Consider the following 288,358-nt stretch of genomic DNA (forward strand, 5'->3'; position numbering starts at 1 on the left):
TCTTTCTCTCTCTCTCTCTCTCTCTCTGACAAGAGCTCTGTATTCACATGTGGAACAGCATAAGCACAAGCTATGGATAGATCAAGTGATAACTGAAAAAGTGGGCAGAGCAGAGAAAACCCTAACCAGTCCCTTTCCCCCTGCCCATCTCTTTCCTTTCCCAGGCTCCCAAGTGGAGGTGAGCAGTGCAACCACAAGGCTTGCCAAGTCTGAGTCAAACGGCAACAGAAGAGGGCTTGGGCAAAGGGTGGAAAACACTGCCTTAACCGGTTTGCTCCAATTCCCAGTTCTGAGCATCTACATTAGGACCTCCAAAGACAGATGATATGTTTGTTTTTTGTTGGCCTGTTTGCAGCCTTATCAGTGGGGAACGTGTGTCTCTCCACATGTTGGATTCCAATTCCCATCAGCCCTGGTCATGGATGATGGGACTTGTAGTCCTGCAATATCCAAATGGACACATGTTCCCCATCGCTATTCTGAGTAGCCCAGCTTAAATGATATGATGTTTGCTTAGGAGATTGTACTGCCTAAAGCAGCTTCCTCACCTTAGATCATTTCCCTAGTCCAAGGCAGATTTTCCATTTATATATCCCTTATCTAGCCCTGCCTCTTGACTACACCCAAAACAAGCCCACATGATGTGTCTGTAGATCACCAGACCGAGTCCCATGTAGGACTTGTAGGATAATTCATGACTTGGCTGAATCACATGACATTCCAGTATGTCAGCTGACCCTATGCCTGTATCACAACTGGTTTATGAATATACATGCCAAGCAAGCTACATAACCTTGTGTCATCTTATATACATCAGTGTATAAGAATACTTTGTTTGTATAGGCTGTCCCCAGATATGGTTTTTCCTCTGAACATGGATAAGTGACACTAGACCTACTACTTAATTACTAGCAAAAATATATATGCTGACAAAATATATCTATGTAGCACCTTGGGAATTGTAGTAAAAGTCACATTAATTTCAAAATCATACCTTTCTGGAGGAAGTTGAATTCAGATTTATGGGGGATAATGGTTAAAAGGTGGCCATAAATGCTTTATGAGTTCAGTAGGTTGACACAAGAGCCAACCTTGCAGCAAAAAAAATGACAAAAAAATTGCCTTAGTCTTGTGTTTTATCTTTGGGTGGTATGGCTGGTGACTTTATATCCTGTTTCTGACACCGTTTGATTATTCAAGTTGGTGTGTGTATGTGTGCGTGCGTGTGTTGTGTTGTGTTTGTACATGATGCCATTTGATTCCAAGTTGTAGGAGAATCATTTGAACATTGCTTCCCAGCATGGATCTTAATCTTGGCAATGGTGACATAAAAACTGAGCCACAGACATATTTAATCTAATATCTATAATTCTGACAGTGAAATAAGCAACACAAGTGCATATGATAGTTTGTGACACACAATTTTGACTTCATTCAGTCACTTTGCTTTTGAGCCATGGTTCCCTGCAGGATAGGGCCATAAAACAAGGATGTACAAGAATGTGTCAAACGTAGGGCTTCCCTAAATTACACTCGGAGGCACAGATTAATACATTTAATACATTCCAGTCATGAGTGAAGTACTTATAGCAGCGGCAATGGGCTCCTTCCCTGATATCATTCATGGGAATGAACTACAGCTAACAGTGACAAGCTGGAAAAATGCCCCCACTTTTCAAACTGTACAAATGGCATTTGGACACAGTAACTCAAAACTGGACACTTCATTTCAAGTTTAAAGCTAGTGGCCCAGTCAAAAGCTATTACTCCATCTTCTTTATTTGTAGTCCATGCTTTTGTGCTCTTTAAGAATCAAATAAATACTGGTGTAATGGTTAGCAACTGCCACTTCGACGAAAAATACTGCTAAATTCACCAATAAGTCTTCTTTCTACACACTCAAATTTATGACACTAAGAACTGGAGCCGTTCCTATTGTGATGCCTGGTTAGGGGTTCCTTTTTCTTAACGCAGAAGGAGGCTCGTTTTAGTGATAAGGGTTTAAACCTGATCTCCTTTTTTTTGCTTCCTTATAATGCATCTCTCTCTTTTTCTTTTTCTTTTTTGAGGACTGTGAAATAAACAGTCAGTGCCTACAAGCAAAATCATACAAAGCAGATCCACTCTGCTTTGAGGTTGGGTCAGAAGCACATCATTTTATTGCTGGGATGCTGGTTTTCTTGCTGTAATCTGTATTTGTGATTATTGAAAGGGCTCATTATTACCTTGAGCAGAGAGCTTTGAATGTGCCATCGACTTTAATAACACCCAGGGAGAATGCAAAGGGATGAATGGGAATCAATACAGAGAGGACTGGGGAACTTGTGGGCCTCCAGATGTTGTTGGCCTCCAATACCAATCAGCCCCCACCACCATGGCCAATGGTCAGGGATAATGGAGGCTGAACTACATCTGGAGGGCCCAGGTTCTTTATCCCTGATATAGGCAGATCTGTTTATTGACTGCCTTAGGTCTCCCATAAATGAACAAACAAATAAATATTCAGTTTAGATCCTGCCTCCCAAAGGAGCCCAGGGCAGCAAACACATCAGTTAAAAAAGACAATTAAACTGCATTCTACAAACAGTTAAAAAAACCAGTTAAATACATTATCTCAGCAGTAATTTTGGGATTGCTAGGAACAGTATCTTTGAGCCATCAAATGCCTGGGTAAAAAGGAATGTTTCCTCCTAAAAGTCAATAATGAGAGGGATAAAGGCATAGCATTCCATATATGGGGAACCACCACTGAAAAGACCCTGTCACGGGTCAGTACCAGCCAGGCAACCCGCAATGGCAACAACATCATATCACGCTTACAAAAAGGGGAGCTCCAGCAACTTGCAGGGGACGAGTTTTGTGACATGTAGGGGATGAGGGGAGCTCTGGTGACCCATGTGGGGGAAGAGGGCAACTTTGGCAACTCAAGGGGGAAGGGGAAGATTTGGTGGCTTGTGGGGGGAGGGGGAGCTTTAGCAATCTGTGGGGGGACGGAGGACCTTTGATGATCTGTCGGGGGTTGGGGAGCTTTGGTGACAGTAGGTGGGGGCAGGGCTGGATTATCCATTAGGGTTAGTAGGCTGGAGCCTAGGGGCCCGGAGCTGTTGGGTGCCCGCGATCCGCGGAAACAGGACAGGAGCCGTGGATTGCGGGACAAGAGCTTCCGAACCGCCCACCATCCCCACACTTCACTTACCTTTTTCTCCACTGTTTTTTGCTGTTTGCCATCAATCAAGATGGCAGCAGAGGCTTCAGCCTCTTAGGGAAACTTCGGCCACCATCTTGATTGATGGCAAACCTGCGCGCGCAGTGCGCGCAGCTGCAAAAAAAAGCAGAAAGGTAGGTGAAGTGGGGGGATGGGATGGGATGGTGGGCAGCTCAGAATCAGCCTAGGGGCCCTCCTCAGCTTAATCCGGCCATGGGCGGGGGTGGTGAATGAAGCAAGCAGGGGTGGCAGCCCCTAGTACACACACATCTGTATGAGAAGTTGCTACATTCAAAATAGCCTATTTTTGAAAATCACTTGCATTTCACAACATGAAAACAAGTTTGAGCTAAGAAAAGTTGTGGTTCTTTTTGGAACCTGTATGCTTTCCTTATATCCTCTGTGTGTGAGACCCAGCTACTACCTGTAAAATGAGGGAGAGTCGTTAAGCCAGCCTGTGATTTTTCCATATTACAGAAGGGAGGGGAAGACTTGGCACCATAGGTGTTTGAGTGCTCTGCACAGTTTGGAATGCCCAGGTTGAGTGACAGATAGTATTTGGGAGTCCCACTTTGAGCTATGGACTTCCCTTCCATGCCTTACCAATGTGGGGTGTCTGGTGATCAGGGCCAACTCTGCCATGCATCAGGGTGAAGAGACCTGCTTCAGACAGTGCTATGAGGAGGAAATAGATGAAGGTGAGAAGTGGTGTCTGAATGATGCAGCAAGACTTATTACCTTTAAAATGTAAAGTATTGGGATGCTATTCCAGGTCCACTTTAAGCAGGGACATGTATGGTTATCTGGACTCTGCTTCAGGCAGCAACATGTTTTTATTTTCCTTCCTCCAAAGTTCTCAAGGCAGCATACATGGTTATCCTGCCTCCCAATGTTCCAATGTTCTCCTCGCAACAACCCTGTGAGGTAGGTTTAGGCTGAGGGAGAGTGATAAGTCCAAGGCTGCCAAGTGAGCTTCTTGGCTGGGTGATGATGTAAAGCTTGCTCTTCAGGGTCCTAGCCCAACACTCTAATGATTAGACCACTTTGGCTCTCACTGCAGAGCATTAAGATTTTTGGTGGAGTTTTGTATCTGGAGTCCCCTTCCTGCTTTCTAGTGAGCCTTGGCCACTTGAGTAAACTACCCTGGCCTTTTCACCAGCATACTTATCACTTGCATTCTCCATGTTCTGTCTAAACAATGAAGAGAGAGTGAGGTAGCCTTATGCCACACACCTTGACATAGGAGCCATGGGTCATGTACCTCTCTGGTGGCTGAGGTGTTAGATGGCAGCTGCTGCAGCAGTGAGGTGGAAGGGGGAAGAAGTCATCTGGATCTGTACATTGACAGCTTATGATTATGCCGCCTTTGGGGGGGGGGAGAGACAGGTGTAATGTTACACCACCACAAGGGCTGGGAAAGAACTTTGAGGTAGATTCCTAAGCTCTGCTTCTCCCTCATGGTGCCCCTACTCCAGAAATGTTTTGCTCATTTCACAAGCAGTGCTGTATTGCTACAAGGGTTCCATCATTTGGTAGACTCCAGTAGGGGAGGGGGAGAAATTTGATTCAGTTCTCATTTGAAGGTGAACTCACCAAATTCGCACTTTTAGAAGCAATATGCAAACTGAAACACAGCATCCTTTGAAATTTGCACTTCTCCAGATTTTGCAATGCAGTTCTCCAGACAACTAATGTGTACAAAAATGCAAGTGTGCATAAAATGCATATATTAGTGAAAATAACATCCAAATATTAGGGATACTTCCTTGCAAAAATGTATGTATTATTCAAAATGACATACAAAAATATGTTTATTAGGAGAAATTCGCACTAAAATGCTGATGAATTTTCATGAGGATCTTTTTTTAAAAAAAGAATCACAAACTGTTGTGGAAATGTAGAGAATTTAAGACTGGAAAAATGAAAAATTTGGAGAACTGAAATTGACAGATTTGACCATCCCTAGTGCCCAGCAAGCCCAAGGTATCACTATGTCAATGGTAATTTTCTTCTCCCACTGCTCTAGCACTGTGCTCTGTCAGTGACAGGGGATATAGAAACAATTCTAGCCTAAGACTAGAGGATGTAATGTGAGGATGGGATTGTTCTGTAAGGTGGTTCCAGTGCTTTCACTTTCTAATATTATGTATTACATTGCAGTCACTGATCTTTTTGCTAGTGAGCAACTTGAACTGGAATGACCTCTGGAGCCGGTGGCTCTTACCCCTTTTCATCTCATAAGGAAATAAGGGAAAGGAGGAGGAGGATTCATATGCAGTTATTTCTCCACATCTGTCTTATGATCTCTGTAAGTGCCAGTCATGATCTCTGTGCCTCATTTGCCTGTCTGGCAACAAATATGATCAACTTTGCTGGGTTAATCTGATGAAGGATTCAAGAACTTTACAATACTCTGTGCAAGAAAAGCCATGTGCTGTGACGTTAGCGAACAAAATGTGGAAGACGGTACTTTGCAAAGTGTGGATGTAGAGAGTGATGTTTTTGCCTGTTTATGAAGATATGAATGCAATTAGGTTAAATGGCCTTTGCGTTATGAACCGCAGGAAGGGGCTACTTTCAAATCTAGCAATTTTGGGTGCTTGGAAAACATGTATTTGTAGTCAAAGTTGTCCAAGTTGTCATCGTAGTAGCATAGTATTTTATTATATCTATGCATAAGGAATCTTTACCATCATTTTGCCAATATGTAACACATAGATGGGGAACCTTTTTCAGCCTGAGGGCCAGAATCTCTTTTTGGCAACCTTCCAGGGTTAGGGAGCCCATGTCAGTGGTGGGTGTCAGAAGCAAAAGTGGGTCAAGGAATAAATGTTAATTTTAACATTTTACAGTCAATTTGTTTCTACACACACCTGTCTACCCTCTCTCCAGGCAAGCAAGAAACATTCTAGCCAAGCTTAAATACTCAAGGAAGATGCAAGGCAGGGCTGGTGAGGGGTATGGTCTGAGGAGAAGAATGCGGCTGAGGAGAAGGATGTGGCCTGGAAAAAGTCTTGAGGGCTAGATAGAGAGGCCCAGGTGGCAGTATTCAGTCCCCAGGCCTGAGGTACCCCAACCATGATGTAATATGTAGAAAGGTGTTCATATTGTCACAATTAACATGATCTTTTCTTTTTTTACTTGCACCATATGCATACCATACATTTATTCCATTATTATTCCACTTTAAACAATCATGGCTTCCCACCAAAGAATCCTGTGAAGTGCAGTTTGTGAAAGGTGCTGAGTGTTGTTAGGAGACCCTTGCTCCCCTCACAGAGCTACAATTCTTGGAGTGGTTTTAATAGTCAATCCTCAAAGAACTCTGGGAATTGTAGCTCTGTGAGGGGAATAGGGACTCTCATAACAACTCTCAGCACAGTTCACAAACTATAGCTCCCAGGATTCTTTCGGGAAATCTATGACTGTTTAAAAGTGGAATAAATGTGTGGTGTGAATGTGGCCTTTATCTGTATGCACTAATAGTGATATGTCTGAAGACATGAAATGACATATGAATTCATGTCATAATTCAACAAAGCAAGCTTGTTCCCACTACTTCCATTGCTCTTTGATTGTAGATTTTGGCCTAACTTATACACTTTGCCACACAGTTGAGAGCTAAGGAGACAGCAGAGTTGTAATGATTTTGAAGTATTTGTTGATCATAAAACCAGAAGGTCCTTCAGTGGCTTTCATGTACTCAGAATTAATCAAAGTATGGTGTTGTGAAGGAGCAGGTCAATACTCAACTATAAAAAGCCCACATTGTGGAGAATAGTTGGGAATGAAGGCACTTAGCTGGAAATTCATGATGTGGATTCATTGATTACACAAGGAGGTGGGGAAAGAGATTGGAGGAACATTACAAAATGTGTTATGTTACATGACAAGCATCTTCTCTTAAGTTTATGCTTGTACATTCAAACTTACCTCATCTTGCCCTTAAAATACATTTTCAGGTTATATCCCCCCTAACAGTCTTCTTTGGTAATTTGTAGAATAGAGAATCTGGTGATTTTGATATTTTTTTTGTCATCCTGTAAGTTGTGATGAAGAATTACCATCTTCTCTGTTATTTTCTTGAAAAAGGCTAGAGATGGAATAGCAACTAGCTTGGAAATGGTGGCTACAGAAAGGGTTGTGGCTCAGTGGTGGAGCATCTGTTTTTCATGCAGAAGGTCCCAAGTTCAATCACTGGTATCTCCTGGTGGGAGATATCTCTTGGTAGGGCTTGGAAGGAAAGACTCCTTATCCTGGAGCGCTGTAACCAGTTAATGTAGACAATACTGAGCTAGATGATTCAGTATAAGGCAGCTTCCATGTTCATCAACATAAGTATTCAAAAGGTTTTTTTTTAAAAAAGCAGGTTTCAAACATCCATAGACTTGAGACCATCTGGAATCCCATGTTCCTTAACCAAGCCAAATAACCACAGGTGACAATGAATCCCACTTCTGTTGGCTCACTCAAAATGCAACTGATGGCTTTCATGTGTCCAAGCAAATCTTCACTGAATTGGATAATACTGGTTCAGCTGATCAAGACTGAGGAGGCATGCTGGGACATTGTGCTAAAGATGTGGCTCCCACAGCAAACTAAATATGAATAAGTATAGTGGCAAAATAGATATAAAAAATAATTACAGTAAGCAAAATAATAAACTTTTGATGGACCAGATTCCCCAGGTGATTTATACCAGGAACATTTAGAAATTATACAGCCACAAGAGTGGCTGTATACTATCGCCAGCATGGATATTTCACATTCAGCCATGTTAAACTGAAAATACCCCCTACACCATTCTGCTGCTTCCCATAAGCTCATTTCCAAACAAAATCTTATAAAATTTATAGTCCTGAACTCAGAAACACTTGCTTAACATCCCTTTAAGTTTTCATGACAATACACAAAACACTCAGAAAGAATCCAGAATTCAAAGTCTAAAACAAGAGAAAATAATCCAGACCCCTAATGGACTTTGTTCTGTCAGTGGTCTCATAATACATTGAAATTAATTAAAAATCAGCCACATTCACAGAGTACATATATGCCTATTACTGACCTTGCCCCATACTCTGACCTTCATCTTCTGCAGTGTCAACATTAAAAAAATGGCTGGCTGACTTTTAATTAATTTAAGAAAATTAACATTGGAGTCTATGATAGTGCAGGTATGCTCAGTAAGAACCAAAGTCAGTGTTCTAAAAGCTGAACTAACAACTGTTTGGCTTGGCTAATCAGGGGGCCACACCCATGCCAGATTTATACTTTAAATAGTCCTGGCTTTCCCCAAAGAATTCTGGGAAGTGTAGTTTGTGAAGCATGCTGAGAGTGGTTAGGAGATGGCCTATTCCCCTCGCAGAGCTACAATCCCCAGAAGAGAGGCTGCCGTTAAACCACTCTGGCCACTGAAGCTGTCTGAGGGGACTAAGAGCTCACCATATGCTCGGAGGCACATATTACCACATTCTTCCAAGCTACACAGGAAGTAGATTGGACTGTGAAATACCAACCCAAATTGTGTTTGCAGTTTTACAAATTCGCAGGGCAGTACAATATCTCAGAGAGGAGGTCAGGTCTCCTGCTTTCCTGGTGCATTCAACTCAGAACTTGGAAAAGTTACTTTTTTGAACTACAACTCCCATCAGCCCCAGCCAGGAAGGCCACTGGATTGGGCTGATGGGAGTTGTAGTTCAAAAAAGTAACTTTTCCAAGCTCTGATTCAACTATAGCTGCCCAATTTCCTTGCTTTTTAAAGTTTGATAGAAATATCTGTTGGCTGTAGGTAAGTTCTTAAACTGCAAGGGATTTTTGCCTATTAGTGAATATTTTCTTCCTTGTTTCTGCGACCTTGGACTTTTAAAAAAAATTCTAATTAATGTTGCTGCCAGATTGAAAGCCTTTTTTTAAATAAAAACAACAACCTGGTTGTTGTGTACTCCAGAGAGAGAGAAAGAGAGAGAGAGAGAGAGAGAGAGAGAGAGAGAGGACTCAGCATGCAATGAATATAGTAAGGTGCCTTGTACTAGGTCAGGCTATTTGTTCATCTATTTTAATATTGTCTACTCTGACTGGAGCAACACTCCAGTGGTTAAAGCAGGGGTATTTTCCATCATTTGCTTCCTGATTCTTTTAACTGGAGACACCAGGGATTGAACTTGGGACCTTTTGCATGTAGAGCATGTGTTCTACCACTGAGCTTTAGTTGTTACCCCACCGCTCTCTCCAGTCACATTGGAACTGATAGCAGTTCATCTCCTTGCAAAGTCCGATTCTCATAACAGCAAGTTCAACTTAACTCTCAGAGTAAAATCTATGGAGTTGCTGTGGCATATATCTGTAGGTATATATGCGACAAAAATCAGAACATGGTTTTTACTTTGAGGCTAGGCACTCACCTCTAGTATCAATTCTCTCTGTGCAGGCTGATAACATAAGCATTGAGGAGTTTTGTGTCTCTTGTCATCATGGATGTCACAGGCATTATCTGCATTTGTTTATCCACTTTCTAGATGGCGCTCTATTGAGTTGGCCATGTTAGCTGGGCCTCAACTATGATGTATCATGGTTTGAGTACTATAAAAATGTGATATTCCTGAAATTAGGGTTACCAGATCTCCAGCTATTGGCCAGAGACTCTGGTTTTTGGGGGTCCTCTCTGGGTTTCTGGGTGACTCACCTTAATCTCTGGACTTTCAGCTTTCATTTTAAAAAAAAGTTTCTAGGTGGTCTGGTTCCCAAGATATACACCAAGACTTCAGCCCCCCGCAACATCAGTTGCTCTAAGTTCTGCTCTAATCCCTGCCCTTTCAGGTTTTTATTTATTTATTATTTATTATTAGCCAATAAGAAGTCAGGGTTGTGACTGACAATAGCAAGAGCTAAACCTCATTTCAGGTTCTGAGAACAGTTTAATTTCCTGTTTCCTTTCACATCAGGAATTCAGTAAATATATAGCTTTCAAAATCATACGTTAGTCCACGTCATCAGTACTGAACTTGATGGTACCAAATGGCCTGACTCAGTACAAAAGAGGAAAGAGACCCACGGGCCTCAGTGACTCCAAAATTTATTTATTTATTTATTTATTTTATTTACAACATTTATATACTGCTTTATTGTAAAAAAAAAACTCAAAGTGGTTTATAGCAGGAATTAGAACAATAAAATTATTGGCAAAAACAGTTAAAGACAAGTATTTAAAAGCATTCAAAATAATAAAACCAACAATGAGTTAAAAATAGATAAAAAATAATAGCTTCTACATGCCTGGGTAGGCTTGCCTAAACAAAAATATTTTTAGAAGGTGCCAAAAAGAGTACAATAAAGACACCTGCTAATGTCAATAGGCAGGGAGCTCCAAAGCATTGGTGCTGCTACACTGAAGGATCGGTTTCTTACAAGAGCAGAACAAGTACTATGTGGAACCTGTAACATGGAAAGCATACCTTGAACTTGGCCTGGTAGCAAATCAGCAACCAGTACAGATTTCAGAGCAGAGGTATTATGTGCTGATAGGATCTCACTCATGTCAGCAATCACGCCACAGCATTCTGCACTAACTGCAGCCCCTGGGTCAGGTTGTGCTGCATGGGGATTTGTGTGACCTTGGCTGACCGGCTGCCAGGATTTTTTTAGTTTTGGTTTTTGGTTAGGAATTCTGACTAGTTGTGGGATGCTTAGTTTTCTGAATTACTCATAGGAATTTTGTTGTGGTTGGTATGGCATTGTGTTTAAGCAATCATCACTATCTTTTGTTTTTTCTTTTTCCATTTGCATTTCATTTACCTTTATCCTCACTCCCTTTCATCCATAGAAGCAACAACAGTGGTTCTATGTACTGTGCTCAACCTTCTTAAACCACTGATGATGCACCTTATTGTTTGTTTCTTGTTCAATAGTGGTAAAAGAGAATTCACATACTAGGCAGCATGGCTGCAATTGTTGTTCCCAAGCTACTGCCTATGAAGGTAGACCAAATCATACGTGCTTTCTCTCTGTCAATTATATTCACTGGAATTGGGCTGGGTGATGAAGTGAGTTTATAGCAGTCCATAGGGGAGACAGAAAAGGGTAGAGAATCTTCTTACTCATTTCTCAGACCTCTTTCTGAAGTGAAGGGTCAAATCTGTAAAGAAATTTGGATGTTAAAAGGTAGGGGCATGGCATTCCAAGCAGGGGGTTGTCTACCCTGCTTGGATATGGATATCTTTGCAAAGGATTCCTAGAAAAGCTTTACCAACAACACAATCCAAGCCATATCTACTCAATAGTAAGTCCTATTGAGTTCTATGGGGCTTAATCCCTTAGTAAGTGTGCTTGAAATTGCAGCCTTCGGGGGCATCCATTTTTACTCCTGAGTGCCCCCATCTAGCATCTCCAGAACACTAGGCTCCTTTCTTCCTACAATGGCCTTCTGGTGACTGGCCTGGCCTGAGGGCACTTAAACTCTTTATGCCAGAAGCGAGTTGGCCTCATTAAATGTTCCCTACCCAGGCTCCATCTTTTAGCTAAGATTTCTATCTTAATTTCCAATCAGAGAAATGTTTTTGTATGAACCGTATGCTCCAAGCAACTATGGTTGATGCTTAATGTACCATGCTTAATGACATCACTTGGACCCGCCCATGACATCACTTGGACCTGCCCTATGACATCACTCAGGCATGCCCCATGACATCACTCAGGCATGCCCCATGATATCACTTGGGCCCGCCCCAAAAATCTCAGGGGTTGGAATGCTTGGCAACCCTACCTGAAACAGAAGTGCTTCCCTGAAGGAGGGCACCGGCTTTCATACCATTCATGAGAAACGATGGCGCATTTGCTGACAGTATAAACTGAAAAGGCCTTTAGAAGTGATATGCAATAACTATGAGAGTACAAAGATAACTCTGGGGGGGAAGGGGAGGAGAATGCTAAGCCATATTATGTTAACCCATTTTGTAACATTCTGCCACTTTTTCCTGTCCTCTTGGGTTAGCAATGAATTCACATCACAGATTTCCAAGTGCCTTATTATTAAATGTATATACTGCTTAATTGCCAAAGTGGCTTCTAAGTCGTTTACAAGTATAAAACCAATTACAAAAAAATACATAAACACACATTCCAAACTATTCACTCAGTTTAGTCTTTAAAGGCCTGCTATCTCTTGTACCTGGGCACCAAAGTGATGGGCGGAGGTCTAGAAATACAGAGCACTGAAAGAAAGAAGGGCACCCTTGTTTTCGAATTTATACAGAGACAGAGATATTACTTTTTGCTCATCAGGCTCATCATCAGAGGTGCAGGCCAGGTATAGTTAGAAATAAATTCTTGTAGTTGTTCTAATTAAACTGGGCTCCTTCCTGGGAGGAAGGGTGGGATATAAATTTAATTTAAAAAATTTAAAAACATCATGCAGGCATTTTCCGTATTGGCAAAATAATGATAAAATATTCCTAACATAAAGGCATTTGTAAACATTAGGGCTGGTATAGCACAGTGGGGAGGAGAGCCTGGCTGGGAGTCCAGAGCCTGTGAGTTCAAATCCCCGCTCTTGTCTCCTGGGTGTAAAAGGCCAGCTAAAGATCACCCCACAGTGAGTGGCTCAGGGGTTACATGCCCTGCCACCTGTGCAGCCGTGGGCAAGGTGCATAGTCTCAAGGAGCCCAATTGCCCCCTAGCTGGCAGTTGCGGACAAGGAAGGGGCTGGCTTGTGCAGCTGTGGCAAGCTGAGCAGGCCCTAGTCAGCTGTGCAGGACTAGCCTCAGAGGGAGGCAATGGTAAACCCCCTCTGAATACTGCTTACCATGAAACCCTATTCATAGGGTAGCCATAAGTCAGGATCAACTTGAAGGCAGTCCATTTCCATTTCATGGTTATAAGTGACAAAATCATATTTGCTTAGCTTTTATTTCTTAATTATTTGAACAATCCATCTAGTGTACAAATGTTGTTATAACTTTCATCATCTGAGAGATTGGCCATTATTTTTCCCATTTAACTGATGGGCACATGGCAGATAGAGACATAATCAGTGTTTTTTTTTTGAGGGGGAGTAAGGAATTCATAAGGGGCCTGGCCACCTTACCTTTGTGTGACAGATCCCTTAAGTTTGTTTATTTAAAAAACTGCAGGGCAGCCTGTGATTTGGCTAAAATTGGGGAGGGATAAGAGGGTGGGTGGGACTTGTAGATTTAATGAAGGGTTCCTTGCACATTATTTATTTATCTATCAAAACTGTGCATATAAAACTTCTATGTGGTCTACAAAGAATGTAAAATACAGTATATATTAAAATTGTCAGTAACAACCAATGCTAAAAGCAAGTTTACAAAAAAAAGGAAAATGAAGCATATCAAAAGGTAAAAGGATACATTATATGCTGAAATACAGATTAAAATGCACATCAACTGTGCATGCCTGGGTAGGCTTGCCTAAACAGAAACATTTTTAGCAGGCACTGACAAAGAACCATGTGAGCCTGGGAGATTATGGCAATCCAGATCTCTATGCATGGGGGGGTATCCTTGCTGTTAGTTATAACTGTGAGTGCACATGGCTCTTTCAACACACCCACCCAACATCAAACAGACTTGAGTTATATTGCTGTGGACCATCTCAGCCATAGACTCATCCATGGGTGAAGCAAGGTTTCAGCTCTGCTTTATTTATTTGTTCAAAATATTTTTAATACTATCTTTCATAAAAACATCTCAAGGCAGTTCACAACAAAACATTAAAAATAAAATAAATAAATGCTGCAGCAGCAAAAGTCAGGAAATACTCGATACACTGGTATTAATGGCCAGCAAAGCTCTGTTCTGCCAGGTCAGGATCATGCCTGATGAAAATTACGCAGGCAATTAAGGAGATGCTCTTTGTTTTTATTGTATTTTTAATGTTTTATTGTATGGTGGTTTGTTTTAACTTCTTGTAAACCACTTTGATGTTTTTAACAAAATAGTGGTATGCAAATATATTTATAAATAAACAAACTACCACCAGCTTTCAACAAGTCTTGCCTCTTTCAAAAGGGTAAAATAAATAAATAAATAAACCCAGTAGATTAGAAATTCAGATGTTGCAGTCCAACAACAATGCATGGCATAATACATGTGTTGCATATAACACAGCCATTCCACTCATGCAACAGATTCTCACTTGCGCAACAGAACTTCATCCTCCTCTTTTCTCCCCTGCATCCCCCTGCACACCCTCGAAATCTACTGCAGAGGGTTGGGGGACCCTTTGGAGCAGATTTGGAGGCACGTGGGGAGAAGGACAGAGTGGAACATTGCATCAAGTCACATGATGCATATTGAGTCATGCTGTCTGTCCTGATCATGAGTGGGAGTCAGCAGGGCAGGACACGTGTCTGACAGTGATTTAATCAGGCAGCTGGCAGGACCTTGGATAGCTCAAAGGACATTATTTCCCCAAATGAGATCTGAGACCTTTTATCCTACTCAGACCAAATTCACACTAGACCTTTATTCCACTATTATTCCATTATAAATAGTCATGACTTCCCCCCAAAGAATCCTGGGAAGTGTAGTTTGTGAAGAGTGCTGAGAGTTAGGAGACCCATATTCCCCTCATACAGCTACAATTCCCAGAGTTCTCCAGGAAAAGGGACTGACTGTTAAACCAGTCTGGCAACTGTAACTCTGTGAGGAGAATAGGAGCCTCCTAACAACTCTCACAGCACCCTTCACAAACTACACTTCCCAGGGTTCTTTGGGGGAAGCTATTCCTCCCCCTCTAAAGTATAGACTTTAGGTCCTGCTCATGGTTGGAATCATCACAATACTGAGACCTCGAAGCTGCTTTCCACTTTGTGTAGACCTTGTGGAATGCACAGCAGGAATAAAGGAAACTTGCTCATAGTAAAGATGAAAACAAGTTGCTTATCAAATGATATAGGAAAGATTCAGGAAAAAGACCCCAAACAATTACTGGCTTTGATAGATGTGGGAGTTGGGTATTGGAGCTCTTTACAAAATGGAATAAAGAATTTATATGGCATTAGGAACCTTCTCTGTGTGCTAATCCTGAGTTACCTTTTGCCTACCATGCCAGAGTGCTCCCACCCTTTCTTTCTTTGTCTTTCTGCTATGTACAGTTTTACATTATTATTTTTTCTAAAAGTGCGACTAGTGTGTAACATAACTGTGGCACTCCCTCCCTCAAGACTCAGGCTCATTTCGCTTAAACTTTGGTCACCTTTTGCAAGTATGAGAAGAATCCATTTTTCACACAGCATTTTGGAATGGTATGACATTGTTTTAAAACTGTGGTGTATTGTGTTTTACGATAGACTTTTTGTGTTTTTAATCATTGCCTTGATTGTGGTTTCCTTTTCTGGATTTATAACTTGCCTTAGGCATATGAGTTAGGCCAGTTTTTAAAATGCTACTTAAAAAACAAAACAAATGCTTTCAGGTCACTGCCATTAACCATGATATTAAAATGGCAGTGACTTGAAAGGTTTTTGTTTTTTTTAAAATTAAGATTATTGTATTAGGGTGCAATCCTAACCCCAACCTGGTGGAATGGAATGGTGGAGCCACCACTGCATCTGCAGCCCTGCTGAGCATGCCAGTCAGGGTAGAAGGTGGGGTGAGCTCCATTTCTGTGGGACAATGGTGATGCTCCATGGGCACCCTTACATGTGACTTATTTCTGAGTAAATATGCATAGGACTTAGGGATGGAAAGATATGTCAATTTCTGTTCTCTCAGTTTCTCACTTTTCTAAAATTAAATTAAATTCTCTACATTTCTGCGGCTATCTGCAATTTTTTTTAAAAAAAAATCCTCATGAAAATTCTCCACCATTTTAGTGGGAATTTCTCTAAATAAACACCTTTTTGTAGGCAGTTTTGACAAATTACACATTTTTGCAAGCCATTTCTCATCACATCATGTCTTTTTGCATGTTATTGTCACTCTTATATTCATTTTTATGCACACTTTTTGCTAATATATGCATTTTTATAAATATTGTTTAGTTGGCAAACTGCATCCCAAAATTCTAATAAATGTGAATTTTGCAGGATGGCTGTGTTTCAATTCTCATTGTTTTGGAAAGTGTAAATTTGATAAATTCTGCTTGAAATGCATACTGAATCGAAATTCTCACCCATCTTTAAGAGGACTGTTGGGCATAAGGAATATGGAGCTGATAAAGAGTCCTGTTCACATCTGCGCTAAGATTCTCTACATTTCTAGGTGAGCAGGAACACAATGGCTATAATGTAAAGAGATTCTTTTTATCGTCTCATTAACAATGACCATTTGTAAATGGAGCAGATGTTTCTGTGCTCTGACATCTTAACAGGTTTTTAACAGCAGTCAGGGCATAACACTTTTTAAAAATTCTTTATAAGCATAGATCCCTTTTGTCTTCCTCCCAAAAAGGCTGTTTTTTAAAATCCTTTATAAGCATAGATCCCTTTTGTCTTCCTCCCAAAAAGGCTGGTCTAAAAGGGCCACTGACTATGAAACAGTATCTGAGCAGCTTTGATCCCAAACTAGTTGAGGGCAGTGATTTAAAATTGCACCATCCTGTCAGACCTTGATGATGCCATCAGAGCCGTTTTCTCCCGCTTTCACTCTGAATGCTTCCTCTCACCTTTCCTCATTGTCTTCTTCTCTCTTTGCCCTAGGGTTAGGATAGTTATTGTGTATGGCTGAGCAAAAGAAGTTCTGGCTGAGTGACTGCATTCAGCAGTTGAGAAATCAGACGCAAGAAGGATGACTAGGAGAATGAAGAGCCACCTGCATTGTATTACATACACCTTTGGGATGTTCTTATATTATGAGCAAATGCTGAATTTGGACAAATCTGGGAATCCCCAGGGAACTGCTATAGTGGAAATGTGGCTGAATAAAGAAGAAAAATACCCGCAGTTTCCAATTTGCGGACATTTCTAGCCAGATTATTATTTTTTAATGGATAAATAAATTTTGGAAAAATTAATACAACTTTACTGGATTCCCAACACAAATGTTTTATTTATTTATTAAATTTATATCCTGCCCTTCCTCCCAGAAGGAGCCCAGGGCAATAAGCAAAAACATTAAAACCACTTTAAAACATCTTAAAAACAAAAGACTTTAAAACATATTAAAACAAAACATGTTAAAAACATCTTTTTTAAAAAAAACTTTAAAAACATCTTAAAAAGTAATTCCAACACAAAAGCAGACTGGGATAAGGTCTCTACTTAAAAGGCTTGTTGAAAGAGAAAGGTATTTGAATATCCAAAATCCAGCGGTCTGCAGAAGCAACTCAGTAACTCCTGTTACTGATTTTCACTGAGCATTTCTAGAATAGGGTCAGAAGACCCTATTATTCTCTCTCAACCTTAAACTAGTTTATAGATAATCTATAGATGTCTATAGATAATCAGCCTGATGATCTAGAAATACATGCTTTATCAGATATGGAACCAGGGGATGCCAAGAATGAATGGTCTTTAATGCATTTGCCCAGGAATATCCTGAGTTGTCAAAACAGTATACAAAATACCAGAAGAGTTCCCAAAGCTGCTGTCCCCCTCTAGATCCTAATTAAATTTGTTAGCTGAAGTCAGCTTTTCAGAGGGCTACTCTGTTTCCTTTATGACTGTTACAGTTTCATTGCTTCACTTCTGTTCCATGACCCAGAGTCTTGCGCATAGTAAAATGTGACAGCCCAAACTCAGAACATCTTTTTTTCCTTCTTAAGACTATATTTCCATATGAAATGTTGCATGTCTACATGAGAACCCATGTAGGCAAGGATCCCCTGCTACAGTTATATGAGACCCAGAGACACTACCACCGGTGTATTCCCACTACACCAATACAGACACACCATGAATGTTTTAGCTCAATCACTTGAGCAGGGACCAATCTGTAAAGAGTGGTGATGGCATTCATAGCTACTCCTTTCTGCAGACTTGAAGCCAGCAGAATCCAATGGCAAGTTCTCCTGTGCAGGTTCTATTGAAATGAACAGGAGAGGCACAAGAACACTAATTCAATGTCTCACAGTGTTACTAAACCTCTGTAATAATGCCGCATACCTCTACAGATCTGCCAGCCTTTCAGCTCTCTTTCCGAATCTTTTTGTCAATGTACTGTCTGAAAGATGAGAGAGACAGGATGGTAATAAACCATGTATGGGAATCCTGTATCTTGAGAGGGAGGCCTCCTCAACTGTCCTGCATGGATGAATAGTGCTGTTTTATCCTGCTGAAGGGAGACGTCATTGCCTTTATGACATCACCAACTGTTATGCCAATCTCTAGTCTCATTTTGGATCTATCTGTATATCTGCCCCACCTACCACCAGCATTTACCCCCAAATCAATGTGTCCCTCAGCAGAAAAAATTGCCCACCCCTGAGTTAAAGAATCCAGAGATGATGAGCAATCAGGACAGTTACGGTCTGAAACACAATTGTGTAACTGTGGAGCACCTGAGAAAGTAGGGACAAATTTAAAAGCCCAAAGGGATGACAAGAGGGAGGAAATATCAAGGGGATAAAACCAGCAGAGAAAGTGAGTCAGCTACAACCCATATTTATGGTCATACAATCAGATTCCACCATTCACTCAGCATCTTACTATTAATAGCATATAAGCAGTTAGTCTTGGAACCAATAGAAAGGAGCTCTGGATAGAAGGCAAATTAACTGTACCACTGAGGCCAGCCAAAGATGCCCCTGGGAAGCCCACAAGCAAGAGAAGATGTCAGATAGCCCTCCTCCTGCATTGTTGGCACATCTGCTTTGGGGAAAGGGCCATAGGCCAGTGGCAGATCATCTACATTGTATACAGAAGGGTCCTGGTTCAATCCCTGGCTCTCCAGGCAGAGCTGGGAGAGAGCCCTGTCTAAAGAACTTCATGAGCCACTACCACTCAGTGTAGATAACACTAAGCTAGATGTGTCAATGTCTGACTCCACATAAGGCAGTTTCCTATGTTCCTAATTGCTAATATCAGTCATGTGATGGGTAGTTAGGCCCTGAAATATAGTTACAGTCCAAAAATCACTCTGTGAGTTTCATGACTGAGTGGGGATTTGAACCTGAGTCTACTTCTAGTCATAGTCCAACAGTTGAAGCACACTTCATTAGGGGTAGCTGACAGGATATCTTCCAGACATTCGTGGACTACAACTCTCAGTGGCCCCAGCCACCATGCAGGCTCTCTAATTGGCAGTATTACTTGTAGAAGATCAAAAACATTGACAAGGAAACCAGTTTTAAAACACATGGTTTAACGACAATAATGAAATTAACTAGGCGAATGCACTTAACCTGTTACCGCTAGTTGCACTGACTTTGCAACACATCTTTGCTTTCCTTTACATTGCCATGGTGGAGGAGAGGTTAAATAAAAATGAATACAATTGCAGATTTTGGTTTTTTACTAATGCTGAGAAATATAATGAAGCATAATGCTTTCCACTGGCTCCAAGTTACATCAAAAGAGACTCAGTTTTGAAATGTGCCACTCTTAAAAGTCCAGCAGAAAAAAGTTAGAAAGTACTCTATGCACATGGATGTCTTTGTAGGAAATATATATTTAAGAATAAATTGATAAAACAATTGGATTCCTTGCAAAGAAATACAGATTTTAAGATAGTATATGGGCTCCCTGGCTCCTGATTTCTACAGAGAAGTCAGTTTTCCTTTGTTCAGTATTCCTGAAGAGCTTGTAGTGCTTATTTACATATGAAAAGAGAAGTTTATAAAAGAGTTTCCTCTCTTAAATTATTAACTATTAGACAGGCTAAAATCTGCAGCCATTATCATCCTATAGATTGACACAAACGGCATATGGATCATTCTGGAGCTGAGGGTTAGTTTCTTTTTAAAGAGAGAATTGTTTTAGTTTTTGCAGGAAATTAATCAGGGGAATGGGCTTTGTGGAGCTTGGAGCACATCTAATCTGTCCTTTGTTCAAATTTGCCTTGCTCCAATTCCTAGCAATTGTAGACAACATGGTCTTTTGTTGGGGAGCCACTTGTTACATGCATAATTAGAGACCTCAGTAGCTGTGTTTAAAGAAAAACTGTTTTCCAATGTAATGTGTGATCTTGATAATAGTATTTTCATCAAAGGTAGCAATTACATTCATTAAGCCAGAACTGGCATGGCAGCAAGGAAATTAAGTGGAAGGTGAATAAAAAGCTCTCCCATTTCTTTTTTCTTTTTCTTTCTTTCTTTTTCAAAAACAAATTCTCTCTCTTTATAAGTTGAAATGCACCATGTTGAGCTGTTACTGGAAAATACATACTGAATATGGCAGAAAAATAATAATAAAGTCCCCTTAACCTTTCTGAATAATGATCCTGCAGATATCTCGGGGACCGCTACGATAGCTGCACTTTTCAAATGAAAGGGCTCGAGTCTACATTAATTTCTTATGCAAGTTTTAAACGAGCTCAACATACGATGCAGGTCTTTAAAGGCTCCAGGGCTCAGTAGGATTAATTCACTGTTCTTTTCACACATAAATTAATTGTTTTGTGTTCTCAAAAACTGCAAACAGCGCATAAATCAATCAGTTTAGAAGACAGGCAAGGCTTTCATTATCTATTTAGAAATTATTACAAGGTATCTTTTAAAAGGAGAGGGGAAGGAAAGAAAACAGAAGCATTGCAAAATTAGGCCTTACTCTGTTAATTAAATCTATCCTGAATATGAAGCAATAGCCCTGAGAAATTTAGCTCTAAAAAGATAATGTTCTAGAACAGAAATGTAGTGACTGGGCTCAGATAAGCACAGAGGAGGTGAGGTAAACTCGTTTTCTGTCCTCCCCAAGGGGAAATAACAACTTGTGGCACATGGTTGCCCCACACAGCACAGAGACAGAAAGAGGCGCAAGATACTCAGATCTGAAGAGTAATGAACAACTGCTTACTTAGTGGCTAACTAAATAAACATATATAGTTTATTAAAAACAAAACAAAACAGCAAGGGCGACATTTTGAGCAGTGAGGTGGCAGCAAAGTGGGCTTTTACTTGTCCATTAGCCATTTCTCTGCTCTACATTGTCCCATAGATTGCCCCTGTGGGTTTAAAAATATGCATAGACCAGGAATGGGAAACCTGTAGCCCTCCAGACATTGTTGGGCTCTAGTTCCCATCAGTCCCAGTCAGCACAGCCAATAGTCAGGGACAGTGGAGGTTGGCCCATTAGGGCAAACAGGACAGTGCTCCATCAATCTCATCCTGCTCTCAGCCAGCTGCCACTTGCCTATCTTCTCACTGAAAAGCAGTCTAGGGGGTGGCACTGGTTGTCAGCCCCTCCTCCATCTTAGTGTTGCTTTTCTGGAACTCATTAGGGAAGAGGATGGGGATAAAACTGGCTCTGGCTCTGCCTATAATTGGCTGTGGTTCCACCTACCTTGGGCCTCCCTCCTTTCTGCCCTACCAGTCCCAATGCCCACCAGCCACCACTGGACAGGGATGATGGGAGCTGGAGTCCAGCAACATCTGGAGGGCATAGATAGACCCATGATTTGAACTTTGCAAGGGAGAGAGGTACTTGAAGTACCAGAGAAATGACAACAAATCTTAATACGCTACAGGCCATACTGTTGCATGTGGAATAGATGCCATGTTGAACAGGCTTTGTTTGTACATGCCAATGAACCCTACATAATGCAAAAAAAACAAATCCTATGCAGCAAGGTGGTTGTCAGAGGGGAACATCTGATGAAGCTGATTCTTCATGGGACATGGTTCTCTTGAATGCAGCTTGACTTGAGAACATATTAGTGGTTTATTCATAATTCTCTCTTCTGGGAATTTTTGTTCAGGACAGAAGGGATAGAGATTTCAAAGGGAATTCTCAGCAGCTCACTAATTATGATCCGTTGCATGTGAGGACCTTTTACTGCTGATATGCTATCCTTTTGCAGATAGCTGACAGGGGTCTATCACTACAGTTCCACATAGCTCTTAACGATTATTATTATTATTATTATTATTATTATTATTATTATTATTATTATTATTATTATTATTATATTTCTTTCCTGCACTTCACCAAAAGGTCCCAGGGCAGGTTACAGCAATTATGACATACAATATTAAAATCAACTAAAAACAAATTGCAGTCATGAGAATAGCTTGGGTCCTTAAAATATGTGTCTTGAGAGTCAAAGGCCAGGTAAAGAAGTGCATCTTCAGCATACAGCAAAAACTAGATAATGAATGTGCCAGATGCACCTCTGTGAGGAGGAAATTTCACAGCTTAAGTGCTGCCACGGAGAATATCCGCTCCCAGGCTGCCACCTGATGGAACTACTAAGAAGGACCCCTCTGCTGATCTTAACACCTGAGAGAGTTTGTAGGGAAGGAGACAGTATTTCAGATATTTGGGGCCTAAGTCGATTAGGGCTTTAAACGCTATTGTGATGGCCTTGAACTGGGCCTAGAAATAAACTGGCAACCAAAGCTGTGATGTATATATTGTTATTTTGTTACATTGCATTAGTTCATTGTTATGAAACAGAGATGTGATGTAATATCTCTTTAAGATCTTGGAATTGTCAGTTAGGTGCTGTTAGAGTGGAGTCAGTTGGAAAGGGTTGAGCATAGCATGTAAATGGAAAAAGACTGTGCTCTGTGGAATAGTAATTAAAAAGTATACAATTCTTATGTCAAAGAATCGAGATGTTTTTATTATAAAAATAAAACACATTATATGGTGTCAGAAGTTAAAAATAAGAAAAAAAATGGACTCATTTCGACCTCCACCTCCTCTAGTGCTGCGAGGTAATCTGGCTGAGACATGGAAACGATGGGAACAAGCTTTTATTTTATATCTTTCTGCAGCTGGAGTTGATAATGTTGCTAAGAGCCGACAAATTGCTATTTTGTTACATTGTATTGGAGAGGAAGCGTTGGCAGTTTACAATACGTTTGATTTGTCGGAAGAGGGGCCACAAGACATAGAAGAAGTACTTGAACAATTTAGGAGATATTGTACTCCTCGTAAGAATGTGATATTTGAACGTTATGCTTTCTGGAATCACTCTCAGAGATATCAAGAAACCAGTGAACAGTTTGTGACTGAGCTTAAACTTAAGGCTAGTAGTTGTGAATTTGGTTCAACAGTTAATGATATGATACGAGATAAGATTGTGTTCAGTGTCAAAGATGAAAAGTTGAAGAAGAGATTGCTTGCGGAGCCCGAGCTTACTTTGGAGAAAGCGATTGAAGTATGTCGTTTAGAGGAAATAACAAGAGTTCAACTGCAGGCTATGTCAACGTCCTCAAAAGAAAATCAAGAGTTGCATACAGTATCTGTGATTGATAAAACCCATGAAAGAGTTCCAGTACAAGCTGTTAGATCTGATAAGTTCAAAGATAAATATGAGCAAATTAAATATAATAAGTGCTCCTGTTGTGGTATTGTGCATAAACCTCGAGATTTAAATAGTCTGTTTATAGGAGAATTAACTGAAGCTGGTGAAGATTTGGTGAATGGATGGTATGTTGATATGTTTGTGCAAGGGCTGTCAGTAAGATTTAAACTGGATACAGGAGCTGAGGCAAATGTGTTGCCTCTGCAAATATTTCATGAACTATCAGACAAGAAGGTGTTGTTCAAAACTGATGTTTGTCTTGTGTCCTATGGTGGAACTCGTATAAAGCCTGTGGGAGCTATTGTTCTTGATTGCCATACTTCAAAAGGAGCGGCAACATTGATGTTTTGCATAACAGAGGGCTCCTCTCTTCCATTGCTTGGACGAGCAGCTTGTGAGACTTTGGATTTAGTTCGTTGAATTGATAATGTGACTGCGATTCAATCATTAACACAAGAACAGTTACTTAATAAATATTCCGATGTGTTTGAAGGGCTTGGTGAGTTTGAGGGTGTGCACCATATACATATTGATCCTGCTGTGGCTCCTGTTATTCATGGATGTCGGAAAATTCCGTTTGCCATATTGAATAAACTAAAGGAGGCTTTGGGACAAATGAGAAGTGCTGGAGTGATATCCAGAGTTATAGGTCCTACAGAGTGGGTCAGCAGTCTTGTTATTACAGAGAAGAAGAATGGAAAGTTATGTATATGTCTTGATCCTCGTGATTTGAATAAAGCAGTTCGTCGACAACATTATACAATTCCTACGATAGAGGATGTCTTGAGTCGTTTAGCAGGAATGAAATTTTTTACCATTTTAGATGAAAAAGATGGTTACTGGCAAGTCAAGTTAGATGTACATTCTTCACGGCTATGTACATTTAATACACCTTGGGGGCGATATTGTTTTAATCATTTGCCATTTGGGCTTAAGTCTTCTAGTAAGGTGTTTCAGCAGAAAAATGAGGAAGTTTTTGGTCATATAAAAGGGGTTTATATGATAGCTGATGATATTATTATTGCAGCAGCAACATCGGAACAACATGATCAGATTCTGTGTCAAGTTATGGATATTGCACGTATGAAAAATATCAAGTTTAATATGGATAAGATTCAATTTAAGGTTGACTCTGTAAAGTACATGGGTCAAATAGTTACTGCCCAAGGAGTATGTCCGGATCCTGATAAAGTGAAAGCTATTTTTGAAATGAAATGTCCACAAGATAAACAAGGTGTTCTTAGATTTTTAGGGTCTGTGCAGTATTTATCCAAATATATTCCGGGTGAGGCAGAGCTGACAGCACCTTTATGTAATTTATTAAGAAAAGATATCTTGTTTAAGTGGTTGCCTGAACATCAAAAGGCTTTTGAGTTGCTTAAAATGCAGCTATGTCAGGCACCTGTACTGCAATATTTTGATATTACCAAACCAGTTACTGTGCAAGCAGATGCATCAAAAGATGGTCTTGGAGCATGTTTGCTTCAAGAAAATAAACCTGTATCCTATGCATCAAGGTCACTTACTTCAGCAGAGCAAAATTATGCTCAAATAGAGAAAGAATTACTGGCGGTGCTATATGCAATGAGAAAGTTTCATCAGTATGTGTTTGGTAAAGTTATTTCAGTTCATACTGATCATAAACCTTTAGAAATAATTTTTAAAAAACCAATTGGTAATGCTCCTGCTCGGTTACAGCGTATGTTGTTACAGCTTCAAAGGTATGATCTTAATGTGATGTATATCCCAGGTAAGTATATGTATATTGCTGATACACTATCTAGGGCTGCTGTAGATATATCTACAGATGTTGAGGATTCTATGGTGGGAGAGAGAGTAGTACATGGATTGGGCACACTTGTTATCCATCCAAAGGGGGCAGCTACTATAAAAGAGGCTACAAAGCATCACTCTCAACTTCAAGAAGTAGCTGTTTTTATAAAGAAAGGATGGCCTCAGTATTTGAAGGATGTTCCTAGTGCTGCAAAGTCTTTTTGGCATGTAAAAGATTCTTTACGCTGTCATGATGGCATTATTTACTTGGGGAACAAAGTGGTCATTCCTATATCTCAAAGGCAAGGTGTTATTTCGCAGCTTCATGTGTCTCATCAAGGTATTCACAGAACTAGAGCTAGAGCAACATCTTTGATGTATTGGCCTGGTATGTGTAATAATATTGAAAAAGAGGTTGGAAATTGTTTAGTGTGTGCTCGTTATGCTCCATGTAATCAAAAGGAGCCACTGAGGCCTTTTTCTAGTAGAGAATTTCAGCAATTTGCTTATGACTGGGGATTTGAGCAATGTTTTAGCAGTCCAGGATATCCACAATCTAATGGAATGGTTGAAAGAGCAATTCAGTCAATTAAACAACTTATTAGAAAAGCTGAGAATTCATGTGTAGATGCACACTTAGCGTTATTAGAATATTGTAATACCCCAGTTACGGGAATGTTATATTCACCTGCTCAAATGCTAATGGGCAGAATGCTTAGAAGTAAACTTCCAGTAACAAATGCTTTATTGTATCCTAAGATACCAACTGGTGTGCATAGAGATCTGAAAGAAATACAAAAGAAACAAAAATATTTTTATGATCGTACAGCAAAGCCACTAAGTGATTTATATAAAGGTGGTTCAGTATTTATCCAGTCTAATGAAGGCTGGCTTCCAGCCACAGTCATGGAAAAGTGTGCACAGCCACGTTCATACCAAGTAATACCATCAAATGGTCAAAAGTATCATCGGAATAGGCGCCATTTGAGGTGTCAACAACAATCATCTGACAGTGATAAGATAGATGATATAAGACAAGATAAGTCAATGTCTGGTGAACAAATAAATCAATTCTATGATAATGATTCTGTTGTTGTAGGGGATAATGTAACAAATAAAGATGTCAGTGTTTGTTTAGATAGACCTAATGCATATGTAACATCTAGAGGTAGGACTATTAGTCCTCCATTGAAATATAAGGATTATGTGTGTTAAAAAAATGTTATTGTATTAATTCATTGTTATGAAACGAAGATGTGATGTATATATTGTTATTTTGTTACATTGCATTAGTTCATTGTTATGAAACAGAGATGTGATGTAATATCTCTTTAAGATCTTGGAATTGTCAGTTAGGTGCGGTTAGAGTGGAGTCAGTTGGAAAGGGTTGGGCATAGCATGTAAATGGAAAAAGACTGTGCTCTGTGGAATAGTAATTAAAAAGTATACAATTCTTATGTCAAAGAATTGAGATGTTTTTATTATAAAAATAAAACACATTATAAAAGCAGCTATTTTAAGAAACAGGGTTTGTGAGTTCTAAATGGAACTCCAGTGAGTAACCTGGCTGCTGTATTTTGGCCCAATTGAAATTTCCAAGTCAGCTTCAAGGGCAGCCCTACACAGCATGGATTACAATAGTCCACTCTGGAGGTTACCAGAGCATGGAGTACAGTGGTTAAGTCATATTTTTTCTAGATCCATTTGAAATGGGATTCAGGCCTGGTTTTGATACAGAAACTGCCTTAGTGGACTCATTTTCTCTTTTGCGGATGAGGAAGTGGATGTGCTGAATCAGTGCTTGGTTGTGATAATGGACTGGATGATGGCAGTAAACTGAAGCTTAATCCAGACAAGACTGAGATGCTGTTGGTGGATGGTTATTTTGACTGGCTGAATAGTTTGCCAGGTCTCCGGTTTTCACCCACAGACTCTGGATTTCTGGGGTCCTCTCTGGGTCTCCGGTTGAGTCACCTTGATCTCTGGACTCTCAGCTTTCATTTTTTAAAAATTAAGTTTCTTATCTGGTTTATGAGATATACACCAAAATGTCAGCTGCTCCCCCCCACCCGCAGCTTCTGTTAAATGAGCTCATAGCTGGCTGCTCTAACCCTGCCCTTTCAGGTTTGTAGCCAATAAGTGAAGACAGGGTTGTGATTAACAAGGGATTTGTTTACCTTGAGGCAGTAGCCAGACGCCATTGCAAGGCGAGAAAATTGTTGTTTCCCCCCCCCTGCATATCTGAAAATCTCATAAACTGAGTAAGTATATAGCTTTCCACAGCAGCAAAAGTCATTTTCTCTCTTATGTGCAGAAGTCAAACAAGTTTAATTTTTTCTGGGCTGTTGAAGAGGGCAGTGTTTTGAACACCAAGAGTAAGCGCCATTGAATTCAATAGGACTTACTTTTGAGTAGACATGGTTAGGATTGTCCTGTAAATTAATGGGACTTTTGAGTGAACATAGCAAAGGACTGTGTTTCTGTTGTAAATCTTTCTCTCTCCCTCTCATCCTGTTTTTTAAATTAGTTAGGCAGTTATTATTATCACTGCTTTTATTATGTAGGGAAGTAATACTGATTTTATTTTATTTTAAATGTTATGCAATGACCAACTGGTTTTAACAATAAACTATTACATGTGGTGTATGTATTATGACATCTCCAATGTGTGTGTATATGGAGTCTTTCCAACAATCCTGTGAGGTAGGATTGGTGATAGGAAACTAAGCAGCCCACAATAAGAAAGAAATCCCTTTAAAATCCAATAAGCATAAAAACAAGTATAAACGGTTGCAAAACAGCTTAAAGTGGCATGATTCTGAATTTTGGACTGGGTGAGTGAAGTTTCTTATCACTTGAGGTTGCAATTCTGTGCATGCTTCCCTGTTTGAGTTAGCCCCATTGAATACTATGGGATTTGCTTCTGAATAATCAAACATAGGATTGCACTGTAAATATCTTTGCAGGTTGTGTAAATAATAAACATCTTTGACAGTTCCCATGATTCTGTGGTGGGATTCATGTGCTTCAAATGTGTGTTGAATGTGCTTTAAATGCATGGTATGGATCTGCCCTAGGTATGCTGTACATTCATTAGTAAATTGAAAATAACAATTTTAAAAGATTCTGTTTTTAAACAGGAGAAGGGTTATAGCTCAATGGTAGGGCATATGCAAAGGCACAAAATTCAATTTCTGGAAAAGATTATCACCTGGAATCCTGGAGAGCCAATGCTAGTCCATGTCATCAGTACTGAGCTTGATGGTACTAAATGGCCTGAGTCGATATAAGGCAGATTCCATTGTTCTTAAAAGTGGAAAGAGACCCAAGGGCCACAGTGACTCCAACATTTATTTATGTATTTTATTTACATTTATATACCGCTTTACTGTAAAAAATCTCAAAGAGGTTTACAGAAGGAATGGAAATAATAAAATTTTTGGCAAAAACTGTTAGATATTTAAAAGCATTCAAAACAATAAAACCAACAATGACTTAAAAACAGATAAAAACACAATGGCTTCTACATGTCTGGGTAGACTTGAATAAACAAAAATGTTTTTAGCAAGTGCTGAAAAGAGTACAATGAAGGCATCTGCCTAATATCAGGCAGGGAGTTCCAAAGCATAGGTGCTGCCACACTAAAGAAATGGTTTCTTACAAGAGCAGAACAAGTACTATGTGGCACCCGGAACATGGAAAGCACACCTTCATCTTGGCCTGGTAGCAAATCAGCAACCAGTGCAGATTTCAGAGCAGAGGTGTTATGTGCTGATAGGGTCTCACTCATGTCAGTAGTCATGCTACAGCATTATGCACTAATTGCAGCCTCCAGGTCAGGTTGTGCTGCATGGGGATTTCTGTGACCTTGGCTGACTGGCTGCCAGGATTTTTTTAGTTTTGATTTTTGGTTAGAAATCCTGACTAGTTGTGGGATGCTGAGTTTTCTGCCTTATTCATAGGAATTTTGTTGTGATTGGTATGGTATTGCATTTAGGAAATCATCACTGTCTTTTGTTTTTCTTTTTCCATTTGCATTTCATTTACCTTTTGACCTTACTCCCTTACATCCATAGAAGCAACAGCAGTGGTTCCATGCCCTCAGCTCAACCCCCTTAAACCTACTGATGATGAGCCTCGTTGATTGCATGATGGTTTGTTTCTTGCTCACTAGTGGTGAAAGAGAATTCTCATACTGGGAAGTGTGGCTACAAGTGTTGTTGTTCCCATGCTGCTGTCTGTGAAGGTAGATCAAACCATGTGTGTTTTCTCTCTATCAATTACTACTCACTGGAATTGGGTTGGCTGTCAAAGGCCACATTCATACTGTATGTTTATTCCACTTTAAACAGTCATGGCTCCCCCCCCCAAAGAATCCTGGGAAGTGTAGTTTGTGAAGGGTGCTGAGAGTTCTTAAGAGACTCCTTCTCATAGACCTACAATTCCCAGAGTTCAGTGGGAAAAGGGACTGACTGTTAAACCACTCTCAGAACTGTAGCTCTCTGAGAATAGGGGTCTCCTAACAACTCTCAGCACCCTAAACAGACTACACTTCCCAGGATTCTTTAGGGGAAACCATGACTGCTTAAAGTGGAATAATAATGGAATAAATGTACAGTGTGAATATGGCCATAGTGCGTTTATAGCAGCCCGCAAGGTAGATTGAAATGGGTAGAGAATCTTCTTAGTCTTAGTCATTTCTCAAACCTCTTTCTGAAGTGAAGGGTCAAATCTGTAAAGAGGTTTGGAGTAGCCATGTTAAAAGGTAGAGGCAGAGCATTCCAGGCAGGGGATTGCCAATCCTGCTTGGATATGCATATCTTTGCAGAGGATCCCTAGTCAAGCTTTATTAACAGCACAATCAATCCATATCTACTAAGAAGTAAGTCCTATTGAGGTCTATGGGGCTTAGTCCCTTAGTGTGTTTAGAATTGCAGCCTTCAGAGGCATCCATCTTTACTCCTGAGTGCTCCCATCTAACATCTCCACAACACTAGGCTCCTTTCTTCCTACAATGGCCTTCTGGTGACTGGCCTGGCCTGAGGGCACTTCAATCCTTCTTGCCAGAAGCAAGTAGGCTAGATTAAATGTTCCCTACCCAGGCTCCCTCTTTTAGCTATCTTAATTTCCAATCAGAGAAATGTTTTTGTTTGAATTATATGCTCCAAGCAACTGTGGTTGATGCTTAATGTACCATGCTTCATGACATCACTTGGGCCCACCCCTGTGACATCACTAGGGCTTGCCCCTGAAATCACAGGGTTTGGGATGCTTCTGACCTGGCAACCCTAGTTTGCAGCCTGGTCTAGACTGGGGTGACACTCTCTCTGAAGGAGTGGATTCATAGTTTAGGGGTTCTCCAGTATCCATTGCTGTCACTTGAAGCACTGGTGGTCTTGGTGGTGTCGAGTGCTTTCCATCAGCTTAGGCTGGTGGCCCAGGTATAACTGTATATGGACAGGGATAACTTGGCTGCAGTCATCTATGCTCTGGTAACCTCAGTGTGGTTTCAGAATGGTTTGGAAGCTTCAGTTAGTGAAGAATGAGGCTGCCTGACCTCATCCTCAGTTAAAGGAGCTTCTGGAACATGGGAACTGGTGAAAATCGCCTTCTCTCCTTACTCCGGTGGAAGCTTCTGCTGGATTGGAGTCCCTTCCAAGACATGTCTGGATCCATCCCTTTATGTTGAAACCTTATGGTCAGAAAGACGTCTGTATTCTCAGGGGCCACCCTGTTCTCCAAGAACTAGCAAAATGAAATGTATATGAATTACACAGAGAGGCTGATTTCTTCTGATACTGGCAAGTGAAATTGTGATTTATTTATTTATTTATTTACACTATTTGGTTAAAATTTGACAGTGAACACCAGGAGTCGGTCTGTGGGTCACCATCTACCCATCTGGGCTATAGTCCAGCTGCTAGAACAGTCCTTTGTTATCTCCCAATGACCATGTTTTTGAAGAGATGGTTAGCAATTAGCAGGACTAGCTCATTGCTGCCACCAAGAGCAGATAAGCCCATATCTTGTCAAAACCTACTGAAGGACAGTTAAGCCAATTAGACAGGAGCCAATCTTTCAGGACTACTTGGTACAGAAGACCTTACTTCAATGAAAGGGAGTTGGACTAGATGGCCTTCCATTTTTTCTCCGTCCTACCAGTTTACACAGTTGTCTAGTGAGAGAGGGGCTCTAGATTAGTGGCAGGTAGAGCATATCTTTTGCATGCAAAAGGTGCCAGATTTAGGCTGCAATCCACTACGTCTGCTCAGAAGTATGCTCCATTGGGTTCAATGGGAGTTAATCCCAGGTAAGTGTGTATTGGATTGCAGCCTTAATCACTAGCATCTGCAGGTAGAGCTGGGAAAGACCCTGGTCTGAAATGCTGGAGAGCTGCTGCTAGTCACTATAGGGATAATTTGACTCAGTATAAGGCAACATCCTATGTAAGAGATGGAGGAGGAGGGGAGCACATGTAATCTTTCCCACAACCAGGAGAAAAAAGCCAGCTGCATTTTAGTCCTAATGAAAATCTGAAGCCAAACAGTCAGAAAAGACATAATGAATGAACACTTCACTAAATAAAAAGTCAACTCACTGCAATGCCAAAGAGGAATTATTGTTAACCTTAAAAAAGTTATCTCTGAAAATGAATACATTTAATTATTTCTAGGCTAGCAGGCTTTCTTGGCATACTTTTCCATCTCTCTCTCTCACGCCCCCCAGTATGTTGGACGTGACAGTGATTTAGGGATTTTTTTTAATGTGTGGCTTGTATGGAAGAGCTCCTGTGCCCTCTACTGTATAGATTTAAATATGTTCAGCTTGTTAACTGGTAGATGGATGGCCCTCTAGTGGCTGTCTTGAGGGGAAAAGAAAGGTAAGCGATCTCAATAGAAACAAAAAAGCCAGGATTGACTCCAGTGCATCGTTCATGCTTATGCAATACCTTGTATAAACTGTCCCATGGGGAAAAACATGGAAATGTTACATTGGAATGTATTTTCCATTCAATATTTTCCCCAATAAATAGCCATATTTAAGGTGAGGAGAGGGGGAAATGTATTTATTTAAAATATTTTATCCGAAGTTCCTTGAGATAACTCACCATACAATTCTAAAACCAACATAAAACTAGCTTAATGAGTCCAAATGACACAACTGCAAAAACATTCCTCACAACTTCACTTCCGGTCATAATGCCAGCTGAAAACAGCCAGCATCATTTGTGACAGCTATCAAGACCAAAGGACATACAAAATGGCTTTAAACCTCAGGGTTTACTAGCAAATGATAGGTAATGCACATAAGAACCCTGCTGGATCAGCCCAAGGGCCCATCTGGTTCAACACACTGTTATCACAGTGGCCAACCTGATGCCTGTGGGAAGCCCACAAGCAGGAGTTCAACAGCATTCTCCCTTCAAACAGACAACTTCTTCAAAGAGAGGATTGTCCTCGGACAGCCCTTTAAAAAGAGAAGTGTCCTCTATAAAATTGGACATATGGCCACTCTTTGGGGACTGGATGTGCTGAAGGATCAAGCACAGTCCTCTTACAACTATGTGAATGTGACCCAAGTCTGGGTAAAAGTTCCAATGGAAATGAGGGGCATATTTGAATCTTTTTAAAACCAATAGGGCTTTAGCATACAGCTAAACATTTAGGTGTGGTAGAACTCAACAGGATTCACTTCTGGATTGTGTCCCATGTCCAAGCCTACACGGTACACACCCAGTGTTGTCAGCATGCTGTAGCTACATGAAATACCTTCCACTTGGTGACTCTCATTCACTTCAGCATGAGGTGAGATAGTAGTGAGGATCAGCAGAGATGTGCAGGATTTTGATTTTGGCATACCCCATTGAAACCACTCATAAGAAGAGCCTTGTTGGATCAAGCCAAAGGCCCATATAGTACAGCACCCTTTTTTTACAGTGGCCAACCAGATGTCTGTGGGGAAGCCTGCAAGCAGAACCTGAGCAGAACCACATTCTCCCCATCTGCAGTTCACAGCAAATAGTAATCAGAGCCATGCTGCCTCCAACAGTGGAGGTAACCAAAAGCCATCATGGCTAGTAGCCATTGGCAGCCTTATCCTTCATGAATTTGTCTAATCCTCTTTTAAAGCCATTGAAAGCACAGGGGAGGGGAGAAAAAGGTCTGCTTGCCCTTCTGCCCCTCCTGCTCAAAAGTTTGGCAAAACAAGTTGAGTCTTTCCTGAGTAGCTTCTAATTTGACCCTTTGTTTCTGATTCCATTGACCTAAAAAGGAATTTTGCTGAGCATTTCAGCCTTGTATGGTGGCCCTGGCCTCTCTCTTTCAGCTTCATAGCAGCATAGCAGAAACAGGAAGAAGCTACTGCCAATCACCATGTTGTTGCTGTTGGTGATAATGAGAGTAAATTAAATGTAAACCACAGTAAGGTATACCTTCCTGAACCTGCCTTTGGATCTTTGTTCCAGAGGAACATAGGAAGGTGCCTTAGGTTGTATCAGACCATTGGTCCATCTAGCTCAGTGTACATTGTCTACACTGACTGGCTACAGCTCTCTGGAGTTTCACTCAAGAGTCTTTCCCAGCCCTACCTGGAGATCCCAAGGTTTGAACCTAGGGCCTTTTGCTTGCAAAGCAGTTACTTTACAGTTGGAAGTGGTTCAAGAGCAACTCCTGTTTGGGTTCTTTTGTTTGTATTCCAGAAGGTAGAGTTAGGGTCCTCCAGCTGGCTAGGCTTGCCTATCTTTACCTGTGCTGTTCTCTATCTGACTTCCTTCCATTGTAAACTGATATGCTCAGGGAAGCTGACTTGCCCCTCCTTCCTTTGTTTTCTTCTTCAACTGTCTGAGGAGAGAGGAGACATCTCTGTCTTTGCTCTCTCTCCTGAGCCATGATGGCAATATCCAAGTCTGGGCATTGACCCTTCAACTTAGTTAGACCTAAGTATGTCCTTCCTATCTACTATGTATTTCTATAAATAAAGTAGCTTTTCTTATTTTACTAAGTCTTAAGTCTCAATGATCTAAATACAGGGTAAATGTCTGCTACTTAGGTAAATACACATACTGGCACACTCCAAGCTCAGACTGCTGAGGAGATTATAAATATATGGTAACAGCTATGGTAACAGTATGTTAGCAGCTGATGAAGCCCTCTCCAGATTCAGTGATCCTTGAGCGAGCTTGTCATTCTCAGAAACATCCTGGGGATGAACAATAAACACACCAGGTTTCACACTAGTACAAAACTCAAGGGAGATGTCACTATCGTAAGAAAACACAACAGTCAAGAATGAAACAGATATCTGTCTCTATGGACACCTATTTAATTCTGGTAACTTTCCAATGAAACTGTCTCCTTTGCAGTATGATGACAATAAGTATTGCATTTCCAAGCAGTTAGGAGGTTTTCTGGGGTATCAGAGCTTCTGAATAACCCAGGGTGAAAAAACAAAAATGTTTTCCTAGACAAAAACAAATTTTGACAGAGGTAGACTCTTCCTTCTAGTGTTCTTTATATATTGAACTGTAAGTTAGGTCAAGTTTTCCCTGAGGTGGCAAACCTTTGCCAGGTCTGCATCACTCCAAACTGTAAATGTTGGGTAGAGGCACACTTACTGTTGTGCTGGTTCCAGTGCATCTCCATCTGTTTTCCAAAACAGGGGCACACAATGCTAGTCAAACTCTGCCCCTTTTTACTCTAAAACCTGATTAGATCAGCTCAAGTGCTTTAAAAAAAAACATTCAGCTTCAGACAGATTTCACAACTTATTGGTAAATCAACCCATTGCCCTTCCAGGTGTGGCCAATGGAAACACTTTCTGTAGGCTCAGGCAGAGACAGTGATTGGGCCAACACTTTGCTGTGAGTGGTCCTGAAAGGTCTGAAATGGGGAAGGGAGGTATGTCCAGCTGAGGGCAGGGTTGCTGCTTTTGAAGTAACTAGTGGGCCCACAGCCATGGACTAACATGACTGAATACTCCACAGAAAAGAATTCTCTTCACACAGATGACAGCTTAAAAGACTGTAGCCTAGGCAGTCTTCTCCCTCACCTTTCTGTTGGGGAATGTTTTTAGAGAGATAAGCATTGTCATGTGAGCAGGCTCCACTGCAGTCTGAAGCTGTATAGTCCAGACATAAGTTTACAACCTCTTGTGAGAATTTGGCCTTAGCTTCAATGCTAACTGTTGAAAGATAGGGATACAACTCCAGGGTTCTAAAACAGATTGTTTCGCCTGTCCTAAAGCAGCCCAATCCTGTTCATGTTTACTCAATGGGCTCCTGCTGGCAGGAAGGGTGGGATATAAATAAAATAACAAATAAATGTGAGCTCAGCAGGAAGTATTCTCAAGTAAATGTGCATCAGCATCTGATGTCCTGTGTATGCTTTCTCTGAAAGAGGTCCGGAGGATGGCGACACAAAAATGGGCCTTCTCAGTGGTGCCCACCACCCCTCTTATGGAATGCTGTCCCCAGCAAGGGATGCCTGGCACCATCATTATTTGTCTTTAGGTGCCAGGCAAAAACATTCATCTTTTCCCAGGCATTCGGCTCTTAATTTTTTTGAGGGTTTTTGGTGGTCTTTTGACATTGTAGCCTCTTTTAAGGGGTGGATTGTTCCACCATTTTATCCATGTATGTTTTTTTAAAAAAACTTTTTATTTGTGTAGTTTTATACTGATTTTAATCTTTTGTTGTATGTCGCTTTGGGTTCATTTTTATAAAGAAAAGTGACTAATAAATTTATAATAATCATCCCCAGCCAGCTTAGCCAATTGCCGAGGATGATGGGAGTTGTAGTCCAACATCAGGAGATCCAAGGTTGAACAGCAGTGTTCTAGATGACACTTCTCATCAGTAATCACTTTTAGGCAGAGACTATGCTGGACTTTTCAAAATGCATTTATAAAGGGTAAGTCTGCACAATTGTTTTCAACTATCCCTTTAGATTACAGAATTACCAGGATGCAATCAAATTATGTTACCAACAAAATGAATTATAGAATAAAACCCACAGTTGGCAATACCATTATTAGGACTAACCAAACTGTAATGCTTTCAAATTCTCGAAAAGATGAAGACAAAAGAGGCCAGGGGGAATAAACAAAAAAGTACAAAAATCAGGCCAGATGTAGTCATGAGATCAGCTTCTAGATGTAGTTCTGAGAGAGAGATTGAAGGCTAAATAGAGATTGAAGGGTGATGGGAGTTGTAGTCCAAAAACATCTGGGGACCCAAGGCTGCAGAAAAGTGATCTAGAATGACTTTGCTCTTAGGTCAACTGATCACAGCAAGATTTGTTCCCCCCCCCCCAGTAAGACACGTTTGCATTTCTAAAGGCACATTAAAGAACATGGGGCTCTTTCCATAAGATGTGAATGTTCAGCTTGTTTGCTGGTACATGATGTACCTTCCTGTAACATATTCAAAGTTAGTACCACACAGTTTTTATTGTTTAGCAAAGAATAATTTGCTTCATTCCTAACAAACAATGAGTAATAGTGCATTATCTGATGTCTTCTATAAAAAAAGTTTCTGAAAAGATGTCTTCTTAAGAACCTTATCACAATCTTAGATCAGATTACATAAATCCTGCTGCCAATATTCTTCTTTTGGCCCATGACATCTTTATTCTCACTATTATTGTTCATATTTATTCTTAAAGAGATGGAAGAATAGAGGAGACAGGTGGAAGATATCCTAAGAGATTTATCATTTCTACTTCTACTGTAAGCTGATTCAGTAGGCATACATTTATCTCACATTAGAATGAATGACATTAGCCCTATTTACTCATATACTGCTCCCCCCCATTAGTATTGCATAAGGAGAATAGAGTTGACCCCATTAACTTCACCTTCTCCTGCATGTCTCCATTGCTGTTTCTGCAGCCCTCCACATATCAGGGGTGAATGCCTGCAACAGAAAGCTTCTTTTACTCAAGCAAGTTGCTTGCACAATTCATGAACCCTGGAAGATCAGAGTCCTAAATCACACAAGGAGCTTACACAAGCAGAGCAGGCTCCTTGCTGTAGTTCCCAACACATGGGGACTAAATACGATGAAGAAAATGTTGCTGGTAAGTTCATTTCCATTATTATTGCTTAGCTTCTCATTCTGAACCAAGATCACAACTGTATCCAGCTGGTTTGGTATGAAAGAATGGGCAATTAGGTCTATATATTAGCATTCCAATTTCTCCTTTTAATTTTTTTGTATTGACCATGACAGGGATCAGGGTTTTTAAAAAAATGCCTTAAAGAGCAGCTTGATACAAAAAAGAAAAAAGACATAGGAACAGGCACTACCACAATCCCAAATGTGTGCCATCGTCCAGGTACATATAGTTATCTTGTATTGTGTTTATTTTTCCCCATTTTCATAGACATGCGTACTGAAGGTGAAAAGGTTTAACAGAAGAGCAAGAGATAATACTGTGTCATAGAAGATAGAAGGCAAATTAACTAGAGGGCATCTAGCCCAGATTGTGCCATACTAGATCATGTTGCAAGCACCCTCTCCATGTAGTGCAGCTGTGGGATGGACAGACACACTATAATCAGAGAACATTATCCCACAGTCTGTCGACTGAGAAGAGGATGTTATGTGTGCAGGTATGCATCAGTCAAAATCTTACTTTCATTCTACTTTCACATAGTACATATGCTTGCATTTAATTAGTTTTTCAGCCACTTTCCCGAGTTTACAACCATGTTAGAAATAACAATGAACAGAGTATGTGTGTGCCATACAAAAATACTTCATTTTACTTCTGTATACAAACTGAATTTTTAATTTGAAAAATTCACCATGGATTTTTAAGTTTTGTACAGAAGGAATCTGATTACAAACAGCTATATAACCCAGGGGAAATATAATACACATCTAGTTCAAAGTGATAAAATGCTTATGTTTGATGTAAAAATAATTTTAAGTTAGGTTATATACCCCCACCCCCACCGAAGAGGCTATCTTTTAATAGCTGTATCATAGGTAGAATTTAGAGATAACTGCATCCCCATACCTGTAAAGCTGCTATGAGGAAAGCTGTATCTGCTGAACCTCTAATTAACATGGAGATGTTAAAGGCCCAGAGTGAAAAGGGAAGGCAATCCTGTGTTATGCAACAGATGTGTAGCAAAAACAGATGCATGAGTAGAATTTTGAATCAAACAGCTCCACAGTTCAGTTTACATGAGCAGCTTTGTACATAGTATAACTCTACTATGTGGCAAAATTTATATTTTACCCACAAGGGTAGCTCAGATGTAGCAAAGATAAGCTTTCCATAATTTTTATAAAGATAGATTAACTGGAGGCACAGCGGGGACATTGTCACAGAAATATTGTATCCAATTACTACTAGGGTAAAAAGTAACACCACCACTTATTACTAAGGCTGCAATGATTTGTCAATCAGATTACTCAGTTTGAAACCTTTCAATAAATTCTAAAAATGCTCTAACATTTAATGTGGCAGCAGATCTTTGCAATTATTTTAAATGTAAGCACTTAATAACAATAAAATATAGACAGCAGTCTCGGGGTCTGGTTTGAAGGCACATGAGGCCACCACTTCCTTGAAGCTAAGCAGGTTGGAGCTTTGGTTAGTACTTAGATGATGGCTACCTTGGAACCACATTACACCACCCTTAGTTCCATGACAGAAGAAAGGCAAGAAATAAATGTAAGAAAATAAAAATCTTAGAAGACAAATTATTCCCTCATTGTCACACAGAACTGAACGCCTCTTCTAAAATAGCAGAAAGAAAACATAAATGCAACATGTGCCTGTTGGATTTCTCTTTGCTTCTGCTTTTTTGCACCTTTTAACATGTTGTTGCTTCTAAAATGTGTGCATTACTTAAAAACAAAGCACGTATTTTGCTAGTAGCTCAATTCAGAATATTGCTTATTCTGTCCTAACACTCCTTCTGATTAAACCCAGCAGATATCATAAGATCTGAACAGCCCATATCGATACAAGGTGACACATTTGCATTAACAGTCCCAAGCATGAGCTACAGTCTATCCTCAGTTTTTTTGCAGCTCAGGCTGCACTCCCCACTCCCTGGACCTCTGAAGTGAATATTTCTTCTTTCCCTCCCCTGCAATGCTTGCCCTCCTATGCAAATCTGATGAACAAACTAGTATTTCTTTAGTCAGTAACAGCGATATTTGTTACCAAATGACACTTCTCCAATGGGCATTTTCCTCCAATAATATAATGGCAAGAGACACATGGAAAGAAACAAGTGTGCATTTAAGTTTCAAATATGGCACTAGTAAAAGCAGGCAAGAGCACCTCCGTTTGGTTCTCTTGTCTGCAGCAGTTCCAGCCAATGAGGTATGGATAGAGGGAGATCACACTTGACATGTACGGGACTGAGGCACAAAAATTAAAGTTGCATTCTAGAAGTCCCTGAAGACAAAGGGTTTTAATGGGAAGCTGGTAAAAGCCCCATTGACTTCACTGGAACTTGTACCCCTTTCTTAATCATTTACAACTCTGCACAATGTTTCATGATACTGTGGTGGCATAGATGCTAGAATACCTTCCCTAAATGTTTATGCCCAGTGCACCTTAAAGAATTCTAAGGGTAAAGCTTACTGACCACATCCTTCATGGTATTAATATCCGGATAGTGTCATGGAAATTAATGTATCCAAGGGCACACTGCAATAGCCAAAATTAATGACTATTTAAAAACAAATGTTACATTTGTTGCTGGCTCTTGCAACAAATTTGCACACATTTTTTACAGTATGCCCAAGATAAAACATGGAGTACTAACTATTAACTCTACAGGGAAGGCCCTCTATAATTCAGCTCCCTCATCTCCATCTTAACCACCAGGGCCGGCCCCAGACATGCCAGGGCCCTTGGGCATCAGCTTGCCCCGGGCCCCAGCATGTGCACATGTGTGTGCATGCATGCGGCCCCCACCTACCTGTCTCCGCTCCCCTTCCCCTAGAGCTACAAGGGCCCCTGTTCCCCTTCTGTGATCCACAGTAACAGCTTAACCAAGATGGCGGACATGGTTTCCCTAAGGGAATGAAGCCTCCGCCGCCAAGATGGCGGCAGGGGCTTCAGTACCTTAGGGAAACCTCAGCCGCCATCTTCATTAAGGGCAATGGTAAAAGGCAGGAGACAGGTAGGTGGGGCAAGGGAATGGTGGGCAGGCAGAAGCTCCTGCCCTGCGATCCGCGGCTGTTATCGCAGATCGTGGAAAGGGAGTGGAGGGGCCCCTGTAGCTCCAGAGGCCCTCAGGCCAGTGCCCCACCTGGCCACCCTTTAGAACCAGCCTTGTTAACTACCACTGGGGAGAAATCTTCTCCACCTCCCCAAATATAGTGTTCCAAATCAATCAAAGAAGCAGATTATTTTTGCCCACTGTTGTCCCATTTAGTCAATGTTTTCAAGCAGTGATGAGTTACACTAGTGTAGCCCACTGACATGTGAGGGTTGTAAAGTATTTTGAATACCACTTCATTAAAGCTCTCTCATATGTTCAGGGTCATCACCCTTGTTTGAATACATTTCTGAGATTTCTTGGATATTTGATTCGCTACTTAATTCTTTTTCACAGTTCCATCTTTGTACATTTCTCTTGATAAGCATCCAAAATTGAAGCAGATGCAAAGGTTTAAAAAGATCATGTGGTAAAGAAGAGCAGCCTTGATATATTACATTAGTTCAGAATCAACTGATGTCAGTTCTACAATCCCCAGCACATGGATACAAAAGCAGGTCGATTTTAACCTCCTGTTTCATTATAGTGGTAAAAATTTAAATTGTTGTAGTACATTATTGATGCATAACATTCTGGTCACATACTGAAATCTTGCACAGGAAGTCGTACACTTTTGAAATTACTACCACTTGGCTTATTTTGTCTTAAAAAGTGGAAATGAAGAAGTAACCCATAATCCCAACAGTAAGGCAAGTTGCTTTTAACTTTCTGTGATGTAATTACTGCAACAGTAATTAAATCTCTTGAATTTCAGTATTCTTCAGCAATACATTTTGCAATTGTATTTAACTGGATATTTGACGTTCCTTCATATATGGTACCTGAAAAAAATCAGGGGGAAATAGAAATGAAGCAAGCATATAAACAGTGATTAAAGAATGTTTTGGTAAACATCCAACTATGAGGCAAAGATTCAATATGTAATCAAGACAGATCTAAAGATCTGATAATGTGTCTCCAAGTACTACAATGGGAATAATTTTTGTGATTGGCTGCAGTATATTAAACAATTTAATGGACACTTTGAATGTGATATGGTTTTATCACAAAGGAAAATATAAGGGCAAATTCACAAAAGGTATAGATTGATTCCACTGCTGACTATTTGCTCATGGAATGGATTTTGCTTTCAAAACAGGACTTCTCATTTCTCTCCCCTTCAGCACCCTGCCCCCCCCCCAGTTCTGCTCCAAGGGGTTGGGAGATCCTCCAGAGCAGATCTGGGGGGCATGCAGGGGATGCAGGAGGTAGGAGAGGAATGAGAAGTCCCACTGCACAAGAAGAAGTCCGCTTACTCATTGGATTCCACCCTATAAATTGTAATGTGTGAAATAGCTATAATAGATTTTCATATCATCTTGTATACTCCATTATTGTTAATGGAAGTAGTCCACACATTAGGCTGCAAATCAATGACTGATGAGACAGGTCATGTCCATGTGAATAACTAACTTAGAGTTATTAACTTAGGCTATACAAAATTTACTTGAAGAAACTACAAAGCATTTCCTAATAGAAATATATATTAGGGCAGAGGATGATTAGTCCAGATGTACTCAGAGATACCTTTCACTTCTCAATGCTTGGGGCCTGCTTTTCAGTGATGCAATCCCAAACAGCTGAGGGTTGCATGTGAATAATACAACCACATGGTGAAGCAGGTAGCATGGGCTTACCCATGCAGCTGTATGTGAAGGGCATCACATCTGAACCACATTCTAATTCTGAGTAATTAACAAAATATAGTATCTAATCAATTTGCCTGTAGGTAGCATCTTAAGCTGGGACAGGGAGAAGGGTCAGGAATCTGATGTGGCTAAGGTGAAAGATCAACACTGGCAAACAATCAGACTTCCAGATCCTTATATACTTGGCACTCAATATCTCTATCAGAAGAAGATGGACAATGGAAAATGCCCCTTGTTGATACATTTCTGATAATCCAAACCCAAACCTGAGTTAAAAAGCTGCATTTTAATTTCTAACAGATGATCCATAAGAAACTGCTACTTACCAATTTTGCAATCTCTGTAATATTTTTCAATAGGATAATCTTTTGTGAAGCCAACTCCACCCATCCATTCAATACATTTACTTGTTGTTAGAGTTGCAACCTATAAAACACATGAAGCATGCTGTGAATTGTCTTCAATTCAGATCAAGACATGCTGCTATTCTGATCATGAGAAGCAAATAAATATATATAATACATCCAGAATTTTATGACAGTGACTAGATTGTCAGCTGTTTTTAGTTTATTGCCCTGTTTCTATTACCACTTCATTATCCAATTAAATTAATTTAAATATAAATACTACAGATGGCAGAAGTGATGTTTAACAGCATAAAATAATATTCAGAATGATGTCAAGTTCAAGATGAAACATAAACATACTGCTCCTCAAATGTAACACTAAATGGGAATTTGTTCACATCAATTATGTTCCGTTAATGTAGATCCTTAGGAGGTATCCAAGAGCTAGTTACAGACTAAATCCTTCTGGTCTGCAGCATACCTTTGTATTCCTTAAGGTGGCTCTAAGGTTTCTTTTCTCAAGCAATAAGCACTAAGTGGGCCCTCCCTTTCCCAAAAGCAACTGGTTATTTGGGCTTCATTAACATCAAAAGTAATTAATTACATTTTATGAATAGCTTAAGAGGCAGCAATCATGGATTTGAATTAGTTTCCATATCCTTTTCTCAAGGCCACTTTTTCTATCCATCTTTGGGTACAGACCAGGGCAATTGTTGATTTAGCATAACTTTCTTTCCTCTTCTCCTCTCCACCTCTGTGTCCTCTGGTTGATCACATCTAAAGCTCAAAAAACTCCCATTCTCATACTGTTGGAGAATTCAAGTCATAATTGCAGAATGTCGTGTGCAGAAAGGCAGCAATATACTTGCTTTGAAGGTATTCCCTTTGAGTGGATTTCACTTCTTAGATGCTGCTGGGGCTATTTTGACTTTAGAAATGAATCTCAGGGAGCAATCCAACTCATGGACAGCCACGGGGGGCAGCAGAGAAGGAGCTGGTGGAAAGCTCTGCGGGATCCTCCTCCTGTTCTGGAGCTGCCAGCCTGGTGAACGCCAGCTCCATTGGGAGCCGCATGCATGAGCTGGCCAGAAAGTACCAGCTTTCAGCCAACAGGCCTCCCGGGGAGTAGGTGCTACCCATAGGGCTGAATGGGAATGGTATTTTTTTTTAATTGTTTTACTCCGCTGGCTGAGTTCAAAGGGGAATCAGGACACGGGGAGAGGTCTGAAGGTGAGAAGGATCTTGCGTACATCCCCTGCACAGCTCCTCCCCCACCACACCTCTGGAATGCCCTGTTTTCAGGCCTTCTGCCGGCTTCCGCTGGGCCTCCATCGTCAGGCTGGCTGTCCCTGGAGGACCTCCAGCAGTACCGGGAGATTCCTGGCAGAGCCACATCTCCACCACGGTGGAGGGCCGCTGCCGGCGGAGCCCAACACAGCCAGGAGTCTCCTGGCATTGCCAGGGATCCATGGCATCCAACTCACCCCAGCCCAGTGAAGGGTAAGTTGGATTGCTCCCTTAGTGACTCAGACAGAAAGGGCTGTAATGAGGATTTTATACGCATGCAATGGACTTTCTGACCACAGCCCCCTCATTCAGACTACCATCAACATGTCAGAGACCATTGGAAGTGGCTTCTGAGCACAATCCTATAGACTTAAAGAGACCCACTGTATTTGATGGACTTAAGGACACTTAACTCTGCCTCAGATTGTGGTCAGAGGAGCCCAGTCAGTGCAGAAAAGGTTGAGGAAGCCTAAGGAGCTTTGTGCATCCCAGGTTTGGGCTGAAATACAAAGACCTAAGCAATTAGCTGTGCATACCCAAGGGAGGTTTGGGGCTTGTATTTCTTGAAAGCAGCCATGCCTACACCACCATGACAAACCATGGCAGTTTTCAATTTGGCATGGAATGGAAATGTGCTGTTCACAGTCAAAAATCTATTGGGCATATATCTAAAGAAGGATCCTAGTCAGTTTATATTTTTTTAAATATACCAATAGTTTCCCAGACTTATTGGGAATCTTATTTTTTAACACGAGGGAACTAGTTTGGGATTAGGTTCTATTATCTTCACCCAATAAGATGGAACTTGCAGTGACGGCATGCTCCACACCAGCTTTGCGACCCAATTCGTGCCTTGCATGTTAAATGCTAATCCTAAGAATTACATTTACATTGAATTACATTACATTTAATATTTGATATTCTCTTTCAGGAATTCTCTCTCTTGCACACAAGAGAAAAGGTTGAGGACCTGAAGAAACAAGGCTTGCAGCAAGCTTGTAATCTTGCAGATTTACAAAGTAAGAGCTCCTACTGGGAGGAAGGGTGGGGTATAAATCTTGGAGGATTTTGATGAAAGGATTTTGGTGGGAGTCATAATGAGCTCCTACTGGGAGGAAGGGCAGGATACAAATCTAATAAATAAAATAAGACTTCTAGGTGGAGATTTTTATCCAGTTGGTATCTGTATTGGATATGAATTGATTTCATGTGTGTTGTTACTGTTTTAAATTGTTATTATAGGATGTATTCAACATAGTGCTAAGGCTCTATCAGCGCAAGGATTTCTCCTTGAGTGGTGGAACCATCTCCCCTTTTCCTCCCTCTGTGCGCTCTCTAAATCTGTTCTGCGGATTCCCCCCAACCCTCCTGAGCAGATTTGGGGACAGCCCGGGACACATGAGAGGAGGAAGAAGAGGGGGGAAATCCCCTTGCACTAGTGCAAATCCTTGGGCTAGCACAAAAAAATAGTTGAATATCGCCCTTTTTAAAATATGTGCAACAATTTTAATTTTAAATATGCAAATTTTCTATATATGTTTTATTGTACTGTAAACTGTTTCAGGATACCTCAGGGGAAGTGATTCATAAATTAAATTAACAATATCATATGAAGTCAAAGTTCAATTGTGTGCTAATATCTTTTTAAAAAAAGAGAAAGGAACCTCAAATATACCTTACCTCTGCTGCATAATACTTGGCCATGCTTGCCTCTTTTATAAAGGTCTTTCCAGTTTCTGCAAGTCGAGCTGCATTATAGGTGAGCAATCTTGCAGCTTCTAGCTGTATGGCTACCTGAGCAATCTGATGTTGCATTCCCTTGAAAGAAATACGACCCACATTAAAACTAAACTTACGAAACAAAATCAACCTTCCTTCCTCAAATGCCAATTAATATGCTCAGTTCTTGATCCTACAAGTAACCAACACCTCAATTCTTTGCTCATTTACTCAAATGTAAATACAACTGTGTTCAATAGAGTTCACTTCCATGCAAGTAATGCATAGGACTGCAGCCTGAATGACCTAAAGATAAGGTCAAAACCAAAGTTAATTAACTGAAAAAGTCAGGGGAAATCATTACAATCACTTTCATTTATAAACACATGCTAGGGCAACTACAGTGAAATATCATAAAATGATTTAGAGTACGTAAATATAGCAGATGTTAGGCAAATTATAGCTTAAGTTTTAAATTACACATGGATTTTTAAAATACTTCTTGCATCATGACAAAATTAACTTTAGGAGAAACAGTTCTCAATCAAGTTAAGAATGTTCTGCCACACAGATATTGAGAAAGGTGTTAACTCTTGAAATGTGTTCTTCAGCTTTATTACTGATGGCTAATCCTAACAAAATTAGCTGTGGGCAAGAAGCTGTAATACTATGACCTATAAAATATCACCTGTGGGAAGCATTTCTCTTTTATGTTTTTAGAGCCATTTTACAGAATGCACCAATCACTACCTGAAAATCAAATATGCTTTTTCCAAATTGGGATCTCTCCTTTGTATATGGGATAGTGTGGTCAAAACATCCTTGTGCTAATCCCAGCATCTGTGAATGAACAACCGAGAAAGCAAACACCGTTATGGTTGGTAAAGTGTCACAATCATCTTTAAAAGGGCAAGACACACTTTTCCACAGGCTTATAAAATGACTGTTATTCCCCACCAAATGCATTGCAGCTAAGTGGAACTGCTGGGTCCAGGAGGATTGACAGCTCAACTCAATGTTTGATTACTCTAAAGCAGGGGTAGAAAACCTCAGTCCTGAGGGTCAAACACGGCCTTCCAGGCCTCTCTATCTGGCCCTCAGGACTTTTTCCAGGGTACATTCTCTCCTCAGGCCAATTCCTCACTGGTCCTGCTCCACATACTCCCGGGCTTGGCTGGACTGTATCCTTGAACTGTGATAATGCTTCCTAATTGAGTGGATGGAGAGGTGTGTGTATGTATTGAAGCCTCTGGCTTTTGCATGGTTAGAATATAGCCTACAGTACTCAGGTAAGAGTCACATCCTGCTGCTCTGCCCGCTTTTGCCTCAGCCCCGCCCACCATTGGCATGCAGGCTCCAGACAGTTGCTCATGAGGAAATCCAGCTCTTTGGCTGAAATAGGTTATCCGACCCTGCTCTAAAGCAAGCCTCGCTGCGTTCACTGGGACTTACTAGGGTAAGCATGCATATTATGGCAGTCTTAACTCTCTTTCATCAAATCATGTGACAGGAGCAGGCAGTCCATGGAAAAAAACCCTAAAAATGGTTTACTAGGAGTCACACTTATCTGCTTCCTCCAAAGTGCCTCAATGACACTTTTGAAGACTGTGTTACGTCTGCAGCAGATCTAAGTAGCTATAGCATTACTTACCTGTGCAGCTATCCCTATTCTTCCTGTATTGAGCATTCCAATGGCATACTTATAACCCTGTCCAACCTGTCCCAGTATATTGGTCTCTGGAACCTGATGAATTAAATAAAATTAGCCAATTATTCATAGCCATTTCTTCCTTTTTCAAATATATTTTTAATTAAAAAATCATAGACCACTTTCCAAACAGTTTTTCAAAGTCATTTAAAAAATGTACACAAACAAATAAACCATAATACAATTTCAAAACCAGACCTCTATCTCATTACATTATAACTACACAAATGTAAAGCCAAGTGTGCAATTTGCACATAGTTATGAGGAACGTACAAAAAAAGAAAATGAATGCATTTCTTTTGGAAAAATATTGTAAAGTTGGATCAATTGCAAATGTTTGAAACATAATTATGTTTGTGTGTGATTCAAATCTAAATTTATTATATCTTGCAAAAAACCCCTCCCCTTAAGCCTGCAATATACCACTTATCTTCCAAAATCATGCTAAATTATACAAAGTGGTGGCCCCCAAATTATGGAATGATATTAATGACGAGGTGCGCCTGGCGCCAACACTGTTATCTTTTCGGTGCCAGATCAAGACTTTCCTCTTCTCCCAGGCATTTTAGCATGTGTTTTAAATTGTTTTTATATTGTTTTAAATTTTAAAATTGTGTTTTAAATTGTTTTTAAAATATGTATTTTAAATTGTATATTTGTTTTAATGTTTTTGATTGCTGTAAACTGCCCAGAGAGCTTTGGCTATGGGGCGGTATACAAGTGCAATAAATAAATAAAATAAATAAATAAAGGAATCCCACCAAATTGCTCCAGTCTTGCAATGTCTGAGTCAAATCCCGCAGATTGCTATACCTTTACATTTTCAAATGTCACAGGACATGTAGATGTTGCTCTAATTCCCAGTTTATCCTCCTTCTTTCCTACATGTAGGCCCTCTGTGTTACGGTCTACTATGAAACAGGTAATTCCTCTGTAACCCTGAGAAATAAAGATATGTAGAAAAATAACTCTATGGTAATAATGCACATCACCAAAACTGTTAAGCAAGTATGTTAAGACTTTAGCAACAATCCACCCATATTCAAGTCCCACTCAAATCAGTGGGATCCATTTAAATAGTCATGACTGGAAGATGGATTCTGCCAAAGCTATCCAAACTTTTTTTCCCCCAACAAGCCTTTTAAGTGAAGATCTTTATCCCAGTGTGTCTGTATTGGATTTAAAATTATTTTTATATATAGAATTGTTTTCTATATGGAATTGTTTGTATTGCATATATATTTTTTGCCGTGAAATTGCTTCAAGATATTTTATGGGAAGTAATTCATAAATGGAATCAAATGTTCTGGACTGGTAGTTGTGCAATACAATGCCAAACCATAAACAGCACAGAATTGTACAATAGCTGTGCAATCATCTTTAGGCAACCCTTCATTTGGATTGTACCCTTTGGTGACCCAGCTAATCCCTCATCAGCCATTTGCTCCCATGTGGTTTATGAAAGCCAGCGTGCCCATCAACTGAATAATCTCCTCCTGGAAATGTCCTCAAGTACCATTTCTGCAATGTAATAATACCATCCATTTTAACGTTTCTACATTCCATGTTGCTCTTATATTATAGCTTTTCTTTCTAGTTCATGTTCATACACTGCTCTTCCTTCAAAAAAAGAAAAGAAAAAGGAAATTCAAGGTAGCTAACAATATACCCAAATAAAATATCAAAAATAAATGACACAAAAGCTTTCTAACAACAAAAATGTTGGCATAATTAATAAGATAAGATCACTCCTTCTGTTTATAAAAACAATTCTGTTAATATAACTTTCATAACTGTTAAAATTCCTAGAGTACTAATATTTCAGCAAAAATTTGTTAATAATAAATGGAACAGGCTATTATGCCCCCCCCATGGAGGCACACATATAAATATAGTAACAGTGCAAGATATCAAGAGCTTGAGAACCCAGTCTTCCTGCCATCAATGAAAACCTTTTTTAAAAAAACCCTAAGCCTCATAAACGTGTGGTGGGGGTATCACTGGGGAGGGAATAATTAACCCCATCCTCATATGCTGTGATCCCCATAAAAATCAGCTCTCTGCCCAGCTGCTGTTATTGATTAACAAACATTAAGACATGTAAGCTGCATGCTACATATTAACCATTATGTGTGATTTGACCCTTAGCCACTCACCAGTATGGATATGCCAAACAGGGCCCCTCAGATGTAAGCAGGATAAAAAACAAAACTAGGGCAGGCAGGGGAGGGGGAGAGGAAGAGAGAGATCAAGGTTCCTAACCTGGCTCTTCTGTTCTTAGTAAATTTCCAAGCAGCAGAAGAAATTCCATAAATTGAGGATATGGGTAGAAAAGGGTAGATAGCCAAAATAAATAAGGCTATGTTTATACCTGATAATTAATATTTATGCAATATTTTAATGAAACCAAGCATAAATCACTGTTTTAGCTACTTACTGCAGAAGGATTTGCATTTGCCATCACCAAAAACACTCCTGCATGTTCAGCAAAGCTAATCCACATCTTTGACCCATTGATGATATAGTAGTCCCCCTTCTTTTCAGCACGAGTCTTCAGGGAAAACGCATCACTTCCAGAACCAGGCTCTGAGAGGCAGAAACTACCCACCTACCATTTTAAGATAAAAGCAAGTCATCAGGTATATTCATTGTACAGAGATTTTGAGAACATAGATACAGCAAAGAGATCAAGGAACAAAGGAAATGTTTTCTTCAATAGCATTGATGTCCATTATATGTTTAATAATTGATGCTGAATTGGGTCAAGATGGGTTGTAAGATGCAAAGACAAATGGTTTAAATGCTGTAACAAAACTAACTAGCACTATAACAATAAGGGAAGGTAGGCAGCTAATAAATTTGCTTTTGAAAGGTCTTGGTTTATTTTTATTAAGATGTGGAAGAAATATTATTCAAATATAGCTATTATTATCATCATTATTATTATTCATTAAATTTTTATCTCACCCTTCCTCCTAGCGCTATATCATCCTTTACTGCAAACATGATCTTTATTCTAGGCTTTAATTCATACAAAATCTATGAATATATATATATTTTAAACAGTACTTTTTAATTGTTCTTAATAATTTCCCATACTGAATCACTTGACTCATTTTGGTTTCTACTCCCTTCCCCGCTCAGCACAACCACATACATTATTTTACACTGGAAAACCTATAGCCACACCAGACATCAGAAAGTTTGGAAAAGTGATTATTCCCTGATGATAAACACAGAATTGCAGAATTCTAAGTGAGTATAATACAGAACCTTCAGGGTTAGTGGTTAAAAGGCAAGTTCAGGACTCTGAAGATATGCTTCCTTCTGCAGGCTATTCCATTAATGTCTCCCAAAATATATTGGGGGATATCTCCAATTAGGGTCAAAACTACTGCATTGGGATGGGTCAGGGTCTTATAGTGTGACTTAAATGGCATGTTTAATAATGCAATCCACAAGCTAATGAAGTTACACATCTACTTTTGCATAGCAGTGCTATGGAGGGAAGGGAAAACCGCTGGTACAACTGCAATGATGCTGTTATGCCATGCACTGACGATGCATGTCATATACAAAAAACTCTGCCACTGGCCTTGGATTTAAGTCAGTTCGATTCCCCTTTAAGTGTAATAAAATAAACAGCAACTCTAGAAACTTTGAATTAATTAGCTATAAGCAACTCTTTCACCTAACTTGAAAGTCCATGAGGTTAAAATATGCCTAACCCAAGTGGCCCAATGTAACGAAGCTGTCAATGGGGCTCTTAGACTACAGTCCTAAGCGTGTTTACTTGGGAGTAAGCATCATTAAATCAGTGGAACTTACTTCTGAGCAAGACTACACAGGATTATGCGGTTGATTCCTTAACAAGATGAAAATTCTGCAAATATATATTTAACTCATGCACCAATATATTTCACCTACCAAGTCTTTTGCCAACCTAGGCAAATAGGTTTGCTTTTGTTCTTCTGTGCCATATGTCGTAAACAATTTATTAGTTAATGTATTCTGGAGTTCACACACTAGTGATACAGATGGATCAACCTTGGCTAACTCCTCAACCACAAGAATGGTGGAAAAAAAAGAAGATCCAGTTCCTCCATATTCTGAATCAAGCTCAATGCTCATCAACTGAGAAAGAAAGAACAAGCTATGGTGAGGAAGGGAGCAGGGAAGACTCAAAAATTGTGACATACTCCACTTCCAAAATCTCTGCTGGAAGCAAAAAGTATTGATTCCAAAATGAACTGTCAAGTAACACACACACACCTCAAATACAATCACAGCATCCCAACTTAACTCTAAATAAACACTGACAGGGTTGGGCTATCAAGTACACTCAAGTGTGAGGTCCAATATTGTGATCTTACACATTTGTTTGTGCTGTTGTATTCCTGAAGTAACAAATCTTGGAATCAGAGTGGCATAATACTTAAATGCCAAAACATTCTCGATTCTCATGCCTCTCTATTTAGCTAAAAAGTAACCAAAATACCTAAAAGTGCAATCCTAACCATGCCCACTCAGAAGTAAGTCCTATTGAGTAAGTGGGGTTAGGATGCAAACTGAGTCACCAAATATTTCTGCCCAAAATCTACTTTCACTGAAACAATGAAATAACTTATCTGTTTGTTAAGAAGAAAATTAATCAACATTCACAGAAAAACAGAATGAAATCTGGCAGTATGTCCCCTATGTCCGTTTTGCAATTATACCATTCATCTTTTTGTTTATAATATTATAGATGTCTCCACACTGTAGTCCAAATGCAAAGGAAAGAAGTTTCATACCACATTAAAAAAACTGAAAGATGTACAAACCCCTTGTTCAAATAGTCCTTGTATTACAGAATCATCCAATTTTGCATCAGCATCCATTTTCTGTACTAACGGTAGAACTCGCTCTTGAGCAAACTTTTTCACTATATGGAAGAAAAAGAGATAATGAATCTATTAACATTAAGATGCAGTGGAGCCAGAAATGTAACAGACACATATTTCACAAGTGTAGACAGACAGCATTAGGGGCTACAGTTAGGACTTGGGCCTTTTGACCAAAGTTTGTCATTGAGACTAGCCTGGACTGCATAGTGCAGTGGGGAAAAGGCAACACTATTGATTCCCTTCTGCTGGAATGAAATAGAGAGTTGTGTATATAGACTTAAAATAACATTTAATTTGGGGAAAAAGTTTTCAAAGATGGCTAACAGTTGTAGGGAAAAATGAATTTCTGGCTTACAAAATTAAACTGTACTCAATGCATTATTATAAAGGATATTCCTTCACATGCCTTGTTGAATAGAACAGATGTAATTATAGTAGACTTTAAGCCTGAAGAGTTCAAACCAGTTTAATTAATTCAGATACATTACCCATTTCTTTGGTCATGATCTCCTCTTCTGTAAATGTCTGAAGTGGGCCACAAGTTGCTTCATTGTTGGCTAGCTTTGGTAAAACTTCCAAATTGGAAGATTTAAAAATGCTGGGTTGTCTCATACAAAGGTCTATGCATGGAGGCATATTCCATCTTAGCTGTGGACAAAGAATATTTTAAGGAGGAAAAAAAACCACTAAAGAAAACAATCTTCTCTTTAAACTACACAGGATCTCCAAATAAGACATCTCATTGGGCTCTCTATTGTGCTACAGGAACCAATAAGAACATAAGAACATAAGAAGAGCCTGCTGGATCAGGCCAGTGGCCCATCTAGTCGAGCATCCTGTTCTCACAGTGGCCAACCAGGTGCCTGGGGGAAGCCCGCAAGCAGAACCTGAGTGCAAGAACACTCTCCCCTCCTGAGGCTTCCAGCAACTGGTTTTCAGAAGCATGCTGCCTCTGACTAGGGTGGCAGAGCACAGCCATCATGGCTAGTAGCCATTGATAGCCCTGTCCTCCATGAATTTGTCTAATCTTCTTTTAAAGCCATCCAAGCTGGTGGCCATTACTGCATCTTGTGGGAGCAAATTCCATAGTTTAACTATGCGCTGAGTAAAGAAGTACTTCATTTTGTCTGTCCTGAATCTTCCAACATTCAGCTTCTTTGAATGTCCACGAGTTCTAGTATTATGAGAGAGGGAGAAGAACTTTTCTCTATCCACTTTCTCAATGCCATGCATAATTTTATACACTTCTATCATGTCTCCTCTGACCCACCTTTTCTGTAAACTAAAAAGCCCCAAATGCTGCAACCTTTCCTCGTAAGGGAGTCGCTCCATCCCCTTGATCATTCTGGTTGCCCTCTTCAATGCCAGACTCAGATAAAAAAGGCCAATGCAGACATTATCATGAGGCTTGGATGTGAGCAAGCATGGATGCTAAGGTTTGGAGTATTGGAGAAGGAAAACTATGTTCACAAGTGAACAATAGTGCCCTAAATATACTTATGATTATAAGCAACCCTGTACAGGAACAGTGCCCTCCAGATGCTGTGGACTAAAAACAGTCCCCCCAAAAGGGGCGTTTTCAGGCGGGGACTTATGCTAGAACCTAACTCCATTCAGCTCAGTCACATGACCTGGCAACCCAATGGAACTTACACTAGCAAAAAGGATGGTGTAAGTCAAACTCTATTATAAGGCTTTTTTCCCCCAGGCTTGGGTCGGCTCAGCTGGTAGCAGTCTCACTCTTGACTGGAGTTTGGATCTGACTTAACTTAAGCCAAGGTAAATTATGATGGCTTTCTATAGCTGTGATTGCTCCCTTACTAATCAAGTGATGAGCATGCATATGAACCAGCTTTAGATCTTACATGGGGAAACAACATTTATCTAGTCCAAGACTGTAAATTCTGGTTTTGCATCTTCGGTTTACGCAATCTTGTTTATCTGGTTTTGTTGTTGAAAACACAAGATAGACCCCCATGATAAAGATCACTCATAAGAAACTTATAAGTTATTGTGCAACTTTGACTTACATGGACTTAAAACCATATGCATTTACATTTAAAATTCAAATGGACCAGACTTAATGTCAGGCAAAGCTGACAGACTATTTTTTTCTAATTTCCATTTTGCTAGAGTTACTTCTCAACAAGTAGGTTATAAAGAATCTACATAGATTTTTTTTTGTTCCACACAGAGTAACGGTGATATGTAACTACAAAGTAAAAGGCTCGGTTCTGTAGCTTAGTATCCTGATCTATGCTGACTTAGGTGGTCCTATGCAGAATTAAGCTCAGTGGATGCATTAAAATGCAATGCTATTGGTTTGTTTTAACTGTTTGTACATCAAGCCTGTTTCAATTGGCTTAGGCATGAGCAAAGTACAAAGGATTGGGCTTTAAGTTGCTTTTGAATCAAGTCAATTCATCCCCATCTTTAAAGAATTCTTGCTGACAGGCAAGAAGTACACCAAAATTGATTTATATAGACAGCTTCCCTGTTAAGCTGCCTTCCACTATAAAATTGACAATAGGTCATACACATGAACATTTGCAAATAACTCCTGAATTATATTGGAAGTTCCCACTCTATGATAGTCACTTGAAAAGGGTTGGCACATATAAAAGAAATATCAGAAATACAGAGTGCTTTGGAATGACAGAATCTCATACAAAATTCAGAACATCACAACTACATTCAATAGGGCTATAAGGTTCTGGAGTGGGGAAGTCCAACCTTTCTACATTAAGGTCCCTAATTTAACAGTTGCATAGATGTGTATTCCAGTACATGCCACTTTTCCAAACACAAGAACCTATTACTGTAAAAAACAGTAAAAAGCCCTCCGGGTTATTAAAGGTACAAACTCCTAATGTTAAAAAGGTGTCATCCCTATTCTGGATAATAAACAAGTTGATATACCACTCTTTTCCTATAGTATAAATATGGCCGAGCAAATCAGTGGCAGGAAACCTTAGCAATTGACAAGCTGGATTGTCAGTATTAGGCCAAGGGCCCCTAGGATTCTTGCTCTCTCTCTTGCTCTCTCAATCAGTTTTCTGTTCTGTTTGCTTAAGCAGGCTTATATGAAAGCTCATGCTGCAATAGGTTAACTATTCATTTCCACTAGCAGAGTTCCGCTTGATCTTTTCTGGATCCAACCCTTTGCAAACAGGACACTAACTAAAGTGACTCAAGTGTCTGCATTTGTAACAGTAATTTAATGTATTTCCGAGATTAGATATGAGATCCATCCACCACACTGTATTTCTTATGAAGTGACATGAGAAAACACTACTGAAGTCTTCTATCACTGTCTTTGCACAAACATATTGAAACATGGGCTACCTTCAGAGTTTTCTCTTGCTTAATCCTACCATGTAGGAGGACAAGAACAAGCTATATTTTCTACTCCAGTCTTCAACATCTAGTGGTGCAGTTAGATAATTTTAGACTTTGGACTTAATAGTCTTATGGGGGGTCCCTTCTTTATAGGGTAATGTTTTCATTTACATCAAAGTGTGGTAAGCCAGCCCAGATGTGTTGGGGGGGGGTTCTTCCTGCTCATTCTGCTGAGTGACGACCTGGACTTCTGTCCCATGGTCTTGCTCTGATGATACCACTGTGATCACTGAAAGGGCCACTGTTCAAATCAGCCTTACAGCATAATTCTATTCATGTTTATTGAGAAATAAGTCTGTGTTCAACAGAACTTACACCTTAGTAAGCCTGTTTAGAACTACACCCTTAGTTTTGCAATTAGTGGCACATCTTAACAGAAGCTAACCATTGCTATAAAGGATCATAATGCAAATTTAGCACATGTCCAACCTCCCCTGACCTAGGTTTCATCCTCAGAGTGACAAGGGGCCTCGGATGAAGGAGTGATCATCTCATGACTTCTGTTTGCCTCCCAGATGAACAATTTATTAATTACTAAACAGAGTGAGAGATACCAGGATTCGATATCATCTGAAAATTGGGTTTGCTGATCTGGAAACTGTCCCCTAAACCCTAAAGTGCATAGAAGTCATCCGTACACACACCCGCTCATTTAGGTAATTACCACCTTTTTTTCTGTGTAACCTCCTGAAATTCAACTGTTTTGGGGCGCGATTCATCTGCATAGGTTACAAAGGATGCTGACCTATACCAGGAGGTCAGAGCATTTTGTCTATCTGGGCTAGTTCTGCTTCCTCTCCTGTTAGCGGCTTTTCAGATCAGCTGCAACCTACTCCTTTTAATCGAAGATAACCGGGATTTGAACCGGTGACCTTCTACATGCGAAAACATACGTTCTACCACTGAGCTACATCTCGCTCTGTCACATCAGCAGCCGAAGGCGCAGAAACCCTGCCTGAACTTGAAAACAAGGCCCCGGGCTGAGTCCTGGGAAACAGAGACTACATTCACCTTGCCGCAGCGCCTCAGCAAAGCCAGTACACCTGCGGCCGCCATCGCTTGCGCCCTGGTTTCTCTGCCTTCTACTCAGGTGCCGCTGCCAACCCGCCTTCTCCCGTCTCCTCCCCCTCCCTACGCAAGTCTACACTAACTCATTCCTAGAGGAATCCAAAGAGAAATTCCCCATGACCTTTATCAAAAGCGTGCCACACGATTCACTTCTGGTTCTCGGTTAGAATCCTCCTCCTGCGGGGCAAGAGTGCTGGACTTGTAAATCCCCTTTCTTCCAATATCTGAATAGGGACTAAAATGTTGCTTTAATTTATGCTACCTTGAACAGTGATTCAAATGCCTTCCGTTCTTGCCCCGCACATGTAGGAATCCACAGGCTGCGCCTTAATACCGGAAGTTGTGTGACAAACTCTCAAAACAAGTAAAATCTATCCCTTTGGAGAATCCCTTCTGATCCTCTCCTTGAGAACGGCGCACGTGGCGCGCGGCCCACGCCGATTGAACTCTCGCGGGATTTCGAAAGGGGGAGGACGCGGGTTACGTCTGGGGCTCCGGGAGACACAACAAACATGGAGGCGGTAGCGAAGGGGGCGGGAGTAGGGGGTACCGGTGGCTGCAAAGTGCCGCGGAGGTGAGTCGGTGACAGAGCAAGCAGCCTTCAAGGGGTGCTCTTTCTCTGCTTGCCGGATCGGGAGGAGACCGCCTCGTGCTCCTTTCCCCACCTCTGACTGACTGCTAAAGTTAAGAGTGTTGGAGAGACATTAGCAAAGCCCACCGCGTTGAGGGTTGGCAGGGTAGGCAACATGTCGGGAACGGCGCCGGTGCTGGAGTGCAAAAGCGGTGCGTGTGCTGCTGTCGAGGAGGTGAGTTTGGAGGGTCTCTTATGGCGGTGGGTAGAGAAGGGCTGTCAGCCGCCAGCCCCCGGGGAAGGTTAGGAGTTTGGCTTTCTAAGGGTCACGGGGGAGAGAGGTGGCCACATGCAGTGGGGGACAGGGCGCTTGCACTTTCTCCGCCTTACCTGGGAAAGGGAAACTTGACAGCGGCACCTCATCATGCCCTAGGAGTGGGGTGGCCAGATGGAAAAAAGAGGACTAGGCTGACCCTTGTGTAGAAGAGGGATTTTTATCAGGTGTCGCTTGCATGATAAGCTGCCTCAGTAGAAATCGCCTTTTCCACACAGCTGTTAAAGGTGGCATGGCGGGAGCCCTGGAAAGCTGAAATTCCCTCTTCCAAACAGCTGTTAAGAGGCACACCTCCCTTCTGTTGTCTCTGTCATCCTGGTGGCAATCTAGAAACACTACACTCTTGTGAGCGTTGGGTATGTGAGAGAGACCAGAAGAGACAAAAGTGGTCTACTGAATTGTTTTAAAGAAACAGCTTTTTGTCCCCCAAAAATAAATCCTAGGCAGATACTAGCAGGGGGAGGGCCTGCTACTGCTGAATAGTATCACAGGTGTCCAGAGGTTAGAAGTGGCAGGGCCCCTGTTCTAATTGCAACTAGCAATAAACAAAACTGGGTGGGGGTATCTAACTTGTGCGGATGTGGCTAGTCTGATAGTAGTGGACATGTGGGTAAGATGAGGTCTAGTGGTTCAAGAAAAGTTATGTTTGAGAAATGGTCTTTAATAGGGAATGAGCAGAGGGAGAGAGGAGGGAAAGTTGCTCCAGGCACAGGGTGCGAGGTGATACTGGGTACAGGGAGATGGACAAAGGGTGATGCTTGATGAGTTTGTGTAGAGTAGGAAAGGGGTGAAAAAGGCAATGATGGTGAAAATGCAGTTATAGGTTTATCCTGATATGTGTATGTAACAGAAAGGTGTGATGATCTGTTTAACATGTATGATTAGTATGACAGTCGCCCACAGGGGTAGTGGTGAAGAACTTTAAAAATGAAGAATAGATCTTTGTACTTGACAATGACTGGAATGTATGAAAAGAAAGGGGAGGATGTTTTGATCTCAGTGATAAGAGAAATAGCTTAGCAAAGTCATTCTGAATTGTTTGGAGATGAAAGGAGAAGCAGCCAGTTGGGAGGAGGCGTTTGCATGGGCCTGAAGAGATGGGGGCCAGGGAGGATGGTAAGCCATAGACTAGGCCTATGGAGTTCTGTTGAATGAAAAATATGTGTTCTATTTCAACTGCCTACTGAATGAACATTGGTTCCCCTTTACTGTCTCCTCAGTTTTTAAATTTTATTTAAAGTAATTATATGAAGGATGACCCCAGTTGTAAAATGTAGGATTATATTAGCAAAGTAACTGTAAGTGGTAAGAGATGAGAAGATGAAGTGATACTTTGTAACAGGATTGGATCTTATTTGTATTGTAGCACTCCAGGCCATTGATTTGCACCAGTTGGGTAAAATTGCTGAGAGTTCTGCCCTGCAGTTCTTCTGGCCCTGATCTGTAAGGATAGGGAAATGAGTTAAGTGTTGTCACTCCTGACCTTTCTGATAATACTGGATGGTAATTGTCACTCTCACAGTGCAGGTAACTTTGTTGCTGGTGAAGAAATGGACTATGTAAAGTCACTTCCTGTGTTTTCAAGTTCTTCAAATTATTTGTGTTGCTATTGACTATATATAGTAACCTGTATCAATTGGAGCAGAGGCACAGTGGCACATTAGCCAAATAATATGGCTGTGTCTGCTGCAGAGGTTACGTAGCGTGCTCATTCTCGCTGTTGCCTTAAGGATGAAAGATAACAATTGCATGGTTATGGAGGCTTTCTGGTGGCTGAAATGTTGCTGTTCCTCACAGCACTCTTGTTCTGCCTCTTGTACATGTTAATATTTAGATTTTGTATACTGGTTTTGTTCTGTCCTGTTAATTCCATATTTGGCAAAAATCATATTCATCAAAAAGCCTAGTGAAACAATTTCTTTCTTGGGCATTGTGGAGCTATGAAAATGTTATGGTGTTATGTGAGCTGACTTGAAGAAAAATCTCAGATTTCTTAGACATGTGTCAGCTGTAGGTGCCTGTGCTGCACTGAGCTAAACAAATAAGTCAGATACATAAACAATATCAAATATTTTAGATATGTAAACAGCATTAAAGTTAAGCACTTGGGAAATCCAGCACACGGCTTTTCTGTTCCTAGATAACAGATTGTTATACTGTGGCTACAATTAATTGTGAAGTTCCCAAATAGGACCTTGTATAGGAATGTCAGCTGAGTAAAGAAAAGAATATTCTTGTTTCATAGAAAAACAGAGGAAAACTATTGCATGGGATTATTCATGTATTTTCAGCATTAACTTGATGAGGATTTTGGTACTGGAGTTGTGTCACTTAAGCATGAAATTTAAATTATGAAACTAAAGTTTTATGGCTTTTCTTAGCTGTAAAGTATTGTGTGTATATTTCAACACAGAAGTAACACCATTACCATGTTACATTATTTTAAGGCAAGAGTATCTAATTTAAACAACTGAGTTTGAAAATACAGAACTTCACATTTTGATTTCCCTTGAGATTGCTTTAAAAACTAGCATGCAAAATAATGTCTTTTTTCATGCTGCAGTATTCAACTAATGGAACCCAAGTTAACTTAAATCTATAAGAAGCTGATGACTACAGAAAGCAGGTAGGGAAAACTGTTATATAAGGGGAAACCTGAAGCAAATGTCATTGAGAATAACACTAGGCATTGTTCAGCATTAACTCTAGAAGAACATTGCTGGATCAGATTGAAGGCCCATTTAGTCTAGCATCTCATTCTCACAGTGGTGAACCAAATGCTTATGGGAAGGCCAAAAGCAAAACATGAGCACCTCACCTAGAAAGATAAGGCTGCATAAAGTCTGTTAAAATGTTATCCCCTTGCTCATAAACTAAACCTTACTGTGTCCCACTTTAAAAATAACAGGAAAAGGTTGTGGCAGCCCTGTACAACTTGTGACCCATTAGGATGGCCACAACCCTCAACCGCAATGTATTGTGGCCTTTCATGTGCTTAGTAATTCTACAGTGTTGCCTGAATCCTTGGTGTCCTGTCATATAATGCAGCTATGCTGCATTCAGCTGGGCAGACCACAAGTTGTGCAAACCTGGCCTCTGGTAAGGAATGTCTGGAACTGGATGAACCATTTAACAGAGTTTTATATACCATAACAAATGAAGTTTCTCACAAGTTTGGCACATATGACAAGGGACCCTATGTGTGTACTGACATGTGTCTATAGAGCCCCATGTGATCCTGGACCAGATCAAATCCCTCACATGTGGAAAACCTCTAGACATCTACATTGGCATGCTCATTGCGCTCCATCTCATGTGTGCTGGGTCTAATCTTTGTGGCTCTGTGACTCTGTTATGCATTCAAGGAACACATGAGGAATGTTGTCTGAACCCCTTTATCAAATGAGCTAAACAAGATGTTTTAAAATCTGTTGGGTTTCAGGAATCTCCACACAGGAGCACAAGCAGTCAAAAGTGACAAAGGCCACTGTAGAGTTTCAGATGAGGACCAGGAAACACCAGGTTGAAATCCACACTCAACCAAGAAGCTTGTTGGGCACACTTGACTTAACCTACATCACATATTTTGATAAAATGAATGGGAAGAAGGGCTTCACTTTGTGAGGGAAGGGTGGAATAAAAATGTAATAGTTTACACACTTTTACAACAGCTATCTGCTTTTTTGTGGGTTTTTTTATTTAGCTTTAAGTATCAGACCTGTTGATGATTTTATGTTGCTCTTCATGTTAATGCTTTATAAATATTTGTTCATTATTTGACTGGTGAAATGCTGATCTCTAATCTGAAAACTGGACTCTTGCTGGGTCTTTGTTTTCATTTAGTTAGGGTTAGTCTCTTAATGGCATACTTTATGTATTAAGCAGTCAAGCCACTTGTCTCAGACCCAGGTGTTATCTTCTCTGCTCCTAATAGTCTTTGGAGAGGGATGTGCAGCACAGAAAAGGTCAAATCCTCCCCGGAAACATCCCTGGAGAGGGTTTGCTCCCTGCTCTGCTGTCACTACTGAGGCTTTGCTGGCAGACATTGCCAATGCCTTCTGGTTCTCTGGCATGGAGGTTGGGCATAGGGTGAGCAAATCTGTGCTATGCTGGAAGATTTACATGTGAAAAGTTGCCCCCAAAACTGGCAACAGACACGTTTGTAAGCTGCCTTGAAGATTTAACTGGTAAAATACTTTTTAATACAAGTGTGTGCCCTAATTTCATGTTCTTGTAGACTAGAAAGGCATTCATCAGAAAAGTGTGTTTCCATATATGATGGAACATACATTCAAGAGTGGATTTTGATGTCTATTTCACTGATCTGAAGCTGATTTGGATGATTAAGGTAAAACTCCTGTTCATGTACCTTTAAAATGATTATTTTTATACATCAGTATATTGTAATGAGCTATATTTTGGGGGGTTTGTTTGGAGGGAAGTGATGAGATTGCTTGGAGTATGGAATGTGATGGTAAGTGGGAGTGAGGGAGCTGGGGTGAGGGAACTCTGGTTGTTGGATGTGGGGTAGAGGGGATTATCTGTGTGGGGAATGGGTTTAGGAGGCTACTAGTTCTAATCACATTCTTCTTAAACACCAGTTTACTTTGAATTTCTCTGAGGAACAATGAAAGCAAATACTCTTGACTGTTAAGCCTGGGTAATTGTCAATGAAACTCACTCTTAAAGAGTTTGAACATTTACCTTGGTCACTTCTTCCTTCCCCTTATCCTTACAATTACTAATCGGGTACCTTCAGTGGTGAGCATTCACCATTATTTGTTTGCCCAAAGTTTGTGGAAAGGTTATGTAATTCCTGCTGTTTATTGAGCATGCATTGTGATTTGTTTGTATCATGTCTTCTCTTCTTCCAGGCATTTTAGGATGTATTTTTAAATTGTTCTTTTTAAGTGTTTTTAAATTTGTATATTTGTTTTTAATGTTTTTAATTGTTGTAAACCGCCCAGAGAGCTTCGGCTATGGGGCGGTATACAAATGCAATAAATAATAATAATAATAATAATAATAATAATAATAATAATAATAATAATAATAATAATAATAATAATAATAATAATAATAATAGAGGCTCCTTCCGGTAGATCCCAAAATATTTGTTAATCTCTTTTTTCCCCCTACTCACCTGAAGTTGCATTGTAATCCATTTCTCAAACATTTTAGACAAACTCTTCCTGGCTGAAACCATTTAAAAAACATTTAACACCCATTTACTGCCAGGAAGACTTGCTTGTTTTGTGTCTTTGTTTCTGTATTAATTTTGAGTCCAACTTGAGCATAAGAGGTGATGCTTTTCACTTTGTCAGCTAAGAATCGTAAAATACCCAAATGACCTCATTTGTCTGCCCAGAAACTTTCTAGTGGACTTCCCTCTCCCTTCTCTCTATGCCTTTTATTGCTCAACTCCAAAGGGTACCCTCAACTCTAACACTTCAATCAGCTTCCTTGGAGAAATAAGGACAGGTATTAAATCTCTCTTCTCTCTATTTTCTGGCAAGACCATCATCTGGCAAAGCCCACAGTGTCTCTCTTCTTCTGCTGTCTTTTGATTTCAATCCCCTCTTTCTTGTGGAGACCTGCTCTCATTATTCCACTTAGAATGCCCCAAACTCTTCCAATTGTTCTCTTCAGATTCTTGTCCTAAAAGCTTTCCCAAAGTCCCACAAAACCACTATCATAACTTCCTTCCTCCTCTGGCAACCACTCCTTCTCTCCCTAAACCAAGTTAACACCTTCAGCAAGATCACCTCATTCCCTCTTTCAGCCAGTATCTCCCCCGTCTGCCTGTCCCTGACCCATGTTATTGCATCCTGGAGTTTCTATGTTTCCACGCATGCTTTAAGAATATAATTAACTCTTTTAAAAACTCTTTTAAATTTAGCCTATTATTCATTCCCTGTTTCTTTGTAATGTCTTTAGCAAATAAGCTAATTCCCCTTTTGATAGAAAAAAAATTGTGTTTGAGTTGTCTATTAAATCTTGGACTGCCAAATTCTGGAGTGCATCCTGATCTCAGCATCAAAAGATGCCAAAGGAGGTGTTCAGCTTGCATGTGATTATCAGAGGGTAAAAAAGCAAGACTTGACAGAGGTGTTTCAGTGCTTGTCAAAAATGATTCCAGAATATTGAGACAACTTTGGAGATAATAGTAGGAGGCATTATCTTGCAATAGTCGTAAGCATCTAATTAAAAAAAAAATTGCATGTCTTCAAATGCATTATCCAATCTTAACATCACTGCCTTTGGCTAGATGGTTGGATCCATGGTAGTAGATAGTATGACAGGTCTTCTTGGTATATGGTAATAGGTTTGTTGAGTATTTCCATCTTTTGCAAAAAACTGTAGTAACTGAAATAATGGATTTATCATAAGTTCCTAAGTAGCATTTATTTATTTTTATTATTTATTTATTAGATTTATATCCCACCCTTCCTCCCAGTAGGAGCTCAGGCATTTGTTTTCTTCATTGTATTGTTTTCTTACAAAGCATCACAAGACCACAAACAAGTGATGCCTGAAAGGTAGTCTTTAAAAATAACTGGTTGGGGGAACACAGAGAAGATGTATGAAATTGTGCGGCCCTAGTAAATAAAGTAACCTATTTTATCTTTCAGAATACTAGAATTTAGGATTTAGTGAAGCTGATTGGAAATTCAAAAACAGAGCAAGTACTTAAATAATTCAGTGCCACAATATGTGGTGATGTCAATTAGCTTAGCCCACCTTCTAAGCTAAAACTGAAATCTCTATAGCAGAGGTTGCTAACATGGGGCCTTGCAGGTGTTGTGGGCTACAACTCCCATCAGCCCCAGCCTGCATGGCCAATAGTCAAGGATAATGGGAGTTGCAATCCAAAATATCTGGAGGCCACCACATTGGCAACCCCCTCTATAGACTAGTATATTAGTAATTACTCAGTGAAGTCTAATGTGGGATGGCTATCATCACCAGTTCCTGGGCTTATTCTTGTTTGCTTGCCAGAGTAGTCATCTGGCCATAATTTTAAGCAGGATACTTGAATAGATGGGTCTTTATCTAATCCAGCAAAGAAAATTATATATTTCATTGTCTGCCAGATGTTTACTGCAAAACATTACAAACTACATGTAATTTTCCAGGTGGTGAAAAAAAAGTGTGCCTTTTAGCTAATCACCCTCTTCAAATATCCTAGGTTTTTTAAAATCCCAGATGACTAGCTGCCTTACTGTGATTTGGGTAGAATTGTTTTGTATGGTGTTGGCCTTCAGAGAAAAATGATTTTCAAATGTGATTGTACAAACCACTAGTGAAATCTTTATAGAACAGACTAAAAGGGATTTAAGATTGGGGTGAAAAGGTTGTTTTCAAAACTAACAGTGCAATCCAAAACACTTCCACTTAGAAGTAAGTTCCATTGGATTCAATGAGATTACTCCCAGGTAAGTGTGCATTGGATTGCAGCCTAAGTCTATAAAATGAGTAACTGAAGTGCTTCTGTCACTTTTATATATGGTTTTTGACTATCATTCCTGAAGGGTAAGTGCACTTAAATTAGTTAATAAATGGAGAAATGTTTTTTTCCTCTTTGCTGATAGGGAAAGTGGAGCAGATGTGCTTTGTCATTTATATAATATGCAGAAGAGTTCAGAATGCTTTCTACATAAAAGGGAAAAATTCAGGTATGACATGCTTCTTCTTCGTCTTCTAAAAATAATAAAAATAAAGACTGTAATTCTTAAATCTTGCCTTTAAAAGTTTGTATCCAGGTCTAATCATTGTGTAACAATAGGCTGTCTTTCTCTTGCAGCACATCAATCAAATGGAATTACATAGAGGTTTAAATCTTGCATAGTCCTAAAAGGCAGCAAAATAATCACAAATTGCACAAAATCAATGGCAGGTCAAGATTATCTATGAAATGGATTTGACAGTTAGTTCACTTTGCTCCTTTTTAAAATCTAGGACTAAGAATCTGCCAGACCATGTATATCATACATAAATCAAAAAAGTTTGTCTTCTAATATTAAACTAGTGGGCAGAGCAATCTAAGCTGTGTCTGGGGACTAGTGGAGCCACTGGTGGATCCAAAGTTTTGTTGATTGAGCCTTGTAGGGCTAAAATTTAGGGACAGTTTTTTATTTTGTTGCTGAGGGGGCCAGATTGGTGGCTTTAGGTGGACATGTCTGCTGAACCCTAATCCCCTCTAGTAGTATGGCTCAGGGGTTAGGATTGTAGCCTTAGTGGTGTTTTTTCTTGCTGTTGCATGTTTGTTGCTCTGTTGTGCACTCTCTCTCGCTCTCTCCTCTCTCTCTCATATTTGTAAAAGCATCCAGACATCAAAGAGGAACCTTTTGAAGTGAGAGGTGTCTCACTGAAGCTTGAGTATTTGTGGATTTCATAGGTTTGCTGCATACCTTCTTTTTCCCTTCCACTTGTATTATAAACACCAAATTCTAGATGCCAAGGTTGTTCCTTAAGAACATAAGATGAGCTTTGCTGGATCAAACCAAGGATCTGTCTAGTTCAGCATCCTGTCTCCCATGGCTAACCAGATGCTGATGGAAAGTCCACAAGCAGGAGTTCTGTTTTTTGGTTTGGCTTTAAATTTTTGTGGTTCGAAAACATTCTAACTCTTGATAATGGATAAATGAGTCCTAAAAACTGACTTTCTAATTTCTGAAGACCTTGAAGTGACACAGGTAGGCTTGTTGATAGACACAGTATAGGAATTGGACTTTTATTAGATGTTAGATATTTTGACTTAGCGAGACTTGATATGGGGAACCCTGGTTAATTCCTGGCTCATCTACCACCCTAACCTTCCTCATAGGGTAGTTGCAAGGCTAAAATGCTGTTCTTTTAGTGACAAAACACTAACTAATGTTAATATTATGTAGCTCTTGTATGAATCCTCAGTTGGTTTTATATTTTAGGCCCACAGAACTGTGAAGTCATAGTGTGAATATGGGTGAAAAGAAACCAGAACCTTTGGATTTTGTAAAAGATTTTCAGGAATATCTGACTCAGCAGACTCACCATGTGAACATGATTTCAGGCTCTGTTAGTGGGGACAAAGAAGCAGAGACTCTTCAGGCAGGTAGGTTAACCACAGAGCAGCTGAACTTTCATTTTAAGCTGTTTAAATGAAAAGCTGAGTAATGTGTAGGGGTTGTTGTTGTTATTATTTAGATTTATTAGTAGCTTGATAACCAAAGGTCCCCAAGCGACTTGCACTATGTTAAAACAAAAACAAAACACTATAAAAACAACAATAAACAACAACAATAGCCATAGCACTTCCACACAGCTACAGGAAGATTTGGCAGCATACTAAAACAAAAACATCATCTCAATCTATCCAATGCCTGGGAGAAAAGGTACATCTTTACCTGGCACTGAAAAGATGACAATGAAGGTGCCAGGCAGACCTCACTGGAGAGCATATTCCATAGATGGGGAGCCACAACTGAAAAGGCCCTCTCCCTTGTCACCACCCTTTGAGCCTGCCTCAGAGGGGAGTCCTGGAGAAGGGCCTCAGAGGACGATCTAAGAGTCCAGGTAGGTTTATATGAGGAGAGGTGGTCCAGAAGATATTGGGGTCCTGAGCTGAATATTCCTTCTGTCTGTCTCGCAGTAGCCTGTTATAAGCTATACACGCTTATTACAAGATACAGGATGAAACTTATTGATGTCATTCTAAATTTCTTTACAGCAGGCACAGAAGGTGATCAAAATGGACTGGATCATCCTTCAGTTGAAGTCTCACTGGATGAAAACTCAGGAGTATTAGTAGACGGGTTTGAAAGAACTTTTGATGGGAAATTAAAGTGTCGCTATTGTAATTATGCCAGCAAAGGAACAGCACGTCTCATAGAGCATATCAGAATTCACACAGGTATGACTGATTCTGCAGATTTCGTATCTCTATCATAATGGTATACATACCTCCATGAGCCTTATTGCATCAAACGTGCTATGCTTCCGGTTACGAGATTTGCAGCTATCTGTTAGATAATTTTCCAATCAGCAAAAGTTGATACTTAACATTCAGTTGCAAACTAAACCTAGGAAAACCAGACTATATTAAATGTCTTACGTGAGTGTCTAGGGAAATGGTTTTGCCAATTCTAGACATTGTTTAGACTCCTTATCTTGCTGATTCTTGTACTTGTTGAACTTAGCATATGTCTTTTCCAGCATTTGCTGGCCCTAGGACATGAACCTCTAACCTCATTTTATTTTACTGTTGTTTCTCTAAGGATTTTAAATGAAAGCTTTAGAGATTGTAATACTGTGTTTCAGCCAGTGACTCACCTGTAGTTATTCACTCTTCCTCCTTTTGTTTCTTGGGGGGAAAAACATTGTTATGAAGCAATGATAAAATCTTTACTTACATTCTTTCAGGTGAGAAGCCACACCGGTGCCACTTATGCCCCTTTGCATCAGCATATGAACGTCACTTGGAAGCTCATATGCGATCTCATACTGGTGAAAAACCTTATAAATGTGAATTGTGTTCGTTTCGCTGTAGTGACAGAAGCAACCTGTCTCACCATCGCAGACGCAAACATAAAATGGTGCCTATAAAGGGTACAAGGCCTTCCCTTAGTAGCAAGAAGATGTGGGGTGTCTTGCAGAAGAAGACCAGTAACTTGGGGTACAGCCGAAGGGCACTAATAAACCTGAGTCCACCTTCCATGGTGGTTCAGAAGCCAGACTACCTTAATGACTTCACTCATGAAATCCCAAACATTCAGACTGAAGCATATGAAAGTATGACAAAGCCAACAGAGACTGGTGGGTTACCAAGAGAACCACAAGACCTTATGGTAGATAACCCTTTAAACCAGCTATCTACTTTAGCAGGACAGTTGTCTAGCTTGCCCCCTGAAAACCAAAACCCACCCTCTCCTGATGTTGTACCATGTCAAGATGAAAAGCCTTTTATGATGCAGCAACCAGCTGCACCAGCAACCGTTCCAGCAGTGTCTACCAGTATTCCTCAGAGCTCATCCCCTGCGAGCCCTGATCCTCGTCCCGTACATTCTCAACGAAACTACAGTCCAGTTGCCGGTCCCAGCAGCGACCACAGTGCTCATGCCAGCACCCCAAGCATAAGTAATAGTCAGCCAAGTACTCCAGCACCAACTCTTCCAGTTCAGGATCCTCAGCTTCTGCATCACTGCCAGCACTGTGATATGTATTTTGCTGACAATATTCTTTATACTATCCACATGGGATGTCATGGATTTGAGAACCCTTTCCAGTGTAACATATGTGGTTGCAAATGTAAAAACAAATATGACTTTGCCTGCCATTTTGCCAGAGGCCAACATAACCAGCATTGACTGAATACAAGTTACACCATGCATTCATTTATTTGTGTGTGTTTAAACACATTGTTGTTTTTTGTCTTTTCCTTGGTTGCTTGCCATTTTTGAGAAATCCGATGAAGTAATTTTTAACATTGGAGGCAAATATCTTTACATGCTGTCATGATTTGCTGGGGACATGTTTGTTTACCATGGTGGCATTATTTACATGCCTCCTAAAATGAAAATGAGGCTTGTAGTGCAATTACTTTTGTTAAAAAGTGGATCATCAGTGCAACTTAATATATAACTGGCCTTACATAATGTTGAACTTTGGATCAACACTTGTGTCTAAGTATATTTACAATCCTTAACATTAAGCTGTGCTACAAAAATAGCCCAGTAGCGTAAACTTCTACCATATGTAATTCACTCAAATATGTTCAGTGTAGAAGTTATACAATTATGTATAAACTGGCCATCCCCTTAACTGCCACAAAATATTTTGTAATGACTAAACAAAGATAAAGTTTGATGTCTACAGCAAAACCTAAAATATAGACAAAATGTAATTGCCATGAAGCCTTTAATAAGTTCCTGTGGTAATACGGAGTAATAGTGTGGAAAACTAGAAGAGTAATAATGTGAATTGGGGTACAAAGGCACCCACTTTTCTGTACTACTGACTTTTTTCAAGGAATACGAGGAAATAGTGCCTAGTATTAAATGTTTGTAATGTTAAAAACTGTCCCCCCCACACACACACACAAGAACAAAATGGGTAACACGTTAAACTGCTATACCATAATCTTCATGCCTAGCTTGTGGTGCATTTTAAATAACTTCATTGCCTTTAAAATGCTGATGTGTAAGCTGTCTTGCCTTTACCTTCTGGATAGTAATGTCTTTTAATGGAAATGAAGCAGCAAGGAGGTTATGAAATTATAATTCAGATTTGTCATGGGTCATCTTAACAATGAACAATGAATGCATTTCTTGAAAATGGTGTTCTAGTCCATGTAAACAGCAGTTGAGAAAGAACATTCCATACTGTTTTTTGGTATAGTTCTATACTTGGCAAAGTGTATACGAAAAATCACTGATTCATTGCAGTGGAAAAATACTTTAAGTCATGATAGTCAACTGTTTCTGCCTTTATCTAGGAAAGTGAATAGGCACTTTAAACAAATTATGCTAGCAAAAACTATGGTGCTAGCTTACAGCACATGAATTGTTAATATTATACAGGGGAAAACACTTATTTTGACATGCACTTTTATTGTATATCTTTTTTATTTTCTTTTAAAGGAATCAAGAGAGGATTTATACCGCTGTCTCTTGCATAACAAGTAAATATACACATACAAACTTTTGTCGGACAAAGTGCTTTTATTGAATGGTTTCACATCCCTAATTACGTGCCTTTGTGTGAAGATGTATCTGGTATACAACTGCTGATGATCAAATCTTTCGGTAGATGAGCATTCTTCTAATGGCCAAAATAGAAGCACAGGTTAGAAAAGTCCTCTTGGGTTAGTTAAGTCATCATGGGCCAGTGCAAAAGAAAAAAACCCACCAGCAAAGCCCAATATAATAAGATTATGTCCAAAAAGTTATGCAAGTAGAAGCCCACATAAGCAATGAGGCTTTCTTTCCTCCTGTAGTCACAGAAAGGCCCTAAACTATAATAAAGGGTGGTAATGGTACAGTACTTACCCAGGTACACAGCGTGTAATAGTGCAGGATAAGCTGTTGGCACTGTGCTTGAAACAATTTAATGAACTCAGAGTTCCCTTCAGTGTGAGAAAATTTCTTTTTAATTTTTAATTAGTTCTCAGAAGAAAAGTCCTTTCAAGCAGCTATAGTTAAGATCTTAATTTGTTTTCAAAATTCCCATAGGTATCTTTCTCAAAATTAATATTCAGTGTCTTAATACGTTTGTGTAACTGTATTCAGTGTTTGCATTCTGATATGTAGAAGTATTTCAACAGAATATTTTTGGAATTGCCTTCTGCGTCTCTAAAATGCTGTAGCACCAAATTCCAGGTTTGCTACTCTAGTGCCATATATATTGCACTCGGGAAGTCAGTGACAAATTTCTGATTAGTTTTGACTGGGACTGCATGCTACAACAGCAGAGAACCTAAAATATACTATGTATGTTTTAATTAATAATGCTGGAGATGCTGAATCAGCTAACACAGCTAAATAAAAGCTGTTAAAAATAATCCTTTTATATATCCTAGCTGGGTCATCTTGATGAAATTTCTACAAACAATCTATGTGTCGATCAGGTATGTGTTAAATAATAGCCAATGAACAACAGCTGGTGATATCTCCACTCCCAACCTGTTTCTAGTATTTGTTTCTTCCCTTGTCAAAAACAGACCTGCTGGTCTTAGTGGCGTGTGAAATAGCAATCACGTTAAGGAGGAAGACAGGCAGGCTGAATGACCACATAGGTATGGGAGAAGGATAGAGAGAGGAGTGGCCGTAACAAAAACAATGTTGAGTACGTCAGGGGGAGGAGCTTTATTGAGACATCTCTACCTTCTCAGTATGGTGTGTTAGCAAATCTTGGTTGCTGAATGCTGCTGTGTACTAGGAATATATAATATTCACAGAATTGGGGGCCATAAGGAGATTAGGGTCACTGGCTTTTTTTTTTGGTAGAGTTCCGGTATCTCTTAAAGATAGTCAGGTAGTCAAGAGGTGAAGTTTTGCAACATGTAGATACCCTGAGTATCTACATGTTCTGATTCTACTGATCATGCAGCTATTGAAAGGGCAGGACCCCTGTTGAGATGGGTGGTAAAATCCTAAACACTACTGTTTTTAAAGCTTCAGCCAGAGAGAGAGTAATGACACCTGAGCTGTGAGCGATGACAGATTTAATCCAACAGAAAGTGGGAGATGGGACAAAAAGCAGACAAAGGCTTGCAGGCAACTTCATCTAACATTGGAATCCGCAATGCCAAAACATAGTTTAGAATGTCAGTGGATGATGTACTAACTACAATGCTGCCTTTACTAATTCTACTGGAATAAGGATAGCATATAGCAATCTCTGACCCTATGACTGATATGTTGGGGCCCATTTCATTAATAAAATATGCAGGATTGGAGTTTCGAAAAAACTTATTACCTCATTAATCTATGCTATACAATTCAAAACAAACTTCTCATTTCTAAACATAACATCTTTTTCACTGGCCCTCTTTCCCTATAATCTTGTACAGAACTTCTTGCCTGTTTTAAGAAAAAGCTACAGCTAGTAGCTATAGTTACTGATTCCAAAACATCCTCATTAGTATGGCTCATTTTCATCAAAATATAGGAGACTACATACAGATTTACAAGTCAGGCCCCAAATCAGTAAAATCTCAGCAACAGTTCTATTAGTTAAAATCATTATTTAATACTATAACGAGCTTCAATTAAGTTGCATTGCTAAATGTTGTGTTACAAAAATTATCTTGAATTTTATGTTAATATTTTCTTCAGATGAATTCAGCTTCTGTGTGCAAATAACAGCATTGTAAGAGATACGGCTGTTAAAACTGCAGTCTATAACCCACTAACTCTGGCGCTATGGATTGTGGACTGCTACCTTATTATGTTGCTCTTAATATTTTTAAGCCCTTTGCTATCTGCAGTACTGAACAAAAAGAGTGATAATCTTTGACTGGAGTCTGTCACACTATGTATATGGAATACAGATACAACCAAAAGTTAGATTTTTATTTTTACAATTAATAGGAGAGTAACTAACAAAGAACAGTAATGGGAAAGAGCAAGGGCAGCTAAAGCTAGCCCTTTTCGAAGCCCAGTCAGTGATTTCAATGGGAGAGATAAGCATATGCAGATATGAGGCTTGAAAGTGTTTATCTTTGGATGGATTGAGTCTCCAGTGTGTTTCGTGACAGCAGCACATTTTGATTTTCTGTTAACATTATGACAGTATAGTATTGGAAAGGAAGTGTTAGTCTTGTTCCATTTGCTGTTCTGCCACATTCTATTAATATTTTGACAAAGGGAATGTAAATTAGAAATATGTGCCAGCCCAGCAGAGTTCTTCTGTCAGTTTAAATAATTTTAAAAAACAAAACCAGAGCCAATTATGTTTTGTGCTGGAAAGCAATTCCCTGCTTGAAGCATATTTTATGGAGTACTCATGGTAAGTATGCCTCTAAAACTTTCTTAATATTTATTCCAGTATAAAAAACATTAAGGACAATTCAAAAATTGGGACATGGAAAAATACTTTCTAACATGTACTGATGGTCTTTTGAAAAAAGATTATTATATTTCATATAATTCATATTATGGAATGTAATTTTTGTATAAGATATTACACCCACAGCCACACAAAATAAAAACAACACTTTTCTAATGTTTCTTCTATTACAAGGATTATGTCCAGGAATTACTAGCTCTTGTTGATGGCACTAGTTCTGGTAACATGAAACAGCAATGGATAAAGGCAGAGGACCATTTGCCAAGTGATAACTTACCAGACTATGCCAGTTGGTAACTTGCCAAATGGTGAGGAGAATCTTGCCAAATCCTTGCAGTTGGTTAGAAATGCAGTGGAAGTCAATATACGCAACCCACTTTCCAACTGGTTACAGGCACACTTTGGTAAGTTACTATGGTGCAAAAGGTTGTTTCTATTCTCCCATCCTGTACCTTTGTAATGGGTTTGTTACACTTCACTCTCCTTTCTGGTATTAAGTTTCCCAGGTTGTACTGAAGACTGGATTCTTTCTCCTTCCCTTGAGACCCTTCAGCCTCTCGGGGATTGGATGACCTTCTTGAACAGTGTATGATGGAGCAGCAGGGAAGAAGGAATTGCCCAAAATTGAGCAGAGCTTCCTTGCATGTTTGGGATAGTCCTCAGCCTTTCAAAGAGGCGTCTGCAAGGTTAGTTCTTGTGGTTTGTTGGATCCAAACTTGGAAAATATTTTTAAAAATGCAACATCAACCCTCAAAGATGGAAAGGCACAGTCCTTTTGATTCTGATGATGCAGTATTTCCTCACAGTGCTGAGGCTTTGCATAGTTTGCCAACTATGCCCTTTAGCTCTCCAGATGTTGGACTAATAGTCCGTTAGCCTGCTAGCCATGCTGGCTGGGGCTGATATGATTTTGGGAGTCCAACAACATCTGGGTTATGCGTATGAGTCAATGATCCTGGCTTCAGCAATATTTCAAATTACAGCAAATAGTAAAATATTTCAAGTGGTAAATCTTGCATCTTTCTTCACCCTGTAGATCCTGAAGCTTCTTAGTACAGTTGGTATTTTTCTCATTCACTTTGAGGCTGAGAGACTGAGGGAATGTCCCTTCTTTTTACAATGAGACATCAAATATTATAAGCCAGACCTGTTTCAGATGGTTGGCACTGGAAATGCCAAATCTCAAGAGTGCAGTATCTAGTGTTGTTGTCAAACCCAGATGCCACTTCACTGAGCAAAACAAAATGCTAATACTCCTTCCTTAAATACTTATTAACAATGTCATCTGCCTGTTGGCTGAATGAAGAAGTTATATTTATATCCGATTGGTTATTTTTCTCATTAGACTTGTATCTTAAATCCTCCAAGAATTCTACTTTCAGCTTATTTAGTTCATCTGCCAAGTTCTTCATCTCATTTGGGGTAAGGTTATTGTCTAGGGAAACAAAAACATGACTGGCTGTGGCTTAACCATTGTTATATGTTTAAAAGTAAAGGACAATCAAAGATCTAAGTGCATCTAACATTTTAAAAACTGAACAAGGACTTACCACCTCAAAAGTTGGATTTCCCACAGAGGAATCTTCAGAAAGGGGACAAATGGCATGAACAATCTTTAAAAAGTAAGCATAAAATGCTGCACTTGTAGTTTTATTGCAGTGTGTCTGTGAGATTTAAGCCTACGCAAAGCAAACGAAGCTACCTCTAGCAAAAAGAAACTAAATCTTGCTGAGGCATACCTTTAGCATTCTTCATGGTTTGAGAGACAGCTCGCCTGATAGCCTGGTCAGCTTGATGAAGAATACTAGCTGCACAAATAGCTTGATCAATTTCCTAGCAACAATCAACAAAAAAAGTTTTCTTAGAACTGTGTGAATTTTTTCCCCAAAGGATATATTCAGACATCATGGCCACATGCATTAACAGTGGTGAGCTTGGGCTTGTGTGCTTCCTACCTTTTCCCATTGCATGAGGGGAGGAGAGTTGAAGCCTCCTCTACTGCTTAGCAACAAGCCATTGTTTGTAATTTTGTTGGAACATGGCAAATTAGTTTGCTTTAAGCTATGATTTACTTGCAAACCTAGATCAAACTCTGAGAAGTTGGTTTGTAGAGAAAGTGAACTTTAGTTAGTACTGGACAGAAAACTTTGAATTGACAATTCAAATAAATAAATTCAAAACAAATAAAACAGCAGCATTTTTCAACAGCAGAATCCTCAAGAGCTGTTTAATTATTTGTTAGTATTTTACTGAATGTTTTATTGATGTATTCTCTGTTTCTGTTGATATACTTCTTTTTAGTTTTGGTTATAATATAAATATAGATTTTTTTTAAAAAAAATGATTTTAATTGTAATAGTGTGGAAACCGCTAAGGGATTTTGCATATTTAAGCAATATATAAATATTTTAAAATTAATGAAGATCATCAAAAGCCAATGAAGTCTACAAGAACAAAATTAAGGTTTTCCTACTGCCCAGATATTTGGTCCTAGGTGATTAGGTAAGGGGGAAGGAGTTCCACAGTTGAGGTTCCACTACTAAGGTGATTCTACGTCTAGTAGCCATACACTCAAGAAAATGGGAAGACCTGATATGGGGGTGCTGGCAATGAACTTAGTGACTAGACAGGTTTAAAGGGGAGAAGGTGGCCCTCCAAATACCAATATTATTTTTGAAGGTTTGTGAAAAAACAGTATTAATGACACAAAAGCTGCTTTTGGAGTTTCAGAGCTAGACTGCCCATTAGCCTTAGTTCTGTACTCAGACCAGTGTGAAATTGTACAGAGGGCATGTCAGCACACAACACTATGGAGCATTCTTGAACTTTGTTGTAAGAACTTAAAATTAGTAACTGTCAGAAATGTAGCTCACTGGGTCCAATTTAATTTCTTGTAACATGATCTAGACAGCGTGGTCTCATTGATTAAATTGTAAACCTAAGTAGCAGCAGCCTTGAGGAAGTTATAGTCAGCTATAAGTGGAATAACACTGGCCTATCTCCCCAGAAATGCGGGTTACGTTCCGGACCCCCGCTGAAAAGCAAAAACCGCTGAAAAGCGGAACTCATTGAATAGAATGATGTGCGACACCCAAAAACCACCGTAAAAGCAGAACAAGCGCCATACAAGTGGGGCTTTAGTCTAATTGTATCTAATTGAGACCACTGCATTAACGAAGCACCGTAAAGCGGGGCCCTACTGTATACAACTTTGATTCAGTTAAATAATGTAAAAACAGACAGGCTTTCCTCTTGTGTGCTATAAAAGGCTAGCACTTAGATTCTTGTCTTCCATTGTTGGCAATGGGACCCAATGGTACTGGTATTTCTTTGGATTATAGCCATTGGATTGTATCCGACAAAGTCCTACTGAGAATAGACCATTAAAATTAATGAATCCAAGTTAGTCATGTCTTAACTTTAATGGGTCTACTCTGAGTAGGACTTAATTGGATACAATGGCTATAATCCAAAGTGCCAGAAATGAACCTAAGTTAGTCATGTCTATTAACTTCAATGGGTCTACTCTGAAGAGGACTAGCATTGAACACCACCTATTGTCTTACAATTCAAACTTTTCCTTTGGGTGCAGAAACTGAATAGTAAAAGTGAGCCTTAGATTTCTCATGTAGAAAATGTTCTGCTCCAGAATGGATAACTCTCTGAGTCCGGCGGATTGTTTTCATCACAAGTGCCAGGAGTCAAACGTACATCCTCAAGTTGTACCTACAGCCTTTGAGGTACTGCAGCACTACTGAAGTTATTAGCTATATAATTATTCTGTATTACCTTTTTGTCTGTATTCTCTTCCAGAGGTTTCACTGGATTTTCCAAAGCAGTAGATAACAAACAGAGCACCTGAAGACTGAATATTAAAAAAATAAGGTAAACAAAGGTTACAGGAAAAACTGGCAGTACATAGGCAATATAAGAGCTTGCCTAAAGATGGGGCATTGGTTTCACTGAAGTGACCAAGGCAAGAGTTTCATTGTGATCAATGGGGTTAAGATTCTACCAGGTGAGTATAGAGCAGGCGTGAGCAGAAATTAGATCTGGATCTACTGGTAGATTTCTGGGTGATCTGTAGCAGATCGGCAGGGTTTTCTGACTCCAATTTTTTTTAACAGCAACAACAAATTGATTGTTCTCACCTAAATTATGCTACTGAAATGAAGACAGCTTAATAAGCAGCAGGCTTGTGTGTGAAAGGACTGTGGGCTCAGGGTGAGATGCAAGCTACCAGAAACTGAGCACAGAGGTCCATGTTGCCAGACATTTAATTAATTTAATTTAATGTAAATAATTGCTTCAATTTGACTACATACTTATCTTCTAATGAACACTCTCCACTCTTCAGAATGAGACTGTTCTGTTCCCATGGGTATTTCTCTGGATTTGGAATTTCAATTTTTTGTACCATTGCCCATATGGTTTCTTCAGGTAATGGTTGTTTTCTCTGACCATTTCTCTCTAAACAAACATCAGCCTGACAGTCTAGGAACAACTGACAGAAGCCCAGTGTATCTAGACAAATATCAAAATATTTCTGGATAAAAAGACAGTCATTTTAATGTCATCACAGTTTCTGAAAACCATGCATAGCACACACAGGAATTTTGCAAAAATAAGCCATTTATATCATCATGGGATGATGACAATAGAACCTAAATACTTCAGAATTTGCAGTTTATGGTAAATGGAGCCATACAGGAACGTTTGCTTAACTACTAAAAGTCAACATTATATCATTTCTTCCAGCTCAATTCTACACATATATTTAAATATATATTTACAGTAAAATAAAGACTGTTGCTCACTTCATAAATATATATATCCCACCCTTGAAAGAGATTTTGCCCATTAACAGCATAATATGTAGCAGTGGCTGCCAACTTCAGACACGCTTGGAGGAAGCTGATTATCTTCACCCATTTAAATCTGGCTTCAGACCTTTTTCAGCACTGAAAAAGCTTTGGTTGACCTGACAGATGGCCTGTATTAAGAGATAGGGGGAATGCAAGCCTGTTGGTTCTCTTTGGTCTCAGTGGCTATGGATACCATCAACCATGGTATCCTACTGGACTGACTTTGTAGGTTGGAAACTGGTGGCACATGTTTTCACTCCTACTTGCAAGGTTTGTTACGGAGTGTAGCTTAGGGGTGGGTGAAGGAGAAGAGATGCTTTGTTTGGCTCTATGGAAGTTGTGCTCTGGCTTCCTATAAGTTTCCATTCTCTCCCTCATGCTTTTTAACATCTATGCAAAGGAGTTGGGAATGTCCATCAGAAGATTTGGGGCAAGATGTCACCAACAGGAGGATGACACTAAGTTCTATTTTTCCTCACCACCTTGATTAGGTAAAGGCAGGCAGGTGCTGAACCAGTGTCTAGACACAGCAGTGGGTGGATAAGGACCAATATACTGAAGCTGAATCCTGACAAGATGGAGGTACTGTGGAGTGGTGGTTCCTGGATCCTGGACATAAGAAGGCAGCACATTCTAAAAGAGGTTGCCCTTCCTCTGAAGGATCAGGTGTGTAGCCTGGGAGTATTCCTGCATTCTACTTTGTCACTGGAAGCTCAGGTAGCCTCAGTGGAACAGCATACCTTTTTCCAGCTTCTACTGATTCACTGGCTATGGATGTTCCTGGATAGAGATAGCCTGCCAATAGTGATCCATGCACTCTTGGTTGGACTACTGAAACTCTTGGTTGGACTGCTGAAACTCGCTCTACATGGGGCTGCCCTTGCAATTGGTGCAAACGTGGTGATCAGTTTTTACAGGCATGCCTGCACGAGACCATATAATATTGGTTCTCAAAGACTTATACTGGCTGCCTATTTGTCACTGGGCCTGAGGGTTAAAAGTTTTAGTTCTAACATATAAAGTCCTAAATGATTCAGGACCTCAGTATCTGAAGGAACACCTTTCCCTATATAGTCCTTTCTGGGCCTAGAAGTTATCTGGAGAGGGTTTCCTGGCAGTGTCCTGGCTCAGATCAGGAGATCTATGACTCAACAGCACCCCAGTTATGGAACATTCTCTCTGAGCTTTGGTGGACACCTACTTTGTCTGTCTTTCAGCACCAGTTGAAGCTTCCTCTTCTGCCAGACCTTCTGAAGTATATGCAGGTGGAGAAATGTGGCCATATTTAACAGGTAGATTGGTAACTATGATTTTAATTGTATTTTACTTTTGGTCATTATTATAATCATTTATTACCCACCCTTCACCCAAAGGTCCCAGGAAGGGTTACAACAATGTTAAAATATGACATTAAAAACAATTTAAAACAACCTGGTTCGTTATTGTACTAGTAAACTTGTGACTGATCCAAGATCACTTATGATGAGTCAAGGTTGAGCCACCAGCTTAACATATAGTATCAAACTTACACTGACGAGCTAACTGGTACACTTCATATCTCATACTCCGATAATAAAAGTTATCATCTAAAATAATATATATTGGTCTGAGAGGAGTAAAATCTATCAAATATTGACAAGATGCAGAGTCTTCTGTTTGTGCTCCTGGAGATATTAATCCTTGTTCTTTCAAATACCAGGCAAACCTTTTCCATGTTGTTTCAGTTCTGTTGGGAGGAGGAGAATAATGGCATCCTTTAATAAAAGCCTGAAGGATGTGTTCAAGATACAACAATAATTCCTGACGGTACAATCTCCAGTGTGACATCTATAAAGTAAAAGGACAGTGTTTCATGGTTAGATTACAAGATACTGGATGTAGTTTGGAACCATAATTAGCAATGAAGGCTTTGCCATTTGCTACAGCGTAAAATGGACTTAATTTGTCCTCACTCATGTTTTAGATCATTTGCAATTATTTCTGAGCATCAATCATCTCTATACTTTTCTCTGTATAGCCAACTCACTCCACTTTACCCACTCTCTCCTTATAGACATTGTGCTGGAAAATCTCAATTCAATATAGTATGCTGCTACCAGCCTTCCTAAATAATTAATGTATCTAAAGGTATCACAAAAATCTTAGGGTTTTTTTTGCAATGGTCAAACATGCTAACCTCTTTAGAAGGCATACCTACTGTTACAGTAATTATAGGTAAATTCCAGACGGTTAACTAAGTGAGTCTATTGCAACAAAAACAATCAAGGATTTTGTGGCACTTTAAAAGCTAACAGATTTCCAGCACAGCCCTAACCATGCCTACTCAGAAGTAAGCCCTATTGAATTCAATGAAGCTTATTTCCAGGTAAATGGGGTTAGGACTGCTGCCTTATTGCAGCATAAGTTTCATGGACTTCACTAGAGCCATAAAAATGTTGTTCACCAAAAGCTTATACCGCAATAAATCTGTTAACCTTTAAGGTGCCAAAAAACAATTGGCTGTTTCTTTAAGTGTGAAATTCATTTTCTTCTTCTAACAACTACTGTAATCAACAAATGTGTAGAGTGAAATGACTGCTGTGTTAACACTGTCTTGCAAAACATTATTATCATCATCATTACTGTATTAAAGTTAATTTACATATTGCCTTTTAGCAGAAAGAGTCCAAAACCAGTGAACAACATATTAAAATACAACATTAAGATTCAGAAAGGGAACTGTCAGTAGATCATCATCATCATCTTTAAAATATGCAGGCTAGTATTTTTTATGTTCATATTACTAAAAAATATAGATGCTTTTAAGAAGAGTTTACTTTTCCTAAAAGTTCATTTACACTGCATACCAAGAATTTGACCTAAAAATTATATGAATTCACCTGACAAGAAAAACTCAAGGGAGAAGACTGCAGACATTTTTACTTACAAAGCTAAAATAAATGGATGACTTTGTCATTTAGTGACATGATATAGATTATTTAGATTATAGATATAGATTACAGATTATTTTAATAAAGGATAAACCAGTGTGCTATCTTTGTAATATAGAGATATTAATGCTTTGACAAACCAAGCCAGCGCCTACTCAGGGCAAACTTCATGGCTGAATCTAAAGTATTGGATTATATATCTAAACTCAGCTGCGACACATCAGAAGGAAAAATGTTATGAGCAGTGACACAAAACTTAATGGCTGAAAGATAAGCTTGGGTGTCATTTGTTTGTCGATGCTTTGCTGTCAATCGAGTCACTGGGTTGTCATTGAAAGCTCCCGCGAATAGGCAGAAGACTTTCCCCATCCAATGAAAATCACAATACATATTGGCCAATAAGAGGCAGAAGGAGGCTACCAACCAATGACTGCTGCCTCTCCTGTCCTGAGCTTTCTTTCAATTGGTTAAAAGCTTCCGATGGTATGAGATCATCGTAAGTAAGAAGAACGCACTGCCACCCCTTGCGCTTCCTTAGGAACTGGCTCAGCGCCTGCCCCATCGTTGTTTTACCCGCTGCTGGTAAACCGCAAAGCACGCACAGGCCAAGTTGGTGGCCTCCAGCGTTTCGTAGCTGTTCCGCCATGGGCGTTGCTTTCGTGCGGAACATCCACTCCTGTGATAGGAAGTAATCGATGGCTCAAAGTTCTGCGCCTGCTCAACTTAGTGTGCGCACGCGCTTTTGGGAGTGAGGGCGGTGCTAGTCTCCTTTCTGATCATAGACATAGGGATGACAGGGGCCTCCTTCTTGCCACTGGACTTCCTGGTTCCTTTTGACGCCATGTTTTTTTTTCTCTAGGGAGTAAAAGTGACCGCTGTTCATAGAAGACGAAGGAGAAATTCAAGACTTTATCGTTGACAGTAGGTGGCGATAATAGGGCCTTATGCTGACTTTCATTCGCTATTAAACGTCAGCAGCAGCAGCAGATTTTATCGTTGCAGCGATTCGGCAGCAGCGCCTCAAAAAAAAGAAACGGAGGAGGTGGAGAAGCTAAGTGGCAGCCTTCTCTGCCCCATGGAGGCGAGAGCGAAAGGAGAGTTTGCCTGGAGCCAGCTGGAGATCTGGCTCAGTGCTACAGCTTTGCCATGCAAGGGGGTGGCGAGCACAGCTGCCTTATATTGACTCAGACCTTTGGTCCATCAAGCTCAGTATTGTCGACACTGACTGACAGTGACTCTTCGGGATTTCAGACAGGAATTGTTTCCTAGCCCTACCTGGACATGCGGGGGATTGCATGTTGGCCCTTCTGCATTCAAGGCAGATGCCTTACCTCTGAGCTACGGCTCTTCTGGTGGTGCTGAGGGAGTTGAAATTTAGGTTGGCCAGATGGGCCAAGGCTCCTGCGCCTTTAATACCGACGTAGAAAAGGGAATTTCAGCAGGGGAGGGTTGTTACGTACCCCACCACTGCAAGAAATTCCCGCTTCACCACCCCTACTAAAGGGGCAGGAGCCTCGTCTTCTTTTACTTCTGGCCACCCTAACCTGCAGCTGTGCCGTGGGAGCTGCAGCCGCTGACGAGACGCGAGGACACAGGACGGCAGAGCCAGGCGAGTGGTGGCCACGGAGTGCTTGGCCACCGCCAGCCCCTGCACCTGACCTAGTGGGAAAGGGGAAAGGAGGGGCAGCGCACTCCTACCGCTGCGCGTTTTCCCTACACTTCAGAGAGCCGGCGAGGGGGGCGCTATGGTGAGGGACGAGGAGGCGGAGGCGTGCGAGTCCATGGCGAGAGTTTGTCATAGTTTATTTAGAAAACGGTGTATTCTGATTAATTTTTTTAAAAAAAACTTCTAAGCGGGTTACACAATAGCATGCTCTCCTATTATCTTGGTAATTCTCAGTGGGGTTGAGATGCTGCGTCTGAAGCGGAAGTTCGGGGGATGAGCAGGTGGAACCTGAAGTCACTGCCTCCATGGTCACCTTGTTGGCATATGCAGATTGGAAGGATTTTATCCTCTGCTGCTTTTGAGATTATACCTCACCCCTTCTAGGACAGGTGTGGGGAAAAGCGTGAACCTTTCCAAATGTTGTTGGACTCCCAACTCCCATCAGTCCCAGGCAGCTTGGCCAATGGTCAGGATGACGGGCGTTGTAGTCCAATAAAGGTACAGTGAGCATCAAGTTCCTTGCCACTAATTTTGGAGTTTATTCAGGTTTGCAAGTTTTACCACAGGAGGTAATTCCTATCATAATTCTCAGACATGCATTGAATTAGTGGTACATAAATCTACAGCAAACTTGCTTCAAGTCACAGCTTCCAAAAAAAAGTGTTATAAACTCTTATAATTCCAAAGGACCCTCCCCAGCTATTTAGTACCCCCATATGTTTTAAAATTGAGGGGGCAACAAATTCTGCATCACAGTGGGATGTACATTTCCACAGGAATGCACCTCCAGCAATCCTTTGATTATTTTAAAAGATTCTCTCTCCTCTTCTTCCCATTCTTAAAGAGATTGAAGTAGGTAGTTTTCTCTTTTGTCAGGATATAAAGGAAAGTATCTGCTGGCACAAGGGACCGCTCTGTGCACAACTGGAGCTCCACTGGTGTAGCAATGGATACAACCCATATTAAGATGGTATATTTGATTGTGTGCTGAAATAGTATTGGCTTACCAGCTTTTTTTAATTTAGGCATAATTTCACTTTGCAGGGCCAGAAGACATGTCTAACTGTCCAACTCATTCCTTATGTCCCCCATACCACTGAGACCTCCTCTGAACTCTTAGTACTGATATAAACAGTGACATCTTTCAGAATGCGGACTAAAAGTAATGGCCATGGCAGGTGTCATCAGCCAAAGTCTAGCAAACTTGCCAAAATATTAGGTACTACGTGGCTTTCAAAGGGTATTTTAAAAACATAAAGGCTAACAACGACAACAAAATTTAAATACATTAAAAGCAGGAGACCGTCTAGGGAGGTGGACCATTGGATGACAAGGGAGTCAAAGGTGTGCTAAAGCAGAATAAGGAGATTGCAGAGAAGCTAAATTGATTCTTTGCATCTATGGAGAAATGCTATATATGCGTTTGTGTTTCAAGAGATATATGATCTCTGACTGCCATGAGGCCTTGTTTTTGTACATTGTTGCAAGCTTGCTTGGCAGTGGTTGCTTGGTGACAGGTTCTGACAGAAGAGAGACACAATCAGTTTAAGATTTTATTCACTAATAGACAAAAAACCCTTGCGGTTTAAGAACGTACCTATAGCCAACATATATTTTTATCAAGCTTTAAAAAGCAGGGAAATAGGGCAGCTATAGTGAATACACCAGGGGAGCAGGAGACCTGACCTCCTCTCTGAGATATTGTACTGCCCTACAAATTTGTCAAAATGCAAACACAATTTGGGTTGGTCTTTCACAGGCCAATCTACTTGCTGTGTAGCTTGGAAGAATTTGGTAACATGTGCCTCTGAGCATATGGTGAGTGGTGGCAACACCTGCAAGCAGCCTAAATAACGGAAGGGGAGCGGAGGTTTGATCATCAAAAGGGAGGTGATGGGAGGGGGGAGAAGGAGGGGAGGGGAGGTTTGATCATTTGCATGGCTATTGAGTTCAGTGGGATTTACTCCCATGCAATCATGCTTAAGATTGGTAAAACTGACCATGGGGAAGGAGGGGATTGGAAGGGGAAGGAGAAGGAGGGGCAAGAGGGAGGGGAGGGGAGGTTTGATCATTTGCATGCTTTTTGAGTTCAGTGGGATTTACTCCTGTGCAATCATGCTTAGAATAGGTGAAACTGACCTGGGGGAACTGAAGAGGAGAGAAAGAAGGAGTATGGGTGGGTGGGCACTGGGCAGAGGGGAAGCCCCTTTCCTTTCCAAAAGGAAAACATTGTGAACACTATTGTTTTTCAGCGTTTCCCCCATCTTTTTATTCTACAGCGGGCACATGTAGTCTCCCACCCAAATTTAAACCAAAGCTGTCCACGGACACATCCACCCCAGACCTTTATTTCACTTTGGACAGTCATGGCTTCCCCCAAAGCATCCTGGGAAGTGTAGTTAGTGAAGGGTGCTGAGAGTTGCTAGGAGACGCCCTGTTCTTCTCACAGAGCTTCAATCAAAGCAGCTGACTCTTCAACCACTCTGGCCACTGGAGCTCTGTCAGGGAAATAGGAGTCTCCTCTCAGCACCCTTCACAAACTACACTTCCCAGAATTCTTTGGAGGAAGCCATGACTGTCTCAAGTGGATAAAGGTCTGGTGTGGCCCCCTGATTAGCCAAGCCAAACAGATGTGAGTCTGGCTTTTAGAACACTGACAGTTGGTTCTTACTGAACATGCCCAGGCTTATCATTGACTTCAATGCTAAATTTCTTAAATTAATTACAAATCGGCTAGGCATTTTTTTAACTTTTAAACTGCAGAAGATGAAGGTCAAAGTGTGGGGCAAGGTCAGTAATAGGATTCTGTGAACATAGCTGATTTTTAATTAATTTCAACAAATTATGAGACCACTGACAGAAAAAAGTCCAAAGGGTCTAGTTTTTCTCTCTCTCTTTTTACACTTTGAACTCTTGGTTCTCTCTGTTTTGTTTATCGCCATGAACATTGTGAGGGTTGTTAATCAAGCGTTTCTGAGTTCAGGACTGTAAGTTTGGTAAGGTGTTGTTTTGAAATGAGCTTATGGGTCAGGTCTGTGGATTCCTTTCTGGAATCAATCCATCTCTTGTTTGGTCTTCCTCTTTTTCTACTCCCTTCTGTTTTTCCCAGCATTATTGTCTTTTCTAGTGAATCATTTCTTCTCATTATGTGTACAAAGTATGATCACCTCAGTTTCATCATTTTAACTTCTAGTGACAGTTCTGGTTTAATTTGTTCTAACACCCAATTATTTGTCTTTTTTTCAGTCCATGGTATGCACAAAGTGCTCCTCCAACATCACATTTCAAATCAGTTGATTTTTCTCTTATCTGCTTTTTTCACTGTCCAACTTTCACATCCATACATAGAGATCGGGAATACTATGGTCTGAATGATCCTGACTTTTGTGTTCAGTGATAAATCTTTGATTTGAGGACCTTTTCTAGTTCTCTCATAGCTGCCCTCCCCAGTCCTAGCCCTTCTTCTGATTTCTTGACTGTTGTCTCCATTTTGGTTAATGACTGTGCCAAGGTATTGATAATCCTTGACAAGTTCAATGTCCTCATTGTCAGCTTTAAAGTTACATAAATCTTCTGTTGTCATTTCTTTAGTCTTTTTGACATTCAGCTGTAGTCCTGCTGTTGTGCTTTCTTCTTTAACTTTCATCAGCATTCCTTTCACATCATTACTGGTTTCTGCTAGTAGTATAGTATTGTCTGCATATCTTAAATTATTGATATTTCTCCCTCCAATTTTCATGCCTCCTTCATCTTGGTCCAGTCCTGCTTTCCATATGATGTTCTGCGTACAGATTAAACAAATAGGGTGATAAAATACAGTCCTGTCTCACACCATTTCCGATGGGGAACCAATTGGTTTCTACTGATTCTGTTCTTACAGTAGCCTCTTGTCCAGAGTATAGGTTGCGCATCAGGACAATCAGATGCTGTGGCACCCCCATTGCTTTTAAAGCATTCCATAGTTTTTCATGATCTACACAGTCAAAGGATTTGCTGTAATCTATAAAGCACAGAGTAGGCCCCTTCCAACTCTACTATTCTATGATTCTATGATTTTCTTATGAAATTCCTTGCTCCATTCGATTATTCAATGTATGTTTGCAATATGATCTCTGGTGCCTCTTCCCTTTCTAAATCCAGCTTGGACATCTGGCATTTCTCGCTCCATATATTGTAAGAGCCTTTGTTGTAGAATCTTGAGCATCACTTTACTTGCATGGGATATTAAGGCAATAGTTCGATAATTACTGCATTCCCTGGGCTTCTCTTTCTTTGGAAGTGGGATATATATTGAATGCTTCCAGTCTGTGGGCCATTGTTCAGTTTTCCATATTTCTTGACAAATGTTTGTCAAAATTTGGACAGATTCAGTCTCAGTAGATTGTAGCAACTCTATTGGTATGCTATCTGTTCTTCGTGATTTTTTTCTTCCAAGTATTTTAAGAGCAGCTTTCACCTCACATTCTAAAATTTCTGGTTCTTCATTGTACGGTTCCTCCGTGAATGAATCTGTCATCCTGGCATCTCTTTTATAGAGATCTTCAGTGTACTGCTTCCACCTTCCTCTTATTTCATCTCGGTCAGTCAGTGTGTTCCCTGTTGATTATTCACCAACTGTACTCTTGGTTTAAATTTCCTTTTCATTTCTCTAATCTTTTGGAATAGGGCTCTTGTTCTACCCTTTTTGTTGTCCTCTTCTATTTCTATACAATAACTATTGTAATAGTTTTTTGTTCCTACATACTAGTCGCTGTATTGTTGCATTTAGGGTTCTGAACATGTTTCTATCTCCCTTTGCTTTTGCTTTCCACTCTTTAACCATTTCAAGAGTTTCCTCAGTCATCCATTGAGGTCTTCCTCTCTTTTTAACTAGAGGTATTGTCTTTTTGCATTCTTTCCTGATAACGTCTCTGACTTCAGTCCATAGTTCTTCTGGCTCTCTGTCAACTAAGTTTAAAGCCTCAAATCTGTTCCTTATTTGATCTTTATATTCTTCCGGGGTGTTACTTAAATTCTATTTTGGCATTATGATTGTTTTGTTGTTCTTCTTTAGCTTTACTCTGATTTTCAATACGACCAGTCTGCTCCTGGTCTTGTTTTTGCAGAAAGTATGGAACTTCTCCATCTTCTGTTGCCAATTATATAATCAGTTTGATTCCTATATTGACCATCTGGTGATGTCCACATGTATAGTCGTCTTTTCGGTTGCTCAAAAAATGTGTTTGCAAGAAACAAATTATTGGCTTCACAGAATCCAATAAGTCTTTCTCCTGCTTCATGTCTGTCTCCTAAGCCTCATTTCCCCACAATTCCTAGTTCTGCTCTGTTCCCTACTTTTGCATTCCAGTCCCCCATGATTATCATCATATCTTGTTTTGGTGTGTTATCAGTTTCCTCCTGTACTTCTGCGTAAAATCTCTCCAATTCTTCTTCTTCTGTGTTTGATGTTGGAGCGTAGTCTTGGATGATGGTTATATTGATATAAGAACATAAGAAGAGCCTGCTGGATCAGGCCAGTGGCCCATCTAGTCCAGCATCCTGTTCTCACAGTGGCCAACCAGGTGCCTGGGGGAAGCCTGCAAGCAGGACCTGAGTGCAAGAACACTCTCCTCTCCTGAGGCTTCCGGCAACTGGTTTTCAGAAGCATGCTGCTTCTGACTAGGGTGGCACAGCACAGCCATCATGGCTAGTAGCCATTGATAGCCCTGTCCTCCATGAATTTGTCTAATCTTCTTTTAAAGCCATCCAAGCTGGTGGCCATTACTGCATCTTGTGGGAGCAAATTCCATAGTTTAACTATGCGCTGAGTAAAGAAGTACTTCCTTTTGTCTGTCCTGAATCTTCCAACATTCAGCTTCTTTGAATGTCCACGAGTTCTAGTATTATGAGAGAGGGAGAAGAACTTTTCTCTATCCACTTTCTCAATGCCATGCATAATTTTATACTCTTCTATCATGTCTCCTCTGACCCGCCTTTTCTCTAAACTAAAAAGCCCCAAATGCTGCAACCTTTCCTCATAAGGGAGTTGCTCCATCCCCTTGATCATTCTGGTTGCCCTCTTCTGAACCTTTTCCAACTCTATAATATCCTTTTTGAGATGAGGCAACCAGAACTGTACACAGTATTCCAAATGCGGCCGCACCATAGATTTATACAACGGCATTATGATATCGGCTGTTTTATTTTCAATACCTTTCCTAATTATTCCTAGCATGGAATTTGCCTTTTTCACAGCTGCTGCACACTGGGTCGACATTTTCATCGTGCTGTCCACTACAACCCTGAGGTCTCTCTCCTGGTCGGTCACCGCCAGTTCAGACCCCATGAGCGTATATGTGAAATTCAGATTTTTTGCTCCAATATGCATAATTTTACATTTGTTTATATTGAATTGCATTTGCCATTTTTCCGCCCATTCACTCAGTTTGGAGAGGTCTTTTTGGAGCTCTTCGCAATCCCTTTTTGTTTTAACAACCCTGAACAATTTAGCGTCGTCAGCAAACGTGGCCACTTCACTGCTCACTCCTAATTCTAGGTCATTAATGAACAAGTTGAAAAGTACAGGTCCCAATACTAATCCTTGAGGGACTCCACTTTCTACAGCCCTCCATTGGGAGAACTGTCCGTTTATTCCTACTCTTTGCTTTCTGCTTCTTAACCAATCCCTTATCCACAAGAGGACCTCTCCTCTTATTCCATGACTGCTAAGCTTCCTCAGAAGTCTTTGGTGAGGTACCTTGTCAAATGCTTTTTGAAAGTCTACTATGTCCACTGGATCATCTCTATCTATATGCTTGTTGACACTCTCAAAGAATTCTAATAGGTTACTGAGACAGGACTTTCCCTTGCAGAAGCCATGCTGGCTCTGCTTCAGCAAAGCTTGTTCTTCAATGTGCTTAGTTAATCTAGCTTTAATAATACTTTCTACCAGTTTTCCAGGGACAGAAGTTAAGCTAACTGGCCTGTAATTTCCGGGATCCCCTCTGGATCCCTTTTTGAATATTGGCATTACATTTGCCACTTTCCAGTCCTCAGGCACGGCGGAGGACCTGAGGGACAAGTTACATATTTTAGTTAGCAGATCAGCAATTTCACATCTGAGTTCTTTGAGAACTCTCGGGTGGATGCCATCCGGGCCTGGTGATTTCTGAGTTTTTATATTGTCCATTAAGCCTAGAACTTCCTCTCTCGTTACCACTATTTGTCTCAGTTCCTCAGAATCCCTTCCTGCAAATGTTAGTTCAGGTTCAGGGATCTGCCCTATATGTTCCACTGTGAAGACAGATGCAAAGAATTCATTTAGCTTCTCTGCAATCCCATCGTTCTTTAGTACACCTTTGACTCCCTTATCATCCAAGGGTCCAATCGCCTTCCTAGATGGTCTCCTGCTTTGAATGTATTGATAGAATTTTTTGTTGTTGGTTTTTATGTTCTTAGCAATGTGCTCCTCAAATTCTTTTTTAGCATCCTTTATTGTCTTCTTGCATTTCTTTTGCCAGAGTTTGTGTTCTTTTTTATTTGCTTCATTTGGACAAGACTTCCATTTTCTGAAGGAAGACTTTTTGCCTCTAAGAGCTTCCTTGACTTTGCTCGTTAACCATGTTGGCATCTTCTTGGCCCTGCCGGTACCTTTTCTGATCTGCGGTATGCACTCCAGTTGAGCTTCTAATATAGTGTTTTTTTTTTTTTTTTCAATAATTTTTATTCAGATTTTCATAAAACATACAAAACAAAATCATAAAACATTCAAAGACAAAAAACAAAATCAAAAATAGTTAAACAAAAGGAAAAAAAGAAAAAAAAAAAACAAAAATAAAAAATAAAGAGTAAAATATTGACTTCCCATTTGTCAAAGATCAAATCAGTTATAAGTCTATAATATATAACAATCCTGTCTCTTAAGTCATATTATAAAATCACTTTCCTCCAGTAGTTATCTTACTTAATCATCGAATCTCATAAACATTACTTTATTCTTTCCACAAAAAGTCAAAGAGAGGTTTCTTTTTTTTTTTTTTATATAATTTTTATTCAAATTTTTCCAAAAACAAACAAAACAAAGTAAGAAAAAACATAACAATATTACAACAAAAAATGAAAATAAAATGGTTGACTTCCGATTTGTCACAGATCAGCTATAAGTATATAATATACATCAAACCTGTCCCTTAATATATATACATACAAAATCCCTTTTCTCCATAAGCTGTCTTAATTAATCATCAAATCCCAGTATCATCATTTTATTTTGATCTTTCGACAAAAAGTCTAAGAGAGGCTTCCAATCCTTAAGGAATGTATCTGTCGATTTTTCTCTAAGTAAACACGTCAATTTATCCATTTCTACTAAGTCCATTAATTTCAATAGCCATTCTTCCATTGTTGGTATTGAATCCATTTTCCACTTTTGTGCATATAATAATCTTGCTGCCGTAATCATATATAATATTATTCTTCCATATTTCTTTTCTATTTGTTTATCCATAAAGCCCAATAAAAAAAATTCTGGTTTTGACTGAATATTTATTTTTAAAATTTTTTGCATCTTCCTGCCTATCTGTGCCCAGAATAGTTTTGCCTTTTTACATGACCACCACATATGATAAAGAGGTTTCAATTCTTTAAGAAATATATCTATCAATTTTTTTTTCCAGATAAGCATATCGATTAATCCATCTCATTACTAATTATGATAATCTTATTGTCATAACCATAGTCAAAATAAACATTTCAATTAATCCATCACATCAGAATCTGTTAGGTTAAGTAATTTCAGTAGCCATTGTTCTATTATCTCTATTAGTTCCATTTTCCATCTTCCATCTTCAGTAGTCTTGTTAAGTCCAGTAATTTCAATATCCAATCTTCCATTATCAGTATTCCATAATAATCTTGCTGTCAAAGCCATAGTCATATAGTAAGAGTCTGATGGGAATTACCTCTATCCCAAATATTTTCTTGCCATCCATTCTGAATAGGTTGCTGAAATACTGCTGTAAAATCATATCTCTGTTCTTTTTTTCAAAATACACTGGGTCATCTCTTAAAAGTTTTTCCATTGTCACATGGCTGCAGTTAATTCCATAGATTTTCTCTATGTTGGGCTCCATCACATCATTCCAGTCCAGAAGATAATCCATGCCATTGATAACTTTATCTCTAGAATCTTCATTAATTTCTTCAGAGATAACATTGAGTTCCAAACAATAGATTTTATTTCTAAAGTCCATAGACTCCAAATCTTGTTCCTGTTCCACGTTTGTTCCAATCTCCGGGATCTCCTCTCTCACAGGGACCCCTATTCCAGTCTCCAGGGTCTCCTCTCTCACAGGGACCCCTGTTCCAATCTCCGGGGTCTCCTCTCTCACAGGGACCCCTTCCAGGGTCACCTCTCTCACAGGGACCCTTATATCTTTAATCTCCTGCTTCATTTTACTCAATTCAATTTTCATTATCTCAATCTCATCCATTATTTTCTGAAACATAGTTATTTCCAGATTCTCAGCCACTTTCTTAATTGCCATTTTAAAAGAAAAATATAGGAAAACCACTTCTTATTTCAGCAACAATTGGGTTAATACTCCAAACTTGGTGACATCACAGTATAAACAGAGCAGACAGCCTTATCTCTCCAATAGTTAAGTAAACAAAATGCAGTTCCCAGGATCGAAACAATTAATGGCAATCGTCAAGAAACAGATTCGTCAAAATAAAATAGACCAAAAAGAGAGTAGTCTCAAAACAGTATAATATTTTTCAAAATAAAAATCTGGAATAGAAATCCCTCTTCTGTGTATATCTTTAGAATGCAAATCCAGGACAGCTTTTTGCAACAAAAACAGAGATAAGCTATTAATTAGTGCGTAGCAGAGAGAAGTTACGGCTCCCCAGTGAGATGTCAAAAACCGATCAATCTGGCAAATCTCTTTTAAACAGCAACAATTTAAGTCAAGTAAAAGAAAAATATAGAAAGAAGGGTGCTTGCCTGTTAGTGCGTTCTCTCTTAGAAGATAAGATGAACGTTCGCTTTAACAGATAGAGCTTGCTGTTGAAAATCCGTCCCACCTTCGTCGGCTGGACCTCGTCCCATAAATTAATGAGATCTGGTCGTCCCAACAAAAATAGGCTTTGAGGTTAATCTCTTCGTTTCTCCCTACCCGGGAGAAATTTAATCAGTCAAAAAAAAAAGAAAAAACTGACTGATATATCTGAATAAGCTTCTTTTGAGGCAGGAGCCCGTCTCAAAAGCAGGCACAGGCTAAGTCACCCTTCGAGCTTCTAATATAGTGTTTTTAAACAACCTCCAAGCATTTTCGAGTGATGTGACCCTCTGGACTTTGTTTTTAAGCTTTCTTTTTACCAATCCCCTCATTTTTGTGAAGTTTCCTCTTTTGAAGTCAAATGTGACCGTGTTGGATTTTCTTGGCAATTGGCCATTTACATGTATGTTTAATTTAATAGCACTATGGTCACTGCTCCCAATCGGTTCAACAACACTTACATCTCGCACCAGGTCCCAGTCCCCACTGAGGATTAAGTCCAGGGTTGCCGTCCCTCTGGTCGGTTCCATGACCAACTGGTCTAGGGAATAGTCATTTAGAATATCTAGAAATTTTGCTTCTTTGTCATGACTGGAACACATATGCGGCCAGTCTATGTCTGGGGTAGTTGAAATCACCCATTACTACCACATTTCCTAGTTTGGATGCTTCCTCAATTTCATATCTCATCTCAAGGTCTCCCTGAGCATTTTGATCAGGGGGACGATAGATCGTTCCCAGTATTAAGCCCCTCCTGGGGCATGGTATCACCACCCACAACGATTCTGTGGAGGAGTCTGCCTCTTTTGGGGTTTCCAGCTTGCTGGATTCAATGCCTTCTTTCACGTATAGAGCGACTCCGCCACCAGTACGTCCTTCCCTGTCCTTCCGATATAGTTTATATCCAAGGATAACCGTATCTCACTGGTTTTCTCCATTCCACCAGGTCTCCGTTATGCTCACTATATCAATGCTCTCCTCTAAGACCAAGCACTCCAGTTCTCCCATCTTGGTTTGGAGGCTCCTAGCATTAGCGTACAGGCACTTGTAAGCAGTGTCTTTCTTCAAGTGTCTTTGGCACTTGTGGTTTGGCCCCTGGTAATTTTGCCCTTTTGGATTTATATCCTGTGCCCCTGCTCTCACAATGCCTACTTCTAGGCCCACCCCTTTTAAAATTTCATCATTTCTTTGGTCTTTATCCCAGGGGGGAGGTTTATTCCGAACTGGACCTTCCTCAGCTCCTGTTGGGTTTCCCCCCTCAGTCAGTTTAAAAGCTGCTCTGCCACCTTTTTAATTTTAAGTGCCAGCAGTCTGGTTCCATTCTGGTTCAAGTGGAGCCCGTCCCTTTTGTACAGGCCCGGCTTGTGCCAAAATGTTCCCCAGTGCCTAACAAATCCAAACCCTTCCACCCGACACTATCGTCTCATCCACGCATTGAGACTGCAAAGCTGTGCCTGTCTGGCTGGTCTGCGCATGGAACCGGTAGCATTTCAGAGAAAGCCACCTTGGAGGTCCTAGCTTTCAGCATCCTACCTAGCAACCTAAATTTTGCTTCCAGGACCTCATGGCTGCATTTCCCCATGTCGTTGGTGCCAACATGCACCATGACCACTGACTCCTCCCCAGCACTGTCTATCAAACTATCTAAAGGACGGGCGATATCCGCAACCTTCGCACCAGGCAGGCAAAACACCTTGCGGTCTGCACGCCCATCACACACCCCACTGTCTATGTTCCTAATGATCGAATCACCCACTACAAGGATCCCTCCACCCCCCGGAGATATATCCTCGGCACAAGAAGATAGCTGCTCATCCCCCAAGGAATGGGTCCCTTCTAAGGGATCGTTTCCCTCTTCCTCAGCTGGATGCTCTCCTTCCCCATCGTTCTCCATGATAGCAGAAGAGCTATCATCCTTGGAGTGGGACACAGCTATAACGTCCCTGAAGGCCTCCTCCACACACCTCTCTGCCTCTCTCAGCTTTTCCAGGTCAGCCACCTTGGCTTCAAGGAAATGAAGTCGTTCCCGGAGAGCCAGGAGCTCATTGCACTGAGAGCACACCCACGACTTCTGTCCAACAGGCAGATAGTCGTACATGCTGCAGGCAGTGCAAAACACTGGAAAGCCCCCACACCCCTGCTGGCTTCTTACCTGCATAGTTTTGTTTAAGGTTTATTACGTCAATGGGTTGGGGACTGCGGTTTAGTTGAGGTGAGGGAACAGATGGGCAGAGTGGGGAGCCCTGGCCTCCGCGCTCTGCTGCTTAACTCGCCTTGACCCTTTGTCAGCTGGGGCCTGTTTCTTGTTTAATCTCATTGATATCACTTGCTCAGACTTTGCGTTGTAACTCCTAATTGGTTTTGCTACATCACTTCTCACTATTAAAGCAACCCTGTTTCTTCTTGATTTCTCATTTCCTGCATAAAATATTTTGTAGTTGCCTGATTCAAAATGTCCCATTCCCGTCCATTTTAATTCACTCACGCCAAGTATCGTAATGTTGATATGTTCCATTTCTTGCTTGACAATTTCTAACTTTCCCTGGTTCATGCTTCTCACATTCCATGTTCCTATTGTGTGCGTCGTACAACTCCAGACTCTCTTTTCACATCTGTGTGCATCAGCCTCTGGGCTTCCTTTCAGGTTTGACCCAGCTGCAGTCACAGCGCTACTCGTACTTGTCCTTTGTTCTTCCCCAGTAGCTCGGTGAGTGCCTTCTGACCTGGGGGTCTCATCTTCCAGTACTATCTCTTGTTGCATTTTGGATACTCTGTTCATAAGGTTTTCATGGTAAGAGGTATTCAGAGGTGGTTTGCTTTTGCCTTCCTCTGAGTTTGGATGCATTTTAGTCTGGTGTCTCAGCTTTGACCATTCCGCATTGGGTGCCCCTGCTAGGAGTCTAGTCCCCTGATGGCATTGCTCTCAGCTTCTTCAGCACTCTCAAACCTCCTCACCACATTAAGGTGTGCATCCTAAAGGGGGACATATATAGACTCATAGGGTCTCAATTGGCAGTGACTGACCAGAAATGAAATCTTGGGGTCATCGTGGATAGCTCGATGAAGATGTTGACCCAGTGTGCAGCGGCTGTGAAAAAGGTAAATTCCATGCTAGGGATCATTAGAAAAGGTATTCTTCAGACTAGACATTCGTAGGATGGTGCTGTAAGTTGTTTTTTATGAAAGTGTATTGTTCTATTATACAAAAACAAATAACGTGTTAATGATTCCTAAAGAGTTGTTAGTGTTAATATATTACCAGCTTACAATAAAAATATCTGCAATTTACATAGTAAGATATTTTATTTTTTCCAAAATAGTTAACAAGGTTTGCCATCCAAATATGACTATGTAAAGTAACAGATTTTTATACCAGCATTCCATAGTGATTTGTGCAAAATTGCAGATAAAATTGTTATATATTAGAAAATTTAGTGGTACAAAAAGGAAGTTTGATTTCTGTTGGAGTTTCAGATTCCTTTGTTCCTTTAGTCTCAGAAAAGTGAGCTAAACTGTGGATGTGGAATTTCCCAGACTATATAAACATTAAAATTGTGTGTTCCTGTTTAAAAAATGTCCTTTATGTGCAACACCATACTACTACCTTTTCTTTCTGAACACAAAACTAAAGTGAACATTAAAATTTTGCCAAAACTTTGAAGATATCTTTGTGTAGGGCGCTTTGATGGAAATTGTTTTGTGGAATTGGTACTACTCATGCATGTATGATGTCATTGTCATCAAAATACCCAAACTTTTAAACATTTAATCTGAATTTCTCCCTACCATGGAAAATCTGAAAGGAAAAAAATAACTTGCAATCAGTCACTGCTGATACGAAAGCTTATTAGAGTATGGGGAGGGGGGAAAGTGGTCAATTTGTCACGTATAGTGGGTGGTCTCTAATGCCACACTCATGCTCCTGTTTGCTTCTCACCTAACTACTTTGTTTCTGGTAACCCCAATTCCAAATTTAAGACACCTATTTTCACTGGTTGCTGCACCCAAATTTCAGCAGCCCAGATTGGGGGAGCTGTTCTTTCAAGTGCTCCACACAGTAAATGTGGGAGATTACCTCAGAGACTGTAATTACAGTACATACATACAGTACATACTACTAATAATGATGGGCTTCTGGAAGACCTTTAACATAAATTTGGTATTTCATTCTTCCTATGTTTTTGGGGTGGGTGAAGGAATGTGGAATTGTGCTAAGGTTTTTGGATATTGCCTCCCACCCGACCCTGTCAAACCAAACAACAGATTGCTATAGCTAAATATCACTCTCTTACTCAAGTCCTCAATATTAATTTTGCTTTTTAAAACCCAAATGGAAATAGATATGCTTCCCCCTGCTGCAAAACCCTCCTTTTAGCCTAATGTGAAACATGATCACTAAGGACTAGTAATGTTTGCAATTGCACACTTGTGGTAGGTAACTTTTTTTTAAAAAAAAATGGGTGCAAGTATCTCTGTGTGCACCATGCCAAGAACAGAAAAAGGCAAGGGAAGCCAGGAGGAGTGATTTATTTATTTATTTATTTAATTCAATTTTTATACCGCCCATAGCAAGGCTCTACAAAAACAAAACAGCCCAGGCACATTTCTGCAAGTGGTGGAGTAGCAACAAATATTCACAACTGGAAGAGCAGAACATGTGGAAGCTTAACGTGCACACAGAAAAAAATGGATCTGAATGATCCGCTTGTGATACAAAGTACCCATCTGAAAGCATCTGAAGATTCTGGCATAGAGCAGGCCAATGCAAATTGTGACTCAGCAAAGCCCACCAGCTATCTGTGATGGCCAACCAGAGGCTTGATAAATCTCCTTTATTTGCTGTCTTCCTGAGACTAACCAACACGGGGTGGGGGTGCTGTGTTAAGCATCAGGTAGTAGGCTACATCCCATAGCTGGTGGGTCACATGTTATGCAAGCCTGGATTATAGACTAAAGTGCTTAGGTAAAATGCACACATTCTAAAACATATGTGGGAAGATCTGTATATCTCTCTGAGTCATTTTTTAAGTGTAGCAGTACCTATTTTTTGGAACTCCCTGCCTATTAGCATTTAGCAGGTATCTTACTATTTTAGATGCCTGCTATTTTAGCAAGCCTATCTGGAAATATAATTTAGTTATATATTACTTGTTTTTAAATTCTGCTGATTTTATGTGTATATAATTGATATTTTATTGTTTTATGTACACTACCTAGAATTCTTCATTAAGCAGTTTCTAAAATTTCTTAAAATAAAATGGAACAAACATTTTTTCATTTGTGAATTTACAAAACATATCTCATTCATAAACATTTATCCAAGCACCAGTTATAACTAGACATGATTCTGGTATTTCATTTAAAGAGGACGTAATATAGTGAGGATGCAAAACAAAGTTAATCAAAGTCAATCAATTTTTTGCCAAACTTGCCTTGAAGAGTGCTACAAATATAGCAATTTTTAAAGTTTAATGAATATCGAATCCTCTGAATAGTCCAGGCCTTATGATCCTTCAATGTTATAAGGTTGCATGCTGAAATGTTATATTTTGTCAAATGCAACAAAGGCTGCAATCCTATATATACTTGCCTGGGAATAAGCCCACTGAATATAGCGGACTTCTGAGCAAATATATGTAGGCTTGTCCTAGTAGAGTGAAAGCAGTGAAGTCCTTTATTCAAATAAATACCCTTATAAATAATTTATTGATTCTAAAGATAACACATTCACAGTAGTCAAATTGTACATTCCTTCACTGCCAAAATAAAACATTATGGAAAGGCTGTAAATAGGTATGATTTTGGCTGTCACATAGTACAATATTGTAACCAAGATCTGAACTCCTATATAGTAAAAGTAAATAAGGACCATGTGTAGTCCACCCCCCCCCCCGGTTTACAATACAGAAATGGAAGGCCGGATCCTCCATCTATAAGTGTGTTGCCTATGTCAGGGTAAAAAGGCATATTTAAAAACCCATTTATTTTGGAACTTAACTGTGAGCTTGAATACCAATTACTTGCTGAAGAACAAACTGGGTTGGAATCAGTCCCTTTCCTCAGCCAGATTGATATTGACATTGCCAACCATGTGAGTGATGCACACAGGATGTATAAAAATACCCCACTCCCAAGATTTTTCATTGTAGGCTCCACTTACATGCAGTTCCCTTTTGTTTGTATGCTCCCAGTTCAAAAGAACCATCAATCCACAGGTGGCTGCTTCCTTGGGTTGACCACCCCTTACTGAATTGGAGCAATGTAAGAAACTGCTATATTAGCACATTGGAAAAGTGTTAATATAACCACTGCCTTTTAAAAGTAGGCCTTTCTCCTCCTTCATTTATATTTAATTCACATTTTTTGTTTATATTTAGAGCAGCAGCTGAATGTTAAGGAACAATTCACAGCAGGCTGTGGAACAAACTATACGTAATGCTAAATGCATCATTAGAAATCAGATATATGTATGTAGATGTATGTATGTGCATGTGGAGGAGTGATTTTCAGCAACATTGCAGCATAGGGGAGGTTTAACCCTTCATTCCTCCACTATGATCCTGATGAAAATAGCCCCTCCCTGCTATTAGGGTGAAAGTTCCCATTGACACCAATGGGACCTTTTTTCCTACAACATTAATATCTATGTCTTGGGTGGGTGTTATTTTAATCAGGATCACCCCTTTTAATGTGCTACGATTCCAATGCAAATCATCCCGTGCCTTCTATTAAATTAAAAATGGTATTAAATTTTGATAACCTGACATGATTTCTAATTATGCATTTAGCGTTATATGCTGTTTGGCCCTGTGTTGGATGTATATATATCTGACATGGCTAACAGGACTAATAAACAGCATTCTGTGGTCTAATAATTAAGGCAGTCTTAACCTATCTACTGATTTAGAAAAAATATCCCCCTTATTCTTTAGTTATTGTTTTATCAGCCTTATAGCAATGAAAATGAGGTCTTCACTTGTATAGTAATAAAAATAATACTTTCAAAAATATGTAACAGGTTTAGCACTGGCACATTTCTTCCTAGTATGCTCAAGGTGTCCTTCTAAATCCCTTGAGAATTCCTCAAGGATGCAGTTGAGAAAACAGGTCTTGGTGGGATTGGTGGTCGTAAAGGAGGTCTTGGTGGAGGTGGCCCAAGGTTGGTTTGTATTGGTGGCCTAAAAGAAATAAAAAACAGTATTAGTTGTGTCCATCTGGTTGCATATTTCAGAAGTTGGCCAACATGGAGAGACCTCCTAGAAATGTACTTACTTACTGGTTACTGATTTATTTCAGTGGAATGTACTTCTAAGAAATATGCTATCAATTGAGATTTAGGCTGCAGTCCTAAGAGAGGGAGCATTCTACCTTAGCTCCAAGGCCTGCACTAAAAGAGGCCCTAAGGATGCAGTCCTATACCAACTTACCTGGGAGTAAGTCCCATTGAACTAAGGGGGGCATACATCTGAGTACACATGCCTACACTTGCATTGTAAAAGCCATTTCTAAATCGCCTAAAAACACAGCATAATGTGTTAGTTGTGTGAAGCACAGCAAAAGCTCTGAGGTGTTGTTATGTGCAGTTCTCAGCAATCAAGGCCCATAAATAAAGGTTTCCAGGGAAAATCCCTGAAAAAATATATCTTTAGCACAGCCACTACTTGCATTCCTAGATGGTTATTAAGCAGCACAGTAATGCTTCTATCCATATCCCTTTTGTTTGTGGTTTAGTTAATGTAAAAAAAGGAGACCATTCTGACAATTATTGTTAAATAGTTCTATTGTTTTTTCTTATACAGAATGTTGATTGAAAATATCTAAACAGTATAATCAGTGCTTATGTAATGTTTCACAATTAATGAGGGTGGAGGAATTCCTCTGTCCAGTCGATAAATTCTCATATTTCCTTTTGGCAAAGAAAACACATTAGCTATGACTACATAGTATCCTGTGATCACCGAAGGAGAAGATGCTCTATATGTCCCTAATGCTAATGTATTCAGTGGGATTCATGAATGCTGCTGAATCTCCAGCCCTTGCTCAGTTTTAATGTTTGCCCTGATTATACTAAAAAGATTAAAAGTGCAAACCTTGGTGCAGGAAAGTGCGATATCGTAAAGATTCCAGAATTTGATGTTGCAGGCTGAAGAGAGGGAAAAAATGTATAAGAAATCATGGCTCTTACCACAACCCTGAAGTTACTTTATGTTTTCATTCTAGCAAAATACCATGCATTGTTTTAATACAACTGATCTAATGTTCTGCAAAACTAAATTTCTGAATGAAAGATCATTGGCAAATTCACAGTGAATACGGAGAGCTGGAAATACTTCATCTGCTAGAACTTCATTGCATCAGCAGTAACTCCAAAGGAGACTGTGGCCACATCCACGCCATACATTTATACCACTTTAGCTTTATATAACACCACTTTAATAGTCATGGTTTCCCGCAAAGAATTCTGGGAATTGTAGTTTAAGGGTGTTCAGAGTTATTTCCCTCAGTGAGCTAAAATTCCCAGAGTTTCCTGGGAAGAGAGATTGATTGCTAAACCACTCTGGGAACTGTAGCTCTGTGAGGGGAATAGGTGTCTCCTAACAACTCTTGGCACCCTTCACAAACTACAGTTTCCAGGATTTTTCGGCGAAACCTATGACTTAAAGTGGTATAATAGTGCTTTAAATATATAGTGCAGAGATAAATGTGGATGCAGTCATTGTGATCGAACAAAGAAACATTCTTACCCGCCTTTGATTTACTGTGTCAGGCTGCTTTGCTCCACCTGGAGTGTTATTTTGTCTTGCTTCCCGTGCATTTTTAGCCCTTAGAACATAGTTCAAACAAGTAGGTAAAAATGACATCAACACATCTATCTCTATTAAAGATTCAATTTGGTCCTGGTATCATGGATTCATGCATTATGTTTTTGCTTTTTACTTCATTTCTCAGTACCTTGCCATTTATTTCCATTGTTATTAGGTTTTTTTACAAGATAAGAGTTTCCCATTTGGGGATATACATCGTCACCTGAGTGACCCGCCAGCTAGCTATCATTCACACAGAATTGGGCTCCTAAAATAGATTCAGCCCAATTACTGCCTAAAAGGAATCATGTATCTCTATACTATAGACTCTATAGAAATATACTGGAGAGAGGGCAAAGCAATGAGCAGCTCAAATAAGTAACAGCAGCTACACTGTATTGTGCCCCATTTGAAACAAAAAAATTAATACATCAGCAAACATGTTTTTCTGTAGAAATATTTATTTATTTATTATTTATTAATTAAATTTATATACCGCCCCATAGCCGAAGCTCTCTGGGCGGTTTACAACAGGTAAATGTTGTAATGGCCATATGTCAGACTAAAGATTACACATGGAAAGGAATTTATGGTTGGTATCTGAGAGAAAGAGTAATCCAGGAGAGCAAAATCAGATCTGAGAGACATTGGGCATTCTCAGAGGATAAGAATGTAAGAAGAGTCCAGCTATATTGGCCCATCTAGTCCAACATCCTGTTCTCACAGTGGCCAACCAGATGTCTATGGGAAGCCCAGTAGCAGGATCCAAGTGCAACAGCACTCTGCCCACTTGCCAGGGCCGGTCCCAAAGGACGGCCAGGTCAGGCCCTGGCCAAGGGCCCCTGTAGCCACAGGGGCCCCCTCAATAGGGTGGGGGAGGAGTAGTGCTTCTCCACAATCAGATCGCAGGGAGGGAGCTTCTTCCATACCTGTCTCTCCTGTTTTTTACTGTTGCATGGGCTGCGTGTGCATGACTGCCATTAACCAAGATGGTGGCTGAGGCTTCCCTAAGCGGCTGACGCCTCTGCCGCCATCTTGGTTGATGGCAGTGATGCCCACACGTAGCTGCCCGCGCAGCCTCAAAAGACAGGAGAGACTGAGCCAGCGAATGGGCGGGCGGAAGAAGCTCCCTCCCTGCAAGAGACAGGCGCGTGCATACCTGCCAGGGCCCGAGGCAAGCTGGTGCCCAAGGGCCCCAGCATGTCTGGTGCCAGCCTTGCCACTTGCAATTTGCGGCAACTGGTATTCAGAGGTAGAACACAAATACTGATAGCCATATCCATGACCACATTACTGAGGACATTTGTATTGCTCTTGGGCATGCAGAGAGCTATCCTTGGACGGTTGTGGGAGATGATCAATATTACTCAGGGGATTTGGGAGGCATGTCTATCAGAACTTTTCTGAGAATAGTTATACTTCTCTTAAAACCCTGCAAAGCCAAAGGACTATTCTTCAAGTTCCTCCACATGTCCCCAGTGGAATTCAGATGTAGGCAAAGGGTAACAATTTTAAAAGCTTTAAATGTTTGAATTTAGCTTGTTAATAGTTTCAAGTGCTTTAACAGAGTACTACTAACTATAGGAAGCTGGCCTAACTTACACTGGTGTAACTTACCCTTATCCCAAACTCAATTCAGGAGCCTCTGCCGTGGGGGTGGGGGACTACTGCTGGCTATGCCCACAGGTAAGTTTGGGCCTGAGTTTTGAGAATTGGATGCTAAGTCACATGACCAAGCTGAATAGGTTTTTCAGTAGGTGTCTCTCCTTGCCCTGCCCCTTTTCGGGAACTTACAACAACATAGGTTACACAGAGTTAACTACAGCTGGCTGAGGCTCGGCTCAGCTGTCAGAGCCCCAGCTCAGCCAGGATGATGGATTTACACTGGTGTATCTCCTGCTGAGCTGGGGTGAAGGATTTATACTAGTGTGTCTTTGGCTCAGCCGGAGTGAGGGATTTACACCAGCCTAGGCCTGTCTAAGCTCTGTCTCAGTCCTGAAAGTCCAAGAACCCCAACTCCAAACTCCTTCATCTTGGTGGATAGAGAGTTTGGATTGTTTTAAGTCTAGATCACACTAGAGATCTAAATGTTTTAATTTAGCTTTTTTAAGAAAAACAAAAAAACTCATCCTGTTTTTCATAAAAACATCTAAAGTAGCGTACAAAGATTTAAAAACTGAATATGTAATATGTAATACCAATAAATACAAATATCATCTGCCTAGAAAACAATTCAAAGGCTCCTTGAAGAAGAAAGTGTTGACCTTCCCTCAGAGCACAGCATGGTGAAGGGAGCATACAAACCTCCTGACAAAAGACATTCCAAAGCACTGGGGAGGGACACAACTCATTGCCACTATTTTAGATGTGTTTTGCAGCTATCCACTGTTTTATTGCTGCCTGTCTTAAATGTGTACAGATGAGGCCAATTTCTGTTTATTATTAATCTTATTTCTTTCATACCTGCGGCGTCTTCTATGTTCTCTGAAGAGACGTCTTTTAATTGCATGCCTCTTGACAACTGCAACCGCTATTATAATTAGCACAGGCAACACAAGCAGAAAAAACACAAGCAGGCCATCACGAAGGGATGTATCTGAAGGAGGAAAAGCAATGAAAAGGACTTGTTTTGCTTTTAATTTCAGATTAGTATCATGGTGCAGCAGAAGAGAAGGTTTAACACTCCACACAACCATTTTCCCAGTCTCAACCTGCCTTGTTCTTACCTATACGTGTTGGTCCACTGTCTATGCTGCCACCATAACCAGATTTGTCACAAAAAGGAGGTGCCCATGCAGGATCACAATGGCAATTGCCTTTATTGTTACACACCTATATAAAAACAGGAACAAAATTAAGAAACTTTAATGAAAATATTTGAAGCGGTTATGGAAGTTAGGGGAGGCAATAGGCTAGGGATGGAGAAGCTGTGGCCCTAAAGATGTTGTTGGACTCCAGCTAGTCAGCACAGCCAATAATTGGAGATGATGGGAGTTGAAGTGCAAGAACATGTGGAAGGCCACAGGCTCCCCACCCCTGCATTAGGCCCATGCTTTCCATTATGTCATGACACCATGGAGGAAATATTTGTTTATTTGACACGAAAGGCACTATTTATTTATTTATTTATTTATTATTTATTAAATTTATATCCCGCCCTTCATCTATTTAAAGTTTAATCTCAAGAGATAATGTAGAAGGACAACTAAGCAGATTGTATGCAATAATTTGATGAAAATGGATTCACTCCCAGAACCCTTCCACATTTTGTTTGCACACTGTTCCTGCAGATATGTGCCCATAGAGCATGCTCAGCTCACAGCATGAGAAGGCCTCAAAAATTACAGCATGGTGCCAAAATCATATAAACAGGACAGGTTGCTGAACTGGTGAATATATATTATGAAGATGATGGCTGGATATAGACCCAGTTGCATCCTATTAACATTTGCACATCTTCACCTTATCATGAATCCCAAAATTGGAGCTCTCCAAACTCACTGGAAATATATATATTTGTGTGATAAGACAGAGGATATGAAAACTAAAACATGTTGTAATCCTTCATCATCTCTGTGCAGTATGAATAATGGTAAAAGTCTCCCGCAACAGCCATTCTTAGTTGCTATGGTGAACAACTTTCCTTGACTCTCAAGACCAGAAAAAGACAATTGAGCACAACTGTGACAAATGACAAAGATGTATGCTCTGGAAGCCATTTCTAAATGACTAGCAATGATGGTAATCCTCCAGCTTCAGATAGTGATTGGTGAAACCTTCAGCGTGCATGAAACGGCTAAAAGATACCATACACAAAATAGGTGGGATTTGGAAGGACTGTCAATTGTTGTCACCAGATGTCACTGTGTACGTACTAGGTGTGGAGAACATTTGGCCCTCCAGATGTTGCTGAATTGCAATTCCCATTATCCCTGGCCATTGGCCATGCTTGCTGGGGCTGATGGGAGTTGTATTTCAGCAACATCTGGAGAGCTAAAGGTTCCCCATTCCTGTGCTAGGGGATGGAATCTACCATCAAAACAGGATCAGAATTATGATTCTGTAAGGCAGGCTACCATCCTGATCCCAAAACTGGTCTGAGAGCCACTCTAAAAGAGCCTGAGAAAATTGATGGCAGGATGCAGGAAGTAGCTATTCATACCACATGGCTCCCATATAGCAGTTGGTTTTGGCGGCCATAGAGATTGCATGAAAATTCAGTAGTTGAAATCTTGTATACCAGGATATTTGGATATTATACAGTCTCTTACTGCGCTACCATTGGAATAATAGCATTATCTTCTTTTTACTTACTGCATGGCCATTACATTTTTTCTCTACATCACAGTTGTAACCAAGGAGGCTTGCATTCACACACCTGAAATCAACACAGGCCTGAAAAAAACATGGAGCAAGTTTAAAAATAAAGTTTGAAAACATACCACATCTTTAAAAATACAAAAATGCAATGCAGAACCGATGGTCAGGTTCAGATTTTACACTAAAGTACAAGTTTGGACAACACCTAACCATAGTTTAGAATTACTTACATAAGCGACAGTAAGCCTTGGGTTCACACCCTCCCCTCTGTTCCTCTTTTGCAACCAAGAACAGAAGATCTAAACCTTCCACTTTCAGTTTTAAACTAGCCAGAGTTCCTTTTTGTGTATGAATGTGAAGAACTGTGGGTACTTTAAATTCTGGTGAGTTCAAACAAGCTGAGATCAAATTGTTGTTTATGATGCTGACATGTTCACTAGTTAAGAGAGTTTAAACTAACCAGAATTGGGACATAATAGAGAACTCTGGAAAGTTTCCAAAAAGTAGTGGATGCTTCCAGTCTTGTTCTCTGATGTGTGCTGGGAGAAGGGAGGGGGCCTGAGGCTTGCCACAGCTTGTATACATAGCTCTAAACTATGGTTTCACATTACACCTGAACCTGCCCCATGTGTTTATAACCATCGATTTCAAATGAATGAAACTGAAACATACAGTTAAGGGACTATGTTTCTATGAATGGCTTATTATAAGGCTTGCATAAGATAAAACACAATTGCCTTTTTTCCTGGCAGGGCATCTGTGCCTTTTAAAGTGATATGGCAGGTAGTAATTGAATAATTGCAACTGCTTAATGCTGCTTGTCAGGAAATGTAGCCAAAAAAAGGGCTGGCAATACAAACTAAATACAAAAAGGCAATGCTGGAAATACAGACATAACAGACTGCATGAAAGGAATATGAATCCTATGTAGACCTATGTCATTGAGTAGGATGTTGGTAAGGTTCAAGAGACTCTCTTACTTTCCCTTCTGCACAAGCTGTGCCTTTGTGAACCAGAGCTGGATCAGGAACATCTGATCCTAGACCAAACTCAGTAGTCACACATGAAATGCCACCTTCATTCTGGATGTATAACTGGGATGGAAGATTCTGTTGACTGACAGATGTACAGTGGAGCTTGCCACACAGACTATTGCTGCAAAAAATAAAATAAAATACAAATTTAGGAAGAAAGTGGGAAATACCAAGGTAAATGTCTAAAAGCCTTTCATGTTCTTATTTTATTCATTTATTAAATTTGTTAGTGGCTTTTCTACACACATTATGCACAGTCAAAGCAACTTACAGTTAATAAAAATTTAAAAAGTAAAAGATTAAAAAATATACATAAAAAGTTAAAAACAAAACAGTACATAAGGCGGTGGAGCAACCCTTCTTAGGAAGGCTACACAACAGAAGTCCTCCAAAAGCCTTCCAAGGTTAAGAACCAAATGCATGGGAGAAGAAAAATGATTTTGCCTGGTACTTAAAGATGGATAATGATGGCACCAGGCATATTTCCCGGGGAGAGTGTTCCACAAATGGGGGGCACCACTGAGAAGGCTTATTCTCGTGTTGCCACCCTCTGCACCTCCTTTGGAGGGGGCACATGAAGAACGGCCTCCAGCGCCAAGTGCAGGGTCCATGCTGGTGCATATAGAGAGGCGGTGCTTGAGGTATGGTGATCCTGAGCCATATAAGACTTTGTAGGTCAAAAGCAGTACACTGAATTGAATTGTTCAGATATTTATACAAACATGCATGCTTTTGTTTGCTTCAGTTTTTAAGATAGTGCCAGCCACACATTTGTACACATTGGATGATGCATATTAGCAGTTTCACACAGCATAAGGAGGCCTGGGGTGCATTTACAGAGGAGGAAAGAGTGTGCGTTTCAGCTTCAGAGCAGCTATTAGATCCTGGATGGCTGATGAATCTGTGGATAAGCTGTGGCCACATATTCCTCCTTCCCTCCTTTCTTCCCATTACATGTCAGCTGCTCCAAGATCCTCTCTTGCATTACACCAGAGGTCCATGTTACATCCAAAATAGAGAACTCATGCTTAATGTCATTTAACAAATGAGAATAATAAATCAGTATCATATTCTGGTTTGCTACCTAACATTAATCCAGAGTTCCCTGGTTTTGACCTAATGGGGAACTCTGCCTTAATGCAAACCAGGATCTCTGTGCTGAAACCAATGTGTAATAGGAGGAGGGGAGGGGCAAGAGAGGAGTATGTGGCCATGGTGCTCAGCCACAGCTTCATAAACTATGGTTTATGCAGCCATTGATTATCATCCAAACATGGCCATCATGTTTAACAGGACTTAATCCATTCTAAGTGTACATTAGGATTTCAGCTTTAATGTGACTACATCATACAAATAAAACTTCATGATTACTTACGCTTGAGTACATTTAACAAATCTTCCTCCTGAAGTCCCACAGTTGCCAAACCTGTCTCCATTACTATTGGCTTTTTCAAAACAAATATTTGGCCCTTTTTTTGCTCCTATAAAAACAACAGAAACACATTCATCCATTTTCTCAGTGTGTAAGCACTTGCTGCATGTTGCATTACACAGGCCATAAACCATTTAAAACATACCTTTTCCAAAGAGGGATTCACACTGAGAATTGTAATTCTGACAAACTCCACCATAGCAATAGTCTTTCATATTGTTACATGGGTAGCCATCCATGATATACACATCATCTGGGCAGTCAGAGTATGTTCCATTACAATATTCAGGTAGGTCACAGGCATTCATTTTGGGCCTGCACTGCACTCCTGCAACTTTGAACTAGAAAACAGAATTCTATTCATTTCATTTGCTTGATCACCATAAGAAAATGTTATGATCTTAATAGACGGAAGTGACATGGGAGAAAAAGGAGAAAACCCGCCTGTAACGACAGCTTGTGAAAAGGGAGAAGAGGCAGGAACAATTCCTTATGCCCAGCTTCAACAAAAGCATCAGTTGCTAAGGCTGCCAGTTGTACTGAAGGAAAAATGACAGGAGGTTCCAACCACAATAACAAATCACACATGAAGCAGAGCTGGCCTAAGAAATTTGGCTACCTGAAGTGAAAGAAAATATGGAGCCTCCCTCCCCAGCCCAATTTCATGTCCTCAAACTAGGGATCTTGAGAATTCTGACGGAAACAGCAGCAGAAATTGCCAATGTTCACTTATTCATTTCATGTCTGGAAAGGAAATTAATCCAGTGAATGTGATCAGCATACTGCTGTTATTTCCAGTCCACAAATTTCATTTCATTTCATTTATTACATTTATATACCGCCTCACAGCCAAAATGATAATGTAATGGTACGTAACTGATGATTTCACACACACACACACACACACACACACACACACACACACACACACACACACACACACACACTTGCATTGTGTTTGCTTTGAAATGAATGGTGTGGAATAACGAGATGAACAACATAATTTTTGTCAGGAAATGAACTGCAGTGGAAACAGCACTACATGCAATCAATACAAGGTGGAACAGAAATCGATACTTTCTTATATCCCTAACTGAAATCAGCTGAACTGGTAGATGAATCTTACTTCAGCAGTGGTAACAGGTCAGCATCCTCCACCACACCTTAAAGGGCAGCAGGCTAGCTTGGGGGTGCAGGATATGCTGGGTGTCACACATAGCTCTGTTCTCCAGCATCTCATTACAGATGTTGGCCCTCTAGCATTTGCCCACTGAGTATGATGGGCTTATTTCTGAGTAACTATGCATAAGACTGTGCTGTACATGTACAGAAAAGGGAATCTGGCCTACCTGGCACTTTTCACAGCACAATCCTTCAGCACACTCTGATCCAGCTTTTAGTTTGCAGGTAGTAGCATCACAGCAAGGGTTGGCACACTCCTGTTAAGAAAATGACTTCAGTTGGGCATTCAGTGCCAAACTATCAAAATCAACTTATGTTAGTAAGACTCAGCCTAAGATCAATACTTTAATTAGTGTCAAACGTTTATTGCACTGTAGCCATAGGCCATTGCATAGCATACAAAATATCACAATCATTACAATAACATATCAGGTGTCAAAGGATTAAATTTCAGGAATCAGGTGTTTGTTTTGTAGTTTTAACATACTGAGCTCTAATATGTTTTGCGGCAAGATCAAAATTTGTAACCGCTATTGTAATCTCTTTGTGGTTGTCTGCCAGCAAATCTGTGATTAAAATATCAGGTAAAAGGCGCTCTCTAGGCTTTATAAAAATCTCTAAAAATTTCCTTCTCGGATTTAAATAAAATGGACAATTTAATATATAATGTACAAGATCTTCGACCTCCTTACAACCACAAATACAGAAACGTTGCCCCCTCAGGATCCCCTTATATCTGCCCTCTAGGACAGTAGGCATTGACTGAAACCTAATTTCCGTAAAGGCTTTACGCTTCAACGGGTTTTGTAAGGTAGTAAAATATGCAGCTGTATGAAAATTAGGTTTAAAAAGGGGAAACCATCTCGAATACGGGGATGACACAATATATAACCTGTCTTGAGTCTCATCAAAGTTAAAAACCCAATTGCAAAGTTCGGTCGGCGTAAAAATTTTAAGATCACACGAGGAGAGCTTATAATAAACAATTATTGTTTTTGTTGTTTTTGCCCAACCCCCTTTTTGTAATTGTGCATGCCAACAGTCTTTGACAATTGAGTGGTCGCCCAAAAGTAGTATTTTCCTCCAAAATTGCAAAATTGCTAAGACGATTTTAGTCCTCAAGGAATGGATTCCCATTTCCATCCTTACATAAGCTGAGGGCGTACCTTTCGGGAGGCCCAGCATTTGTTTCAGGAATACATTTTGAATGGATTCTATAGAAGGCTTTAGCAAATGGCCCCATATTTCTGCTCCATAAAGTAATTTTGTCAATGCTTTAGCTTTATAGACTTTTATCATTGGCGCAATTTGCTGTCCTCCTCTGGTGTAAATTTTTTTTTTTAATTGACCTAATATTCTAGCACTGGCTAGTTTTATTCTAATTGTGGTTTCCAGGTGAGAGTTGACGAAAAGGTTATCCCAAGATATTTAAAGGACTGGACTTGTTCCAAACGGATTCCATCCAGTGTCCAGACACTTTTGGTCTTCCTGTATTTTCCGCAAATCATGATTTTTGATTTTGCATGGTTTATCTGGAGATGTTGACTTACACAAAAATCTTCTAACCTTGCTAACATTCTTTTTAGTCCTATTTTATTTAGGGCAAAAAGTACTAAGTCGTCCGCGTATAATAAAACTGAATTTTTTTTTTCCTTTTATAGAAGGTGGGGAAAAATTTAAAGAAGAAAGGGCCGGGACTATATCATTAATAAAATAATTAAAAAGAAAAGGAGCCAATAAGTACCCTTGTTTCACCCCTTTCCCAGTGAAAATATTTGCTGACAGGGCACCATTTCTCCCTAACCGTACCCTTACCGTGTTAGCGTGATATAAAGATTTGATAAGCCAAAACAAACGCCTGTCAATATTTGATTTTTCTAGTTTGTCCCATAGCAACTCCCTGTCTACCGAATCAAAAGCCGCTGCAAAATCAATAAATGCAATATACAGCGATGGAATTACTCTTTTTACAGCATTATTTATAAGATGGTGTAGAATATATATTTGTTCCATCGTACTTCTTCCTTTTCTAAAACCCACTTGTTCTTGATATATAATTGAATGCTTTATTTCCCATTCTACCAGTTTGTTTAACAAAAATCTCCCATATAATTTCGCAGTAATGTCAATTAGGCTGATAGGCCTGTAATTACTGGGATCAGCTGGGTCTCCTTTCTTGAACATAGGAACTATAATACTGGAGCGCCACCCTTGTGGGAAGTCACCCGTATTATTAATATGTGTAAAAAGGGCGGCTAATATAGGGCTCCACCATGTCCTATCCATCATAAAAAGCTCAGGGGGTAACATATCTTCCCCTGGAGCTTTATTCGATTGGAGGGTCATAATCAGGTCTTCAATTTTGGCACTTGTGACCGGAGGCCATTGAGGTATATCTATACAAGGTTCTAACCGCCCGGGCATAGTTAGAGATGACGCGCCAAATATAAAGTTAAAATGGGCAACCCAGGTTTCTGGCAATATCGGGGGGATAGATATTACTTTGTCCCGTACAAAGCCTCTCTGTACCAGGTTCCAGAAATCTGTATCCTTTCGATGTGCAATGGCCTGGTCAAGTTCTCTCCAATTGTCAGCAGAAAACTTTAATTTCTTTTCTTTTAGGAGGGTTTTATACGCCCTCTTTAGAACAAGTAAGTCCTGTACAGCTACACTTGATGGAGATTTACGTACGATTCTAATTTGTGCCGACATTTCTTTCTTTTTAGCTCTGCACTCTCCATCGTACCATGATTTCGCCTCCCTGGTCTCTTTTTTGGGAATAGCCGATGACACATAGTTTTTAAGGGATGTTGCTACTTGATCGTATATGCTCAGGATATCTTCAGGGTTGGAAATCGCCCTAGAATGGAGGGATATTAAAGGGCTCGATTCTAATGCGTGCTTTACTGATGCCGCAATGTTTATTGACCATTTAATGTGTCTGTTAGTCGAGAGGTTATCCAGGATAGGGTTAAACGTGCTCGGGCAAAGTGATGAGTGTGAGGTCATTATGTTTATATTTAGAGGAAGGTGATCACTATCAGGTCTATTTATTACCTCCATCCCTCTTACTATAGGAATTAAAGAGGAGGAACCTAGAAAATAATCGAGCACACTCATACCTCTACCTGATATAAACGTATAAAATCCTTGAGATTGGTCTAAATAAGTCCCATTTAAGCAAACTAATTGTTGGGTAAGCAATAAATGAAATAAAGATTTCCCATTTTGGTTTATCAGCTTATCTCTTGATGTTCTTGGTAAAATTGGGTACTCTTCAAGGGAGACCCCCACTAACTCATCTATATTCGGGTAATTCATCCCTAACCTTGCATTAAAATCGCCACAAATTAATAATGGGTGGAGCGGATAGTCCTGCGCTAACTTTCCTATGTAGAGTTCTACTGATGACCAGATACAAGTACGCCTCTGTGCAGAAGAGGGAGCAATATAAACATTCAAACATATAAAAGGTACAGAATTTCTACAGGAAATTATTAGGTCCTGGCAAAAGTCTGGAGGAATTTCACTAGGGGTTGTCAACGTCACCTCCAACGCAGTGGATATTAATATTGCCAGACCGCCGCTATTACGGCCCCTCACTGCATACTTCGAAGCAAGAGTAGCCCATATTTTAAAACCTTGCAAGGTAAGTAAGTCCACCTCCATGATCCATGTCTCTTGTAAGCAAAGAATGTCAAAAGATTGGAGGAAATTTATAAAGTCTAAATCAATTACTTTGTTTTTCCAACCAGCTATGTTCCAAGAGAGACATGATAGATCCGATTGATTGGGATTAGAGAGCTTCCTGTAAGAGGTAGATCTAGATGTTTCCCTTGTTATATCAGATAGTGAAATGTGAGTAAAGTATTTTGAAATGTATTTCTAAATGTCTTACTTTTCAATTTAATCTTGGATTTGTAAAGCATATCCTTTCTTACTGTACATGGGAAAGTATACATTTTATAAATGCCAGCAAAAAGTCCCAACAGATCATGATCCCTTTCTTCCTGATGGGATTACTGAAGTTTTCACCTTATTTATTTATTTATTTATTATTTAATTTGTATCCCACCCTTCTTCCCAGCAGCAGCCCAGGGCGCTAAAAACACTTTAAAACTTCATAAAAACAGATTTTAAAATACACTAAAACAAAACAGTGTTAAAAACATTTTTTTAAAAAAACAACTTAAAAAAAAGGGTTAAAACATTATTAAAAAACATATTAAGCAATTCTAACACAGACGCAGACTGGGATATTTCTCAACCTAAAAGGCTTGTTGAAAGAGGAAAGTCTTCAAAAGGCACCTAAATGACAGCAGAGATGAGACATTTGGTCTTACCGTGAAATCGGTCTTCTCTGCGCATGTCGAAGATGATATCAGGTGGGTAATTAGCTCCACCTAGTGGTTGAAGGCAAAAGAGTACTGCTGACGTTTTACTGTAGATTCGTTTCTAGTCTGTGCCTGCTCCGTGCTCAGTTTTCGATGACAAGCCCATACGAATAAGGCCAATAAACGCCACAAATAAGACAAAACAACAGTACTCATACACTCTCTGCTGAAGGTCAATAGTACTTGCAAAGGCAGCCCAGCCCTCATAGGGACTGGCCCTGATATCATCTTTGACATGCACAGAGAAGACCGATTTCACGGTAAGACCAAATGTCTCTTCTCCTGTGCATGTAAAGATGATATCAGGTGGGACATACCAAAGCTGACCCATGTAGGGTGGGAATACTGCTGGGCTGTGGCGACTATTGATCTGTGAGGACGTGCTGTAGCACCCTCCTCCTGAAGGCTGCCTCAGCTGAAGCATAGGAGTCTATTTTATAATGTTTAATGAACGTATTGGGAGTGGACCATGTAGCCGCCCTACAAATTTCTGCTAGAGGGGCATTATGGGAAAAGGCTGCTGATGTGGCCGCTGCCCTGGTAGAGTGAGCTACTATTCTGGCAGGATGGGCTAATCGTAGAGAGGCATATGCCAATGATATGCACGCCTTGATCCACCTGGCCAGCATGGACGTGGTCACCTTATTCCCTAGGGATGTAGGGTGAAAAGAGACAAACAAATTATCTGTTTTCCAAATTGGCTTAGTCTTGGAAATATAAACCTTAAGGGCTCTTCTCACGTCAAGAGAATGCCAGGCTTTCTCTAAAGGGTGGACCGGATTCGGACAGAAGGATGGCAATACCAGCTCTTGTTGGCAATGGAAGGTAGACAACACCTTGGGACGAAAGGAAGGGACAGTACGTAGGACTACTCTATCCTTATGAAATATACAAAAAATTTTATGGACAGACAGGGCATTCAACTCAGACACTCTACGGGCCGAAGTAATGGCCACCAGAAACAAGACCTTAAAGGACAGAAGACGGAGGGAAACTTGGCTCAGAGGTTCAAATGGAGGTTTTTGAAGGGCTGACAAAACTTTATGTAGATCCCAAGTTGGGTAGCGGTGCACCGTAGGTGGCGCTGTCAGCGTTGCTCCCCTGAGGAAACGTTTGACGAAAGGGTGAGAGCTGATTGGATTATCCAGGGATCTGGAGAGAATTGCCAATAAGGCTGAAACTTGGCGCCTCAGGGTGTTAGGTCTGAGACCTAAAGATAAGCCGTCTTGCAGAAAAGACAGGATCTGGTTGACCCCTGCTTTCCGAGGAAGAAGCCCTCTCTTCCGTGACCAGCATGAGAAGGCCTTCCATGTGCTTTCGTATATTCTGAGTGTGGATGGGCGTCTAGAAGCCATCATGGTTTCCAAAACTTGGGGAGAGATGCCTTTTTTCAAGAGTCTCTTCTGTTCAAGTTCCATACATGAAGCGCCCACCACTCTGGGTCTGGGTGCCGGAGCTGTCCCTGAGATAGTAGGTCCCGTCGCACTGGAATCTTCCATGGTGGTTCCATCGATAGGTCGAGTAGGTCTGGAAACCAAGGTCTCCTTGGCCACCAGGGAGCCACCAATAGAACCGCTGATCTCTCGGCACGCAGTTTTTTTATCACCCTGGGAATAACTGGAATCGGAGGAAAGGCATATAGTCTGCCCGGAGGCCACCGGGAAGTTAAAGCATCTATCCCCTCCGCGCCTGGTGTCACATGCTGTCAGGCCCAGGATGTGACTCAGGAACCAGACCAACGGCTGTAGTTAATTCGTGTTTTATTAGGGTAATGTCCAAACAAAGACTGCATTTTCTCATGAAGCAATACAGGGATACAGGTCCTGCGGCATTGGGAGAAAGTTGACAGAGCAAGGGACTTCTTCCCGCCTGTTCTTTAAGAAGGGGCCAAACGGGCGCGCAATCTTTCGCTCCTCCTTAACTGCCCCTCAGGTACTGCCCGCCTTCCCCCCCTTCTCTCCTGTCTTTTCAGCTGTCTGCGTGTGCGCGGTGAGGGGGGAAGCATCACCCCCTCCTCTTCTGAAGTTTCCGATTCCAGGATGGGGGATAGGGGAGGGGCTGATGGTAAACTGCCTCCCCGCTTTTCGGCTGTGAGCAGCCCTCCCTCTTTCCCCTCTTGCTCTGAGCCTGAAAGAGGGGGAGGCGTGAGAATGTCCAGGGAGGGCTCAGGCTCCCCGTCGCTAAGCGACCTTATCACTGGCAGTTCCTCTGTTTCGTCTTCGCTCCAAAGGGGGGAAGTTCCTCCCCCTTCCCTCTGCCATCCATCCGAATACTCTTCTCCCAACTCTCCGGGATCCAGCTCCCCGGGATTGGGACCCCAGCTCTGCCTTCCGACACCATCCCCCCTCCCAGGCTGTGCCCCCCTCCCCTTGTCTGGCTTGGGACAGTGGGGAAAACGTTGATGGAAAAGTTTTACCAATTCTGGAGCATGCACATCAGCTGCATCTTCCCATGATCTGTCAGCCACCCCATAGCCTTTCCAGTGAGACAAGTACTGCAGCTTGTGGCGTCTGATCCTGGAATCTAAGATCTCCTCAACTTCAAACTCAAGCTGCTCATTTACCAGGAGTGGAGCTCCGGGAGGTTCCTCCGGCCATAACTCACTGGGAGGGGCGGCTTTCGTTAAGAGGGATCGATGGAACACAGGATGTATTTTAAACGTGTCAGGCAGCTTCAGTCGGTACGCCACGGGATTGATTTGAGTTTCTATTTCGAAAGGACCCACCCTCTTGTCTTGTAATTTTCTACATTTGCCCAGCATCTGGAGGAAGCGGGTGGACAGCCATACCTGGTCTCCCGGTTGAAGGGGGGGGCCCTCCTTCCTGTGCAGGTCAGCAACTCGCTTGTACTCCGTTTTGGCTTCGTTTAACTGCTGTTTCAGTGTCTGTTGCGCCGCTTGCAATTCCTTAAGGAAGTTCTCAGCTGCCGGTACCAGCATTCCTTCTGAGCTGCTTGGAAAGACTTTAGGATGGAATCCATAATTAGCGAAGAACGGGGTTTGTTGAGTGCTGGAGTGCAGAGAATTGTTGTAGGCGAACTCTGCAAAATGCAAATATGATACCCAGTCAGTCTGTTGATAGGACACATAACTTCGTAAATATCTTTCCAAAATGGCGTTCAAGCGTTCCGTCTGCCCATCTGTCTGGGGGTGATGGGCGGAGGAGAGTTTTAATTCCGTCTGCAACTGTTTCCACATTGCTCTCCAAAATTTGGCTGTGAACTGAGTTCCTCGGTCTGAGACTACGCTGTTTGGCAATCCATGCAGCCGGTAGACTTCTTTTATGAATAACTTGGCCGTTTCTTTAGCCTCTAAGGCCCCTGCACAAGGAAGAAAGTGTGCCATTTTGGTAAGTAGATCCACCACTACTAAGATGGCTGTCATTCCTTGGGACTTGGGTAGATCAGTTATAAAATCCATGGAGAGGTCCTTCCAGGGTTCGTGTGGGACAGGCAACGGTTGTAACAGTCCTGCTGGTGTCCCTGTTTGTGTTTTTGTCCGCAGACAGACAGAGCAGGACTTTACATAACTCTCAATATCCCGACGCATTTTAGGCCACCAGAAGTCCTTGGCCACGTTCTGAATGGTCTTGTAAATCCCAGAGTGTCCCGCTGTGATGGAATCATGACACTGGCGTAGGATTCTGAGCCTTAATTCCCCTTCTGGCACATATCTGGCGGTTTTGAACCATAACAGTCCATTTCTCCAGTGAAAGGTTACTTCTGAGTCTTGACCTTGTCCCGTCTCCTGCTGATATTTTAGCATGTCTGCATCTTCTTGTTGTGCCTTTTTGAGTTCCTCTTGCCATGAAGGCTGGCATACTCCCAACGTTAATTTCTCTGGCGGGATTACGTACTGAGGCTGGTCCTCGGATTCACTTTCTTTGTATTGTGGCTGTCTGGATAAGGCATCCGCTCTCTGGTTTTTGGCTTGGGCATGGTAAGTAATATGGAAGTTAAACCTAGTGAAGAACTGGGACCATCTTATCTGTCTCTGGTTCAGCTTTCTGGCGGTTTGGAGGCTTTCAAGATTCTTGTGGTCGGAGCGCACTTCAATTCGATGAGAGGTCCCCTCTAGGTATTGTCTCCAGTTTTCAAAAGAGTCCTTGATGGCCAGCAGCTCCTTCTCCCAAACTGTGTAGTTCTTCTCTGCAGGCTTTAACTTCCGAGAGAAGTACGCACAGGGGTGCAGCTCCTTCCCTTCTTGGTCTAATTGTAGCAGGAACCCCCCGATGGCAAAATCTGAAGCATCTGCTTCCACTACGAAAGGGCGGTTCGGATCGCAAAGCGCAGAATGGGCTCAGTAGCAAACCTTCTCTTCAGCTCCTCAAAGGCCTCGGTGGCGTTCTCTGTCCATTGAAACTTCTTCTTCCCCTTAAACAGTCAGTCAGAGGAGCTGTTAATTTGGAAAACCCTGGAATGAACTTTCTGTAATAATTAGCAAACCCCAAAAACCGTTGTACATCCTTTTTGGTGACAGGTTGGCCCCAGTCCAATATGCAGCTTACTTTCCCTGGGTCCATCTCCACGCCTTCCGCTGAGATTCGATATCCAAGGAAGTCTAGAGACTTGAGGTCAAATCCACATTTCTCTAATTTAGCATACAGGTGATTTTCTCTCAGTCTCTTCAACACCGTCTTCACATGCTGGTCGTGGTCTTCCTGGTTCTTTGAGAACACCAGGATATCATCTAAGTAACAGATTACATACGTGTCCAACAAGTCTCTAAACACGTCGTTCATGAATTTTTGAAAAATTCCTGGCCTTCCACAAAGCCCGAACGGCATGACCAGGTATTCATACTGTCCGTAAGCGGTCAAGAATCCTGTTTTCCATTCATCTCCCTCCTTCATTCTGATCAGATTGTACGCTCCTCTCAAATCCAACTTCGTGAAGATTTTTGCAGAGCGCAGTCGGTCCAGCAACTCTGAGATCAGGGGCAGCGGGTAGCTGTTGGGGATGGTGATCTGGTTCAATGCGCGATAGTCGTTACAGGGTCTGAGTTCCCCCCCCTTCTTTTTCACAAACAATAGTGGCGCTCCAGCAGGGGATTGTGAGGGGCGTATGAATCCTCGCCTCAGGTTTTTATCCAGGAATTCCTTCAGGGCCTCCCTCTCATTCTCTGTGAGAGAGTAGATTCTCCCTGATGGGATGCTGGCTCCTGGCACGAGATCAATCGCACAGTCGTAAGGGCGGTGGGGGGGTAAAGTCTCTGCCTCTTTTTCATCAAACACATCTTTGAATTCTTCATACTTTGGCGGCAGGGTCACTTGCTCGATCTCTTGCACTGCCCCCGCTAAGGTGTTCTTGATTCCTTCAGGTTGACAGTTCTCCTGGCAATACTGTGAGGTGAACCACACCACCGCCTCCTTCCAACTTATTTTGGGTTCATGCTTTGCTAGCCAGGTCATTCCAGAATCACCTCAAAGTTCGAGAGATCTGACACGTATAGCGAAATGAACTCTTCGTGCCCAGGGATTTGAAGTTTCACTTCCTCCGTGGCTTGTGTCACCCCTCCTGACTTCAGGGGTCTCCAATCGATAGTCTCCACAGCTAGGGGAGCGTCCAGTTTCCACCGGGAAATTCCATGACGCTTGACTAACTTTGCATCAATAAAATTTGTGGAGGCTCCACTGTCAATTAAGGCAGTGGAATTAAACACCACTCCTCTGGAAGTTGTAATCCGAATAGGCAAGACCAACACCCCCTTTGAGGGAGGTTGGATCGTTGGGGGGCCTTTATACAACGCTGCCCCCAGTCCACCGGCCTGCACGTGGACTGGGTGTTCTAGTTTCCCGACGGCTCGGCTTTCCCCCCTTTCAGTCCACAGTCTCTGGCCACATGGCCCGGCTTTGAACAATAAAAGCATAAACGTTCCCGGCGTCGTCTTTCCTTTTCTTCTTCCGACAGTCTTGGCCTAGCCCCTCCCTGTCCCTCAGTTGCATTACCTGCCACCCCTGCAGTGGGAAGGGTCTTGTTGCGGGATGCCGAGGCTGAGTATCTCGGGACCTCCTGCTTCCTTTCCAGGCGCCTTCCTTCCATCCGGTGATCTATCTGTAGGCATAGCCGGATGAGCCCTGGTAGGTCAGCGGGGGGGGGGAGGTCCTGGCCAACTCATCCAGGATTTCAGCATTTAATCTACTCCGGTACATAAACATCAGGGCGGCGTCATTGTAACCAGTTTCCTGGGACAGAATTTTAAAAGCGTTAGTGTACTCGGAAACAGTCCCTTTAGCTTGCTTCAGAGCGCCTAGTTGCCGCGCTACTGTTTCAGCCCTTTGCGGGTCTTGAAACATCTCGGTCATCTCCTGTATAAATCCTCTGTACCTTCCTAAGACAGTATCCTTTCTCACGAGATACGGAGTCACCCATTTTGCAGCTTCTCCCTCCAGGAGGCTAATCACGAAAGCTACTTTAGCCCCATCGTCTGGAAATTCCGTGAGCCTGACATCCAGATATAACTCACATTGAGCCACGAAGGTTGCCAACTGATCACTTTGTCCCGCGTATTTTGGGGGCAATCCAATGGGAACCTTTACTACGGCAGCTGGAGGGGCTGTTCGCATCTGGTCTATCGTGGCCTTCAAGATTTGATTATCCGTCTTCAGCGCCTTGACTGCTGCTAGCAGGGCTTGAACATCCGTCTGCAAATCAGCTACCTTAGTCCTCAAGAGTTCCACTTCTTCCGTCTCAGAAGTGGGGTTCGTCCTCCCCGCTGCTCCCTTTGACATCTTGTCCCAGTCAAGTGAAGAGAGCGTTGAGGGTGATTTAGGTGGCTCTGTCAAGCTGTCAGGCCCAGGATGTGACTCAGGAACCAGACCAACGGCTGTAGTTAATTCGTGTTTTATTAGGGTAATGTCCAAACAAAGGCTGCGTTTTCTCATGAAGCAATACAGGGATACAGGTCCTGCGGCATTGGGAGAAAGTTGACAGAGCAAGGGACTTCTTCCCGCCTGTTCTTTAAGAAGGGGCCAAACGGGCGCGCAATCTTTCGCTCCTCCTTAACTGCCCCTCAGGTACTGCCCGCCTTCCCCCCCTTCTCTCCTGTCTTTTCAGCTGTCTGCGTGTGCGCGGTGAGGGGGGAAGCATCACCCCCTCCTCTTCTGAAGTTTCCGATTCCAGGATGGGGGATAGGGGAGGGGCTGATGGTAAACTGCCTCCCCGCTTTTCGGCTGTGAGCAGCCCTCCCTCTTTCCCCTCTTGCTCTGAGCCTGAAAGAGGGGGAGGCGTGAGAATGTCCAGGGAGGGCTCAGGCTCCCCGTCGCTAAGCGACCTTATCACTGGCAGTTCCTCTGTTTTGTCTTCGCTCCAAAGGGGGGAAGTTCCTCCCCCTTCCCTCTGCCATCCATCCGAATACTCTTCTCCCAACTCTCCGGGATCCAGGTCCCCGGGATTGGGACCCCAGCTCTGCCTTCCGACACATACCGGGAGAAGAACCTCTTCACCTGCCGATTGTGACTGGTGGCAAATAGGTCCACCTGAATGTGGCCAAAACGTTCCACTATCTGATGAAAGGCCTCTGGGTGAAGACTCCATTCTCCTTGAAGCAGCTTCTCCCGACTGAGCCAGTCCGCTTGGCTGTTGTCCTCCCCCTTGAGATATGCCGCTGCTATCGAGTCGACATTGTTCTCCGCCCACTGGAAGAGGAGAAAGGCTTCTCTCTGAAGAAGAAGGGAGCGTGTGCCCCCCTGACGGTTCAAATAAGATTTGGCCGACACGTTGTCTGTTCTGATAAGTACCGCTCCTAACCGTTTGGTGCTCGCGAAGTGTTCGAGGGCCAGACGGACTGCACGTAGTTTGAGCAGGTTGATCGGCAGTGTGGATTCCTGAGGCGACCACGTGCCTTGAATCATCTGCCCATCGCATATGGCTCCCTATCCCGATAGGCTGGCATCTGACGATATCAGGGTGTGCAGTGGGTCCTGGAAAGGAACCCCTCTTGCCAGGTTGGACTCGTGGGTCCACCAGAACAGAGACTGCCGAATCTGTGGCGACAGAGTGATTCTGCGGTGATGTCTGGACGCTATGTCATTTTGGAAGGGCAGGAGCGCCCACTGAAGTGTGCCCACAGCGTTGTTAGGAACGTGGACACCATCAAACCGAGAAGCGCTGCCAACTCCATCAGGTCCGTTGAGGGGGAGGATAGGACATCCAATGTTACTTTGCGAATCTTGCTGATCCTGTCTTGGGACAAGGCAATGAGGCCGTGTTGAGAGTCGATAGTCGCTCCCAAATGCGTAATGCGGTTGGACGGAAAGAGATGGCTCTTGGCCTCATTGATCAGGAAGCCATGGTCCGTTAGACAAGTCAGGGTGACATGGAGGTCCTCCCATGCCTTGTGCAACGATGGTGAGCGGATCAGAAAATCGTCCAGATAAGGAAAGATATGAATCCCCAGTGTCCTGAGGTGTGCCACCAGGGCAACCACGACCTTTGTGAATGCCCTGGGAGCAGACGACAGGCCAAAGGGCATAGCCCTGAATTGATAATGGTCTTGTCCCACTGCGAAGTGAAGGTACCTTCTGTGAGGAGGAAAGATTGGTATGTGAAGGTAGGCCTCCTTCAGGTCGATAGAGGAGAGGAAGTCTCCTATCCTCAGCGCTTCCTTGATTGACAGTAAGGTGTCCATATGAAATTTGCGGTATTTTATGAAGTAATTTAGACCCTTGAGGTCTAACACAGGCCTGGACGAACCGTCTTTTCTCTCGACGGTGAAGAACAGAGAGTAATTTCCCAGGAATTTCTCTCCTGGTGGTACCTTCTCGATGGCTGCCATGTGTAAGAGATGGGAAACTGACCGCAAAACTTTGTCCCTCTTGTGTGGATTCTCTGATAGAGGGGATGGAATGAATCTCGCCGGGGGGGTGGAAGAAAATTCCAGGCGAAGGCCGTATAGAAGAGTGTGTAGAACCCACTGATCGGAGGATAAGTCCTTCCATCGGTGAGCGAAATGTTGGAGACGGCCTCCCACCGGCGAGGAGGTGTCAGAACTGACGTCTGTTTCCACGTGACTGGGATGCAAAGCCAGATCGACCCGAAAGGTGTTGTTGGGACTTAAGCTGGCTGCGCTGTCTGTTCCAGAAGGGACAGCTGGAGCGGGCGTCCTTCTGTCTGCCAAAGGAGCGTGAGCCCCGAAAGGACTGCGACAAGTGATATGGATGGAATGACCGACGAAAGGTTCTTCCGTCATCCCTTTTTCTGGTGGATGGCATGGACTTTTTCTTTTCCTTAGTTTCCAAGACATTCACGAGGGCGGTGTCCCCAAATAATTTGCCTCCTACGTAGGGTTCTGAGGCAAGGTTCGAATGAGCTGCAGGGTCTGCCTCCCAATGTCGAAGCCAAAGGGTCCTTCACGTGAAGATCCCTGCCGTTAGCGACCTTGCTGCAAACTGCATGGCATCCATAGACGCATCTGCCATGAAGGTAACCGCCCGGGAGACCTTCAGCAGAGATTTGCGCACTCGGGCTGGGTCCTGCTGTGGGTCATTCAGCAGGTCTTCCAGCCAAAGAAGGGAAGCTTGAGCAAACACCGAGGAGGCTACTGCTGCCCTGATTGATAGTGCACTAGCCTCGTGCGCTCTTCTAAGCCCCTGGTCCATCTTGCGCTCAGTAGCATCCTTAAGGTGAGCATCTGAATCTTTTGGATTCAAAGATGGATTCAGGAGATTTACTATAGGTGCGTCTATGAGCGGGACCTTCAACTGATCCATGATCGGTTGTTCCAGTGTATAAAATTTGTTGGCCACAGAAACCAATTTTTTGAATTGCAAAGGAACATCAAATTCTGATTTGAGCACCTTCAGGAGAAGAGAAGGAAGCTTCAACACTCTAGACCTAGGCTTTGGATCTGGACATACTGCTGACACTCGCGAGGTGGATGGAGTAGAAGAATCCTCTGCAGAGGTGAGGGTAAGGGCTTCCATCGCCTTGCACAACAGAGGAAGGAAATGAGCCTCATGAAATATCCTAGTCGATAGAATCTCTTCAGATTCCAACTCTCCACTCCATTCCTCTTCATCCAAGACAATCAAGTCATTTTCTGTGTCTATAGGCTCCTGCTCAGGGAGCTGCAGGTGTCTGCCTTGAGATGTGGCATAGGGATCTGGAGATGAGCGGCTAGGGGAAGGGCGTGGATTTGCTCTCAAGTGATCTGTAGTTGGATACCGTGAGGGTAGTGAGCCTGATGTAGCTTGAGAAGACAAGTCTCTAGCGAGATCCATTAAGAGGGCACCCCTAAGCTGCTCTTTCAGTTGTTGAATTGAATGTGTTGACAGATGTAACTGGACAGGGCGAGCCTGAGTGTGAGATGAACGGAGCCTATGCCCTTCAGCTGCTTGAACCTGTTGGACGGGGATTGGTTCATCCAAAAACCCAGTAAAGGCCTCGGGAGAGGATGCAGTAGAAAAAATAGTGTCCAAGGGAGGGTGGGACTGGCTGCCTTCCTCATCAGACAGGGGTTCCAAGTCTCTCTGGTCCCTTGTATGGTGGACAGGAGCTTGACTGTCTCTACAGGTTCCCTTATATGGAACAGACATCCTGCCCTCTGCAGCCACGCTGCCCACCAGAACCTGAGCCTCAGCCACCTCGTGCCTGACGGTAGAGGGGCGGGCCACCGCTAATTCAGAATGATCCCCCGAAGAATGAGACTGCCCCAAGCCCAGGGCGGTAAGGGGTTCCGATACAGCGCCTGTTGACGTGTGGGGGAGCGGTTTCCACCCCTTTGAGAGGTGTTTCGTTTTGTGTGTGGCTTTTCCCATCGCGGGCACACACTGCGGGACTTATAGGGTTAATGAATACGGCTCTCGCTGTTGGTGACTGACAGTACTGTCTTGGAAACGGCCTGGTAACGCCCGAAGATCAGCTGCGGCAGCGGCCACCTTCCCTACTGCTTCTGTGCATCTGCCCCCTCCCACTGCTATAGAGTGGGGAAACGAAAGCCGTTTGTAAAGGAGCGCGAAAAAAAATCTAGGCGGAGGCCTGGGTATTGAGCCCCGGGGAAGCTGCCTGTGAGGGTGAATCTGACGAAGCTGTGCTTGCTGAGCGAGGAGGAACGGCCGCGAATCAGCTGGAGAGGGAGCCTGAAGAGGCTGACGGCTGCAAGAGCCGCAGGGAGGGGCTGGCTGCTCCTCACCACGGAGGAAGTTTAGCAGGGAAGGACAAAAGGAACCTCTTTTTTTTTTTTAACTTTTCACAGAAGGGATAAGACACACTGAGGGAAAGGACAACAAATGGACCATTGGTCTCACCTGAAGGGTGATTTTCCTATGAGTATGGACATCACAGCGGGTTTTAGCTCCACCTATCGTGCGAAGGCAAGAATGTCTTTGAAGTCAAGACTAGGGGCGTCAGGCCCCTCCCACTCTCCAGTTCATTCGCAGCGAGTCTAAGGAGAAATATCTAAAAATACAAGAACAAGGCCAACCAGCCTGGCAGCAGGAAAATAACACAATAGTACCATGCATAGTAACATGACTCCAACATAGCGGTATAACAGAACTAGAAGTCTTGACTTCACTCTTAAATTTAAATATAATAGCGTAACAGTAACATATAATACATTAGAAAATATATAGTCATCCTCCAACTGGGAGGGTCGTGATGTCCGTACTCATAGGAAAATCACCCTTCAGGTGAGACCAATGGTCCATTTTCCCTATGAGTCCGGCCATCACAGCGGGATGTACCACAGCAGCCCATACAGGGAGGGACCACCCACGTGTTAATCCTCATTAAGAACCTGTTGCAACACTCGTCTGCCGAAAGATGCGTCAGCAGATGCATAACGATCAATTTTATAATGCCTTATAAACGAGTGTGGGGTAGACCAGACTGCAGCCCTACAAATATCGGCAACAGGAGCATTAGTGGCAAAAGCAGCCGAAGTGGCAGCTGACCTGGTAGAATGAGCCGTTATACTAGCTGGAACTGACAGCTTCAGAGACTCATATGCTAAAGTAATACATGCCCTTAACCAACGGGATAAGGTAGGATTGGAAACTTTATGCCCCATAGACCTTGGATGAAAGGATACAAACAGAGACTCAGTTCGTCGTATATCCTGGGTCCTAGACAGGTAGGTCTTGAGAGCCCTCCGGACATCCAACGAATGCCAAGCCTTCTCGAGAGGATGGGTAGGATTCGGGCAAAAGGAAGGCAAAACAATGTCCTGGTTGCAATGGAACACTGAATCAACCTTGGGACGGAAGGAAGGATCAGTCTTCAGTACAACAGAGTCCTTATGGAAGACGCAGAGATGGCGAGCGGGAGACAATGCGCCCAACTCCGAAACTCGTCTGGCAGATGTGATTGCGATCAGGAACAAGACCTTGAAGGACAGAATACGTAGGGGCACAGTCCTAATGGGTTCAAACGGAGGGTGTTGCAAAGCCTGCAGAACTTTCTGCAAACTCCATGAGGGAAACCGATGGACAACAGCCGGAGAGCGTAGGGCGACTCCCCTCAAAAAACGTTTGATGAATGGATGTGAGCAAATATGATCTCCAGGAGAGGACACTGAGAGAATGGACGACAGAGTGGACGCATGTCAACGTAGAGTGTTGGGTCGAAGTCCCATCATAAAGCCGCTATGGAGAAATTGCAGCACCTGATGCACAGTGGCCTGGGATGGATCATGGTGGTGGGACTGACACCACTTGGAGAAAGCCACCCAGGTATGTTGATAAATACGGGTGGTAGATGGTCTTCTCGAGGCCAAAATAATATCAATCACAGCGTCAGACAGTCCAGCTGACCTCAAATGTCCCCGTTCAAACGCCACGCTGTTAGATTGAGCCAAGTAGGGTCCTGGTGCAGTACTGGACCCTGGGATAGAAGATCTGGCCTTACTGGAAGTGTCCAAGGATCCATCATTGACATTGCCAGAAGATCTGAGAACCACGGTCGGCGTGGCCAAAATGGTGCTATCAGAACCAGCTGTGCCCTTTCGGTTCGCGCCTTCCTCAAGGTTTTGGCTAACAATGGTATGGGAGGAAAGGCGTACAATAGACCGTCTAGCCACAGTGTTGTCAGAGCATCCACTGCTTCTGCTGCTGAGTCCAGGTATCGGGCAAAGTACCTGGGAAGCTGGCAATTGTGACTGGAAGCAAACAGGTCGACTGAGAGGGTGCCGAACCGACACTGGAGACGATGGAAAATGGCTGGGTGAAGTTTCCATTCTCCCAGAAAGACCTGTTGTCTGCTGAGCCAGTCTGCTGTCACATTCCAAATCCCTCTGAGGTGTTCTGCTTTCAGGGATTGTAGATGTTGTTCTGCCCAGACAAAGATGAGGGAGGCTAAGTCCTGCAGAGGATGAGACCTGGTGCCCCCCTGTCTGTTCAAATGTGATTTTACACACGTGTTGTCTGTTCGAATGAGCACATGATGCAAAGGGAACAGAGACTGAAAATGACATAGAGCTAAGTGGACAGCCTTTAGTTCCAGCCAGTTGATGCTTTGGGATTGCTCTGCGTTGGACCAAACCCCCTGAACGTACTGGGAGTTGCAGTGGGCTCCCCAACCTATGAGGCTGGCATCTGTGGTTACAACGGTTCTGCGGGGTTCTCTGAACGACGTGCCCTTGGAGAGGTGTTGAACCTTGGTCCACCAGCGGAAGGAGAGGCGCAGTGCGGGGCTCAAACGAACTTTGTGATGGTTGGAGCTGGCAATGTCTTTTTGAAAAGGCAACAGAATCCATTGAAGGGGCCGAGTGTGGGCTCGAGCCCATGGCACAATGTGGATTGTAGAGATAAACATCCCGAGCGCTCTGGCGAGAAGCATGACGTCTGCGGATGTTTGTTGCATCAGGGACCTTGCGATGCTTGTGATGGCAGTGATGCGATCTGGAGCCAAGAAGACCATTGCCTGCAGGGTGTCCAACATTGCCCCTAGATGTAGTAGGCGTTGGGTTGGTTGGAGATGGCTTTTGTCGAAGTTGACAAGCCAGCCGTAGGCCTGCAAAACATTGAGGGTGATCATTAAATGATGATGAGCCAGCTCCTCAGACTTGGCCCGTATTAGCAGATCATCCAAATATGGGTAGATATGAACCCCTTGGGTCCGGAGGTAAGCCACTAGGATGAGTAGCACCTTGGTAAACACTCTTGGAGCAGAGGAGAGGCCAAATGGCATCGCTCTATATTGAAAATGCTGGTGGCCAAAAGCAAACCGAAGAAACTTTCTGTGGGCTATGCAAATGGGCACATGGAGATACGCTTCCTTAAGGTCGATAGAAGCCAGGAAGTCTCCTTCATGCAGACTCTCCGTAATGGAGTGGAGTGATTCCATTTTGAACCTGCGATATGTTACAAAACGGTTGACAAACTTGAGGTCCAATACCGCCCTCCATGATAAATCTCGTTTTGGCACAGCAAATAGGAGGGAGTACACCCCTTCCGACCTCTCAGTTGTGGGAACTGGCTCTATCGCCGCTATGTCCAAGAGGTGGTGTATAGCTGTCTGCATGATGTTGTGCCTGGCTGGTGCCCTTGGGCAAGGAGATGGGTGGAATCTGTCTGATGGGGTTGCCCAGAACTCTATGGTATAACCATAACTGAAAAGGTCCCTGATCCAGGAGACCTTAGTAAGGTGCAGCCATCGATCTCCAAAATTAAGTAATCTGCCACCTATGGGGAGGGCGTTAAGACTACTTGCGTAGGCGAGGGCCTCCCTTATATGAGGACGATGAGTTGCCCCTGCGCCCTTGGTACTGACCTCTGCCCTGGAAGCGTCGGTTCCAGGAGCCCCTGAATGCGTTGGGGTCATAGGATCTGAAGTCGCGGCCTCGTTCTCCTGGCCGCGTTCCTCGAAAGGGCTGGTTAGAACGGAAGGAAGGAAATCGCCTGAAGGGCCTGTGGTCGCTGTTCTTGACTGTGGCCAGAACCGGTTTGTGGGCGTCTTTTGGATCAACCAGCACTGCCTTTAGAGCTTCCTCGCCGAAGAGTAGAGATCCGGAGTAAGGAGCCCTGGACAGATTCAATCTGGCCGCTGAATCAGCTTGCCAGTGGCGAAGCCAGAGGGTGCGACGAGTGACTATTTGAGCCGTCATGGCTCGTGCCCCTAATTGAGTGGCATCCAAAGTGGCATCGGCCACAAAAGCTGCTGTCTTACGCAATTTCAATAGTGCTCTTCTGAGGGTGACAGGATCAGGGTTAGCGTCCTCTAGAAGGTCATCCAGCCACATCATAGATGCTCTGGAGAAGATGGAGGCTGAAGCGGAGGCACGCATGGCTAGGGCAGTGGCCTCGTGATTCTTGCGGAGGGCGAAGTCTATTTGTCGCTCAGTAGTGTCTTTTAGGTGGGATTCCCCTTCCCTGGGCAAAAGCGATCGTGAAACGAGGCGAGCGATTGGTTCATCTATGCCAGGGACATCTAACTTGGTGGCAAAGTCTGGTGCTAGGGCGTAAAGTCTGTCAGCCAGGTTCTTGAAGCGTCGAGCTTTGAGTGGATGGGCCCATTCTTCAGAGGCTAATTTGGCAATTGGGTGCGGCACCGGGATGTAGTGTTCAGTAGGTGCAGGGGATTTGAGGACCTTGGCCCCTTTGATAGCTGGGGCGGACGAAGTTGAAGGCGCAGTCTGGAGACCAAGGGTATTAACTACCCTGCGTGCTAGCGGCTGATAGTCTGAGGTATTAAACAAGCGATACGATGTATCCTCCTCATGATCTGAATAGTCGCTCCAGTCGTCTCCTTCAACATGGTCAGTGAAAGTTGACTCCTCCGCATACGAGGCTTCGTCCGTACATCTGCCTCTGGCTACATCAAAGGGATCTGGTGAACAGGAAGAATGAGCTTCATGGCACGCACGTTGGTCCATGTTGAGTGGAGGTATGGCAGGAACTTGTGGTAGTGACTGCATTTGGGTGAAAAATGCCAGCATGGCTTGAACTTGGGAGAGGAAATCAGGAGACAGCTGCAGACCGGATGTGGCAGATGTATGTGCCTGAGGAACTATTGGAACAGATGTTTGGGACGGTAAAACGGAGGGAGGTTCGTTAGGCGAACACTGAGCGGGAAAGCCAACAAACTCTTCCTCATCAGAGGCAGCAGCAGGGGAATGGAGAATATCGCTTATGTGTGCCTGTGCTGTGGTGGTGGTTGGCACAGAGACATAACGTGGGCGCTTTGGTTTACTATGGCTGGAAAGATGTTTTGTCTTAGCCAGTGCTTTGGCATGTCTGGTCTTAGTCGTGTTAGGATGTTGTGGCTTGGCTGATTGTGGCATGCCTGGCTGATCTGGCACCATACGGGTTGATGGCGACATGCCTGGCTGTTCTGCCATCTTATATTAACTTGGGTGCAGTACACTGCCACGGAGGGGGCAGGATGTAAAGACCCGAACTGGCACAGCGTACGACCACGGAGGGGGTAGAATACACTGGCAGATGGCGAAGTGCACTGCCACAGAGGGGGCAGAATGCACTGAGGTATCAGCGTTAATATAATATAGGCTGTTTTAGAGTTGGTACACTCAGATTAGTGCTGTAGGCTGGGTTTCAGGCTTGGTTCACGACCCCAGAGGGGGCAGGATATACCAATATAAATCAGATTTAGTACAAGTCAGCCACTAAGAGTAAAGCTCCAGCCTTGATAATACAATCCAGCCACTAGGATTAAAGCTCCAGCCTTGATAATACAATCCAGCCACTAGGATTAAAGCTCCAGCCTTGATAATACAATCCAGCCCACTAGGATTGGAGCTCCAGCCTTGATAATATAATCCAGCCACTATGATTACAGCCACAGTAAAATTGTGTGTAAGTCAGTCCTGTGTAAGTCTGTCTGCAGCACGTATACAACACACATACGGATAGATAGCCTGCAGGGGAGGTATCCGATGGTTAATAATGGTAACAAAAATGGCGGGAAATTTGAATTCAAAAAATGGCGCCCGGAAAAAAGAGCAGGAAAAAATGGCGGAGAGGGAAGGAGCAATGGCGGCCGTCTGGAAGCAAACTGGGGTAAGGGCTGCCCAGCACAGTCTCGCAGGAGGAACCGTGGGGCCGAAAACCGCACTAGCGGCTCTAAAAAACCCCCAGGAGGCAACAGGCAGTAGGGGAAATGCGGCAGCCGCCGCAGAGGGAGCCGCCGTCGCCGTCTGCAAAGCCCTTCGCGGTGGGAAATTAAAGCCACGTAGCGAGGGTGAGCTGAGGTAAAAGGGAGAGCTCAGGTAAAGGCACTAATGAAATAGCCGCAGCCACAGGATTCAGAGGGGCGAGAACGGACCCGGGCAGGCTAAAACGGGAGACGGGGTAACGGCGGGAGCTGCAGCCGCAAGCTCCCGCTGAGATCAGAAGAACCGCAGCCGCGGTCTTCCGAGAGCGTCACGGAGCGCGGAGAAAAGGCAGCCCAGCAAGACAAGCCGCTAGAAGGGAATTGCAGCCGCAAGTTCCCAGGGGAAGTGCAGAGCCCAAGAGAAAGGGAAAAGCGAAGGGACGAGGAGGATCCGCAGCCGCAGTCTCTCCTAGGGGTGGGGAGTAATCCAAAAGGGGAAACTGCCCGGGCAAGGGAAAAAGGCTCCCCAAGAGAATTCCCCAAATTTCGGATACAGTTAAACGCAGTTAAACACAATACGGAGGGAAGGAGGACACTTGGAGACACACAAGAGACAATACCTCCGCGCCCTGTCAAACAAACACACAAACAAACACCAAAAGAACTTAGCTAATCGCTAGTTATATAGATCTCAATCTTGTTCGTACGAAAGGCAAGAATGAACTGGAGAGTGGGAGGGGCCTGACGCCCCTAGTCTTGACTTCAAAGACATTCTTGCCTTCGCACGATAGGTGGAGCTAAAACCCGCTGTGATGGCCGGACTCATAGGGAAAAGAACCAACACGGAAGACCTAAACAATGAAACAATACAAGCCTGAACCACGGAGCCAGAGAGGATCCAACCACTTTCTGGAGGCAAAAGAGAAAAACTGAGCACGGAGCAGGCGCAGACTAGAAACGAATCTACAGTAAAACGTCAGCAGTACTCTTTTGCCTTCAACCACTAGGTGGAGCTAATTACCCACCTGATATCATCTTTACATGCACAGGAGAAGGCACCTGCCTAATATTCAAAGGGAGGGAATTCCACAGGGTAGGTGCTGCCACACTAAATGTCCATTTCCTATATTGTGCAGAACGAACCTCCTGATAAGATGGTATCTGCAGGAGACCCTCACCTGCAGAGTGCAGTGATCGACTGGGTATATAAGGGAAAAGACAGTCTTTCAGGTATCCTGGTCCCAAGCTGTATAGGGCTTTGTACACCAAAACTAAAACCTTGAACGTGGCCCAGTAGCAAATAGGCAGCCAGTGCAATTCTTCCAGCAGCGGGGTGACATGTTGGCAATACCCTGCCCCAGTGAGCAGTCTCGCCGTCGCATTTTGCACCAGCTGCAGCTTCCAGACCAACCTCAAGGGCAGCCCCACATAGAGCACATTACAGTAATCTTGCGTCACGTCTGCATTTCCTCTCACTCTCATGTCCCTTACCCATGCCTAATCGAGTAGATGTGAGGGAGAAAGGAAAAATAAAACAGTGCACATTGTCCAGAGCAGCAGCAACCTCCACATTTGTCAGAGTGACAGGATGGTCAAACAACACACAAGCGCTCCTGTTCCCCCAACCCATTCCTCCCCTAAGTCTGGAGCAGGTGGACTGAAAATATCATTAACTTGTTACTGCAGGAGACCAACATAGAGGAGAGGAAGAAACTAAAGCATTGTATGGTAAATCTAAATATTAATTCTTTTAAAAAAAAAACAAAACACCTACTTCTAGGGTGCCACAATCACATTCTTCATTCTTATCCACAATGTTGTTGCCACAGATGGGCTCTGTGTAAATATCACTTGGTTTGGGAGCATTTCTAAGACAGGTTCCTCTGCCTCCCAAGATGAGATGTTCAAAATCATCAGTACTGCAGCTGCTGAAGTTCTTGGACCCGCTAGAAAGCACAAAATTACCTTGGTTTGGCATACCTATTTGCCAGCCTATGAAGAAACATGCTCTTTGTCCCTAAAAATCATTGTCTTGTAAAGATCACCTGCTTCCCCCTTTAAGGGACAAGAGGTCCTTATTTTTTCCAAAATACAGACCCCAATCTATAAATTAAAAATAAATACAGTTTTTATAAGAAAATAATTAAGAGCTCTTACTTCTCTGAACTGTGCATAATGTAGTAATTTGGACATCTTCCGTCATCATGATTCATACCAAGATTATGTCCTAGCTCATGAGCAACAATTGAAGCTTGAGCTATCACAGCATTGCGATTAAACTGGCAAAAAGAACAACATTGTTGACATGATATGAAGTGATAAAACCTCTGGAGCAACAGCTCCTCTTTGCTTATATAAACAGGAAAAATTCATACACATATGCCTCTTTTCTGTTAGCTCTTCCCAAGCCTTCTTGTCTGCTGTCAAAATTTAGACTGCAAACTCCCTAGGTACCTGTCTGCTACCTGGGGCACCACAACTGGCTAATCAAGAAAATCCCCTAAGCAGAACCTAATTTGCTATGGTTTATATTATTTTTATATTATTTATTTATTTAAAAGCATTTCTAAACCACTTAATATTTCAAAAAATCTCTAAGCAGTGTATACTATCATGGGGCAATTGTGCTTTCCATCACCATTTTCCCTCAGTCCATCAAAGTAAAAACAGCAAAATTCCCTTCTCTTCACTCCATTTGCTTCTGTAGAACAAAGAAACAGAATTGGCCACTCTGTCTCCCCACAGGACAAGATACAAGAAGGAGAAGGGGGGATAATTTATTTTTGCATAGCTTAAACTGGCCCTTACTGTACTACTCTTAAGCTTCATATGCAGCTGTGGCGATTTGAAAGAGAGGATTATAACAAGAATACTGTAGTAAATTACTGCCTTGCTGTTATGAACTGTATTGAAGTCCTCCAACCTTTTAACTCATAATTATATTTAATGATACCAGCAAGAATATAATTTAATATCTAGTACCATGTGCAGCATCATTAGTTTCCATTGTTAGTATTAGTTCCCATTTTATTTATTCATTCATTCATTCACTCACACACACACACACACACACACACAAACTGTTAAGCTCCAGTCCTATAAACACTTATTGGAAATAAGTACCATTGAACTCAGTGGAGTTGGTTTCCAAGCAGACACGTATAGGATTGCACAGGTCCCATAGAATACTCTCAAAAAAGTATACACATGCCATATAAAAATCAGAGAAACCTGTGTAAGAGGGCTCAGTGGAACTGATGATAAAAATAAGCAAATATATACTAATTTTCATAATTAAATTAAATAGAATTTGTATTTTTTGATGTAGAATTTGAGCTGCACAATGCAAAATTAGGACTTCCCCCAAACCCCACTGCAGATAGCTACACAGAAATTATTTTTCTGCATTACTATGATCCTTTTCAATGACTGAACCTGGTTATACATTTCTCATTATTCCTGAAATACATTGACTGAAGTTCTGTCATAATCAAGAACTGGAGTAAAGGTGTACAGTGAAAGATGCAGGTGTGCCTTTGCTAACACACTTTAAGAAAAATCTGTGTTTATAGAGATGGAACACATATTTGGAAAGTAATTATTGGATACATCTATAATAAGCATATCCAGGGCAAATTTTAAAGATCCTATTGATTTGGCTGAACACAGCACTGGAAGTTCAAGCATTTTCTACTTATTAGACCAATATGTTCACAACTGAGAGAATATACTGTACTTACTGTGCTGATTGACCCTCCAAGATCCCGACTACAGACTGTCCCAACAAAAGCCATCCCAACTGTTGCACCATATGCATTTCTCCCTCTGTAATACAGGAGCAAACTGTGTCTAATGCTCTTAAAATATAGGACTGTGTGATGTGCAGTGGCATTCAATACAGAATCTAGCACAGCCTTTCCCAACTAGTGGGCCACCAGATGTTGTTGGACCACAACTCCCATCAGCCTCGGCCAGCATTGCCAATGGTCAGGAAAGATGGGAATTGTGGTCCAACAACATCTGGTGGCCCAACAACATCTGGTGGCCCACTAGTTGGGAAAGGCTGATCTAGCAGAACCTACAGGAATTTCAGCTTTCACATAAAAATACAATGAGTCCTCAGGGTTACAGAAGTGAGCTTGAAAAATGCTTGCTAAAATTCTTTCTGCTAAAATTCCAGGAACATAACCAGTCTTGGTATGAGGAAGGGCTGTGGTTCAGTGGTAGAGCACATGCTTTCTATGCAAAAGGTTCAAGCTTCAATCGCTGGCATTTCTAGATAAGATTGGGAGAGATCCCTATCTGAAACCCTGGAGAGCCACAAAGTGAGATTGACCAATAATTGACCAATTGACCAATAATAAGCACTTCCATGTTCCTATGTATTCTGTGGCTGGGAAGAGCTGCTGGGGAGAAGGGCTCCCCCCCCAAAAAAAGTGTAACAATTAAGCCAATCACAATTAGTATAACAATTAGTATAACAACTAATAATAACAATTAGTATAACAATTAATTAACTTGATCCTCCTTGGATTATTCCACAACCTAAACCCTCTTTTTAAAAATTAGTCAGTCCCCCATAATAAAAAACCCTAAAAAAAAACACCCTCTCCCCGCAATTCTTTGAATATAAAATTCCATATTCTGAAGGGGAAAACCACCACATATGACTGTACGAAGTATATGAAACATGCAAATAAATGCATTTAGCATGTTTTCCTAAATTGTACTATTCTCAGAGCTGCAGAATCTCAAGAGGTCAGCGTCCCAGTCAATAATCATAGATTGCCTTATGCATGTAGAGAGGGAAAAAACTTACATGATAAGGTGGCTAACATCATTTCTCGATCTCTTCATGAGATTTTTCTCTCTCCAGGCCACAAATCTGCCCAGCACATCTCCAGCAGAACCAGTGTCCACTTCTATGGGGTTTTCATTAGTCCATATTTCTAGCCCAACCAGAACAACTTGTATGTTTAAGGAACTGAACATCTGAAAATTTAAAGCTAGCATTACTATTATGTAGATATTAATAAGTTGATTAGATACTGTTCCTCCAAACCCTTGGTGTTTGTTGCACCTTTGTCACCAAACAAGAGACCATCATGCTTCATCTAATGCCAATGGTTATACATTCATCACACTAAAGACCACATATATTTGAATGAATGGTGCTCCCCAACATGCATACAAATGTACATCTAAAGTAAGCCACATGTATGATACACATCACCCAGCCACCAGCCTTTATGCATTTCACCAGAGGTAACCACTCCCAATGTGAGTTGCATGTGTGTTGGAAAGCAGTACTCTTTAGGGAGGAAAACACCATGGGCTGTAATCAAAGCAGTGGCACAGCAGCATTTCTGTTTTCTCTCCCCCCTCCTCACACCCCCAAAATCTTCTCCAGAGGGTCCCCAACCTCTGAAGCTGGTTGTGAGGGCATATGGGGGCTGCAGTGGAGACGAAAGGAGGGGAAAGTTCTATTCTGCTGGCGCACGTCTCTTGAGCTAGCGTAACGGCCCCATGGAATTTAGTGTTAACAAACACACATCCAAAGCTGCCCTAAGGTACTGGGACTCTCAAAGTTGACTTACTAGATGCTTAGAACCACCCAAGGAATAATCTTTATCAGTAGCAAGGAATCCTCAAGCAACAGTGGGATTTGAGCTAAAAAAAAACATATACAACAGACCAATGCAATGGGGCAGGAGCAGCAACTGACACTGCTGAAACAGTATATATGGCTCAGCAATGCCATTCAAGAAATAGGGAGCTGCTGGGGTGGGGATTACAGGGCAGGCCTTGACTTTTTGAATGGGATCCTAAGGCCTGTAGGTATGGTCCCAACCATCTATCATTGGTAAGATGCTGTAGCAAAGAGAGCCAACAGTGCATTATGAGGCAAGTGGGACTGAGCTCTCCACCTGATAAGATTCCACTTTATGCTGTTATGGTGCAGGCAAAGGCTGTCTGACCAATAAAAAAAGAATATCCAAGCAACTGGCTCTAGCAACATTTGTCCTATCATTGGTTATATCCCTTATTGCAAGAGTAATTACATTATTCAGTGTACGTGCTTTTGTGCTGCTGAACACACACACACAATTTGAGCAAGAAAAGACTCAGGCTGCAAATCTCCCCCAAACTTATTAGGTAGCCCTATGAACTCAGTAGGACCTATTTCAGAGTAAACCTATTTAAGATCAGCTGTTCTTAACCTTGCTTCAGAATGAAACACTCAGAATGATAATGAGAAAATATCGCCACTAGCTACAGGCCACAGGAGCATAGCTGTTGTTGAAGGAAAAACTTTCCAGACCAAGATTGTGCTCCAAAAGACAGAGGTTTATTGATCAATAACAAAAATACCAGTATGCATAATGGGAGAGGAAGCTCTCTCGAACTTCACTCTGCCAATCAACAGGAAAACATTGCTTTTTATAGTGATTTATACATCATACATACATTGTACCTTATGACCCCTTTGGGCCAATCCCTACCCAAGTATCCTCCCCTGAGGGCAGGTACCTGGTCCCAGTGTCTCAAACTGTTTATGTCCGTTTAGAGAAAGAGGAAGGGCCCTTTGCTCATGTTTTGACATCTCATATGGTACAAAACAAGACACCCAAAAACATCTAAAGAAGAGTTATAGTTCTAAACTTTTACTCAATACATTTTCAGCATATGTGGTGTCTCCTAAGAAACATTCTTATGACAGTTCCTCTTTTTCTTTAACACTGAGTTGCCTTGATTGTGGCTCCGGAAACTTGTTAACCACAAACCACAATCTCTTCTGATAAAATTTTAGGAGAACATCTAAACAAAAAAAAACTTCCCTATTATATTGAACACTGCAAACAATATATTTATTATATTGAACACTGCAAACAATATATTTTAGCTATATTAAACTAAACAGAGTAAATATTTTGACCTGAGGGAATAAAATCGAAATTCCTTCCACACTGTTTATCTCTATCAACACTACTGAAGATCTGTCTTCATACTAGATGCCCTGGAAAACATTTTTTAGTCTTAAAGCTCTCTTTAAAGTGGCAGGACACACAGACCAACACACTGTTGACTGCATGGAAGTAATAATGAAATCAATTATTCTTAAGTTTATCAGTGGGATTACAGAGCAACAGATCAGCTTCAGACTCTTCAAACAGGAACTTTGTAATCTCCGGAATGGTGTACCTGTTCTTCAGGAGCTCCCCTGGATTGTCAAATGAATTAGAAATTACATAACCTGACATTAGAACTTTATCCAGCTCCATTCCAAGCTCCATATTTGAGTTATCCCAGATCCCTCATGCCTATATAAACCATATTAGGTCCGTAGGGACCTAGACTCCGATGTTATGACAGACGAATCCATTGAAGTGTCCAGAACACGGTCTTGTCTTTCATTATTGGATGAGTTTCAGTTGGTGCAGCTTGAGGAAGTGGACAAGGTACTTGGATTGGTGCGGGCGACCACGTCTGCTCTAGATCCTTGTCCATCTTGGCTAGTGAAGGCTAGCAGGACTACTACCACCGGCTGGGCCAAGGAAGTGATAAATGCCTCCTTGAGTGAGGGAGTAGTCCCTAGTAGCCTCAAGGAGGCAGTAGTAAGACCTCTCTTAAAGAAACCTTCCTTAGACCCAGATGACCTGAACAACTATAGACCGGTGGCGAATGTCCCCTTTTTGGGCAAGGTTCTGGAGCAGGTGGTTGCCGGTCAGCTCCAGGTGCTCTTGGATGAGACTGATTATCTGGATCCGTTTCAATCCGGTTTTAGGCCTGGTTTTGGCACTGAAACAGCCTTGGTCGCCCTGTATGATGACCTTTGTCGGGAGAGGGACAGAGGGAGTGTGACTCTGTTGATTCTCCTTGATCTCTCAGCGGCGTTTGATACCATCGACCATGGTATCCTTCTGGGGAGACTCGCGGAGTTGGGAGTTGGAGGCACTGCTTGGCAGAGGTTCCGCTCCTACTTGGCGGATCGTCACCAGAAGGTAGTACTTGGGGAACATTGCTCAACTCCTTGGACTCTCCATTGTGGAGTCCCTCAGGGGTCGGTTTTGTCCCCCATGCTTTTTAACATCTACATGCAGCCTCTGGGTGCCGTCATCAGGAGTTTTGGAGTGCGTTGCCACCAGTACGCTGATGACACGCAGCTCTATTTCTCCTTTTCATCTTCTACAGGTGAGTCTGTGGATGTGCTGAATCACTGCCTGACCGCGATAATGGACTGGATGAGAGCTAATAAACTGAGACTCAATCCAGACAAGACTGAGACACTGTTGGTGAATGCCTTCCCTGCCCAGATGGTGGATGCTTACCCTGTTCTAGATGGGGTTACACTCCCCTTGAAGGAACAGGTTCGTAGTCTTGGGGTTCTTTTCGATCCTTCCTTGTCTCTGGAGGCGCAAGTGGCCACGGTGGCAAGGAATGCATTCTACCACCTTCGGTTGGTAGCCCAGCTACGCCCCTATCTGGACAGGGATGACCTCGCCTCAGTTGTTCATGCTCTGGTAACTTCTAGGTTGGATTACTGTAATGCGCTCTACGTAGGGCTGCCCTTGAAGACAGTTCGGAAGCTTCAGCTAGTGCAAAACGCAGCAGCCAGACTGCTGACGAGGACCAGCCGGTCAGCGCATATAACACCTGTTCTGGCCCGTTTGCACTGGCTACCTATTTGCTTCCGAGCCAGATTCAAGGTGCTGGTTTTGACCTATAAAGCCTTACACGGCGTGGGACCGCAGTATCTTGTGGAACGCCTCTCCTGCTATGAACCGACCCGGTCACTTCGCTCAACGTCTAAGGCCCTCCTCCGGGTACCAACCCATCGGGAAGCCCGGAGGACAGTTACTCGATCTAGGGCCTTTTCTGTAGTGGCCCCCGAATTGTGGAATAGCCTCCCCGAAGAAATATGCCTGGCGCCGACGCTTCTATCTTTTCGGCGCCAGGTTAAGACCTGGCTATGCTCCCAGGTATTTTAAAGCGTTTAATGTTACGATTTTAAATCTCTTTGTTTCAGTTTATTTATTGTGATATTTTGTATTTCTGTACTTTTAATCTTTTGTACACCGCCCAGAGAGCTATTCGCTATGGGCGGTTTAAAAATGAAATAAAATAAATAAATAAATAAATAAATTATAACTTATGCAATATTTTTACTGGAGGACACCTGAGCCAAATCATTTTTTCCTAATTTATTTTCATATATATTCAATATTTGCAGGCTCCCTTAAATAAAACATTCCAAAATATCACAAACGTAAAGCTTACTGTTTTGTATGCTTTTGTCAATAGTAAATGACTTACCCCATCCACATAATTAGCCAGTTCAACGGTTTCCTTTTGTACTGCATCAACATCAGATTTTTTCAGCAAGTACTGAAACAATTAAAAAAAAAAGATGTTCTAGAGCAGAAAATTCAAATATTGTAGCAAAATGCATTGGGGTGAGAGAGAAATTACCCTGTTTTTATCAACAACCATAAACAATTCGACGTATCTTTTATCTGGCAGCACAGCTCGTCTTTTCTGTAAAATGGAAAATAGACTATATTACACATACTTCCACAATGATTTTGTTTGTTTGTTTTGAAGTCCTTCAAACAGATAGCCTAACTCAAAAAAATTACATGTTTTAAGAGGCAACAGACTTCCAAGGAAGAGGCCAATTTACCAGCTGAACTTGTATTATAAAAATGTATAACTCATGTATGCTGAATTGTCTGGAAGTGGTTGGCCCTATTTTGCTTGATCAAACAACTGTTCTTGAAAGATTGAATTGGCCCCTAAACAAAGAAGCAAAATCCCTGTATACAGAAAAACTAGGGATACTTCCAGACAGAGGCTTAATATTGCCAGTGGACTATTCAGATACTGCAAAGGGTTGTTGTTGTTTTTTTAACTTATTGGAAATTTCCCAGAAACTGTAAATCCAGATTCAATTGGCAGGATAGGGAGATATCGGTTGGCTCTTTGGTGCTGATGACATCATGTGGACTCTGAAAAATGTGCATGCATGACAAGCACCCACCCCACAATATACACCCATCTGGAAGTATCCCATATGTTGGGAATAGGGATTTAGCATAGATTCCACTCTATGTACAGGAATCTTTTTCATAGGATATGGCTCCATCATTTGAGCCTTCACATGCAGCATGAAGTGGTACAGCTCAGACATAAGTTTACAATCTCAGGGAGAACCAGCTACAGTCACCTCAATCCCTAGAATAGTAGGGCATATGGACAGCTCCTTTGTAAATACAAGAGGCTATTGTCACACACAGATAAGGTGTGCTTGTTCCTATGCCCAATCCAAGTATCCATGTGTGCAACAGCACACAGCTGTGTTCATGCCCACCCCGCCCCCACCGTTTCATCTCAGCTAGGGAGTCGGAAGAAAGGGCCTGGCATTTCTTTTCCTTATGGTAATTATCTGTTCAGCATGGCAAAGGAAGAGCTGTAAATGCTTGTTCACTTGTAGATCCTCTGAATTAGTCTCATTGGGTTGAGCAAGATCAGTTCCACAGATATTACTGAACTTAATTCCAAATTTAGGGTGCTTAGAATCACCGCTGGCCCCCCACCCACTCATTTTAATCTATGTAACCTGCAGGTTGTTACGTCATCCTGATCCTGCCCGTGGTCCACCCTACCATACCCTTCTCTAGCCACATTTCAGCAATGTAAACCTTTATCCTTGGTTGCTGCACTTCACTGCACCGCATCTGATAAACAAGAAGGCTGACTCAGCAGCAGCATCAACACACATTACTGTGTCAGTGCAACTTGGTCAGCTGAAGGCATCAACAAGTCATAAATTATGGTGTCACAACAACATAATATACATGCCTGATTCTATGTGGTTTTTCGTTTATGCAGCCTGCCAAAGAATTGAGCCTTAAAATCTCATTCACTTCAAATAATTTGACTCACCTGGGGTACAGATCAAGCAGAGAGGTATAATACAAGGTATCTGAGCTAAGTTACCTGAAAATAACTTCAACCAAGGCACCCCAAGATGAGAGGCTCATTTTTAATTTAATAATTGCCCCCTTTTCATGGTAATATTTTAACTATGGAAAATCTCTCCTACATTGGAAATAAACCATCAATCTCAGTTAAAAACCAGAAAGGTTGTTGCTATAAGCTTGAATAAATAGATTAGGCAAGGTACACTATCTTTTGAAAAAACAACATAGGAATACTTTTTACCCTTATAATTTTGTCCTTACTGAAGGGACTGTGTGATTTATTCGTGTATTTCAAAAAAGTCTCTGCGTTCTGCTCATGGTACAGGTCATCATTTGGCACACCACATAAAAAAGGCTCGTGGAGAGAATTTTCTAATGCATAGAAGAAGTGCTCAAATTGATCTGATCCATTTACTGGTTCCATGCCATATTGTTTGTCACCTATGTGGAGTATTCCCCTAAAACCATAAAAAAGGAAGAAATGTTATCTGCTCATGTCTCACTCATTCTCACCCACATAAATAAAGTTTAACCTGAGTAATTACTGCTAAACCATAGCAATAGCATTTTGAACAATAATATGTTAAATCTGCTAGATTTTCAACAGGCTAATAACGACTTATATTTTTAAATACATGGTGACTTCTGAGCCTGGATTAACATCAGATTTAAGTCTGATAGAAATGTCTACATGCTGAAACATTCTGAAAGACCAGTGACATTACCAAAACCCCAGAGTGTAATCCATGGTTTTAGATGTTCAAAGGAAACTAAACCCAGTATAAAGAACTACTTGAATCTGCCTTGTTTGGCCAAGTCAGGCTGCTATAGCCCTTAGTCCATACCCTAACGTCACATTGCTGTGCATGTCAACTAACACTCACATTCCCCCGGCAAATCTAAAACCTATTTGCCTCAAAATACAGTTAGAATGAAAAGAAAAGATAATACCTAAGACCATCACACGTGCTGAGAGCAAGCAAAGAGTCTTCAACCCCTTCAGCAACTCCATGGTAATAACAGTGGGTCTGAAACAAAATAATGAATGGTGTTTTTGTGATGCAAACAACAGATTTGTTTGTTCACCGCCCTGAGAGCTATTCTGCTAAGGGCGGTATATAAATTGAAATAATAAATAAAAAATAAATGAATAAATTTGACTGTAATTTGGTAAACACAGCTATGCCATGCTTACTCAAATTGGCACTCAGACGGCTTTATTCTTTTATAAGAGGTGTAAGTACAACCAGAGATCTTATTATAGCAATTTCTCACTTTCTTTGTTTTAAATATTCTTGAATGTGCACCAGTGAACATAATTCCTCATTATGGTTCAGGCCAATAAAGACGTAACAGTTGTGTGACTGATTTGGGTGCAAAAGTCATAGTGTCATGAAACCCTCACCTGAGGTACTTCAGTGAAGGAGGTCCCGTGCATTGGAGGAGAAAGAGTATATAGGGGTTGGTGTCAGCTGTCTACCTCTGTGGAAAAGCCCAGAGGAAAAATTCTATTGCACACACCCCAGTCTCTGAGCACTGAGAGACTTCAGGGGTGCCAGTGTTTCTCTTGTGTTTGGTTTCATTGGAATGAAGGTCACTGGAGACTCTGCTGTCTTTTTGATATTTGGTATTATTTACACATATATACAACCTGAGCATATGATGGAAGGGCTCACACATTAACACTCCAACAAATCGTACTTCCCCATTAGGTTTCTGGGGAAGCTCCCCAAAGCCATAGCTTTGGTTTCAGCACAGAAAGCAAGTCAACCCTCTGGGTTTTCCCAGTTCCCAGCTCCAGCCCCTGGAGCCCCTGGCTTATTTTTCTCCTACCCTAGGATGATGTGCCTAGCTTGTGGAGAAAGGCCTATTCTCTCCTTATGGAGGCATTACTAGCTAGTTGTTTCTATGGCAACTCTTTAGACATGTAAAAACTCTTTAGACATGTAAAAAACATGCTAAGCAGATTCTGCTGGGCCATCAACTTAACAAAAAGATTGACCATTTCAGCCGTTCCTTCTACCACAGACTGTCATATTACAGATACAAAACCACAGACTTGGAGAGTACCCAAATATATCATCCACACCAACCCCCCAATCCTATAACAATTCATAGTCAGAAAAACCTGAGTAAATGAAGTAGTCAAACTCCCACAGGTGAGTGGTTGTGACCCTGCCTTTTGCATAAAATGCAGTCAACACAACTTAAATTGACCTAAACCACAACAAGGAATGAGTTTAGGAGAGCATGCTGCAAGGGCAGGTCTATAACCCTCCACTCCCTTTTGGAGCTCAGTTGATCCAACCTCCCTGTATTCACTTCAGGCCATAATATTACAGAGTTTCTAAGTCATATTTTCACACCCTGGTGCCCTCCATCCTATCGGGCACAGCCAGAATGTCCAATGGACAGGAATGATGGGCGTCATAGTCAAAAACATCTGGAGTACACCAGGTTGGGGAAGGTTGTTCTATGAACATGGGGCATTTTTTGACTTGCAACCTTATACCAGTCATTTATACAAAGAAAAGTATTTTTATAGCCAACAGAAAGATAAAGGTACCCATAGAATAGACAACTTAGAAAACAAATATAATAGTTTGCTGAGATGGTCCTACAACTTAATTACCAGGCTACTGAAGCATGCTCACTTCTCAATATGGAATACAATTTAACAGTGTTTTTTCCCTAAATGAGTGACATCTGACTCTCTGCCTACATGGAAGCATCTCATTTTCAAAAGGACACACTGGGGATGGAACTGTCATGTGGCTGTCCTTGCCAATTAGCCGCTAGGTGTTGGGGTTTAGATTCATCTTCCAGTTTAGGATCAGCCAATAGAAGTTAGCCCTGAAATTGGCCCTTGTAAATCGTGTGGCAATTACACAAACAGGAAAATAATAATTATTTGTCAAGACAGATACGTTCCTTAACTATCGAAGCTTAACTGAATTTTTATCATCCTGGTTTAGGAGAAAGTATATATCTGGAGACAGGAATGTGAGAGAACTCCCTGGGGCACTATAGCTTCCTCAGATGGGACTGCATTAGCATCCTAGTCTGAACCAACCAGGAGGCACTTCTTTTTAGTTGTCTAGTTTATCTAAGTTGTAGTCAAAATGGGTCTCTCCATTAGGGAGGGGGTCTTTCATGGACACCATACCTTAGGTTCAAATGGAGCAGTCTCCAATTTGCCATCTTTTCTGTAGGTATATATTATGAAATTTTCACCAATAAGATTTCTGAAAGTGTAAAAAAATATATTCAGTAGGCCTAAATTGAAAATGTACTTCAAAAAGCAGATTATTTTGCAGTTCATATGACAGTACATTTCCATTAAACATTTTAGGCAGCAGCAGTGCCATATCCTGTCATGCCACCCAAACTAAAGCAGCAGATAACTGATTAATAATAAGGAAGAATTAGAGCCAGACTGGCATTATTCTTTTCAGCTGGGCCAGCCATCTGATTGGTCACAATGCAATAGGGTGTAACTTCCCTGTACGACCCAAGATTTTGTCCTGAACAATAGGAGCAAGGGGGGTGGGGAGACACCATCAGAAACTGAAAAATGTCACTAAGTAAATCTTTGGACCAAAGTTAATTCAACAATTTTTTTAATGTATGAACCTTAAAAAAACCCCAGTGTATTTTTGAGTCAGAGGCTCTTCATTGGGGGTTTCTAAAATATAGTATCATCTGGGTATCCCTCCACACAGGCTTGTATGTACAAACCAGAGTGAATTTTTGTGCATGTTCATCCACACATGAGTGCCTTCAACTGAACTTTGTATTAGTGTTTCCCATCCACATTAGTGGGCGGTGCTTGTTGGAATGTAATCTCACTGAGTATTGTCCCCTCCCCTCAGTTACTGCTTCCCCACCACTCTGAGTTCTGGAAACCTGAGGTCCACTGTGGGCATGCACATAGTATTTGTTTACCTGTGTGCATGGCATGACCAATTTTTTTTTTACTTTTGATACATTTTTCCCCAATATATCAGACTTGCACAAAATAGTTGATGTTTGTTTTTTTTAAAGTATGTCCAACGCCCCCCTCCACAGGTTCCAGAAACTTGAAGTCTATTGTGGGCATACAGGCAGGTATTTGTTTACCTGTTCAGAGCACAGACTATTTATTATTATTATTGTTGTTGTTATTAATAATTAATTAATTACATTTATACCCCACTTTTCTTTTCATGATAGAAACCCAAGGCGGCTTACATATGGTTCCCAAGCGGTCTCCCATCCAGTCACTGACCAGACTTGATCCTGCTTAGCTTCAGTGGAGAGCTGGTCTTATGTGCCTTCAGACCATAGCCTATAATTATTATTATAGTTTTCTGATATACCACACTTTTTAAAAAAATTAATGCCCAGCTTCTACCAGCAGCCCACCAAGGAGTGCCTTGCCAACACAAGTAGAAGGTGTGGTAATAGATGGCACCCAGAAAAACACCATATATATTAAAAAAACCATCAACCCAGACATGATACCCTTCATTATGTCCACAGCTGTGTAACATGCAATTTTACTTATTCCAATTAGATTTTAACAGAAAAATTACATCAACTAAAATATGAAAAGATATTAAAACAGAATATAACATACTTATTTTTCTTTAATTTCAGAATGTGTGTTCCATTTCCAGTTTGAATCAAATAAGACAGCTGATTATCTAAATGCTCCTGAAAAATATATCACATACATCATATAACATGCAGTTCTTTCGTTCTTCATAAAACTAGTGCTGCCTTTTATCAAAAACAAGCTGCTACAGCTTTGCTCAGTCTTCTAAACAGAGAACAAATCCACAGACTTCAATCCAATAAGTTGTTGGTCATCCTGCCAGAATTTTTACCAATTATTTCTTTATCTTGACACATTATGAAAGAACCTCTGCACCTTTTTTAAAAGGATTTTACACCCCAAGCTGCAGATCTGCATAGCTGTCCCTAGTGTACAACGTGGTTTGTGCTGCTAACACAGCTACAATAGTAGCCCATGCAAAGATCTCCGGGCAGGCCCATTCTGCACTGCTGCCTGTCAGCTAAAATTCTATTCTTGGAGATGTAGCTTGCTCTGCAACCACACTAGGATAGTACACAGCCTTCAGCAATGACTTCACTTCTTCATACTACTGGTCATGACCAGAGTACTGCATATGGCAAAAGGCACAGTTGTCTTATTAAAACATGCTGCTGTGCTGTGCAATGTCCAACAAAACAGAAACATGGGAAGCTACCTTATACTGTACTGAGTTAGACCATCAGTCCATCTATGACTGGCAATGACTCTCCAGGGTTTGTGGGGATTGAACCTTGGATCCTCAGCATGCAAATCACATGCACAACCAATGACCTATGGTAAATCCTTGGATCCATTGATGCCATGGAATTATTTTATTCTGGTACAGCTGTTCTTTCACCTGGTCTTTTGCTTTGCCAGTATAGTGGGACAAAGATTGGACCGTCAGTCAAACATGCTCATATTCCTTATTTATAAGCATTGTTAAATAAGTAGAAACTCCAAAATACACAATTGGGCAATACCTTTATGAGGACCAACCAACATTTTACAAAATTCTGGGAAGCATTTTAGTTCTCCAGAACTCTTCATCAGGCAAGATGTTATACAAAGTGGTGTTGGGGCTGAGGAAAAATAGAACAAACGGTACAAAACCTAGACAGGATGTTGTGACCATGAGGTCACCTTGTAGACTCAAGCCACTTCTAGATTGCCACTATTTTGTAGGTGGGATTCAGTCACATAATGGAAAATTCAGGTTGTGCAATTAAAGTGGATTTGATGTTCTTGTACAACAACCCTCCCCCAAATGTTGTTTCTACAGTAAGGAAAATGATGGGAAATGCACTAAAACTGTGGGGTAACATTTGCTTGATGCAACCTTGTATAACCTCATCACAAACAAACACAAACAAATCAGGATGAATCCTCAATAAACAGGTCACCTGGAAGCAACCTCATTTTTAAAATGGAGACAGCAGCGTAAATAAGTCCCCCTCTCCCAGATATGGGACAACTCTGGATGACAAATCAGACTTTAATTCCTCAGAAACTGAGAACAGCCATTTCTTTTTTATCCCAAAATTCTAGGTGTGTAACCTGATAACTGTCACACCTGGGAGGGACTTATTCCGCCTGCAGTTTCCATCTCATGGTTGATCTCATGGCTACAACATCTAGCCTAAGTTTTGTACTTTTAAAAATTCTTCCTTGCCCCAACACTCCTGATTTGTCTAACATTTGGCCTGAAGAAGAATTCTGGTGAACTCAAAAACTTGCCACAACTCTGTGACATTTTGGTTGGTCCTTAAAAAGGTATTGCCCAACTATGGATTGTAGAGTTTTTCTATGGATTTAGAAGAGTTTTTTTTATTCTAGAGGGGTTTTTTATAGACAAACATAGCTTCTTATTTGCTTTGAATAAGTAGGATATCATATGAAGAACATTGGGGGGGTGGAATTGAGAGAAAAACAAACCTCATGAAAATGTGTCCAGCGCTTCTCCCTGTCTGTCAGTCTTTGAGGAATTATAATCTCATATATGGAATCCCTAGAGATCTGATGGGCATACCCACCTAAAAATAAGGTTATACATTTTTCAGTTTGTTTGAAGAGATCTCCTAACAATGTCATAATTAAATTTATTTTATCGAGCTATAAAGGATCTGGAATCTTCCTTTTAAAAGATTATAGAAAACAAGAGTTATAGATATATAATCTTTTAAAAGATTGTAGAAAACAGAACCTGGGCAAGATCCAGTGTACCACAAGCAGGCCTCCACTACTGGAGCGGTGCTTCTCCATCCTCTCCACTTTCCTCCAGGCTCCCTGTGTGCCCTCAGAGTCTGATCGGGAGAGTTGGGGGATCTTCCAGAACAGATTGTTGGGAGGGAGGCACAGCAGCTGGAGGGTGGAGGGGAGAAACCAGAACTCCTGTTGCACTAGTGGAGTTTATTTTGTGCAAGTGGACAGACATAATTTGACCCCATCCTATTGCATTCTACTGGTCAAAGAACGGTTAGGGCCTTCTTAAAAAAAACAAAAACACACACCTCTGTTAACAGGTTATCCAAAAACTGTCCAGTGCTAGACTCCATGGAACTGAGTGTTCTCTCAACAATTTGTGTTGGGAACCACCTTGAATTGCCTTTGCACAAAAGGGTGGGGGGAGACATTAAAAACTACATGCCTATGTTTTATTAACATTTTCAGGCTCTCCTACTTCCTTTGTCTATTATTATTACAAACAAGGTGAGCCAAAAAGACATTTGCTACCTAAGAGAAAGGGCAGTATGTGTCCTCTGTCCTTCCATAAGCAGAAGCTGACCAGACTGATAGTCTTACTTCAAAAATGATGATCAACAGTGTCCTCCACCACACCTGAGAGCTGCAAATTAGCTTAGGGGTGCCGGATAGGCTGCGCGACACACACAGCTGAGTCATTCAGCACCTTGCCACTGCCCCCACCTCCCACATCAGCCACCTGAAGCGCCTGCTTCTCTATAAGTAATAGTAGAGCCAGCCCCCACTAAGTATCTTTATAAAAGACAGTCAATACATTGCTTCAGAACCACCTTAGTGTTACAAAATCTACTGAGACAACTATACATCAAATGTTTGAGTTGCAGGCCTGATTCACTGGTCTCCAATCTTACTTAAACATCGGGCAAACTCACTTGGAAGAATTCTGTCCCTTTTATGGTACTGTAAAAAACCTGTTCATCGGTGTTCACAGAAAGACTTCCACTGAGTAAAGAACATTTTTAAACGAACCAAACTGCTTTCTTCTCTTCTTCAACTGGCCTTCAAAATATGAAGCAATGTCCTTCCCAACACCCCCATATTTGACACGAAAGCTAACCTCCAAGTTACCTATACCGTTATGCCCATGGGTACAGAGTTGCATGAAAGAGAACTTCCTGTTTACTAACTATGCACCAACTTCCTTTGGGGGCTTAAAGCATACACAGATCAACCAGGTTCTAAAAATACTACTATAGATGAATACTCATATAGCAAAAACAAATTTAAAGAACATTATGCACACCAGTCTTCTTCATAGTGATTTTTCAAAATAGATCCTGATGTCAGTTTGAAACTTTTCCAGAATGTACCATTATTTAAAGGCAAATCCTTCATCATTAGAAGCCCAGTATTTTTTCTCTGTTCTTCAAGAGGAGGATGGCTTGTAACAGAATTAGAACTACTGGCAACAATTATACATTTATGCTGTTATACAATAAAGAGGAAACCATTGCTCAATGTAATTTGGAGTAGACAACAGGAATATATAGATATAATTATGGCTAGAGATAAAATTCTGCATGAATATATTTAAATGTATCTTACTAAATAAGTAATAAACATGTGACTTACCTAGCTGTCATATATTATAGCAATACATAATCAATTTCTAATCCTGTCAATCCCTAATTCTTTTTTACATATTGAACAATGGGATCCCAACTCTTTCATGCTGTTTGTATGCTCCTTGTTTATTCAACATCACTGATAATTTGATAGCACTTAACTATTCGCACAGTTTCCTTACCAACTCTGGTTTATTTCGTTTACATTCCACTTTCCATGTTTTAGCATGAAGATTTATAACAAAGATTAGTATATATAAACCCTGGGTTCAGATTTATTTATTTATTATTTGATTTATATCCCGCCCTTCCTCCAAGCAAGAGCCCAGGGCAGCATGAAATTACTATTCAATATGTATTACAAAAAACTGATCAGGACTACTACGTTCAACACTCTGTTTCATCCTAGGAACCATCCACACTGCTTAGTGAAAAACACCTGAAGAGTAAACAGTTACCACACAGAGAAAGATATGAATAAAGAACTTAAATCAATGAGTACCCCCATTCCTTTATTACAATTACTACTACTATTTCAGTTTCAGGAACTGGCTCAAAAGATTCTAAATGCCTGATTCACAACTCCTGCAGAGAGCAAGCAAACATTTGTATCTAAATTCTTAAAACCCTGATCTGAAATGCACTTTTTAAAAGCAATTTGACTTAATAAACTTTTATCCATATAAGAGTACTAAAGATCACAACCGAAATTGACCTCCAGTGACTGGCTTAACTGAGCTGGGCACCAGGCGGTCAGTCAGTACAACTTCTAATTACTTTGTAAGAGTAAAAACAAAAAACAAAACTCACCTATTGTTAGCATTGGTTTTCCAATGCTGGCTAGTCCCAGGATGAATAAATAACACAGACAACATTCTAACATGATCTCTTCCTCCAGCTTCAGGGGCAAAGGTGTTCCAATTTGGAATGCCACGGCAATTTCATCTAATCACTATAAAACAACAGAACTGAATCTTAGGAAGGCAGACAACAGCCATAGTAACAAAGGAATTCAGATAACACTCCCAAGAAAAAGGGAAGTACTCTTCATGCCAACACTGCAAAAACTGGTTTGACAACTCACCATACACAGTGTAACTGGAGAAAAGCAGCCTGTCGACCCTATTGTAAAAGTGACAAGATAAAACCAGATTCCTCCAAAACTATTTTGCAAAGCCTTGGGAAGTTTTCACAACTAAAGTGAAAAACACCTGCCTTTTCCTCTGGAATGTGACACTTCTGTAAATACCGGTTAACGAGCGGAAAAGAGCCATTAAAACAAAACAAAATCTGAATGTACATGCTAGCCTATGTATGTTTCAGAATCAGATCACAGACACTGGGAATTTGGAGGGAGGTGGGATGGGGAAGGGCTCTGCTGAAAGTAAAAACCTAAAGTCCAGGCCCAGCAGATTGTTTTAATATAAGTAAACAAGATATTGCAACAGTACTTTTGCTTAAGTTACTGAGGATGAACTACGCCAGAATTTCATTTGCCCCCATTGCCCTCTTCCTTCTCCCTGTTCATCCTTATTAAAGATTTTAAAATTCTTTTTTAAAAGCAGCTTTAAAGATGGGAAGTGATGTACCTGCAACATACAAAATATGGCCACTGATGAAGTGAGGTTTATTATTTATATATAGCTGTACCCTTTAAAATGTGTGTGTGTGTGTGTGTGCAGCTACCCCGCTGTCTGGGAAGTCACTGGGGGAGTGAGCCAAACAGGCTGAGGGACAATGACTGAGATTCCCATCCCCACCCCCACCCCCAGAACAAGGGTGGGCAACCTGTGGCCCTAAGCTATATTTTATATGGGCCTTGACCTAATTCAAAAGCTTTCTGCAAATTTGGACCTCTGGCAACAGCAATATGTCTCTCTTCTGGCAAGCAAGAGAAGGGATGAAAGAAAAAAGGATGTGCCGCATCAATTTGTCCACAGCCAGCATGTGGTGAGGAGGATTCTGGCCGCCATTCCTTCTGAGCAGGGGAGTCACGTAGACAATAGTGAATAGAACTGCTGTAGCAGACTGAACATGTGCCAAGGATACTGATATTGCAGGAATGCATAGAGGAGGGTGGCTGGTTCAGGGGGCAGAGCATCACAGTAGCATAGAATAATTGGATGAGAGACCATTGCTATGGCTATGATGAATGCAGGGATATATATATGTCTGTATCCACCCACCATTTTAGTCGAGTTATGTACTTTGCTCCAGTAAAGCTCTTTGCTGAATAAAAAACCTTAAAACAGGCTTTGGCTTCGTTATTAGGTCTCCTCCAAAAAGAACCCAGTTGAACATTCTACGACAGTGGCCAACTGACAGATTTCCCCTAAAGAAATGCAGCCCTCAACAGTAAAAAAAAAAAAGGTTGCCCATCCCTAACCTAGATGATCCAGAATGTGCTGTAGCATGCAGGAGTTCCACAGTAGCTATGGAAAGGTTTCTCAGCCAAAAAACTAATGTGGGATGGATAACCTAAGAGCAGGGAGCTTGCAATTGGTTGACAGATTAATGATACTATGGCTGCAACTGATAATGGGGAAAAACCACCCTTTTACACTGTAAAGAGGCATCAGCAATATTCTCTAGGGTCCAGTGTAGGCGGCATGCAGCTGAACACTTCTGCTTCTCCATTTGCTGACCACAAACAGACAGGAAAGATGAACTTTTGATCTTATGACAGTTTTCTAATAGGCAGACAAATTTAACATATATATATATATATATATATATATATATATATATATATATATATATATATATAAGTATAAATCAAGAGAGCAATTCAGGAGAGAAAAATATTTCAATTAATTTAGAGCAAAAGATATGTACAGTATTATCTAGATCCATTTCAGTCTGGCTTCAGCACGGTCAGGCACTAAAACTACCTTGGTTGATGACATATGTTGGGAGGACAGGGGAGTGCAAGCCTGCTCATTCTCCTTGACCTTATGACAGCTTTCAATACTGTTGATCATGGTACAGAGGCAGGAGGGCACTATACGTTGGTGGTTCTACTCCTACCTCCAGGGCTGTTTCCAAAATGTAGTTATGGGAAGCCATTGTTCGATGCCACAGGAGATGTCTTGTGGTGTCCCACAGGGTAACATAATGTTACCCATGCTTATTTACATATTATTTACATACATAAATACATATTTAATATGTATTTTTATAATTGCATATTTTATTCTTGTCATCTGCCCTGGGACTTTATGCCTCTGACAGTGGAGGTTGAACCTAAGCATCATAACATAGAAAAAATAACAGATCTAATTATTAGGTCTCTTAATATGATCTGCTGAATTGCTTGTTTAATGTGGACATAACATTGATGTTGTTGGTACTAGAGATTGTTACAAGACCTATTGGCATGTTTTATACTCAGGCTTTTGATGTGTTTCAAATGCATTGTTAATTATTGAGTTGTCAATGTTATATTGTAGTGGCATTATAATTTTTATTATGTAGTATGGCTGTGATATTATTGTATTTGTCTGTTTTCTGTTAACTGCTTTCAGCATAAAGTAATTGTGGAAAATGTGATATATAAATATACTGACTATGATTATATCCACCAACATGAACTCCCACATCTGAAGCATGGAGATCATAATACAGATCTAACCCACACCACAATCTACAACATGATGTTTAACTGTGGAATGCCTCTGGTTGTAACCTCACACACACACACAGCCTACAATAAGGAGATTTTGTTTTTACAGTGGGCTGCATTGCAGAGCTTCCTTAATGCATTCTTTATTTCTTCACACACAAACACGTTGCAATGTGGGGAGAGACCACATTACATTAGTTGGTTACATTACAGCTCCTGCCCACCCTCAGCTTCCAATGGGGGACGCTGATACTGATCTACATTACAGGGCTGTCACAAGGCACTCTTTTCTCAGTCACCTTCACCCATGTAACATGGGGTCAGCAATATTGGACAGTTTATTTCTTTCTCTTCCTAGCGCGAGCAGCGTTTGCTTAGCATTTAAAGCAACATTTAAAATTTAAAAATAAAATAAAATACACGAATCACATTTTCCCCACACAAGAAGACCTGAACTTGAAAGAGCATTAATTTCTGTCTTTGCTCCTTCTATGGGGGTAGGTTGGGGGGCACACGCCGCTGCCAAATCACTGCAACCATAATGTCCTGCCTTTCCTCGTGGTCTCTTATGAGCTGCTGTCACCGTTTCAGCTCTCAAACCTCCCAAGAGGCATCAAAGGAACCAGGAAATCCAGGCTGCGGACCAAGATTTGTCATTCTCTCTATGGTCAAGCACATCTCTTTCTTCACTAAGGCAATAGAACGACTTTTTGTAAAGTCTATGGTTGAAACTGAAGAAGGGCGGAAGTTCCTTTTGGGAATAGCGTCCGGCGAGATACGCGTCCCCTCGACGCTAAGTTCCTCCATCAAGAACGCCCTCGCTAGTTGGCTGTATAGTGTCCCTATCAGCGGCCACTTGACGCCAAGGGTCCGGCCTCTTACTTGCGATGGCGAGCAATAGCAGCCTGACAGCAGTAGCTGAAAATGGAGACATTCCCATTGCTGCTGGAGCCCTAGCTGCTGGCAGTTCCCGGATCTTAGCCGCCTGCTCCTGGGAGTGTCAGACTGACCTGGCGAGTGTCTTGCGTCTCGTCTTGGAGGAGGAACTCAGCGCCTGGGACCTTTCGGGACCCCCACAGAACGGGTAAGGAAGGTGCCCTGGATCAGGGTGGGAAAGGGAGGTGATGGGAGTGGGTGGGGCGCCACAGGACCAGGAGCCTCCATTTCTCTAGAAGCAGCCAGGGGAGCTTTTGAGAATATGTTAGAGGTAGCCGAGGAGAGAGGGGTTGAAGAAATGCCCTTGTGTGGCTTGGTGGAGGCTGGTTCCTCTTCCAGCTCCCTGCTCCTGCTTCATGAACATTCAACAAACACCGCAGAGTCTTGACGTTCCCTTAATGGCTGTGGCTTAGTGGTGGAGTGTCTGTTTTGCATGCAAAAGGTCTCGAGTTCAATCCCTGGCACCAGAGACCGATTGCTGCCTTGAAACCCCACTGCCAGTTACTATAGTAGACAAGGTGTAAGGAACCATTTGCCCTCCAGATGCGGCTGAACTACAACTCCTATCATACTTGGCAATTGGCCATGCTTACTGGGGCTGATGGGAGTTGTAGTTCAGCAACATCTCTGGAGGACCAAAGGTACCTCACACCTGGTGTAAACAGCCCTGAGCTGGATGAACCAGTGCTCTGACTTGGTATATATGTATCTTCCTAAGTAACATTTTTAGACTACGCTCCTAAGTACACTTATTGAACTCAATAGAACTTACTTATGAGTAGACATCCATAGAATTTTGTTGGTGTTGTAGTGCAAGTTTTCATAAACTCTGTGTGCCTTTTGCACAAAAGTTTATATTACAGTGACAGTGCATGTATACTTAAAAATGGCATTTTGCTCAATGGGGCTTACTCACAGAAAAGTGTGCATAGAATTGTAACTAAATCTTTTTCTTTTCTTTTTTAAAAACTCACAAGACTTTTGGTTAGTTTTTCTGTAACAGACTAGCATAACTAGGGACACAACTCCTGCATCTTTAACAGTTGCGTCAGAGATTTTTCTTAAGCGTATTGCTTCCTTCATCTCTGTGCATGATAAGCTGCAGCTGTCAAAATTCCTTTTTTTAAAAAAAACCATGCTTATTAATGGTAACACTAATGAATTGAAGCAGCTACAGTGTTGAACTTAGATTTGAGTTCAAGTCGTTATTCTCTAAAGAAGCTTATGAATTGACTTTGGGCATAGAGTGGCAGATCCCAAAGAGAACAGGTTCCTATACATTTAATAGTTGTGTAGGAGATGGAATTTCAGTTGGTGTAGCTTGGGACCCACAAACCAATCTTTTGCATGCAGTTGGCGAGACTTAACTCTGAGAATAAGTATTGCTGAACACAGTGGGATTTATTTTGGACAAGAAATGTATATAGGATTGCACGGGAGGGGAGGATCTCAGTGTCCAGAAATGTCAATTTTTGACTACCAAGGTCAATGAGAATTTGTGGGCCTCTCCTTTTGGCCATCATTCCAAAGTTAATGCTTTGAGATATGTGTCGATGTGTTTTCAGCTGGTTCTTGGCCACACACTTCTTTACTCAGTGCAGGACTGAGGGTGCAGTCCTAACCCTGGCTGCTGCCCAGCAAGGCTGAATGGAATGGTGGAGGCCACTATTCCATCCGCAATCCTGATAAGCATTGCTCTGCCAGTCTGGACCCAGTGCAGTAATCGGGCTTGATGCTGTCATGTAACAGAATATCCTCAGAACATCCCATTTTGGGGCTTTCTGCTGGCAGCCCATTCAACAGGTGGAAGATGGAGTTCCGTGCCAGCTGTGATGCTGGCATCACTCTGCAGGTGGAGGCTGGCAGGGCTGAACAGAAGAACACCTCCCATCCAATTCAACCCCCACAGCTCAACCCAGCACAGTGTGTGTTGCTCTGTCAGAGCCTGAACTGTCTTTGCACTCTTTTGTCTGATGGCAGCACACAAATGAATATATTTACTTATTTCATAATGAGTGTTTTCCCATGAAACATCCTGAAGCAATTAACAACATACAAACATCAACAATAAAACATATGTAAAACAATTTCAAATCCAATAGATTTGACTTATGTAAAACAATTTCAAATCCAATAGATCCACTAGATGTGGTATATGTTGCAACAGTAGATTCACCAGCCCAACAATGGTCAGAGTATCTTATTCAGACAAGCTGGATGTGTACGATGAGCAACAACAGGGACAGATCCAGTCCTATGAGGTATATCCAGTCCTTGGTGGATGACCTACGGAGGGAAATGGACAGGGGGAGTGTGTCCCTGTTAATTTTGCTGGACCTCTCAGCTGCTTTTGATACCATCGACCATGGTATCCTTTTGGGTCGCCTAGCTCGGATGGGACTTGGAGGCATGGTTTTACGGTGGCTCCGGTCCTTCCTAGAGGGACGAACCCAGAAGGTGATTATGGGGGATGTCTGTTCGACCCCTTGGCCATTGACCTATGGAGTCCCCCAGGGTTCTGTTCTGTCCCCCTTGTTATTTAATATATATATGAAGCCGCTGGGAGAGGTTATCCGTAGTTTTGGGGTTCGATGTCACCAATATGCGGATGACACCCAACTCTACTTTTCTTTTCCATCTAACGAAACTAAGGAAGCCGTCAAGGTTCTGAACCGTTGCCTGGTATCAGTGATGGATTGGATGGGAGCGAACAAGCTGAAATTAAATCCTGACAAGACAGAGGTGCTCCTTGTCAGTCAAAGGGCAGATCAGGAAATAGGGATCCAACTTGTGCTGGACGGGGTTACACTCCCCCTGAAATCACAGGTTCGCAGTTTGGGAGTTCTCCTGGACTCGGCCTTGAACCTGGAGGCACAGGTCTCGGCTGTGGCAAGGAGTGCCTTTGCTCAACTAAGATTGGTACGCCAACTGCGCCCGTTCCTTGACCTGTCAGACTTGACTATGGTGACACATGCCTTAGTTACATCCCGATTGGACTACTGTAATGCGCTCTACGTAGGGCTGCCCTTGAAGACTGCTCGGAAACTTAAACTGGTACAAAGAGCTGCAGCCAGGATGTTAACTGGAGCTGGGCTCAGAGAACATACAACCCCGCTGTTGTACCAGCTCCACTGGCTTCCAATCTGTTTCCGAGCACAATTCAAAGTGCTGGTTTTAACCTATAAAGCCCTATACGGCTTAGGTCCAGGCTATCTGTTAGATCGTGTCTCCCTCTATGACCCTGTCCGAGCTTTGAGATCATCTGGTGAGGCCCTGCTCACTATTCCATCTTTCTCACAAGCTTGCTTTGTAAAAACACAGAATAGGGCCTTTTCAGTGGCTGCCCCTAGATTGTGGAATTCCCTCCCTAGCGAGGTTCGACTGGCTGCCTCAGTTTCATCCTTTCGTGCCCAGGTTAAGACTATTTTATTCAGACGGGCTTTTAACTAATATTGTCATTTTTTAACTTTTACTGATTTAATCTATTTTTAATTATTTTAAACTGTATATTACTTGTTTTTAATTGATTATGGTTTTTATTTGTAAGCCGCCCTGAGTTCCTTGGAAATAGGGCGGGGTATAAATATTTTAAATAAATAAATAAATAAAATAAATATCACTATTCTGTCAGTTATACAGATGTAAAGTTTAACCTACACTGGTAACTATAACTTACCTTGCAATCCTACATATATTTATTTAGAAGCAAGTATCACTGTAAGTCCCAGTGGGGCTTACTTTCAGAGTGAAGTTGGGACACAGGTTACATCTCTTTAAAATGCAACACTATTCAACAGTTAACACTTGAAAGATGGATATTTTACACATAGATAAACATAAACATGGGGTAAATGTTTTCAGACTTTTGTCATTTTGTTACTAACAAAAATGAACTGTATAATAATTGGAATTGTCAGTACTTTGGCTAAATGTACAACTTAGATTGACTCCCTCCGCCTTATTCTAGTGAGAATGTTGTGGTTCTTGAAGGACGATTACACAATGACAATGTAGCTCCCTTACTACTGTACTTGCACTGTGATCCCCATGGACCTGAAGAAATTGTCGGTCTTGGCATTGTAAGTGAGGCACGGAACATGGAAGTCTACATCGGGGATGAGTACTGTGCAACTGGGAGAGGAGAGAAAGTCTTTACTATCCAACATGACAGGTCAGTAATTTTCTCATTTTGCATAAAGACCCTCAGCAATTTCCCAGCAGGCTGTGTTTGGGAACCACTGAGCTATATCTTGGTCATGGGATATTCAGCCTTGCAAATAAGTCTGCAAAAGTTACTAGCTTGCATACATTTTCAGTAACCTGTCTACATGTTAGTACTGTGTGGCACACTGAAAGGAAGGAACCGTGTGCATCCCAGTTCACAAAATGTCTCCCTGCCTGACCACATGGAAGGCAGTTCCTATGTGTCACAGGCCTGACATACTAATTTCTAATGAGAGGATCTTTTTTAAGGTCACGTCTCAAGTGCCTTTTTAAAGACTCAGGAGTGGCATAATGAGGAAACTATAAATGTACAGAAAGTCTCTTACTTTTAAAGCAGAGATGGGGAACCCATGGCCCTCCAGCTGTTGTTGGACATGGTCAGGGATACTTGGAGTTGCAGTCTAGTAGCATCTGGAGAGCCACAGGCTCCCCACCCTTGTTTTAAAGCTAATGAGAGAGTTAGATATTGGGTTAAGTATTATCATGTTGTCAGTTATACTGCATGACACAACACTACTTTTTAATTTTCTTACTAACCAAATGCATTAGTGTTGCCTTGCAGACTGTTTTCTGCTAGTGCAGTGAAATGCAAAGCAACCTTTTGGATGCTGGCTGAAAACTACTGTGAAAAGAAGTCTTCCCACAAATAGAAAAAGTGTCTGGATCTGTTTAACTGAGAGTAGAAGGGGAATAGCAGGCAAGAGGTTAGTAATGGGACTCTCTGTAGATAGGGCTCTTCCCAAACTCATCCCACAAAACCAAGAAAAAACTACTGGTAGCGTACATTGTGTTGTTGTTGTTAGGGGCCTTCGAGTCGATTACGACTTATGGCGACCCTATGAATTAGCGACCTCCAAGAGCATCTGTCATGACCCACCCTGTTCAGATCTTGTAAGTTCAGATCTGTGGCTTCCTTTATGGAATCAATCCATCTCTTGTTTGGCCTTCCTCTTTTTCTACTCCCTTCTGTTTTTCCCAGCATTATTGTCTTTTCTAGTGAATCATGTCTTCTCATGATGTGTCCAAAGTATGATAACCTCAGTTTCATCATTTTAGCTTCTAGTGATAGTTCTGGTTTAATTTGTTCTAACGCCCAATTATTGGTCTTTTTCGCAGTCCATAGTATGTGCAAAGCTCTCCTCCAACACCACATTTCAAATGAGTTGATTTTTCTCCTGTCCTCTATTTTCACTGTCCAACTTTATTTATTATTTATTTATTTTATTATTGAGTTTATATCCCGCCCTTCCTCCCAGCAGGAGCCCAGGGTGGCAAACAAAAGCAGTAAAAATATTTTAAAACATCATAAAAACAGACCTTAAAATACATTAAAACAAAACAACTTTAAAAGCATTCTTTAAAAAAGCTTTAAAAACATCTCAAATAAAAACTGTTAAAAAACATATTACTTAGGGGGGAAAAGGTCTTTAAAAAAAATATTAAAAGCAATTCCAACATAGATGCAGACTGGGATAGGTCTCAACTTAAAAGGCTTGTTGAAAGAGGAAAGTCTTCAATAGGCACCAAAAAGATAACAGAGATGGCGCCTGCCTAATATTTAAGGGGAGGGAATTCCACAGGGTAGGTGCCACCACACTAAAGGTCCATTTCCTATGTTGTGCAGAACGGACCTCCTGATAAGATGGTATCTGCAGGATGCCCTAATCTGTAGAGCACAGTGATCGACTGGGTATATAAGGGAAAAGATGGTCTTTTAGGTATCCTGGTCCCAAGCTGTATAGGGCCTTGTACACCAGAACTAGAACCTTGACCTTGGCCCGGTAGCAAATGGGCAGCCAGTGCAATTCTTTCAACAGCGGGGTGACATGTTGGCGATACCCTGCCCCAGTGAGCAGTCTCGCTGCCACATTTTGCACCAGCTGCAGCTTCTGGACCAACCTCAAGGGCAGCCCCCACATAGAGCGCATTACAGTAATCCAGCCTGGAGGTTACCAGGGTATGGACAACAGTGGTCAGGCTATCCCCATCCAGAAATGACCGCAGCTGTCTTATCAGCCAAAGCTGGTAAAAGGCACTCCTAGCCACTGAGGTCACCTGGGCCTCTAGCAACAAAGATGAACCCAGGAGCACCCCCAGAATACGAACCTGCTCTTTCAGAGGAAGTATGACCCCATCCAAAGCAGGCAACTGACCAGTTATCCGAACTCAGGAACCACCAACCCACAGTGCCTCCATCTTGCTAAGATTGAGACTCAGTTTATTGGCCCTCATCCAGCCCACCACCGAGTCCAGGCAGCAGTCCAGGGCTTGCACAGCCTCTCCCAATTCAGATGTTACAGAGAAACAGAGCTGGGTATCATCAGCATACAGCTGACACCTTGCCCCAAATCTCCTGATGACTGCTCCCAAGGGCTTCATATAGATGTTAAACAGCATGGGGGACAAGATGGTACCATGAGGCACCCCACAGCACAACTGCCAGGGGGCCGCAAGACAGTCACCCAATGCTATTCTCTGAGACTGACCTTGGAGATAGGATTGGAACTACTATAAAACAGTTCCTTCAATACCCATCTCACCAAGTCGGCCCAGAAGGATACCATGGTCAATGGTATTAGAAGCCACTGAGAGATCAAGTAAGAATAACAGGGTCACACTCCCCCTGTCCCTCTCCCAATAAAGGTCATCCATCATGGCATCCAAGGCCAATTCAGTCCCATAACCAGATCTGAACTCAGACTGGGATGGGTCAAGATAATTTGTTTCATCCAAGAGTACTTGCAATTGCTGTGCCACAACCCTCTCAATCACCTTCCCTAAAAAGGGGGTATTTGCAACCGGTCGATAGTTGTAACAAACCAGGGTCCAGGGTGGGCTTTTTCAGGAGTGATCAGATCACCTCCTCTTTCAAGGCGGCTGGAACCACTCCCTCCCGCAATCATGCGTTGACCACACTCTTGATCCACTCGGTCAAACCCCCTCGGCAAGCTTTAATAAGCCAAGAAGGACAAGGGTCGAGAGGACACATTGCTGGCCGCATCATCGCAAACACCTTCTCTACGTCATCAGGCCACATCAACTGAAACCGTTCCCAAGAAGTTGCAGCAGACGTTGCACTGGACACCTCATTGGGGACTACAGTAGATGTGGAGGGAACATCAAGACTGCTATGGAGGCGCGCAACTTTACCCTCAAAGTGCCTTGCAAACAATTCACAGTGGGCCTCCGAATGGTCTAAAGCTCCATTTCCTGGAGTTGATGTCAACAGACTCCTGACAATATGGAAGAGCTCCACTAGACAGCTACTTGACGATGCGATGGAGGCAGAGAAGTGGGCCTTCGCCATCCTCACTGCCACACAGTAGGCATGGTTATGATGTTTTACTCAGGACCGATCAGCCTCACAGCACGTCTTTCGCCACTTGCGCTCTAGCCATTGTCCAGCCTGTTTCATTGCCCTTAGCTCACTGGTGTACCAAGGTGCAAACCAGGCTCCACAATGCCGGAGAGGGCGCTCGGGGGCAACCATGTCAAGAGCGCCTTGCTTTTCTACAATGTGACAAGGGCTTCAACAGGGTCACTTGCTCTGTCTACTGGGAACTCCCCCAGGGCTTTCAGGAATCCAGTGGAATCCATTAGGCTCCATGGGTGGACCATGTTAATCTGTCCACCACCCCTGCAGGGAAGGATTGGACCCATAAGTCTAAACTTCATTAGGAAGTGATCTTACCATGACAATGGGGTGGCATCCACCCCCCCCATCTTCAGACTGCCCCTTCCTCCATCTGGAGCAAAAACCAAGTCGAGGGTGTGCCCTGCCCTATGTGTCAAGCCAGTAACAAGTTGAGACAGCCCTCAGGCCATGAAGTCCTGAGCCAGAACACTAGAGGCAGCCTCAGCATGGACATTGAAATCACCCAGCACTATCGTTCTGGGCTCCTCCAACACCACAGCTGAGACAGCCTCCGCCAGCTCAGTCAGAGAAGCTGCTGGGCAGCAGGGTAGACGGTACGTCAGTCTGCGTCTGTGTTAGAATTGCTTTTAATATGTTTTCTTTAATAATACGTTTTTAACTCCTTTTTTTGTTTTTAAAGATGTTTTTAAAGCTTTTTAAAAATGTTTTTAACATTGTTTTGTTTTAATGTATTTTAAGGTCTCTTTATGATGTTTTAAAGTGTTTTTAGCATTTCTGTTTGCCGCCCTGGGCTCCTGCTGGGAGGAAGGGCAGGATATAAATCAAATAATAAATAATTAAATAAAAAGAGTTGCAGTTCCTAGTGGCCTCCTCACCCAAAAGATACTCCTGACAGTCAGGGAGTCCCTCTGGAGCAGGATTGACTCTTGCACAAGGACATGCCTCTGGAAGAGGAAATAGGAAACACCTCAACCTGTGCATCCATGGAGGCACTTTCCACTTGTATATGGGGTTCTCTGGATCGTGGCCCTGGTATATACATTTTAATATTGTGTTTAAGTCATGTTTGGCGTCATCCCAATCTCTCAAAATATATCCATGTTGTTAAAATTTTCAGGCATTGTTGTATTTTCCTGGGCATAAGCGTAAGCAATATCTTGAAAAACAGATTAATAGACATATCTATGTTGTGCTTCTTGTGAAAAGCTGTTACATTTTATGCAAGATTGTCATACAGTATTTTCACAGCGTTTGTATTTTATTTTCTAGCAAAAATGACCAGGTTACATTATACAAAAAGTATCTTAAATTGGAGTTCTCTGCAGCTTCTTGTAAGATTAAGGTAGGAAATTACAGAAATTATTTCTTAAATTCTAGTATCAATCTTATTTAATTTTAAAACATGCTGATACATAAAAGAAAACACAGTGCCTTGCCCTGTGTTCAGTTTTGGGTACTGAAAGAAACAAAAGGAATGGGCAGCTTCTTTCTTTACATGGGACTTTCAAGGAGGGAATCGGGCAGAGGGGGGAAGGCCAGGCCAGGCCCGACCAATTTTGTAGCAGCTGCCCCAACTGTCAGTGTATGTGTCAAATGAAGAGGGGCCTTGCTCGAGGCCTGCAGAAACCAGAAATTGTGTTGCTTCATAGATAGCAACTCCATAGTAATCATCTTTCAAAAAGAGGGTTTTTTTCCTTGACCAAGCCTCCTACTTAGAATCCATAATATTTTGTTGCAAAATTGACTGTTTAACTATTTCAGCAGTTCACAGCTGTATCTTTTTCCCCTAGCTACTGTCCATCTGTGAAAAGCAAAGAGTACTTATCAGTAAAATCTTAGTACAAGTCAAGTCGGTTGGTACAAAATCTGGGCCAGACGTTGCTGCGCTAGGATCAGGAATAGACCTATGCAAAGTGCAAACAATAATGGAATCTATGGGATCAAAATTATCACCTGGGGCTCAACAGCTGCTGGATATGGTTCGCTTTCAACAGAAGGTGAGCTGTCCTTTATAAAATGCTATATACAAAATGACCATTGTTAATCTTGAATGAGGTGGAGGGTTGGCATATACGTTGTGGGGTTCCTATGAGGAATAGATTGCGTTTTTGTGTGTTCTGTGCTTGCCAGCCGCTACTGCTGAAGTGATGCAAGCATTACTCCATCAGTACCAACTTCTCCCTTCTCCCCATCGAATCTGTGGGCAGACAGGAGATTTACAGGTGGTATTCTTGCCTGTGGGAGTCAGCAAAACCCCAAAATGGTGTGTTTTGAGGGCAAGGAATGGGTGGACCTGAGCCATCCTGGGAACTGCTGGATCCTGAACTGATCTCACTCCTGTTGTGCGACAGCATCAGACCCAGTCCTGCCCCACCTTCTGCTGCGGCTGCCATGAGCACCAGGGATGTGGCAGTGGCCCGACTGCTCTGCAGAGCCCCACCAGCGGGGGATGGGAGTTAAGGCACAATCCAAATAGATTTCATAATTCTAACTTAATGAAGAAAGATGTACTTCATTGGGCCTTTAAAGCACCTCTAAGATCTGGATAAGCAGTAAGGATATCCAGCTGGGGCAGCCTACTTGTGCAACAGAAACCCGCTTGTGCAATGGCACTTCCAGTTTCTCTTCTCCTCTCTCCAGTCCTCTGTACACCCACAAAATGTGCTCTGGGGGGGTCCCCCAATCTTCCTGAGTAGATTTTGAAAGTGCATGGGGGGCTGCACGGGGAAGGAGAAGCCTGGTTGCACCAGTGGATGCCTACTATTGCTAATGCTACATTACATCTCATCTAATATATTCTCAGCTGCCCCCCTTCCTTTGCTTTGATCAATCCCTCATGTTTAGGCAGTTTTGTTCTTCACTGTCTACATTTCCTGCACTCCCCTAAAAGCTCCTAATGTAGTTGGTTGCCTCCCTGTGTCAGTTATTGTGCTGTGAATACAACCATGTTCACTATCTATTTCTGCAAACAATAGGTAGCCAGCGTTAGCAGGAACCAATGAGTAGTGCGTGGTGGAATTCAGTAGAAGGTTTCTAAGTGAGCAAAAAAACAGCAAGAAGTCTTGCAGGCTGAGAGGGTGGTACAACAGCAAGGGAAATAGTCATCAACTTCAGGTTGCTTGTTCAAAATGGGCAAGTCTGAAGAGATGCTTAATGATTGACAGGCCAGCATATATTTGCTTATTTGGGCTTCCTGTTTAACTTGTACAATTTATTTCTATTAGAATGGACTTCCTTTTGGTAGCAAGTTACAAAATATCTTTGGGAAAAATGGATTTGGGTTTGAAAATAATCATACCATTGATGGATTGAAAAAGGTAGCTGATCTTCAAAGATTAGACCACTTGTCCAATGGGCCCTATCTTCTAAAAGCTCGTTCAGCCACTGGAATGGTTCTACAAGATTTAAAGATGCACATGGGTATGGACAAACAGATTCCCAATACATGTAACGTATTGGAGCCTCCAGGACTTCAGACTCCACAGCCCAGTGCTCTACTTTCTCAACATGACTTTAAAGGTTTGGTGTCATCGTTTTTGCAAGAGCAAGGAAATGAAAACCCAAATATGCCCAATTCCATGCTGCTGCTTCCATTTCTTCAAACTGTATGTGGTCAAGTAAATCGTTTACGAATAGATGAAAGGAATAAACACTTTGAGAACAATTCTGTTTCAGAAGAGGATGGGATTCGAACTGTTGGGTGAGTTCTGGCTGGGTAATTTTATAAACTTCTTGTATTCTTGGTGGATGAAATATGGCTAGCCTTAAATAAGTAATAACATATTGACTATTGAACCTAGCTGAGCTCTTGGACATGTTTGAACAAAGGGCACAAAATTGGCTGAACTGACTCTCAAAATGGTGGCTTGCCAGCAAATAGGCTCACAGAAATCATTCCAATAAATTCATCTCTTTCTAAGTCTAATCTGATGGCAGGAACTGTAGAAAAGAATAACCTCTTGAGCTTCAGAATGTACCCAGTTAAATGCATCCCTTAAGGACAGTAGGCAGGGGGGGGTTCTTGGTGGTCTAAAGACTTGGACATATGTCTGTATTTAGTGAAGGTGGAGGTGCACCACTCCAAGCTTTTCATGTTTGGTTTTTTACAAACAAACACAGACAAACAGTCAAGCATATATTTGTATTTTGCTGAGTATCCCCTTGTTTTCGTTATTGAAATATTTATCCTGATACTAAATATCTGTGCTGCTGAGATTTATGTGACACTGTCATGAGATCATGGATGTCTAGTAGGTTTGATGGCTATATGGTACTTCCAAGATCATAACTAGCATGCCTTTGAATACCAATGGCTGGGGAACATGAACAGCAGGCTCTCATGTCCTGCCAGGGTCCTGGCTGGCCACTGTGGGAAACAGGATGCTGGACTCAATAGGCCTTTGGTCTGGCTCAGCAGAACTCTTATATCCTTATGGTTTGATTTCAGTGTGAGTTCATAGAGTGTGTGTCCTATTCATACTGAGACTAAAAAGATGAACAGCTATGATTTCTAAGTTAGCATTGTTAACTATACAGATCAGCCTATGTTATGTTAGGTTTTGAGTAACATAGTCATGATTCTGTGCCTTGCCTTATATTGAGGCATTTTTAATTTCATGCTAATTTAATGTGCACAATTAATTATATTTTTGGCCAGTGTAACTTATTTTTTGTGTGTGTCCATTTACTGCAGTGTGGCACAGCAGCCTGTTTGTCTGCACTTGGAGAAGATCATCTCCAAAAGCATGGAACTGATGGAGAAGAGATTAATGGACCATATTGATCTACGTATGCAGAAACTTCAGGAACATCTAGATAACAAAGTTGCTGCTCTGTTGGATTTGGTTCAGAATTCCAATAATGTTTCACAAAGAACATGATCCTTCAAGACCAGAATGTTCAAATGGAAAGAGATAGGCAAACTTTGGAAAATGGAAGATCTCAACATAAATGTTTTCCAAGGACAAGTATTTATTTTGCAAGCTTTTCAAAACTGTATGCTTATCAGTTTGTAAATATTTAAAATCTCAGTATTTGTACTTGTTACTGTAATTTATCCAGTATTGTACACTAATGTTAGTGTTTGTATATCTGTAACTTGCAAAAAAACCCCTCAAAACTCAATATTTTTACAGTTCAAATATTTTTTCTATATCTACTTATGACTTATTTATGAATGTTATTGAAATTAAAGATTTCAAAAAAGTAACTGTTTTTGAATGTCTACCACTCTTGCATTGAACTATGGAACAGTGCTCTAAATAAAGCAATTTGCAGCTTTAACTAGTGGCATATTCAGTTAGTGTCTTATGTTTTAATGTACGGTAATGTAAGAAACAGAACTAGAATGAAATTAATTCCATCCATTTATTTTGGTTTCTTATTTAAAAACTATTTGAAATGCAGATGTGTTAGAGGGAGGGATGGGTGTGCTATTTATCTTGACTATTTAACTTGGGTTGTCCACCACACCGCATTCCTAGACATTTCTGCTAAGATCTCATTTCTTATTCTGTGTCCACTCATCTCTTGCCGGTGTTACAATATGCCATATATGTTTGATCACACTGTTCTAGAATTAGTATTTCACATAAGGTGGTATGTGTTTTGAGGGTGTTGCAACAGGAACCAACACAGTTTCTAGATACTTAGTTCTTTTGTGTTTTTGTCACATTCAGTAATTCAGAGTCTGCTTAGAAAACAAAGTAGAATCAGATTTGTTGACTGCTTATGCACTCATATAAATGCCCAAGATAAAGGCTTGTCTACTAAGATATGGAAACTGACAGAATGAAAATTTCCCATCGCCTCCTCCCCCAAAGCCTCCTGCACCCCCCTGAAAAGCCTTTCCAGAGGAAAGTGGGGTGGTTGATGAGGGAACAAGAAACTTTCCTATAATGAATTTTCTTTTAAGTCAACTTATCTTGAAACCCAAGTCTGATTTTGGGTTGTTACCACCACCTCCCAAAGCCCTCACCCTATCCCACATTGTTCAGGAAAGCAGACTATGTGACTCACCGGGGAAGCTTTTTTGTTTATGTGGAGGCGCAGGTGGCTGTAGCAGAGAGGAGACAGGAAATTTTCATTCTGTGAAAGTTCTAAACCTAACGTATCTTAACGTACTTTAAGCCAAAGTATTTTTGTAGATTCTGACCCATTTACCCTTCCAAATTACTTTAATTTTCCTTAAACCCAGTGGCAGACAACATCTCTGCAATGTTCTTATAGGGTGTTGTTTTGTTAAAAAAAAAATTAAGTGAGATTTTAAAAGCAAGGTTAATGAAAACACAACTCTTCCAGAGGGTCTATCTACATAAACTTGAGGTTCAGACTGAAGCAGCTACCTAGATCCCTGTTAATAGCTCTGCAGCTTCTGGTATCTGTATCCCGGTTCTCGACTGATGAAATGCTTTGCTGCCAGACCAGCCAGGAGGACAGCATTTGCAACCAATACAACAAATGTGAGGGTATACAGGCTCTTGGATTGTGTGTTCTGGCTTTCTTCAGGATAAACTTGAATGGAAGAATCTGAATATAAAAGACAGAAGATGAATGGAGAGTCAAAATGTAGTTCAAAAATTTCTTATCTGTACCCCAGCATTTATTATTAAAAAAAAAAAGCATTGAGAAAACATCCTGTTCACTTTCATCAGCATGTTAGATTGAGTGAGAGTTTGTGGAAGATCAACAACACTGGTTGCCTGCAGTTAAACGGTGATATACTCTTAATTAGGATATTCCTCTTCCCATCTCTCCTTTTGTGTCATGTCTTTTAGGCTACATACACATAATTCATTTAAAGCGCATTTTTATCCCAAAGAATCCTGGGAACTGTAGTTCACACAAAACCTCACAAAACTACAGTTCTCATCACCCTTAAACTACAGTTTCCAGGATTCTTTGGGGGAGTGTGCTTTAAATGTATGGTGTATATGCAGCCTTTGAGTGTAAGTCTGCAAGCAGGGACTGTCTTGTTTTAACTGATTCTGTATAAACTACCCTGGGAGCCTTTTCAGCTCAAGAATGGAGTATAAACGTTCAAAATAACATACCAATAAATAAAGAGGGGTGGGGGACCTGTGGCCCTCCAGATGTGCAACTCCCTTCAACCCCAGCCAACATGGGACTTGGAACCCTGCAACATCTGGGAGGCCACAGGTTCCCAATCCTTGTTCTCAATCACTGTCAGAAAAAGTGGCGTCTGCGTATATCAGCGCACCCAAAGAAACATATGGCAGTCCTCTTTCAGTATACGTACCTGAGCGATCCTTAAAATTGAGGTCTGTCTTCAAACGGATAGGTCCCACCATAGCATCTCCTTTCCATTTGTAGGATGAAGCCTCTCTCTTATGTCGAGAGATACAGCCTTTAGTGCAGCGAGAATTAGGGTCCGTACTGTCACATATTAAAACTTCACAGTGGAGGTAAATAGATGGCAGATGCTGCAGGAATCTGAAGGAACTGAACCGGAACCTCCCATAATGTTCAAGGACCGGATAGGCCGCATAAGTGTTATCTTGGGCGCAGCTGTAATAGAATTTCCACATTGCTTTACAGTTAACAACAGCACCTTGATCCTGCTTGCAGTAATATCAGTTGTTTACAAGAAATGAAGTTGCTGCACTAATGTTTTAAGTGATGAAAATGTGAAAAACCAATTACTTTTGAAAACTGATACTGGAGCACATTCCTGCTGATAACACAAAAGTAACTCTACTGGGACAGAGCTAATGGTCCAGTTTAGCCTAGCGGCCTGGTGATTACAGCAGCATCAGTATAGGATGTTATAAAGAGATTAGCTGTAAGAACCCAGACCATAACTATGGTCTCTGCCTGTATTACAGGCAGGGATAAATAATTTTCAAGACAATTCATTGCAATTGTATACCCTACACCTCTACACTGCTCTAGGCAGTATAGAGATGTGGCAGGGCCACGCTTTTTACAAAAGGAGGCTAATTAGCAGTTTGGTGGAGGCAACCTGGTAAAAAAAATCCACTTGATGGCACTGATGAAGTTAACAATAAATGAGGTTTGCTCATCTCCTTTCTGGTTCACAGTGCAGAACTCAGGCCATGACGTCACATCATCTCAAAAGTCAGCTTTATCAAATCCTTGATTGCAACCTTGGCCTTCCATACAAAGTTTACAAATGTTTTCTCTCTTCCTGGTCCCCCTCCTCCAGGTTTTAATCTAGATTGTATTTTAGCCAAAATAAACTACAGAAGTATATGTTCTATTGATATTCAGGTCTTATTTTAACCTGTAGCTTTTGTGATACTTCAAAAAATGCTGTTTTACCCATACACCTCACAATTTTTCAAGGCTATTTCTGTTCCCTCTTCATTGGTCCACTGCCATGTCGACTCCTTTCATATCTTTGTCCCATTCACAGCCTCTCCAAGCCTTTTGAAATACTGCTCCCTGTAGCCAAGACAGCTCTACCTCACCTCATCATCAAACCATTTCTCTTTTCCAGGTTTCTCCTCAGAACAACTCCTGCAATGAATCCTCTCTTTTTTTGGTGCATCCTACATTTCTCTTGCCTGCTTCTCCATTGCCAGTTTACCATCTCTGCTATTCCTTTGTAAATCTCTCAACGTTTTTCTTTGAGAGTAGATACTATGGGTGGCGTGCAGCTACTGCATCCCATTAGCTCAAGGATTTCTGCTTGCACAATGGGGCTTCCCTCCCCATGCATGTCCTACCCCCTCCTCAAATATACACCAGAGGGTTGGAAGAAACCCTAGAACAGATTTAGGGGATGCATCGGGGAGAGGGGAGAAGCAGAAATTCATGCATTGACAAACGGGTGTAGTCATCCAGAGTCTCAGGGTGTCTTAGACCCCTTACTTTTTTGGGAGCAGGGTCCCAGCAGGGTCCTATGTTTCAAGCATCCCACAAGCCAATCAATATGAACAGGGAGTGTTTAACCATTGAGAAGAGTCTTCTAACATACTTCCTTGTCCTCTCCTGCTGATTGGAGCCAATCAGAGTGAGAGGAAGTGAGTCAGCCACTGAGAAGACTCTTCTCAGTAGCTAACACTCCCCTTTTTCATGCTTACTGGCTCCTAGGGAGGTCTGTTGTTGTGGGAGAAGGCATTAACAAAGATCTTATTCTCAACCACACAGCAAAAAAAGTGGGGGCTGTGACTAACACAAAGGGACCCTGCACTTCTGAATTTGCCACTATACTACTGCTGACAGAACAAGAAATTTAGCACTACATTGAATTCCACCCTATGCCACTTCTACGTATTTTAATCTACCAAGAATTATGTTAATTGTAAACGATAACCATATTGAACAGTTACATTACTCACCCACTTCTGACTAAGTCGTATTTCGGTGACCCAGAATCAAGGTTTGGTGATGCAGTACACGTATCCACAAACACTAACAGATTGTCATCTGTGGAATGCAGGCTGACTTGTGCATAGAGAGTTTGGTTCAAGGCTACATAGTATGGTGAATCAAGTATTTGATGGGAGAAAGAACTGGAGTAGTAGAAGGCCATGCTGAGGTTGAATCTACCTAAAGCACTTTCAGTATCATTAATTCCATTTTCTGTTACATACATGACTTCTACAGTTGAATTGTTTTCCATTATACACCTTGTAACAATCTCAACCTGTTTTTGGCGGGTGATCACATCGCCAGCTGGAGAAGCAGTAATAGCGTTGGTATAAGTGATGGTATTATCTTTTCCCTGTGCAAGACAGAAAGAAAACATTGTCTACTTTTTCTTCCATTTTTTGGAAGAAATAATACTACAAGAACTAAGAGCGCATAATGGGTCATAGCTCACGTTTTAGAATCTTAAAAACTAAAAGCAACAACTGAGTGATCACATGCTAGCCTTTTTTAGGCACATATTTAAATGATTACAGGATGCTCCAGTCTTTTCGGTTCAGCCTCTTTGATATTTAACAACCTCCCCACTGAAAGACATAGAAGGGCTCTTCTCTTGAGCATTCAAATCCTATTAAAAAAGAAAGAAACGTAAAAGCACATTGAACTAGTTTGGTTGATGATGCAGGCAGTTACTTGCCAGTGAAAGTGGTGTCACAGTGAGCCACTTACACTATGAGCCAAATGTCTCTACCTGGTGGCTAACCTGTAGCCTGCCTCCAGTTGCCCCATCCCCTAAATGACTTTTAATAGGCCGCTAAGGCCCCATTAATTTGACAGTAGAGGAATTTGTTTTAATGTTCCACATTGTGGTTATATTATTTACTTTGCTCTCATAACAACTTGGACTTCAGTGGCACTGTGAATGAAACGCCTCTTGACTCCATGCCGCTGCCACCATTGATAGCTACTCAAGAGCACACCAAAAAGAGGAAAGAATGCTCAGGTCAGCACAGATGTCTTCTTAGTGCTGGGATGATTTGGGGGAAATTGAAGCAGACTGGCATGCCCCTTCCTGTTTCTGAATAGCTCTTGATCTGCTCCCAGTGGTGGCAGAGAGAGGAAAGGTACTTCATTTGGGAGCAGGCGTGACAGCATCCGCATCTCTCTTCCACCCTCCCCTTAAGTCATGTATTTTACTAGCTATTTGCATTGCTCCTTACCTCTTGCTTTTTGAGACGATTTAAGCTGCTGCTCTATATCTCTTTCCTTTGTGCTGTGCTGGAACTATGAGCCAACATATGTTGGAATCATCACACAGTAGCAATGAAGTGCAGCAGAGAAGATGCTCAGCACTGGATCTGCAACTTGCCATATAACTGATTATCTATGGTTTGCTTTTTATGCTTGTGCTCTGACACGTGCATGTGCTAAAATAAGCAATGTGAAATTTCAGAATATTCCATTGCTGGAACATTTTCATGTGTGTGCATGTGTAGTACGTGGGTGCCGTTGGTTGCACTCAATTTTCCTTTGACCATCTCCACAACAGGCATGTAACCTTCAGAGGGTTGGCCAATCAAGAATGTAACCCATGGCATTGGAAAAGAAAAGGCAGGAGTGTCCTGGCACGTGCTGAGAAGTATTTTAGGCTGCAGTCCTACACACACAAAATATGAGTTTAAATGCCATTGAAGGTGGAGGAACCTTCTTATGAGAAAACAAGCGCTGGATTGGGCTGTTCTCCTGGGATCCAGTCCATGCAGCCCATTTCATGATACATGTTGATTCAGAAATAAATTCCTCTGAGTTCGATGGGGCTTATTCCTACTATGTGAGTGTGAATATAATTGCAGCTTTAGTGTTTAATATCATGATCATAAGCACATGGACTTGTGCAACAGTATCGTAAGTATACCGAGGAAAAGAAAGGAGTACTTCTTAGCCTATCTGTTCTATGACATTGATGAGATATCTTCATGGTGTCTTCCAAGATTTGCTTTCTTATTACCCACCTGTCTGATTCTTTTTTTTTTTGTAATAAACTTTTTATTTTTTACAGAAAAAGAAAGATCTACATTGACTCCAGAAAAATATACAACAATCACAACAATAAAAGAAGAAATTTAACAGGATATGCTGCTTACCGGTAATGGAGTATACTAAATCCTTTTACACTTATTGCTGTAAATAATCTGAGACCCTCTCTATTCCTCCCATATATTAACAAGAAATTAAACAACTAAACTAAATAATTGACTAATTGAACCCTGCAAAGGAAGCCATAGGGGTAAGTATTTAAAGAGGCATTAAAGTTGTCAAATGCTGAATGGGACATAATATTATCAAATTCCATTCATTTCTTAACGTGTATCAGCACCAAGCAAAGATCAATACCATAATACAGTACAGGTGATCTTGGCAAGTTTAGGTAAAAATAATTATCAAGAAATGGGGAATAGGCTAGGACAAGCTCAGAGCTTGGAAAACTTACTTTTTTTGAACTACAACTCCCATCAGCCCCAGCCAGCATGGCCACTGGATTGGGCTGATGGGAGTTGTAGTTCAAAAAAGTAACTTTTCCAAGCTCTGGACAAGCTAGGGTTTGGCCCAATGACGATAAGTTAAACTGGCAAGAGACAGACAAGATGGGAAATGAAACAGTCAGGCATAACATGGGCTCAAAAGAAAGCAGTTTGGTGTGGCTGTTTTTAGTTTTAGCTTGCTTATTTTTACCGTTTTAATTGTTCCGCAGCTGTTGAGTGGAAAAGAAAATATCACTGGGTTTAATGCAACTGGTCTGCAAGTTGGGTCATTCAGCGTCAAATCTTTTTCATTATAGCCGAGCGCATCCAGATAAGACTGGCTCAGAATAACTGTCATCCTGTCTGAAGAACAACTGAGGGATGCTGACAAGAAAAAGGAGAAAGGCAATGAATAAAATGCAAGTAATACAGGACTGTCTCTGCTAGAGAAAGGTCATCTTTATTATTGGTGGGCTCCAGCACTGCCTCCTTTTTCAGAGATAACAAAGTGTACATTGCTAGGACTTCAACGTACTTCAACATAGTGTCAAAGCTTGTTCCTTGCAGAGGATAGGTAAATGCTTTTCTGGCCCAGTGAAGTTCTTTCAATAACTGGTGAGGTATGTTCCCACCAACCAGTCCCCATGAACAACCTAGCATGTGTATTCTGTATGAGCTATAGTTTCTGAACAGTTTCCAAAAGGCAGCCGCTTGCACAATGCATTGCAACCCTAGATGTTACCAGAACATGGAATAGTTGTACAACTGGCTGCAGAAGAAATAGTCATCCCTAACCGTGCATGGAGTATTCATGTGTAGGCACATAGCTTTGCAGAATTGCAATCCTAGGACACATGAAAGAACAGATTTGGTCAGACTGCCTACTATGCTTCAGAGACTAGAGAAGATCGAATAGATCATATTCCTCTGTGCATATTTCTGTATATTGCATTGTGGAAAAGACTGGTATCTCTTCCCTTTAATTAATCTTCAGCCTCTCTGCATACATGTGTAATTCAGCCTTTCTGCATATGTATATAAAATAATCAGGAATTAGGGTTGTCAGGTCAGAAGCATCCCAAATTCTGAGATTTCAGGGGTGGCCCTAGTGATGTCACAGGAGTGGGCCCTAGTGATGTTATTAAGCATGATACATTCAGCATCAATCACAGTTGCTTGGAGCATACAATTCAAACCAAAACATTTCTCTGACTGGAAATTAAGATAGAAATCTTAGCTCAAAGATACAGCCTGGGTAGGGAACATTTAATATAGCTTACTTGCTTCTGGCAAGAGGGCTTGAAGTGTCCCAAGGCCAGGCTAATCACCAGAAGGCCATTATAGGAAGAAAGGAGCCTAGTGTTGTGGAGATGTTAGATAGAAGCACTCAGGAGTAAAGATGGATGCCCCTAAAGGTGCAATTCTAAACATACTTACTAAGGGAGTAAGCCCCATAGACCTCAGTAGGACTTACTTCTGAGTAGATATGTTTTGGATTGTGCCATTGGTAAAGCTTGACTAGGGATTCTCTGCAAAGATATCCATATCCAAGTAGTGTTGGCAACCCCTGCCTGGAATGCCCTGCCCCTACTTTTTAGCATGGCTGCTCCAAACTTCTTTACAGATTTGACCCTTTACTTCAGAAAGCGGTCTGAGAAATGAGTAAGAGTAGACTGGATAACTATGGGCTACTCACCATCTCTCAGCCTAATCTGCCCCTTAGGGTGAGAACAACAGAGGGGAACCATGACCACCCCAAGGAAGAAGGGCACACTTAAAATGTAGAGGAAATAATCATGTACAACCATAGTGTGAAATCAGATATTTATCAAGACATAGTATGAAGAAATATTTATATAAGCATGACTTTCAAAGATGTTTATTATTTACACAACCTGTAAAGATATTTATAGTGCAATCCTATGTTTGTTTACTCAGACGCAAGTCCCAATGTATTCAATGGGGCTTACTCAAACAGGGAAGCGTGCACAGAACTGCAACTCCAAGTGATAAGGAACTTCACTCACCCAACCCAAAATTCAGAATCATGCCACTTTAAGCTGTTCTGCACTTATACTTGTTTTTATGCTTATTGGATTTTAAAGGAATTTATTTATTGTTGTGAGCTGCCTTGCTTTCCAATCGGTAATCCTACCTCACAGGGTTGTTGGGAAGACTCCATATATGCACACACACTGGAGATGTAAAAATACATAGACCTTTGTAATAGTTTTTCAAAACCAGTTCGTCATTGCAGAACATTTTTTAAAAAAATCAGTATTAGCTTCCTACATAATAAAAGCAGTGATACGTATGTAAGCCCTGCCTAATCGCTTTAAAAATAGGATTGGAGAGGGAGAGAAAGATTTACAACACAAACACAATTCTTTGCTATGTTCACTCAAAAGTCCCATTAATTTACAACACAATCCTAACCATGTCTACTGAAAAGTAAGTCCTATTGAATTCAGTGGGGTTTACTCCGGGTATGTGGGATTAGCACTGCAACTTTACTCCCAGAAAAGCAAGTATTGGATTAAAGCTTCATATTGGGAAGGTTTTCAAAACTCTGCTCTCTTCAACAGACTAGGAAAATGTAAACTTGTTTGACTCCTTCACACAAGAAAGAAAAAGACTTTTGCTATTGCTGAAAGTTATATACTTACTCAATTTATGAGATTTTCAGATAAGCAAGGAGAAAACAACCATTTTCTGGCCTTGCAATGGAGACTAGTTACGGCCTGGAGGTCAACAAATCCCTTCTCAATCACAACCTTGACTTCACTTATTGGCTACAAATCTGAAAGGATGGGGTTAGAGCAGCCAGCTATCTCATTTAACAGAAGTTGCAGGGTGGCTGGCTGACATTTTGGTGTATATCTTGTGAACAAGGCCACCTAGAAACTTAATTTTTTAAAAAAATGAAAGTTGAGAGTCCGGAGATTAAGGTCACTCACCCAGAGACCCAGAGAGGACCCCAGAAATCTGGAGTGTCCAGGTGAAAACAGAAGACCTAGCAACCCTAGGAATCATACTAGATAAATGAGACTTACTATTGGGCTCTGGTGGTAGTGGTGTTGTTGGTACTGGTATTGGTTCACTTGTGTAGCGAGCAGAAAAGCCCCTGTATGAATTGGCATAGTCTGTAGATAACACAATGGTCATAACATTGGAAGAAGACTGAAATGCTGGGGCTGTGCGACCACACACTTGTTTGATTAAACCAGAGTCAGTTGTTGTTCCATCATAGATGGCGAGAAAATCAAATCTGCAGCTGTCATCTAGTTCCAGGCTACATTCATAGAGGGAAAAGTACAATATCAGGTTACTGTCATCATCATCAGTTTCACTGCCATGGTCCATCAGTGACCTCAGGATAATATGCATTTATTTATTATTAAATTTCTATCCCACCCTTCCTTCCAAACGAGCACAGAACAGTTCTCATCCTGTTTTACGTTCAAAATAACCTTTCAGAGTAGGATAGACTGACAGTTAGTGACTAGCCCAAGGTCAGCTAGTGAGCTTTCTGGATGAGTGGGGATTTGAACCTGGGCCGCCCTTTCTATTCCTACTCTGGTATTCTAACTACCACACCACTGTGGCTGTTGATGATATGGCACTTCTTTGCCTCCAGTGCTGTGGCTTGTCATTATAGTTTCATCATGGGCAGGGTTGCTTAACACCATGGAAATGCAACAAGCATGCCACAAAACGAAATATATTAGCTGAGATGCAAAGAGCTGCTTAGGTTCATGCAGGGCCTTGTGTTAGGCCAGTTGAATATTTGATTTGATTTTCTTTAAACAGATGCTTCCCCCATGCCACATCACAAGCTGCTTCTGCATGTTTGCTCAGTTGCAAAGTAGTTTGACCATGGAGCTGGGTCTTTGGAGATTAGGTGCTATCTGAAAAATAGGTACTTTAGTTCTTCAGCCAGAAATCTAAGGGCATGATCTAGTCTCTCTTAAATTCAAGACCAAACTAGACCTGTATTTGCATTTAACATGCATAGCTTTTAACAAATGCAAATAGCATATATATATCTCTCTCTCCTCTCTCCCTCTCTCTCTCATTATTTGGATCAAAACAGATGGGGGAAAGGGAAAATTAACATTTTCCTTCCCTACTCTGGTCCTGAGGGAAATCCCTCATCTGAAGCTACTCTTTTGGGTAGGAGATAATTTGTGCCAATGTGGGAATTCCTTCCAATAGAAAGAGCAGCTTCAAAGGAAGAATTTTCCTCAGTACCAGAGCAAGAGAGGAAATAGTATTCCCCCTTCTTCCCTGTTCCCTGCTCAGTCACAATCATTGCATGCATTCAATGTCACATCCACTTTGGTATGAGGCATATTGCAGGGGGTGGGGACAAAAAAAACTGGGTTGGCCATCGCTTCATGCTTTACTTGTGAATGCGCAGAAACATCTAGCCGGCTACCACTGGAAACAGAGTCTGGAACAGATAATTCAGCAACATACCTCTTAGGGAAGCAGAAATGGGGCAGAAGTGAACAACTCCACCCTCTGTCCCAAACATTTTCAAAAAGTCCATTCCCACCCCTCGGAACCACGTGGGAACCAGGTGGCTCAAATTCTACTTTTATTCACTTTTAGTGTTCTGGATTTCACAGTTTTATATTTCACATTTTTAAGAGAAAGGTAAAAAATAAATATTTTGTTTGTTTTCCTTGTTGACCTGTACAATTTCATACAGTGGTTAAGATAATCTGAAATGTCAACATGTACTTACAAAATTTCGTTGAAGGTTAAATTTATCTTGTGATTTGCTTCTGTTTGAATGTGCCATACACAATATGCAAATTCTGGATGTGGCTTAGGGTAATTGGGACTGGTGAATGTTCCATCTGGGCTGGTGAGGAAACCCCCACAGTTTTCAATCGTGGCTTTAAAAGAAAATAATCACTTTTTTAAAAAAAATAAAATTATGATAGGCTACATCAGTGAGTAGAAATAGCAATAGCATTAAACAGATTTCTCAAATGGTTTGCCTGCTCTCCTACCTGACCCCACCTTCTGCCAGTTCAGGGGTTCAAGCCCGCATAGAGGCTACACCATTTCCCCTCCGTGCCCTGCTGCTTAATGCTATAGCTCAGAGAATGGGAAAGTGCCAGCACGTAGGCCAGAACAGGCCTGAAAAGACTTTCTGGGTGGCCTGCCAGTTCCCTAACCTATTTCTCAGCATGAAGCTGAGGAACCTCCTAGAAGGAAAGGTTACAGCAGATAAGATATTATTTCAGCTTGCAACTGCCTACTCTGCATGTCATATACACAACATTCAAAATGATGAAGACACACCATCAACAGGCTACAAAACAAAACTGCACTACAACAGAAACTGTATTCTCAAGTATTACTAGCAAGAGTTAAGGATAAGAAGGTCTCATGGTTATCTGCAGCCAAGACTGGGCCTTTGCATTCCTGGTCTAAGGGACACCTTCCCATATAATCTCAGTAGCAGGGGAGCCACTGTATCATGGCTGCATCCCATCTGACTTCAGTAACTTAGAATCCTGAGGGTTACGTGGAAGAGTGATGCTGGCATGGGACGTAGCAGTGTCATTGACTTTTACCATGCAGCTGGGTACCTGCTTTTCTGAGGTAATAACAAAAGCAGCTTTGATGTGACCATGGCTACCTTGCCACTGGGGAAAACACACACATAGGGATTGGTCCCAAACTGGCTGACCCCACCCTCACTTCCTGTGTATCTAGCTAAACAGTTCTGCTAGAGCAAGAAGTTCTAGCTGTGCAATGGAGCTTCCCCACTCTCTCCTCTCTCTGTGTGACCCCCTAAATCTGTTCCAGGGTTTCCCCACTCCTCCAGAGCAGATTTATGGAGCATGCAGGGGGCATGCAGGGAGAGGAGAGGGCAGGGAAGTTCCATTGAACAGCTAAACCTCTTTGCACTAGTAAGACAGTTTAATTTGTTACTGCCCTATGTATCATAGAATCATAGAATAGTAGAGTTGGAAGGGGCCTATAAGGCCATCAAGTCCAACCCCCTGCTCGATGTAGGAATCCAGATCAAAGCATCGGTTGGCCTTCAACAACCATGGGAGAGCCCCTATAATATTGTGCTGAGCATGCACATTGTGTGCAGGCATCCTAGATCAGACACTCAAGATTGGAGCCATCTCATACAAGATGGCACAGCCAAAGAGAAACTGCCGCAGGAAGCCTCTGCCCAATGTATATGCCAGGTACCATCTTGGAGGTGCTTCCTGCCACCTGCCACCACCACAAGAGTCAGTAAGCTGAAGGCCCAACAGTGACATATTTTGGACAAAAAGATATGCCCAAATGACACAGCTCTCCAAATATGCATTCTGAAGCTGCTGCTTGAGGCAGATCTTTTAGAAAGCCTCATGAGCAGGCTGGTCTTGTCTTAGTGAATGGGTGCATTAAGGAAGCTGACCTGTTTTGTAGATTTTCAAGATACACTTATGTATTTATCTTGAACAGAACAAAGCAAACAGTTTTAACCAGAAGCAGGCCATTCTTCCGAATATCTGACACTCACAGATGGTCAGCATTATAGTTGCTAGCATTAAACTGGCCTTAACATTCTTCATTGGTGTGCATGCGTATAAAAAGAACGTTTACATGGGAAGTACAAATTCCAGAGGGGTTGCAATGTTAGTATTTTTCATGACAAGCTCTGGATTCTTGTGGCATCTTAAAATGGAATGTTAGCTTGGAATACAGGAGGCTTGCTAAAATCTGGCCAGACAGGGAAACAGCAGCTTATAATTGGGAGATGTTTGTTCCCAAGGAATGAAAACACACTTGACAATTTAAAAAAAAAAATATTGTAACAACAGTTTTATCAATTTACAATGCTGGTTATGCTGCAAATGTATTTTTAAAACAAACAAAACAGAGCATATATATATATTTAAAGTTGATTAGCTTTCAGTCAAATAGATTTTGATTAGTTTTTATTTATTTATTTATTTAATTTTATTTAATTAATATATTATTTGATTTATATCCCGCCCTTCTTCAAGCAGGAGCTGGGATACTTAAATATTATTTAAGTAATATTATTACTTAAATATTATTTAAGTAATATTCATATATTCCCAGAATTGTCACTTATGAGGGGCTCCCTGGAGAGGACCGTTTTGTCTGATGGCAACTTACATGACGCTGGTAAAATGAAGTAATAAAACACAAAGAAGTTTCGGGCAAACTCTGTGGAGTCTGTTGTTATGCGAAATGTTAAGGTACTAGAAGTTGAGTGGAATACTGGAACAGATGAGTGATTTTTGCATACTCGCCCCAAGAGAGGAGCATCTGTTGAAGGACCATCATATATTTCAATATTTTCTTTGTCACATGTAGATGATGGATTCAATCTAGGAGGAAAAAGAACCTGTTAGTTATATATAGCAGAGGATCTAACCTGCATTTGTAAAATAATATATCACAGTGCAATGATATGTCGATCTACTCAAGAAGGAAACCGCCTTGAGTGCAATAGGAGTTACTCTCAGGTAAATGACATTTGTGGTATGTATACTGTATAACACCCAATTACCCATGTCCTCTGGGCAATTCACAAATTAAAAAACAACAAAAGAGAATGACAGTCAAAAACTTAAAACAATACAGAAAAACGACCAACACTGAAATCAGCACAGGACTACAGTTCTGGCATTTTAAAATAATAACAATAACAATAACAATTTGTTTGTTTGTTTGTTTGTTTGTCTGTTGTTGTGTGAATGAGATTGAGTGGATGTGTGTGTGTCTTTGTGTTTTTCTTGTTTAAGTGTTTTGTTGTGTTAGTTTTATTCTAAGATGTGCCTGGGAGAACATACCTCGGGTTTAGCAAGGAGTTTTTCGGGGGGCCCAATTAACGTTGTGACGGGTAATGGGAGGTACGGTGTTGGGAGGAGAACGTGCCAGGTAAGGGGAACTCGTCCCAGACAAGTCGTGTCTGTGCCTTGTTCCGGTTCTCCTCATACCCACAGGATTGTTGGTTGTACTGTCAGCCAGCTCTCGGATCTCCAGGTACTGCTTTTAAATGCTAGGTCGGTCGTTAATAACCCCCCCCTTATCCACGATTTGATTGTGGAGAAGGGCGCCGACCTTGCGTGCATTACCGAGAGCGCGGTCTTGTCCTTCATTGTTGGATGAATTTCAGTTGGTGCAGCTTGAGGAAGTGGACAAGGTGATTGGAATGGTGCGGGCGACCACGTCCGCCCTGGATCCTTGCCCATCTTGGCTGGTGAAGGCCGGCAGGGCTGTAACCACCGGCTGGGCCAAAGAGGTGATAAATGCCTCCTTGAGAGAGGGAGTAGTCCCTGGTAGTCTCAAGGAGGCAGTAGTGAGACCTCTTTTGAAGAAACCTTCTTTGGACCCAGATGTTCTGAACAACTATAGGCCGGTGGCGAATGTCCCTTTTTTGGGCAAGGTCTTGGAACGGGTGGTCGCCGGCCAGCTCCAGGCGCTTTTGGATGAAACCGATTATCTGGATCTGTTTCAATCCGATTTTAGGCCCGGTTTTGGCACAGAAACAGCCTTGGTCGCCCTGTATGATGACCTTTGTCGGGAGAGGGACAGGGGGAGTGTGACTCTGTTGATTCTCTTTGATCTCTCAGCGGCGTTTGATACCATCGACCATGGTATCCTTCTGGGGAGGCTCGTGGAGTTGGGAATTGGGGGCACTGCTTGGCAGTGGCTCCGCTCCTACTTAGCGGATCGTCGCCAGAAGGTAGTGCTTGGGGAACACTGCTCGACACCCTGGACTCTCCATTGTGGAGTCCCTCAGGGGTCGGTCTTGTCCCCCATGCTTTTTAACATCTACATGCAGCCTCTGGGTGCGGTCATCAGGAGTTTTGGAGTGCGTTGCCATCAGTACGCTGATGACACGCAACTCTACTTCTCCTTTTCACCTTCTTCAGGCGAGGCTGTTGATGTGCTGAACCGTTGCCTGACCGCGATAATGGACTGGATGAGAGCTAATAAACTAAAACTCAATCCAGACAAGACTGAGACACTGTTGGTGAGCTCTTTACCTGTCCAGATGGTGGATGTTCAGCCTGTTCTAGATGGGGTTACACTCCCCTTGAAGGAACAGGTTCGTAGTTTGGGGGTCCTTTTTGACCCTTCCTTGTCGCTTGAGGCTCAACTGGCCTCGGTGGCGCGGAATGCGTTTTACCATCTTTGCTTAGTAGCCCAACTACGCCCCTATCTGGACAGTGACGATCTCGCCTCTGTTGTTCACGCTCTGGTAACTTCTAGATTGGACTACTGTAATGCGCTCTACGTAGGGCTGCCCTTGAAGACCATTCGGAAACTTCAGCTAGTGCAAAACGCGGCAGCCAGGTTGTTGACGGGGACCCATTGGTCCGCGCATATAACACCTGTCCTGGCCCATTTGCACTGGCTACCTATTCGTTTCCGAGCCAGATTCAAGGTGCTGGTTTTGACCTATAAAGCCTTACACGGTGTGGGACCGCAATATCTGATGGAACGCCTCTCCCGCTATGAACCTACCCATTCACTTCGTTCAGTATCTAAGGCCCTCCTCCGGGTACCAACCCATCAGGATGCCCGGAGGATTGTTATTAGATCCAGGGCCTTTTCTGTGGTGGCCCCCGAACTATGGAACAGCTTACCTGAGGAGATACGCCTGGCGCCTACGGTACTTTCTTTTAGGCGCCAGGTTAAGACCTGGTTATACTCCCAGGCATTTTAACGTTCATGTTTTATATTCAATGTTTTTTACTCTACCTTGTTGTGACCTTCTATGTTTTATTGTAACTTTGTATTTTAACTCTGCTGTTCACCGCCCAGAGAGCTATTCGCTATGGGCGGTCTATAAATAAAATAAATAAATAAATAACAATAACAATAATAACAATAATAATAAACTGCACACCTTATCACAAGCCACTTTTGGAAGTCCATTTTCAAAAGTGGTTTGCTTTGTGCCATGGAGAGCAGCTGTTTGAAAAATATAAATCCAGGCATAAATACACCAAGACCAATGTTAGGGTCACAGAGTGGAGACACACTCACTGTTCTTCTGGTTTCAGTGCATCTCTATCTCTCTTTTCTGAAAATGCGGGCACACAACACTAGTCAAACCCCACCCTTTTTAACTGAAAAACCTGGCGGGGGCAGCTCAAATGCTTTTTTAAAAGTTTACTTCAAACAGATTTTACAACTGATTGGCAGATCAACCCATTCCCCCTTCAGGCGTGGCTGATGGAAATCTTTGCTATAGGCAACTAGCATATTACAGCCACACACACAGCTGGAGCTTATGGTAAAAATGAGTACCTGCCATTGAGCATGACCTGCTGTGAATATAGAGTGATGTTTTTCTATCTCTTGATATCCTGCCTGTGGTGAAACCCTTCTGTAGTTTACCTTGGAAATGAGTGTGAAAAACCAGTTTAACATGGAAGTGCCAATAAGGGTTGCAAGGGGACTATACGCCTTGGAAGCTAAAGGACCTTTGTGACATGTGGGTGGTTGGTCAGATCCCAGATCTCAAAAAATCTTTCAGGATTTTTCAGCTGTTCTTTACTATACCTAAACTCAAGAGCAATAAAATGATGAAAGAACCCACCCCCTGCCCTCCAACAAGAGACTGGTAACTGAAAACAGTTTCATGCTTCAGTAGTTTGAGGAGGATAAAGCAATCAATGGCTACTAGAGATGATGGCTTTACATTATACACTCAGGATCAGAGGCAATATGCCTCTGAACACTAGTTGCAGGGAAACAAGTTGCTGTTGAGATACAAGAGAAGCCCACTCTCCATGTTGTTGTTGTTATGTGCCTTCAAGTCGATTACGACTTATGGCAACCCTATGAATCAGTGACCTCCAAGAGCATCTGTCATGAACCACCCTGTTCAGATCTTGTAAGTTCAGGTCTGTGGCTTCAATCAAAGGTTTTTTGTTCTGTCAAGCCTTCTCGGCTGGATGAATAGGTTTCTACCACAGGTGTCAATTTTGTACAGTTTTTAAACTCATCAACTTTCTCTCTTGCCCTTTCAGCTATGGATGGATCACCAACTCACTCTTTCCAATCATTCCTGTCTAAGGGTGCATCCGGATGGGCTGTTTATTCACACAAAATTTAGTTACACTGCACCGTCCAGTGCAATTATCCTGTCACGTTTCTAACTGCAAAAAGTCCAGTAGGGAAAGTCACAGGAAATTGCACTGGAAACTGTGGCATTACAACCACTAGCTATCAGTGTTGCGTATCCTCAGCATGAACATATCAGGATGAATGATCAATGATCAAGGTGACATCATATAGCCTCTGTGCAGATTTTGTGAGAACATACCAGCACAAATACTCAATACACAGACAGTCCAGAAGATCCTCAAATCTCTCTCCATAACCTTCCAACATGCAGTCTTCCCAAAGTATGTTTAACTGTACTTCAAAGTACAAGAGATTCAAGAGAATCAATCCCAAACATCTGCTTTTCTCTATGTACTGTCCACAACCCATTTAAAGAATACTCACTCATAAGAAGAGAAGATGAGCCTGATTGTTTCATTCATGGTTGCATTAATACCTCTATCTATTTGCCAGATACAATTTACATTTGCACCCAGTGCAAGTGGCAGTGCTTTATAGTCATTATTCAGTATATCACCACATGAAGTATCCCCTGTTTTTAGAAAATTAGAAGCCATTGGTTAATCTTAGTAGAATTACATTACAGTATATGAAAGAACTTTGGCCTACACTTCTAGAGATCAGTTGCTATTAATGGCACAGGTAGACCTCGTAGACCACAGAACTCTCATAGATCTCATAGTTCTTTCAAAATAATCATTCAGTTATTTTATTGCGTATATTGTCATATCCCTTGGACTAAAGAACCAAAATATCAGTGTTTCCAGCTGGGAAAAATCTTTATGAACTGTTGCAGCCAAATATAATTTTAGCTGCTTTCCCTTTTCCTAGGTGCCACTGCTTAACTCCCCAAACTGGCAATTTGGATTTTAAGTACTTTGTGAAATATGGGCACACACAACTAAGTGTGAAAATTTAAAATCATTATTGTAATTATTTTTATTTATTAGTTGCTTTTTTTCTAAAAAAAAGAATCTCAAAGCAACTTAAACAATTAAAAACAGATATAAAAAGAATAATAAAAGCATCCTAAAATATACAAATATATATATTTAAACAAGATCAACTGCTCACCACCTGGCTAAAAACAAACACAAAATCAAACTCCAAAGGCCTGGGGGAAGAAAAATATTTTTACCTGACACCTTAAAAGAGGCAATGATGGCACCAGGTGTGCCTTCTTGGGAAGGGAGAGCATTCCACAAATGGGGAGCCACCATTGATAAGGTCCATTTTCATGTTGCTATACTCTGCACCTCCCTCCAGAGGGGCACACAGAGAAGGGCCTCAGATGATGATTGCAGGGTCCAGGTTGGTTCATGTGAGGAGAGGCAGTCCTTGAGGTACTGAACTGCATAAGGTTTTATAGGTCAAAACTAGCCCTTTGAATTTGGCTTGGAAACTAATTGGTATTATATGTTCCAACCATCTTGCCCCAGTCAGCAGTCTGGCTGCTGAATTCTGCACCAGCTGCAGTTTCCAAACTGTCTTCAAAGGCAGCCCCATGTATAACGCATAGCAGCGATCTAACCTAGAGGTTACCAGAGCATACATCATCACCATCATTATATTTTACCTATCCAAAATAAAGTATTACTGTTAATCTACAAAAGATGTAAACAGATATTAGGTTTCTGGTTTCTCATTTTCCAACATCACAAGACACAATCCAGTGAAATACTTCATTCATTTCAGTGGGAAAATTTATCTCATTCTTAAATCATGCCCAGTGAATTTAATGAGGCTCAAGTACATAAACTGCAGATTCAGTTTAATATTTTCAACTGCTTACACATTAATTGCGCATGGCTTTAAATTGTTTCTTAAAAATGTTTTGTTGATTTCCATACCTTGGACTTTTATCAGCTTATTTTCAGCAAGAGACGAACCGAATAAAAGTGCCAAGAAAACCCATTGCCCAAATGCTTTCATTTTGGTGAAGGCTGATTGTCACATTTTCTGGCCCTTTTATATCTCTCCTATTTCATAATCATTCCGGTCCACATGGTTATAATAGCTTGCACAATCTTGGCAGATCTTTCCGGTGCTTTGAGCTATAGTGGGAGATTTGCATGAGAATGCCACAGGTGTTGCACGCTGTACTGAGTGTGCCATGCAGCAGGGGTGGACAGACTTCAGGCTTGCACAATCTTCTTAAAACAACACCAGCTAGAACCTTGAGGTCCATCAACAGAGCCAGGTGTAAAGTAGAGGTTCCGGAAATAGGACACATAATTACGGACAGGGTGCGTCTGAGCACACACTCATCTCAGGAAAAAAAAAAAGTGCTACTCCTGGTTTCCTTCTAAACATTATTTCAGCAGCCTAATTTGGAGTGGGAAGGAAGCCTTTTGGTTGCTGCTATTGTTAGGGCACAAGCCAAACCTTCCCCCCCCCTCCACTGGCCAGGCTTTATGAAATGGTGGGACCACCACTCCATCTGCAGTCCTGTGGCCAGAGAGGAAAGTAGAGAGGGGCAGTAAGATTGCTGTGCCAGTCTGGTGCGGTGTTTGGGTCTGGAGCGGGCCCATTGCCGTTGCCCAATGGCAGTAAGACCAGCCAGGCCAGCTCAGCCACACATTCTGCCCACCTCTGGAATGTCCTGTTTCAGGGCCTTCTATTGGTCACTGCGGGTGAGCATCCAGCCAATGGTACATCTGTCAAGCAGAAGAGGGAGCAATGCAAGTGTCACTCTGGTGGCAGTGGCTGGCCAACACAAAGAGGAGAGTGCGCTGCTAGACAGCTGGGAGTTAGAAACCTTTGCTGATCTACTGCAGACCATCCAGAGATCTGTCAGTAGATCTCATCATATTTTCTGCTCACCCCTGCTGTATGGTTGTGGGGAGCAAGCAGCTCATAGTGCTGAATGCACCTTCTAGGTAAGCAGGGCAACCCAATGGCACCATGTGTCACTGTTCCTGAAAGTGCTGCACTGGCTGCCTGTGAGCTACTGGGCCCAATGAAGTATTAGCACTAGCATATAAAGCACTAAATGGCTTGGGACCCAAGTATCTAAAAGAGTGCCTTCCCTGATATCAACCAACTTGGACCCTATGATTGGCAATCGGGGCATTGTTGGTGTTGCCACCACCAGGAGTTGCCCAGTTGTCACTGATCTGTGGCACGGCCTTTTCAGTGGTAGTTCCCCATTTATGGAATGCCCTCCCTAAAGAAGTGCATCTGTCTCCATCACTATTGACTTTCAGGAAGAACTTGAAAACATTCCTGTTTACGCAGGCATTTGATGGCAGAAGGTGACTGTTCCTGGCAACCCGAAGATGATGAAAGAATGTTTTTACTGTGTTTTAGAATGTTTTAAATTGTAATTCTAAATACTATTTTAGTATGTTTATTCTTCTTCTAGTTAAATTGTTTTGTTTATATTTGCTGCCCTGGGCTCCTTCAGGAGGACAGGCGGGATATAAATTCAATAAATAATAATAGTTACCAGTCAAGATCCATAATGTCAGCCCAGACAGACCAAAGTAGACAGATTTTGAATTTCACAGATGGACAAATGAACTAAATCGTCAAGATCAAACACTGATACATAGATAGCTGGGGAGCAGGATATCTATAACATCTTCTTCCATATGAATAAGACCAGAGCTTGGAAAAGTTACTTTTTTTGAACTACAACTCCCATCACCCCAATCCAGTGGCCATGCTGGCTGGGGCTGATAGGAGTTGTACTTCAAAAAAGTAAATTTTTCAAGCTCTGAATAAGACCCATCTGCCTGGTAAGGCCCAAGATATTTTTCTGCCTGAAGCAAATGACAAAATGATGTCTCTCCATTCCACCTTGAGAATCTGACCAGGCTAGCTGCTGAATGTTACAGCAACACGAGTGGCAATGGCCTCCACTGCAAACTAGCTTGGAAGGCACAGGACAGGCTAGCTTAGGGAACTTCGGGAATGTTAGAGCGCTGCCAGCAAACACCCTTTTCTGTAGTGGCACCCAAATTATGGAACTCCCTCCCAGGTATTTCACCTGGTGCTGACATTGTTATGTTTTTCAGTACATTGGAACATCGGAAGCTGCCTTCTACGGAGTCAGATCATTGGTCCCTTTGGCTCAGTATTGTCTACACTGACTGGTAGTGGCTCTCCAGGGTTCCAGATTGGTTCGCTCCCAGATCTACCTGGATTGAACCCGGGACCTTCTGCATGCAATGCAGATGCTCTACCACTGAGCCTTGGCCCTTCCCCAAAGTACCAGGTTAAAATTATCCTGTTGTTCCCCATAGCTTTAGAAGGCAAATAGTATGGACCTGCCTGCTGTCGGAGTTCCTGTTGACTGTTCTGTCCTGTCTATTTAGTGCACACTGTTATATCGCTTTACATGAATTCATTGAAATAAATGGAGAAAACCTGGGAAATATGGGGATTCCGTATGTGCACTGGAGCCCATGCAGCCCCAAGGGACTATTGGAATGATGCAATTCTCATTCTGCACCCCATATTAGTTGAAAAGGAAATAGCCACTATTCTTCACCGCCACCTGTTTATACAGGACTTCCAATCTTGTGGATCATTTTAAATAAGAACACATCATCCACAGACGTACAATTGATCTAATTCAACTGAAGGATGCCTTCTAGACAACAGAGCTCCACTCAAGGGCCCATAATACTTGTAGACTTCACCCCATGTACCACTCCCATCTCCCCAACATTCTCCATGGCAGCACTCGTGTCATTTGTGGCTGCTGACTAGGGTGGCACTCTTGATGCACCCTGGCTGTCACAAATCATGCTGTGACAACAAAGGTCACTGTTACCATTTGTTCCATGACACCAGCCAATGAGCCTGCCAGAGCCACAGATGTGATGTTACCCAAACCCCAAAGTACACTACAGTCAATAGTAGTATGTGTGTATTACAGTAGATAGTAGTGAATTTGCATGTATGTGTGTACACGTACACACTTGCAGGGTTATTCAAGACAAATATTTCAAGGCAGTGTGAGGTAAGAGTCTTTCTGATTAGAAACTTACATGCAGCTGTGTAAACATAAGCAGTGCCCTGAGGAAACTGACATTCATCTCATTGTCTAATGCAACCTTAATACACTCAAATTACTGTTACAATGGCTACTGCTTATCACTGTGCCACTTTCGTAGCCTCAGCAGCACTGTGCTAAACATTTACCTGTATTTGACCAGATGGCCAATTTTGTCAATATTGTGTTTCCCAGTTTCTAATTTTGGCAATCTTAAATTCAGTTTGCCAAATTTAATTTGAAATGCGCACTAAAATGCAGAGTATATGTTTTTAAAAAATTCACAAACTTCAGCAAAGGTATTTGGCAAACTGAATTTAAGATGTGTGTGTATGTGTGTTAACAGGAATGTAAGTTGAGTGGTTAATGCCCATTATAACTGGCCAATATGCACATTCTCCTCATAGAGAATGTGCATATTAAACTTTCATGAAGAGGGAATTGTGCACATTTCCTGGTCAATATACATAATCTCCAACAGGCCTTGGGAAATATGCATGTATCACTTGAATTTTGTACGCTCTCCAGTCATCATGCATAATTTACAACAGGCCCTGAGGAATGTACATACAGCATGTATATTTTCCAGCCATTGAGAATAATCACCAATGAGCCTTGGGTAATGTGCATATCTTGGCTGAATTTTGTACATTCTTTGGCTATTATGCATAATCTCCAGCAGGCCTTGGAGGAATATACATATCTCAACAGTATTTTGTACATTTTCTGGGCAACATGCATATTTTCTGGTCAGTATCCATAGCAGCCGAGAAACATGGCTTTTTTTCTATCTCTTTTCAAAAGAATACAATCTCACCCCACCCCCCACAGGCTGCCTTTGGTCCACTGTCTAATCTGACATGTTCCACAACATGCCATCCTACTTATCAGCAGAGCAGCAGGATGGGGGAGGCTCCAGATAGAGATTAACTACAAACATCTTTCTGTAGTCAAGCCCCTTTTCCACCATGCTCAGCTCTTCCCCAGCACCAGATTTAAACCTTTCCACCCCCTCCCACAATTCTGATGGAAATTGCTCCCCACCACCACTATTGAGATAAAGAAAAGTATGGAGTCAATCATCATGAGCAGCAAGGGAAGGAAGACCTAAAACAGCTGAGGAAGGGTCACCCAGCAGGGAAAAGAGGACTGGAACGAAAGAGTATAAAGTACCTCTGATCCTACCTACTGTCATTTCTGGTCCCACACACTGCTGGCACATTACATACACCCCTGTCGCCTTTTACCTTTGGTGTCAGGATGAAATGTTCTCAGTTCCATTAAAATTTTGGGTGAAAACTTTGTATAATTGTGTTTGGTATAGTTTTTCAAAATTGGATTTAAACAATAAATCTATAATATTTTGCCCATTTTTAAATCCCTGTTTTGAAATGGAAGGTTGTGAGATGTTAGAAATGCTCTCATATTGACTGGAAGGTGAATTTACATTCTCTGACATCTCTTCAGAAACAGTGGGTTGTGTTGAAACCAAGACCGTATCAGAGAAGACCCACTGAAATGAATGAACCTACATTAGTCATGTCTATGAACTTCAGTGGGTCTGTTCTGAGCAGGTCTGGCAATGAATGCCACTCTATGCATATGGTCTGGGTCATTTCTTCACTGCAATCCAAACCTTGGTTGGGAGCATCAATGTTTTACAGAGCCACAGGGCCCCTACTGCACCTGCAACCCTGCTGCTCATGCCAGCTAGAGCAAGGAGATTGCTTCAGGGGTGGAGCTTAGCTAATCCCACTGCTATCACATAATGGTATCAGGCTCCAGGGTGGAACAGTGATTTGACTGCCCTCGCTCCCCATCTTCTGCGGTGGATATGGACTCTTGTCTAATACACATTTTTGCAAGGAATGTATGTAATATAATGCATTTTGTATGTTATTTTGACTCAGATGTATTTTATTTTGAATTTGTCCCCCAACCCTACTTGATTCTTAGCAATTGACTATGAACTTGGTATAACAAATCCTGAACAGCCTGGGACCTAATTACCTTTATTCATATGAACTTTCCCAGGTTTTAAGTTCTTCATTTCAGGCTCTGCTGTCCAGTCTTTACTTACTTATATACTGCCTAGTAATGAAGGCTCTCTGGTGGTCTACAAACAGATAGGGCCTTTTCTGCAGTGAAACTCCCTCTGTGGGCAAATTTTTCGAGCCAAAATTGGTCCCAATACAATTACATACACTAATCACAGATACACAGAAACATGAAGCTTTTCAAAGTAGCTTTATTTGTTTTGCTAAGTCAGTGAGCCAATTGATTGTGATGACTTCAAGAAAAAGATTTTACAGATCTTTCATATCGAATCAAGAGATACCAGATGAGAGGAATGACAAAAGGCAAATTAAAGCATGTATTCTAGCATTTGAAGTTTCTCTGTGGAACTGTCTATGCTGATGAATTACTTCAACAGAATGGCGCAAACTGATTCACTATACAAGTATTCTCATTGCTGTAGTTGGGGATTGCTGTACAGTCAAGTTGCTGGGGTTCATTTCTTCAGGTTCCTGAAGCTTAAATGGCCCAAGAATGTGTACATGTTCTTGACCAGAGATTGTTTCTCTCTTACTCCTAGTCAGGCAGCCTTTGTAACATCGAGAGTTATAGTCATATGCATTACACACGACCATTTTGCACTGTAGGTAAATTGTGACACTGCCAGGGAAGAACTTGGGTTTAAATCTGAATTGTGTCATTCTCTTCTTCTGAATAAAACAACTGCTGTAGGTAGCATCTTTAATGCACCTAAAAGGGGTGGAAAAAGAAAAGCAACTTATTCTTTGTTTTATATCATACAAGATCAAATTATCAACATTGTGTAATCCTAGCCATAAAGTGCCAGACAGAAATTATTTCTCAGTTCTCATTTTTCCAATCTTAAATTCAGTTTTGCATCAGGTTATGATTTTATTTTTTAAGTCCTCTTAAAAATTCACCAGCATTTTAGAGCAAATTTCTCTTTATATATATATATATATATATATATATATATTTGTATGCAATTTTCTTTAATATACACATTTTTGTAAAGGAATTTTCTCTAATATATTGCATTTTTGTATGTTATGTTCACTAATAAGAACATAAGAAGAGCCTGCTGGATCAGGCCAGTGGCCCATCTAGTCCAGCATCCTGTTCTCACAGTGGCCAACCAGGTGCCTGGGGGAAGCCCGCAAGCAGGACCCGAGTACAAGAACACTCTCCCCTCCTGAGGCTTCCGGCAACTGGTTTTCAGAAGCATGCTGCCTCTGACTAGGGTGGCAGAGCACAGCCATCATGGCTAGTAGCCATTGATAGCCCTGTCCTCCATGAATTTGTCTAATCTTCTTTTAAAGCCATCCAAGCTGGTGGCCATTACTGCATCTTGTGGGAGCAAATTCCATAGTTTAACTATGCGCTGAGTAAAGAAGTACTTCCTTTTGTCTGTCCTGAATCTTCCAACATTCAACTTCTTTGAATGTCCACGAGTTCTAGTATTATGAGAGAGGGAGAAGAACTTTTCTCTATCCACTTTCTCAATGCCATGCATAATTTTATACACTTCTATCATGTCTCCTCTGACCCGCCTTTTCTCTAAACTAAAAAGCCCCAAATGCTGCAACCTTTCCTCATAAGGGAGTCGCTCCATCCCCTTGATCATTCTGGTTGCCCTCTTCTGAACCTTTTCCAACTCTATAATATCCTTTTTGAGATGAGGCGACCAGAACTGTACACAGTATTCCAAATGCGGACGCACCATAGATTTATACAACGGCATTATGATATCGGCTGTTTTATTTTCAATACCTTTCCTAATTATCCCTAGCATGGATATATGCACCTGTATGCAGATTTTACCCTAGTATTTGTATTTTTGTATACTGGAGGACTGCACTGCAAAATTCAGAGAAGTGCAAATTTAGAATTTAGAAGGATGTCTGCCTTTTGGTTTGCATATTGTTTCAGAAAGTGAAAATTTGAAAGGTTCTCCTTTAAATGCACACTGAATCCAATTTCTCGCCCATCCGTAGTCAGGAAGGGTGGTACAGATGCAGATTTAGACTACAGCGATGAACAGAAATAGTATGTAGTTGGGAGACGGTAGGGAGATGAAAGCATTCCAGAGGAAGATGTAGGAGCCAAGCATGGTCACGTGGAAGGTGGTATGTATACTGTAGAGACAGAAAAAAGGATGGCTATGAAGACCCTAAAGTTCTGGCAGGATAGAGCCATCTGAATGGCAGTGGAGCAGGATTAAAATACAATGGGACAATTCTTTAAAAAGATATTATTATTATTATCATCATCATCATCATAAATAATAATAAAAATGTAAATGTACTGCCTTCAAGTCGATTCTGACTTATGGCGACCCTATGATGATGATGATGATGATAATAATAATAATAATAATAGTAACAATGAGGATGAGGATGATGTGTAAGGTGTGTGGAAATACTGATTTGTCACCTTATTTTTTCCCCTTACCCGTTCTGTATTATGATGTAGTTCTGAGTTGTGAAGTCATAAGGGTTAGGCGAAGCCACACATGTGTCTGTGAATAATATTAGGTTTCGATCATAGCTATGGAGTGTGACTTGGAGATATACGTCCTGATTCAAATTCACAAAGTAGGGCAAGGTTTTCACTGAGTGCACAAAGGAAGGTGAGTCATAAAAATAAAATTTCAGACGGAGTACTCCGCTTTGCTGTCGGCCTTGTTCCGTGGATTCAAACTCATCTACGTTGTGTGTTAGTTCCTTCATTGCCTTTGGCTCCATTTTGCAGGTGAAGTGAAACTGAGGATTTACACCAGTCCCAGAACTGCTGACAATACTGGAGAAGCTGCTAGTCTCTCCATTATTCTGTTAAAGAGTTAGTCAAAACATAGACACATTAAGCTTAAACATAGCAAATAAAAAGTTTCAGTGTTCACCTTTTCCTAAATAGGCAAGTCTAGTGAATTATTTCAATATAGGTGAAGCTAAGTGGTTTTAGCTTCTACAGCCTGACCTATTCTTGATTGGTGGTTAACCTGTGGTTTTCCAGAAGTTGTTGATCTTCAAATCCCATCATCCCCAACCAGCAAAGCCAGCTGTGAAAGGATGACTGGAATTATAGTCTGATAACATCAGGTTAGACATCCCTGCTGTACTGTTTTCTTAGCCAAGGTTGACGGTTCCAACTCTGACTGAAATCTTCACATGTGGAAACTTTCCTCAGATGCAATGGCCTGAGACTCCATGGTCTGGAGATCACAATGTGGATACAAGAAATTTCAGCAATTGTTTTACTGGTCTAACTTTAAAAGCTTCACACGTGTAATTTTTTTGGAGAGTCAATACTTTCCTAGATTGAAATTAATGCTTTTCAAATTCTGTATCAGGGATTCAGAAACAAGTACTTGTACTGCTAGTAGACATGATCAACACCAAAGATGACATATTCTATACTCCTTTTGGTACCAAAGCAATTACTGATAATCCAGAGATTTGGGTTCTGATCCAACAGAGCTCATGCAGAGCAGATGAGACTGTGTAGGCATAACTTTTATTTAAAATCCTGATAATCAGCTGTTTGGCAGGATAGGTGACTGCATCCATCCCTCTGCCATTTCTCTATATAGGTGGGATTTCACCTTTTTAAAAGGGCCATGTGTGCACGTGTCCAACTGTTGCATTGGGAAAGGGAACTGTGTGCTCAGCATATATGATTCCCCATCCAATTTAATAGAAAAACACAGAATGACTCTCTGCAGTTGCTTCTACACTATGAAAAAGCTGCTGAAGCATTGCTTTTCTGCCACCAACTAAAAGTGGGAATAAAACGGTGTTCTACCGGGCACTTAATAGAGCACTATATTATTTATTCCCCAATGCTTATCTCGTGGCTAATATAATAGTTCTTCTATAATAGTTATTCAAAAATAGGACTCATGCAGAAAAGACCCCTGGCAACTTCAATAAATCTGTAGCCAGTTACTACTTGACAAAAAGTCTGTATCCATCCAATGATGTACTCTAATTATGTTTTATTTTTATTAATGTTTGTTAGAATGACCACTATATTAACTTAATTCTGTGAATATTCTATGAGCACTCCACCCAGGCTTTACCTGAGGGGTGATCCAACTATGTTGATGTATTAATCTGATCTACTGATTTGTGATGCATTTGCACTTGTTTTATGAATATAATTTTATTGTTGATTTTATGCTGTTCACCACCATGATATTTTTTCTTAATGTTGGTAGTATATAATTTTTGACACATAAATAAACACGTCAGCTGGTTTGAATGATCACATCTTGGCTTAATATGCCAAGATACGAATGAAGCATGTGAATATGCTGACAGCCTCTTTTGTGACAGGAGCAAACAAACCAAGAAATCTACAGTAAACCATAGTTTCCTGGTTCACAGGAAAACTATAATTAATGGAAGACTTTTTAGCCTGGTCATTCATGTGAAGAGATTCTGCACACATCCACAAGCCTTGTTCATATCTTGATCATTTGAATGCATAGCAGTCCCAGGAGGTATAATTTGACGTGTTTTATTTTTTATTATTAGTTTTGAAGCTTTCATCCGAAAAAAGTTATTATACTGATATGTCTTATTATCAGATATATACATCCTTACCTCCCGCCTAGTTCCACAACCATCATATGGTATATAGAATATAAATTCATCTCTTGTAACAACAGGTTTACAGGCTGGGTCACTCAAGTGCAGATTGCATTCAGAGCAGCCCTTTGACTTCAGATATTCTCTCCCAACAACTGCCTTCATGTATTCCGGCAAACATATAAGTGACACTGGACAGGAGAAGAAAAAAGCATTGTCACGAACTTTACGCAAAAAAAATTACAACATTGTAATTGGGGTGTTGTATATATGTATATAACAATCAATCAATGCATATACGCCCATCATTTAAAAGAACCATTCTCACAGTACAATAGATTCCACATATTGCATTTTTGTTCTAGTCTTGGGTTCACTTTATATTGTTCATTTGCAATGATTTATTGGATCGTTTTTATATAATTTGGTTTTATTGTGTGCATCACCCTGAAGGCCTTGATAGTCACAGGGCAATATATAGAGTCAATGAGTAAGTGAGTGGATGGATGGATGCAAAACCTGATTCTTCAAATCCCTAGTTTATATTCAGATTCTGTAATGTATCTTTTACGCTTCATGTCAGTGTAATTCAAGGTAAATAACAATTTATTCCCCAGATGAGCTGTTGGTTCTGGACAAGTGACTGCCATGAGCATGCCGATATCTAAATCCACACAACATTAGATTAGAAAGTAATGATATGAGGTGTCAGGGTAGGTCAGTAACTAGACTAGTAATCTAGTGGACTAGATTAGAGAGAGGAAGCACTTTCAGCCTTCACTCCTCATTTCTGGTTTAGTAGGAGGCAGCAGTAGAAGTGAGCAGGAGGTAAGGGCTACTCAGGTAAGCTTGAGCCCTCCTTTCTCTTGTTTTAGAAATTTGGCACTAAAGACCTGCAAATTGACCTACTCCTGACGGTTTATGGATTTTATCCTGGTTTTGTGGAAATTGACTGAAAAAACCAGAACTTCCATGAACTTTGTATGCTGGACAGGTGCCTCCTGGGAAGAAGCCTTCCCAGCAACTGCCAAATAGGTATACAAGCAAATAAAAGGCTTCATACTACTCTTTCTTAACTAAGAATGGATGGATCAGTCTATTACTAGTCCATGTCAATTTCACATGTCCATTCATAATTGTGCTCCATCCCATTTCTATATGGTTACTTTTGAGGGGTCAGAGTGGGGAGGGAAAATCCATTCAAAAATGCATATGTAAATATGTATTTTATCTTAATGTATGCATTTCTAAATGTATTTTATCCTAAAACATGCAATAGTTACACACTTGCTTTGTTTTTTGAGCTGAAAGCTATATTCCAAAATTTATGCAAAATCTAAAGGATCAGTCTGATCCATGTATTGGCCCAGGAGGTGCAGATTAGGTTGGCTTGCTTAAAAAGGTAGACTGAACAAAATTCCCCTCCATCTCTATTCCCAGCTGTATGTTCTTGCCATGATAATTTACAGGTTAGCAGTTAACAGGTAGAGCCATCTTATCTTTTTCATACTTCACCACAGCCTCAAGTAACAGGAGAGGAATTGGAGGACTCTCTCCTGATTTGTTTTGAGGCGTAGGTAAAAACTATTGATGGATTTCAGAAATGTTAATAGGAGACAGTTTTTGAGTTTTACCATTGAAGGAAGAAACATCATGGTCCAAAATATTCTTATGGGATGTGAACAAACCCACAAGGTATTTGAGTGCAATGATAATATAATATATAAATTTAAAAGCCACAATATGAACAAATAATTACCAGGTTCTGTGACTGCATCATATGCAGGAGCTATGAAAAAAAGAAAAGAAAGATAGTAGAAGATAACATATAAAGACTGTTCATGACATTGTTTACTGCAATATATTTTAGAAGGGATCCCTAAATGGCTCTGCAACACAAGAACGGCTCCACAGTCACATATGCCAGTGCTGTGACAAACACCAGGCATTCCTGGTGTTAAGAGACAGCATGACCCATTTGCTGAGGAACAAGACATCAGCAGTCCCATGATTGGCTAGAGCAGCTCACAGGCAGGGAATGAAGTGCCACAGCCCTATGATTTCAGCCAATGACAGAAATGGACAAGATTCTGGCAAAACAGCTGGCCAAATAGGCTTCCAGCACTAGGTGTACAGTTTGCTGGAGCTACAAGGGTCAGAGGGAGCATCAGTCAGTGCTGGATAGCGTTGTGCAATGGAGCTGAGCTGGAGTTTGGGTCCCTGTTTAAAAATATACAAAATATTAATATAAAGGGCACCCATATTTAACTTATGTCATGACATTTCATTATGAACACTTGGGGGAGGAGGAAAAGTAAAAGAAAAAAGTAAAAAGTTATTTGCTACAGTAAGAACAATATTTAATTAATTTACTAGGCTTGGTAGAAGAATAAGAGGTATAATGGTATATGCTAAATAAAGCTATTAGGTTGTATTCAAGCTATTAGGTTGCCCTCTGGAATGATCTCCTCTCTTCCACCCATGAGCTGTTCTGGAGGTTCTCTTGACCCTCTGTAGCAGCTTTGGGGAAAGTGCAGGGGGTGCACAGGGGGAGGATAGAGGGAAAGTCCTGTTGTGTAGTGGGAATTCGTGTGCTGGCTTCTGTTAGTGCAACAAGCAGAATATGGCCCATGAAATTTTGAACATATACACTCTTGAAATAAAGGCCAAATGTTTGAAATCAAAGTGTGTCTCATAAATTAATGGACAAACTGGGCAAAGCCCAATTACATTTTGGCTCTGAAAAGAATGATCACCACAATTACAGAGAAAAAAATGATAGCATAGAGACTGGTGCTTGTGTGGCAGCAGAGCAAGAAGTGGGTGCTGGGTTTCCAGGGCCAGTATGAAGGGAATGGTGATGTCTGGGGACGTCAGAGGTGGGGCAGATATGTAGACTGGACAGGAAGAGCAGGGCAGGATACAGAAAGCCTTTGATGGGCTCCTTGTTTCAGGCCAGGAGGCAGATCCCTGATCATAACCCAAAGTCACATTATGTACCTGGTTCTGGTTGGTAGATCTTGGGATCCTAGTAAAAGCTAAATTTGACAAGCCTCAAAACTGCTCACCCTGCTATAGAAGGCAAAGCTTGAGTAACACTGAGGTCTTTTCAGAGAATATTATAAACATGTGGCTACAAAATTGGAAACTTAAGTATCTAGTTCCTCCTCCTCTTTCATAATATCCAGTGCAACTTATCTTTGTTCAGGTATCAAGATATGTCCTGCTCCCCTGTTTTTTGCCAGCAGCAGTCCATGCTACAGAATGGGGACTGGGAAACACAGAAGCTCATGACACTTGGACATGGGTAAACTGTACTTGATGTTATAAAGGAACAGGAGGGGAATAGTCACACAGCTGTTATTTTGATGGCAGCTACATTTTTATTGCAATGTTTAGTTGGACCCTGAGATGTTTTCTGTGAACTAATCTAGGCCATATCTTCAGCACACATTTCTTGCACTATTATACTACTTTGTTTAACAATCAATCCCTCTTCCCAGGGAACTTGGAGAACTGTAGCTCTGCGAAGGAATAGGGGTCTGTGACGTCCTTCCCTGGCTCTCCCTGTCAGGTTCCCACCTGCTTGTGGCTACTGCCTTTCACTAGGCACCACCAGGGACACCACCAGTCCAGACCGTCCTTTATATGGTTTCTCACTCCGCTCTAGCACAGATCTCACTAGATCCCCCTGCTAGGCAGCACCACCAGTCACGTCCTATAACCAATACTCCCAGAGACTTTGCCTGAGTCTCTCTCTAGCTGGTTACTTTTGTGACTGCGTGCTTATGCTGTTTCTAACCCCCTTGTATCTTTATAGATAACGCATACAACTCTGGGTTGCTCTGGATATGTGAATTGTTATTATTCCTCCCTTCACCGCTGCCACCATTAGATACTGTTTCTGTTCAGCCTTGGTAATTACCTTGCCCTCCTTTCTGGTATGTATATCCCCCAGCCAAGGATCAGGCCTTTGATAAACCCAATAAGTATTTATTAAATATCAGAAATAACAAGATTAGTTTTAGAATGTTTCACAAGTGTATGGTTTCATCTATTCCTGTTTTGTACTTGACTTATTATTAATCAGAACTCCAACTCCCTCTTTCTCCACACTCCTGACCTCCACCCTCAAACACCTCTTTCTCCACACTCCCAACATCCACCCAGATTCAACTGTCATTCTTCCATTTATACTCCCAGCCATTCAAACGCTCAGCCAATCATCCAGCATTCTACTGCTCATGTACTCCCCCCTCCTCTTTCACTCCACTTACCATATGTCTTCTATCTAAACAGCACCTACCATATTTACACTATAAGCAGGAACATCACATTTCCCCCCCCTTAAAATAACAGCAAAGTATTATTCCTGCTCTAGGATCCATACGACGCGTTAACAATAAAAAACAAGTCTCTTCGGGGAAAATGTCTTTTTTGCACCCACGTCTGGGTCACGTCACTGCAGTCCCAGCCACCTGCCTTGAAAGTCCATCGGCCAATACATTGTCCTTGCCTTTTATGAACTTGAAGCCCACCTGGTAATCTTGTAGAGCCCAGGACCACCTCTGCAGCATAGTGTTATGATTTTTCATAGTCTGTAACCATAACAATGCTCGATGATCTGTTGTCACTGTAAATCTTCGTCCCCACACGTATGGGCGCAACTTGCTCAGTCCCCACATGACCGCTAGGCACTCCTTTTGGACCGACGAATAATTCTTCTCCCTCGATGTCAGCTTGCGACTAAGATACGCCACTGGATGTCTGGTGCCTCCTCTCTCTTGTAACAAGATGACTCCCAGCGCTAGATCCGACGCATCCGTAGCCACGATGAATGGTTGCTCGTAATCTGGTGCTATTAATACAGGCCCTTGGCACAAGGCTTGCTTCAGAAGGTCAAAAGCCTTTTTTTTTTTACAATAATTTTTATTCAAATTTTCATAAAACATACAAAACAAAGTCATAAAACATTCAAAGACAAAAAAACAAAACAAAACAAAAATGATTAAACAAAAAAATAAAATGTTGACTTCCCATTTGTCACCAATCAAATCAGTTATAAGTCTACAATATATAACAATCCTGTCTCTTAAATTATATTATAAAATCACTTTCCTCCAGTAGTTATCTTAATTAATCATCAAATCTCATAAACATTACTTTATTCTTTCCACAAAAAGTCAAAGAGAGGTTTCAATTCTTTAAGAAATATATCTATCAATTTTTCTCCAAATAAACATATCGATTAATCCATCTCGTTAATAATAATAATAATCTTATTGTCATAACCATAGTCCAAATAAACATTTCGATTAATCCATCTCATCAAAATCTGTTAGGTCCAATAATTTCAATAGCCATTATTCCATTATCCCTATTAATTTCATCTTCCATCTTCAATAGTCCTGTTAAGTCCAGTAATTTCAGTGTCCAATCTTCCATTATCAGTATTCCATAATAATCTTGCTGTCATAGCCATAGTCATATAATAAGAGTCTGATGGGAATTTCCTCTATCCCAAATATTTTCTTGCCAGCCATTCTGAATAAGTTGCTGAAATGCTGTTGTAAAGTCATATCTCTGTTCTTCTTTTTTACAAAATGCACTGGCTCATCTCTTGAAAGTTTTTCCATTGTCACATGGCTGCAGTTAATTCCATAGATTTTCACTATATCAAACTCCATCACGTCATTCCAGTCCAGAAGATTATCCAAGCCATTGATAACTTTATCTCTAATATCTTCATTAATTTCTTCAGAGATAACGTTAAATTCCAAACAGTAGATTTTATTTCTAATATCCATAAACTCCAGATCTTTTTCCGATTCCACATTTGTTCCAATCTCCAGGGCTTGTATCTTCCCTTTATTTATTCTTTTCTCATCTCTGATCTCATTCTCCTCTCTCACAGGATCCCCTATTACTTTAAGCTCCTGCGTCATTTTGCTCAGTTCAATTTTCAGCTCCTTACTACCCTGTCGCAGGGTTTGTTTCGTTATCTCAATCTCATCCATTATTTTCTGAAACATAATTACTTCCAGATTCTCAGCCACTTTCTTAGTTGCCATTTTTAAAACCACGAAAACAAAGCAAAACAAAAATAAAGAAGAACCACTTCTTATTTCAGCAACAATTGGGTTAATATTCCAGGCTTGATGACATCACAGTATAAACAGAGCAGCCTGCCTTATCTCTCTACGTTCAAGAATACAAAACAAATTTAGTTCCCAGCATCAAAACAGTTAGTGGCGTCGTGAAGAAGCAGATTCGTCAAAATAAAATAGACCAAAAAGAGAATAGTCCCAGACAATATAACATTCCTCGGAATAGAAATCCCAGAAGGTCAAAAGCCTTTTGACATTCATCCGTCCACACCACACGCTCAGTACACTTTTTCCTTGTTAGCTCATGCAAGGGGGTTGCGATTTCCCCAAAATCTTTTACAAATTTTCTGTAAAAACCAGCCACACCTAAAAATGCCCCAACTTGTTTCTTAGTTAAGGGGATGGGCCACGATTGTATTGCCTCAACTTTGCTCCATAAGGGGGTTATTTTTCCACTCCCCACCTTATGTCCTAAATAGGTTACTTCATTCAACCCAAACTGGCATTTCTTGGCTTTTATTGTTAGCCCTGCTTTCTTAAATGCCTCTAATACTGCTGTCAGGTGTTGGACATCCTCAGGCACCGACTTGCTGAAAATGGCCACATCATCTATATAGGCCACTGAGAAATCTGACATGCCTCGCAACACAGTATTAATTAGTCTCTGAAAAGAACTTGGTGAGTTCCTTAGTCCCATGGGTAAAGTCACAAACTCATATAACCCATCTGGTGTACTGAAGGCAGTTTTGGCTCTGGATTGCTCATCTAATTCCATCTGCCAAAATCCTTTACACAGATCTGTGGTAGAGATAATGGTTGCTGGATGGTAAGTAGTTGTCTTTAAATGTTTTAGACCACAACACTTCCACATACATTGCATCACTTCTCCCATGAATACACTGCCTTGATCCATCAACACTTCATGAGGGAAACCCAGTTTCATAAAGATTTTTAATAAAGCCTCTGCCACTACAGGGGCTTCCACGGATCTTAGTGCTTCAGCGTCTGGGTATCTGGTGGCAAAATCCACCACCACCAATAGATATTTCTTGCCATGCCTTGTGGGTTTGGAAAAAGGGCCCACCAAATCTATTCCCACTCTATAAAAGGGTTGTCCTATTATAGGAAGGGGCTTCAATGGTGCTTTTGTCTTTACTCCACTTTTCCCCACCTTTTGGCATATGTCACAAGATAAACAATATTGTTTTACGTCTTTAGAAATATTTGGCCAATAATAGTGTGCAGCCAATCTTTTCTTGGTCTTCTTTATTCCAAGACATGGGACATCATGGGCTACCTCTAGCAGTCTGGCTCTGTATTTGCTAGGTACCATCAATTGTTTCACTGGTTCACATTCATTCTCTCTCTCAGCAGGCATCCACAGTCTATATAAAATCCCATTCTCACACACAATTTGATTCCTCAGATTGTCAGTAAAGGGAATCTTTTGTGTAAGGGCTTGGTCCTTCGTTTGCTTCAAACTTCTATCCTTATCCAGCTCTTCCCTGAACTGCTCTGCCTCTTCACTAGAGACCATTCAATATAGTTTGTCTCTTTTAGCAGGCCTGCCAGGGGTTGCTATGGCGACAGGCTCGATAACAGGTTCCACCCTGTTTTCTTCAGCCTCTGTTAACATGGTTTCTGTTGCTTTGCCAAGTTGTTGTCTGGTCACCACATATATTTTTCCTTGTGCCTCCATAACATCTCTTCCCAGTATCACTGGTTCTTGTTGTTGGGCATTAATACCTACTTTAGATATTTCCTCCTTTCCTCTCCACTTTAATTTTATCAGGGCCATGGGTATGCTTTCTGGTTCACCCCTCACTCCTTGGATTGTCACCGTTTCCTGAGGTAATATTTCCTCAGATTTTATCAAATCTGGCCTCAGTAACGTCTGAGCGGCACCAGTATCAAGCAATGCCCAATAATTTGCCCCTTGAACACTCACTTCTTCCCTCAGACTCGAATCAAAGTCCTTTACATTTGTCCAGTTTATCTGGCAGAACTGAACCTTCTTCGTTTCTAACTCCCTTCGTTCTGTTTTCACTGCCCTTCCCTGAGCAGGATTACCAATGGGGTTGGCAACCTCACATTGAAAACATAGGTGCCCCGGTCTACCACATTTATAACATAATTTCTCCTCCATTTTAGGGTACATAGATCCACTCTGGGATGTCCTGTGCCCTTCAGACTTTATTGGAGGACTCACTCGCTGTGGTACCACATCCTTTCTGCCACCATTATATGGTCTGGGTTTAAACTCTCTTGATGTTTTCCCCACCCAGCCAGTTCTATTGGAGGCAAAGTGATCTGCCAACTCTGCAGCCTCTTGAACAGATGTAGGGGAACGGTCTTTGACCAGGAGCCTTATTTCTGGTGGTAACTGATGGTATAATTGATCCAGTATCATGAGGCTTTTCACCTCTTCCACTGACTGAGCTTTGGCACTTCCCATCCACTTTCCAAATATGTCCATCAATTTTGCTCCCAGTTCAACAAATAGTTTCGAAATAACTTCCTAGAGTAGTCAGGTCCCAGTCTGAATCTTTTGTACATTGCCTCTTTAAACTCGGCATATGTGACGGGCCTGTCTGAGGGGAAATATTGGTATACCTCTGCCAATTCCCCTTTGATCAGATTTGATAAATATTGCATATATTTATCCTCCGGTAGCCCCCACATCTGAGCTGCCTTTTCGAAGGTGTTGAGGTAAATCTGTGGGTCTTGTCCAGGTTCAAATACCGCAAAATCTTTTGGTGTAACCTTTATTTTGGTTTCATTTCTGTCCTTTCTTGTTTCATCAAAATGAAACTTCTCTCTTTCAAATTTTAACTTTTCCACCTGTATCTCAGCATCCAATGCTCGTTGCTTCTCCCTCTCCTCAAACCCCATTCTCATCCTTTCAGTATCCATTCTCATTCTCTCAATTTCCAACTCCCGCTGTTTTTCCTTCTCTATACCTTCCATCCTCAATCTCTCAGTTTCCAACTTTAACTTCTCTCTCAAATACTCTATATAAGCGGGATTGCTTGAGTACCCTTCTGGGTTCTCTTCTCTGACAGGTTGTTTTTGTTGAACAGATGCGAATGCTATCAATGCTACTCGCAATTCATCTACCCCTTTACCCTTGTGAGGTAAATTGAATGTTATGCACTTCTCCACCAGCTCCTCTCTTTTCATCTTTATATATTCAGTCATGTTTTTAGGAGTTCACTCGCACTTTGCCACACACTCTTTGCCAGTCACTCTCACAAGTAATCTTTATTTGTTATTTCTTTTAGCCACACCACTTTTAGGGACTCTCTAGGGTTCGAATCCCACCGCTACAGCCACCACATGTGACGTCCTTCCCTGGCTCTCCCTGTCAGGTTCCCACCTGCTTGTGGCTACTGCCTTTCACTAGGCACCACCAGGGACACCACCAGTCTGGACTGTCCTTTATATGGTTTCTCACTCCGCTCTAGCACAGATCTCACTAGATCCCCCTGCTAGGCAGCACCACCAGTCACGTCCTATAACCAATACTCCCAGAGACTTTGCCTGAGTCTCTCTCTAGCTGGTTACTTTTGTGACTGCGTGCTTATGCTGTTTCCAACCCCCTTGTATCTTTATAGATAACGCATACAACTCTGGGTTGCTCTGGATACTTGAATTGTTATTATTCCTCCCTTCACCGCTGCCACCATTAGATACTGTTTCTGTTCAGCCTTGGTAATTACCTTGCCCTCCTTTCTGGTATGTATATCCCCCAGCCAAGGAACAAGTAAACCCAATAAGTATTTATTAAATATCAGAAATAACAAGATTAGTTTTAGAATGTTTCACAAGCGTATGGTTTCATCTATTCCTGTTTTGTACTTGACTTATTATTAATCAGAACTCCAACTCCCTCTTTCTCCACACTCCTGACCTCCACCCTCAAACACCTTTCTCCACACTCCCAACATCCACCCAGATTCAACTGTCATTCTTCCATTTATACTCCCAGCCATTCAAACGCTCAGCCAATCATCCAGCATTCTACTGCTCATATACTCCCCCCTCCTCTTTCACTCCACTTACCATATGTCTTCTATCTAAACAGCACTTACCATATTTACACTATAAGCAGGAACATCACAGGGTCTCCTAACAACTCAGCACCCTTCACAAACTAGAGTTCCCAGGATTCTTTGGATCTTTAAGAGACGTCATGACTGTTAAAGTGGTATAATAGTGCTTTGAATCTATGGCATGGATGTGGCCTAGATTTATTTAAAATGTATTGATTTACATAATGAGTATCAAAAGGGACATCATTTAAAGAGGAATAACATACAAAAGGAGCATATAATTTAAACTACAATAACATGCATGTATGAATTATTTGCATGTCACAAAAATATTAATTACCGGCTGTAGTAACTTTCGCGGGAGGAAGAATTCCTATTTCTGTGAAAAAAATGGAATAAAATCACTCAATCTATATTGCACACATCTTGCAATATATTACAATTTACACCCTGCATTTATATGCTACTCATTGGCAAATTTCTACATGAGAAACCTACTGTACAATAGCTACATACTAAGAGCTAGGATATTATGGAAAGGCAAATCCTGATGACTCATAATGCTTACCTTAAATACATGAATGAATGAATGAATGAATGAATGAATGAATGAATGAATGAATACAAGGAGAGCATTATGTCATTGAAAGTATTTCACTGGCTTGGATTTTAATCCAAACTGGGGAGAAAGTCAAGTCTTTCTTCACTGCCTCTCTCCTTCCTTCTCACTCATCTCCAAAACTGCATTTGCAGGTTAGCCCAAGACATTTTGCTGCCTTAGAGTAGCAGTGGAGAATCTTCAAGGTATGGGCCTACTTATGCCCTCTACGCCAATGTGGTCTTGCCTAAACCATGGCCACCTGTCCATCACTTGATATCAGATGATGTTAGATGTGGGACGGGTAAACTCACAGGGCCAAATTGATAAGGAAGACAATCTGTTTCCTTTCTAGCTACTGGCAGAGTTCGGTGCTTTTTGAATTTGATGATTGAATTGAAGTCATGCTTGCAAAGGAAGAGAGGAGGAATCCTAATTCTTCCTTTGGTGTTGAGTCACCCAACATCATACAACATCAGGTAATTTACAGATGAGAAGCCCCACCCACCTGTCAAAGGGCCCATGGGAGGTAGAGGAGTTCTGAATCTGGCCCACCAACCAGATCCAGTTCCCCCACCACCACCTTAAGCCAAGGAGAAGGCGGTGGCCTCTCTCATTCCATATATGGAAGCTCACTGGACAAGTAGTCAAATCTTACTTCAACACTGGCAATGGGAAGGTGTCCTCCACAATGCCCGAGGGCAGCATACTAAATGTGAGGCAGACTCTGCAGCAGTCAACCAACATCTTGCTGACATTCTCTACCCCTTGGTATCTATTGCCTGGGGGGATTGATTCACTCTGCCTAATAGTGGGGCTGACGCTAGTCAACTGAAACATAATCATAGGGAGTGTCAGTTATAGGCTATGCAACTTGTATAAATTAGCTGAGACCATATAAAATATAAAGGTGTCCTTCAAATCCTTATCTCAAATAACAATCTTCAGATTATTTGAGGTATTGACCTCAGGGTGCCAGATATTAGTAACGGTAATGTTCAAATAATTCTTTAGGACAATTTGTCACTCAGATGTTATTATATGTTATCCAGAAATCCAAGTGTACCTGAGCACATGACAGCAGCATCTTCTTTATGGATACAATTATGTACTCCCCAGCCTTTGTGGGAGCACCGGTTCAAGCTGAATTCATTCCCAGTGCAGGAGACCTCATTCAGATGAATTGGGCCTGAGCCCTGACCAAACTGAGCTTTTCCCAGTGCTGCGACAGCATCTCCACATCCAAGCTGCCTGCACACAACATGTGCATCATTCATGTCCCATGCATCATCACAGACCGTCCCCCACCTTCCTTTGTAAAGCACTTCAAGCCGTCCTTCACATCTGTGTCTTCCATTGACTAGTTTCACAGCCCCTTCTTAAAAAGAAAAAAGAAAAGCATAATTTGCCACTGGTAGCTACTACTCATTGGCCACTTCCTCCATGGAAAACCTATTCAATAATGTTTACATATTGACAAGTAGGATATAGGGCTAAATTATAGAGAAGGTGAGATGCCTCCTACCTGTTGGACCAGCAGGAGTGCTCTGGACTGGTTCTTGAAAAGAAAGAAGAAAAAGCGTAAGTGGAATAGCACAGTAAAAATAATGTCACTGGAATCAATATTGTAAATAGAACTCCTATGGTTTCAAATGCAGCACAAGATACTCTTTATTAAAAAAAATTATAACAGTGCTTCCCAAACTCTGGCGCCCCATGGACTACCTGAAAATTGCTTGGAGGGCCCTGGCAGACCATGTAATGTTTTTTCTGCCAGTTAGAGCAATGTAACATCCTGTGCTAGATGGTGTATGAGTTTCAATTGTATTTTCATTGCTTCTTTTATTTCTTATATATAGTATTTTATTGTATTACAGTTTGAATTCCATAGAATTCAGATTGTAATACAATAAAATACAGTATAAGAAATAAAAGTAGCAAGAAAATGCATTTAAAATCAATATGAATATTTCATGTGATGGATGAGCTATCATCCATTTTCAACCGCAGGTCCACAGATATGCAGCAGACCACCTGAATGAAGCTTGTGAACTACTGGTAGTGACCACAGTTTATGAACCCCTGGATTGTATGAATGTCATGAGTGATTCTTGCATTAAGAAGACAAAAGAAAATAGAAACACAGCCAATCAAATTTATGCTTCAGTTAGAGTGACTTTTTGTTTCTATCTTTAGTGGTCTGATGTGCACAGCATCTACTTCAAAGGGTTTTTTTCTCTTTTTTTGCAAAAACAAACCAAACAAAAATGGCTGTCTACAAGTTATGTGTACTGTAACTCCATTTATGTTCTTATCAAAGCAGTGATTGTACATGTGACCCAACCAACAGCATTTTACATATCAGTTCAATGCTATGCATATCATTTGGTTCCTCAAGAATAATATTTGTATTAAATACAATTTTGGTTACTAGCAAAGCAGTGCTTTAAATCGAATTGGTCTTCAATATTCACTTTACATGGAAGATTATGAACTTCCTCAAATTAGAAAGAGCTACACTGACCTGGTTCAGATTATCTATTCCTGGCTAAGCCAGGGTATGCATGAATTCTATGCACTTGCATGCACCTCCTTTGCAGCCACTTAGATCCTCCCTTCTATTGTCAATGGCTTCCAAACAAGTCAGGGTGTGAAGCCCCAGTTTATAGGTAAGGTTCAGAGGTAATGGGAAGCTATGATTAACTGCAGCTTGCTGGTTTGTTCAGCTGCTCACATGAAGGGCACACAGCTCATGCATATCCTGGCTCATGAAGCCATGAATTGACCGTTCAAACATGGCTACCACTATGAAAATAAAAAATAGGCTTATTTTTGAACATTGCTATTTAAGAACCACCCTTCTCAATGGTCTCAGTTTGCTTTGCTTTGTTTTGATATGAGAAAGTTAGCATAAAAACAGAAAATCAAAATTATAGATAGGCCATACTAATAGGTGTAAGATATTCTGTGGCTCTAGGCAAAAATCAAATCCAGAATTCCATTTCCATCTATTATTTAAATATTCAAAGGAAGTGAATTTTAGAAAAAAAATCATCTTTAAATTCTATATTAGGCCACTCTTCTTGGAAAAGCCATATTCTAGATTTCATAAAAATAATAGCTCTATTCAGGCACTCCAAATATGTAAGACTTATGTGAAGGAGGAGAGTGGGGCTGCACACTCTCACCTCACTATTATGCTCCACACTGGTCTCTCCCCAATGCTGTCCTTATGTTTGGAGCACGCCTGCAGCTGACAGCCTGCTTGAAGAAGCATAGGTTGTCCCTGTGAGATGGGACCTCAAATGATCAGCGTTCCAGCTCAGAGGGAACAGCATGGGTGCAAGGTGAATGTGTGGGGGCCCGTTCTCCTCCCTCATGCAAAGATTGTACTATTGAACTGATAGTGACTGATCCATGGGAATAGCTCAATAAAAATGATGACCCAGTGCCTCTATTGATACCATAGATCAGGGTTGGGAAACCTATGGCTCCTCAGATATTGTTGAACTACAACTCCCATCATCCCTGGCCATTGGCCATGCTTGCTGGAGCTGATAGGAGTTGTAGTTCAGCAACATTTGGAAAGCCAAAGGTTTTCCACACCTGGCCTATGTCGACTAATGTCTATGCCCACTAATGGAACAATTTTCCTGAAACCAAAGAATACCTGAGCAGACGACACTAGCATCTTCACTGTGCAGGCAATCATGTACTCCCCAGCCTCTGTGGGTGCACTGGCTCAAGCTGAATTCATTCCCAGTGCAGCAGACATTATCCAGGAAAATTGTGCCTGAACCCGGACCAAATCGAGCCTCTCCAGGTGCTGCGAGAGCCTCTCCACATTCAAGCTGCCTGCATACGACATATGCATCATTCATATCCCACGCATCATCGCAGACCGTCCCCCACCTTCCATTGCGAAACACTTCAAGCCGTCCCTCACATCTGTGTCTTCCATTGACTAGTCTCATGATTCCTCCTTAGAAAGAGAAAACAGAAGTATGGGTTGCCACTGATAGATGAAGTTCTATAAACATTGTCTGCACCCAGCATGGTGGGGCAAAGTCTGTTGCCTATTTGAGCTAGCTGAGAAGTACTGGATGAAGTGATTGCAGTAGCCACTTACATCTTTATTATGCCAGAATTTACTTGGGCCTCAATGTAGTAACCAGAGGCATTTTGGGAATAGGGAGAGGGTAAAAACTGGAGGCCACCATGGTCCCTCCCCCCACAACTTTGAGAGTGACAGAAGGTCATCAAGTCCTGTCACTACCATGGGAACTTGCTCTATTGTATTCAAAGTCTGCAGTGGCAAGACACCCCACACACTAGCCATTTTTTAAAAAAAGTTAAATAGACAGAGGCACTGCTTTTATTTTACTTGATTTAAAAATTACCTTCATATTTCTGCAGATTTTAAATGATTTACCTTTTAAAATCTTCACAAGTATGGGACAGGACAAACTCAGTCCCATTTCCATGTAGATCTGGGATGGACCAGACTTTAACGGATCCATCCATTCCTAGCAACTGCAGGGATGGGCAGCAGCATCCCTGAACCCAGCATTGAGAAAACCAGCATGACTCTACTGCAGGCTGCTTGCATCTTCATCTCCCACTTCCAGGAGGCAGCAGAATGACAATGTGGGTAGAAATGGGGGGGGGGCTAGATGGCACCTTGCCCAGGTCCCACTCAAACCTGGGGGTGCTGGCCCTTCCTATACATTTATACCCTACAGAGGTGTGTCTGGCACCTTTGCTATACAGTTTTCGGCAAATGCTAAAAATGCACCTCTTTACCCTGGCTTTCAGCATCTGAGATGTATGTTTTCAGGACTCACTCTACTCCTGTGAATCTAATGTTTTTTTTAATGGTTTTTAATACTGAATTTTAAATTTTTGTAATCCGCCCTGGCACCTAATAGTGAAGGGTAGGCAATTTGTTGTTGTTGTTGTTTACATATCATTTTGCATTTATGGGCTATGCATCAGCCAATTCCTCCATGAAAAACGTATTCTACAAAGCTTGCATAGCCAAAACTAAGATTTAGTATGATATGTCATAAGGAAGCTGCAATGTCCCTTACCATATGAAGAAGTAGTTGCTGTGCCAAAGATTGGTTCTTGGGGGGGAAACGACACAAAGGGTGGAGAGAGAGAGAGAAAAACAGAGAGTAAGAGAAATCCTGTGGGAGATATAATTTTACTGCAGCCAAAATAGAGTGGTTCTTGTGCTTTAACATGTAGCAAAGGCTGTTCCGCTTAGTACTGAAGGAACTGATGGTGAAAACAGGGCTGCAGAAATATAACTGTATCCAATAATAGATTTAACTGCCAGTCTGAATCAAAATTATTCCAACTACTAATGCTGGTGTGAAACTTGCCGCCCTTCCCCATACCCTTGACAACAGCTAAACAACAACATACAGCAGGCTAAGACATTATGCATATTAAAATGCCTAGGAAAACAGATGTGTCTAAACCTGGCACCAAAAGAGGTTGTTACGGTGGTACCAGACTCTTTGGAGAGGGAATTCCATTACTGGCATGACACATTGAAAAAGCACTTTCCTTGGTTGTTATATGGTGCACTTTCATTAAGGAAGCCATTTGGAGAAGAGCTTCAGCAGAAACGCTTAAAACACAGAGAAGGCTGGTAGCTGCATGTGGCAATGCTGATTTTGGCACTGTTTATCATTTTATTCATTTTATTTATTACATTTATATCCCACCCTTCCTCCCAGAAGGAGCCAAGGGCAGAGCCCAGTTGGTTTTATGCATCTCTTGATGTGTAGTGGCATGTTCTTTACATCTGAGCCACCAGTTTTAATGTACAATGAAAATGACCATGGCTAGAGCAGGGTTGGATCCAGTGTCCCTTGAACTGGAAGTAAGAGGCACTTAATTTCAATACTGATTCCAACATTGCGGGTGCCAGCCTCAACCTAGATTTATAGTGCATATGTCTACTCAGAAGTAAGCCCCACTGAATTCAATGGTACTTATTTCCAGGTAAATGTGTATAGGGCTACAGCCTTGTTGTGAGTCACATAGTTACAGAGAAAAATTGGAGAGCCAAATAAATCTGTATCAGGCCCAGAGGGCTGATATCTCAGGGCCTTCTGTATGAGATGTCTTTGCTGGCATGAAGCAGCAAAAAGTTACTATGCAAACCAACGTCTGTACAAGCATCAGGCATACCATGCATTCATAAACTACTCATTAGCATAATACATATATTACAGAGAGAGAGAGAAGACTGTATACAAAAAAACAAGCATTTAGGATTATATTATGGAGAGGATGAGATGCTTCTTACTTGTTGGAGCAGGAGTGCTCTGGGCTGGAACTTGAAAAGAAAAAAAGAAAGAAAAAAGTAAATAGAGTAGTACAGTAAATATAATTTCACTGAAATCAAAATTGCGCATAGAGCTCATATGGTTTAAAAATGTAGCAGATGTTCTTTTTTTTTTTAAGTGGTTTCTATGAATGCCATCATTCTTCCTTAATGCAGGAACCAGCAAGGAAGAGCAATATTGTAGTCAATCCAATTTCTACTTTAATTAGAATCGAATTTGGTTTTGATCCTTAACCACAAAGCCTTAGCCTTCTGTGGCTTTAATATCAAGCCAGCTTTTTCTCTTCTCCCAGTTCTGTTTGGCTTAATATTCAGCTTGATGATGACAAACTCGAAAGCTTCTTCACTGGTATGTGGCACTCTGGCTGGTCCTAATAAAAAAGTATTGCCCTATTGTAAATTTTGAATTTTTTCTAACAGACCAAGGCAGCTTTCTCTGTCTTATGTGCATTCTGGAGAAACCCACAAAACATCATTAGAAATATTGATCACAAGAGATAAGATATTAGGAAAGGCAATGTTCATATTATCGTTCATTACAATTGGTCTCTTGTACGGAGTTTGCCAGACAAGGCATGAAACAAAGGTCTTTCCCCACTACATCAGTCACTTACTGCACAATCCCATACATGCCTATTCAGAAGTAAGTCCCATTGATTTCAGTTAGGCTTACTCCCAGGCAAATAGGTATTGGATTGTAGATTTAGATCTGCCTTTGCCAATCTTGGGCCATCCAGATGTTTTGGACTACAACTCCCATTATTCCTAACCATTGGCTGTGCTGGCTATAGCTGATGGAAGTTGTTGCCCAAAATATCTGGAGAACACCAGACTGGCAAAGGCTGCTTTAGATATTAATGGCTCTATCACCCTGCAGTCCAAGAGTACCTGAGCAGATGACACCAGCATCTTCTCTATGGAGACAATTGTGTATTTTCCAGCCTCTGTGGGAACACTGACTCAAGGTGAGTTCACTCCCAGTGCAAGAGACATCATCCATTAAAATTGGGCCCAAGCCCTGACCAAACTGAGCATTTATTGTTGCTGTGCGAGCAGGTCCACATCCAAGCTGCCTGCACACGACACGTGCATCATTTAGGTCCCACTCATCGTCGCAGACTGTCCCCCACCTTCTGTTGTGAAATACTTCAAGCCGTCCCTCACATCTGTTCTTTCCATTCACTAGTTTCACAGTACCTTCTTAGAAAGACAAAAGAGAAGCATTAGTTGCTTGCCACTGATAGATCAAACACTGTGCAATTTTTATAAATGATTTGCATTTACTTATTTGCCAGGTTCTCTAGAATCATCTTAGTTTACAATGCTGTATATGCAGAACTAGGATTTAATATTTTGTTATGGAGAAGAGGAAACACTCCATATAAGTGGAAGAAATAGTTTCCTTTGCAAAGGCTGGTTTTTGACAGTAATGAAGGGGGCAGGGGGGACAGAGAGAAATAACATGGGAAATAAAATTTCACTGCAAACAAAACAAAGTTGTAGAGTTGGGCACTTAACTGATATTGTTTAATCACAAATGTTACTCCATTTATGACATTAAGAATTGATACTGAAAGCAGGACTTTCCAGAAATGAAAATTTATTTGTATATATAACCCAGTATCCCTGCTGCTTGTCTAAATCTGACCTGAAATACACATTCATTCACATTCACTGCAGTGGCAGAACTTTGAAGTTGGTATATCCTAGCTTTAGCTCTGTACTGAGGTTTCCAAAATGCATTTATCTGTGTAGGGGTCCACACAGCAGGCATCACATTTGAAAAGTTTGTTCATGCACTTGCCCCTGTGCACAAGTTTGCACGCTAGTATTGTCTGCTTCAGGCAATGGCTGTAGTTGAATGTAAATACTATATGTAATGTTGAATTAAAATACTGCACTTTGTAGGGGCCAATATTCGGGATAAGAACCTTTAAGTTGATGCTCACTGCATAGAGTGCCTTTATTCTATGGTAAACAATTGAGGGTCTCTGTGCAGTTATTGTCATTTTACCATTGACTCTGAGTCTAGAGCAGAGGAGGCTAACCTTGGCCTATGGGCCATATTTAGCTCCCCAGAGCTTCTGTCCCAGATCCTATATATACCAACACTCACTGCTCCTAGGGTCCCCTACTGTAATGTCAAAAGTTTTTTGTCCAAAATCGTTTCCATTTTAAAAAAGTTATTAAAACACATTTTAATTATTATTTTTAACAAAATACAGACTGTTCCCATAGGTTCCTCCCATGGTACTATGATGCCAAAAGGTTTCTTTGTAGCCCAAATTTTTAATAATAATTCTGATGCCAAATGGTTTTTTGACCTCATGAGCGTCCCTCTCCCAATTTATCTATTAATTTTTTCCCCACACTCACTTTTAATATGTCCCCCTGATGGTTGACTCTGGATCAATGTGACCCTCAGCCCAAGAATAGTTAACCACCCCGGTCTAGAAAGTGTAACCAAGAAGATCTTAAAGGAGCAGTTTGAGATTTGATTTGGAGTTGACTAGACTGATTGCTGTGAGTCTGGGATTGATTTTGTATTTGTTTCTGCACCCTTGTAGTTCTTACTCAACCTGCAACTTATTTGTAAATAAGCAGATTGTAACAAAGACCAGGTTAGTATTCACAGAATTCCTGAGATTACCAGAAGGCCAAAAGTCTTTTGCTAAGTATAAAAATCTCTGTAAAAGTGTAATGTGTGCCTCAGTCTAGCTTTGGAGAGCTCTGTGAGGATACAGCTATCTATATGCATATCAGATGCACATCTGCACTGTGATGCTGATTTGTACATTGGCCTCTTTATGTGCATGGGGATGCTCATCCTCATCTGTGGTACTAGTTTTTATGAATGACTAAGCACTGCCCATGACTATAGCTATAGCTAGTTACTGTGGCTTTTCCTGATCAAAAGAGAGAGGTGATATATTTCAATGCAGTATGCCAGCCACTACACCAGACTCGTTGTCTGAGCACCACAGTCATAGTAAAATGGCCTAGAAGACATCTGGTGGCAAGGAAATGTTTAAACGGCAGTATATTAAGTGATCTCCTGCCCCAATGTACATTCATTTCATACATTCATTAAGATTTGTAACTAATCTAGCTCAAAGGATCATGGTACATTCAGGAATTTTAATACAGAAAGTGAGATATATCAACAAGTATAAAATGTGAAGGACATTGAAATATAAAAAATTCTTCTTACTCCTGGTCAGTGAATGCCAACATAAACAAGAAAGTCACATGGCATAGAAAATAATACTCATGTTCAGCCCTTGGCAAACCTTGGTAGAGAAATCAGTTATTGATCTGTTGCCATGCACGTGTCATTGAGACCTGGGGACAGTTCACACATCTGATAGTGTATAAATTATTTATGTGGAGTGGAGTGAAACACTGCAGCACACATCCTCATCACAAGTAGGAAGTCCCATTGGGCCATCATAATGAGAATTGGTCATATGCAAGAAACCACTTGGTATACTCCCAAGAGTGTCTAGGGTTACAGGAACACAGGAAGCTGCCTTATATTTAATATTATTTTATATGATTGTTAATATTATTTTATATGATTGTTGTAACAGAAATATGCCTCACATCACTGGAGCAAGTTCTCAACCAAAATGTCTATTTGCTTTTGAGAGCTCACTCACTCTAGAGTCTCTTTACTTAGCTCTAATGAAATTATTCCAGGATACTTTTGTGCGAGGTCAGTGGTACTATTGCTTACATCCCAATACTAAGAGTCAAATTATAATGACACACTAAAAATTATGACACACTAAAAAAAAGTATACTTAAACTGGCCACTTTTATTTTGAAGAAAAAGCAGCCATGAGACACTGATCTGGAATGTGCGCCTGGTCAAGGTTAGGATCTCATGCTGATTTCCAACCAAAAATCACCACATCCTCAGATGGCAATTCCTTTCAAATGTGCTGCCTCATCTTTGGGGCAAATAATCAGCTCATTTAATGGAAGTGTCATTGATTACACGGTAGTATCAGTGTGCTTGGGACCCACTAAGCTGAATTTCCAGTTTTTCAGACCAGATCTGAATGTCTTAGCTCAACACCATAAAGGACTTCAGGAGATAAATTGGGGTGACACAGAGGTAGAAAGGGAGGTGGAATTACCATTGATCCCTTGAAAAGGGATTGACTCTGCATCCCAGGGCATAGACAACATGGTGTTGCATATCTGTAGTTACAAAAAGGCATTTGTGGGGAGCATACCTGTCAAGCAGCACAGAGCTCTATGATTCTGTCATAACCATCTAGCAGTGATGTACTAACAGCTGCTATTGCACAAGCCTCTCTTTGCGCTACAGTCATTGATTGTGATCTTGCCTTAACCTGTGGCTCTCCAGATGTTGTTCGACTCTAGCTTCCATCAGCCCCAGCCAGCATGTCCAGAAACAATTGTAGGGCCACAGGTTCTCCATCCCTGAACTGTGGTATTAATCATGCTTAACTTTGTCAGTTCAATCCAACAACATCTGGACAGACACCCTTGCATTACAAGATCAGGCATCACAAATTCAAATGAGATTATCAGGCTGTCTATTCGCTGTATTAAAATAATTCTATTATTCTCAGAAATAATTCTCACAAAAGCAAATAAGATGAGAAAAACATATATAAAAACACATACCTGATATAATATGTGTCGGTGTAGAAAGGCGAGCTAGAAATGACAAAAGGAAACAAAGGATTTAATCAAATACGTTCTTTGAAGAAATGTCAGGAATGCTTTGATTTAGATTCCTGCACTGAGCAGGGGGTTGGACTTGATGGCCTTATAGGCCCTTTCCAACTCTACTATTCTATGATTCTATGATTTTCAATAGTGAGGCTAAAAACTACCGAGGCTGCAATCCTATACACATTTGCCTGGAGTAAGCCCCACTGATCTCAATGAGTGGATGGATATGTATAGGATTGCACTGTTAAAAATGGAATGATTCTGAAAGTGAATTTCTGGCTGAAAGCTTACCAGAAGTAATGTGCTCTTTGGTGCGAGGCAGAGGAGTTGAAGTGATGTACTTCCAAGTGCTACGCAGAGGTATTGATGCTAGTTGAAAGAAAACAATGAAAGAAAACAATGAAAGGTATATGGTTCCTCAGTTTTGATACTCCTATAAAGGCTAATATTTAAAATATAAAACCATCTATTCAGCGGATATTTGCTACAGAGAAGCAACATGTGAGACTGGGGTGCTTCACCTCTTCCCCCACCCACTGCTTTTCCATAGCAAGCAGTCAGGTTTGGCTCTGAAACCATTTATTTCTAGACAGTGAGAGGCTAAGCCAATCTAGATAATACATTAATGTGTGTATGCATTTAACAAACCTGATTTTCATAGGGTGGCCATGTGCCCTAGTTTACAGAGGACAATCTTGTATTTGAAGGGCTGTCTGGTCCAGGTTCAACCATAAGAAGGGAGAGAAGAGGCCTTAAATTTGAATTATTGTATAGAAATAGAAGAGGATAATAAAAAAGGTAGAACAAGAGCCCTATTCCAGAAGATTAGAGAAATTAAAGGGAAATTTAAACCAAGAGCAGGATGTTGAATAATCAACAGTGGAATACACTGACTGACCAAGATGAAATAAAAGGAAGGTGGAATACACTGAAGAACTCTATAAAAGAGATGCCAGGATGACAGATTCATTCACGGAGGAACTGTATGATTAAGAACCAGAAATTTTAGAATGTGAAGTGAAAGCTGCTCTTAAAATACTTGGAAAAAACATATCACCAGGAACAAATGCCATACCAATAAAGTTGCTACAAACTACTGAGACTGAATCTGTCCAAATTTTGACAAAAAGTGTCAACAAATATGGAAATCTAAACAATAGCCTACATATCCCATGCAAGTAAAGTAATGCTCAGGATTCTACAACAAAGGCTCTTACCATATATGGAGCAAGAAATGCCAGATATCCAAGCTGGATTTAGAAAAGGGAGAGGTACCAGAAATCATATCACAAACTATGTTGGATAATGGAACAGACCAAGGAATTTCAGGAGAAAATCACCCTGTGCTTTATAGATTACAGCAAAGCCTTTGAATGTGTAGATCATGGAAAACTATGGAATGCTTTAAAAGAAATGGGGGTGCCACAGCATCTGATTGTCCTGATGTGCAACCTGATACTCTGGACAAGAGGCTACTATAAGGACAGAATATGGAGAAACCGATTGGCTCCCCATCGGAAAGGTTGTGAGACAGGGGTGTATTTTATCACCTTATTTGTTTATGCAGAACATATAGTATGGAAAGCAGGATTGGACCAGATGACAACACCTTAAAAAGAAATATAAATGCATAATACCATAGAAGCAGAAAAAACCCATAACAGTCACAGGAAGCTTGGCAGTACACTAATAACAAAACATCATCTCAGTCTATCAAATGTCTGTGAAAAAATATAAGCATTTATCTGGCACCAAAAAGATGTCAGTGAAGATGTCAGGTGGACCTCGCTGGGGAGAGCATTCTATAGATTGGGAGCCACAGAGTAGATCCATTGAAATTAATTGACATGACTAATCTAGGGCCATTAATTTCAGTTGGTCTGAGAATAAGTTAGTTGGACATAACCCATTAAATTCACACACACATGTTATGTATTGCCAAGTTTGGCCTGGAGTAAAAACATCTAAATGGAGGATCTTCAGAGGAAAAGTGGTGGGCAGGAAAAGAGTTCAGCACTGATGCTCGCTCCCACCTCCTGTTTTGCATGCTGGAGTCAAACATGGCTTGGGGCCCTGTGTTCACAGCTGAGCATCTAGCTTCAGCCTAACCCAAAGGAATGTTATTCAATATTCCCTCCTAACTATTCAAACAAATACTTGATGAGGTGAATGCTTCAGCTACTGACCTTTAGTAGTGGGATACTTGGTACTTGGTGCAGGAGCTGGTAACACAAAATGTATAATGGTGAAAAATATTTTTTTATATTCAACTAAAAGGATTTTTAAAGGTAACATGCAACACTCTGAAGTAACAATAAGAAGGCAAATTTGGAAGAAGGATATTAAATGTGGAGCTTAAATCATATTCTTCCTGACTTGGTTATTCTTGTATAACTTGACTATTCTTGCAGAATGACATAGATTTGTTTATTCCCAGCTCTGCTAAAAAAATATATGCAAGGCCTGCTGTGGTCTTCTGTATCAATGTCTAGTAATAAAATCATTGTAGTTGCCCTAACGTATGCTATAGAACTACCTCTAGCTCACATGAACTTTTCACATAGAAGCATAGTTGCTATTCAAAAAAAGATGAATGTTCCAATAAAAATTATACAGGCAGCTTAAGCTAATATCACTCCTTTTAATAACAAACTCGGGGTGAGTGCTGACAGCAATGATGCTGAACACAGGACACTAAACAAACAAGAGGAAGGTATCAGCATGTTTGGGGAACCTTTGGGGAACCTTGAGATCTGCAGAACTAAAAAAACCCCTAACATTCACTCAAAACCTAATAGAGCAAAAAAGCAAAAACATATAACATGCTCCTAAGCACAAACCCACCGCCCAGTGAGGATTCACAAACCCACCACCCAATGAGAATTGACCATTAAATATAGCATGTTGTGTGACAGTCAGAAAAAAGAACAGGAAAATGGGTTGTGGTAGAGTGGAATGCCCTGCCTGACCTCCTTACAGTTTATTATACTATTGTGGAGGAGAGCATGACTAGCTGGAAGGAACCCAGAGGACCACTCTGGCTAGGTGACAGGGATGCACAGCAGCACTTTGTTGCAGGCCACACCTTTCTTTTCAATCCCCATGAAGGAACACTGTGCAAGAGGTAGTCGAACTATTTCACACATCATCTGTAAGCATGCTCATTGAGCTTTGTCCAAGCCAGAGACCTTATTGGGAGCTGAAACAGCATCTTCACAGCCAAATTCCTAGCCCTGTTCAGAAGAATGGTTCATACATTCCATCAATGTGCATGTGGGGAGTGAGGCCACACCAATTAAATACGCCCCCACATTCCTCACTCTGAGTAGCTTCACCTCCTATAATCTGCCCAGGCAAGTGCAAACATCTGCAGGGACCACGAAGAGAACCTTTACTCATACTGCTCCATGCTTACAGATCTACAAGCTTTAGGTGTGGATGCCAGGGGATGGGGCTACTTGGAGTGTGCAACATCTGGGCATTTTATTTATATTTATTATTCCATTTATATTCCTCCTTTCCTCCTAAGAGCTCAGAGTATGGTGTACATGGTCCTTCTCTAATTTATGCTCACAACAACTCTGTGAGTAGGTTAGGCTGAGAGACTGTGTCTGGCTCAAGGTCACCCAGGAAGCTTCATCACTGAGTGGGGGAATTGAACCCTGGTCTTTCAGGTAATAGTCCGACACTCTATCCACTACATCACACTGGGTCTCACTGGAAAGGGCTGCTTGGTACAGCCTTGCTCACATGTTAATAAAATGAGCCATTCTTTTGAAAAGGGCTTATCTCTCCCATGGAGATGCTCTTATATGCAAAATGACAGAGCATTATTTTGAAAGAATAATACTAATAATTCCCAAATGCCCCCAGTACTCCATCAATACTCACTAATTATAATGGGATTCTTTGTAGTAGAGGAAACAGGTCCTAAAACAATGAAACAAATATATATATATATTTTAAATCTAAATTTATACTCCAGGGTTCCTTGCAAAGATTGGGAGAGAACCCTGCTTGAAATCACAGAGAAGTTCGGACAGTCACTGTAGACAACATTGAGCTAGATCAGCCTTTCCCAACTAGTGGGCCACCAGATGTTGTTGGACCACAACTCCCATCAGCCTCAGCCAGCATTGCCAATGGTCAGGAAAGATGGGAATTGTGGTCCAACAACATCTGGTGGCCCATTAGTTGGGAAAGGCTGAGCTAGATGGACCAATGGTCTGCCTCGGTATAAGGCAGCTTCCTATGTTCTTATCTGTACTTACTAGTTGTAACACTTTCCTCTGTTGACGTCAGATGAATGCCTAAAATATTTTGAAAGACAGAAAAGAAAATCAGTGTACAACACCAGATGTTTCAAACGTATGTCATCAAATTCATGTCAACAGGCTTGTCTATACAACTTAAAAAGATAGTGCTTCAAGGTTGTTATTAACCATTCTACACATCTTTGACCTTTTCCTTGGGTCATTCATGTGCAAACCTGCTGTAAAAGACCAAGGTGGGGGGAAGGACAAGGAAAACAGTGGCACAGATTTGGAGATCCCAATTAGTTTTGAGAAACATTTCTTGATCAAAGAAAATGTGTATGGTATTTATTAGCTATTGCTTGAAATGAATCTATTTTTCTGAGCTGCAGCATGATTGTTTTTTCAGCTAATCAGTACAGTCATCTTTTTGATTCTGTCATTCGCAGGTTACTTAGTAGACTTCAGACATAATATGCTTATGTCCTTTCCCCTCCCCATCTCCTCCTCCCTGCAGCGCTGTTTGCAGCTGCTGACTGACCTATATATCGCTGACTGCAGGGTTTAAATATTTACAGGGCACAAGAGCCCTGTTCAGATTTTCAGAAAGTAGGTTTACAGAAAGTAGGTTATCATGTCTGTATTATCATGTCTGTGTGGTTCAGTGGGCGTGTAGTCTTCAAATAAACGGATAATGTTGGTAGGATATAAAAATGTGCACAGAGAAACTTCACCAGCACTTATTAGTGTAAAGATGTCTCTCTGTAGTGCATGTAAGATATTCTAATTTAAGAAACAGAAGAGAAAGCCTAATTATGTCCTTATAAGAGTCCAATTATGTCCTTATAATAAAACCAGATAACTTCCATATTTGCAAATGTAAATCTAGAATAGATGTTTTACAAATAATTGAGTACAAAAATAACCAGAGGTACCTGAGCAGATAACGCTGGCATCTTCCTTATGTTTACAGTCATGGACTCCCCATCCCAAATGGGAGCACTCCTCAAGAGAAGATTCATTCCCTCTGCATTGTACAAAATTCAGGAGGATGCTGCCGGAGCCTTGGCCAAAGCGGGCACTTGTTGGAGCTGAAATGGCTTCTCCGCAAGCAAGTTCTCTGCACACAACCTGAGCATCAGCCATGTCCCAATTATCATCACAGACGGTCCCCCAGCTCCCGTCATGATAGACTTCAAGGAGACCCTGACATCTGTCTTCTCCATTCACCAGTCTTAGGGAGAAAGGACTTGCTGAGGTTCCTATTAGTGAATCTATTGCAGACATTAATGAAGAATACAAAATGAAAAATGGAAATGGACTGCCTTCAAGTCGATCCCAAATTATGAATAGGGTTTTCATGGTAAGTGGTATTCAGAGGGGGTTTACCGTTGCCTCCCTCTGAGGCTAGTCCTCCCCAGCTGGCTAGGACCTGCTCAGCTTGCCATAGTTGCACAAGCCAGTCCCTTCCTTGTCCGCAACTGCCAGCTGGGGGGCAACTGGGCTCCTTGGGACTATGCAGCTTGCCCACGGCTATACAGGTGGCGGGGCACGTAACCCCTGAGCCACTCCTTGTGAGGGTGATCTTTTGCTGACCCTTTACACCGAGAAGATACAAGCAAGGATTTGAACTCGCAGACTCTGGACTCCCAGACAGGCTCTCCGCTCCACTGTGCTATACCAGTATTTAGATGAAGAATGCAACATATATTTCCTTTATTTAAAATATAGACAGTCGACACTATATATTTCAAACCTTGATTTAGTACTTATGTCAGTGGGCTTATATATACAATGAAGATTTTAGTGCTTCAGGGCTGTTTGTATACTGTTTTGAGATCTATTTAGTTTTGTTTTATTTTTGAGTTTGTTTGGTATATTGTTTCAATATCTTTGTATTGTATTTGACTTCCAGTTTGTATATTGCTTTTGAATTCTGTTATATTATATCTGATCTTTATATGTTATATTTTATATTGAGTTTCTTTTTTGGTATTTATTTGTATTTTTGTATATGGTTTTGGTATTATTTCGTATGGTAGTGAACCCTGACTTTGTACAATGTTCTGAAATTATGTCCCATTGTATTTGATTTTTATTGTTTGTGCATCGCTTTGAGATTCTCTGATTATAAAGTGATTAAGAAATTTTCTAAATAAATACAAATAAATAAATAAATATGAACCTACACATCATTGACCTCACCCTTTTGTTATTTACAGGTCACAGTGTTGCCCTTCAGTTGTAACATGCTTATCTTTTATCTAGTCCCCTCACATACAGCCAATGAAAATAACTCTAGATTTATAGTTTCATTAGAACCCACAGCCCAGAATTTATTTCTTGTTTGTGAACAAGTTATATTTTGCTGGTGCAAAAAAATTGATTGAGAGCCAGTGTGGTGTAGTGGTTAGAGTGTTGGACTACGACCTGGGTTCGAATCCCCACACAGCCATGAAGCTCACTGGGTGACCTTGGGCCAATCACTGACTCTCAGCCTCAGAGGAAGGCAATGGTAAACCACCACTGAATACAGTTTACCATGAAAACCCTATTGATAGGGTTGCCATAAGTCAGAATCAACTTGAAGGCAGTCCATTTAATTTTTTCATTGTTTGATTGATTTGAACATAATAAAGGACTATGGTTTGGTGGACGTTCAGAAGCTACTTATAAGGAGGAGAATTCATATTGGGGGTGGGGGTGGAGAGAACACTGCTTCTGTTTGCAATGCTGAATCATGGACTATCAAGTCTAAGTGAAACCCATGTGTTTTTGACGAACATCTCTAACCTTCATTTACCTTTGCATATCACCAATGACATACCTTGCTACCGTTAGTATATTTCAGCCACAAAAAGGCAGGGTAAAGAGCCTTTGAGTTTCCAAAGAGCTCTCTCCTTATTTTTCAACTTAATTCATTCTATGGGGGTGTAAACTTATCTTTCTGCGGCCCCAACACACACAAAAAAGAGAAAAGGAATAATAAGAGCTCTACTATGAATCTCTTTCTCTTTCAAATAACATGCAATGTGGGCATTTGCAGGACCAAGCCAAAAGGAATGCATAGACTTTCAAATTTAAACCATCCACAGCTTTAATTTGGGCTCTGCCAAAAGTTAACGGTGGGCAAATGTGGGTTAGCAAGCAAATAAGAGTAATAGGTAGATAACCAACACAGTCAACCCTAGTTTTCTAGAAAGCTTTACCCATGTTTTAAAAAGGGAGCCCAAAAATGTAATCCCTTCTTCAACCTCAAACATTTCTAGATGTAGGGGGTCTAATTTAGAATTTGCAGTGTCCTCTGAAGATGTATTTTCCTCTACTCTAACATATACTCTTAACATTTGTCAAGAGTAAAACTTGGCCCAGAGCTGGAATGGAGCCATGTCTTATTCTGAAATGTTTAAGTCCTTCAGGGGAATAGATGTACCCACTCTGGTTCTGACTCCTGATGCAAGTGCTTTAAGGAGCAATCAAATCCGAAGTGCCGTGGCAGGGCTGAATGGGGTGGCATAACCACCAGTGAACCCACAGTCCCATTGCTTCTGCTGGCCACGCCAGAAGCTAGGAGAGGGGAAATGCCACTTTGCTGTGACAGCTGCCAGGCTAGTGCAGTCAAGAGACCCAGATCGAGCCTATTGCCATCATGTGATGGTAGCAGGGTGGGTTCAAGATATAGCCAATCGTGTGGTTGCCAAGTCCTGCCCCTTCCCTGCCCCTGAAATCCTCCATTTTGGAGGTTTCTGCTGGCTACAACCAGTGGGGATACCACCAGTGGTAGCTTCTGACAAATCACAGTTTGGACAGGCACATTGAAACACTTCTTGGCAGTGGATCTGCCTCATCCAAACCCTCTCCAGCACGGCAGATCAGGGGCTTGGATTGCTCTGCCCATATCCAGTTTCAGCCTTGGTGTCCCACCTTACATTGTACTCAGGACCCAGGCCCATGGCAACTGGAAATAGCACAACAAATTGTTGATAATTTAAACCCTCAATACAGTCCACACAGTTGAAGAGGTAATGAAAAAGCAAAGTGAGGAAGGCAAAACAATCTGTCACCACATGTCTGAACCAATTGTGATTGCTGATAAAAAAAAATCCTTCCAAGTCCCATAAACAAGAGGCAACAAGATGAATCCAATGTGTCATGATTAAGGGTAAAATTGATGGAGCTTGTCTAAAGCTGCACCGCTACAAAGCAGAACAACACAAGGAGCACATTACAGCTTCCTCAACCCCCCTGCCCAAGCTCAACCTCCAAAATGAGCCAATAGGTAGCCAGAGGAACGAGGGAGAATTGCATGCAAGCAAGAAATTTGACATTTGTGCCACAGGACCCGATTGGTCCTTCTAACTGGTCCCTCCACACTAGCGATTTCCACAATTAGCATTTAAAGCCAAACCAAATTGGCATTTTCCAAAACAATATGAAAACTGAAACACAGTCATCCTTCAAAATGTGCACGTATCTGAATTTTCATGAGGATTTGTTTTAAAAAATCACAAATCACTGCAGAAGTGTGGAGAACTAAATTTAAGATTTAAAAGGTAAGAAACTGAGAGAACCAAAATTGACAGATCCATCCCTACTCCACACTGAGGGCCATTCTAGTAGAATGCTGCCAAGCAACGGCAACAGGGAGTGCAATTCTGTTGTAAAAGACAACATAAAGTGAAGTAAATACATACCAGTTGTAATGGGTGTTTCTGTGGTGGCTGGAGGTCCTGAAAATGAAAAGAAGGATTCAAAAAAGAAAAATGAAGCCCATTTAAACATTAGAAGAGAGAAATTGAAAGTTATATGGGTCCTAGTTATGGCACTTTAGCTAACAACAAAATGTAACATTTATAATCTGCTTTGTACCAAAGCCTCTATTCTTTGTCCTAGACTGAGTCCCAGACTGAGCAAGGGAACCTGCATCTTGATTGGCAGATATAGGCTGTAAACACACTAGTCATCAGATCAAAACGTTTCCATTGGCCCCTCCTGGGCAGTTGTGAAATCTCTTTGAAGCTGAATTTTTTTAAAAAATGCACTCAAGCAGATCCCACCTGGTTTAACAGTAAAAGGGGGTTTGACTTGTGTCATGTGCCTTTGTTTTCAGAAGAAAGAGGTGAAGATGCACTGGAAATGGCAGAACAGTTAGTGTGTTTCTACCCTTACTCAATTCTCTGGATCCTGTACTAAAACCTATAAGAACATGTCATTTCCTTGCCACAGGAAAAAGCTTTCCTTTGTGTTATGTTTTATATTGGGAAAATGGCATGAAGTGAACCCCTTTCATACAGCACTATGGCTCTGATCTAATTCTTCACTAGAAAGGAACATCAGATATTTTAATGTAAGTGATAAGCAGTAGAGTCAGGATGGACCCAGAGAAAGTACTTCTACCCATTGGTATCACAAGATGTGTACTGCTGCTGATAACTTTTCATGATGGCTCGAAAACAGAAGAGTAAATTAGATGAATTCCAAGTGAACTGGAGTGTCAGTGGCTACTAGCCATGGTACCTTAATGGAGCCTACCCAGTCAGAGACAGTATACCTCTGAATGCTAGTTACTAGCAGTTTATCGGGTCCAAAAGCAGAGAACTTTACCCCACTAACAGGGTCTTGTAATGGAGCTCCAAGACTTGTGACTTTAGGCGCTTGGACATGTCCTCATATCTATGTTGACTGTAGCCTATGAAATTATTATTGAAATTAGTTCAATGGGTATGCAGCCCTTAAACAAATTCATAATGGTGATCTGATGCACACACACACATACACACACACACAACTCACAGAAAATCTTCAGTGTCCTTTATCAGATAAAGAAAATCCTTAGTCTTTCTCATTAAAAAGATAGAAATGAGAAAGAAAAGTCATGCCCTTACAATATAAATAAAACAACAGAAGAGCTGGTTTACAAATAAGTGTGTACCGAAAATAATCAGAGGTACCTGAGCAGATAACGCTGGCATCTTCCTTATGTTTACAGTCATGGACTCCCCATCCCGGATGGGAGCACTCCTCAAAAGAAGATTCATTCCCTCTGCATTGTACGAAATTCAGGAGGATGCTGCCGGACCCTTGGCCAAAGCGGGCACTTGTTGGAGCTGAAATGGCTTCTCCGCAAGCAAGTTCTCTGCACACAACCTGAGCATCAGCTATGTCCCAATTATCATCACAGACGGTCCCCCAGCTCCCATCATGATAGACTTCAAGGCGACCCTGACATCTGTCTTCTCCATTCACCAGTCTTAAGGAGAAAGGACTTGCTGAGGTTCCTAATGCTGAATCCTCTGCAAAAGTTGATGCAGTAAGCATATTTTTCATTTGCTAATATATAATATTGACAGTCAATGCTAAACATTTCAAACCTTGACTGAGTATGTCAGTGGGCCAGAATATAAAATGAAAGCTTAAGAAGTTAGGGTTGTATTCAGTGTAGCACTAAAGCGAACATTTCATCAGCAGAGGAATTTCTCTTTGTGCAACAAAATGTTCTCCCCACTGTTTCCCCTTGGTGCTCCCTAAGTTTGTTTGGAGGGGTTCCCTAATCTTCCAGAGCAGACAGTGTGTGACGGGTGCAGGTGGAGAAGAGAATGGGGAAAGTCCCATTGCACAAGCAGAAGTTGCAGCACTTGGACAATTATTTCGTTGAATACCACTCTTGGTGCTTCAGGGTTGTTTGGAACTGATAACTGGCCTATACATCTTTATCCTCACCCTTGTGTTATAAACAGATCACTGTGTTGTCTTCAGATATAACATGCTTATCTTTTATCTTCCCCTCACCTAGGACAAAAGTCAGTTCTCAGTTTTTGCTTTCATCCAGAAATCACAATTTGTTTCTGGTTAGCAAACCTTGTTTGAAGGCAAATTATGTTTTGCCCCATCCATTTATTGTTGTTGTTATGTATCTTCAAGTCGATTACGACTTATGGAGACCCTTTGAATCAGTGAGCTCCAACAGCATCTGTCATGAACCACCCTGTTCAGATCTTGTAAGTTCAGGTCTGTGGCTTCTCTTGTTTGGCCTTTCTCTTTTTCTGCTCCCTTCTGTTTTTCCCAGCATTATTGTCTTTTCTAGTGAATCATGTCTTCTCATTGTGTCCAAAGTATAACCTCAGTTACATCATTTTAGCTTCTAGTGATTGTTCTGGTTTAATTTGTTCTAACACCCAATTATTTGTCTTTTTTGCAGTCCATGGTATGCACAAAGCTCTCTTCCAACACCACATTTCAAATTAGTTGATTTTTCTCTTATCTGCTTTTTTCACTGTCCAACTTTCACATCCACACATAGAGATCGGGAATAACCCAGGAGGTCAAGGTTCATGGCTGCATGTGTTGAATCATGGTTTGATATTATGTATCAGTACATTCCATGTGTATTTGAGGAACAACTCTGACCATTTACTTCTGCATACCAGAGATGACAAACCTTACTACTTCTTGTATAATCCCTCATCCAGGCAGGAAAGGAGGCTGAGTAAACAGCCTTTGAATTTCACAAGAGTTATTTTTTAAAAACTTAATTCATCATTCAGAAGGGCAACCTCCTCTTTCTGCTCCTCTACTGTAACGAAAAACAAAGGGAATAACTTGGAACACATCTGAAGAATGTTTCTGAAGAAGAGGGCTTCACTGAAGAAAAGGTCTCAGTTTTTCTTTAAATAATGTTCAAAATGGACAGTTGCAGAACATAGCTAAAAGTAAAGTTTAGGCCTATATTTAGTAGTTAAACTGTTCAGAGCTTTATTTGGGGCTTTCAAGAAAGTTAAAGGTGGACAAACGAGGATTATTGAGTAAACAGCAATAACCAGTAACACAGTTTTGGTTTTCTAGACAGTTTCCCAAACTTCTTAAAACTTGAGACCAAGATCATAAAACTTTTTAAAAATTCTCAACTGGTGATTTAATTTAGAATGTGTATTTTGCAATGGTCTCTGAGGATGACTGCCAATATCCTCTACTCTCACACTGTGCTCGCCAATGGCAATCATAAGCAACACAATTTACCCCCACTCCCACTGTCCAGGAAAAAATCATTCATCCCAGCCTCCCAAAGCAATGGCAACAAGCCAAAGCCCTGTGGGGCATGTTTACATGAAAAGTGATGGGACATGCCGAAACCCAAGCAGCACAAATGCAAAGGAAGAGGGCATGAGGAGTATATATAGCCTAATCTGGCTTCTCCTAACCCTGCTTGCAATACCATGCCACTGGGTGGCCAGAGTAATTGACCATGGAAAGAGTGAATTGGGCTGTATTCTCTGGAGAGGAGGGTTTTACTGTGAATCTATATCTCTTTAAAATAATATACAAAATAGCTGCAGGAGAGAGCCAAAGGAAGGAACAGTTATTGAGTAGCCAGAGTAAGTGGCCAATGAAAGGGTGAATTAGGTGCAACCAGGTAATTTGAAATGTGTACCACAACACCGGATTGGTCCCTCCTTTCTACCCCACACTGAGGGCCATTCCAGCAAATTAAGTCAAGCAATGACAGCAAATAGTGCAATTTGGCGACAGGGGTGGGGATGGGGAGACAAGATAAAGCTAGGTCCCAGGCTACGGTCTGAAAGCACATGAGTCCAGCACCCTGCTGAAGCTAAGCAGGGTCAGGTCTGGTCAGTGCCTTGATGGGAGACTGCCTGGAAACGTATGTAAGCCGCCTTGGGTTTCTATCATGAAAAGAAAGGCAGGCTATAAATGTAATAAATAAATAAATAACAATAATAATAAATAAATAAAGCTATGTAAATACATACTAGATGTAAAGGGTGTTTCTGTGGTGGCTGGAGGTCCTAAAATTGAAAGAAGAAAGCAAAGGATAAAAATATTGCTTAATTCAATATCAGAAGAAATTCACGATTACACGGTTCTCCGTCATGGCACCTCAGCAAAGACTATCAGGGGAATGTAATGCTTAGAACCTGATTTGTAGTGATTGCTCCATTACAAGTCCTAGGTTTGAGTCCCAGATTGAGCTAGGGAACCTGCATCTTGATTGGCAGATTTTTCATTCAAATTTATCACTTCCTTTCTCTAAAATAGACTTACAGCTCTGATTCTCTCCTGCAGGGGTTGTGGACAGATTAAGATAGTCTGCTCCCAAAGACTAATGGAATCCACTGGATTCCTGAATGCCCTGGGGGAGTTCCCAGTAGGTAGAGCAAGTGACCCTGTTGAAGCCCTTGTCACACTGTGGAAAAGCGAGGCGCATTGGGCTCTTGACATGGTTGCCCCCGAGTGTCCTCTCTGGCATTGTGGAGCCCGGTTTGCACCTTGGTACACCAGTGAGCTAAGGGTAATGAAACAGGCTGGACAATGGCTAGAGCACAAGTGGCGAAAGACATGCTGTGAGGATGATCGGGCATGAGTAAAAGATCATAACCATCTACTGTGTGGCAGTGAGGGTGGCAAAGAAGGCCTACTTCTCTGCCACCATCGTATCCTCAAGTAGCCATCCAATGGAGCTTTTCCATATTGTCTGGGGTCTGTTGACATCAGCTCCAGGAAATGGAGTTTTAGACCCTTTGGAGGCTCACTGTGAATTGTTTGCAAGGCAATTTAAGGATAAAGTTGCTCACTTCCATAGCAATCTTGAAGCCCCATCCACATCTACTGTAGTCCCCAATGAGGTGTCGAGTGCAACATCTGCTGCAACTTCTTGGGATCAGTTTCAGTTGATGCAGCCTGGTGACATGGACAAGGTGCTTGCGACAATGCAGCCAGCACATGTCTTCTTGACTCTTGTCCTTCTTGGCTTATTAAAGCATGAGGAGGAGGTGTGACTGAGTAGATCGAGGGTGTGGTTAATGTGTTACTGTGGGTGGGAGTGGTTCCAGCCTTCCTGAAAGAGGGGGTGATCTGACCACTCCTGAAAAAGCCCATCCTGGACCCACCGGTTTGTGACAATTACCGAGAGGACACAAATACCCCCTTTTTAGGGAAGGTGAAGGAGAGGGTTGTGGTGCAGCAATTACAAGTACTGTTGCAGTATGACCTTTATTGGGAGAAGGACAAGGGAGTGCAACCCTGTTATTCTTACTTGATCTCTCAGCGGCTTTTGATACCATTGACCATTGTATCCGTCTGGGCTGACTTGGTGAGATGGGTATTGGAAGCACTGTTTTACAGTGGTTCCAATTCTATCTCCAGGGTTGTTTTCAGAAAATAGCATTGGGCGATTGTCTTTCAGCCCCCTGGCAGTTGTGCTGTGGGGTGCCACAGGGTACCATCTTATCCCCAATGCTGTTTAACATCTATGTGAAGCCCTTGAAAGGGGTCATCAGGAGATTTGGGGTGAGGGGTTGGCAGTACGCTGATGATACCCAGCTCTATTTCTCGTAACATCTGAATTGGGAGAGGCCATACAAGCCCTGGACCGGTGCTTGGACTTGGTGGTGGGTTGGATGAGGGCCAATAAACGGAGTCCAAGCAAGATGGAGGTGCTGTGGATCAGTGGTTCCTGAGTTTGGATAACTGGTCAGTTGCCTCCTTTGGATAGGGCCGTACTCCCTCTGAAAGAGCAGGTCCGTAGTCTGAGGGTGTTCTTGGATTCATTTTTGTTAGTACAGCCCAGATGACCTCAGTGGCTAGGAGTGCTTTTACCAGCTTTGGCTGGTAAGACAGGTGCAGCTGTTTCTGGACTGGGATAGCCTGACCACTGTTGTCCATGCACTGGTAACCTCCAGGTTGGATTACTGCAATGCCCTCTATGTGGGGCTGCCCTTGAGGTTGGTCTGGAAGCTGCAGCTGGTGCAAAATGCGGTGGTGAGACTGCTCACTGGGGCAGGGTATTGCCAATATGTCACCCCACTGCTGAAAGAATTGCAGTGGCTTCCCATTACCTATAGGGCCAAGTTCAAAGCTCTGGTTTTGGTGTACAAAGCCCTATACAGGATACCTGAAAGATCATCTTACCCCTTATAAACCAGTTGATCACTGCACTCTGTAGGTGAGGGTCTCCTGTAGATACCATCTTAGCAGGAAGTCTGTTCCGCACAACATAGGAAGCAGACCTTTAATGCAGTGGCACCTACCCTTTGGAATTCCCTCCCCTTAAATATTAGACAGGCACCATCTCTGTTATCTTTTTGGCACCTACTGAAGACCTTACTTTTTCAACAAGCATTTTAATTAGAGACCTTATCCCACTCTGTGTCTATGTTGGAATTGCTTTTTAAGATGTTTTTAAAGCTTTTTTTTTTTAAAGATGTTTTTCAAGATGTTTTGTTTCAACATGTTTTTCAAGATGTTTTGTTTTAATATATTTTAAAGACTGTTTTTAAGATATTTTAGAATGTTTTTTGCTGTCCTGGGCTCCTACTGGGAGGAAGGTGGGATATAAATTTAATAAAGAAAGAAATTATGAATGAATAATTTATTTTGGTCAAAGACCAGCGTAAGAAAGAAACTATGGACTCTGCACTTAAACCTACAAATGTGTGTGTGTTTTCCCCACCCATGCCCCAATGACAAATCTTGGTTTTGTGCTGTCCTTTAGATTTAAAAAGAAAAATTGTATGAAGTGAACTCCTTTCACAAAGGACTATGGCCCTAATCTAGTTACTTACAATGTTGGAACATCAGATTGTATAATCAAAGTGATCAACTGTAGAACCAAAGCAGATACTTCTTCTCACCACCCCTTATAAGAATATAGGAACATAGGAAGCTGCCTTATGCTGAATTAGACTATTGGTCCATCTAGCTCATTCTTGTCTATGCCCCTGTTCTTCAACCTTGGATCTCCAGATGCTGTTGGACTCCAACCCCCATCAACCCCAGCCAGTCTAGCCAACAGCCAAGGATGATGGGAGCTGTAGTCCGACAACATCTGGGGACCCAAGATTGAAAAACAGTGCTCCAAGCTGACTGGCAGCAGCTCTTTAGGGTTTCAGGCAGATGTCTCTCCCAGTGCTACTTTGAATTGCAGGGGATTTAAATGCAGGGGATTTTTGCATGCAAGGCAGATGTTTTGCTACTGAGCTACAGCCCTTCTCTGAGGACATGCGGCTCACCAGATGTGTACTGCTGCTGCTGATAGCTATTGATAACGTATCTAAAAGGGAAAAGTCAATTAGATGAATTCCAGGTGAAATAGTATATCAATGGCTATTAGTCATGACACCTTAAGGAATTCCAAATATACCTCTGAATGCCAGTTATGAGATCCAAAAAGCTAAAGCTTCTGTCCAGTGACATGTCTCTTTAGATTCTAGCCTATATATTTATTCACTAATAGGCAAAAAACCTTGTGGTTAAAGAACGTACCTATAGCCCACAGCTATTTCTATCAAACTTTAAAAAGCAGGGAAATTGGGCAGCTATAGTGAATGCACCAGGGGAGCAGGAGACCTGAACTCCTCTCTGAGATATTGGACTGCCCTACAAATTGGTCAAAATGCAAACACCATTTGGGTTGGTCTGTCACAGTCCAATCCACTTCCTGTGTAGCTTGGAAGAATTTAGCACTCACGTGTGCCATCAACAAAGATGGCAGCAGAGGCTTTATTCCCCTTAGGGAAATCGCAGCCACCATCTTCATTAAGGGCAATGGTAAAGACTACACAGGTAGGGGGGCCGTGCATGCGCATATGCATGCACGCACACACACACACACACAGTGGGGGGCCAGGGCAAGCTGATGCCCAAGGGCCCCCGCATGCCTGGAGCTGGCCCTGCAGACTTCCCCTGCTTCCTCCAAGTAATTGCAAGGGGAGGGGGGAGGAGGAGTGAAACGAAAGAACTCCTGCTTTCTATTGCACCTGCATGATGTTATAACCCATGGTAATGCATTTTTTAATCTATTAATAAAAAACAAACCATGCCTTTTTTTACTTTAAACCCACTGAAGATGTTTGGGGCAAGCTCAGGGATTTGATTAGAGATACCTTACAGTCATCTCTGATTTTTAATGAATTTCAACAGATTATGAGAATTTCTCAAGAAAAAAGTCCAAATGGCTTCTTGTTTTTCTCTCTCCCGTTTTTCACTTTAACCTGTGAATTCTCCGTGGGGGGGTTGTGTATCACCAAGAAAACTTTCAGAGTTGTAGAGCAAGCGATTCTGAATCCAACAGTATAAGACTTGTAATCTTTTGTTTTGAATTGGGGCTACAGAAAGCACCAGAAAGGGGTGTGTGTGGGTATTTTCATTTCATTTAACATTGTAGAACTGGCTATAATATACAGCCACTCTTGTGGCTGTATAATTATTGAAATTAGTACAGTGAATATACAAATACATGTATAATGCTGATCTGATGAAAAAAATGGGAAGCAAGCACTTCAGGACTACTTATCAGAAGATAGATGGTAGAAGGAAGAGTATTAAAAAGAAGAAAAAAGAGAAACGGACCATTTTACAGTTTACAGGCAGAATAACTTGTATATTTACAAGTGCATTTAGAAGAGATGCCATAGAAATTAACACATATGGGAAATAATCAGAGGTACCTGAGCAGATAACGCTGGCATCTTCCTTATGTTTACAGTCATGGACTCCCCATCCCAGATGGGAGCACTCCTCAAGAGAAGATTCATTCCCTCTGCATTGTACGAAATTCAGGAAGATGCTGCCGGAGCCTTGGCCAAAGTGGGCACTTGTTGGAGCTGAAATGGCTTCTCCACAAGCTAGTTCTCTGCACACAACCTGAGCATCAGCTATGTCCCAATTATCATCACAGATGGTCCCCCAGCTCCCGCCATGGTAGACTTCAAGGCGACCCTGACATCTGTCCTCTCCATTCACCAGTCTTAGGGAGAAAGGACTTGCTGAGGTTTGTAATGCTGAATCATCTGCAAAAGTCAATCAAGAATGTAATAAGACAATTTCGTGTTCCATAATATATAATACTGACAGTTTTAAAAAATAGCTAAAACCCCAAATTAGGAACACTCTGTTCAGCAGATTGTGGTGGCGGAGTTCCTAATTTAAAAAGATACAAGATACAACACTAAGTATTTTAAATCTTGTCTCCAGTGGGCTTGAATATAAAATGAAATCTTAAGAAATAAATGTTATCTAAATTCAAGCTGCACTGCTACAAAGTATGAAGACATGAGAAGAGCTTCATGTCAGCTCCTAGCCCAGCTTGCAAAATCAAATCTTTGCCTAGCCAGGGTAACTGGCCAATGGAAGGAAGAAATTTATGCCACAAGGCCAAATAGGTCCCTCCTTTTTGCTCCACACTGAGGGCCATTCCAGCAAACCTATGCCAACCAATGATAGCAAGGAGTGCAATTCAGTTTTTTTTAAAAAGATACCATAAAGTTATGTAAATACATACCAGATGTAAAGGGTGTTTCTGTGGTGGTCTGGGGTCCTGACAAAAGAAAGCAGAAAACAAAGGATAAAGATGAAGCCCGTGTAAACATCAAAAGAGAGAATTTCAAAGGTACTTGGATCCAAGTTAATGCATCTCAGAAGCAGCTAGCAGAGACATGTATAACCCAATGTGTACCAAGAGCTCTATTTTAAGTCCAAGACTGAGTTAGGGAACCTGCATTTTGACTGGTAAAATTCAGATTTAACTTCCAAGTCTATCACTTCCTGTTTTTAAACTATGAACCCTTCACTTAAACCTGTGAGTAAATGTATGTATTCCCACACAATGTAAATATTTATTTGTGCTATGCTTTACATTGGAAAAATGAAGTGAATGCCTTAAACTTAGCACTATGGATGAAATCTGATTCCTCAAAATATTGAAATATGGAATGAAAGTGATAAGCAGTAGATTCAGGATGAACCCTGAGGAAGTACTTCTTCCCACTACCCATTATGAACACATAATGGACATAACTCTTTAGATTCTAGTTTATGAATTTAACACAGAAATTAGTTCAACAAAATGAGTAGTCTTTAAACAAATTCATAATGGTGATTTTATGCATATACAAACACAGACTAATCACAGAAAATCTTCAGCACCATTTATCAGATAAAGAAGATTCACTGTAGAGATATATGGATTTCTAATTAAAAAGAGGGAAAAGGGAAAGTCCAGTCATGTCCTTACAGTGCAAACAGAATAATTTCTATATTGGCAAATGCAGATCTAAAAGAGATGCTGTCAAAATTAACACATATGGAATATAATTGGAGGTACCTGAGCAGATAACGCTGGCATCTTCCTTATGTTTACAGTCATGGACTCCCCATCCCGGATGGGAGCACTCCTCAAGAGAAGATTCATTCCCTCTGCATTGTACGAAATTCAGGAGGATGCTGCCGGAGCCTTGGCCAAAGTGGGCACTTGTTGGAGCTGAAATGGCTTCTCCACAAGCTAGTTCTCTGCACACAACCTGAGCATCAGCTATGTCCCAATTATCATCACAGACGGTCCCCCAGCTCCCGCCATGGTAGACTTCAAGGCGACCCTGACATTTGTCCTCTCCATTCACCAGTCTTAGGGAGAAAGGACTTGCTGAGGTTTGAAATGCTGAATCCTCTGCAAAAGTCAATCAAGAATGTAATAAGACAATTTCGTGTTCCATAATATATAATACTGACAGTTGTAAAAAATAGCTAAAACCCCAAACTAGTACTTACCAGTTGTAACACTCTGTTCAGTAGATTGTGGTGGTGGAGTTCCTAATTTAAAAAGATACAAGATACAACACTAAGTATTTCAAATCTTGTCTCCATGTTTACATCAGTGGGCTTTAATATAAAATGAAAGCTTAAGAAATTAATGTTACCCAAACTCAAGCTGTACTGCTACACAGTATGAAGACATGAGAAGAGCTTCATGTCAGCTCCTAGCCCAGCCTGCAAAATCAAATCTTTGCCTAGCCAAGATAACTCCCAATGGAAGGGAGAATTGCATAGAAGAAAATAAGTTGAAATTTATGCCACAAGACCAAATAGGTCCCTCCTTTTTATTCCACACTGAGGGCCATTCCAGCAGACCTATGCCAACCAATGATAGCAAGGAGTGCTATTCAGTTTTTTTAAAAAAGATACCATAAAATTATGCTGCTTTTGTTGGTGGGATTGAGAGAAGGCCCTGCGTGGCTGATCTTGTCGGGCGGCATAATTGGTGATGCTGGAGGTGCTCCTTCAGATAAACTGGGCCGAAACCGTATAGGGATTTAAAGGTTAACACCAACACCTTGAATTGGGCCCGGAAAACTACTGGAAGCCAGTGTAGATTAAATAATACTGGCGTAATATGATCACGGCGACGACTGTTGTAAGTAAACGAGCCGCCGCATTCTGTACCAGTTGAAGTTTCCGGACCGTTTTCAAGGGTAACCCCACGTAGACCGCATTGCAGTAGTCTAATCGAGAGGTGACCAGGGCATGTACTACCAGTGGGAGCTGATGAACAGGGAGGTAGGGTAGCAGCCTACGTATGAGGTGTAATTGGTACCAGGCTGCCCGGCTCACTGCCGAAATCTGAGCCTCCATGGACAGCCTGGAATCAAGAACAACCCCAAGGCTGCAGACCTGGTCCTTCAGGGGTAATTGTACCCCATTAAACCTCAGGTCAACAGGACCCAACCTTCCTCTGTCTCCCACAAGCAGCACCTCGGTCTTGTCAGGATTTAGCTTCAGCCTGTTCCCTCCCATCCATCCACTCATGGATTCCAGGCACTTGGACATGGTCTCCACAGCCAACTCTGGTGAGGACTTAAACGAGAGATAGAGCTGAGTGTCATCTGCATATTGGTGACACCGCAGCCCAAATCTCCTGATGATGGATCCCAGCGGCTTCATATAGATGTTAAATAGCATGGGAGAGAGGATAGAACCCTGTGGCACTCCACAAGTGAGAGGCCAAGGGTCTGAAACCTCATCTCCCAATGCTACCTGTTGATGCCTGTCAGAGAGAAAGGAACGGAACCACCGTAGAACAGTGCCTCCTATTCCCAGTCCTTCCAGGCGATCCAACAGGATACCGTGGTCAACGGTATCAAAAGCCGCTGAAAGATCCAGGAGGACAAGAAAGGTGAATTCTCCCCTATCTAATGCCCTCCTCATATCATCCACCAGAGCGACCAAGGCTGTTTCAGTTCCATGTCCAGTCCTGAAACCCGATTGGTATGGATCCAGATAATCCGTTTCATCCAAGTGTGCTGACAATTGGTTAGCCACCACTCGCTCAATGATCTTGCCCAAAAATGGCAAATTCGACATATCTCTTTAGATTCTAGTTTATGCATTTAACACAGAAATTAGTTCAACAAGTGAGTAGTCTTTAAACAAATTCATAATGGTGATTTTATGCATATACAAACACAGACTAATCACAGAAAATCTTCAGCATCATTTATCAGATAAAGAAGATTCACTGTAGAGATATATGGATTTCTAGTCAGTCAGTTTATTTACAGTCACAGACCCATCCTATTACAGGATATGTACAGAACAAATTTGTTAAAACAAAGCTAAAAAAATTCCTTTTAGTTTAATAGAGAACTGAATGGATTTCTAATTAAAAAGAGGGAAAAGGGAAAGTCCAGTCATGTCCTTACAGTGCAAACAGAATAATTTCTATATTGGCAAATGCAGATCTAAAAGAGATGCTGTCAAAATTAGCACATATGGAAAATAATTGGAGGTACCTGAGCAGATAACGCTGGCATCTTCCTTATGTTTACAGTCATGGACTCCCCATCCCAGATGGGAGCACTCCTCAAGAGAAGATTCATTCCCTTTGCATTGTACGAAATTCAGGAGGATGCTGCCGGACCCTTGGCCAAAGTGGGCACTTGTTGGAGCTGAAATGGCTTCTCCGCAAGCAAGTTCTCTGCACACAACCTGAGCATCAGCTATGTCCCAATTATCATCACAGACGGTACCCCAGCTCCCGTCATGATAGACTTCAAGGCGACCCTGACATCTGTCCTCTCCGTTCACCAGTTTTAGGGAGAAAGGACTTGCTGAGGTTTGAAATGCTGAATCCTCTGCAAAAGTCAATCAAGAATGTAATAAGACAATTTCGTGTTCCATAATATATAATACGGACAGTTGTAAGAAATAGCTAAAACCCCAAATTGGTACTTACCAGTTGTAACACTCTGTTCAGTAGATTGTGGTGGTGGAGTTCCTAATTTAAAAAGATACAAGATACAACACTAAGTATTTCAAATCTTGTCTCCATGTTTACATCAGTGGGCTTGAATATAAAATGAAAGCTTAAGAAATTAATGTTACCCAAACTCAAGCTGTACTGCTACACAGTATGAAGACATGAGAAGAGCTTCATGTCAGCTCCTAGCCCAGCCTGCAAAATCAAATCTTTGGTTAGCCAGGATAACTGGCCAATGGAAGGAAGAACTGCATGGAAAGAAGGAATTTGAAATGTATGCCACAAGACCAAATAGGTCCCTCCTTTTTGCTCCGCACTGAGGGCCATTCCAGCAGACCTATGCCAACCATTGAAAGCAAGGAGTGCAATTCAGTTTTTTAAAAAAGATACCATAAAGTTATATAAATACATACCAGATGTAAAGGGTGTTTCTGTTGTGGTCTGGGGTCCTGACAAAAGAAAGCAGAAAACAAAGGATAAAGATGAAGCCCATGTAAACATCAAAAGAGAGAATTTCAAAGTTCCTTGGGAACTAGGCAACCTGCATTTTTACTGGTAAGATTCAGATTTAACTTCCAAGTTTATCACTTCCTGTTTTTAAACTATGAACCCTTCACTTAAACCAGTGAGTAAATATATGTATTCCCACACAATGTAAATATTTATTTGTGCTATGCTTTACATTGGAAAAATGGCATGAAGTGAATGCCTTAAACTCGGCACTATGGATGAAATCTAATTCCTCAAAATATTGAAATATGTAATGAAAGTGATAAGCAGTAGATTCAGGATGAACCCAGAGGAAGTACTTCTTCCCACTACCCATTATGAACACATAATGGACATATCTCTTTAGATTCTAGTTTATGCATTTAACACAGAAATTAGTTCAACAGGTGAGTAGTCTTTAAACAAATTCATAATGGTGATTTTATGCATATATAAACACAGACTAATCACAGAAAATCTTCAGCACCATTTATCAGATAAAGAAGATTCACTGTAGAGATATATGGATTTTGTAATTAAAAAGAGGAAAAAGAGAAAGTCCAGTCATGTCCTTACAGTGCAAACAGAATAATTTCTATATTGGCAAATGCAGATCTAAAAGAGATGCTGTCAAGATTAGCACATATGGAATATAATTGGAGGTACCTGAGCAGATAACGCTGGCATCTTCCTTATGTTTACAGTCATGGACTCCCCATCCCGGATGGGAGCACTCCTCAAGAGAAGATTCATTCCCTCTGCATTGTACGAAATTCAGGAGGATGCTGCCGGAGCCTTGGCCAAAGTGGGCACTTGTTGGAGCTGAAATGGCTTCTCCACAAGCTAGTTCTCTGCACACAACCTGAGCATCAGCTATGTCCCAATTATCATCACAGACGGTCCCCCAGCTCCCGCCATGGTAGACTTCAAGGCGACCCTGACATTTGTCCTCTCCATTCGCCAGTCTTAGGGAGAAAGGACTTGCTGAGGTTTGAAATGCTGAATCCTCTGCAAAAGTCAATCAAGAATGTAATAAGACAATTTCGTGTTCCATAATATATAATACTGACAGTTGTAAAAAATAGCTAAAACCCCAAACTAGTACTTACCAGTTGTTACACTCTGTTCAGTAGATTGTGGTGGTGGAGTTCCTAATTTAAAAAGATACAAGATACAACACTAAGTATTTCAAATCTTGTCTCCATGTTTACATCAGTGGGCTTGAATATAAAATGAAAGCTTAAGAAATTAATGTTACCCAAACTCAAGCTGTACTGCTACACAGTATGAAGACATGAGAAGAGCTTCATGTCAGCTCCTAGCCCAGCCTGCGAAATCAAATCTTTGGTTAGCCAAGATAACTCCCAATGGAAGGGAGAATTGCATAGAAGAAAATAAGTTGAGATTTATGCCACAGGACCAAATAGGTCCCTCCTTTTTGTTCCACACTGAGGGCCATTCCAGCAGACCTATGCCAACCAATGATAGCAAGGAGTGCTATTCAGTTTTTTAAAAAAAGATACCATAAAATTATGCTGCTTTTGTTGGTGGGATTGAGAGAAGGCCCTGCGTGGCTGATCTTGTCGGGCGGCATAATTGGTGATGCTGGAGGTGCTCCTTCAGATAAACTGGGCCGAAACCGTATAGGGATTTAAAGGTTAACACCAACACCTTGAATTGGGCCCGGAAAACTACTGGAAGCCAGTGTAGATTAAATAATACTGGCATAATATGATCACGGCGACGATTGTTTGTAAGTAAACGAGCCGCCGCATTCTGTACCAGTTGAAGTTTCCGGATCGTTTTCAAGGGTAACCCCACGTAGACCGCATTGCAGTAGTCTAATCGAGAGGTGACCAGGGCATGTACTACCAGTGGGAGCTGATGAACAGGGAGGTAGGGTAGCAGCCTACGTATGAGGTGTAATTGGTACCAGGCTGCCCGGCTCACTGCCGAAATCTGAGCCTCCATGGACAGCCTGGAATCAAGAACAACCCCAAGGCTGCAGACCTGGTCCTTCAGGGGTAATTGTACCCCATTAAACCTCAGGTCAACAGGACCCAACCTTCCTCTGTCTCCCACAAGCAGCACCTCGGTCTTGTCAGGATTTAGCTTCAGCCTGTTCCCTCCCATCCATCCACTCATGGATTCCAGGCACTTGGACATGGTCTCCACAGCCAACTCTGGTGAGGACTTAAACGAGAGATAGAGCTGAGTGTCATCTGCATATTGGTGACACCGCAGCCCAAATCTCCTGATGATGGATCCCAGCGGCTTCATATAGATGTTAAATAGCATGGGAGAGAGGATAGAACCCTGTGGCACTCCACAAGTGAGAGGCCAAGGGTCTGAAACCTCATCTCCCAATGCTACCTGTTGATGCCTGTCAGAGAGAAAGGAACGGAACCACCGTAGAACAGTGCCTCCTATTCCCAGTCCTTCCAGGCGATCCAACAGGATACCGTGGTCAACGGTATCAAAAGCCGCTGAAAGATCCAGGAGGACAAGAAAGGTGAATTCTCCCCTATCTAATGCCCTCCTCATATCATCCACCAGAGCGACCAAGGCTGTTTCAGTTCCATGTCCAGTCCTGAAACCCGATTGGTATGGATCCAGATAATCCGTTTCATCCAAGTGTGCTGACAATTGGTTAGCCACCACTCGCTCAATGATCTTGCCCAAAAATGGCAAATTCGACATATCTCTTTAGATTCTAGTTTATGCATTTAACACAGAAATTAGTTCAACAAGTGAGTAGTCTTTAAACAAATTCATAATGGTGATTTTATGCATATACAAACACAGACTAATCACAGAAAATCTTCAGCATCATTTATCAGATAAAGAAGATTCACTGTAGAGATATATGGATTTCTAGTCAGTCAGTTTATTTACAGTCACAGACCCATCCTATTACAGGATATGTACAGAACAAATTTGTTAAAACAAAGCTAAAAAAATTCCTTTTAGTTTAATAGAGAACTGAATGGATTTCTAATTAAAAAGAGGGAAAAGGGAAAGTCCAGTCATGTCCTTACAGTGCAAACAGAATAATTTCTATATTGGCAAATGCAGATCTAAAAGAGATGCTGTCAAAATTAGCACATATGGAAAATAATTGGAGGTACCTGAGCAGATAACGCTGGCATCTTCCTTATGTTTACAGTCATGGACTCCCCATCCCAGATGGGAGCACTCCTCAAGAGAAGATTCATTCCCTTTGCATTGTACGAAATTCAGGAGGATGCTGCCGGACCCTTGGCCAAAGTGGGCACTTGTTGGAGCTGAAATGGCTTCTCCGCAAGCAAGTTCTCTGCACACAACCTGAGCATCAGCTATGTCCCAATTATCATCACAGACGGTACCCCAGCTCCCGTCATGATAGACTTCAAGGCGACCCTGACATCTGTCCTCTCCGTTCACCAGTTTTAGGGAGAAAGGACTTGCTGAGGTTAGAAATGCTGAATCCTCTGCAAAAGTCAATCAAGAATGTAATAAGACAATTTCGTGTTCCATAATATATAATACTGACAGTTGTAAGAAATAGCTAAAACCCCAAACTAGTACTTACCAGTTGTAACACTCTGTTCAGTAGATTGTGGTGGTGGAGTTCCTAATTTAAAAAGATACAAGATACAACACTAAGTATTTCAAATCTTGTCTCCATGTTTACATCAGTGGGCTTGAATATAAAATGAAAGCTTAAGAAATAAATGTTATCTAAATTCAAGCTGTACTGCTACACAGTATGAAGACATGAGAAGAGCTTCATGTCAGCTCCTAGCCCAGCCTGCAAAATCAAATCTTTGGTTAGCCAAGATAACTCCCAATGGAAGGGAGAATTGCATAGAAGAAAATAAGTTGAAATTTATGCCACAAGACCAAATAGGTCCCTCCTTTTTATTCCACACTGAGGGCCATTCCAGCAGACCTATGCCAACCAATGACAGCAAGGAGTGCTATTCAGTTTTTTAAAAAAAGATACCATAAAATTATGCTGCTTTTGTTGGTGGGATTGAGAGAAGGCCCTGCGTGGCTGATCTTGTCGGGCGGCATAATTGGTGATGCTGGAGGTGCTCCTTCAGATAAACTGGGCCGAAACCGTATAGGGATTTAAAGGTTAACACCAACACCTTGAATTGGGCCCGGAAAACTACTGGAAGCCAGTGTAGATTAAATAATACTGGCGTAATATGATCACGGCGACGACAGTTTGTAAGTAAATGAGCCGCCGCATTCTGTACCAGTTGAAGTTTCCGGACCGTTTTCAAGGGTAACCCCACGTAGACCGCATTGCAGTAGTCTAATCGAGAGGTGACCAGGGCATGTACTACCAGTGGGAGCTGATGAACAGGGAGGTAGGGTAGCAGCCTACGTATGAGGTGTAATTGGTACCAGGCTGCCCGGCTCACTGCCGAAATCTGAGCCTCCATGGACAGCCTGGAATCAAGAACAACCCCAAGGCTGCAGACCTGGTCCTTCAGGGGTAATTGTACCCCATTAAACCTCAGGTCAACAGGACCCAACCTTCCTCTGTCTCCCACAAGCAGCACCTCGGTCTTGTCAGGATTTAGCTTCAGCCTGTTCCCTCCATCCATCCACTCATGGATTCCAGGCACTTGGACATGGTCTCCACAGCCAACTCTGGTGAGGACTTAAACGAGAGATAGAGCTGAGTGTCATCTGCATATTGGTGACACCGCAGCCCAAATCTCCTGATGATGGATCCCAGCGGCTTCATATGGATGTTAAATAGCATGGGAGAGAGGATAGAACCCTGTGGCACTCCACAAGTGAGAGGCCAAGGGTCTGAAACCTCATCTCCCAATGCTACCTGTTGATGCCTGTCAGAGAGAAAGGAACGGAACCACCGTAGAACAGTGCCTCCTATTCCCAGTCCTTCCAGGCGATCCAACAGGATACCGTGGTCAACGGTATCAAAAGCCGCTGAAAGATCCAGGAGGACAAGAAAGGTGAATTCTCCCCTATCTAATGCCCTCCTCATATCATCCACCAGAGCGACCAAGGCTGTTTCAGTTCCATGTCCAGTCCTGAAACCCGATTGGTATGGATCCAGATAATCCGTTTCATCCAAGTGTGCTGACAATTGGTTAGCCACCACTCGCTCAATGATCTTGCCCAAAAATGGCAAATTCGACATATCTCTTTAGATTCTAGTTTATGCATTTAACACAGAAATTAGTTCAACAAGTGAGTAGTCTTTAAACAAATTCATAATGGTGATTTTATGCATATACAAACACAGACTAATCACAGAAAATCTTCAGCATCATTTATCAGATAAAGAAGATTCACTGTAGAGATATATGGATTTCTAGTCAGTCAGTTTATTTACAGTCACAGACCCATCCTATTACAGGATATGTACAGAACAAATTTGTTAAAACAAAGCTACAAAAATTCCTTTTAGTTTAATAGAGAACTGAATGGATTTCTAATTAAAAAGAGGGAAAAGGGAAAGTCCAGTCATGTCCTTACAGTGCAAACAGAATAATTTCTATATTGGCAAATGCAGATCTAAAAGAGATGCTGTCAAAATTAGCACATATGGAAAATAATTGGAGGTACCTGAGCAGATAACGCTGGCATCTTCCTTATGTTTACAGTCATGGACTCCCCATCCCAGATGGGAGCACTCCTCAAGAGAAGATTCATTCCCTTTGCATTGTACGAAATTCAGGAGGATGCTGCCGGACCCTTGGCCAAAGTGGGCACTTGTTGGAGCTGAAATGGCTTCTCCGCAAGCAAGTTCTCTGCACACAACCTGAGCATCAGCTATGTCCCAATTATCATCACAGACGGTACCCCAGCTCCCGTCATGATAGACTTCAAGGCGACCCTGACATCTGTCCTCTCCGTTCACCAGTTTTAGGGAGAAAGGACTTGCTGAGGTTAGAAATGCTGAATCCTCTGCAAAAGTCAATCAAGAATGTAATAAGACAATTTCGTGTTCCATAATATATAATACTGACAGTTGTAAGAAATAGCTAAAACCCCAAACTAGTACTTACCAGTTGTAACACTCTGTTCAGTAGATTGTGGTGGTGGAGTTCCTAATTTAAAAAGATACAAGATACAACACTAAGTATTTCAAATCTTGTCTCCATGTTTACATCAGTGGGCTTTAATATAAAATGAAAGCTTAAGAAATTAATGTTACCCAAACTCAAGCTGTACTGCTACACAGTATGAAGACATGAGAAGAGCTTCATGTCAGCTCCTAGCCCAGCCTGCAAAATCAAATCTTTGGTTAGCCAAGATAACTCCCAATGGAAGGGAGAATTGCATAGAAGAAAATAAGTTGAAATTTATGCCACAAGACCAAATAGGTCCCTCCTTTTTATTCCACACTGAGGGCCATTCCAGCAGACCTATGCCAACCAATGACAGCAAGGAGTGCTATTCAGTTTTTTAAAAAAAGATACCATAAAATTATGCTGCTTTTGTTGGTGGGATTGAGAGAAGGCCCTGCGTGGCTGATCTTGTCGGGCGGCATAATTGGTGATGCTGGAGGTGCTCCTTCAGATAAACTGGGCCGAAACCGTATAGGGATTTAAAGGTTAACACCAACACCTTGAATTGGGCCCGGAAAACTACTGGAAGCCAGTGTAGATTAAATAATACTGGCGTAATATGATCACGGCGACGACAGTTTGTAAGTAAATGAGCCGCCGCATTCTGTACCAGTTGAAGTTTCCGGACCGTTTTCAAGGGTAACCCCACGTAGACCGCATTGCAGTAGTCTAATCGAGAGGTGACCAGGGCATGTACTACCAGTGGGAGCTGATGAACAGGGAGGTAGGGTAGCAGCCTACGTATGAGGTGTAATTGGTACCAGGCTGCCCGGCTCACTGCCGAAATCTGAGCCTCCATGGACAGCCTGGAATCAAGAACAACCCCAAGGCTGCAGACCTGGTCCTTCAGGGGTAATTGTACCCCATTAAACCTCAGGTCAACAGGACCCAACCTTCCTCTGTCTCCCACAAGCAGCACCTCGGTCTTGTCAGGATTTAGCTTCAGCCTGTTCCCTCCATCCATCCACTCATGGATTCCAGGCACTTGGACATGGTCTCCACAGCCAACTCTGGTGAGGACTTAAACGAGAGATAGAGCTGAGTGTCATCTGCATATTGGTGACACCGCAGCCCAAATCTCCTGATGATGGATCCCAGCGGCTTCATATGGATGTTAAATAGCATGGGAGAGAGGATAGAACCCTGTGGCACTCCACAAGTGAGAGGCCAAGGGTCTGAAACCTCATCTCCCAATGCTACCTGTTGATGCCTGTCAGAGAGAAAGGAACGGAACCACCGTAGAACAGTGCCTCCTATTCCCAGTCCTTCCAGGCGATCCAACAGGATACCGTGGTCAACGGTATCAAAAGCCGCTGAAAGATCCAGGAGGACAAGAAAGGTGAATTCTCCCCTATCTAATGCCCTCCTCATATCATCCACCAGAGCGACCAAGGCTGTTTCAGTTCCATGTCCAGTCCTGAAACCCGATTGGTATGGATCCAGATAATCCGTTTCATCCAAGTGTGCTGACAATTGGTTAGCCACCACTCGCTCAATGATCTTGCCCAAAAATGGCAAATTCGACATATCTCTTTAGATTCTAGTTTATGCATTTAACACAGAAATTAGTTCAACAAGTGAGTAGTCTTTAAACAAATTCATAATGGTGATTTTATGCATATACAAACACAGACTAATCACAGAAAATCTTCAGCATCATTTATCAGATAAAGAAGATTCACTGTAGAGATATATGGATTTCTAGTCAGTCAGTTTATTTACAGTCACAGACCCATCCTATTACAGGATATGTACAGAACAAATTTGTTAAAACAAAGCTACAAAAATTCCTTTTAGTTTAATAGAGAACTGAATGGATTTCTAATTAAAAAGAGGGAAAAGGGAAAGTCCAGTCATGTCCTTACAGTGCAAACAGAATAATTTCTATATTGGCAAATGCAGATCTAAAAGAGATGCTGTCAAAATTAGCACATATGGAAAATAATTGGAGGTACCTGAGCAGATAACGCTGGCATCTTCCTTATGTTTACAGTCATGGACTCCCCATCCCGGATGGGAGCACTCCTCAAGAGAAGATTCATTCCCTCTGCATTGTACGAAATTCAGGAGGATGCTGCCGGAGCCTTGGCCAAAGTGGGCACTTGTTGGAGCTGAAATGGCTTCTCCGCAAGCAAGTTCTCTGCACACAACCTGAGCATCAGCTATGTCCCAATTATCATCACAGACGGTACCCCAGCTCCCGTCATGATAGACTTCAAGGCGACCCTGACATCTGTCCTCTCCGTTCACCAGTTTTAGGGAGAAAGGACTTGCTGAGGTTTGAAATGCTGAATCATCTGCAAAAGTCAATCAAGAATGTAATAAGACAATTTCGTGTTCCATAATATATAATACGACAGTTGTAAGAAATAGCTAAAACCCCAAATTAGTACTTACCAGTTGTAACACTCTGTTCAGTAGATTGTGGTGGTGGAGTTCCTAATTTAAAAAGATACAAGATACAACACTAAGTATTTCAAACCTTGTCTCCATGTTTACATCAGTGGGCTTGAATATAAAATGAAAGCTTAAGAAATTAATGTTACCCAAACTCAAGCTGTACTGCTACAAAGTATGAAGACATGAGAAGTGCTTCATGTCAGCACCCTAGCCCAGCCTGCAAAATCAAATCTTTGGTTAGCCAGGATAACTGGCCAATGGAAGGAAGAACTGCATGGAAAGAAGGAATTTGAAATGTATGCCACAAGACCAAATAGGTCCCTCCTTTTTGCTCCGCACTGAGGGCCATTCCAGCAGACCTATGCCAACCATTGAAAGCAAGGAGTGCAATTCAGTTTTTTAAAAAAGATACCATAAAGTTATATAAATACATACCAGATGTAAAGGGTGTTTCTGTTGTGGTCTGGGGTCCTGACAAAAGAAAGCAGAAAACAAAGGATAAAGATGAAGCCCATGTAAACATCAAAAGAGAGAATTTCAAAGTTCCTTGGGAACTAGGCAACCTGCATTTTTACTGGTAAGATTCAGATTTAACTTCCAAGTTTATCACTTCCTGTTTTTAAACTATGAACCCTTCACTTAAACCAGTGAGTAAATATATGTATTCCCACACAATGTAAATATTTATTTGTGCTATGCTTTACATTGGAAAAATGGCATGAAGTGAATGCCTTAAACTCGGCACTATGGATGAAATCTAATTCCTCAAAATATTGAAATATGTAATGAAAGTGATAAGCAGTAGATTCAGGATGAACCCAGAGGAAGTACTTCTTCCCACTACCCATTATGAACACATAATGGACATATCTCTTTAGATTCTAGTTTATGCATTTAACACAGAAATTAGTTCAACAGGTGAGTAGTCTTTAAACAAATTCATAATGGTGATTTTATGCATATATAAACACAGACTAATCACAGAAAATCTTCAGCACCATTTATCAGATAAAGAAGATTCACTGTAGAGATATATGGATTTTGTAATTAAAAAGAGGAAAAAGAGAAAGTCCAGTCATGTCCTTACAGTGCAAACAGAATAATTTCTATATTGGCAAATGCAGATCTAAAAGAGATGCTGTCAAGATTAGCACATATGGAATATAATTGGAGGTACCTGAGCAGATAACGCTGGCATCTTCCTTATGTTTACAGTCATGGACTCCCCATCCCGGATGGGAGCACTCCTCAAGAGAAGATTCATTCCCTCTGCATTGTACGAAATTCAGGAGGATGCTGCCGGAGCCTTGGCCAAAGTGGGCACTTGTTGGAGCTGAAATGGCTTCTCCACAAGCTAGTTCTCTGCACACAACCTGAGCATCAGCTATGTCCCAATTATCATCACAGACGGTACCCCAGCTCCCGTCATGATAGACTTCAAGGCGACCCTGACATCTGTCCTCTCCGTTCACCAGTTTTAGGGAGAAAGGACTTGCTGAGGTTTGAAATGCTGAATCATCTGCAAAAGTCAATCAAGAATGTAATAAGACAATTTCGTGTTCCATAATATATAATACGACAGTTGTAAGAAATAGCTAAAACCCCAAATTAGTACTTACCAGTTGTAACACTCTGTTCAGTAGATTGTGGTGGTGGAGTTCCTAATTTAAAAAGATACAAGATACAACACTAAGTATTTCAAACCTTGTCTCCATGTTTACATCAGTGGGCTTGAATATAAAATGAAAGCTTAAGAAATTAATGTTACCCAAACTCAAGCTGTACTGCTACAAAGTATGAAGACATGAGAAGTGCTTCATGTCAGCACCCTAGCCCAGCCTGCAAAATCAAATCTTTGGTTAGCCAGGATAACTGGCCAATGGAAGGAAGAACTGCATGGAAAGAAGGAATTTGAAATGTATGCCACAAGACCAAATAGGTCCCTCCTTTTTGCTCCGCACTGAGGGCCATTCCAGCAGACCTATGCCAACCATTGAAAGCAAGGAGTGCAATTCAGTTTTTTAAAAAAGATACCATAAAGTTATATAAATACATACCAGATGTAAAGGGTGTTTCTGTTGTGGTCTGGGGTCCTGACAAAAGAAAGCAGAAAACAAAGGATAAAGATGAAGCCCATGTAAACATCAAAAGAGAGAATTTCAAAGTTCCTTGGGAACTAGGCAACCTGCATTTTTACTGGTAAGATTCAGATTTAACTTCCAAGTTTATCACTTCCTGTTTTTAAACTATGAACCCTTCACTTAAACCAGTGAGTAAATATATGTATTCCCACACAATGTAAATATTTATTTGTGCTATGCTTTACATTGGAAAAATGGCATGAAGTGAATGCCTTAAACTCGGCACTATGGATGAAATCTAATTCCTCAAAATATTGAAATATGTAATGAAAGTGATAAGCAGTAGATTCAGGATGAACCCAGAGGAAGTACTTCTTCCCACTACCCATTATGAACACATAATGGACATATCTCTTTAGATTCTAGTTTATGCATTTAACACAGAAATTAGTTCAACAGGTGAGTAGTCTTTAAACAAATTCATAATGGTGATTTTATGCATATATAAACACAGACTAATCACAGAAAATCTTCAGCACCATTTATCAGATAAAGAAGATTCACTGTAGAGATATATGGATTTTGTAATTAAAAAGAGGAAAAAGAGAAAGTCCAGTCATGTCCTTACAGTGCAAACAGAATAATTTCTATATTGGCAAATGCAGATCTAAAAGAGATGCTGTCAAGATTAGCACATATGGAATATAATTGGAGGTACCTGAGCAGATAACGCTGGCATCTTCCTTATGTTTACAGTCATGGACTCCCCATCCCGGATGGGAGCACTCCTCAAGAGAAGATTCATTCCCTCTGCATTGTACGAAATTCAGGAGGATGCTGCCGGAGCCTTGGCCAAAGTGGGCACTTGTTGGAGCTGAAATGGCTTCTCCACAAGCTAGTTCTCTGCACACAACCTGAGCATCAGCTATGTCCCAATTATCATCACAGACGGTCCCCCAGCTCCCGCCATGGTAGACTTCAAGGCGACCCTGACATTTGTCCTCTCCATTCGCCAGTCTTAGGGAGAAAGGACTTGCTGAGGTTTGAAATGCTGAATCCTCTGCAAAAGTCAATCAAATATGTAATAAGACAATTTCGTGTTCCATAATATATAATACTGACAGTTGTAAAAAATAGCTAAAACCCCAAACTAGTACTTACCAGTTGTTACACTCTGTTCAGTAGATTGTGGTGGTGGAGTTCCTAATTTAAAAAGATACAAGATACAACACTAAGTATTTCAAACCTTGTCTCCATGTTTATATCAGTGGGCTTTAATATAAAATGAAATCTTAAAGTTAATGTTACGTAAACTCAAGCTGTGCTGCTATGAAGTATGAGGACATGAAAAGAGCTTAATGTCAGCTCCTAGCCCGGCCTCCAAAACCGTATCTTTGGCTAGCCGAGATAACTTGCCAATGGAAAGGAGAATTGCATAGAAGAAAATAAGTTGAAATTTATGCCACAAGACCAAATAGGTCCCTCCTTTTTGCTCCACACTGAGGGCCATTCCAGCAGACCTATGCCAACCAATGATAGCAAGGAATGCAATTCAGTTTTTTTAAAAAAGATACCATAACGTTATGTAAATACATACCAGATGTAAAGGGTGTTTCTGTGGTGGTCTGGGGTCCTGAGAAAGGAAAGCAGAAAACAAAGGATAAAAATGAAGCCTGTGTAAACATCAAAAGAGAGAATTTCAAAGTTACTTGGGTCCAAGTTAAAGCATCTCAGAAACAGCTAGCAGAAAAATGTATAACCTAATGTGTACCAAGAGCTCTGTTTTAAGTCCAAGACTTAATTAAATTCATCTATCTATAGTTATTAGCCAGGATAGCTTAGAGGGAGCCTACACGGTCAAAGGTCAAAGGTAGTATCCCTCTGAATGCCAGTTACTAGCAGTTTATTGATCCAAAAGGGCTGAACTTCTGCCTATTTACAGGATCTTCGGATAAAGGTGAACATATGTGCTTGGACACATATCTCTTTAGGTTCTACTTATGTATGTAATACTGAAATTGGTTTAATGGGTGAATAGTATTTAAACAAATTCATTACGGTGATTTGATGCACATATGAACACACACAAATCACAAAAAATTCTCAGCACCTTTTATCAGATAAAGATGATTCTACTATAAAGATATAAGAGTTTTTTATTAAAAAGAGGGAAAAGAGAAAGTCCAGTCATGTCCTTATAATGTAAGCAGGATAATTTCTATATTTGCAAGTACAGATCTAAAAGAGTTGCTTTACAAATAAGTGTGTACAGAAAATAATTGGAGATACCTGAACAGATAACACTGGCATGAAGCTCACAGGGTCACTTTGGGCCAGTCAATCCCTCTCAGCCTCAGAAGAAGGCAATGGTGAACCACCTCTGAATACAGCTTACCAGGAAAACCCTATTCATAGGGTCGCCATAAGTCGGAATCGACTTGAAGGCAATCCATTTCCATTTTTTCATGGTTCTTAGTTATGGCACCTCAGCAAGCAGCTATCAGATGTATTTAATGTTTGAAAGTGATTTGAATTGATCGCTCTATTCTGTGTTCCAGATTGAAAAACAGATTGAGTTAGGGGACTTGTATCTTGACTCGCAGAATTATCTTCCACATTTCTCACTTCTTGCCTTTTAAAATAAGGGACCTGCACTTAAGCCTCTGAGTATGTTTATCTTTTCCCACCACAGGGCAAATCTTTGCTCTGTGCTATGCTTTATATAGGGAAAATGGCATGAAATGAAGCTCTTTCAGTCAGCATTATGGCCCCAATCCAATTCCTCATTATACTGGAACATCAGGTCTTCTATTCTAATGAAAGTGGTAAGTAGATACAGGATAGACCAAGCAAACGTTTTTCCCACCACCTGTAATGAGGTCACAAAACTTTTTGTCACAATGTGTACCCCACTGCTGATACCTATTGATTAGGGCTGTAAAGGAGAAAATTAAATTAATTTCCAGTAAATTGGTTTATCAATGGCTATTGGCCATGGTACCTTAATGCAGCGTACCCAGTCAAATCCGGTATACCTCTGAATACCAGTTACTAGCAGTTTATAGGATCTAAAGGGGTTAAACTTCTGCCCACATATAATATCTTCAAATGGAGCTTGAAAATTTGTGACCTTGTGCACTTAGGAAAGTCCGCATGTCTCTTTAGATTCGAGTCTGTAGATTTATAACTGAAAATAGTTCAATGGGTGTGCAACCTTCAAGTAAATGCATAATCTGATAAAAACAACTAGAAAAGCTTCAGCACGACTGATCAGATGAAAGAAGATTCTCTATAGTGATACAAGAGTTGCTAGCCTGGCCTCCAAACTAATCTCTAATATGACCTATTGTAAAAAAAGAAAAAAGAAGCCACCATCTTCACAGTTTCTGTCTCCATTCACCAGTCTCATTGCTGTTTCTTACAGTACAAACTATTGTGTCATCTTTTAAACCTATTTTTCAGAGTCATAATTTTTATAATCCCTTCCTACTAAGCAGAGAGGATTGCTTTATTTAAATATATTCATAGGAACCTGTCTTATACCAGGTCCGACTATTCGTTGATCTAGTCTCACATTTTCTACTCTGACTGGCACCTCTCCCACACTCTCTTAACAGCACAGTCCAATACATGTCTCCTCAGATGTGAGCCCTATTGAATTCAATGGGACTCATTCCCAGACAATATGACTGCAGTCTTATTGTCCTAATTTGTGTTTGTGTATTGGAGAGAACAATCCAAAAAATTGCTAGCTAGGCCCAGAGTGCTGGATCCTCTCCACATCCACAGCCCTGTTGGATCCTGCTGGACAGGGGAGAAGGTTTGGGGAGGTGATTTTTCTTTTTGTGATCTGAATAACCCAATTAATAGTTTATAAATCTTGTGGGGGGGGTTCTATCTTTCACATGTGCATTGGAAGAATGAGGTTCATCAAATTAATACAAAAGAAAAAATAAATGACAAGGGAAGAATTGCCAGAGAAGCTAGGAACTTCAGCAGCAGTAGAGGGAGCTATTACAGCAGAAGAAAAGAGTAACCATTAAATACAAATAGTTGGGGGAAAACATTTTCATGGCTGATTCAGTTCACATTTAAAGCTGTATTATGATAATATATTTATTGAAGTTTATACCCTTCCTTATCACATAAGCTTAGGAAGGCCCACAATATTTTCTCCTTCCATTATACTTTCCCTTCTCCAATGCAACCTGAATTGGCTCTCTCACTTTCGGTTCTCAGTTTCTCATTTTTTCCAGTCTTAAATTTAGTTCTCCACATTTCTTCAGCAATTTCCATTTTTGAAAAATAAAATCCTCATAAGAACATAAGAAGAGCCTGCTGGATCAGGCCAGTGGCCCATCTAGTCCAGCATCCTGTTCTCACAGTGGCCAACCAGGTGCCTGGGGGAAGCCCGCAAGCAGGACCCGAGTCCACGAGTTCTAGTATTATGAGAGAGGGAGAAGAACTTTTCTCTATCCACTTTCTCAATGCCATGCATAATTTTATACACTTCTATCATGTCTCCTCTGACCCGCCTTTTCTCTAAACTAAAAAGCCCCAAATGCTGCAACCTTTCCTCGTAAGGGAGTCGCTCCATCCCCTTGATCATTCTGGTTGCCCTCTTCTGAACCTTTTCCAACTCTATAATATCCTTTTTGAGATGAGGCGACCAGAACTGTACACAGTATTCCAAATGCGGCCGCACCATAGATTTATACAACGGCATTATGATATCGGCTGTTTTATTTTCGATACCTTTCCTAATTATTGCTAGCATGGAATTTGCCTTTTTCACAGCTGCCGCACACTGGGTCGACATTTTCATCGTGCTGTCCACTACAACCCCGAGGACTCTCTCCTGGTCGGTCACCGCCAGTTCAGACCCCATGAGCGTATATGTGAAATTCAGATTTTTTGCTCCAATATGCATAATTTTACACTTGTTTATATTGAATTGCATTTGCCATTTTTCCGCCCATTCACTCAGTTTGGAGAGGTCTTTTTGGAGCTCTTCGCAATCCCTTTTTGTTTCAAAATTCTTCATGAAAATTTCATGAAAATTCTTCAGCATTTTAGTGGGAATTTCTCCTAATAAACACATTTATATATGCTGTTTTGACTAACGCACACATTGTTGGAAGCAATTTTTCTTCCTATAACCCCCCCTTTTTTTTCCTGCTCTGCCGGTCCCCAAGTTGTTCAGGACTTTTAAATTAATACACGCACTTGGAATCTGGTTCGGTAGTAGATGGGCAGCCAGTGCAGATGTTTTAACAGTGGTGTCACATGTTGTCAGCTATGTGCCCCCCTCAGCAGCCTGGCTGCTGCATTCTGAACCAGCTGGAGCTTCCAGCCTAGGCCCAATGGCAGCCCTATTTAGAACGCAATACAGTAGTCCAGCCCCAAAGTTACCAACACAGGGACTACAGTGGTCAGGCTATCCCTGTTCAGGAATGGCCATAACTGGTGAACCAGATGGAGCTGGTAAAAGGCACTTCTAACTAAAGAGAACATTTGAGCTTCTAGTGGCAAAGATGTATCCAAGAGTACCTCCAAGTAAAGCTATAAAAGCTACCTGAGTATGTTCAACATTTCTAGCCTTGTGACATAACATATGTATGGGGTTGTTTTTAAGTCACTATGCTGGTACCAAAACTAAAATGTGGAACTCATACAAAATCCATGTTTTGTCTCTTAAATGAATATAGATTGTATCCAGAAATAGAGCAGCACATGGAACAACAATGGTAGTAGGGAAATTGCTTGCATGTATTTTATGATATACAATTAACTTCATGCCATTTGTACATATAACTATATGGGGTTAATTTCCTATACCCCAAACTGAAAATCTCTGGATCTGCTTTCTTGGGCAGCACATGTGCAAAACAAATAATAAACTGGTTTGTAGCAGTCAGACAGTGAGAAACATTGGTCAAACAATCATTCTAATACTATTTGCAGGCAGCAACTTCCTGTTGAACTAGTTGTAATGGGGTTGCTTCACACATTATAGAGGCAGTAAACACACCATATGCAGGGGTCTGCAAGATGCTGAACAAAAATAAATGCGTTAGTCATCTCATCTCTTTTAGGGTTCACAGCAAAATCATACTACTGATTTGCTGATCTGTAATGTGTGAATTACTCCCTTGTTACTTGAACCCATTAATCTTCACATCTTCCACTGGGATTAACGAAGATCAGTTCAACAAAGATTCAGTCTTCATGTGAGTTAGGAACGCACAGTAGACACCCACCCTGATTGGATATGCCCTCTTGATCTGCTTTAGGGTTGCCAGGTTCAGGGCCTGAGAATGATTCTGTATCTTTAAGAGAAGAAAAAATTCAGCCAAGTGCAGGTTTTCTTGCAACACTGTAATGGGAAAAACCACAAGGTGAAATTCTCCCTTTCCCTTGCACAACTTTTAAAGATACAGAAGACCTCTTGGAGGATGGGCCTGGCAACCAAGAGGTCTTCCGTATCTTTAAAAGTTGTGCAGGGGAAAGGGAGAATTTCACCTTGTGGTTTTTCCCATTACACTGTTGCAAGAAAACCTGCATTTGGCTGAATTTTCTCTTCTCTTAAAGATACAGAATCATTCTCAGGCCCTGAGCCTGGCAACCCTAATCTGCTTTTGCTCATCTATCAAAATTAAATAACTGGGTTTTGTCACAATACCATGCGCAGAGGTAGGATTAGTCGTCTCCAATGGTTGTGCAACTCCATCAGGTGTAGCTGGCACTTCGGGAGTAACAGTTTCTTCATTCTTGCTTATCGCAAGGGTGGCTCCTTCCGTTGTAAATGTTGCTTCATTCTCACTGGTTGCTTTGGTGGTTCCAAAGTCTTCTTTAGCTTCTGGTGTTGTATAATATGTGAGGCCTGCCAAGAGCCAAAAATCATTTTGAGTTTCATAAAGATAAACTTCAGAAGTGTTATCTTTTGGATTGTGCCTATGCATGAAGATAACATTGTGGTGCAGGTCCAGGACGAAACTGATAGATGATTCCCATAGTTTCTATTTCCTTGAGTGACAACAAATGGACATCAGCTATAATTTCTTGTTAAACCATGCATGTAATGAGCTTTCGTTGACTTCGTAATTTTCCACAGCTTTATATATGATTGTATAAGGAGAGCTGATTCCAGACAGCTTATAAGTGCTGACCAGGTGATTAGCAGTGACAACATGCCAGCTTTGGTCAGGCATTGGCTGCACTAAGGAGTTCCCCACTGGAAACTCTGTGGCACAATTAATCCCAGCTGGCTTCCTACAAGTGCCAATAAGCTGTTAGGCACTTACAGGAACCCCACTCAGATCAGCTGAGTTACAGAGTTTCCAGTGGGGAACTCTGCAGTGCACCCTTCAGCCATCTCGCTGTAAGTGCAATCAAATGCTTATTGTTCCTTGGCAGTTGCATTTCCACCTACCGTTCTCCTAACATCACTTCAGGTGTGGGGGCAAGTCAAGCTAGGACCCGTGGAAGGCCTAATTAGGTCCACAGGCCAGAGGTTATCCACTGCTGCCTTAAACAATCCCCTATCTCTCAGCCTAATGTCAGCCCCAGGCTTTTGAGGGGCCTTGGGGAAGACACATTCAATGGGCCCACTTTTTTTTGCTGATGTCTACTTTCTTGTTCTTGTGTTATTCCATTTGTAAAATTTAAAATACTGCCTATTGCCTCACACCTTCTTCAACACATAGATTTTTGGGGGGGCAGATACAGGGGTCATGGGCAATGTACATGGGAGACTCACTGTTTCTGAACCTTTCAGAGATAATGCGGGGGATTAAGTAGGTAATTGTCAAAAGTCTGAGGCTGAAAATGCTTGATTTACAGCTGTGATTTCAATCCTACAGCATTCATCAGTGTCAGAGGGTGGGGCCCTGACTGATTCCAGCTATAAAAGCTGCTACTATCCAACAATGCCAGTGACCATTTTGATAGGGTGGGGGTGGTGTTTAGGGGCTTTTGTTGGGCCCCAACCTTAACTATGGAAGTCAGAGGGTTTTTTTCCCTTCTGTTATTAGGATTATTGGGATTGCTGTTTATTGGGAGTTTGTATTTTTTGTTGGACTTTATTATGAATTATAAGGGTATTGTTGCAATTTATTGTATATTTAATGAGTTGTCATTAACTTATTGTTTGTTGAAATTTTGTTTTGTAAATGAGTGAATTATGTAACTTTTTTCATGCAGTAAGCCACCTTGAATGTAGATTACTATGGAAAGGCGGCATACAAAATAGCTGCTGCAAGCACTGTTCAATAGAAGCTTGCACAAGAGCCTGTGCAAGCACTTATGCTAAGGTTTATGCATTGCTATAGTAAGGAGATTCCATCATAGTTTCCATGCTTTCCACTTGCACAAGAGATTTCACAACTTAAAATTTCATTTTACCTTCCTCACACAGTGCTCTAGCACAAGATGTAAAATGGTCCTGTGAGGAGTAGATGCTCTCTGCACGCGGAAGTACACTTTTGGACCAAGGCCATTATAGCTTCACAAATACCATAACATTTGGCATACCTTCAACATACAGAAAACAAAAGAGCCACTGTTCTTGGAGGGCTTACAGTCCTCTAGTGAGCAGGAAGGGTAGTGCTTTATTGATGTGTTTGATTAATATGAGTATGTTGATAATGTAAGGTATGCTTGAGCAAACCGAATGTTATGTGTTTCCAACTCTAGTTAGATTAAGTTGTGTTTATTACTATATAGGAGGCTGGGAATTTAATTGGATTGGTTATGATTGATGGATGTGTGGTGGTTGGGAAGTGAGTTGATTTTCTTTTGCCCAATTGTTAAGCATATTACTTAAAAAATTATATTTTTAGTTGATTTTTATTTATGACACTTCTTGATGTTCAAATGATACTTTAGGTGGTATTCATTGCTAGTCCAACTTGGAGTAGACCCATTAAAGTTAGCAGACAAGACTAATTTAGGATCATTAACTTCAATGGGTCTACTCTAAGTAGGACTTCATTGAATACAACCCTTTGTTTAGTTGTTTACTACGTTTATTATGATTTTTCCTTGTATTTTTGTAGCTGATTTTTATGTGTAATGTTTATTTTGATAGTAAAAAGGAATAGTGTGCTTTCTAGCATCAGGGCCGGTTCCACAAGGCGGCCAGGTTGGGCACTGGCCCGAGGGCCCCGCAGCTCTAGGATCCCCTGGGGGGGCCCTGAGGGGCCTTCCGCTCCCCTTCCGCGATCCTGCGATCCTGCAGATCTCAAGATGAGCTTCCGAGCCACCCGCCATCCCCCACGCTTCACCTACCTTTCTCTGCTGTTCGACCAGGGTTGCCATCAATAAAGATGGCGGCCGAGGTTTCTGTAAGGGACTGAAGCCTCTGCCGCCATCTTGGTTGATGGCAGCAATGCGCGCGCTGCATGCTATCAACCAAGATGGCGGCAAAGGCTTCAGTCCCTTACAGAAACCTCGGCCACCATCTTTATTGATGGCAACCCTGCGCAAACAGCAGAGAATGGTAGGTGAAGCGCTGGGGATGGCGGGGGATGGTGGGCGGTTCGGAAGCTCGTCTTGTGATCCGTGGGATCGCGGAAGGGAAGCAGATTGGCCCGGGGCAGGCTAATGCCCAAGGGCCCCCGCATTCCTGGAGCCGGCCCTGTCTAGCATGTAGAAATTTCTTGGTATTTTTTGGATTTTTTTGTTTAAGATGTTTTAACTTATGTTGTAAATTGCTTAGAGCGTTGTTTAAGTATAAGAGGTATATAAATTGTCCAAATAAACAAGGGGAAAAGTAGAAATTGAGAAGTTGAAAAAGTGAAACAAAATGGGCAGGAAATGTATTGCTAAATAAGTTAGTACTGTGAAGAAGTAAAAGAAATCACTTTGACCAATGGGGACGGGTCATCTAGCTCTGTGCATTGGGAGCTGTATGACAAAAGATGGGAAAAAGCACAGTCTGTATTGGTAAGAAGAAACAAAGCAGATTGTTACAACCCATAGTACACAAATTCAGAGAAGAGCTGAATAGCCCTAGCCCTGCAAGGATATTCTCACTGATAGCATGCACTACTCTTCATAACCAAGGTATTACAAGAGCTCAACACGGGAACATGGAGTGGGACTGGACAAGGTATTTCCCTACTGCCTGAGCCTATCAAGAGAAAGAGTACAACCCCCCCCCCAAAAAACCTTCTTGTGAAAAGCAAGTAAAAAAGAAATGGTAAGGCATGAACGACCTCAGAACTGAATGATATTATGACTACCACTCCCAGAATAAGGATAGGGATGGGAATGCTTTTGAAATCCAGTTAACATGAGCCCCAGCCCAATGGTCAGGCATAACAGGAGCTGTAGCCCAACAATATCTGGAGGACCATTGATTCCCCAACCTTGCCTAGGATGTATTTGGGATCCCACTGGTTGTCAACCTACAATCTTAAGATTCTTTTTTATCATGCTGTAAATAAACAGACTTACCTGTTGGTGGAACTCCAGCATCTGTTAATACAGAAACAGAAATGGTTATTGTTATTGTTACTGAATGGTATCTCTGTATAAATTACGATGTTGTAATATGTGATTTTAATGGAAATCCTTCTAGTTAAGCACATAGCCCTGAGATCATTTGCATTCTCATTGACAAACAAGATCCTCTATTTTGTATTGAATTTTTTTTTTTTAAAAAAACACATTTACAAAACTAAAATAAAAACATTTATACTTGGCTTAATGGAATTTTATAAGAAATTATTGATACACAGAGAGATATTAACAGCTTTCTGCTGTCTCTTGCTTAAAACTTCCTGCACCCTTTATGAATTGGTAGTGTCACTAGAAACTACAAGTCTGTCCTAGGCTAACCCGGTTCTGGATATATTTCCATGCACTATTCCATCACTCTAATAAAAGTAACATTTGTTTTCTTGGGATATCTAAGATTTCTTAAGAGGGAAAGAATGTTTTGGTATTAATCATGCTTGACCTGTCGGTACATTCAAAACTGTGCTCTCTGCTCCTCAGCTTCCAAATATTCTGATTATCCAGTCATTTGTTCTGCATGTAGCATAATCCTGTACAAATTGCTTTGCTGCTAATTTATGCCTCCCACACCTGACATACTCCCACACCACTTGAAAAAATGAAGTTGTGTTGTGTTTTCAGTGGATGGTTTATTTTAGACACTTAACTTTCATCTAGCGCATCTAGAGATGGGCAGAAGTGTCAATTTCAGTTTCTCATTTTTCCAGTTTTGAGTTCAGTTCCCCACATTTCCACATCAGATTGTGTTCTTTTAAAAAAAAGTCTCATGAAAATTCATCAACATTTTAAAGTGAATTTATTCTAATATCTAACTTGTTGTATGCCATTTTGCCTAATATACACAATTTTGCAAAGCATTTCCCCCTAATATAATTTAATTTTGTATGTTATTTTCACAAATATATGTATTTGTACAGCAGGGCCCTGCGTTGCGGCGCTCCGCTTTGCAGCGTTCCACCGATACAACAGTTGTCAATTGCAGAAAGGCCCCGCTCCTACGGCACTTGTTCCAGTTTTACGGCATTTTTCCGGCGCCAGGCACCATTTTTGTCAATGTTAATCAATGTGTTCCGCTTTACAGCATATTTCACTTTACAGCGGCGGTCCAAAACGGGACCCGCCATATGAGCGGGGCCCTACTGTATGCACATTTTACCCTAGTATATGCATTTTTGTACATATTTCTTGGCTGAAGAACTGCACTGCAAAATTTGAAGAAGTGCAAATTTCAGAGAATGGCTTACCTTTAAATGTGATCTTTACTTGTAACAACATTCTTTAATGTATCTCAAGTTTGTTTACAATTTAAAAACCCATAGAGTATATAAAGGGATATTACCTGAGCAGATGACACTGACATCTTCATTGTGTTCACAGTCAGTTTCGAACCACTTAGCATGAGGACAGTCCCAGAGGTAGAGTTCACTTCCTGTGCAGTTCACATCATCCAGGATGTCTCCAGATCCCCGGCCAAAATAAGCCCATCCCAGCACTTTAGTTGCTTCTCCACACTCAAGTTGCCTGCACACTACATGTCCATTGTCCATATCAAATCCATCATCACAAATAGTCCCCCAAGTTCCATTGTAGTTAACTTCTACTCTCCCAGCACATTGGTTCCATGCATTCACTAAACGCAACTGCTGTGCACCTTTCCAAAACAAAAATTGAAGTTCTTATAAATAAAAGACAAGTATGTCAGATCTATATTGTTCTATATTTTAAGGAACCATAAAGCCTTCAAGGTTATTGAGTATTTGGGGAGTGTAGGAAATCGTGGATGTACACTAGCTTTATGATGCCTTAACTCCTGGTTTTATCCACAGAAAACTCTGAACAGGATTCCACACAGAGCTAAATTCACTGTGTGCAGTTTTTTTTCTAAAGGTACAGAATTGTTTTTCCCACATGTACAGCCTGATCATCAAGTACTACTTTGTGCATATATGACCCAAATCTACTCACAATTGGAGCCCCTCAAAGTAACCTTTCATTAAACAACAACAAAGTGCTAGGGCTTTTACATACATGAATATGGAATGTGGAATTGCCCCTGGGAATCACCAGTGAACCAAAAAAGGTGGGATCCACTCCTTCTTATAGTTAAGACATATAGACTTTGTGTCCCACAAATGGAAAGGCTCCTTCTGTTCACTGAAGGCCTTTGGTCCACAGAAAGCTTTTGATTCAGTGGAGAAATCCCAGTGATGAAATAAGGAGTAGGCGATTTTTGTCTCTCCTATATTCTCCCCCAAACTCTGCTCTGGAGATTTGGGGGACCCTCTGAAACTGCATGGCTGCAGGAGGAAAGGGAAATTAGGGGGGAAACTCCATCTCTCTTTGCATTGGTGGGAGCATCCTGGACAGAACTCTGCTTTGGTGATGTTACTACCAGAGGGAGGAGAATCTGAGTCCAACCATAGTTTCTCTGAACAAAAACATGCAAGCTCAAAATACATACACAGTTTTTATAATACATATCCTTGGACTTTTCCATCTATCCTTCTATCCTTTTGTCTCTGTACATCTCAAGCACTTGGAACCAAGATGTAAAACATAGCCACAGTTTTGTTATGCTTCATTGCTGCACAATTACTTTGATTAGGCTCTGCTGCCTACCAGTTCCAAGCAGACCCACTTTTGCTGGGATTTAATCTGACAAGTAACCCATCCCCAAAGCCAAGGAAATATATACACAGTACCTGATTCATGTAGGAGAGTAGAAAATATTGACAGCATCCAAATGAAATGTATCTGAGCACCCATTTTTCAGGTGGGTTTCTGCTAAACTACAGAAACAGGACGTTTCAGAATTTATAAGAGTTCTAATCTGCACCAGAAAGCATGCACTTTGCAATTTGATCTTTCTTCTTGAACTCCCAGATCTATGTCAAGGAAGTTCTGGATATTTTCATTTCACAATATATCCCTGGAAATAGACAGTTACTGATGATTATTGCTTTGGAGAAGCCAGTGGGAGGGTCAGTTTCCAACACTCAAGAAAGCACACATAATGCCATCCGATTTAATTGATCCAGGAAATATTAATGTTTTCCAGAGGTAATGGAGTCATCCAATCTGCTTTCCAAATGCCAAAGTGTTATCCTAGAAGCAGAAATAGGATGGTCAAGTGGAAAAAGACGAAAGGCTTCCTGCACCTTCAATAATTGCTTAGAAGAGGGAATTTCAACAACTGTCACTTGCATGATAACAGCTGCATGACAACTATTAATTGCTACATGACAACCATTTCCTCTGGCTTCTTTTATTTATTTATTCATCTGGAATTGTAGACCACCATCTCTTACTGGGATCACTATACAACAGCTACAAAAATATACATCAGTTAAAACAATAATTAAAATGAATGTTTAAAAAACAGAACAGTCTAACAATATTGAAAACAGAAAGTGGCCTCGCTGGTTCACTGCAAGTGCCTGGGAGAACTAGTGGGCATCCAGATGACCTGTTTACTGAGTCATAGAATAGTAGAACTGGAAGGGGTCTATAAGGCCATCGAGTCCAGCCCCTGCTCAATTCAGGTATCCAATTTAAAGAGTACGTGACAGGTGGCTGTCCAGCTGCCTCTTGAATGCCTCCAGCATTGGAGAGCACACCACTTCCCTAGGCTATTGGTTCTATTGTTGTACTGCTCTGTTAGGAAGTTTTTCCTGATGTTCAGTTGAAATCTGGCTTCCTGCAACTTGAGCCCATTATTCCGTGTCTGGCACTCTGGGACAATCAAAAAGAGATTCTGGCCCTCCTCTGTGTGGCAGCCTTTCAAGTATTTGAAGAGTGCTATCAGATCTCCCCTCAGTCTCTTCTCAAAGCTAAACATGCCCAGTTCTTTCAGTCTCTCCTTATAGGGCTTTGCTTTCAGTCCCCTGATCATCCTTGTTGCCCTCCTCTGAACCTAGTTTGTTAGGTACCAAATTCTGATTTCTTTGCAAAGAGGTCAGATGATATGGCATGAAAGCAAATGCTATCCCAACCTTTCCACTACATTTCCCAAACACTTTCCTTGTTGCAACAAGTCTGATCTTCTGGGGAAGCGGGTTTATTGCACAAGACCTCCCAATCAACTATAGTTGTACAACCTGAATTTACCAATTGATTGAACCCCACCAAAAACTGCCTGGAAGTGCCCTAAGAGTATTTTTACTTGATGGTGGAAACCCATCAGGGTCTCTTCTATTTGAGCTTTCAGGTGTAGGGTGCTCCACAATTGAAGAGCTACAACTAGGGATGGAGGAATCTGTCAATTTCAGTTCTTTCCATTGCTCACTTTTTCAATCTTCAGTTCTCTCATTTTACAGCAATTTGCATTCTTCAGTATTTTAGTCTGAATTTTTCCTAATAGACACATTTTTGTATGTAGTTTGATTAATGTATACATTTTTGCAAGTACTTTCTCCTAATATAATGCATTTTTGTATGCTATTTTCACTAATATATTCATTATTATGTACACTTTCCTGTAATATATGCATTTTTGTAAACACTGGTTGGAGAACTATATTGCAAAATTTGACTAAGTGCGAATTTTGAAGGATGACTGTGTTTCAGTTCTCATGTTGTTTCAGAAAATGTGAATTTGATAGACTTGGCTTTAAATGCAAACTGAATCAAATTTCTCCCTCATCCCTAGCCACAACAGAGAAGCTCGAGCACACCTTGCCACCCAGCAGGCCAAGTCTATCAGTGGGATGACCAAAAACAAAAACAACAGCACAACCCTGCCATTTTCCAGAAGATTAGTTGTTCATCAACAAAAGAGAAAGCATTCCCTCCCCTCTCCATTGTGGACCCCTTACCTTCCCATTCTCTAAACATCAGCAATGGAACAGTATAAAAAACAAACAAGCCTACACCTTCTGCTTCTCAGTGGGAGGGTGTTTGTGCATGTTAGGGAGGCCAGGTGCAAAAAGGGACAGGCCTCAAGCCCACTTGCTAAAGGAGGGAATTAAAGATGCAGCAGCTCTGTCCTCTTCTGCATCTAGCCACTATAAGCAGAGAACATGCTCTTGCATGAATACTGTCAGAGTGTGTAAAGATTATGGTGAAGTCTATCTAAATGTCCAGCTGTCCCCATAAACTCCCTCTACTTCCACCAGGAGGTATGGGTGGATATGAGTATATGTAAAGATAGATCGATAGGAACTGGGTGGCCACTTACACATTGCCAAAAAAGAGGATGTATATACCAGAAAGAGGAAACAGTCTTGCACAAACTTTCCACATGCTAATTTATATGTCTGCCTAAAATTTAAAAATAATCACCAGCATTTAAATGGAAATACAATACATCTCACCATAGTGGAGAAGAATGTGACCAGGTGACTTGTGTGCTTGCTTAGCCTGCTGTCCAGATGCCAATTCAAGGCTCTTCTGCGCTCCCTTCTTATGGTTCTTTATCTTTAAACTGAATTTGTTCATTCATTCATTGAATAATTTCAATCCCAGAGCGAGGAACAAAGTAATAAAGATAAACAGGAAGACAAAAATACAAAAATTACAAAATCATATAAACAGGTCCAGTAAACAAATTAACAGTCAGAAGGCAGGCAAGCAAAACTATAGTAAGGACAAAAAGTAAAATTCCCAATTTAACCTACATAAAACCAAACACAGGACATTCAAACACATCAAACAGCTAATGGTCCTAGCTTGGATTAGACAGCCTTTCAAACAGAGGAGTGTAAACTAGAGCCTAGAGCATCCTTTCCCAACCTTTGGGTCCCCAGATGTTGCTGGACTACAGTTCCCATCAGTCCTGAGCATTGGCCATGCTGGCTGGGGCTAATGGGAGTTGTAGTCCAGCAACATCTGGGGACCCAAAGGTTGGGAAACACTGGCTTAGAGTCATCCTACATATGAAGTTGCCTTTTACTGAGTCAGACCATCAGTCCACCTGGATCAGCATTGTTGGCACTGACTGGCAGCAGTCTCCAGGCTTTCAGGCAGAGATCTTTCTGAGTCTTCATACAGAGTCCTTATTTTTCAACAGCATGTTCTGTTTAAATACAGATGAATGCCAAAGGAGGGAGTTTCAATGTGTTTATTGTATAAATTCTTTGAAGAAGTAGCTTATAGTATAAAATGCCCAACGCGTTTCAGCCCATCAAGAGCTTTCATCAGGGGATTATGGTTGCTTAAAACTCTATATGCACTAGACTAGAGAATTTATTTGATTGCTACAGTATTGGAATTTCGCACCTCTGGTGCATATAGAGTTTTAAGCAACCATAATCCCCTGATGAAAGCTCTTGATGGGCTGAAACGCGTTGGGCATTTTATACTATAAGCTACTTCTTCAAAGAATTTATACAATAAACACATTGAAACTCCCTTCTTTGGCATTCAGGGTTCACACCCCTTTTTTTCTGCACGTCATTGAATGCCTTCCACTTTCTCTTCTAAATACAGATGAAACCACATTGCTATGAACAGCTTTTGAGACAGACTGTTTCATCTGTGCCCCAAACCTAGCAGTGACTATAAACCATCACGGTATAATTATTTATTAGATTTATATCCTGCACTTTCTTCTCCAAAGGAGACCAGGGCATAAGAATATAAAATCAGCCTTATTGCTCCATCTAGTTCAGCATCCAGATATTTCCAGAAAGTCCTCGAGCCTAGCATAAAGGCAATAGCACTCATTTGCTTTCAGGCTGTACTCCGAAGTAACATAGTCAAAAAACAGGCTTACCACCATACCTGCTGTTTATGAGAATTAGGCCTTAGGGTCTGTCCAAGAAATTTCTGCCTGTCTGAGAGTGGCTAATAGAGTAGGATTGCCTGAAAATTCTCCACAGAATAGGAGCAGAAATGGTAGCATAACACATTTAATATTGAAAAAGCATTCTTTTTGGTTCTAAGCCAGGGATGGGGAAACTTTACTAGCCTGAGGCCACACTGGGGGCCACATGTGAGTGGCGGGCAGGGCATGAGGAAAAGTGGGCTTTGCCAAAGGTTAATAGTGATTGTGGCCAGAGGCAAAAGCAGGTGAAACAACAGATGTGACTCCTACTTTTGTATAGTAGGCTACATTCCAACCACATAAGAATCAGACATTTCTGGACCTCCCCCTCCCCAACATTTCTCCATCCAGGCAAGCAAGAAGCATTACCACAGTTCCCAGACATATTTCAGCTTGGTAAAAACCCTTAAGGAGGACTCAGAGCAGGGCTAGTCAGGGTATGTGGCTTGGGGGAGAGTCCCGAGGGCCTAATTCAGCGCCCTGGCCTGAGGTTCCTCACTGTTTATCAAAGTTGCCGTAATTAATAGCTTAATTATGCAGCTTGCTGCAGAGCTACAATAAATTCCAGTGAGATAAATCGTTTTCTTTGGGACTAATCTGCAGAATGCAGGTGTTGGTGAAACTGTGGCATTTATTTGCCAAGTCTTGCCCAACAATAGCTTTTTTGGGGGGGGGAGCTGATCTTGAGAAGATAAGAGTGTGAGCTGGGAAATACCTGCTTCAAACTTTGCCACACCTATTAACTCACTACATGGTCAAAGGTGAGCTGTCATTCTCTCAACTTCACCCCTCCCCAATCTGCAAGGTAGAATAAGAACACTGGTTTACTTTGCATGGCAGTGTGAAGATTCCTGAGAGCTTCTGCAAAGACTGTAAAGTGCTGAATAAATTCTAAGAATTATTTTTAAATCCCAGCTCTAATTCTAAGCAGATATAAAACTAATTCCTTTGTTTGACTGGACGAACACAGTTGAATGGACTTGATATTACTTTTTTCCTTTTCTGATTTTGTAGGAAGAGATAAAACGTGGGTCTCACAGTATGAGTGAAAAGCAAGTTCATTTATAGAAGTGGGGAGGGGGTAGTTTAACAGATTTCCATAAATCCTCCCTCCACAACTGCTGCCTCCTTGCACCACATTAAATGTCATTCTGGAGGGTGTCTGGCATGGCTTTGAGGGGAGTAGGGGGGGACTGCAGCGTGAAGGACAAGGTATGAAAACCTTGCACCACAAGCAGAACACCATTTGCTGTCACAGGGCCAGGTTGGATAAGAAGCCACTCACACAACTAGCAGAACAGATGCAGGCCACCAATCTGGATCAGGGGCAGAAGTGGCTCGCCCAGTGAGGCAGAGCTGCTAACATCCCAGCAGGTGTCTCTCACTTACTAGGAGGGACGGAATGGTGTGGTGATTCATGTAGTTCAGGTAGAGCCAATCTGGTATACGCAGTGGTGTACCAGCAGCACACCAAACACCTCAATGCCTCCTTCCTCATCCTCCTCCACTCCCTCCTGATAAGCTAGTGTTGCAGCTTTGCCTCACTGGGTGAGCTGCTTCAGATCCAGGTGTGTGTGTGGGTTTTCTTTAACTTTCTGATCCTGCTCTGGCATGAATGGGAGCTTTCTTCCAATGCAAATAGGCATGGGCCCCCGCGATCCAGATCACAATCACAGTGGAGGAGAAAGGATTAAAGCCCCTTATCCACCACATAATGTTCCCGATCTAGATCAAGCTGCTATTACAGTAGGTTTCAACTGCTTGTCTGGTTGCTATTTGTACATGGAATAAGAGGTAAGGGCACCATCTTGCCCTTCGCCCCAAACAAAATACCTTGGGTTGACCCTGTTGGAATTGTGATAGGGAGACAAGCAGAAGTGGCAGTCATGATGATTGGTGAATGTAAGAATCTGCCCATTAAGCCTCAGGACTCATAAAAGATAGCCATTCACTATGGTCAAATTAAATAAAAAAATAGCTGGTGTCACCTGTGTTTCCAAGGTTTGCTTGCAACATGCCTTCAGACTTTCCCACATAGAACTGAAATGCTTGGTTTTATTTAGACATAAAATTGGTGAACGCATTGAAGTGGGAACTAAGGTCTCCCACCCCGCACCCCTGCTAACTCTTACAGGCACAATGACATGATCAAGTATGTTGGAAACAATGCATCACAATCAGGTTGCTGTGGTAGACTTCCGGGAAGGATTGCTTCGCTTGTGCCTGCCTCTGAGACGAGCTCTCATCTCAAAGGAAGCTTTTTCAGTTTTAAAACCAGCCAAAAGTTTTTTTTGACTGTTAAAAACTTTCTCCCAGGCAAGGGAGAAACGAAGAGATCATCCACAAGCTTCGTTGTGTTTGTTGGGGGACTTGAATTCATTAGGATTGCCTATGAACGAAGGACCAGCCAGCAACATTGGACGGAGCCAAGGAATTTCAAGCAAGCTCAAACTGATTAAGCGAGACGTTTTTCTTTTCTTCAACGAAAAACAGATTCTAACAGGCAAGCATTCTTCTTTCTATCCTTATCATTTGGCTTAAATTGTTGCAGTAAAGAGATTTGTTAAAAGAATCAGCAGTAAAGAATCCCTGGGTGAGTTATAACTTTTCTCTTTTATACACGGAATTAAGGCGGAAGGAAATCGAAATAGCTTATCTTTGTTTTTATTGCAAAAAGCTGGCCTGGAATTGAAAATTATAAAGATACAAACGGATGAGAGATATCTAATCTGAGGAGAAAATTTTTGATTTATATGAACTTTTGAGTATTATATGTCTGGGACTATTTTTTCTGGTCTACTTCATTTTGACGAATCTGCTTGTTCTTTATGCCACTAACTATTTGGAAGCTGTGAACTAAATTTGTTTTGCATTCTTGGACACATAAGAGATAAGGCAGTTTGTGCTGTCTACATTATGATGTCATCAGGTTTGGAATATTAACTCCTTTGTTGCTGGAAAAAGAAATAAATTGCTCTTTGCTTGGGAATAGTGCTATATTGGAAATTGAAGGGTTTTTTTCTTCTTCTTGGTTTAAAAATGACAATTAAGAAAGTGGCTGAGACCCTGGAAGTAAATATGTTTCAAAAAATAATGGATGAGATTGAGATAACGAAACAAGAACTTAGATATGGCAAACAAGAGATGAAAACTGAATTTGGCAAAATGAAGCAGGAGCTGAAAGAAATAGGGGATTTTATGAGAGAGGAGGTTGATGAGATCAAACATATAACTAGACAAGCAATAGAAAAAGAAAGAAAAATTAAAGGGAAGATGCAAGTCCTGGAGATTGGAACAGATATATCAAATGTGGAACTGGAAAAAGATTTGGAGTTTATGGACCTTAGAGATAAAGATTACTGTTTGGAATTCAGCGTTGTCCCTGAAGAAATTGATGAAGATATCAGAGATACAGCTATCAATGTTTTGAAAAAAATTCTGGACTGGAATGATGTGATGGAGCTTGAAATAGAGAAAATTTATAGAATTAATTACAGATATGTGACAATGGAAAAACTCTCAAGAGATGTGCTAGTGCATTTCGTAAAAAAGAGGAACAGAGATATGACTTTACAACAACATTTCAGTAACACATTCAGAATTGATGGCAAGGAAATATTTGTGAGGAAGGAAATTCCCATCAGACTCTTATTATATGACTATGACTATGACAGCAAGATTATTATGGATGCAAGGATGGAAGATGGAAGATGGAATTAACACTGATAATGGAAGAATGGCTATTGAAATTACTGGACCTAGCAGACTTGATGAGATGGATTAATCGACATGTTTATTTGGAGAAAAATCGATGGATATATTTCTCAAGGACTGGAAACCTCTCTTTGACTTTTTGCGGAAAAAATAAAGTGATGTTAATGAGATTTGATGATTAATTAAGATTACTACTGGAGGAAAGTGATTTTGTAATATATTAAGAGACAGGTTTGTTATATATTATAGACCTATAACTGATCTGCGACAAATTGGAAGTCAATATTTTATTTTATTGTATTAGTTATTAATTTGTTTTTGTTTTGTTTTGTTTTGTTTTTTGAAACTTTGAATAAAAAAATTAATGAGCAAAACAATCAGGTTGCTGTGGTGTAAGACACAAACTTTTGTCATCATAAAGAAAACTGCAAACACAAAGCATAATACTGCGCCTTTTGGCTTCTTGCAGAGCATTAAACTAAGCTAAAAACAAAGGTGCTTAGTCATTAATCCAAATATGTAATTCAAATAAACAAAACTAGAAAAGGGAGGAGGTGACATCATGGCTGACATTTGTGGACTTGGCATGATTGTTAGGATGTTTCCTCTAATAACATCTCCTTTGAAACCATCCATCAAACCCAGCTATGCAACAAAGGGGGCTTGGTTAAAATTTAGTTGTTTGGCAGAAATCACCTATGTGTATATGTATCTTGCTCAGTGTAGGAAATTCTGGGAACTACCTGGCCTTTCTGTCTTTTCAGCACTTGAAACTAGACAAATACCACACATTTGAATAGCAATACAATTGCCAGGAGGCATTTTCTTCCCTTTTAGTGTCTGGATGATAGTGTCACTTTGCGCAACTTCAACCAGGGAAGAATATGACAACCTGAATAATTACCCCGCCCTATAATCCAGGGGTGGTTTTTTTGTAACCATGTCCACTGCTGTGATATTAAGAGTGGGGCAGATAGAGTCACAGCTGGATTGGCTACACAACCAAGCTCCCCATGGGGAACTCCATCACACAGCTGATCCCTGCAGAAAACAGCTTTGCCAGCCCAATGCTGAGCACAGGGCTGGCAAAGCCCTTGCGCTGCAATGGACTTTGACAGTTGGGTGGGGTAAGACTCAGAATTATTCTACTGGATATTTTCAAGAATTAGATTTATTCTACTGGATCTTTTCAAGATCTACTGGATCTTTTACCCAGATCCTTTGGGAAAGCAAAATGTATGTGTGCGGCTTTCCTTCTTTCTGTCTCTGGGGAATGGGGTGGGGTTGATCTGAGGAAGAGAAGAAAGAAGTTATCAGAGGGGGTGGCACCTGCCACAGTCACTCAAAAATCCACATTTACCCATGGGCCTAAAAGGTTGTTGAACCCTGCTGCAACACTTTTCAGTAACTGGGTGGTAGCGCAATCCTATAACTCGTTTGGACTGGACAGGGGAAAGATTGAAACTAAATCCCTTTGTCCTAGCAACTTTAGTGATACTAATGTATCTGAGGATGGCTGCAGCAGCAAAAGTGTTACATTGGGTCAATAAGAGTGCAAGGAGGTAAAATGGCCAGAGGTGTGGAGGTGTGTGATAGGGAAGGGGTGTGGCAGGGAAGAGTAGAGGAGTGGCCAGCTTAGTTGGTATCCTGTGCTTCAGCTTTCCCCACCCTGGTGCCTTTCAGATGTTTTGGACTCCAACTCCCATCATCTCTGACCATTGGCCATGCTGGCTGGGGCTGATAGGAGACATAGTCCAAAATGTCTGGAGGGCATCAGGTTGGTGAAGGTTGACCCACACCTCTTTTTTTAGGAAGGCCTCAGTCAGCACTTGGAAAACTATAGTTCCAAGAAAAGGCACCATCTGAAAAGGTGTTCATCAACATTTCTTCCTGAGAACACAAAACTCAAATTCATCCTGAAGATCAGAGACTTGACTCCGTCTTTCACTGATTCCTTTAACTGTTTAACCCCTTGTGTATTGAAGTCTCTTTGCAGAGCAGAATATGGTAAAAAAAAAAAAAGAACACCTGCACTTGGCTGACTTTCTCTTCTCCTAAAGATACAGGATCAGTCTCAGGCCCTGAACCTGGCAACCTTACCTTAAACCCTCCTTTGTTGAGCCAGGACGGAAGAGGAAATCTCCCAATAGCCCTTATATAAGAAAGCAGGAAGAGGATGCTGGAAGTCCATCAAGAATTCATTCTCATGGTATTTAACTGTTAATTGCAGGGAGAGCTCTTTCTCTCTGGGCCAAACCAGGACATATGTCATTTGCACAATTAGCAATTGTGTGAATGGCTTTAAAATTAAATTGCAGGTGCAGGGCCCTGTTCTGGACCAGATCCCTGGCACTGTGGGGGGGATGGGGGGGAGAATTTCAATTTAGTGTGCATTTAAAGGTAAACTTTGGAAACTTTGCACTTTCCGAAACAATAGATGAACTGAAACAGCCAAATTTTGCAATGGAATTCCAGTCAAGCAGTATATACAAAAATGCATATATTGGTGTGCATATAAATGGATATATTTGTGAGAATATTTGCAAAAATCACATACAAAAGTGCATTGTATTAGGGGAAACTGCTTGGCAAAAATGTTATGTTGGGTAAAACTGCATAGAATGTTCATGATAATTTTTTAAAATTACAAACTGATGTGGAAAAGTGGACAACTGAACTTAATCCTGGAAAAATAGGAAACAGAGAGAAACCAAAAGTCACATATTCCCCCACCTGTAGAGGTAGAGGGGCTTTGCCCCTTGCTCCCTTCCCATTCTGGGTTCAGCCCCCTGTGCCTGCTATTTGCATGTGGGAGGATTCCAGTTGGGAGGAATGTGAGATTTTTGTTTCCCATAATACAAACAGCAGATGTGGGATCCCTACAGCAGGTGGCAAAGGATTAAAGCCCCGCTACCCCCCCCCAAGACCCTTCATGGTGCAGAGTGGTAAGCGGTGGTAACGCAGCCAAAGCTCTGCTCACGGCCGGAGTTCAATTCCAATGGAACGAGGAAGTCGAATCTCCGGTAAAAGGGGTTGAGGTCCACTCAGCCTTCCATCCACCTGTGGTCGGTAAAATGAGTACCCGGCATATGCTGGGGGGTAAAGAAAGGCCGGGGAAGGAACTGGCAATCCCACCCCATATATACGGTCTGCCTAGTAAGCATCGCAAGATGTCACCCTAAGAGTCGGAAACGACTCGCACTATAAGTGCGGGGACATCTTTACCTTTACCCCCACACACAACCAGGGACCAATCCAGATTGCCCCTCCACATGTAATCTACTTTTAATGGCAATTCACACACAGTGGCTAATTGTGCAAATGGTGTTGCATCTAGCATGGCCCAAAGTCCATCTGTCCTTCCCTACAGATTTTGAACCTAATGACAAATGTGATAAATCCAGTGTTTTCACACCTGAGAGTCAGGCGAGAGGTTCTCACCTCTAGGCTAGGTGGAACTTTGGTCTGCTCTAGCAGAACTCTTCTTCTATTGTTCTTATGGGAGTGTATACCTCTCCTTTACTCTCTCTGTCTCTAACTCTTTTTTCTCTTAAAACAAAGTTTTTGTAAAAAAAAATGGAAATGGTCCCCCTGTTGTTCATCTGTGACTTGATGATTTATTCTTAGCATCAGAGCATTTCCCCCAATATAAAGAACAGACATAGGAGGCTAAAACCAGAGGTCTTTCTGAAACTGTAGTGTGTAGGTGCTCTTGTTCCTGTAATGGATAAAAATACATTTTGTGACTGCCAGATTGTGCACACATCAGCAACATGATACATTATTCTTGGGGGTCAATGTGATGTTCCTATATATTAGTGTATATATGGTAAGTGCTGGTTGTTTAGAGTATACATGGTAAGTAGTGAAAGAGGAGGGGGAGTGAATGGGCAATAGAATGCTTGATGATTGGCTGAATGTTTAAAATGGCTGACAGTATAAATGAAAGGATGACAGGTAAATCTGGGGGAATGTGAGGTGGTGAATTGTGGAATCTGGGGGGAGAAGAGAAAGAGTGGATTGCTTGGTGGGGTTTAGAGAGTTGTTTACCAGGAGGGAGGTGGAGTTCGGATTAGTATTGAGTAAAACCATATGCTTATGTGCCTTAAGAAGAAATCTTGTTAATCTTGTTAGCTTTGTTATCTGTAATAAATACTTAATTTGGTTTACCAAAGGCCTGATCCTTGGCTGGGGTTTCACAGACCAGAAGGGAGGGTAAGGTAATGACCAAGGCTGAAGGGGAACTGTAACAAATGGTGGCAGCGGTGAAGAGAGTAACAATACCAGTATTCAGAGTCTCTGGGAATACTAGTATTGGGACGTTACTGGTGGTTGCCTAGCAGGGGGATCTGTTGAGATCTGTGCTAGAGCGGGGAGAGAAATCATAAGAGAGAGCGGTCCGGACTGGTGGAGTCCCTGGTGGTGCCTAGAGACAGCAGTAACCACGAGCAGGTAGGAACCTGACAGGGAGAGCCAGGGAAGGACGCATCACAGTCAAAATAAATTATGAGTCAATAACAAACTCAGGAGCCAGGCATCATAGAGGAATTCGAAGCTTAAGTGCCTTCATTCATCAGAGTGACTTTGGATGGTGGAAGAGAATGCGTATGAGAAACAAAGTGCTCAAGAGCAGATAAAGCTGTTTGGTTTTGTGAGATAAAATATCAAGCCACAAGAGGCTGAATGGTGCCATGCAGTACCCACAATGGGACTTCAGAAAGTTTAAAGAGCAGTTAAAGGCCCTGAGTGGATTTTAGATAACCGATTCTCAGTGTTTAATTCAGGGTTGGCTCCATGCATTGGCAAGTTGGGGCATTTGTCGGTGCCCCAAGGCTAGCAAAAGGTCTACTACCCCAACAGTGCCTGACGCTCTGGCTCTTAAAGAAAAAAAACTTCCAGGTTAAGGATAGGGCGACCACTTATGCATCATAAAACTGTAGGACAAAAGGGGACACAGGTTTGCATATGTATAGATGCAAGTTTAAAAATAATTATTATAATTTAAATAGAAATACAATGCATCTCATCATATTTGGGAAGACTGTGACCAGGTGAACTCTATACTTGCTCTGTCTGCTGTGTAGCCAGAATAGCTAATGTGTAGGGAAGATGGGAGTTGTAGTCCATAGCATCTGGAGGAAGCCACATTGGGTAGCCATGTTCTAGAAGGTCTGGAAGCTTTGATAACATCTGCCAAAACCAGTTGTAGCAACAGTTGTAGCAGCAGGAGCATCTGTTTGACTCTGCAAGAGACTTTAAAACAGGGGGTTCTTAACCTGTGATCCATGGACCCCTGGGGGTCCATGTATGGGGTTCAGGAGGACCATGCACTGAGAACAAAAAAATCAATTTCCAGTGCAACAAATTCATTTTAATTTATTTATGAGGTTCATAACTTTCATCAGATTCTTAAAGGGGTCCAGGATCCCAAAAAGTTAAGAACCACTGAGAGGATATTTGCCTCACCCATTTGGAACTCCCTTTATTGTTGTCACCATTGAGCAATAAAGAGCCACAAAACAGCATCACTTGATACCATTGATGGCACCTGGTATTCCATATCTACTGTTGTGAGGACAGTATGTTTTACCTATACATTTGCCTATAGAAAGAGACTTAGCCTTGACTAAGCTTCATTGATTTCAGTGAGAATAATGGGGGACGGTTGGGGGGGATACACATCAGACACTCCCTCACCCTTTTCTATACTTCTGCAAATGTTGGGGTTTCCCCAGGTCTATTGAAGCCAACCTCTTTTGTATTGGTGCTGTTATTTTGGCTACATATGCATCAGTCCTCTCCTCCAAAGACTGGAAATAGTGTATAAGATTATATGTGTATTGGGTATATCTATATAATATATAGAGAATAATGGCCAAGAAAAGAGAAGAATTAACTCTAAATGTAAATGAAAACCCTGTTTGTCCTTCACATGACCTTGACTTCACATGTGATGTTGGTGTTATGAATGTTATCATAAATGGTTCCCTGTGAGGTTGGACTGTGGATGAGCCCCAATATCTTGGAAAATCTCCATGCCAATGCAGCCCCATGGAAGATGTGAAGGTGTCACAGCAGCTTTCCCTATGAGCCAGCTAGTCCATATGGGAAGCCCTTTGTAACAGTTACAGCCCAACAGGGAGCAGCCACCATGCGGAAGCAATGTTCAGCAGCAGAACCCACTCCTGTATGAAAAGATCTTGGGGTAAGAGATGAGAGAAAGAATCTGCATCATGCTTATATTTCACACTGTGTAATAACAAGATCTTAACATGGAAGATGCCATGTGTGGCTGAAACATTAAAGTTTTATGTTTGTTGGCTTCATCTCTTGAGCAGCTACCAGAGATCACACAGGCTTGACAAGTTCAAATATGTAATACCTAAGCAGAGACTCATTTGCAGTGATGTTACCCAATGAGGATAATTTAATATTTATGCTATGATTTGCTTGCTGCCCTCAGTTCTCCTGAATATTATAGTTTTTATGTACAAAATGTGTTACACAATGGATTTCTTTTCCCATGAGTAGAAGGAACCTGACCTTCCCAAGTGGGAGATAACTTCTGGTTATCTGCCTTAGTCAGGTAGCTTGTTGCCTTATTTTATTTAGAAGATAAAGATTCAATTCACCTGAAAAAGATAAGCTGCCAAATACAATGAGCAAAAAGGTCATTTCTCTTCAATCTAAAGAGGTTAAGGATCTGATCCTATGGGGTTTACTTTTGAGTAGGCATGTAAGGCTTGTGCTGCAATCCTGTACACTTACCTGGGGGAAAGTCCCATTGAATTCAGTGGGGTTTTCTTCTGTGCAGACATTATGGGAATGAGCTCTAAGAAGTGTTATAAAATTTTGGGTTGAACTAGATGACCTCTTAGGATCCTTCCAATTCAGCAGTTGTTGACTCTACCATTTCTGTGAAGATTCTTTTTACTTGTTAATAGTCCTTGAAGAAGTGGCCCAGGGTGCTCCTTTTGTTAAGGAGATTTGCTGATAGCTTTCAGCATCTGGCTTCAACAACAGCCAAAGGGAAGCGGACACATTTTTCTTCTCCCACTGTCATCCTCCTGACTATGGATGTTGTCATCAAATTGTGCATGTGAAGAAACAGCAGTTTTGGTAAAGGGCACACAACTGAGCTTGGGCTCCGGAACACCTAGAGGCAGTGAGGCATACACTGTTTCCCTGGGAGCCCTGATATGGGAACAGCAGACTTTGGCATGTTAAGCTGTGAACCTCCACCTATTCCCACCCAGTATATTTGTAAATAAATACTAACATTACAAAATGGCAATAAGCCTCCAGTGATCTTCTTTTCAAAGGAGACCAAACCCAGGTACTGTACCCCTGAAACATCTCACTGGCCGCTGGGTGCATAACAGAAGCATAGTTTGTATCATAGATTCCACGTTATTCTCATTAATTCTGACACTGATCAGTAGGAAGCCAGAACATCCCAAGAAGTGATACAATGTGTATGTGAGTGCATCGAGTATATGCTTTATCAAAGGAGAAGGCTTCCACAATACTAGTAGAAAATCTTTCTAACCTTCTGTGGGTATGAGTCTGGCTGAAGAATATTGTTGTTACCTGACCAGGTAAAACAAACGTTAGGCCTGCTTTCTTGATTTTGGGCCAATTGTCACAAAAGCAAGGGACAACTCTAGTTACCACTCCCATCTTCCTCAGGTGAACTTTTCTGAGTTGCATACTTTAGACGAATCAACAGTTCTTGTGTTTTGTGTCACTCCTGTGTTCACTTGAACCTATGGGACTGTATCCCAGGCTCCATTAGAAATCATGGGATTCCACCTCACCCAAGACCTAGTCCAACTACCAAAGGACTCTGCTCCAGGCCGTGCCCAAATACCATTTTTAATATTATTTCAAGAGTTGTCAGGCCAGGTTTTTTCTGGGGGGGGGACATTTTTGTTTCATTCAGTCTGTTGTAAATTTAAAGAAACCCTTCCACCTTTTTTATTTTAAGAAAAGCTCAAAGGTAAGTCTACTGGAAGAAATGAGTTCTCCTCCTGAATCAAGTTCAGTGGTCCCTTGAGAGCTGGGCTGTAGGTTCATGGCTCAGCTGTATTATTATTATTATTATTATTATTATTATTACTACTACAACTACAACAATAATTATAGGGAAATATTGATAGAAGGGAAGATTATGATGCAGCAGCAGCAAGTTGGCTGGTTTACAAGCATCTGATTCCTCTCACAGTGAAAGCCATGTTTTGAAATGGTCTCATCTATGGGAAGGCCAGTGAGCTTCGCACAGTGTCATTTTAATTGTTACTTTGAGGGCCAAACTAGATGCTATGTAAACAGCTGTTCTGGAGGAGCCTGCAAAACATCCAGATTGTAGGCCCAATGGAGGCTTGAGTTCCAATGCCAATGGCAGCTGGGGGTGTGTGATTTTCATTGGGACCACAGTATGAGGGAAAGAGTTAAATTGTCCCTCCCCATCCACTGCAATCCCAGTGCTGCCCAGGCTCCCCTGGGACAGCTTGCAGCAAATCGCAACCATGAAACACTCACACTTTCATAAGCACAATCAAATGAATGTATAAACCATCTCTGAATGATCGCTAGGAAATTCTGGTTTTGAAGCATCATCAGGAGCAAGGAAAAACAAGTCACGACTGAGGTAGTCCATATATACCATGGCATCTAGAAAATGGAGGAACTGAACTGAAATTGGCTAGAGTCTTAATGGACTGGATATGTGTTGTTTTTACCTGCAAGACAATTTTTCCCACCATGAGGCATTAGAGCTAGAAAGGAAGGGTTAAGACAAGTCTACTTCTGCTCTCATTTCTTTAAGTATCCACTAGGTGGCATTGTTCAGCAGCAGAAAAACTACGTATGTGCTAAGAAATTCAGAAAACAAAACTCTTGTTTTTTTCTTCTTCTTGTTTCATTATTCATATTTTAATAGTGGTTTCATAGTGGACCATCGGTGTGGGGAAAATGAAATGACCAGCCTCTTGTCTATAAGCCATGCTGAATGGTGACATATTTATTTCTTTTGTCTTTATAAAAGCTTAGTACATTTCTAGTGCAATGTAAATAATGCATGTGTGGCTTTGTGTAAATTTGAATGATGTACTGTTAGCTCAAAGCAGTAGGTTACTACACAGGAAGTTACTATTAGCAAATTTCCACAATCTAGAGAAGTAAGACTCACTGAGTTCAATGGGATATACTCCTAGGCAAGTGGGTATAGGACTGCAACCTTAATCACACCCATGATGACCCCCAGTTAGGGTTACCAACCATACTCTTTTAAGAGTACATGTACTCTTTTTGAGATGGTGCAACAGCATACTCTTACTTTTCACTTATCGAAGCCAAATGTACTCTTTTTGAAATAACAAAATGATGGTAACCCTATAGTGCACCAAAAATTTATTTTAGGTCATAGATGCAAGTGCATGGATCATTGATTCAGCACAGGGTTAGCCCTCCAGATGTTGTGGACTACAACTCCCATCACCCCTGCTCATTGGCCATACAGACTGGGGCTGATGGGAGCGGTAGCATCACTGAAAGGCATCACATTGGCTACATTTGATTCAGCAGGAAAACAGGAGAGTGAGTGCTTCTGACCTCTGTTGTAAACAGTGCAATGCAACAGTACCCATCTGTCAGCAGAATGGACCTCACTGGTGGAAAGGATTTCCACTTCTCCTGCAATGCCACCTAATCTTCCCTGGATGGTTTGGGGACCCCCTGGAGCAGATTGGAGGGGAGCTACAAGAGGGAAACTCAGTACCAATTGTTGCTCAAATCATAGTGGTCACATCAAAACCATACATTAAATGTCCATAGCTTCCTTCAAAGAATCCTGGGAGTAGTTAACCCAAAGGAGCTATGATTCCCAGCACCCTTAACAAGCTATAGTTCCTATGTTTCTTTATGACTGGGGGAAGCCATGCACTTTAAATGTACCGTATAGTGTGGATATGACTACTCTCAATCATCTGACCACAAGTGGTTGTTGTGAGATGAACAAAGCATTGTGCATAGTGAAAAGTGTGATAGAAATAACAGTAACAAACAGCAACAAGGCCAGTACATTTTTGTTGCATACACAGTTATTAATATGAAATGGGCAGGCTCCCCATAGTACAGAGAAATGAAACATATATTTCTGAGATGCTTTTATTTAAAGGTTAATAACTGCAAAATCAATATGTTCAGAGCTGAGTGAAACCTGATTATGAGGAAAGTTGCTCATGAAACACAGTTAATTTGGACTTTCAGAAGTGGTGGTCTGCAAGATCAACCTGGTGCACTAGGTATATCAAATGCACCAGTGTGTTCACATCTTAATGTTCAAACTAGAAAAATGAATTCTTTTCTGGAAAAAAAGAGAGAAATAATAAATAAAGCTGTAACTTACTGAAATAGGTAGGTGGAAAACAACAAATGTTTCTGGACAAGTTCTGAAGATTTTCACATATGATCATTTAATAATATGGTTTATCGTGATAAAATATTGAGACTGCTTCATTAAGGACAGCATCCAAGGGGCCAAAGTATTTGTTGGAGAGAGAGAGAGAGAGACAGAGAGACAGAGAGACAGAGAGAGAGATCCATCTTTGGACAGGGAAGTCCTCACCTGGATGCCTCTATAGCAGCAGTTCTGGTGTTGGTGAGTGCAAAAGGGCAGGTGTTCTGTTGTGTACATGTGTGCACGCATGTATGTGTGTGTGTGAGAGAGAGGGACAAATCGAGGGAGGCTTGGGATCCAAAGTCCTCCCCTTCTCCTGATATGTCTTTAAGATGTGGGGGAAAGCATGCCAGCCCTGGAGCTGCCAAGCTCCTTTTCTCTGGAGCCACTCCCCAACTTCCGCCTTAGCTGACGTAAGACTGGCAAGGCTCAAGATTTGGCGGTTCTACCACCATGGATTCTTCCTCCCTGGATTGCTCTGTACAACTGCAAGCCTATTTCACACTTAGCTGGGAATAAGTCCCATGGAAGTCTACTCAACAGGACATATGTCTCAGTAGAACTCAATAGGAGCTTTTTGTGTTTCCTAATGTCATAATTATAGTTTAATATTTTGTTTGGTTGTTAGCTTCCTTGAAAGTCTTATACTGAAAGGCAGGATGCCAATATTCAAATAAGTAAATAAATACATCCCAGTCCTAACATCAGAGGCGTTATTGGTTGAGATCTGATAAAGGGTCTTTTCAGTGGCCAGTTAGGAAGGCCCACCTGGACCCCTCCTTGATGCTTTTTGTAGCCTCTGAACACTTTTTGTTTATTTTGACAGGCATGCCCTGGAATTTCTGTGGAATTTCCTGATGTTTGATCTGTAGTCTCTGTCTACTTTTAGCATTTTATAAATTGATAAGAGCAGAAAAGCAGGATATACATATTCCAAGCAAACAAATGAACCTGAATATTTTCTCAATTCCTCAGCTCTATTCTACAGACAAGCCTCCTTTCACTCCCTGAATCATTTCTATTTTCTTCCTAACTTCAGTATCTGCTTCCTATATCCTCCGAGCATACACTACCTGCTCCCAATAATAGATTCTGGAACAGCTCTTCTACATGAAGACAGTGTCAGCAACAACACTTGCAAGTCTCAGGTTGGAAAAGAAAATATGGATGGTATGAATGCCCTACACATTCCATGAAACTTATGGTCTGTAGGGGCCACGATTGTCACTGAACTCTTTATAGCTTCATATTTTCCCTAGCAAACTGGACACATCTTTCCCGTGCTGTGGGTTTGCCTGAGTTCAGGTAGGCCTAGAAGTGATTTTTTTTTGGCAAATACTACAACATAGTAAGTATGGATGAATGTTCAAGAACTCCTGCCCCTGGAAAAGACAAATGTGAAACCTTTGCAAAGAGGCTCGCATGTCTGCTGATTTAAACTGTTAAACCACTCTGGCCACTGGAGCTCTGCCAGGGGAATAGGAATCTCTCTCTCAGCACCCTTCACAAACTACACTACCCAGGATTCTCTGGGGAAAGCCACGGCTGTCTCATGTGAAATAAAGGCCTGGCATGGGTGTGGCATGATTAGGCAAGCCCAGCAGCTGGGAGTCTGGCTTTTAGAACACTGACAGTTGGTTCTTACTGAGAATGCCTGACATTATCATTGAGTTCAAGCCAAAATTTCTTAAATTAATTAAAAATCAGCCAGGCATTTTTAAAACTTTTAAACTGCAGAAGGTCAGAGTATGGGGCAAGGTCAGGAATAGGATTACAGGTACTCTGTGAACATGGCAGATTTTTAATTAATTTCAACAGATTATGAGAACTCTGACAGATAAAAGTCCAAAAAGGGTCTGTTTTCTTTCTCTCTTTTTACACTTTGAACTCTCGATTCTGTCTGACTGTTTTGTGTGTCACCATGAAAATTTAGAGGTTTGTTAAGCAAGCATTTCTGAGTTCAGGACTATAAATTTTGTAAGGTTTTGCAATGAGCTTATGGAAAACATCAGAATGGCATGGGGGTATTTTCAATTTAACATTTCAGAATGAGAAAAATCCATGTTGACTATAGCATACAGCCACTCTTGTGGCTGTATAATTTTATGTTAACAAAAACATATTATAACTAGTTTTTGGGTTAGGCTAAATGTGTTCTTGGGGCCCCCCTCCAGTCCTGCAGTTTTATTAGCTGTAAGATAGGAACCTATAGAAAAAGAAGGTGCTAAAATGGTCAGACTCATTTCTTTGTCAAGTAAATAGCCTGCCCAGGTCTGTTAAGTATCTGCTTTGTTATGTAAACTTAACCATCTACTAGAAACTACTAGTGAAGATACTTCTAAAAGATGAGCTGAAGGGGGCAGGCCTCCCCCTTCCCCTGGCTGGAGGTGGTGCCAGCAAGGTTTGTGAGAGAAAGAATAAAGAACAAAAGACAGTCAGTCTTGGAGAGTAGAGCTGAAAGAGAGACACAGAAGCCTGTTTTGCTTCCTATGATGGATCCAGTGCTACGGTATTAGGGGGACCCCCGAAACACAATGAGTAGGATATGTAGTTAATGTTGTGGACTTCATACTAAAAGAAAACACCATACACCTCCATTAACGTTCATTCCAAGGAAACCAAACAAAAGGTACACACTAGGACTCTTAAGATCTCTCATCACTGAGATATATGTATGTAATGTATCTGTGGATGTATATGTACACACACACATACAATACAGTAGGGCCCCACTCATATGGTGGGTTACATTCCAGACCTTCGCTGAAAAGCGAAACCCGCTGAAAAGTGGAACTCCATCAATAAAATGGTGCCCGACACCCGAAAAATGCCAAAAAAATTGAACAAGTGCCGTATCAGTGGGGCCTTACTCTATTTGAAAGCCGCCATATTAGTGGAATGCCAAAAAGCAGGCCTCCGAAAAGCAGGGCCCTACTGTACTGCTCAGGATATACTCCAGGTATGCGCATTTTTCTCTTGAAGACGAACAGCAGTTTTGTGAGAACTGATTTAGATCAAGGAACAGTATAGGGGAAAATTTATATGCTCTCTCTCCTACTCCCACTGCTCCAATCAAATGTGGAGCCTCACACTGCTGCCTCAAAGTAAAAATATCAAGAGATCCAAGAAGTGGCTTCATTTGGTGCCCCACACTGTGGCTTTGAAGTAAAAAATGTCAAGGGTTCCAATAACTGGATTCACAGTTAATACATACTTTGGCCCAAAGCCTTAAAAGTTTTGTTTGATTTAAGGTAAGTTAGTCTAGGCCAGGAATACCTGAGCAGACGACACTGGCATCTTCATGATGGGCACAGTTATGGGTTCCCAAAGGTGAATGAGAGCACCGAGACAGGGATGATTCATTTCCCCTGCACTGCACATCATCCAGGTGGATGTTGCCTGAGCCTTGACCAAAGTAGGCACTTCCTGGTGCTGACAGAACTGGTCCACAACTAAGCTCCCTGCAGACAACTTCTGCATCATTCCTGTCCCAAGAATCATCACAGACTGTTCCCCAGCTGCCATCATGGTATACTTCAAGACGGCCCTCACATCTGTTGTGTCCATTAACCAATCGCAAGGAAGCTTCATGGGATAATATAAAATTGACTATTAAGTTGTGAAGAAACTTACTGTTTTTTTTAAAAAAAAACAAGTGGTTTATAAATGCTTTTAAATAATATTAAAAAAATTATAGTTCATATTGTCAAACTGGTTACAGCAAGAGACAAGGAAAATAATCCTCTTTATTCCTTCTGATTCAAAACTAAATCTGGAACCATATGAATCTGAGCTAGAGTTCTTATCAAAATGCCATCCAGTTCATTCTTCCACGTGAATTTGGTGGGTTCTTTTCTCAGTAATGTTGCTAAAGAGGGGTTGAATCAAACATGTAGGTATATAAAACAAACTTAATTCCAGATATAAACTATTCTATGAATATAGTCTCATCTTTATATCCCAAACTGTGAAAAACACATGGATTCTTTCCCTTCTCCATACAAATGTATAAATAATATTTACATTAAGGGCCAGCAAACACTTATTGTGAATGTGGATAGTTTTTTCTAATAGATTACCCACAAAGTCTCTTAATTAAAAGAAGGATTTGCAGTAAATAGTTGTTTTAAATATTTTATACTGACGCTCCCAGAGACATCTAGAAAGATTCAAAAATTGAATTCAGTTTATACAGACAGATGGAGTACTCAAGCAATACCTGAGCAGATAACACTGGCGTCTTCATGGTGGCCACAGTTATGTGTTTCCCAACGTGCATGAGAACAATTATGCAGGGACGATTCATTTCCCCTGCACTGCACATCATCCAGGTAGATGTTGCCTGAGCCTTGACCAAAGTGGGCACTTCCTGGTGCTGACAGAGCTGGTCCACAATTAAGCTCCCTGCAGACAACTTCTGCATCATTCATGTCCCAAGAATCATCACAGACTGTTCCCCAGCTGCCATCATGGTATACTTCAAGACGGCCCTCACATCTGCTGCGTCCATTAACCAGTCGCAAGGAAGCTTCATGGGATAATATAAAATTAACTATTAAGTTGTGAGGAAACTTATTGATTTTTTTTAAAAAATCAAGTGGTTTATAAATGTTTTTAAATAAAATAAAATGATAAATAAAATTATAGTTCATATAGCCAAACTGGTTAAAGCAAGAGACAAGGAAAACAGTCCTCTTTATTCCTCCTGATTCAAAACTAAATCTGAAACCATA

At 41.4% G+C, this 288,358-nt stretch overlaps 5 protein-coding genes and 1 long non-coding RNA gene across 17 annotated transcripts; 3 read left to right on the top strand and 3 right to left on the bottom strand.

Annotated features, from left to right (window-relative positions):
- Nucleotides 1–40,717: 40,717 nt before the first annotated feature.
- Nucleotides 40,718–57,837, bottom strand: ACADSB (acyl-CoA dehydrogenase short/branched chain). Of its 4 annotated transcripts, none has more exons than XM_061635746.1 (11): nucleotides 57,654–57,837; nucleotides 52,714–52,873; nucleotides 52,163–52,263; nucleotides 51,267–51,473; nucleotides 49,777–49,947; nucleotides 48,153–48,278; nucleotides 47,283–47,375; nucleotides 46,382–46,471; nucleotides 45,593–45,730; nucleotides 42,605–42,704; nucleotides 40,718–41,411 (listed from the first exon to the last, which is right to left on the bottom strand). In XM_061635746.1, exons 1-11 carry the CDS (start codon nucleotides 57,687–57,689, stop codon nucleotides 41,341–41,343), a joined length of 1,293 nt encoding a protein of 430 aa, XP_061491730.1. In that variant the 5' UTR covers nucleotides 57,690–57,837; the 3' UTR covers nucleotides 40,718–41,340. The 4 variants fall into 4 exon arrangements, with proteins under 4 accessions (XP_061491730.1, XP_061491731.1, XP_061491732.1 ...); XM_061635747.1 differs by lacking the exon at nucleotides 57,654–57,837 and adding an exon at nucleotides 56,955–57,115; XM_061635748.1 differs by lacking the exon at nucleotides 57,654–57,837 and adding an exon at nucleotides 56,814–56,835.
- On the top strand, nucleotides 57,101–70,278 carry IKZF5 (IKAROS family zinc finger 5). 3 transcript variants are annotated; one of them, XM_061635749.1, is made up of 7 exons: nucleotides 57,101–57,498; nucleotides 60,161–60,223; nucleotides 61,835–61,945; nucleotides 65,190–65,273; nucleotides 66,528–66,691; nucleotides 67,307–67,489; nucleotides 67,999–70,278. In XM_061635749.1, the coding sequence occupies exons 5-7, from the start codon at nucleotides 66,559–66,561 to the stop codon at nucleotides 68,940–68,942; spliced, it is 1,260 nt and encodes a 419-aa protein (XP_061491733.1). In that variant the 5' UTR covers nucleotides 57,101–57,498; nucleotides 60,161–60,223; nucleotides 61,835–61,945; nucleotides 65,190–65,273; nucleotides 66,528–66,558; the 3' UTR covers nucleotides 68,943–70,278. The 3 variants fall into 3 exon arrangements, with proteins under 3 accessions (XP_061491733.1, XP_061491734.1, XP_061491735.1); XM_061635750.1 differs by lacking the exon at nucleotides 60,161–60,223; XM_061635751.1 differs by lacking the exons at nucleotides 60,161–60,223; nucleotides 61,835–61,945.
- A 7-nt stretch (nucleotides 70,279–70,285) lies between these two features.
- On the bottom strand, nucleotides 70,286–81,656 carry PSTK (phosphoseryl-tRNA kinase). Its single transcript, XM_061635753.1, has 6 exons — nucleotides 81,363–81,656; nucleotides 79,538–79,835; nucleotides 77,469–77,667; nucleotides 76,933–77,008; nucleotides 74,883–74,976; nucleotides 70,286–74,578 (listed from the first exon to the last, which is right to left on the bottom strand). Exons 1-6 carry the CDS (start codon nucleotides 81,606–81,608, stop codon nucleotides 74,391–74,393), a joined length of 1,101 nt encoding a protein of 366 aa, XP_061491737.1. The 5' UTR covers nucleotides 81,609–81,656; the 3' UTR covers nucleotides 70,286–74,390.
- Nucleotides 73,374–77,259, top strand: LOC133389000 (uncharacterized). The gene is made up of 3 exons (XR_009764000.1): nucleotides 73,374–73,547; nucleotides 73,642–73,829; nucleotides 76,957–77,259. It is a non-coding gene; the product is annotated as an uncharacterized LOC133389000 (long non-coding RNA).
- A 14,415-nt stretch (nucleotides 81,657–96,071) lies between the features above and the next one.
- Nucleotides 96,072–155,204, bottom strand: LOC133389001 (disintegrin and metalloproteinase domain-containing protein 9-like). Of its 7 annotated transcripts, none has more exons than XM_061635754.1 (25): nucleotides 154,254–155,204; nucleotides 151,266–151,303; nucleotides 150,992–151,133; nucleotides 148,290–148,387; nucleotides 146,397–146,473; nucleotides 144,945–145,023; nucleotides 142,730–142,806; nucleotides 142,020–142,236; nucleotides 140,268–140,333; nucleotides 140,112–140,183; nucleotides 135,616–135,788; nucleotides 134,537–134,621; nucleotides 132,954–133,075; nucleotides 132,571–132,742; nucleotides 113,760–113,819; nucleotides 109,584–109,673; nucleotides 108,380–108,575; nucleotides 108,178–108,283; nucleotides 106,749–106,923; nucleotides 105,763–105,843; nucleotides 104,175–104,280; nucleotides 103,912–104,044; nucleotides 101,389–101,467; nucleotides 100,735–100,787; nucleotides 96,072–99,822 (listed from the first exon to the last, which is right to left on the bottom strand). In XM_061635754.1, exons 3-25 carry the CDS (start codon nucleotides 151,062–151,064, stop codon nucleotides 99,708–99,710), a joined length of 2,505 nt encoding a protein of 834 aa, XP_061491738.1. In that variant the 5' UTR covers nucleotides 151,065–151,133; nucleotides 151,266–151,303; nucleotides 154,254–155,204; the 3' UTR covers nucleotides 96,072–99,707. The 7 variants fall into 7 exon arrangements, with proteins under 7 accessions (XP_061491738.1, XP_061491740.1, XP_061491739.1 ...); XM_061635756.1 differs by having other exon boundaries at nucleotides 154,233–155,204; XM_061635755.1 differs by lacking the exon at nucleotides 151,266–151,303 and having other exon boundaries at nucleotides 154,354–155,204.
- On the top strand, nucleotides 154,550–167,570 carry C7H10orf88 (chromosome 7 C10orf88 homolog). Its single transcript, XM_061635762.1, is given in 7 exon segments — nucleotides 154,550–154,887; nucleotides 158,707–158,910; nucleotides 163,609–163,681; nucleotides 164,130–164,336; nucleotides 165,564–166,039; nucleotides 167,033–167,210; nucleotides 167,212–167,570. Coding segments are annotated over 7 exon segments (1,380 nt in total). The 5' UTR covers nucleotides 154,550–154,690; the 3' UTR covers nucleotides 167,257–167,570.
- The last annotated feature ends 120,788 nt before the right edge of the window (nucleotides 167,571–288,358 follow it).

The sequence above is a fragment of the Rhineura floridana genome, chromosome 7, assembly GCF_030035675.1.
Source record: "Rhineura floridana isolate rRhiFlo1 chromosome 7, rRhiFlo1.hap2, whole genome shotgun sequence".
Lineage (NCBI taxonomy): Eukaryota > Metazoa > Chordata > Lepidosauria > Squamata > Rhineuridae > Rhineura > Rhineura floridana.

Coding starts and splice junctions, on each gene's coding strand:
- ACADSB (XM_061635745.1), bottom strand. CDS start 56,680: ATGGCGGCCGCAGGTGTACTGGCTTTGCTGAGGCGCTGCGGCAAG. Junction 49,948..51,266: donor CTAGGTTGGCAAAAGACTTG/GTAGGTGAAATA, acceptor TTAAAATGGTAG/GTGGGTAGTTTCTGCCTCTC. Junction 41,412..42,604: donor TTACAGAGATTGCAAAATTG/GTAAGTAGCAGT, acceptor GATTTTTTTCAG/GTACCATATATGAAGGAACG.
- IKZF5 (XM_061635749.1), top strand. CDS start 66,559: ATGGGTGAAAAGAAACCAGAACCTTTGGATTTTGTAAAAGATTTTCAG. Junction 66,692..67,306: donor AGCAGAGACTCTTCAGGCAG/GTAGGTTAACCA, acceptor ATTTCTTTACAG/CAGGCACAGAAGGTGATCAA. Junction 67,490..67,998: donor GCATATCAGAATTCACACAG/GTATGACTGATT, acceptor ACATTCTTTCAG/GTGAGAAGCCACACCGGTGC.
- PSTK (XM_061635753.1), bottom strand. CDS start 81,608: ATGTTCCGCACGAAAGCAACGCCCATGGCGGAACAGCTACGAAACGCT. Junction 79,836..81,362: donor AGGAGAGGCAGCAGTCATTG/GTTGGTAGCCTC, acceptor TTTACTTTATAG/ATGTCACACTGGAGATTGTA. Junction 74,579..74,882: donor AACCATGAAGAATGCTAAAG/GTATGCCTCAGC, acceptor TTGTTTCCCTAG/ACAATAACCTTACCCCAAAT.
- LOC133389001 (XM_061635755.1), bottom strand. CDS start 151,064: ATGTTAGAATGTTGTCTGTGTTATTTATTCATCCTGGGACTAGCCAGC. Junction 134,622..135,615: donor GATGTTAGCCACCTTATCAT/GTAAGTTTTTTC, acceptor CCTGTATTACAG/AGGGAGAAATGCATATGGTG. Junction 109,674..113,759: donor CAGAGAAGACCGATTTCACG/GTAAGACCAAAT, acceptor TTTTCTTAACAG/GAGTGTGCCAACCCTTGCTG.